Consider the following 288358-nt stretch of genomic DNA (forward strand, 5'->3'; position numbering starts at 1 on the left):
ACAAAGTAGCTACATTTATTCTTCAAAGATTCAAACTGCAACACTTGGTAAGATTAATAGGGGCTGTCATGGCACCTCACCCTTCAGGATTTATGGCAGAGGGAGTGTCGACAGCGAAAAAGAAGGGAACATGTGCACAGAGGGAGGAGGATGAGGATGAGGTGGAAGAAGACAAGGAGGAAGACGACGAGGAACAGGAGGGAGAAAGGAGGAAGCTGGACAATCGGGCTTCCGGACAGGCGGTCCGCGATGTGATGTGTCACCTCCCTCCACATAATGCGGCAGACTTGTGGAGAGGACCCCCTGACAGTTGATGGATACAGGACTGCCTGCCTTCTCTCCAGCGCTAAAACCAATGTCTCCAAAGCTTCACGGGGAAAACCTGTGGGCTCTCTCCCTGGGGTGGTGATCTGTCATGAGGATTTGTAAGTAAGTACTTCTTCTCCTTGTCCTTCTTCTTATGGATGTTGAGGCAGCTGCATAGCCAACAATGCTGAGAATGAGGTGCTGCAGCATCAACAAACCACCCTTATAATTAGTGAAAAAATCCTGTGGCAATCATGATTAGACTGCGATTAGACTGCACTCAATATTGGTCCAGCCTTTAGGTGTAACACCAATGAGCTTGGGCTTTTAGACTTGATTTAAGACTGTAATCATTTTATTGAGCAATGAGGATGAATTTTGCATGCAGTCTAGAGCACTTGCGCCTGGTGGTAATTCACCATCCTTTGTCCTCACACCGCCCATTTCTTGGCTATAATGAATTTCTAGCCCAGATCAATCCCTCCCCCACCCCTCCTCCCTCAGCTCTTAGTAGTGTACCCTCCTTCTTAATGGGAAGCAGGCCTTGCATATTTAGCACTAAATACGTACCTGATTGCCCCGCCAATCTAATGTCGTTGACCAGGAACTACTCAGTCCTCCTTGATGTTGGTGATCTCATTAGATTTGGAGGAGGGACCTGAACTTTTTGAGGAGGTAGTAGACAATGGCCCAGACATTGGGCTACTTAACGCCACGAGTTATTGCCACAATCCTGGAAAAAATGGCAGCTGCCATTTTAACACCCTACTCTGCTGTGGGACTCAGCGGCTGTCATTTTGATGAGGGTGATAGCGCTGCTGTTAGCAGTGCTGGCCCTGGAGATGCAAATATGGAGACCATAATATCAGGCTCTGTGAACTTGGACCATTGTGCTGGGTTTAGTGCTGAGTCCTACGTTCACTCTGACGTTGACTGACAGAGGTGCTGTCAGCACTTCTTAAAGGGACACACACATCTTTCAGGTAAGTTTAAATTTAAGCTTTTCGATTGGATTTTTTATATTTCATTTCAGCAATAGCTTAGTACAATACATATTAAATGCTTTTAAAGTGGGCAGGGAGTGCTGTTGGATGCTTGCAAGGCCTCGGATGGTAAAGGAAGGCCCGAGAAGACAGCGAATGCTGGAAATACTCAGCAGGTCAGGCAGGGAAACCAAGTTCATGTCTCAGGTCGAGATGCTGCCTGACCTGCTGAATATTTCCAGCATTTTCTGCTTTTATTTCAGATTTCCAGCATTTGCTTGCAGAGGGAAGAGGAAGACACAGATGAGGAAGAAGCAGAAGAGGAGGAACTCAGACAACCCCTTTATGGCCGTGATATCTGGGATAGAATGATCTGACTGCGAGAACCATTGACCACAACCCAAATTCCCCTTTCAACATTTGTCCCACACCTTACCTTCCATCTGTTATTGACCATCACAGTGTCCTTTTGGCCACAATGCTGAAATAAAAGCAACCAGAAAGCAAACTTTTCAATCCAACTTTATAAACAGTGCTATTCCAGTGGCTGCAGCATGGCTAGAGGAAGGATGCTGATTTTCAATGGGATACACTGCAAATGGCCTTGCTGGTTGACCTTGAGGAGCTGGTGGCTGGGATTATGAAATTGAGTGATGGTGTTTCTTCTTCTTCATTTTCCTCCCATTCTTTTTGGTCAACCACTGGCTGGGCAGGCTGCATTTCTTGGGTGTGTGAAATGAGGAAGGTACAAGGGTAGAATTGTGCTGATGGGAGGGCAGGAAAGCAAGAGGTGTATACCAGAAGGAGGATAACGTATGAGGATACCAGCATCTTGTATCCTTTCAGACCTGCCACTGACCAAGGGCTCAGCCATGCTACAGCCAAGAATGGCCAACACCATCTCCTCTAAGCGGGAAAGGTGAAGCTCGGTGTGCCTCCTGTTTGGTACAGATTGTTGATAGGTGAGTGATTGGTTGGTGGGGGTGATTGAGAAATGTTTGAGGCTAGTAATGCAGTTGATAGAAGACAACTTTTGAAAATGCATTCACTGACCTTGACCACTGGTCTGAAATCATGAAGCTTCTTTGAGCACTAGAGCCAGGTAGTGGTCACCTTGGTGATCTGCTCCCACATTGTTTCTTCTGGAGGGCCTCCTGGCACCTATGGGTAGAGGGGACTTCTGTTGCAAAAAGATGAAGTCTTGCGTGCCCCTTCCCGTAGCTTGTTGAGCCACTTTTCCCATTTTTTTAGGTGCAGAAGTGGTTTGCTACAACTGAGTGGCTTGCTCGGCCATTTCAGAGGGCAGTTAAGAGTCATCCACATTGTTGTGGGTCTGGAGGACAGCAGATTTCTTTCACTAAAGGAAAATAGTGAGCCAGATGATTTTTTATGGCAATCCAGTAGTTTCAAGGTCACCATTACTGATACAAACTTTTTATTCCAGATTTAATTTAAATTAACTGAACTTAAATTCCACAGCTGCCATGTCTCCAGATTACTAGTTTAGGCCTCAGGATTACTAGAGCTGTAACTTAACCATTATGCTACTGTTCCCACACTGAGGAAAAATTTTGGATGTTGTGCACAAGGACTTTAGGAAAGCCTTTGACAAGGTGCCACATGGGAGATAACAAGAGAAGATTAGGTGAACTACAGCAAACCCGATGAATAATTGGCTTGAAGGAAGAAAACAGAGAGCTAAAGTTAAAGGCAATTTTTCAGCGTGGTTGGAAGTGGGTCGTGCTGTCCCACAGGGATCAGTTCTGAGGCCACTTTTTTCACTGATTTGAATGATTTGGATATAGACTTAAAGGAAGTAGTGTTGAAATTCGAAGATGATACCAAAACAGGAGGTATAGTTAATTCTTCAGAAGACCAAAGGAAGTTACAAAGGGATATTGTTAAGATGGAGGAATGGACTTAAAAGTGGCAAATGGAATTCAATGTCAGTAAGTGTGAAGCAATGTATTGTTTATAATAAATAACAGCAGTAATTAGACTTTGAATAGAAGTAGGTTCGGTGCTGTGGAAGAACAGAGGGATTTGGGAGTACAAGTTCATAGGTCTAGAAAAAGCTAATGGAATTCTAGGTTTTGATAACAAGAAATATGGAATATAAAAGCCAAGAGGTAATGATGAGCCTATGTAAAACTTTAATAAGATCTGGTTAATGTCTGAGGCAGAAACTACATCAACATTGTAGTTTAGACTGAAGGATGAATGAAAAGGAGATGAAGGGATATGGGAATCGTGTGGGTGAATGTGATTCGAAAGATTTTCTCGTGCGCAGGGTAAATGCTGATATGTACTGGTTGGGCTGAATGTCCTGTTTCCATATCGTGACTTTACTTTATAGCTCCAGTTTGAAATATGCACATTCAGGATCATATGAATTCACACAGTTCATTTCTGATGTCAACCTCACCCCTACAGAAATAGAAACTGTTTATACTACCTGATACTTTCAAATTGGTCATTTTTCATGCCATAAAATGAGGAAATTATTTCAGGATGACTCACTGATCCTGCAAGAAGAATACTTAAACTAGAACAGTGCATGGAAATACTATAGTATTAAAATGGAAATCACAATCAATCTGCAATAATTGATAGCAACTTGCACTAGTTCTTATGCCATTATCTGTGGTCAGTGTGGCCGAGCAGCTTAAGGCGCTGCGTTCAGATTGCAGTCTCTTCTAGAGGTATGGGTTCGTATCCCACTTCTGACATTCATTGTTAGCTGCTTCCCTTTGATAGCTCAGTTGGTAGAGCGGAGGACTGCAGTGAAATACAAAGCAAAGTCATTCTTGGGTGGTTGGTTCGATTCCGGCTCGAAGGAACTTGTGTTCTTTACTCTGTGCCTTTCAGTTCTGCGTGGAGGGTTTTCCTGTATGGGTTGCTCCTGCACACTCTCAACGTGCCATCCTTGACTGCTGTCTGGACATGCCACGGCACACCATCTTGCCATTTGGAGGAGGCGGGGGTCCCCGATGGAGTGCACTCTATGCGGGAGTCCTCCCACTATTTAGTGGGGACTTGGCCTGGAGGCTGGTGCACAGAGCAGTCCCGTGCAATAAATTTTTAAGCCGGTTCACGGGCTCCCAGGCCGCCTGCAATTTCTGTGGTCTGGAGGAGTCCGTATTCCATGTTTTTATGGAATGTGCGAGGTTGCAGCCCCGGTTCAATTATTTAAAGGGGCTGCTCCTCAATTTCTGGTTGCACTTCAGTCCCACACTCCTGATCTTTGGGCACCCAGTGCGGAGAGGAGAGGGTAGGTCCGAAGGCCTCCTCGTAGGACTGCAGCTGGGCACGGCCAAGGGTGCCATCAGCTGGTCCAGGCAGCGGGTGGTCGAGGGGGTCATTCAGCCCGACTGCCTGCCTCTCTTCCGCGCTTACATCCGAGCCAGGGTGTCCCTGGAGATGGAGCACGTGGTGTCCACCGGTACACTTGCAGCCTTCCGTGAGAGGTGAGCGCCGGAGGGACTGGAGTGCATCATCACCCCCAGCAATAAATTTTAATTTGATTTTATATGTTTTAAAGTTTAATTTGTTTTAGTGCCGGTTTTAGTGTCCCCCTCCCCTTTTATATGGGGCACTTGTAAAATTTATGGTTTTACTGCCCAAAAAAAAAAAAAAAAAACCTTGCAATGCCATGGTGTACCCCAAAATACAATTAGTCTGTGGTTATAATTAGCCAGTAAATTAATTTCTTAAATTGAATTAACGCATTGAACAGTTTATGAATCAAAAGATTATCGGACCATTCTCAGAAATGAGTTACTATACCAATGTTTTATTTCCAGAGTTAGGCTTTGCTTATATATTAACTAATATATTAACTTATAGAAATATGCTACCAAAAGAATTGCGATGTTGAGAGGTTATTCAATGACTTGATATACCAGTCTGAGAAAAAGCACCTACAAATTATTTTGCCTTTGTAATGATCTCTTCCAGATTTTAATTAAATATAGAGACCTTCAACCTATCCTAGGTTTTATGTTCAATATTTCATTATAAATGTAGTTAGAAAAATATTTCAGTGCTTGCTAATTTATTATTTTATTTTATGAGGGTATATCAATTTCTCTTATATTCTAAGGAATGCTGTTTAGTAGGAGCAGTGACTTTGTTGGAGGATTTACCTTTGGAAATTGCTGAATAGTGCAGGCTCAGAGAGCAATTTGTTTGCTTGTCATCTGAATTTTGTTCTAATTCTTCTGAATTGTTTGCCTGAAGTATAATCTTTAATGGGGGGAAAATTGCCATTGGAGGGTCCCTTTGGACAAATGCCTCCGACCCGAAATCTTTTTACAAAACTGCCTAGTAGTCTCGGAGGAACATAGGATTCTGGACGGAGGCCTCCATTCACTGTGCAGCATACGGGAACATTTTTTCCAAGTACATATTCGTATCCTGGAATCACGTGGGCCTGGACTACCAATCTCTGTTTTTACGAGCTCCCATTACTATCAATGAGAATACTCCCCTAACACAAGAAACAGAACACAATAAATGAAAACAAAACCTCACATTTAAAATTAATGGAAATTGAATGTAATTTAATGTTTTTTAGAAAAAAAATATTTTTTGAATTAATTTTACATGTGTTTTAATAGGATTGAAATAAATTTACCGTAGCATACAGCATTTTAATATAAAAATTAATTTACAATTTCTTTGTTTTAAAACTCTTATGCTGGTAAAAGTAAGCATTCATGCCAGTTAGGATGCACAGTAAAATTATATTTTGCAAAATAGAGTGGAAAATCCAGGCCTGTAAGCCAAAGGATACTTTGCACTGTGTGATAAATTCTCACAGTTCCCCTATGCACAAACCACAATGGACTTTCAGATTCATGAGGAAGGGTGTGGGGATGGGACGTGCTAATATGTTAAAATATCCTAAAGGATCTGAGGTGTATTGCCTGTCCTCAATTTTGTCTGATGTCAAAGTGTATTTGCTATCAATTTCTTTCTATTTATAGGATTTATGAATTAGACATCAATTTACATTAGGACAAAAGGAAACCACCCACTGACTCCAAAGAGATGATCCAAAAATAATAGTCTATAAAATCAAAAAATGGTCCAGGTAATACATTAAATTTCCGCCAAATCGGGCACAGGCATTTCTTTATATGCAAATAGTCTTATGTATGGTATATGCTATATGGATGCGCAAAATGGAAATGATATGCACCATGGTTCCTGAAACAGCTTGCCTCAAATGAGTATAGTAATGCAGTATGGAAAATATGATCCCAGAAGTTTCAATGTAACAGGAAGCAATATTACTTCAGCACTTGATAAAATAAATAGTAACCTGCATAATTTGCTAATATTTTTAAACCTTTTCCCTTGAGTTTTAAAAATGGTGTTATCCTTTAAATATGCAATGCATAAAAGTTGTAAATACTTTAGCCGTGGAATATTAAAAGCATATCAACTCAAACATAGGAATTAGTTCTAAATAACATCAACTACATGAATACAACTTTAATGATTTTGCAATTTTTTTCACCTATTTTCTTTTTGAATTCTCCACCTCCCTAATCTTCACCTCTGCAAACAGCTCCTTAAATCACACATTAATTGATTAATGACTCAAGCAGGATGGTGGATGAGTGGCTGAAAACTATTCTGAAGCTTCTTATAAGTAGAAAGCTCCGTGGATCAGCAGGACGAACATATGGGATCAAACACTGCTGGCTTTATGTTGGATGGAAACTGGTGGAATTTATAACAATTAGTATCAGTCTTCAGCAGGACCAGGCTGGTAGCAATAAGTATAAGAGGTGATTTTCATCATATTTAGCACCACCAATTTGCCTTCATTAACAACACTGGAGTCTGCATCCCACAATCACAACTCTCTGCATCTCACAACCTGAACTTCCTACATTCTGTATTTTATAGTCTCTTGAACACTCTTAGTTCAACTTAACTATTTATTTGGGAGATCTTAGACAGCCATGTGGAGCTTACGATGGCGTTCCTTCACAGACCCGCTTTCTCAATACAGTACTTCCTAATTAGAGGGTGTTATACATTATATCAATGCCTCCCAACTAGAGGGCGCTATACATTATCTAGTTACACCTTTCCTTTCATAACAAACAAAAATGAATTAAAGTTAGCTTCAAAATAGTTAACTTCTTATGAATACATGTATTAAACAACTACAAGTTTAACAAACAACAACAAAACTCTTGTCTTATTAATTCTTTATCCGAGTGTCCAGTGTACATGATTTCTTATTTCTGTACATAGTGTTCCAGGTATTTTGGTGTTGTGCAGATTCTGTTACTTCACCTCAAACTGGTTGTTTCGGTTCTGTACACTGATCATTTTAGTCCCTTTAACAATGCTCCGAGGGGAAATATCAGGCAACATATCCCTGTTTTCACGTGTTGTTGAAGTGCTGTTTCGCATGTTAGTTGGCTGTGTAGTCAGCAGATCGTGTGTGGGTGTCACTGAGATCACTGGAGTTTCAATGAATGTCTCAGCGCTCTTTTTCAGATGTTTCCTATTTCTGCCATACTCACAGCCATTGTAGTGTATGTAGGCACCTTTAGTAATGACTCCACGAGGCAAGGTATCGTACTTGAACTGTGCAGACCTGCAGTTCTTTATTAGCAGCTCCTGAGTGCTGCCAACAAGCTGTGTGTTCCTTTTTATACTTGGGTCTCCAGCAGCAGCACCCTCTGGTGTACAGGCAAGGTGTGTACAGTGTAAGGGTACATTCAGTGTTGCAGACATCACACAGTAGACAGGCATGCATACACAACAACACTTCCCTCCTAAGCATTTTTCATATCCTTCTTGTCATGCCATGGGGAGGTGATCAGTGGTGGGCTATGGGAGGTTGTGGTGAGGATTGTGTGGTTGCCAGGTGTGACCCCTGTGCTGGAGGCTGGCCTCATACGTTTCCCCTCCCTCACACACAAACCAAGTGGATGTCACTGCTGGGGGAGGTAGCCACGGCAGCAGGAGGTGGTGGGTATACACTGTGATGTGGGGTGGTGGTGGACAGGGCCACAAGACTGGGTGGGCTCCTTGTCTACCGATTGGGATGAAGGTCAGGTCATCCCAGGGTTTGCCATGGAAGCTGGAGGGTATTGGCCTCATGCCTCTGGTGTTGGCCCTGGTGGCCAGGGGCTGTAGGGCTGGTCTGGTGCAGGTTGCCATTGGTGGTGGCTGGGCTGTGGTGCTCTTTTCTTCCACATGCTTGTGGTGCTGCAGCCATTTTGTGGTCTTGCTGCAGGTAGGCTGTGGTGCTCTTTTCTTCCACAGCACCACTTCGCCTGATGTGGATCTGGTTCATCCAATTCCTGCCCAGCAGCGTGGGACCATCGCCAGCTACAATCCACAGGAGGAGTTTGTGCAACACACAGCCCTGGGAGATCTGGATGTCTACACTGCCAACGATTTGGATTTTACCTTTGGTATAGCGAGCAGCTTTGCCTGGTCAGGAGACAGTTTTGGTCGAGTGGCAGGATTCCTCCAAATTTTTTCAAAGGTCTTTTGGCTCATCACAGACTGGCTCGCCCCAGTGTCAATCTCCATGGAGGCTGGGACCCCATCGATGTCCACTTCCATTGTCCATGGAGAACTTCCGGTGGAGCAGGTAAAGATTCCATACTCTTCTCCCAGGGTTTGAGCAGCTTCATCTTCATCTGTGTCGGAACCCCGGTGATTAGCCAACTCATCAGAGACACAGTGAGTTCAGCCTTTTGTGCACATTCTCTGAAGGTGCCCTTTTTCTTTGCAGCCTTTGCAAGCATAGTTTTTGTAACGGCACCGGTGGGCCCTGTGGTTTCCTCCACAGAGCCAACAAAGGGCCATCCGGTTTGCCCCATGTGGCGGACTCAGGGTTGCGGGACTCGGGGCAGCATTTCTGCCTTTAGAAGTGTCCATACGGTGCACTGCACTCGCCGGTTTAGAGTCCTGGGTCAGTATTCGCCTGGAGTCGCTGGCTGAAACCATGTAGGCCTGGCTCACTTGAATTGCTTTCTGCAGGGTGACCGTGATGTCAGCCGAGAGCAATTTGTGTAGGAGGCCTTCGTGGCCGATTCCGATGACAAATATGTCGCTTAGTGCTTCATTAATGTGGTCGCTAAACTCACACAGTGCAGCTAGTCTTCTTAAGTTGCAGCATACTTGGCAATTTCTTGGCCCTCAGGTCGCTGGTAAGTGTAGAACCGGTGCCTGGCTGTGAGGATGCTTTCTTTCGGTTTAATTGTTCCTGTATGATTGTTACAAGTTCCTTGGTGTTTATCTTCTCCGGGGCTAGTAAGTCTCTGACGACACCGTAGATGGTGGACCCACAACTGCTAAACAGGATGCCCGCCCTGCGTTTGTTCGGTAGTGTAGCCGGTGTGTCCCCGTCCAGGTCATTGGCTATAAAGAAGAGTTCCAATCTTTCCACAAGAGCATCCCAATCTTCCCCCCCTGTAAATTGCTGAAAGTTGCTGAGGTTAGACATGTTGACTGTTGCTGGGGGAAAGTGTTATTGTGTGTAGTTCGATATCTCGTATCCCATCCTCGTCGCCATTTGTAGTGTATGTAGGCACCTTTAGTAACGACTCCATGAGGCAGGGTATGGTACTTAAACTGTGCAGAAATGCAGTCCTTTATTAGCAGCTCCTGAGTGCCGCCAACAAGTTGTGTGTTCCTTTTAATACTGGGTTACCTGCCGTGTGCAGGTAACCCTTAGGTCTCTAGCAGCAGCACCCTCTGGTGTACAGGCAAGGTGTGTACAGTGAAAGGGTACATTAAGTGTTGCAGACATCACACAGTAGACAGGCATGCATACACAACAGCCATCTTCTGTAATGACCTGATATGATCAAATGCTGACATGGTTCTGAACCTGAGATTTTTGCCACTCGTTGCTTTCTTGCATTTGTTTGAGTCTCACCGTTTCTCCTTCCTGCAGTGTCAGAAGTGCTGTAGAACCTCTGTTGTAGTAGTGTGCTTGGTTGGCATGGTTCCTTTCTTTGTTGACGATGACATCGTGTATGATTCTTGGTTTGAGTAGTTCATTTGCGATTGGGATGTTTGTCTTTGTGCGGTGACTGAGTAAGCGTTGCACTGGTGAACTATCAAGGCCTTCAGTTGGTGTGTTCGCCAGATGAGAAGGTTCATGTAGAAGTCACCACAGTATTCCTTTGTCTTCTTGATTAACCGTTTTGCGAGCTTAACCGCGTTCTCAACCTTTCCGTCGCTATGTGCATAATCTGGACAGCTTGTTGCCTGATCGAATCCATATTCTAGAAACATAGAAAATAGGTGCAGGAATAGGCCATTTGGCATTTTGAGCCTGCACCACAATTCAATAAGATCATGGCTGATCATGCAACTTCAGTACCCCATTCCTGCTTTCTTTCCATACCCCTTGATCCCTTTAGCCGTAAGGGCCACATCTAACTCTCTTTTGATTATATCGAACAAACTGGCCTCAACAACTTTATGTGGTAGAGATTTCCACAGGTGCACAATTCTCTGAGTGAAGAAGTTTCTCCTCATCTCGATCCTAAATGGCTTAAACCTTATCCTTAGACAGTAACCCCTGGTTCTGGTCTTCCCCAACATCGGGAACATTCTTCCTGCATCTAACCTGTCCAATCCCATCAGAATTTTATATGTTTCTATGAAATCTCCTCGCATTCTTCTAAATTCCAGTGAATATAAGCCTAGTCAATCCAGTCTTTCTTCATATGTCAGTCCTGCCATCCTGGGTGAACTTTTGCTGTACTCCCTCAATAGCAAGAACGTCCTTCCTCAGATTAGGAGACCAAAACTGTACACAATATTCAAGGTGTGGCCTCACCAAGGTCCTGTACAACTGCAGTAAGACCTCCCTGATCCTATACTTAAATCCGCTCCCTATGAAGGCCAACATACCATTTGCCGCCTTCACCGCTTGCTGTACCTGCATGCCAACTTTCAATGACTGATGAACCATGACACCCAGGTCTCGTTGCACCTCCCCTTTTCCTAATCTGTCAACAGTCACAAAATATTCTGCCATCCTCCTTTTGCCACCAAAGTGGATAACCTCACATTTATCCACATTATACTGCATCTGCCATGCATTTGCCCACACACCTAACCTGTCCAAGTCACCCTGCAGCCTCTTAGCATCCTCCTCACAGCTCACACTGCCACCCAGCTTAGTGTCATCTGCAAACTTGAATTGAATGTAATATCTCCCTTTGTCTAAATCATTAATGTATATTGTAAATAGCTGGAGTCCCAGCACTGAACCTCGCGGTACCCCACTAGTCACTGCCTGCTATTCTGAAAAGGACCCATTTATTCCTACTCTTTGCTTCCTGTCTGCCAACCAGTTCTCTATCCACGTCAATACATTACCCCAAATACCATGTGCTTTAATTTTGCACACCAATCTCTTGTGTGGGAACTTGTCAAAAGCCTTTTGAAATCCAAATACACCACATCCACTGGTTCTCCCTTGTCCACTCTACTAGTTACATCCTCAAAAAATTCTAGAAGATTTGTCAAGCATGATTTCCCTTTCATAAATCCATGCTGACTTGGACCGATCCTCTCACTGCTTTCCAAATGCGCTGCTATTACATCTTTAATAATTGATTCCAACATTTTCCCCACTACCGATGTCAGGCTAACCAGTCTATAATTCCCTGTTTTCTCTCTCCCTCCTTTTTTAAAAAGTGAGGTTACATTAGATACCCTCCAGTCCATAGGAACTGATCCAGAGTCTATAGAATGTAGGAAAATGACCACCAATGCATCCACTACTTCTAGGGCCACTTCCTTAAGTACTCTTGAATGCAGACTATCAGGCCCTGGGGATTTATTGGCCTTCAATCCCATCAATTTCCCTAACACAATTTCCTGACTGATAAGAATTTCCTTCAGTTCCTGGTTCTCACTAGACCCTCAGTCCCCTAGTATTTCCGAAAGGTTATTTGTGTTTTCCTTCGTGAAGGCAGAACCAAAGTATTTGTTCAATTGGTCTGCCATTTCTTTGTTCCCCCTTATAAATTCACCTAATTCTGACTGCAAGGGACCTACATTTGTCTTCACTAATCTTTTTCTCTTCCCATATCTATCGAAGCTTTTGCATTCAGTTTTTATGTTCCCTGCAAACTTACTCTCATTCTCTATTTTCTCCCTCCTAATTAAACCCTTTGTCCTCCTCTGCTGAATTCTAAATTTCTCCCAGTCCTCAGGTTTGCTGCTTTTTCTGGCCAATTTATATGCCTTTTCTTTGGATTTAACACTATCCCTAATTTCTGTTGTTAGCCACGGTTGAGACACCTTTTCCATTTTATTTTTTAAGCCAGACGGGGGTGTACAATTGTTGAAGTTCATCCATGTGATCTTTAAATGTCTGCCATTGTCTAGCCACCGTCAACCCTTTAAGTATCATTTGCCAGTCAATCCCAGCCAATTCATGTTTCATACCATCGAAGTTACCTTTCTTTAAGTTCATGTAAAGTTTGTGAACTGTTGTGAGTTGAAGGGAGGTCCATTGTCCGATTGAACCTTGTCTGGAATACCGTGATTAGCGAAATGTTTCTTGAGATGTTTGATGATAACAGTGGCATCTTTCATTCCATGCTGATTGTCTATCTCAAAATAGTCTTAGTCATCCACTGTGCATAAGTAGTCTTTGTCATCAAGTGTGAATATGTCACAACCAATCTTTTCCCACGGTCTCTGAGGGAGGTTGTGACTAATCAATTGTTCTTTTGATTGGCTTGATTGATAGGTGTTACACGTTTCACACTTTGAAACATAGGAGCTAATTTTGATCAAGGCCTCCGCCTGCCCAAGTGCTGCCCAAAGTGCCGTCGATGGCCACCGAGGTATCGGACGATATTTTGGGCGGGATATTCATGGAGTTGGACCCACGGAGGGTCGAACAGCTGAAAAAGAAAATCAGTAAAAAATAAAACAACTATCGGAAGACCTTCAGGCGACCCCATCCAGGTAAGCCGCGTGAAAAAAAATATATAAAATGTTCACTAACCTCTTTTTCAGGTTCTTCATATTTACCGTCGGGGACAGGCCAGCCTCCTTGCAGTGATCCACCCCCGTTCTGCTGCTGACTCTCGCCCCATCAATATGGAGGGCGGGAGATCAACTGCACCACTCGGCCGTCTGCTGTACCCGACGGCTCTCCCCTCCCGCCCGCTCCAGGCCACTTCAAAAGTGGCACTGGGCGGAATTGCAAGAGCAATGTCGGCAGCAGTGGGCGGTGAGTTGATGAATTTCAGCCCCATTGTCTTTTATGTCACTGTTCAGTCCTGGCCAGTAAACAGATTCTCTGGAACATTGAAAAGTGCTCTCGACGCCAGTGTGAGCAGAATGAAGTTGCTGACGAATGTCTGATCTCAGGGATTTTGGAATGACACAGTAATAGCCTTTGAAGATTATGCCATCCTGTGTTGTGAATTCGTCACATACTTTGAAGTATGCATGTGTTCCAGGCGAACATTCATGTCGTTTCTGGTCATCCTGTTGTGATTTGTTGTATGACCAGTTGTAGTGTGGAGTCGCTTGCAGTTGCGCATTGTATGGTAGTCAGTTCTTGTTTGGAGAGTGGGAGAAAGTCCACCAGGTGGATGCATTCCACTGCAATTTGTCGGTGTTCTCTCCATATTTGAGAGGTATGCACGCAAAAGGGAGTCTGCTAGGTACATTTCATTTCCTGGTTGATATGATAATCGAAATAAAATATCAGTTGAGCCGAATTAGCAGACATTGTAGTCACTTGGGTGCTGCAGATAACGGCTTGCATCATCTATCAACCAAAGGCTTCTGGTCTATCCATAGCTTGATCTTGCGACTGTATACATATTGATGATTTTGTTCCATTCCAAAAACTTGAGCAAGCAGCTCCGATTTGAGTGTATCACGTTTCTGCTGGAGTAAGCGCTCAGCTCGCGTATGGAATTGGTTGTCCCTATTGCAGAAGGATGAAACCAAGACCCTTGCTTGAAGCATCTCCTTGACCTTCGATTGTAAGTTTGTGGTCCAAGTATCTAAGCACCAGAGAATCTGTCACGTGTTGTTTGATAGCTTCAAACGCTTTGTCTTGTTGTTCTCCAGTCCATTTCCAGACTGTGTCTTTATGAGTAAGCCGTCAGAGGCTTGCTGAGGTCTGAAAGATCTGGCAAGAAATTTGCGAGGTACTTTGTCATGCCAACAAATCGTTGTACACCTGCGACATACTGTGGTTTCTGCATTTCGTTGATTGCGACCACTTTGCTTGGGTCGGCTTTGAGTTCATCACTAGACAGTATGTGTCCCATGTATTTCACTTGGGAGCTCTTGTATTCGAACTTATCGACATTTAGTTTGATGTTTCGCTCTCTTGCATAAGTTTGCGTCATGATTGTGATTGGCCTCTTTAAGTGTCTCACCATGTCCAGTGATCATGATATCAGCTGCAATCTTGTAGACTCCATCTAGATCCTCGAGGTTCTGGTCTAGCTTCTGCTGGAAGATTTCCAGGGCAGGACTGATGCCAAATGGCATTCTATTATATAGATATTGTCCCCATGGAGTCTGGAAGGTAGGAGGACTCTGTATTTAGTTCACATTGCAAGAAACCCTCCTTGCAGTCTGTTTTAGTGAAGACCTTTACATTTGACATCTGTGACAAGATGTCATCGATCACAGGAAGTGGATAGTGTCCATGTTTCAGGGCATTGTTCAGATGTTGAGGTCGATACATACTTGTATCTTTCCATTTGGTTTTTGTACAGTCACTAGACTGGATACCTAGTCCATCAGTTCAACCACTTTCATGATGATTTGTCGTTTTTCCAAACGATCAAGTTCCTCTTTTAGCGTTTGTTTGATCGCTATTGGCACCCATTTGGGTGGCATTACAGCTGGTGTCACAGATTCATTAAGTTCAAGGTGAACTGTCCCTGGCATATGTCCAAGTCCCTTAAACACATCCGGATATGTATTGTTGACATCAGTTTTGACGCTAAAGAGATGTTTGCCTTGCTCGTAATATGCAATTCGCATGGTTCATTTACCACCGCAATATTCTGATGCTGCATTTTTATCAGTTGTAGCTGTTGAGCAGTACGTGAGTCAATCAGTTGTGCACTTTGGCCCTCAATGATCACAAAGGGCTTGTTCTTTGTATTTTCCAATGGCACATTACAAGTCCCTATCACTGGAATGGTTGCATGGTTGTCATATAGTGACAATATTGCCTTAGATTCTTTTATCTTTAAGCCTTTAGGTAAGTATCTAAGAGGTAGCACTTTGCATGTGTCCCCACAATCTATTTGCATTTTTACCATTTGACCTTTAATGGAGAAGGTAGCCATAATCTTATTAGGATACTTTCTGTCAGTTTTGTCTTTGATTGTGTGATCAACCTTACCAAGCATCTTTACAGTCATGACTTCAAAATCAGAATCTTAACTTTCTTCATATGCTGCATGAACTTTTGGCTTGCCCTTATATTTAGGGTTATGTGTAGCAGAAACCTGTCTGCAAACTTTGCTGACAGTGGGATTGATTTTTGCATTCTTTCTGCATTTTTGAGAAAAGTGATTTAGTTTGCTGCAACTTGTGCAGATCTTCCCATATGCTGGGCATTTAGTTTTTGACAGCTCATGTCTTTTGCCATAATATCTGCAATTGTTCATGAACTCTTTGTGAATTCTTTCTTTGTAGATCGGGGTTTTGACTGACAGCTGTGACATCTTCAGAGTGAGCTTCATGGATTTAATTTGCGCAACTGTGGTCTCTGTAGCTTTACAGAGAATCACACATTTATTGCATGTTAGCCTTGATTCTTGCAACGGTCTCTTACGCAGAGTGTTAGATATTCTGCAGACTATGCAGTCTCCGATGAAATCATCCCTCAAATTGCTGAAATCACATGATGCTAGCTCTCTCACTTTCACGAGATATCTGTCAAATCGCTCGTCCCCTTGTACACAGTTGTTAAACTGGTACCGTTCATAGATTATGTTGGTTTCACCTTTACAGTGCTCTTCCCAGAGCTTCAAAATAATCTAAATTTCCTGCTTGTCTTCCTCTGATTTGTAGGGAAGATTATTGTGGATATCTAAAGCATTGCTGTCAATGGCAATGATAAATATTGCAACCTAACTGTTTTTTCCAGAATGTTCATGATAATTTTAAAGCTGTCCCACAGCTGTTTGAATTTTTTCCAGTTGGCTTTCAAATCACCAGTCACCTGCAATGAAGGTGGGAGAGGAATGTGCGCGGGAGTTGACACCGTGGTTGTCATGACAGCTCGCTACAGTTTAGGACTTTGAGTTTGTCACATACATGTATACAGTTCAAATACCCAGAGGACTAGAACAAGTCTAATAGTAAAATATCGTGGCCATGTAATTTTAGAAATACTTTTTCAATTGAGGCTCTACATTAACTTATGCCACTTTAAGTTTACTTTACTAACGCCTCTAGATTATTTTATAAGCTTATGACTATTTCTCGCCCTTCACGGATCCACGCGTGATGTGTAAGAAGCACGATTTACACTACACTGCTTAACGTCGATTTAGATCGGCTCGAAAATTTTTACAGTTCCAATATTTCAGCCGTAGATGCGTTTGACGAAAGATCGGAAGTCTCCGCTTCTGACACCATGTATTTTATTGTCTCTTGAACACTCTTAGTTCAACTTAACTATTTATTTGGGAGATCTCAGACAGCCATATGGAGCTTAAGATGCCGTTCTTTCACAGACTCTCTCTCTCAATACAGCTCCCTATACCTCCTAGCTTGAGGGTGCTATACATTATCTCATTACACATCCCACAACTTCAACTCTCTGCATTTCACAACCTGAGCTCTCTGCATCCCACACCCTGAACTCTTTGCTTCCCACAGGCTCATTGTCTGCATTCTTCAACCTGAACTCACTGTATCCCAAAACCAAAAATTTCTGCATCTCACAACCTGAACTCTGCATCCCACAGCCCCATTGTCTGCATCCCAGTACCTGTATTCCCTGCATCCCACAACCTGATCTGTCTGCATTCCATAGCTCATTGTATTTCTACAGATTAACCTTAGCATTAATCTTGCTGAAAAGCTGAATTTAATAATGTAGGTCTGCTGACATACATTAATCATAGGATTCATTACAAGGATAATAATAAGTGCTTGTCTGAAAGCACGTTAAGGTTATAACTTAACCAAAGAGTGTGATTAAGTTCGGCTCTGGGTCTTCCTGCAGCAATTAGCACAGCTCTGTAACTAGCTTCCTCCTGACTCAGAGCATGCAGAGGCAGTTGTCCTTAGTCATTACTAAATAGGTGCACCCAGGCTCACAGATATAATTGGTGGCATAATGGCAGGTGTGAGAAGTGTGATTCTGGTGATTACTGAACTCTCTGGCCTCCCTTCTACTAATTGAACCATTAAAAAAATACTGTATTTTGGCTTTAAAATCATTCCCATCATTAATCTTAAATTAACTTGGCAACTGCTACTGGGCTCTGTCGCTTGAACTTGGATACCATGTCACTCCTAGAGTTCTCATGAAATGTTGTCTTTTACAAGGTCCTTGATATATTGCTTTGTTTAACTCTTCCTCTCCTTAAGTCTTGCAAATGCTTCAATCACAATTATCATTTCAGTGATTTTGAAGACATTTGGATCTTTTGGTTTCAACATAAATATTTCTTACATGTTTTTTAAAAAAGCCAAAAATAAAAAACAATTCTAACAAGAAAGCAAAAAAAGCAACAAATCCAATACTAAGACAATATTGGAAAAGTGAAGGTTGAAAAACTTCACCAAAAAAGTATTGGCCTCTTTAAGTGCTCCACTGAACATGGAGCTTCCTTTTTTGGCCACTCCAGAAGGGCACAGCTCAAACCCATGCTGAATGGATGCAAAATGTTGTGAGAGAGTACTTTAGGTTGGCCCAAATGGTCAGATGGAATTGTACACTGAGAATCAGGTGCGGGCATCCTTGCGTTGTTCCACACAATTTCCCAAACCCAACCACACGTTCCTCAACCAAGGCCACTGGTTGGAAAATAAACACATGTTCTTTTTGCAGTTCAAAAATGAATAAAAAACATCTTCCTTCCTCATGTTTTCACAGAGAGAGTGGCAGGCAATCCTAATAAATGCTTGCCTTTGCAGAAATGATCAGCTGTTAAGCCCTGAAGTCTTTTTTCTTGACTTTCAATAGATGGCCTAACATTACAAAATGTGTTCTGCTTTTGTTAAGAGTTTAAAATGTGTTTGTGGTATAATTCACAGCATGCAGCTGGCTGCTAATACTTAATCATTCTAATTAACAACTGCAGAGAATGCAGAGAACCTCAGGACCATAACTTGTTATTGGAAAAGGCTGGGAGAACTTGGTTCTAAACTCATGCCAACTTTAATTTCATCAATTTAAATAATGGATACAGCTATGATTATTTATAGCCATGCAAATGAAAAACAGAAGATTAAAATATTCATGTTATTTGAAATGTTCTATGGTGCATTGCCTAGGGATGGCTGGATTTTGTAGTCTTTGATGTTATAAATGGGCTTCTGTTAACCCTGAGAGCACTGGCAGACCTTTACTCAGCTTTCAAAAGTTCTATGGCTTTTCTTTCAGTACTTATTTTTGTAAATTGGCAATCAATAAAATTTAGATTTAGAAAGCTGCCCAATACTATCCGATTCTTTGTAATATTAAAAGATGAACAAAAATCCGTGTCAATGTATTTATATGTGCTAATTGCAAAAAGAATAAAAGTCTGGATGATTTTATGTTACCACTGAATGTGCTACAATATTGATGGCAGTATAATCAGCAATTATATGGTAATTCTAATTGCTGTGTATTCTCCTAAACGTTCAGTTAGTGTCCAAATAATACAACCTATTGAGACAATTTTAGTGGGTGGTTCTGACTAAAATTAATAAGGAATACATGAAGCTATTGAAACAATTTCAGAGCCAATGTGCAATATTTAATGATAACTGAAGTAGGTTAAAAGCAACTGTCAAGTACCACTGGCGCCGATTGCATTCAGGGCAAACCAATTTTACAAACATGCATTGGCCCCAGCACCTTGGGATGTTGGGATGTTGTACTACATTAAAGGTGCTATAAATGCAGGTAGTTGTTGTGTTTCGGATATGCAAAGTGCCCAATGCCTGTTTCAGGTGCGAGCCTTGGATTTTTTTCTGCCTTTATCAATATGGTGGGCAGCGCACCTCCGTTACATAATGAGCACATCTGCCATATTTGGATGCTTAGGTGCACATTTTGCACATGAAAAATGGGAGCGGAGCATTGAATTTCTAGGCCCTGGTGTCTCATTGGCCCTTCTTTCCAGAATTTAGTATGGAAAATCAGAAATGGCAGAAATGGCAGCTATTTAGCCCTGTCCCGGATTATCATATATCCAAACTAGCAGTAAACCATTACCACATTTTAGGTACAGCGTGGGTAATAGCATATTGAATGGAGGCTGGGTAATAGCACTACAAAATCAATCAGTGCCAATATTACACAGAATTCTCCACTGAATTCCACGTCACCTTGAGCCGGATTTGATCACAAATCCACTTAACCTTTGTTTGCACTGTGCTGTATGCTGCACAACCTTTGAGCTTTGAATTTCTGTTAAACAGAGATCATTTCAGGTCAACTAAACTTAATGTTAATGGAAGTTAATTGCTTAATAGATTCTAGAGCCATTAAGTGGAGTGCTAAATTCTAGTAACGGTCTCTATCTTATGTAAATCTTTCTCAGTGGATTATTATTGATGAGCTTTGTGATGTTAATTACTAATGTTTATTGCAGCACTTAGGACACCAGTAGATTGTAATAGTGTATTTCCAGTGGTATTGCTCGCAGAAGTTTGATCAGTGGCACTCAAACTTTTTTGGTTGAAGGCCCCTTTTCAAATGGATTAGTAATCACGGACGCCCCATATAAATTACAATACTACTGAGGACTTATATAAATATTAGAACACATATATAGGATATATATTTCACAACTGTATTTTCACTTCTATACCATAGTTTAGTCACTCTGTACTGGCGTTCTGTAATTGCAGCATGGTGGCTGACTCATTCTGTGTTCAGCTACAGTTATTCAGCTCTTAGACAGGACCAGAAAGCACATATCTATAGTCAGTAAACATTAATGATAAAGTATCCCTTTACAAAACAAGTCTTTGAAATGTTTAAAATGTGGCACAGTGTTGGTCTACGAACAGTGTTATAAGTGTTGATTGTACTGATGAAATTATACACATTTAACATACACATACTTAATTGACATATAATGTGACAAAATCATACTGTATTATATCATTCCCATATATTCAGTCAAACCTTCATTATCAGTGCTTAACTACAAATTGGCGAAATGTTGAGTCCCCATATTGCAGTCTTACATATACGGTACATCAATCCTCCTGGCAGGAAAATAAAGCCAAATATGATAAAAATAGAAAATTATGTAATTTTGATGTCTCATGTAAGATTTAGTCCCATGAAAGGCAGATAATTGAATTGCAGATAAGAGGTTCCACTCTATATCTATATTATATAAGATATACAATCAAACTAAATTCAAAACAGTTTACTTTAAAACATGTGATTAATCTATAAGCCTGTCATCTATCATTATTTGTCATGAAAGAAGACCCACCACCACAGAAAAAAAGCGTACAGAAAAAATGGAACAACCCCTCTGATTTGAATATACTGTACACGCATATACTATATAGACCAGAGGAGGGCTTGATGCTAGCTGGGAAGTGGCAGTGGAGTGCAGCCACCACATGTCCTGCTCAGTACATTCATTATTTCGCTGATCCCCTGGAAAGTAGACCCCAGTTTGAGAACCAGTGAGTTAGATGATACACCGGAGCCGAAAGTCAGGGTCTCGGTAAAACCCGTTACCGCCTGTTTGTGGCGGTCATGCGGGGGAATCCCATGGCCGGCGCTTTGCCGACAAATGGCTGCCGCGACAGAAATTTGGCCTGGGAGTTTTTGTGGTGGTGTGGACCTCCGCCCTGATCGACTGACTTTCGTGGCGGTATGGGGCTTGCGGCAGTGATGACGCGATCAAAGTGTCGTTCCGCCACCGAACCTATTTTCAGTTTTAAAAAGCCGGTCCTTTTACTGACAGTGCCCCTACCAGCTTTATGGGTCGGTGCACAGTGGTACAGCGCTGGTGTGATGAGAGGTATTTTGTGCATCAAAATTTCTCGGAGCTTTTTGTGCAACATTTCAAAAAAGGCAGCAGGATTCTGAAAGTTTTTCCTTGTCTCTCATTAGTCGTGGCCAGTGGGAGTAAAATCTCTGCTGCACAGAGGGTCATGCCTCCACCCATAATGGGCTCAGTTTAGGCAGGGGCCGGGAACCACGCAGGAGGAGGCGTCGCCATTAACAACGAGTTCTCAGGCAGCGGGCAATGCAGGCAGCAGCCATGGCTGCCCAACATATAGAAGGGCCTGCAGATGTCAAAGTCTAGAGGCTGGACAGCAGGGAGATGAGGAGGAGGAGGAGGGTGAGGTACGCTGACTCGCCTCATCAAATAATGGGTGAGGAGCCTTGCCACCAACAGCCTGCAGAGGCTCCACAACATGAGGAGGAAGTGGGAGAAGGAACTCATGCAGCTGGCTTGGGAGGAGCCCAACACATATCTCTGCCAAGGAGGCCCTACCGTCCAAGGGTCAACCGGCGGCAGTTTTCCTTCCTGCAGCTCAGCAACAAGTAATGTGTGCAGAGGCGGAGATTCACGAAGGACGTCCTGACCGAACTTTGCAATGTCCCGCAGCCAGATTTGGGGTCTCACACAAGGCTGAGGACAGTGCTCAGTGTGGAGGGCAAAGTAACGATAGGTTTGAATTTTTATGTAGTGGTCTCATTCCAGTCTGCAAGTGCACACATCTACAACATTTCTCAATTCTCCACCCATTGCTCCATTTGGCAGGTCACCAATGCGCTGTACAAATGAAGATTGCAATATATCTCCTTTCCCATGACCAGGGAGAAGCAGGTGGAGCACCAGGCCAGATTTGTCCGGATTGCAGGGTTCCCCAGGGTACAGGGGGCTATCGACTGCCCACATGTTGTCCTGAGAGTGCCACAACACCATCCCGAACTGTTAATCGACAAAGGGATGTCACTCTCTGAATGTTCAGTTGGTGCACGACCACCAGCGAAGGATCCTGGCAGTTGATGCCAGGTATCCATACAGCAGCCACGATGCCTTCATCCTGCGCCAGAGCAGTGTGCCCACCCTCTTTACCAGCCCACCAGGACTGTGGATGGCTGCTTGGGGATAAGGGATATCCCCTGTTCACTTGGCAGCTTACTGAACTTCGCAACCCCAGGACTGTGGCCAAGCATGCCAATAACGACGCTCATTCTGGGACCAGGTGCATCATTGAGCACTGAATTGGCTTGCTTAAACAAAGTTTCCGTTGTCTTGACTGCTCTGGTGGCACATTTCAGTACTCACCTGAACGGGTCTCCATCTTTGTGGTGGTCTGCTGCATGCTGCATAAGCTGCCTGTCATGAGTGGATAGCAGCTTGAGGCCGAACCAGCAGTACCACCCAGGAGGCGTCGACACCATCCCATCCCTGCAAGAGAAGTCCATGCACATCTGATTGCAATACTGGGGCAGATAAAAAGAAAGTTGTAAACTTTCCATTTAGTTGTATTTAAAAAACTGAGAAGACGGTGCCATAACTCAATGGATGATTAGAGAGAAAATAAGTGTAGGTCAGACACTATCTTATATTAAAATTTATTGATGCAATTGTTACATGCCTGAAAATAAAGCTTTTAGATTTTTCATTTCCAGTTGTAATCAGTCAAATCCCAGAGCTGCAAAAACATACATGGAACTGGCCGATATGAAAACCTTAAAGCTTTTAAACTCATACATCAGTTACATCAATAAAAACCCAAGGTCTTTATGTGCAAGTGGTTTCCTAATCTATGCAAATCTTAACATTTCTTAAATTTGATTGGAATTGGAGTTAACACCTTGAATATAAAACAATATAAATTATTCAAAATGTATTTTCTGTTTAAGTTTCCCAGTCATAGTTTATCTATTTTCTGCTGTTAAATACTAATGAATTGAAACTATGCACAATTTATTTTCTTTGCTATCTTAGTGCTGCACACTGATGATCATTGGGTTTTCAACTTGATGTCAGGTTGTTACTGATTCTTGGGAAGTATATAGCGGTGTTGAAAATAATCAATTTCCGTTTCTGGTTTGTGGCATCTGAAAAATTCAGTTAAAATTTAGCGACAGTGATCGAGTACATACGTTACAAGGTCACAAGATAACAAAGGCTATTCAGCCCAGCTCGGCTTATCAATCGACAAAGATCTACAGTTCCCCATCATTGTATCCAACTGTCTCTGAAACTGCTTTTATATTGGGTTTACTGGCATGCTAATGTTGCCGATGCCAACAAGGGAGATTCACTTAGACAGCAACAATGCTAAAGTAAATTCTTAAGATTTATTAAGGCCGGTAGCAGGGAAAACCTTTTTTACAAAGTCTTCTGAGCCAACTGCACAAGACCGGTTTGTGTTAACATACCACTAAACCAAATATAAAATAGCGTTAATGAAAACAGAAAATGCTGGAAATACTCAGCAGGCCAGTCAGCAGCCATGGAGGGAGAAATAGAGTTAATGTTTCAGGTCGATGGTTTTTCATCACAATGGCAAGAAGTTAGCGATATAACAGATTTTAAACAAGGCCAGAAGCAGGGAAAGAAGGGGGTGGGCAGAAGAAAGAACTAAAGAGGCATTCTGTGATTGGGTGGAAGGCAGGAGTGATTAAATTACAAAAGGGATTCTGGTGCAAGGCAAAAGGGGATGGTAATAGGACAAGTAAAGAATTCATGCACAGGCATCTTCCACCTTTTACAATGAAGTTCGGGACCTGGATCATCAGGACCCTCATGGACAAACCCAATAGCAACAGACCGGAGCGATATACTGCTTTCATTGCCCGGGAACACAGGCGCTTTGACATCGACATCACTGCCCCGAGCGAGACACGGCGGGCAGGAGAATATCAGTTCAAGGAACAAGATGATGGATACACCTTCTTCTGGAAAGGTAAACCAGAAGAACGCCGTCTCCATGGGGTTGGCTTCGCCATCAAAAATGAGCTAGTTTGGCATCTTAGAGATTCCCCCTACTGGATAAACAGATGCCTCATGACCCTCCGGCTCACTCTAACCCGGAATCAGTATGCTATGGTCATCAGTCCGTGCGCCCATCCCTGGAAGCTAAGGACAAGACCAAAGAGGACTTCTACTCCAGCCTTGAAAAATCCCTGTCCTGAGTCGCAATGGGCGACAAGCTGATTCTCCTTGGCGACTTTAATGCCAGAAAGGACACAGACCTCTGGAGAGGGGTGATTGGCTGGGAAGGGGTAGGGAAAATCAACTCCAGTGATAAGCTCCTCCTGACAAAATGCTTAGAACATGGACTTGTCATAACCAACACCTTGTTTCATCAGAAAGACAAGTACAAGGCCTCATAGCAACACCTTCATTCCAAGCACTGGAATCTGCTTGTCGACATCATCTGAGCGAGGCTCTGCAAGGGCGTCCGCATCACCCGCGCCATGACAGGAGCTGACAACTGCTGGACTGACCACCGCCTAATCCGTTTGGCGCAAATCCATGACTTCATCTCTCTGGTGACAAGTCCGACTGCGGTAATTAGAGGAGTTTTCCTGCTGTCTGCCGCAGGGAAAATCATCTCAAGAATCCTTCTCAATCATCTCCTCCCAATGGCTGAAGAGCTTCTCTCAGAGTCGTAATGCAGATTCCACCCACAAAAGGGACAAAACGGACATGATCTTCACCGCGCGACAAATCCAAGAAAAATGTAGGGAGCAGCGTCAACCTCTGTACATAGCTTTCTTTGACCTCTTCGATTCTGTCAACCATGAAGGATTATGGAGTGTCCTTCTCAAATTTGGCTGTCCTCAAAAATTCAGCACCTGCATATCCGCCACCTGCTTCACAATTACATGCAAGCTGTGATTCTTACCAATAGATCCACCACAGACCCAATACAAAAGTGCAGACTGAGGTCAAACAAGGCCGTGTCATTGCGCCAATGCTCTTCTCAATCTTCCTCGCTGCAATGCTTCATCTCACCCTTAACAAGCTACAGGACAAGGGGGAAATTGTTCAACATCCTATGCCTCCAGTCTAGATCCAAGGTTGTTCCAACCTCTGTCATTGAATTACAATATGCAGACGACATTTGCGGTTGTGCACACTCGGAGGCTGTACTCCAAACCATCGTTGACACCTTCACAGAAGCGTACGAGAGTCTGGGTGTTACATTAAACATCAGTAAGACAAAAGTTCTCTACAAATTTGCCACCGCCACTGTAATGAATGTAACGACTCAAAAGATTTGTCACTGTAAACTGCCTCAGGTGCAAACCTGATTCAATTTTATTCCCAAGATAACCCCGTGACATGATACCTGCGCTTATATACCAGTGACCGTGCACGCGCGCATACAACCCGATGACCTCCAACAGTGGTGCCCTCTGGTGTCTGGTGACCCCAAGCATAAATACATAACAGCCACACATAGAAACATAGAAACATAGAAAATAGGTGCAGGAGCAGGCCATTCAGCCCTTCTAGCCTGCACCGCCATTCAATGAGTTCATGGCTGAACATGAAACTTCAGTACCCCCTTCCTGCTTTCTCGCCATACCCCTTGATCCCCCGAGTAGTAAGGACCTCATCTAACTCTCTTTTGAATATATTTAGTGAATTGGCCTCAACTACTTTCTGTGGTAGAGAATTCCACAGGTTCACCACTCTCTGGGTGAAGAAGTTTCTCCTCATCTCGGTCCTAAATGGCTTACCCCTTATCCTTAGACTGTGACCCCTGGTTCTGGACTTCCCCAACATTGGGAACATTCTTCCTGCATCCAACCTGTCCAAACCCGTCAGAATTTTAAATGTTTCTATGAGGTCCCCTCTCACTCTTCTGAACTCCAGTGAATACAAGCCCAGTTGATCCAGTCTTTTTTAATAGGTCAGTCCCACCATCCCGGGAATCAGTCTGGTGAATCTTCGCTGCACTCCCTCAATAGTACTGCTCCCCAATTATCAAGATCCATGATGAGACCTTGGACAATGTGGACCATTTCCCATATGGTGGGAGTCTACTATCAGCCAGGAAAGACATCGATAACGAAGTCCAACATTGCCTTCAGTGTGCCAGTGCAGCCTTCAGCCACCTGAGGAAAAGAGTGTTTGAAGACCAGGCTCTCAAATCCGGCACCAAACTTATGGTCAACTGAGCAGTAGTGATACCCACCCCTCTATAGGCTTCAGAGACATGAACTATGTACAGTAGGCACCTCAAAGCACTGGAGAGGTACCACCAATGCTGTCTCTGCAAAATCCTGCAAATTCATTGGCAGGATATGCGTACCTATGTCAGCTTTCCCTCTCAGGCCAACATCCCCAGCATCAATGCATTGACCACGCTCGATCAGCTCCAATGGACGGGCCACATTGTCTGCATGCCCGATGCTAGACAACTGAAACAAGCACCCTATTCTGAGCTATGTCATGGCAAGCGAGTCCCAGGAGAGCAGAGAAAGCACTTCAAGGACACCCTCAAAGCCTCCTTGGAAAAATGTAACATCCGCACCGACTCTTGGGAATCCCTGGCCCAAGTCCGCTCAAAGTGGAGGAGAAGCATCCGAGAAGGTGGCGAACACGTCACGTCTCTTTGCCGGGAGCACACAGAAGCCAAGTACAAACAGCGGAAGAAGCATACGACAAATCAAGCACCCGACACACCCGCCCCTCCAAACACCATCTGCCCCACCTGTGACAGAGCCTGTAGATCCCACATTGGTCTCATCAGTCAACTTAGAACTCATTTTATTGTGGAAGCAAGTCATCCTCAATTCCAGGGGACTGCTTAAGAAGAAGAAGAAAGATATAAAAGATGGATCTAGAGAGCAACAGCAGAACCATTACCACCTACTGTCTGTAAAAAATGGGAACAGAGGTTATGATCTGATATTGTTGAACTCAGTGTTGAAGGTTGTAAAGAGCCTTATCGAAAGATGAGGTGCTGTTCCTCAAGCTTCCATTGAGCTTCATTGGAACAGTGTCAGGCTGGGGTCAGAGTGGGAGCAGGAATTCAAAAGACAAACAACCAAAGCTCAAAGAAAGAAATACTTGCATTTATATAGCACCATTCATGACCTCGGGATATCCCAAAGTGCTTTACAGCCGATGAAGTACTTTTTGAAGTGTAGTCACTATTGTAATGCAAGAAATGTAGCAGCCAATATGCAAACAGCATGTGCGAACAACTCCGACAAACAACAAAGCAGTAATGACCAGATAATCTGTTTTTTTTAGTGATGGTGCTTAAGGGAATATATTGGCCAGGACAATAGGCATAAGTCCACTCATTTTCTTCAAAGCAGTGCCATGGAATCTTTCACGATCACCTCGGTTCATCTGAAAGGCAACACCTCTGACACTGCAGCACTCCCTCAGTACTGCAGTGGTGTCAGCCTAGATTATGTGCTCAAATCTCTAGATCAGAACCTGAACCCACAACCTTCTGACTCAGACGCAAGAGTGCTACCAACTGAGCTGTGGCTGAAAGCTCAGGGTAATGCTTGCTGACTGAACTGAGGTGTTCAGCAAAGCGACCACCCAATCTGCATTTGGTCTCCTCAGTGTAGAGGAGATGACATCTCAATCAGCTAATATAGTATACTAATTTAAAAGAAGTATAAGTAAATCGCTGTTTCACCTGGAAGGAGTGTTTGGGGCTCTGGATGGTGGGAAGGGCAGAGGTGAAAGGGCAAGTGGGGCATCTCCTGTGCTTGCACAGCAAGATGCTGTGGGAATAAAAGCGGGTATTGGGGGTGATGGAAGAGCAGACCAGGATGTCACGGAGGGAATGGTCCTTTTGGAAAGCTGAAAGGGAAGGAGAAGGGAAGATGTATTTGGTGGTGGCATCATTCTGGAGATGGCGGAAATGGTGGAGGATGATCTGTTGAATGTGCAGGCTCGTGAAGTGGAAGGTGAGAACAAGGGGAACCCCATCATGTTTCTGGAAGGAAGGGGCAGGAGTGGGAGAAGATATGCAAGAAATGGGACGGACACAGTTGAGGGCCCAGTCAACCACAGTGGAGGGGATTGTCAGAGCAGATGCGATAGAAATGGAGAAACTGGGAGAATGGTTGCCACCTTCCACACCAGTGCTTCCGATATATCTGCATTAGTCCTCAACCTTCGATTCCCCATCACAATATATTATCTTCTGTACTGCTTGCTATGTGATCTTCTCAGTCATCTCTGAAGAAGGCCAAAGAGCCCACATTTCTCGAATCTTTTCTCATAATCCTTTGAAATTAGACATCTGCTCTGCAGCTCTTCTCAGCAACTGTCTCCGGGGCTTAGATATTTTTTGTGCATCTTGCTGAGCAAAACAGGGCACAAAACTCAAGGTATGATGTAACTATAGTCCTGCAGTTTAAGCATGAAAAGCCTTAAGGCTTATAGAATCATAGAATCACAGAATGGTTACAGCACAAAAGGACTGCATTCGGCCCGTTGAGCCCGTGCCAACTCCCTGCAACAGCAATTCAGCTAGTCCCACTCACTCGCCTTTTCCCCGTAGTCCTGCAAATGTATTTCCTTTAGGTACTTATCCAATTCCCTTTTCAAGCCATGATTGAATCTGCCTCCACCACCCTTTCAGGCAGTGCATTCCAGATCCTAACCATTCGCTGTGTAAACATGTTTTCCCTTATGTCGCCTTTGGTTATTCTGCCAATCACCTTAAATCTGCGTCCTCAGCTTCTTGACCCTTTCACCAATGGGAACAGTTTCTCTATATCTACTCTGTCCGGACCCCTCATGATTTTGAGCACTAAATATGGAGACCAAAACTGTATGCAGTACCCTTATTGTGGCCTCATCAATACCCTGTACAGTTGTAGTAGGACTTCTCAGCTTTTATACGCTATCCCCCTTGCAATAAAGGTCAACATTCCATTTGCCTTCCTGATCACTTGCTGTACCTGCATACTAACTTTTTGTGTTTCATGCACAATGACCCACAGGTCCCTCTGTACTGCAACACTTTGCAATTTTTTTCCATTTAAACTACAATTTGCTTTTCTATTTTTACTGCCTCCCAGTCAACAATGTCATTGGCGGGTGCTGATGCCCTGTGTACTGTGCAGCATCAGGTGATTGCAGATAAAGCTGGTGTTGTTGGTGGTGATGCTGGTTTGTTTAGTGACGTTGGTGTTGGGGCTGATCGTGGTAAGATTTTTTCAAGAGCACCGATGTTGCTGGAATAGATGGCAGGTGAGGTTGAGATGACTGAAGCGCCCTCTCAATGGTGAGAGAGTTGCTTCAAGGAGGCGACAGTGAATATAGTTCACTGCAAACACTTCCAAACTGCATACAGCTCAAAAGTCTCTTCCAAAGCCTGAAGGCTTTAGCTTCTGACCTTGGAAAGTGAACAGCTGTGAAATGGTCTCTTTTATACCAGTTCTGCAGCTGTCAACTAGCCAAAACAATAGAGAGTCACTGAGAACCCAACTCCACTTATCTGGCGTGAAACCCGAGGGACGGCAAACTGTCAAAAGTTGGTAAAATTGTAAGTGCCTGGTTTAAGCCTCTTAACTTGCATTTAAGTACCTTTTAATGATAATTGCCTGTCCCGCCAGGTTTGCGATCCAAACACAGATCGGACAGCTGAAAAACTCAGAAGTGGGTTCAGGGCGGGATTCTGATGTGCTGTCAATCACGGCCATTTTGACAACGGGCCCCGCCCCCCCTCTAAACCTGCACTCGCAGGTCTGGGAAGATTCCAGCCAGTACTCCAGCTGAGGCCGAACCAGTGTTTTATAAAGGTTCATCATAACTGCCTTGCTTTTGTACTCAATGCCTCTATTTATGAAACCCTGGATCCTATATGCTTTATTAACCACATTCTCAACCTGCCCTGCCACTTTCAATAATTTGTACATATACTCCTAGGTCTCTGTTCGTGCACCCACTTTGGAATTGTGCCCTTTTGTATATTTGTTTATATTGTCTCTTTCCATTCTTCCTATCAAAATGTATTACTTTGTATTTTTCTGCATTAAATTTCATCTGCTAAAATGTTACCATTGTTTTGTTCATTGCTTTGCCACGATGACTGGACATATTAATTATATATTGATTAGAAACTAATTACTTGTTGTTCAGAATAGTCTTTTAATCAATATTGGAGGAGTTTTTTCCCCCCAAACGCTCAGCCCTTTGCAGATACAATTTATTGAGCTGTAATGCTAGACATGGTGCAACACATCAATTTTATGAAATCAGTGGCTAAAGTAATTTCTGAAAATGATTGTCAGCAGATGAGTCATACCAGTTGGAATACTGTGAAGAGAAGCTGTAATAGAGAAATAAAAGTAAGCCTAATAATTGGAGTCTACATTAAATTGACATTTGAAGATACGTTTATGATGTGCAAAGTATTTTATTCCATTTGAAAACAATTAGCTGTGTGACAATCCAAGGAGTGTACAGCAGAATGTCTAACTGCTTTAACTCAAAGTATTAGCACAGAAAGGAAATTTATGCAAGCTTAAGAATCGCGAGGAACTCTACAATTTGGAGAATTCTGGTCAATGATGTATATGCTACCCACAGAATATGCACATTCTATGGCACTATCAGCGGATAAAAAAAAAACAATTGGCAAAAAGAACATTAATATTTAAAACAAAAACAGAAAATGCTGGAAATACACAGCAGGTCAGTCAGCAACAGCCGAGAGCAAAGACAGGTTAACGCTTGTGGTGAAACCTTCATTCAGAACTGAAAACTGAAAGTGAAATATTTTCGTAAAAATCAGAAAGAAAAAAAAGAGAACAGATATGCCAGTCACAAGAAGAAAGTTAATGGGCTAAACAGTCTGTAACCTGCTTAAAATGAATGCAGGAAATTGTTGAGTGATATTATGATGAGCAAATTGCTTAACATATTAAAACAATACAGGATTGATTGAGTATCTGGGGCAAGGAAAATTCAAATGTCGAGTGTTTTGTGATTGTGCAAGTTAGATATTTCTTACACATTATTACCATTACAACTTTAATTAATTACAATACATGGTGATACAAGCAGTTGAATTATAATAACCACAACATTATTTTGTCAAGAAATATTGTGCTTGGATCAGTGTTTCTACAAACTACAATCAAATAGCCTGTTTGCAATTTAGACCATTTAATCATAGAAACATAGAAAATAGGTACAGAAGTAGGCTATTCAGCCCTTCAAGCATGTACCACCATTCAATAAGATCCAGGCTGATCATTCCCTCAGTACCCCTTTCCTGCTTTCTCTCCATACCCTTTGATCCGTTTAGCCATAAGGGCCTTATCGAACACACTCTTGAATATATCCAAGGAACTGGCATCAACAACTCTCTGCAGTAGGGAATTCCACAGGTTAACAACTCTGAGTGAAGAAGTTTCTCCTCATCTCAGTCCTAAATGGCCTACCCCTTATCCTAAGACTGTGTCCCCTGGTTCTGGACTTCCCCATCATCGGGAACATTCTTTCCGTATCTAATTTGTCCAGTCCCATCAGAATCTTGTAGGTTTCTATGAGATCCCCACTCATCCTTCTAAACTCGTGTATAAAGGCCCAATTGATCCAGTCTCTCCTCATATGTCAGTCCCGCTATCCCGGGAATCAGTCTGGTGAACCTTCGCTGCACTCCCTCAATAGCAAGAACATCCTTCCTCAGATTAGGAGACCAAAACTGTACACAATATTCCAGGTGAGGCCTCACCAAGGCCCTGTACAACTGCAGTAAGACCTCCCTGCTCCTATGCTCAAATCCCCTAGCTATGAAGGCCAACATACCATTTGCCTTCTTCACCGTCTGCTGCACCTGCATGCCCACTTTCAATGACTGATGAACCATGACACCCAGCTCTTGTTGCACCTCCCCTTTTCCTAATCTGCCGCCATTCAGATAATATTTTGCCTTCGTGTTTTTGTCCCCAAAGTGGATAACCTCACATTTATCCACATTATACTGCATCTGCCATGCATTTGCCCACTCACCTAACCTGTCCAAGTCACTCTGCACCTTTTAGCATCCTCCTCACAGCTCATGCCGCCACCCAGTTTAGGGTCATCTGCAAACTTGGAGATATGACACTCAATTCCTTCATCTAAATCATTAAATGTATATTGTAAAGAGCTGGGGTCCCAGCACTGAGCCCTGTGGCACTCCACTAGTCACTGCCTGCCATTCTGAAAAGGACTCATTTATCCCAACTCTCTGCTTCCAGGTTGCCAAGCAGATCTCTATCCACGTCAGTACATTATCCCCAATACCATGTGCTTTGATTTTACACACCAATCTCTTGTGTGGAACCTTGTCAAAAGCCTTTTGAAAGTCCAAATACACCATATCCACTGGTTCTCCCTTGTCCACTCTACTAGTTACATCCTCAAAAAATTCCAGAAGATTTTTCAAGCATGATTTCCCTTTCATAAATCCATGCTGACTTGGACTGATCCTGTCACTGCTTTCCAAATGCGCTCCTATTTCATCCTTAATGATTGATTCCAACATTTTCCCCACTACTGATGTCAGGCTAACCGGTCGATAATTACTTGTTTTCTCTCTCCCTCCTTTTTTAAACACTGGTGTTACATTAGCTACCTTCCAGTCCATAGGAACTGATCAAGGGTCGATAGACTGTTGGAAAATGATCACCAATGCATCCACTATTTCTATGGCTACTTCCTTAAATATTCTGGGATGCAGACTATCAGGCCCCGCCGATTTATCGGCCTTCAGTTTCCCTTACACAATTGCCCGCCTAATAAGGATATCCTTCAGTTCCTCCTTCTCACTCGACCCTCGGTCCCCTAGTATTTCCAGAAGGTTATTTGTGTCTTCCTTCATGAAGACAGAACCGAAGTATTTGTTTAACTGGTCCGCCATTTCTTTGCTCCCCAATATAAATTCACCTGAATCTACTGCAAGGGACCTACGTTTGTTTTTACTAAACTTTTTCTCTTCACATATCTATAGAAGCTTTTGCAGTCAGTTTTTATGTTTCCAGCAAGCTTCCTCTCATACTCTATTTTCCCCCTCCTAATTAAACTCTTTGTCCTCCTCTGCTGTATTACAAAATTCTCTTTGTCCTCAGGTTTGCTGCTTTTTCTGGTCATTTTATATGCCTCTTCCTTGGAATAAACACTATCCTTAATTTCCCTTGTTAGCCACAGTTGAGCCACCTTCCCCATTTGATTTTTACTCTAGACAGGGATGTACAATTGTTGAAGTTCATCCATGTGATCTTTAAATGTTTGCCATTGCCTATGCACCGTCAACCCTTTAAGTATCGTTCGCCAGTCTATTCTAGCCAATTCACATCTCATACCATCGAAGTTACCTTTCCTTAAATTCAGGGCCCTCGTCTCTGAATTAACTGTGTCACTCTCCATCTTAATAAAGAATTATACCAAATTATGGTCACTCTTCCCCAAGGGGCCTCGCACAACAAGATTGTTAATTCGTCCTTTCTCATTACACATCACCCAGTCTAGGTAGGCCAGCCCTCGAGTTGGTTCCTCAACATATTGACATATTGACCATCCCTAATACACTCCAGGAAATCCTCCTCCACTGCATTGCTACCAGTTTGGTTAGTCCAGTCAATATGTAGATTAAATCAATCTAACAAAAACATAACAAAATGAAAGTTAAAGATGCTCTTTGGAATTAGGGATGGGTAGCTTGGACCCTGGTGCACACTGAGTTTTGTCAACATTTTGACATCCTGGATGTTCAATATCCCCAAGAACAATTTTTGGAGGAAAGTGACAAAACCCATGCTCAATACATAAAATTGACAGACATTCACAGCAAGCACTAGTCACAGTCTGAACCTACTCTTCACCCAGGTTATGAGGTGAGCTCTGGAAATGGATCTCAGACTACTAAACCCGAGTGAATTGTAGTGTCAAATTAGGATCTGACTCCAGAGTTTTCCACTTTCACTTCGATGCACTCTTAAAACCTCTGATGAAAAAGTAATGGAGTAAATGCAGTCTATTTTAGTCTTCTGTCTCCTGCTCACTTTTCTTCCTGTTAAGTTTTTCTTCACACTTTGCTGACTTTTAACTCGGTACTTTTTACTTACTTTTTCCTTTACAACTTTTTAAATCATTGATTGGTATTGACCAGATTAAACGCCATTGACTTTTCCAGTCCTATGCATTTATATGTTCCAATGATTTTAAACTCTCATTTTCTGTTAACTGTTTCCTTGTTATTTTTTGCTTTCTGCTCTTCATTCCTTCCTTTTACATTGTTTTTCTTTGCTCTGTGACCTTCAAGGGTGTTGCCAGTAGTGCCAATCACATCACTGAAGGGATGAGGACAGACACTGAGGAGCACTGAATAGTTTGTTATGTCCCAGGAAAATCCTGTATGCTTGCAGCACAGAAAGATTGCACATGAGCAGTTACTCAGCAACATCATGAAAGAAAGCCATTATTAACAAAAGAGGCTCCAGAAAGGGAGCAAAATGCAAGGCTGAGGCTTCTAAGAGAATGGAGGCCAGTCACCACTGAGGGCTGTGGAGGAAATATGACAACCAGGGACAGGAGGGATAAGGATCAATATTCCACAAGAGGAGTCCTTAAAATGGCAAAGGATGAGAGTCTTAAAACTGAGAAAGAAATGGAAAAAACTGTATTTGGGGGGGTAATTTAAATTTTTCGCAATGGTGCAAAAATGGGTTATATCCCCGATTGGTCACCCATTGTACACCCCGCCTGATTGACCTTTCCATCGATCGGATGCTTGATTCAGTCCCATCACCAGGTGCCTGACCTTGGAGCCATCTTACCCCTAAAGGAAACATTTCCTTCCCCATAGACGATAGTCACCAGTGTTTTCTTCCTCTGTATGGTAGTAGCAAAGCAAATCAAACGTCAATATACAAGTTGGATATCCAGGCCAAAGCTTCCAGTGTAACAACTTGGATATCTTGTAGGCTGCCTGAAAATTTGCTCGGAGGGCAGTGCTCAATTATGTGCACCAGGGTCTGATCAGAAGTTCCACAGTCACATGATGGGGATGCTTTAAACTTCTATCTGTGGAGATGGTGACATCATCTACCATGACCAGTTCTGAGGTGGTTGATGGTTGTCCACTGTTTGCAGGGAAGGTTTAATCCTTCAGGTTGTAATGTGAGGTCCTCGATAAGGGATTTATTCATTATGTCACAGTTCTTCCAAGCATTTCACCATCGGTCATCAAGGCTGTGGGGAGATCACTGAAGGGCTTCGGCGACAGTCCAAAAAGGCCTTCTCGGTTTGAGACGGTTGGTGGTAAGTTGTTCAAGTCGGCCTGGATCGGCATGTCTTTGCTGATGTTATGGTTGTATTCTCTGAAGACGGCATATTCGTGGTGTAGATGTGGTGGTGCGATGTTTGCAAGCATGGGGAGCCAAGGTGATTGGACAAATGGCAAGCATGATTGTGAGGCCTCACCATGGAGAGTAGATACTATGGAGCTCCACAAGGGTAGCATTGTGAGCAACATAATTATAAATCGTGTAAGTGCATTGCCAGCATCATCTTGACTACAACATGAAGACATGCCATAGCCCTGCTGCTTTCTCCTTTGCAACATAATCATGATGGGTATTGTGGCCTGGATATATGAACACATGTGTTCAAATGTTACCTTTAACTCATGTTCTGGGTGCACGGCCCCTTTAAGGGGTTGCATGGCCCAGTCAAAATGCGGTGCATGCAGAGTTTTTCCTATTGAAAAGCCAGTGAGCCAGCTATGGGGGAGGTCCAGAGGGAACATTGGTGTGGTCTCTATCCAACTTCTAGGTATGCCTTTCAGCAACAATCATATTAAGCTTGAGTGTTTCTCCATCTTAATTCATAATGCTGTCTCCTCGGAGTTCACTAGCCTCCTATCCTCCCTTAATCTCTCCCTCCATGTAAACTTCCCAACCCATATTCACGGCCACTTCCTCAACCTTGCCATCTCTCGTGGCTTCACTACTCCCAACGTGTCAACCACGGATAAGGCCATCTCTGAATACTTCCTCATATCGCTATCAACCCACATCCCTCTTCCACTCCACCCAACCCTACCCCCTTCTGTGTCCGCCGCTGGAAAAACACTTTCCTGACTCTCTTACAACTGCACTTATGAACTTCCAACTTTCCAGTCTTTAGACCTCCATTCACCATGACATTTCTGCAGCTACCAATCTGCTCAACCCCTCTCTCCAATCTCCACCCTTACTTTTGACAAGAAGTGTGAGGAGCTCATGGACTTTTGTCTACAAGATTGACACCATCCATTTGGCCACCTCTGCCTCTTCCCTTCCTTCCCTTAGCCCACCGGGCCAAACTTCCTCTAAGAATCCTCCCTGCCCTAGCCCTGACCAAACATCTTCCTCCACTTTCTCTCCGATCTCCTCTCGAAATTTCCAATCTCATCTTGTCCATAAGACCCACTTCCCGCTCACTTGACCCTATTCCCACCAAATTACTGACCACCCAACTTCTGTTTCTGGCTCCCATGTTAGCTCACATTATTGACACTTCTCTCTCTCCTCAGGTGCTGTCCCCCTCTCCCTCAAATCTACTACCATCACCCCTCTCCTCAAAAAAACAACCCTCGACCCCTCTGGACTTGCAAGCTACCGCCCCATCTCCAACCTCCCTTTCCTCTCCAGGGTCATTGAATATGTTGTCGCCTCCCAAATCTGTGCCCATCTTTCCCACAATTCCATGTTTGAAACCCTCTAATCCAGTTTCCACACCTGCCACAGTATTGAAACGGCTTTCATCAAAGTCACAAATGACATCATTTGTGACTGTGACAAAGGTAAACTATCCCTCCTCGTCCTCCTGGGCCTGTATACAGCCTTTGACACAGTTGACCACTATTATCCTCCTCCAATATCATCCAGTTGAGTGGGACTGCATTCGCCTAGTTCCATTCTTATCTATCTAATTGTAGCCAGAGAATCACCTGCTATGGCTTCTCTTCCTGCCCCACATCATTATCCCTGGTGTCCCCCAAGGATCTATCCTTGGCCTCCTCCCATGTCTCAACTACATGATGCCCCTTGGCGACATCATCTGAAAACACAGCGTCAGTTTCTGCATGTACGCTGATGACATCCAGTTCTACCTCACTACCACTTCTCTTGTCCCCTCCAAGGTCTCAGACTGCTTGTCCAACATCCAGTTCTGGATGAGCAGAAATTTTCTCCAATTGAATATTAGGAAGACATTGTTTTCGATCCCCGCCACTAATTCCGTTCCATAGCCACTGACTTCATCGCTCTCCTCAACTTCTGTCTTGAGCTGAACCAGACTATTCACAACCTTGGTGTCATATTTGATCCTGAAATGGGCTTTTGACCACATATTCACAGCATTTCTAAGACTGCCTATTTCCATCTCCATAACATTGCCTGTCTCTGCCCTTGCCTCAGCTCATCCACTGCTGAAGCCCTCATCCATGCCTTTAACTCTAGACTTAAATATTCCAATGCACTCCTGGCTGGCCTCCGAGGTTCTACCCTATGTAAACTTGAAGCCATCCAAAACACGGCTGCCCATGTCCTAACTCGTACCAAGTTCCATTCACCAATCACCCCTGTGCTCACTGACCTACATTGGTTTCTGGTTAAGCAACACGGATTTCAAAATTTTCATCCTTGTTTTCAAATCCTCCATGGCCTCAACCCTCCCTATCTCTAATCTCCACCAGCCCCACAACCACTTATTCTAAAACTATGCCCCCCAGTTCTAGATTCCTCCATGAATGGAAACATCCTCTCTGCATCTACCTTGTCGAGCCCCCTCATTATCTTATATCTCTCAATATCACCTCTCATTCTTCTGAACTCCAATGAGTACAGGTCCAACCTCCCGCATTGGTCTCATCAATCACCTTAAAACTCATTAGTGTGGAAGCAAGTCATCCTCGACTCCGAGTGGGGGAGGATGTGAGAGAGAGAGACAGAGAGAGCACAGTGGGGATGGCAAAAGAACGTGATCCAGGTTTAAGGGGTGGGGGGCGAGTCGAGAGCGAGAACATGATCCAGATGGTAAGATGGATCATGTTTTTCCAACCCTACCCCCTTTACACCTGCACCACATTCTCCCTCTCCTCTACCTAGTAGATTTCTTGGTATAGCAAATGACATCATTGGATTGGACGAAAGCCGGAAGTCACGACACTGTCACCGTTCACTTCATACCCAATAAACTTGTTAACAATCCATGACGCACACACAATGCCCCATCTATGGCCGGCGGGGTGGTCAGGAATTTGTTGGGGGGTGGGGGCAGGCAGGGGAGGAGAAGGTCATGAATCCTTGGGGAAGAAACTTGGGTAGGGGGAGGTGGTCAGAAACCTGGGTGGGTGGGAGAAGGTCAGAAACTTGGGTGGGGGTGGGGAGGACGTCAGGAACGTGGGTGGGGGTGGGGAGAGGAAATCAGGAACTTGGGTTGGGGAGGAGGTCAGCAATTTGGGCAGTGAGGATGGGTGCAGGAATTTGTTTGAGGGATGGGAGAAGGTCTTAACCAATGAGAGTGAGCCCTGTTATTCCAAGTGAGCTCTGTTTTCTCTGCAGTCGGCAGTCAATGGCTTGAATTACACTTTGCAAAGTCACTGATTATGCAGTCAGGGAGGATCTAATTATACATACCAGAGAAACTGCTGGGTGTGTCTTCTCCTCCAAGGGGAGGAATCAGCAATCAGGACTTGTCATTAAGGGCACCCTCCCAGAGCTTTAGATGTTGCAAATTAACACTTCCTATTTCCAGCAATTACATTTTTTATTTCTGATTTCAGCATTTTATTTCTCCTTTTTCTGCAAAAGATATGATTACCTCCATTACTATCTGGAAAGAGGTGCTTTTAACTGAGTTACACATTATCTTCCTATGTGGCTTAGTGTCAAATTTTGTTTGATAACGTTCCTGTGAAGCTCCTTGGGACATTTTACTACGTTAAAAAGGTGCTATATAAATGCAAGTTAATGTTATTGTTGTTGTACTTGCATGCTAGATACGAACTAAACTTGCTACAGAAAGTTAAATCAAGTCATTTCAAATCTAAGTACCCTTTTAACGACATGAAAAGTGTTGATTACTGCCAGTTAACCTCTCTGCCATTGAAAATTGTGGAATCTCGTTCCTTCAGATTTTAATTATTGTTGGAGATTTTGTTTCTCTCATTGTTTCCCTCTCTTTATTCCTCCCCACAGCCCTGCAATTTTTTTTATTTCAGGTGCTTATCCAACTCCCTTTTGAAAGCCATGATTGAGTCTGCCTCCACCACCTTTCCAGATCCTAACCACTCGCTGTGTAAAAAAGTTTTTTCTTATGTCGTCTTTGGTTGTTTTGCCAATCACTTTAAGTCTGGGTCCTCTGGTTTTCAACCATTCCACAACGGGAACAGTTTCTCTATCTACTCTGTTCAGGCCCCTCATGATTTTGAGCACGTCTATCAAATCTCCTGTCAATCTTCTCTGTTCCAAGGAGAACAACCCCATCTTCTCCTATCTAACCACATAACTGAAGTCCCTCATCTCTGAATTTATTCTCGTAAATCTTTTCTGCACCGTCTCTCGAAGGCCTTCACATCCTTCCTTAAGTGCAGTGCCCAGAATTGTACACCAGTTGAGACTGAACCAGTGTTTTAGAAAGGTTCATCATATAATTTCCACATTTTTGTACTCTATACCTCTATTCATGAAGCCCAATATCCTGTAAGGTTTATTAACTGCTTTCTCAACCTGCCCTGTCACCTTCAATGATTTGTGCACATATATAACCCACGGTCTCTCTGTTCATGCACCCTCTAGTTTATATTGCCTCTCCTCATTCTTTCTGCCAAGATGTATCAATTCACCCTTTACTGCATTAAATTTCATCTGCCCTGAGTCTGCCCATTCCACCAGCCTGTCTAGGACCTCTTAAGGATAGTGCTATCCTCCTCACTATTCACTATACTTCCATGTTTTGTGTCATCTGCAAATTTTGAAATTATGTCTTGTACACCCACATCCAAGTCATTAATACATCAAGAAAAGCAGTGGTCCTAGTATCAACCCGTGGGGAACACCACAGTATATCTTCTTCCAGTCCGAAAAACAACCACTCTCTGTTTCCTGTCACTTAGTAAATTTTGTATCCCTGCTGCCACTGTCCCCTTTATTCCATTGGCTTCAACTTTGCTGGCAAGCCTATTATTTGGCACTTTGTCAAACACCTTTTGGAAATCCATGTACACCACGTAAACCGCATTACCCTCCTCAACCCTCTGTTACCTCATCAAAAAACTTGATCAAGTTGGTTAAACATGATTTGCCTTTAACAAATCTGTGCTGGCTTTTCTCAATTAATCCACACTTGTTCAAGTGACTGTTCATTTTGTCTCTGCTTATTGTTTCTAAAAGCTTTCCCACTATTGAGGTTAACTGACCAGTCTATAGTTGCTGGGATTATCTTTACACCCTTTTTTGAATAAAGGTGTAACATTTGCAATTCTCCAGTCCTCTGACACCATCATTTCTAAGGAGGATTGGAAGATTATGGCTAGTACAACTGCAATTTCTTCCTTCACTTCCCTCAGCTTCCTAGGATGCATCCCATCCGGTCCTGGTGACTTACCTACTTTAAGTACAGACAGCCTTTCTAGTACCTGAGCTTGATCAATTCTTATTCCATCCAGCATCTCCTCGACCTCCTCCTTACTATGTCTATGGCAGTATCTTCTTTCTTGAAGACGGATGCAAAGTACTTATTTAGTACCTCAGCCAGGCCCTCTGCCTCCATGCGTAGATCTCCTGTTTAGTTCTGATTTGGCCCCACCCCTCCACTTACTACGCATTTACTATTTATACATCTGTCAAAGACTTTTGGGTTACCTCTCATTTTCTTTTTCACTTCTCCTCTGAACTTTCTACATTTAGCCTGATTCTTATCTGTCTTACACGCTCTTTATCTGCTTCATCTTACTCTATCTTTTTCGTCATTCAGGGAGCTCTTACTTTAGTTGCCTTACCTTTTCCCCATCATGGGAATGTCTCAACTGTATCCAAACTATTTCCTCTTTAAAGGCAGCATATTGTTCCACTACAGTTTTGTCTACCAATCTTTGAATCCAGTTTACCCAGATCAGATCCATTCTCACCCCATTGCAATTTGCATTCCTCCAATTAAGTAATTTTATTCTAGATTGCTCCCTGTCCTTTTCCATAGCTAATCTAAAGCTTATGATACTATGATCACTGTTCCCTAAATGCTCACCTACTGATACTTGCTCCACTTGACTCACCTCATTCCCCAGAACCAGATCCAGCAATGCCTTTTTCATTGGGCCAGAAACATACTGATCAAACAGTAACTAGTGGGGTGTCACAGGTATCTGTGCTGGGGCCTCAACTATTTACAAACTATATTAATGATTTGGATGTAGGGACCGAGTATCATGTAGCCAAGTTTGCTGATGATACAAAGATGGATGGGAAAGCAAGTGGTAAGGAGGACACAAAAAATCTGTAAAAGGATATAGACAGGCTAAGTGAGTGGGCAAACATTTGACAGATGGAGTATAATGTGGGAAAGTGTGAGGTTATCCATTTTGGCAGAAAAAATAAAAAAGCAAATTATTTTTTTAAATGGAGAAAAGTTACAAAATGCTGCAGTACAGAGGGACCTGGAGGTCCTTGTGCATGAAACACAAAGTTAGTATGCAGGTACAGCAAGTAATCAAGGCGGCAAATGCAATGTTGGCCTTTATTGCAAGGGAGATGGAGTATAAAAGCAGAGAAGTCCTGCTACAACTGTACAGGGTATTGGCTAGGCCACCTAGAGTACTGCGTACAGTTTTGGTCTTCTTATTTGAGGAGGGATATACTTGCATTGGAGGCAGTTCAGAGAAGGTTCACTCGTTTGATTCCTGAGATGAAGGGGTTGACTTATGAAGAAAGGTTGAGCAGGTTGGGTCTATACTCATTGGTGTTTAGAAGATTAAGAGGTGATCTTATTGAGACATAAGATAATGAGGGGGCTCGACAAGATAGATGCAGAGAGGATGTTTCCACTAATGTGAGAATCTAGAACTATGGGGCATAGTTTAAAAATAAGGGGTCGCACATTTAAAACTGAGAGGAGGAGGAATTTCTTCTCAGAGGATTGTAACTCTGTGGAATTCTCTGCCCCAGAGAGCTGTGAAGGCTGGGTCATTGAATATATTTAATGCGGAGATTGACAGATTTTTGAGTGATAATAGAGTAAAGGGTTATGGTGAGCGAGCAGGGAAGTGGAGCTGAACCCATGATCAGATCAGCCATGATCTTATTGAATGGTGAAGCAGGCTTGAGGGTCCAAATGGCCTGCTCACATTTCTTATGTAAGAAAGTTCTCCTGAACACACTTAAGAAATTCTTCCCCCTATCTGCCCTTTACACTATTATTATCCCAATCTACATTAAGATAGTTGAAGTCCCCATTATTACTACTCATAGTTCTTGCACTTCTAATTTCTCTGCAAATTTGCCCTTCCATATCCTTCCTACTATTTGGTGATCTAATGAATACACCTAGTAGTGTAATGGCACCTCTTATTTCTTAACTCCAGCCATTTGGATTCTGCCTTTGACTCCTCCAGGACTGTAACATTCTCCTGTATCAATACTGCCACACCACCTCCTATCTTTCCTTAACACCCTATATCCAGGAATATCTAATATGCAATGCTGCCTTTTTTGCGTCAGGTCTCCGATATTGCCACATCATATTCCCATGGGGCTACTTGCGCCTGTAGTTCACCCACATTGTGCGTTCACATACATACACTGTAAATCTATTCTAGTGTTCTTTCTTAGTCTGACCCCTTCGAATCCCTTACTAGGCAGGCTTGAGGGGCTAGATGGCCGACTCCTGTTCCTAATTCTTATTTCTTACTTTCGTGCTATCTGTCTCTCCCAATCCTTTGTGCCCTCTGTTTCTCCTTTCTAATGCTGCATCCTCGTGCCCATCCCCCTGCTAATCTGAAGCCCTCCCGCCTGCACTATTTCTCCAGCCATGCATTCATTTGCTCTATCCTCCTATTTCTATACTCAATCACATGTGACACCAGGAGCAATCCAGAGATTACTACCGTGGAGGTCCTTCTTTTTAATTTCTTTCCTAGCGTCCTAAAATCTGCCAGCAGGACCTTATGCCTCTTTCTACTTATGTTGTTGGTACCAATATAGACCATGACCTCTGGCTGTTCACCCTCCCCACTCAGAATGTTCTGCAGCCGCTCAGTGATATCCTTAAACCTTTCACCAAGGAGGCAGCATACCATCCTGGAGTCACATAAACGCCGCTCTGCTCCCCTAATTATCAAATGACATCCACTATTGCTTTCCCTGTCTTCCCCCACCCCTGTACAGCTGAGACACCTGTGGTGCCATGGATATGCTCTGGCTGTACTCCCCAGAGGAACCATTGCTCCTCACCAATACTCAGAAAAGAAAACTGGTCGTAGAGTGAGATGCATGAAGGAGACTCCTGCCTGGTCCTCAATTTCTATCTGGTGGTCACCCATTCCCTCTCTGCCTGCATACTCCTTAGCTGTGGGGTGACCACCTCCTGAAACATTCTATCCACGTAGCTCTCAGCCTTGCGGATGCACCGCAGTGATGCCAGCTGCTACTCAGGTTCCGAAACCCGGTGCTTGAGATCCTCCAGCTGACGACACCTCCTGCACACATGGTTAACTCGTGGAGTTCCAACATGGTACAGGTGTGCATTCCACTGGACCAAGTTGCCCTTATTTATTTGACTATTAACTAACCGTTTTTTTTTTAAAAAGTAACTTAATAGTAATAAGCTTAAAACTAAAATAATCACTAACTATTCACCAATCAACTCTTTCCCTTGCGCTGACGTCACTTACCTCACTCCCTGACACTCACACTCCTACCAGGAGCTTGGGCCTACTTTTATCTGCGGCTGCTCCGATACCTGTCCCGCAGGGCTGCTTCATGTCTATTAACTTAGGGACCTTGGGTTCTGTGGCTCCAGTCTTCTTTTCAGTCAGATGTCTCCTGCTCTCCACCAATTCCTGCGCTCACAAAATTCAGCATTCTGCTTGCAACTCACTCAGTTTGCATTCTCCAAGCAGCTCTATGCTTTTGCAAACTCGGGCCTAATATACACTTTCTGAAATTCAAACAATTTACAACTGCTTATACAGCTTCTAGCTCACAGCTTTTATGACCTATTCAAGCAACCATTTACAGCTGATAGCTGTTAACTGCTAACTGCTGCTGACCATGAAGTTTATTTTATGTTACAAGACAAAGCCAAATTCCAATCTGATGATTACTTACCTAACTTACCTCATACCTACCAGTGAATTTCTCCTCTCCACCATTTCCTGCACTCATAAAATTCCTCATTCTGCTTGTGACTCACACAGTTTGCTTTCGCCCAGCTGTCTCCGAGCTCTGTGATCAATCTCAAGAACTTTCACTTCCTTCTCAATCTTTGCGCTGTGAATTTCGCAATCCTTCAATTTAATTGGTTAAGGAGATGCACAGTTGCTTGTCCTGTTCACTCAGGTCCAAAATGCTCTGTAGAGAGTGCTGCGCCGTTTCCATCTCGCACTTTCAGAAACTTACCACGCAAAATATCATGGGCCAAGAAATCCTGGTCAGCTGGTTCCCTCAGGCGCTTGACAGAAAAGGGTAAAAAAGATGTGTACCTACCTTTTCCTGCTGCAGCCACTAGAGATCCCGGTCCTGAGGCCTCCTCTCCCTGCGCATCTGTATGTTGGAGCTGGAGTCACATGGCACCGGGCAGCCAATCCAGGTACAGTATTTTCTCATTCATAATAATGGGAATTCCGTAAGTCGAAGTTTCCATTATTATGATTGAGAAACACTCCCCAAACACCAAAACACAAATAAAAAATAGAAAAAATACACCACATATTTAAAATTAATTTAATAAATGTCTTATAAAAAGAAAATGTTTTTGCCATTATTTAAAAAGTTTTTTAGTTATGGTTTCAAATTACTAAAACTAATTACTTTAGTGGGTAGGGTTGTTAACATTAAAATGTGTTTTTTTAATTTTATTTTACTATGTTTTTATATGTTTTAAAACTCTTACGCCTGTAAAAGTAGGCTATGTGTCTGCTTTTATCAGGTGTAAGAGTTTTCAGGACATCCGCTGGGCAAGATATGGATAAAGACCGCAATCTTGCCCATGCAAATGTCCTGGCTGTGGAGATACAGACAATCTGGCAAGCCAGAGCATGACCGATTGGAAAAGCCAGTTTCCAACGCATTCACTTTGTGCACTGAAAACCAACTTTTGTGATGCCTTCCCGGGTCCATACACACTCAGTATGGTCCTGGGAAGGCCGGGATTTCAGAGCCATGGTGAGTAAAAGGGCAAGGGCAAGTCTGACTATCGGCAGGCAGCATTTGTTGATCGGTTACAGCAAATTTTGTGCAAATATTTTTTGATATGAAAACATTTTTTAAAACATGCCTATTGGTCCCTGTGCAGCTAAGAAAATGAATGCAATTTGAAGAGTCTTAGCCAACCAGTGCAATCAGCCGCATCTCAAAATTTCGACTCAAGGGCATGGCCCTTTTTGTGGGCGGTGCCTGATTCGGGTGAATTAATTCTCGGACCATAGTAAAAGAAAATGGAAAACACGAAAGTACATGGTTTGGGGGCATAACTCACTTATGTTTAAAATTCCTTGATCTTTTGTACTGGTTTGGCAAATTCCGCCCAGATTGTGCTGATATTATTCACATAAACATAGAAACATAGAAAATAGTGCAGGAGTAGGCCATTCGGCCCGTCGAGCCTGCACCACCATTCAATATGATCAAGGCTGATCATTCACCTCAGTACCCCTTTCCCGCTTTCTCTCCATACCCCTTGATCCCTTTAGCCGCAAGGGCCACATCTAACTCCCTCTTGAATATATCTAATGAATTGGCATCAACGACTCTCTGCGCCTGGGAATTCCACAGCTTAACAACTCTCTGAGTGAAGAAGTTTCTCCTCATCTCAGTCCTAAATGGCCTACCCCTTATCCTAAGACTGTGTCCCCTGGTTCTGGACATCCCCAACGTCGGGAACATTCTTCTCGCAACTAACCTGTCCCGTCCTGTCAGAATCTTACACGTTTCTACGAGATCCCCTCTCATCCTTCTAAACTCTAGTGTATAAAGGCCCAGTTGATCCAGTCTCTCCTCATATGTCAGTCCAGCCATCCCTGGAATCAGTCTGGTGAACCTTCCCTGCACTCCCTCAATAGCAAGAACGTCCTTCCTCAGATTAGGAGACCAAAACTGAACACAATATTCTAAGTGAGGCCTCACCAAGGCCCTGTACAACTGCAGTAAGACCTCCCTGCTCCTCTACTCAAATCCCCTAGCTATGAAGGCCAACATACCATTTGCCTTCTTCACCGCCTGCTGTACCTGCATGCCAACCTTCAATGACTGATGAACCATGACACCCAGGTCTCGTTGCACCTCCCCTTTTCCTAATCTGCTGCCATTCAGATATTATTCTGCCTTCTTGTTTTTGCCACCAAAGTGGATAACCTCACATTTATCCACATTACACTGCATCTGCCATGCATTTTCCCACTCACCTAACCTGTCCAAATCACCCTGCAGCCTCTTAGCATCCTCCTCACAGCTCACACCGCCACCCAGTTTAGTGTCATCTGCAAACTTGAAGATATTACCCTCAATTCCTTCATCCAAATCATTAACGTATATCATGAAGAGCTGGGGTCCCAGCACTGAGCCCTGCGGTACTCCACGAGTTACTGCCTCCCATTCTGAAAAGGACCCGTTTATCCCGACTCTCTGCTTCCTGTCTGCCAACCAATTCTCTATCCACGCCAGTACATTACCCCCAATACCATGTGCCTTGATCTTGTACACCAATCTCTTATGTGGTACCTTGTCAAAGGCCTTTTGAAAGTCCAAATACACCACATCCACTGGTTCTCCCTTGTCTACTCGACTAATTACATCCTCAAAAAATTCCAGAAGATTGGCCAAGCATGATTTCCCTTTCATAAATCCATGCTGACTTGGACCGATCCTGTACCGCTTTCCAAATGCGCTGCTATTTCATCCTTAATAATAGATTCCAACATTTTCCCCACTACTGATGTCAGGCTATAATTACCCATTTTCACTCTCCCTCCTTTTTTAAAAAGTGGTGTTACATTAGCTACCCTCCAGTCCATAGGAACTGATCCAGAGTCGATAGACTGTTGGAAAATGATTACCAATGAATCCACTATTTCTAGGGCCACCTCCTTAAGTACTCTGGGATGCAGACAATCAGGCCCTGGGGATATATCGGCATTCAATCCCATCAATTTCCCCAACACAATTTCCCGCCTAATAAGGATATCCTTCATTTCCTCCTTCTCACTAGACCCTCGGTTCCCTAGTACATCCGGAAGGTCATTTGTGTCTTCCTTCGTGAAGACAGAACCAAAGTATTTTTTCAATTGGTCTGCCATTTCTTTGTTCCCCATTATTAATTCACCCGAGTCCGACTGCAAGGGACCTACGTTTGTTTTCACCAATCTTTTTCTCTTCACATAGCTATAAAAGCTTTTGCAGTCAGTTTTTATGTTCCCAGCAAGCTTCCTCTCATATTCTATTTTCCCCCTCCTAATTAAACCCTTTGTCCTCCTCTGCTGAATTCTAAATTTCTCACAGTCCTCAGGTTTGCTACTTTTTCTGGGCAATTTATATGCCTCTTCCTTGGATCTAACACTATCCTTAATTTTCCTTGTTACCCACGGTTGAGCCACCTTTCCTGTTTTATTTTTACTCCAGACAGGGATGTACAACTGTTGAAGTTCATCCATGTGATCTATAAATGTTTGCCACCGTCAACCCTTTAAGTATCATTTGCCAGTCTATTCTAGCCAATTCACGCCTCATGCCATCGAAGTTAGCTTTCCTTAAGTTTAGGACCCCTAGTTTCTGAATTAACTGTGTCACTCTTAATCTTAATAAAGAATTCTACCATATTATGGTCACTCTTCCCAAGGGGCCTCGCACAACAAGATTGCTAATTAGTCCCTTCTCATTACACATCATCCAGCCAAGGATGGCCAGCTCTCTAGTTCATTCCTTCACATATTGGTCAAGAAAACCATCCCGAATACACTCCAGGAAATCCTCCTCTACCGCATTGCTACCAGTTTGGTTAGCCCAATCTATATGTAAATTAAAGTCGCCCATGATAACTGCTGTACGTTTATTGCACACATCCCTTATTTCTTGTTTTATGCTTTCCCCAACCACACTACTACTGTTTGGTGGCCTGTACACAACTCCGACCAGCGTTTTCTGCCCTTTGGTATTCCGTAGCTCCACCAATATCAATTCCACATCATCCAAGCCAATGTTTTTCCTTACTATTGCATTCATTTCTTCTTTGACCAGCAACAAACAGAAACTTTACCCCTTTCAAGATGTAGTGGTTTTATACAGGAAGACATTAATTTCCTGGCTCTTATTCCCATGTCATACACAGTAGATTAACTGCAGGATGCTTTCTGTTCCAATGTGGCTCAAGTAAAGTTTACATTTTCTTCAGTGAATTACTATCATTTGTTTCAATCGCATGGTACAAGTATTTACCATACTATATTAGCGCAAGATACCACCACCTAACAGGAGTCTGAAGTGCATCCTTACTGGAGAACTTAGTTGTTATGGTTTATGTGGTGTATGAAATGATACAATGAACTCCGTACTGTGAGCCAGTGACTAGGTGTAACCTGGTCAGTCTTTAATGGCTTCCAGAAGTGAAGATACAAAGGTGAAGTTCAGGTTATATACCGGGCCCAGCATGAGTGTACCTGTGACCCTAGGACCTCTGACGGTAGTGCCCCCTGGTGGTGGGTAGACCTTATGTACATACATTATATCATTCCCCCCCCCCAGTTCTTGGCACAAGTCCATATTACAAGTTCAGATGGTCCGGAGCCCTTCGCTCTCTGGTTGACCGTCTCAGTACAATCCCAGTGCTTTCCAAGTCTCTCATGACTTGGGGTTGGGTGTTGACCACAGTGGGTTCTTCTGATGGCTGGACGTGAGTTGGTTGGTCGTCTAAGCACGCGGTATCTTCTTCCAACTGGTCTGGTTTGTCAGTGTGTCTTAGCTTGATTTGATCAATGTGTTTCCTGCACATCTGCCCATCCTTGAGCTTAACCATATACATCCGGTTACCCTCCTTATCTGTGATATTGCCCGGGAGCCACTTGGGCCCTTGACCATGGTTAAGTACATACACTGGGTCATTTACAGATATGTCACGTGACACTGCGGTGCGGTCGTGATACCACTGCTGGCGTTGATGTCAGGTTTCGACATGATCTTTAAGGTCAGGATGGACTAGAGAGAGCCTGGTTTTGAGGCCTCTATTCATCAATAGTTCCACAGGCGGGACCCCTGTGAGCGTGTGTGGCCTTGTCCTGTAACTGAGCAGTATGCGTGACAGGCGTGTCTGTTAGGAACCGTGAGTTTCGCATTTCAGGCTCTGCTGAGTTTGAACTGCCCGCTCCGCTTGACCATTGGACGCGGGTTTGAACGGGGCTGACTTCACATGTTAATGCCGTTGCATTTCATGAACTCTTGAAACCCCAAGCTCGTGAAACACGGTCTGTTGTCGCTGATGACAATGTCTGGCAGACCATGTGTGGCAAACATGGCTCTCAGGTTCTCAATGGTGGCAGTGGAAGTGTTGGATAACATGATCACACATTCTATCCATTTGGAGTATGCATCCACCACCACAAAAAAATTTGTCGAGGAAGGGGCCCGCAAGTCGATGTGGATTCTAGACCACGGTTTGGATGGCCATGAACACAGACTGAGCTTCCTTTGGGGCATTGCTTAACTGCATGCAAGTGCTGCACTGATGCACACATGACTTTAAGTCCGAGTCAATGCCAGGCTACCAAACATGGGATCTGCCGATGGCCTTCATCATGACAATATCAGGATGCGTACTATGTAAGCCCCGTACAATTCTCACCCTGCCTGTCTTGGGCATTACAACACAATTACCCCACAGTAAACAGTCGGACTGGATGGAAAGCTCATCTTTACGATGGCTGCACAGTTTGGTTTCATCACCCATTTCTTTGAGGATGGCTGACCAGTCCCGGTTAAGAACAGAACATTTTACAACCGGTAGGGTTGGATTCTGGCTGGTCCAGGTCTTAACTTGTTGAGCAGTGACAGGTGACTCTTCACTCTCAAAGGCGTCCATGACCATGAGTAGCTCTGCGGGCATTGGCGTTTCTACCTCCGGTGAGGGCAATGGTAACCGGCTCAATGCATCAGCGTAGTTATCGGTGCCTGGTCTATGACGAATGACATCATCTTAGGCAGATAATGGCAGCGCCCATCTCTGGATGCGGGACAATGCGTTGGTATTGATACCTTTATGTTTCGAGATCAAGATATAAGTGGCTTGTGATCGGTTTCCAGCTCGAAGCGAAGCCCAAACAGGTACTAGTGCATTTTTTTTACCCCATAAACACATGCTAAAGCCTCTTTCTCTACCATGCCATAGGCTCTTTCCATCTTGGACAGGCTTCGAGATGCGTATGCAACTGGTTATAGTTTGCCTGACTCATTGACATGCTGGAGTACACTGCCAACCCCATGGGATGACGCATCACAGGTCAAAACTAGACACTTGCATGGGTCGTACAGTACAGTAGCTTGTGGGAACACAACAGATTTCTAGCCTTCTCAAAGGCTCTGTCTTGAAGTTCACCCCACACCCAGTCATCTCCTTTCCTGAGCAGCTTGTGCAAAGGCTCTAATACTGTGCTCAATTTGGATAAGAAGCTACCGATGTAGTTGAGAAGACCCAGGAACGAACGCAGCTCCGTCACATTCTGGGGCCCTGGTGCATTTTTGATGGCCTCTGTTTTCACGTCTGTAGGCCTGATTCCGTCTGCAGCAATCTTCCGTCCAAGGAATTTGACCTCTTGTGCCATGAAAATGCACTTTGAATGTTTCAGCCTGAGTCCCACTTTGTCGAGATGATGCAGAACCTCTTCCAGATTGTGCAGGTGCTCGGTGGTGTCACGACCTGTGACTAGGATGTCATCTTGGAATACCACGATCCTGGGGATGGATTTCAATAGGTTCTCCATGTTTCTTTGAAATATGGCTGCCGCCGAATGAATGTCAAAAGGGCACCTGTTATAAATAAACAGTCCTTTTTGTGTGTTGATGCATGTAAGTTTCATTGATGATTCAACCAGTTCCTGTGTCATGTAGGCCGACATTAGATTCAATTTGGTGAATGATTTTCCCCCGGCTAGCATTGCAAATGGATCATCAGCTTTCGGTAGCGGGTAATGATCTTTTTTCGAAACTCGGTTGATCGTTACCTCGTCGTCTTCACAAATCCTGACTGTGCCGTCACTCTTTAACACCGGAACAATGGGGCTGGCCCATTCATTCAATTTGACCAGTGAGATGTCCCCCTCGCATTGTAGCCTGTCCAATTTGAGCTCGACCTTTTCTCTCATAATGTGCGGGACCGCCCTGGCTTTGTGATGGATGGGCCTTGTGTCTGGGCCTAGATGAATTTGAACCTTGGCTCCCTTGAAGCTGCCAATTCCCGGTTCAAACAGTGAGGGAAATTTGCTCAGCATCCGCTGATGACAAAGCTTTGATATCGTACCATTTCCTTTTTATTTTCTTGAGCCAACTCCTGCCGAATAACTATGGGCTATTGCCCGGGTTAATCCATAATGGTAGATTATAACCGTTCCCTCATACGACACACTTACTGCTGCACTACCGATCACTGGTATGAGCTCTTTGGTGTAGGTACGCAACTTCGCATTTATCGGACTCAGCTTGGGTCTCTCTGCCTTGGTCTCCCACAGCTTTTTGAAAGTCCCGTGGCTCATTATCGATTGACTTGCACCCGTGTCTAATTCCATGGATACCGGCACACCATTTAATTTTACCTCCATCATTATCGGTTGACTCTTTGGGGTCAAGTTTCGGCCTGAGTTGCTCCTATTTTTTTTGAGCAATTAGTTTGGAATGGAATATCTTAGAAATTGTAATTCTCGGTATTTAGTTAGCTCCAGTTCTTGTTCTTGTGAGTTAGAACAGTTTCATTTTAGAACAGATTTTTTTTTACAAAAGGGGGTGTGTCCGGCCACTTACGCCAGGTTTTGCAAGTTTAGGCAGCGAAAACTTACTCCAAACTAACTTAGAATGGAGTAAGTGTAGATTTTTGTACGCTCAGAAAAACCTTGCCTACACTTAGAAATCAATTGTATGGAACGAGAGATAGGGGGGGTGGGAAGGAAAGTTTACAAACATGAAACACATCACTTTTACAAATAAAGAGCCATCATCAATAATAAATGATAAATAAATCAATAAATCAACCAATAAATCAATGAAAAAATATAAAAAATAAAAAATAAATAAATAAAAATCAATCAATAAATAAAAAAATATTTCTACTCACCTACTGCAGCACCGGGAGCCCTCGAACAGCGTGCTGGGATGAGCCACCCACCCCAGTGTCTCTCTCTCTGTCTCTGTCAGTGTCTCTTTCTCTGTCAGTCTCTCTCTCTCTGTCCGTCAGTGTCTCTCTCTCTGTCTGTCAGTGTCTCTCTCTCTCTGTCTGTCAGTGCCTCTCTGTATTTCTGACAGCGAGGGGTGGGGGGAGGGGGGGAGAGGAGGGAAGGAGGGGAGGGAGGGTGGAGAGGAGGGGGGGAGAGGAGAGGAGAGGGAGGGAGGGGGGAGAGGAAAGGGAGGGAGGGAGGGGGGAGAGGAAAGGGAGGGAGGGAGGGGAAGAGAAGGAGAGAGGGAGGGGGAGGAGAGGGAGGGGGGAGGAGAGGGAGAGAGGGAGGGGGGAGAAGAGGGGAGAGGGAGGGAGGGTGAGGAGAAGAGAGGAGAGGGAGGGAGGGGGGAAAAGAGGGGGAGGGGGAAAGGAGAGAGGAGAAGAGAGGACGGAGGCGGGGAGGCTGAACAGGCCCGGCCGATGAGAGGAAGCCGGGCCGAAGACTTCGGGTGGGGCCCGCCCCCAGCAAGATGTCGGGCAGGTCGGCCCCGCCGAGGATGTGCAGGGAGGGGTGGGGAGCAGACCGGACTGGACCTGAAGGGCAGGGGGAGCCGGAGTGGAGTGGAGTGGGAGCTGAACGAGGGCAGGCAGGGGGGCGGGTGGGAGAGAGCCGGGCCGGGAGCTGGGAGCTGAACGGAGGGCGGGGGGAGGGTGGCAAGAGTGAGCCAGACCGGGAACTGAACAGGGTGGGGGGAGGGGGGGCGGGAGAGAGCCGGAGCAGGAGCTGAACGGGGCGGGGGGTGGGAGTGGCAGGCAGTGCACCTGAATTGGGATGGGGTGGGGGAGTTGCAGGAGAGAGCCGGAGCAGGAGCTCGAGGAGGGAGGGCCGAGACCGATCTTCTCCGCCCCAGTGAGTCCATTAGGCCAGGGCTAGGGGCGGCGTGCTTCGGGCCCCTCCCACACAGCCTCGGCGGCCTGGAGCTACTGCACATGCACGCGCACTCTAGTGCGCATGTGCAGAGGCCCTGGCACTGTTTTCAGCGCCAGGACCTGGCTCCGCCCCCCACAGCTTGTGCTGCGCTGCACCAAGGGCCTGGAACATTCCAGCAGCGGGGAGAATACCGAGGTAAGTTTTAGGCACGGTTTTGAGCGTGGAAATCAGACGTGGCTCGCGGGGCTGCACCGTTCTAGGCGCGGCCTGAAACTTGACCCCTTTATTAGGAACGCACGTACGCTATACACTTCCTCCTCAGAGCTCTCAAATGTCTCAGGCTGCATCACCAGATCCACCCTGATTTTGATCATCATCCACGTGGTGTGTCACAGCTCGCTTGCTCTGCTGCGGACATGTCTGCTGAAGATGCCCCATCTTCACTCACCCTCTGCATACATACTGCCTGAAGCGGCACTGATGGGGTTGGTGATTGCCCCCGCAACGCCAACACGTTGAGCTCGGATTTGCGCCTGATGCCGGGCTTTGAGCGGCTCCCGTTCTCGTTTACGCAGTCAAGTAGACCCTCGATGGCAAACTTTGAGCGGCTCCTGGTCTTGCAGATGCAGTCGAGTACACCCTGCCACGTGCAGCTCTGCCAGCCGTCGATACAATTTTGTACACAGTACTTACCGTGAAATTCCTGTTTTGTCGCGATATCTGCTTCGTGCTTTTCTGCGTGGACATGCAAGCCTGGGCGATGGTGATGACCTTGCTGAGGTCTGGCGTCTCTGCAGCCAGCAGCTTACTTAAGATCGCCTCGTGGTTGACCCCAAATTTGCAAGGCCCTGCAAGATGTCTCAGGTCGGCAACAAATGCCGCTACGTCCTGGTCCTCTGGACGAACGTGCACATAGAAGTGATATATGGATATGAGGATTCCTTCCGTGAGTATAAGGTGTACCCGAACTAGAGCACACAGTTCTTTGTAATCCTTTTCAGTAGGAAGAGTGGGTGAGAACAGATTCTTGATGAGTGCATAGATCGTGGGGCCACAGACGGTGAGAATAACTCCCTGCACTTCTCTGCATCCTCGTCTTTGTTTAAGTCATTTGCCACAAAATACTGGTCAAGACGATCCATGAAATCTCCCCAATTCTCTCCCTCATTTATTCTCTCAAGAATTCCAACAGTACTCGATTGTGTTGTGCTCGCCATGCTTTTGCGCGGCTTCGTCTTTGCTTCGTCGCCAGTTGTAGTGTATGAAATGATACAATGAACTCCATACTGTGAGCCAGTGACTAGGTGTAACCTGGTTAGTCTTTAATGGCTTCCAGAAGTGAAGATACAAAGGTGAAGTTCAGGTTATATACTGGTCTCAGCACAAGTGTACCTATGCCCTTAGGACCTCTGGCGGTAGTGCCCCCTGGTGGTGAGCAGACTTTATGTACATACATTACAGTTTTTTGGACATTTCATCATTTATTTAAAGATGAATATAAACTAGTTCATTGTTTTTTCCTTTTTAAATAACAAGTTGCATTAACTTTGTGACCTATCAGTATAGAAAAACTCTATTACTGTGAGTTAAGTGTCCCCATTGCATTTTTGCTTTTCATGGCTATTCTCTGGTGGAACCTGGCATTTTCTGCTCAGCGATTCCATCACAATATATTTGAATTGTAAGAATCAGAGTTGCAATCAAATGATCATCAAGGTAAAGTGATAACATTGTTATTTCAAGATTGACAGATCTGCATGTGCTAAATAACTAATGTTCAGTTTTGGTCTCCTAGTCTGAGGAAGGACGTTCTTGCTATTGAGGGAGTGCAGCGAAGGTTCACCAGACTGATTCACGGGCTGGCTGGACTGACATATGAGGAGAGACTGGATCAACTAGGCCTTTAATACACTGGAGCTAAGAAGGATGAGAGGGGATCTCATAGAACCATACAAGATCCTGACAGGACTGGACAGGTTAGATGCGAGAAGAATGTTCCCGATGTTGGGGAAGTCCAGAACCAGGGGACACAGTCTTAGGATAAGGGGTAGGCCATTTAGGACTGAGATGAGGAGAAACTTCTTCACTCAGAGAGTTGTTAATCTGTGGAATTCCCTACCGCAGAGAGTTGTTGATGCCAGTTCATTGGATATATTCAAGAGAGAGTTAGATCTGGCCCTTATGGCTAAAGGGATCAAGGGGTATGGAGAGAAAGTAGGAAAGGGGTACTGGGGGAATGATCAGCCATGATCTTATTGAATGGTGATGCAGGCTCGAAGGGCCGAATGGCCTACTCCTGCACCTATTTTCTTTGTTTCAATGTTTCTATGTTACTGAAATCATATGATACCGGAACAATTCATTTGAAACGAAAACCAAATATCTGTACGGCGGATGTTGGAAAATTGAAATAAGTACAGAAATTCTAGAAATAGTCAGCAGGTCAGGCAGCATCTGTGGTGAGAGAAACAGGGTTAATGTTTCAGGTTGGTGACTTTTCATCAGAACTGTTGTTCATTTTATTTTAAAATTCATCTTTGTAGTGAAAATCTGCCTTAGCGTTGTATGTACAAGAGTCTAAAACAGTGCTAAGACTAATAAGTGCCACACTTTTTACTAATTGATTTGTTTTAATAATTGTGGCTTAATTTGTTTTTTATTTGCATAGATTTTAAATTTGTTTTTTCATTGCAACCAAAGCCTGATCTGATCACACTCTCACAAAAAGAATCAAGTTGAGGTCTGATGAAGCCTCACAAAACATTAGCCTTTCTTTCTCTTTGAATGCTGTAACTCTTTTTGTTTTGATTTCAGGTTTTCAATATTTATTTTCTTCCCCTCAAATTGTGACCAAGTTTTTATTGCTTATAAAGGAACATGGCCCCAAAATTCCTGGGACCCACTGGTCGATTTGGGTTGGACTTGAGGCAGATGTGGACCGGAGGGGATGACAATACTGGTGTAACCTAGAAATGCCATGTCGCCTACAGTCACTTTGTGGGGACAGGCGGTGGGGTGCTTGGAATATCAGCATCTTTAGTGTCAGCCGGTTATTTAAGAGGGAGAAGGGAAATTATTAAAACTCAGCCTGATTATGTTCTCACACGAGGGCTGAAATTCTTCTGTGTACTACTTTTTTACCACACTGGTTAGTGATTTTGTTAACCAACCACATTAGATATGACAGGTAAGCATCTTAAAAATAGTGCATTCCAAGTCCCACATACATGGGGCAGAATTCTCACCACTGTTCTACGCCGTTCTTTTGGCCTATTCTGTTTTTGTTGGAGCAGACTAAAATCTGCAAATCACCAAAGTTTCTGCATTATCCTAAACTACTTATGGCCGATTTTTTTAGTTCCTGATTTTTTTTACGTCACTGGGGGTGCTGGCTGCCGGGTGAGCCATTTCTGGTCATTTAAACGAGTTTGGCTAAGTAGGATTTTTTCAAAAATGGCGCAGTGCACCGTTCTGAAAAATCTTACCTGCATTTAAAAAAATAGGTGCAGTGAAGAGAAAATCGGTGCAGAGAAGGCTCCATTGCTTAGGCGGAGCTGAAGACACGGTACCGAGGGTGGGGGTCCATTCGGCCCAGGATAGGAGTGGGGAGTGGTACCAGCACCTGGGGCGGGGAGGGGCCATTTGGCACAGGATAGGAGCAACACCAGCATCTGGGCCAGGAGTAGGGGGTGCCATTCGGCCCAGGATAGGAGCGGCACCAGCACCTGGGGCGGAAGTGGGGGGTGCCATTCGGCCCAGGATAGGAGTGGCACCAGCACCTGGGGCGGGGAGGGGCCATTCGGCCCAGGATAGGAGCAGCACCAGCACCTGGGGCAGAAGTGGGGGGTGCCATTCAGCCCGGGATAGGAGCGGCACCAGCACCTGGGGCGGGGGTTGGGTAGGGGGGGGGGCATTCGGCCCAGAATAGGAGCAGCACCAGCACCTGGGGCATGGGGGGCCATTCAGCCCAGGATAGCAGCGGCACTGGGGCTCTACAAAAAAGCGGTAACCAAAGAAATAAGAGTATGATAGTTTGTCACTACAATCTTCCAATAAACAGAAGTGAAGAGATCTTGGCAATTGTAATATGTACCTGCAGCAGTCTTGCTGCATCTTGTATGTTTCACTTTGCAGCCTCAGCCCTTCAGTGTGTCCCTCGTCACCCTGACAACCTCAGTTTTCCACCCACAGAGCTTAAGGATAATCTGCGCTGCTCCAAAATGAAAGGTTATGCCGGTGGAACTTTTTTTGGTGCGGTCGACAACTAAACAGTCGGACGTACCTCTACAACTGTGTCAAAAATCGGCCATGTGGAAAATTGGCCCCCTGTACTTTACAGCACAGATTGCTGGATAGCAATGATGAACTCACAACCTGGCTGATTTTTTCCCCTTCTTTGCACAGGGGCATTGAAGCCAGTTGCCATACCTCTGTTGGTAGAAGGACTGAGATCAGCTAGCTCAACATAGAGCAAGCACTGCAACATTTCTTGCCGGTATGTTTCATTACTAGGGTGGATGCGCACCGAAAGCAAACCCCAAATGTAAAACTTCTAGTGAACAAAGTTGAAATATGAAGTAAAATATGAAGTATAACTGCGAACAATTCGAAGGCTAGTTTTCCAAATTCACATTGCCAGCAGAGAGCCTCTCCTGCTGATATGCATGTCAGGAGATCACAGATGCTGCTAATGATCTGTTATCCAAAAATGGACAGAAAATTGCACACAATGCATCCACCATTTCCCAATATGTGCATCTGGTGGGTTAGGCTTCCTGCCAGCAATGCAAGCTCAGAACATAACCATGGGTGTGATGATCGCATGTACTGGTAAGTAAATTATACATTAAGTCATTCATCTTTAAGTAATCGCTCCTTTTGACTTTTTTCTAAATCTCTTTTGGTGCATCCATTGTTCCTTTGTTTCTGGAAGATTATTTAAGTACAGACACTGGATGCATATTTTTATAAATGTAAACTAATCGTTTCTTTCCTGGTGCAGTTATTTTCAGATGAAAGGTCACCCGATTTTCCCATTTCCTATCACATCAAGAACACTAATACCACAAACACAGGCTTACAACTGCTCAATTTCCCAAATGGAGGAACTAGATCGACCACCAGTGACACTATCTATCTAAACCGTCCAAACTGTGGGGCAAACTACAACTGCATGCTTGAAATGTGAGCAGATCAAACTACCTGCAACATCAAACAAGTATTGAATTTAAAGTTCAAATTCGAAGCATGTCGACCTTAATATTCCAGGTGAAGGATTTTGAAATTGAAGATCAAGTTCAATTTTATTTTCTGAACAGTGCTCAGTATGATAAAGAGGTTGTCAAAAAATTGACTAAAATATAATTTCAACTGAATGATTTGTTCCCTAGTCAATCAATTAGAAGAAAACAAACGAGAATGATTACTAAGTTTTTATATGTCCAAGTATTTTCTTTTTTGTAAATCATGTAAAATGTTTGAAGAAACCCTGGGGAGAATCATCTGCTTGGTGTAACAGCATGAACACTTGTAAAGCATTGCTAATGTATATTGCATTCTGCCACTGAAGCAAATAATGGTCTGCTCCAGCTTTGGCACAATCTCTCTGTTGGGTGCAACATTAGAGAGCTAAATTGCTATGCTATGCATAAGGACCATGTTAATCCTTGTTACACTAGAATATGTCATTTTCCATCCCAAAGTTGGCACAAGTAGCTTATTGAAAATAATGTCAATTACAAAGTATTATTAATGCAATTTAAAGTCTGAATCCTGTAAAATTTTAAATAAGTGAACTATAGTTTGTAGGAGCCAAGAATTCTGATTAGAAGTAAAAAATATATATATTCTTAACTAAAACAATACGTTTGTGTAAATTTGAGCATTTAACTTTGGCTCAAGCGCTATGCTCAACGACCACATTTTCTCCAATTCTGAAACCAAAATGGCCATTCGTACTCCCTTTTCCAGAGTCCCGAGACGAAATCAATGCTTCTTCCACAGGTGCTTACACTTCTGCCATAGTACGCTGGGAGATGGCGGGGCAGGGAAGGGAGAGTGGAATGTGCTATTTCTTCTGGTTTTGAGAGGTTTGGGGATAAGTTACAGGGAATCATAATGCAAGGCTTCATGGACCTCATTGTTGCCATTAGGTCTGCTGCCATGTTGATCAGTGGCATTGGTGAGGTAGTGTCCAGTAATAGCAACAATGGTTCGTATATTGTTGTCTTTCAGGGTGCAAACACATCCAGAACCTCCATTCAGCCAACTCCAATGTATGCACAGATACAGAAAGGGCACAGGCCCAGGCTGCCCAACCAGCTGCAGAAGTCTCACAGCCTGCAATAGGTCCATCTTAGGATTCAGCTGCCATGAAGCGAGGCCACCATAGTCCCAAGAGGTTCCGACTGAAACATAGCCGCTGTCCACCGAACACACTCCTGCCACTAAGGAATCACTTAGACAAAGGCCACATTGCAAATGTTTCTGCAGATAGTGTTCTTGCTAAGGTTTGGGAGCTGCTTTCATTGATGGCTTTCATGGCACATTTGTGAATTGCATTGAAAAGGCAGTAGGTGATGACACATGAGGAAAGGGTATGTGAAAGATGTAGACAGGACTATTAATGCAGTGGGCATATTACAGGTTAGGAAAAGGTCTTCAATACGAGAGTTGCATGAATTTCTCTTGCTGCAGCATAGGATTCTTTCCCTCTGGCTTGTCTTGTTGCTGTAGCGTCTCTTACTTCACCTGGGGACCTTGCTTTTTTGTGGCCTTCATGAAAATGCCTCTTTGTGCAGTATGCAGCAGACAGCATCAAACCTAGAAACTCTCGCTAGGTTGTGCCAAGCACCTGAAGCATGCTTCAGCATGCCTGTGGCGTGCTTGATGATAACTCTGACAGAAGCATGCATCTCATTATATGTGCACGCCACCAGTGGCCTGGAATACTGCAGAGCAGTCATGAGCCATGGCTGCAGAGGATAGCTTTGATCTCCAGGGGCCTTAAAATTGCTCTTCAACATCAAGTATTAGTGTCACCCTGGACTGTCTTAAAATTGAAGGTATTATAATAGTTACTGGGAAAGCAAACACTAACTTGCAGCATTGATGGTTATAACCGAGTTGCACACTGAGAGAGTGGAATCATTTCTAAAACATGTTGATAGAGACATTGGGGCCGAAATTACCCCACGCTGGGTTTGGGGTGGTCAATTTGCATGATCTGATTTTTTTGTGCCGGATCCAGCGTGGAATTGACCTCTTTGAATAAAAAAAATGTTCGTTCTGGTAATGGGGCGTTCGCGCAGCGCTCGGGAGGCACGATGCTCAGCGGTACACTCAGCGCATCAGCATTGCACGGATGTGCTGCATCACGCTGAATCGTCACAATGTCCCTCGCCTTCTTTTAAAGGAGAGGCCGCTGCGAGCTCTGCAGACACTTTAGTGGCACCCACTGGACCACCAGGGAGGATGCCGGCCGGGCCAGCACTTGGGTGCTGGGCTGCATGTTGGCGGCCTGGCTGCACCAGTGGGAATCTCCAGCCCTGTGACCTCTACGACCGAGCAGGACGAATAGCGATGTTGTTGGAACACCATGACCTCCAGTGAAAAGTCGACCGACAGAAGAAAGCTGGCAGCTGCCGCACTACCACCTTCCATTTAAGGGTGGCCTATGCGCCCCAGCCACCATAGCACCTCGTCCACATCTGCTTCACTAATATTCTTTAGGGAAGGAAATCTGCCGTCCTTACCTGGTCTGACCTGTATGTGACTCCAGACCCACAGCAATGTGGTTGAGTCTTAACTGCCCTCTGAAATGGCCTAGCAAGCCACTCAGTTGTAACAAACCGCTATGAGAAACAGTAAGAATAAAACCGGATGGGCCACCCGTCATTGACCTCAGCATCGGCTCGGGACACGACAGTGGCACACCAAGCCCAGTCAACCCTGCAAAGTCCTCCTCACCAATATCTGGGGACTTGTGCCAAAATTGGGAGAGCTGTCCCACAGATTAGTCAAGCAACAGCCTGACATAGTCATACTTGCAGAATTGTACCTTTCAGCCAACATCCCAGAACCCTCGACCAGCATCCCTGCCCAACTGCAGGCCAGACCCACCCGAGGGGGCAGCACAGTGGTATACAGTCGGGAGGGTGCGGCCCTCAATATTGACTCCGGACCCCATGAAGTCTCAGGGTTTCAGGTCAGGCACGGGCAAAGAAACCTCCTGCTGATTACCACCTACTGCTCTCCCTCAGTTGATGAATCAGTACTCCTCTATGTTGAACACCACTTGGATGAAGCACTGAGGGTAGCAAGGGCACAGAATGTCCATCACCAAAAGTGGCTTGGTAGCACCACCACTGACTGAGCTGGCTGAGTTCTGAAGGACATGGCTGCTAGACTGGGCCTGCAGCAAGTGGTGAGATAACCAACATGAGGGAAAAACCTACTTGACTTCGTGCTCACCAATCTACCAGCCGCAGATGCATCTGTCCAATACAGCATTGGTAGCAGTGATCACTGCACAGTAATTGTGAAGACAAAGTCCTATCTTCACACTGAGGGCAGCCTCCATCGTGTTGTATGGTACTACCACCATGGTAAATGGGATCGATTCAGAATATATATACCAGCTCAAAACAGGGCATCCATCATCAGAATTGTATTCCACCACAATCGGTAACTTCATGGCCCGGCATATCCCACACTCTACCATTAACATCAAGCCAAGGGACCAACCCTGGTCCAATGAGGAGTGTAAAAGAGCATGCCAGGAGCTCCATGCATATCCCCATCCTCAATGATGGTGGAGCCCAGCACGTGAGTGCAAGAGACAAGGCTGCAGCATTTGCAACCATCTTCAGCCAGAAGTGCCGAGTGGATGATCCGCAGGTCCTCACCATCACAGAAGACAGTCTTCAACCAATTTGATTCACTTCATATGATTTCAAGACAGGGCTGAGCACACTGGATATAGCAAAGGCTATGGGCCCCGAAAACATACCAGCTGTTGTGCTGAAGACTTGTGCTCTAGAACTAGCCACGTCTCTAGCTAAGCTGATCCAGTACAGCTAGAACACTGGCATCTATCTGACAATGTGGAAAACTACCCAGGTATGTCCTGTCTAGAAAAAGCAGGACAAATCCAATTCGGCCAATTACCGCCCCATCAGCAAAGTAATGGAAGGTTTCATTGATAGTGTTATCAAGCAGTACTTACTCACCAATAACCTGCTCACCGATGTACAGTTTGGTTTCCACCAGGACCATTCGGTTCCAGACTTTTTTACAGCCTTGATCCAAAAATGGACAATAAAGTTGAATTCCAGGGGTGAGCTGAGAGTGATTGCCCTTGACATCACGGCAACATTTGACCGAGTGTGGCATCAAGGAACCCTAGTAAAACTGAAGTCAATGGGAATCAGGGGGAAAACTCTCCACTGACTGGAGTCATTCCTGACACAAAGGAAGATGGTTGTGGTGGTTGGAGGTCAATCATTACAGCTCCAGGTCTTCGCTGCAGGAGTTCCTCTGGGCAGTGTCCTAGGCCCAACCATCTTCAGCTGCTTCATCAATGACCTTCCTTCCATCATAAGATCAGAAGTGATGATTGCACATTCACAACTCCTCAAATAATGAAGCAGTCCATGCCCACATGCATCATCATCATCATCATAGGCAGTCCCTCGAAATCGAGGAAGACTTGCTTTCACTCCTGAAGTGAGTTCTTTCATGGCTAATATGAGAGCCACACACTTTGTCACAGGTGGGACAGATAGTCGTTGAGGGAAGGGGTGGGTGGGACTGGTTTGCCACACGCTCCTTCTGCTGCCTACGCTTGATTTCTGCATGCTCTCGGCGTTGAGACTCAAGTTGCTCAGCGCCCTCCCGGATGCACTTCCTTCACTTAGGGTGGTCTTTGGCTAGGGACTCCCAGGTGTCAGTGGGGATGTCACACTTTATCAGGGAGGCTTTGAGGGTGTCCATGTAACGTTTCTGCTGCCCACCTTTGTCTCATTTGCCATGAAGGAGCTCCGAGTAGAGCATTTGCTTTGCGAGTCTCGTGTCTGGCATGCGAATCATGTGGCCTGCCCAGTGTAGCTGATCGAGTGTGGTCAGTGCTTCAATGCTGGGGATGTTAGCCTGGACGAGGACGCTGATGTTGGTGCGCCTGTCCTCCCAGGTAATTTGTAGGATCTTGCGGAGACATCGTTGGTGATATTTTTCCAGCGACTTGAGGTGTCTACTGTACATGGTCCATGTCTCTGAGCCATACAGGAGGGCGGGTATTACTACAGCCCTATAGACCATGAGGTTGGTGGCAGTTTTGAGGGCCGAGTCTTCAAACACTCTTTTCCTCAGGCGGCCAAAGGCTGCACTGACGCACTAGAGATGGTGTTAGATCTCGTCGTCGATGCCTGCTCTTGTTGATAGGAGGCTCCCGAGATATGGGAAGTGGTCCACGGTGTCCAGGGCCACACCGTGGATCCTGATGACTGGGGGACAGTGCTGTGTGGCAGGGACGGTGCTGTGCGGCGAGGACAGGCTAGTGGAGGCATGCAGCATGACCTGTACGACATTCAGGCTTGGGCTGCACACACACTCCAGCCAGACTGGGCTCACCGATTGGAGCTCCTCAGACAATTCAGCCAGATTAGGGCTCAGTGGCAGCAGCTCCTCACTGTGATATCTTTATAGAGACCACTAATGATGTTATGTATGTAAACATCAACAATGTGTAAGACTTGCCACCAGGGGGCACACCTGTGGGAGACCCAAGGGTCACCTGTACACCCTGGGCAAGCAGGTATAAAAGGCAGTCTACCATGCTGCCTCCTCACTCTGGAGTTACAATAAAGAGACCAAGGTCACAATAGTTTGAGCTTAAGATATACAGTCTTGTAGAGTTATTCTAAATGTAACAATTGGTGACAAGTAACAGATCACGAAATTTCATGCAGTTATGGCTGCCATTGGTATTCTTGAGCGATTTGTTGAGGGTGATGATTGGGAAGCCTTCATTGAGCATCTTGACCAGTACCTCGTGGCAAACGAGCTGGAAAAGGAAGAAACCACGATCAAGCGCAGGGCAATTCTCCTCACCGTTTGCGGGTCCACGATATATAGCCTCATCAAAAATCTGCTAGCACCAATGAAACCAACGGACAAGACATATGAAGAGTTGTGCATGCTGGATCGGGAACACTTCAAGCCAAAGGAGAGCATCTTGATGGCCAGGACATGGCGAGCTATGTCACCGACCTAAGATGCCTTACGGGACCTTGCGTATTTGCTGGATTTTTGGGGGAAGTGTTGCGGGACTTTTTCATGCTTGGAATCGGCCACAAGGCCATTCTTCGCAAACTGCTGTCTGCTGAATCCCTAGATCTGAGCAAAGCCATCACGATAGCCCAGGCTTTTATGTCCACGAACGATAACACTAAACAGATATAATTTCAGCGTCGGAACTCACCGGCAAGTACTGTGCATAAAATAATGCCTTCAGCAGGCAGAACTGTATATGGCAGGGCCTACATGCCCGCAGAGGCCAGACCTAGGATGACTCAGAGTCTGCCGTGGGGCGTGAATGCAAATCCATTAGCACCATGTTGGTGCTGCGGGGGTAATCATCGAGCCCATCAATGTCAATTCAAGCACTACGTGTGGAAGGGCTGTGGAACAATGGGACACCTCCAGCGAATGTGCAGACGAGCTGCGACTCACCACATGGCAGATTCGGCAGAAGATGACCGATCTGGCGTGGATTATGCTGAACGAGTAAGAGAGGCAACTCAACCCGAAGCTGAAGAGGAAGTGTATGGGGTACACACCTTCACCACCAAACGCCCTCCAATAATGTTAAAAGTCAAATTAAACAGCATTCCAGGTTCCATGGAATTAGACACGGGGGCGAGTCAGTCAATTATGAGCCAGAAGGCTTTTGAGAAACTGTGGGGCAACAAGGCACAAAGGCCAAAACTAAGTCTGATCCACACCAAGCTGTGCACTTACACCAAAGAGCTCATACCAGTCATTGGCAGTGCAGCAGTGAAGGTATCGTACGATGGAGCTGTGCATGATTTACCACAATGGATAGTACCTGACGATGGCCCAACGCTGTTCGGCAGAAGCTGGCTCGGAAAGATCCGATGGAACTTGAATGACATCAAAGCACTGTCTTTGGAGGATGATGCCTCGTGCGCCCAAGTGCTAAACAAATTCCCGTCATTATTCGAGCCAGGCATTGGCAACTTCACTGGCGCCAAAGTGCAGATCCATCTAGTCCCTGCTGCATGACCCATTCATCACAAGGCCCAAGCAGTTCCATACATGATGCGGGAGAAAGTTGAGATCGAGCTGGACAGACTTCAATGAGAGGGGATCATATCGCCAGTCGAGTTCAACGAGTGGGCCAGTCCAATTGTTCCAGTGTTGAAGAGCGATGGGACAGTCAGAATCTACGGGGACTACAAGATAATGATCAACCGACTCTCGTTAAAGAACCAGTACTCATTACCCAAAGCGGATGACCTGTTTGCAAAGCTGGCAGGGGGGAAGTTGTTCATCAAGCTGGATCTAAACTCTGCTTACATGACACAGGAGCTGGCTGAATTGTCGAAAAAATTGACGTGCATCAACACGCACAGAGGACTGTTCATATACCACAGATGCCCCTTTGGGATCCGTTCGGCGGCAGCCATCTTCCAGAGGAACATGGAAAGTCTGCTGAAATCGGTCCGGCGCACCGTGGTGTTCCAAGACGACATCATGAGCACTGGCTGCAACACCACTGAACACTTTCACAACCTGGAAGAGGTTCTCAAGCGACTGGACAGAGTGGGACTCAGGCTGAAATGCTCCAAGTGTGTTTTCCTTGCACCAGAGATCGAATTTCTGGGGAGAAAGATTGCGACAGACGGCATCAGACCCACGGACTCCAAGACAGAGACCATCAAGAATGCACCCAGACCACCGAATGTGACGGAGCTGCGTTCGTTCCTGGGATTCCTCAACTATTTTGGCACTTCGCTGGAACCATTGCATTTATTGCTACGCAAAGGTGATGACTGGATTTGGGGTAAAGCTCAAGAGACAGCCTTTAACAAGGCAAAAAACCTGCTAAATTCTAACAAGTTACTTGTATTGTATGACCCGTGTCAACGTTTAGTACTAGCTTGTGATGCATCTTCGTACGGGATATTACAGCAAGCCAATGGGTCAGGCAAACTGCAACCGGTTGCATATGCATCCAAAAGCTTATCTAAGGCTGAAAGAGCCTACAGTATGATTGAGAAAGAAGCATTAGCATGAGTATACGGGGTTAAGAAAATGCACCAATACCTATTTGGGCTCTGGTTCGAGCTCAAAACCGACCACAAACCACTCATTTTGTTGTTCTCAGAAAGCAAAGGTATTAACACCAATGCTTCATCCTGCATCCAAAGATGGGCACTAATGTTATCTGCATATGATTATGTAATCCTCCACAGACCAGGCACTGAGAACTGTACGGATGTCCTCGGTCGGCTGCCATTACCCACCATCGGGGTGGAAATGGCGCAACCCACAGACTTGCTCCTCGTAATGGATGCTTTTGAAAGCAAGGGGTCACCTGTCACGGTTCGCCAGATTAGAACCTGGACTAGCCAGGACCTGGTGCTATCACTAGTAAAAAGCTGCGTCCTCAATGGGAGCTGGTCGGCGGTCCCAGGGGAAATGCAATACAAAATTAAACTGTTCCACCGACGCAAGGACGAAATGTCCATCCATTTGGACTGCCTCTTGTAATTTTGCCAAAAAAAGGCAGGGAACCATTTATAAGCGACCTTCACAGTACGCACCCAGGCATAGTCATGATGAAGGCTATCGCCAGGTCACACATTTGGTGGCCCGGCATTGACTCGGAGTTGGAGTCATGCGTACACCAATGCAACACTTGCTCACAGTTGAGCAATGCACCAATGAAGGCCCCACTGAGTCTGTGGTCATGGCCCTCCAAACCATGGTCCAGGGTCCACGTAGATTTCACTGGCCCCTTTCTAGGAAAGATGTTCCTAGTAGCAGTGGACACATACTCTAAATGGTTTGAATGTATAATAATGCCATCATGTATATGCACTGCCACCATTGAAAGCCTCCGGGCCATGTTCGCCACCCATGGTTTGCCTGACGTCCTTGTTAGTGACAATGCTTCGCCTGCTCAGAATTCAATGACTTCATGACCCGCAATGGCATCAAACATTTCAGGTCTGCGCCATTTACGCCCGCATCCAATGGTCAAGTGGAACGGGCAGTCCAAACCATCAAGCAGAGCTTGAAACGCGTGACGGAAGGTTCACTGCAGACCTGATTATCTCGAATTCTGCTCAGCTACTGCCGCGACCCCACTCGCTTACTGGGATTCCCCTGCAGAATTGCTAATGAAGAGAGCACTCAAAACCAGGCTCTCCTTAGTCCACCCGGATCTCAATGATCATATAGAAACCCGGCGTCACCAGCATAACATGTACCACGATTGCGCGGCTGTATCACGCGACATTGAAGTTAATGACCCTGTTTTTGTTCTTAATTATGGTCATGGTCCCAAATGGGTTGCTGGCACTGTATTATCCAAGGAGGGGAATAGAGTGTTTGTTGTATTAAAGTATTAAAGGGTTATCAGCTTTGAAAGTGGGTAAATCCCCAGGTCCGGAAGAAATGTATCACAGGCTGTTAAGAGAAGCAAAAGAGGCTCTGACCATCATTTTCCAATCCCCTCTGGCTGCAGGTGTGATGCCAGATGACTGGAGGAGTACTAATGTTGTACCTTTGTTTAAAAAGGGAGAAAGGGATAGACCAAGCAATTACAGGCCAGTTAGCCTAACCTCGGTGGTGGGAAAAGTATTGGAAAAATTCCTGAGGGACAGGATAAATCTTCATTTGGAATGACATGGATTAATGATGGTCAGTCAGCATGGATTTGTTAAGGGTAGGTCTGACTAACTTGATTGCATTTTTTGAGGAGGTAACCAGGAGGGTCAATGAGGGCAGAGCATACGATGTAGTGTACATGGATTTTAGCAAAGCTTTTGACAAGGTCCCAGATGGCAGACTGGTCATGAAAGTAAAAACCTATGGTGTTATGTATGCAACCGTATGTAACCAGCATTCTACTGCCACCAGAGGGCGTATCTGTTGGAGTCCCAAGAGATCCCAGCAAATTTGGGATCACTGTATATAAGCAGGCCTCCAATGCTGTACCAACACTCTGGAGTTAGAATAAAGGGACTAAGGTCACACTTACTCACGTCCACTGTACTCAGTCACGTTATTTTATTCAAGACATAATAACTGGCGACGAGATAATGAACCATGCAGAGAACTGTTGGTATCCTGGAGAAATTCTCAGAAGGGGACGATTGGGAGGCCTTCGTGGAGCGACTCGACCAATACTTCGTGGCCAACGAGTTAAAAGGGAGTGTGAACACTGCCAAACGAAGGGCAATCCTCCTCACCAACCTATGAAGAATCTCCTTGCTCTGGTGAAACCAACAACCAAATCGTATGAAGAACTGTGTACGCTGGTACGGAAGCACCTAAATCAGAAGGAGAGCATTCTGATGGCAAGGTATCGATTTTACATGTGTCAACGGTCTGAAGGCCAGGAAGTGGCGAGCTGTGTCACCGAACTAAGGCGCCTTGCAGGACATTGCAAATTTGTGAATTCCTGGAGCAAATGCTAAGAGACTTTTTTGTGCACTGCTCCATCATAGGAGACTTTTACTGCTGCGCTGCTGGCCATGAGGTTATCCTTCGCAAACTATTGACTGTTGAAACACCAAACCTGAGCAAAGCCATAACGATAACCCAGGCATCTATGTCCACCAGCGATAACACCAAACAAATTTTGCAGCATAAAGATGTTTCGGCAAGTACTGTACACAAAGTAACGTCGTTTTCAGGCAGGAATGCATATGGCAGAATGTACATGCCTGCAGCTACACTACCTCAGATGACTCAGAGTCTACCGTTAAGCGTTAATGTGAAGCAATTGACACCTTGTTGGCGCTGCGGATGTGAACATCAAGCCCATCAATGCCGCTTCAAACACTATGCGTGCAAAGGCTATGGAACAAGGGGATACCTCCAGCGACTGTGCAGATGAGCTACAAACCATGCAAACCACCACATTGCAGAGGAAGACCGATCCATGGTGAATCAAACTGAACAAGAGACTCAAACCGAGGAGGCCAAAGTGTACGGGGTACACACCTTCACCACGAAATGTCCACTGATCATGTTAAAAGTTGAACTGAACGGAATTCCAGTTACCGTTGGAATTGGACACGGATGCGAGTCAGTTCATCATGAGCAAAAAGGTCTTCGACAGGTAATGGTGTAACAAGGCACACAGACCAAAGCTGAGCCCCATTCACACCAAGCTGAGAACTTACACTAAAGAGCTGACCCCTGTAATTGGCAGCGCAGCAGTAAAAGCCTCCTATGATGGAGCAGTGCATGAACTACCGCTATAGATAGTATCAGGAGATGGCCCCACACTGTTCGGCAGAAGCTGGCTGGGAAAAATCCGCTGGAACTGGGACGACATCCGAGTGCTTTCGTCCGTCGACGACGCCTCATGTGCCCAGGTTCTGAGCAAGTTTCCATCGTTGTTTGAGCCAGGCATCAGCAGTTTCTCGGGGGCAAAGTTGCAGATCCACTTGGTTCCCGGTACACGGCCCAAACACCACAAGGCACATGCATCATATATGGCACCGCGAGAGAAAGAGGAGATCGAGCTAGACAGGCTGCAATGAGAGGGCATTATCGTGCCGGTGGAGTTCAACGAGTGGGCCAGTCCGATTGTTCCGGTTCTCAAGGGCGATGGCATGGTCAGAATTTGCGGGGACTATAAAATAACGATTAATCGTTTTTCGCTGCAGGACCCGTACCCGCTACCCAAGGCAGACGACCTATTTGCGACGCTGGCAGGAGGAAAGACATTCATCAAGTTGATCCTGACCTCGGCCTACATGACGCAGGAGCTGGCGGAATATTCGAAAGGCTTCACGTGCATTAACACGCACAACTGTAGTGGGGAAAATGCTTGAAACTATCATGAAGGAAGAAATAGCAGGACATCTAGATAGGAATAGTGCAATCAAGCAGACGCAGCATGGATTCATGAAGGGGAAATCATGTTTAACTAATTTACTGGAATTCTTTGAGGATATAACGAGCATGGTGGATAGAGGTGTACCGATGGATGTGGTGTATTTAGATTTCCAAACGACATTCGATAAGGTGCCACACAAAAGGTTACTGCAGAAGATAAAGGTACGTGGAGTCAGAGGAAATGTATTAGCATGGATAGAGAATTGGCTGGCTCACAGAAAGCAGAGTGTCGGGATAAATGGGTCCTTTTCAGGTTGGAAATCGGTGGTTAGTGGTGTGCCACAGGGATCGGTGCTGGGACCACAACTGTTTGCAATATACATAGCTGACCTGGAAGAGGGGACAGAGTGTAGTGTAACAAAATTTGCAGATGACACAAAGATTAGTGGGAAAGCGGGTTGTGTAGAGGACACAGAGAGGCTGCAAAGAGATTTAGATGGCTTAAGCGAATGGGCTAAGGTTTGGCAGATGGAATACAATGTCGGAAAGTGTGAGGTCATCCACCTTGGGAAAAAAAACAGTAAAAGGGAATATTATTTGAATGGGGATAAATTACAACATGCTGCGGTGCAGAGGGACCTGGGGGTCCTTGTGCATGAATCCCAAAATGTTAGTTTACAGGTGCAGCAGGTAATCAGGAAGGCGAATGGAATGTTGGCCTTCATTGCGAGAGGGATGGAGTACAAAGCAGGGAGGTCCTGCTACAACTGTACAGGGTATTGGTGAGGCCGCACCTGGAGTACTGCGTGCAATTTTGGTCACCTTACTTAAGGAAGGATATACTAGCTTTTGAGGGGGTACAGAGACGATTCACTAGGCTGATTCCAGAGATGAGGGGGTTACCTTATGATGATAGATTGAGTAGACTGGGTCTTTACTCGTTGGAGTTCAGAAGGATGAGGGGTGATCTTATAGAAACATTTAAAATAATGAAAGGGATAGACAAGATAGAGGCAGAGAGGTTGTTTCCACTGGTCTAGGGGGCATAGCCTCAAAATACGGGGGAGCCAATTTAAAACCGAGTTGAGAAGGAATTTCTTCTCCCAGAGGGTTGTGAATCTGTGGAATTCTCTGCCCAAGGAAGCAGTTGAGGCTAGCTCATTGAATGTATTCAAATCACAGATAGATAGATTTTTAACCAATAAGGGAATTAAGGGTTACGGGGAGCGGGCGGGTAAGTGGAGCTGAATCCACGGCCAGATCAGCCATGATCTTGTTGAATGGCGTAGCAGGCGCGAGGGGCTAGATGGCCTACTCCTGTTCCTAATTCTTATGTTCTTATATTCTTATGTTCTTATGTAAAGGTGTGTTCATCTACAACAGATGCCCATTTGGGATTCGATCGGCCGCGGCTATTTTTCAAAGGAACATGGAGAGTCTGCTAAGTCGGTTCTGCGCACCGTGGTTTTCCAGGACGACATACCATCGAACACTTGCAGAACCTGGAAGAGGTTCTAAGTTGGCTGGATCATGTGGGACTCAGGTTGAAATGCATGAAATGTGTTTTCCTGGCGCCAGAGGTCGAGTTCTTAGGGAGAAGAATCGCGGCACACAACATCAGACCTACTGACGTCAAGACGGAGGCCATCAAGAACGCGGCGAGACCACAGAACGGGATGGAGCTACGGTCGTTCCTGGGACTCCTCAATTATTTTGGTAATTTCCTACCCAGGTTAAGTACCTTGCTAGAACCTCTACACGTGTTGCTACGCAAGGGAGATGACTGGGTATGGGGGAAATCACAAGAGACAGCTTTTGAGAAAGCCCGAAATCTGTTATGTTCCAACAAACTGCTTATCCTGTATGATCCTTGTAAGCGTTTAGTGCTAGCTTGCGATGCGTCTTCGTACGGGATCGGGTGTGTGTTACAACAAGCAAACGAATTGGGAACATTGCAACCGGTCGCTTCTGCATCCAGGAGCTTGTCCAAGGCCGAAAGAGCCTGCAGCATGATTGAAAAAGCAGCTCTGGCATGCATTTATGGGGTAAAAAAAATGCATCAGTATCTGTTTGGGCTTAAGTTCGAGTTAGAGACTGACCATAAGCCGCTCATATCGCTATTCTCAAAGAGCAAAGGTATCAATACCAATGCCTCTGCTATCTGCATATAATTATGTAATTCGCCACAGGCCAGGCACAGAGAACTGCGCTGACGCCCTCAGTCGGCTACCATTGCCCACCACCAGGGTGGAAATGGCACAGCCTGCAGACTTGCTTTTGGTGATGGATACATTTGAAAACGAAAAGTCATCCATTACGGTCTGCCAGATCAGGACCTGGGCAGCCAGGATCCTTTACTACCCCTTGTAAAAAACTGTGTCCTCCATGGGAGCTGGTCCAGCGTCCCAGCGGAGATGCATGAAGAGATCAAGCCGTTCCAGCGGCATAAAGACAAAATGTCCATACAGGCGGACTGTCTTTTGTGGGGAAATCGCGTGGTTTTGCCCAAGAAAAGCGGGGAAACGTTCATACGCGACCTACACAGTACCCACCCAGGCATAGTAATGATGAAAGCTATAGCCAGATCTCATGTGTGGTGGCCCGGCATCGACTCAGATTTGGAGTCTTGTGTGCACCAATGCAACACTTGCTCTCAACTGAGCAATGCACCCAGGGAAGCACCGCTAAGTTTGTGGCTATGGCCCTCCAAACCGTGGTCTAGGATCCACGTTGACTTCGCTGACCCGCTTCTCGGCAAAATGTTCTTGGTTGTTGTGGATGCTTATTCAAAGTGGATTGAGTGTATAATAATGTCCATAAGCATGTCCACTGCCACCATCGGAAACCTACGAGCCATGTTTGCCACACACAGCCTGCCTGATGTCCTTGTCAGCAAAAATGGGCCTTGCTTCACCAGGGCTGAATTCAAGGAATTTATGAGCTGCAATGGGATCAAGCACATCTCATCTGCCCCATTCAAGCCCACATCCAACGGCCAGGCAAAATGGGCAGTCCAAACCATCAAGCAAAGCTTGAAACGCGTGCAGACCCACCTGCCCCGAGTCCCTGCAGACCCGCCTGCCCCGTGTTCTGCTCAGCTACTGCACCAGACCCCACTCGCTCACCGGGATTCCCCCAGCCGAGCTGCTCATGAAAAGGGCGCTCAAAACAAGGCTCTCTCTCATCCACCCTGATCTCCATGGTCACATCGAGGGCAGGCAGCATCAACAAAGCATATACCATGATCGCGCAAATGTGTCACGCGATATTGAAACCAATGACCCTGTAATTATATTCAACTATGGACATGGTCCCAAATGGCTTGCTGGCACTGTCATAGCCAAAGAAGGGAGTAGGGTGTTTCAGGTCAAACTCGCAAACGGACTAACTTGTAGAAAGCATTTGAACTAAACCAAATTGCGATTCACAGACTGCCATGAGCAACCTGAAGAGGACACCACCAACTTCGACCCTCCGATACACACACAAGAGGCAACCAACATAACGGTTGACCACGAAGCTGAACTTATCATCCCCAGCAGCCCAGCAAGGCCCGCTGCGCAGCAGCCCAGCGAAGAACCAACCAACTCACCTGTATCTGCATTTACACCGAGACGATCGACTAGGGAGCGGAAAGCCCCAGATCGTCTCACCCTGTAAATAAGTGTACTATTGACTTTGGGAGGGAGTGATGTTATGTATACAACCCTATGTAACCAGCATTCTACCGCCAACAAGAGGGCGTATCTTTCGGAGTCGCAAGAAATCCCAGCATCGCTTGGGAGCAATGTCTATAAGCAGGCCTCCCATGCTGTAACAGCACTCTGGAGTTAGAATAAAGAGACTAAGGTCACACTTACTCACGTCTACAGTACTCAGTCACATTGCTTTATTCAAGACATAATGGGTCCACATGATTTGCGCCTGATTTTTAGGAGCAACTGGTGGAGAACGGACTATCTTAGAAATCGCAATTCTCCACATTTTTTTTTCTGCAGTTCTAGTGAGGTAAAACAGTTCTACTTTGGAACAGAATTTTTTCTTCGAAAGGGGGCGTGTCCGGCCACTGACGCCTGATTTCAAAGTTTCCACAGTGAAAACGTACTCCAAACTAAAGTAGAATGGAGCAAGTGAAGATTTTTGTAGAACTGAAAAAACCTGTTCTACACATTAAAAAATCAGGCGCAGGTTACAAATTAGGCGTCCAGAACGAGGTGGGGGGGGAAGGGAAGTCATTAAATTCTACAATCAATCCTTATTTATACTTATACAAATATTATACAAATAAATCCAACCTGAATAAACATTTATAAGCAAAGGAAAGATTAAATAAACCATCTTCCTACCTGTGTGAAAGTGCTTCAGCCATCGTTCGTTGCCGCGGGGGGTGGGGAAGGAAACCGCCGTTTGCCGCCGCGGAGGGGAGGGAGGGGAAGGAGACAGCTGTTTGTTGCCGCGGAGGGGAGGGAGGGGAAGGAGACAGCGGTTTGTTGCCGCGGAGGGGAGGGAGGGGAAGGAGACAGCAGTTTGTTGCCGCAGAGGGGAGGGAGGGGAAGGAGACAGCAGTTTGTTGCCGTGGAGGGGAGGGAGGGGAAGGAGACAGCGGTTTGTTGCCGCGGAGGGGAGGGAGGGGAAGGAAACCGCCGTTTGCCGCCGTGGAGGGGAGGGAGGGGAAGGAGACAGTGAGAAGGCTGCAAGAAGCCTCAGTGCTGATGTGCTGATGGCAATGTGCTTTTATTAAAAAATGTTCAAAAATTAAACAGCTACAAAGAACTACAAAAATGGCCGAGTGCCAATGTTTTTTTCACACTGAGCATGCGCGAACGCACCATCGCGCACGCGCAGCATTGCCGGCAGAAAAAAAACTAATTTAAATAGTACCTGCCCCCTCCCACTTATAAAATCGGCGCGAGTGTAGGCTCCGCCCCCCTGGGCGCCGCGCCAAACAGACAAGGAGCTGCAAAGCGCTCGAGAATAGCAGGTTTTTTTTCTGGCGCCGTTTTAGGCGCGAGAAACGGGCGCCCAGCTCAGAGGGGCGCCCGTTTTTTATCCTGTTGGGCCCAAGTTTCCACATGATTTGTGCCTGATTTTTAGGAGCAATTGGTGGAGAACGGACTATCTTAGAAATCGCAATTCTCCACATTTTTTTTTCTGCAGTTCTAGTGAGGTAGAACAGTTCTACTTTGGAACAGAATTTTTTCTTCAAAAGGGGGCGTGTCCGGCCACTGACAGTTTCCACAGTGAAAACGTACCCCAAACTAAAGTAGAATGGAGCAAGTGAAGATTTTTGTACAACTGAAAAAACCTGTTCTACACATTAAAAAATCAGGCGCAGGTTACAAATTAGGCGTCCAGAACGAGGTGAGGGGGGAGGGAAGTCATTAAATTCTACAATCAATCCTTATTTATATTTATACAAATATTATAAAAATAAATCCAACCTGAATAATCATTTATAAGCAAAAAAATGATTAAATAAACCATCTTCCTACCTGTGTGAAAGTGCTTCAGCCATCGTTCGTTGCCGTGGGGGGTGGGGAAGGAAACCGCCATTTGCCGCCGCGGAGGGGAGGGAGGGGAAAGAGACAGCGGTTTGTTGCCGCGGAGGGGAGGGAGGGGAAGGAAACCGCCGTTTGCCGCCGCGGAGGGGAAGGAAACCGCCGTTTGCCACTGCGGAGGGGAGGGAGGGGAAGGAGACAGCGGTTTGTTGCTGTGGAGGGGAGGGAGGGGAAGGAGACAGCGGTTTGTTGCCGCGGAGGGGAGGGAGGGGAAGGAGACAGCGGTTTGTTGCCGCGGAGGGGAGGGAGGGGAAGGAGACAGCGGTTTGTTGCCGCGGAGGGGAGGGAGGGGAAGGAGACAGCGGTTTGTTGCTGTGGAGGGGAGGGAGGGGAAGGAGTCAGCGGTTTGTTGCCGCGGAGGGGAGGGAGGGGAAGGAGTCAGCGGTTTGTTGCTGTGGAGGGGAGGGAGGGGAAGGAGTCAGCGGTTTGTTGCTGTGGAGGGGAGGGAGGGGAAGGAGTCAGCGGTTTGTTGCCGCGGAGGGGAGGGAGGGGAAGGAGACAGCGGTTTGCCGCCGCGGAGGGGAGGGAGGGGAAGGAGACAGCAGTTTGTTGCCGCGGAGGGGAGGGAGGGGAAGGAGACAGCGGTTTGTTGCCGCGGAGGGGAAGGAGGGGAAGGAAACCGCCGTTTGCCGTCGTGGAGGGGAGGGAGGGGAAGGAGACAGTGAGAAGGCTGCAAGAAGCCTCAGTGCTGATGTGCTGATGGCAATGTGCTTTTATTAAAAAATGTTCAAAAATTAAACAGCTACAAAGAACTACAAAAATGGCCGAGTGCCAATGTTTTTTTCACACTGAGCATGCGCGAACACTCCAACGCGCACGCGTAGCGTTTCCGGCAGGAAAAAAACTAATTAAAATAGTACCCGCCCCCTCCCACTTACAAAATCGGTGCGAGTGTAGGCTCCGCCCCCCTGGGCACCGCGCCAAACAGACAAGGAGCTGCAAAGCGCTCGAGAATAGTGCGTTTTTTTTCTGGCGCCGTTTTCGGCGCGAAAAACGGGCGCCCAGCTCGGAGGGGCGCCCGTTTTTTATCCTGTGGAAACTTGGGCCCAAAACATGGGATCCAGAGCAAAGTGACAAGTTGGATCCAAAATTGGCTCAGAGGCAGGAAGCAAAGGGCAATGGTTGATGGGTGTTTTTGTGACTAGAAGGCTGTATCCAGTGGGGTTCCGCAGAGCTTAGTGCTGGGTATATATTAATGACTTGGACTTGAATGTTGGAGTGTGATTAAGAAGTTTGCAGATGACACTAAAATAAGTTGTGTGGTTGATAATGAAGAAGAAAGCTGTGGACTGCAGGAAGATATCAATGTACTGGTCAGGTGGGCGGAACAGTGGCAAATGGAATTCAATCAGAATAAGTGTGAGGTAATGCATTTGGGGAGGTCAAACAAGGCAAGGGAATACACATTAAATGATATGACACTGAAAAGTGTAGAGGAACAAAAGGACCTTGGAGTGCAGGTCCACAGGTCCCTGAAGGTAGCAGGCCAGGTAGATAAGGTGGTTAAGAAAGCTTAAGGAGTCCTTGCCTTTATTAGTCGAGGCATGGAATACAAGAGCAAGGACATTATGATTGAACTGTATAAAGCACTGGTTAGGCCACAGTTGGAGTACTATGTGCTGTTCTGGTCATCACATTACAAAAAGGATGTGATTGCACTGGAAAGGCTGAAAAGGAGATTTACAAGAATGTTGCCTGGCCTGGAGAATTTTGACTATGAGGAAAGATTGGAGATGCTGGGTCTGTTTTCTTTGGAACAAATGAGGCTGAAGGGAGACCTGATTGAGGTGTATAAAATTATGAGGGCCTGAATAGAGTGAATAGGAAGGATCTGTTACCCTTGTCAGATGGGTCAACAACCAGGGGGGGCATAGATTTAAAATAATTGGGGGGAGGTATAGAGGAGATATAAGGGGAAATGCTGTTACCCACAGCGTGGTGGGGGTCTGGAACTCACTGCCTGAAAGGGTGGTAGAGGTAGAAAGTCTTACCACATTTAAAAAATACTTGGATGTGCACTTAAAGTGCTGTAACCTGCAGGGCTACAGACCAAGAACTGGAAAGTGGGATTTGGCTGAATAGCTCTTTTTCAGCCGGCGCGGACACATTGGGCCAAAATGGCCTCTTTCTGTGCTGTAAATTTCTATAATTCTACAATTACATCAGTAGCCCACGAGGTAGAGCTCTATTACACTCGCACTCTCCAGCCAGACTGGGCCTCAGTGACTGAAGCTCCTCACAAAGTCCTGCAGCCACATTATGAGGACACCCCTTATTTAAATTATTTCTGAGGCTTGTGCACTACCCATCTGCATTAGGGAGAGCTGCAGCCATTGGGTACAATATATGCCTCATGTTTCTGTGTCCAATAATATCGGATCTGGTGGCCAAAACCACCATCATATCTGCCCCAGTATGTCTTTACAATAATATCATCCAATTTATAGATGAAAAGGAAGGATGTGTTTGCTTTCTGTTACATTGCTTCTGTAATTTGCAACGCCTAACTTTGTAAAACATGTAATCCTCAAAATTTAATGTAACCGTTATGCTATGCTCAGTTGAATGCTGCTTAGGAGGTGAAACTTTAATGCTGAGCTGAGTTACGCTAGATTAATTTTTCTTTGATATGTCATACTTGCTACTTAACCTTTGTGGCATTTTATGCATCGTATGTGCCTACTTTGACAAGTATGATAACCATTTCTCCTTATTAACATTTATAATTTAAATATGTCACTTTCAGTCAGCTGAACAATTTGCAAATACTTTTGATCGGACTATGGATTCTTTGCTTCGAACCTATATGTTTATCAATAAATTATGCAGATTTTACCTAGTAATTTAAATGCTTTTAGGTTTTAGCAAATGTCATATGCGACCACAACTTATTAGACAATTGGGTGGCACTTTTCAGCTGGTGATAGCTCGTACTAGTATTATTATCAGCAACAGCCAGTAATAGTGCAGTGATTTTACATTGTTTGAATGTCAAATTTCTAAAAGCCCTTCAGTTTTCCTCTTTGTACAATGACCAGTGGAATTAATTTACATTACTGGGGCAATGACAAACCTTTTATTCTGAGATGATGGAACCTATATATATTTTTTAACTTTTGAAAGCGCATTACATGAGGAGATGGCACTGAGTATTCTGAAGTACTTGGCTCAGCTCTTAGCAGTAAATCACAGCTGAATTTTTCTATAGCCTGGCAAAATCCTATTTATGGATATTTGAAACATTGTTATAATTTGTAGGTAGTTAAATAACGAGCTATTTATAGATTTTGATCTACATTTAGATACGCTACACTAATGTTTTTTTTACTGACTATAGTTTTTAGATTATGTCATCATTTTTAAGTGCTTTTACAATTTTTCCAATATTTAACAATTGAAACATTACTGTTATTGAATTACCTGCATTTAAAATGCTTGGATCTATTTTAGCCTGTCCACTCGATGGAAGCCGGTTGGTAGGCGATTAAAAGCTTCCAGGTGACTTACCCGCTGATGTCCAGCCTGGATCTTGCCATCTGCCATTTTAACCTGCTCTTCTGAATAGGTGATAACAGCACCCATCTGAAGCCAATGGTGTCCTTCTTTAAATATATAGATCGGAGTCCGATGATATAATCGGACAACCCCGAATGATAAACTTGAGCCAGAAGACGATTGGAAACAGAAGAGGACATTCAAGTTAAGATTTTTATTTTTGTTTACAAGACCAGGTGGAGCTGGAAAATGTATGCCTCCCCTGCCTTGGACTCCCCCTCCCTTCCTCTATTCCGAGACCCCCGCCAAGAAACCTCAGTCCCTACACTTACCTAAGTGCTGGAGATTTGCAGAATTTCTGCAGGCCAGCAACTACTTCGAGGAGGGAGGTCATTTGGTGGCATGTTAATGATGCCTGGAGTTTGGAGCTGGTGTGACCTCATTCTATCATAGGCAGCAGTATTCTAACTGAAACCAACAGGTTCCCACTGGAAACCCACTGACAGTTAAAATCCTTTGGAGAACTTATATAAAGTACAGTTTAATAGTTCGAAAGAGGATGCACTGTAAGAAATCGTGAAGAAAGAACTTGAGACCAAGATGTCTCTTCAGACTGGTGTTAGAATTGAAGGATTCATTCCATGGTACAATAGCTAAAGATACTTGAACAACATAAATAACTGACAACAGGCAGCTCCAAACATCTGAAGGCCAAAAATGGCTTGTCTGACTCCAACCTTGGGAGGATGTGTAGAGAAGGGTTTCATCCAAGAGTTGAGACAAAGAACCCGACATATCATAGGTTAAATGGACCTGCCAATATCTTACACCAGGCCGATCCCTAAAAAGAGAATAAAAGAAAGACCCAGAAGGCGGTTCAGGGCAGACTGTGAAGATAAGAAATTTTCGTACCAGCAGCCATCTGTCTGATCGGAACTAAACATAAAACATAGAAACATAGAAAATAGGTGCAGGAGCAGGCCATTCAGCCCTTCTAGCCTGCACCGCCATTCAACGAGTTCATGGCTGAACATGAAACTTCAGTACCCACTTCCTGCTTTCACGCCATACCCCTTGATCCCCCGAGTAGTAAGGACTTCATCTAACTCCCTTTTGAATATATTTAGTGAATTGGCCTCAACTACTTCCTGTGGTAGAGAATGCCACAGGTTCACCACTCTCTGGGTGAAGAAGTTTCTCCTTATCTCGGTCCTAAATGGCTTACCCCTTATCCTTAGACTGTGACCCCTGGTTCTGGACTTCCCCAACATTGGGAACATTCTTCCTGCATCCAACCTGTCCAAACCCGTCAGAATTTTAAACGTTTCTATGAGGTCCCCTCTCACTCTTCTGAACTCCAGTGAATACAAGCCCAGTTGATCCAGTCTTTCTTGATAGGTCAGCCCCACCATCCCGGGAATCAGTCTGGTGAATCTTCGCTGCACTCCCTCAATAGCAAGTATGTCCTTCCTCAAGTTAGGAGACCAAAACTGTACACAATACTCCAGGTGTGGCCTCACCAAGGCCCTGTACAACTGTAGCAACACCTCCCTGCCCCTGTACTCAAATCCCCTCGCTATGAAGGCCAACATGCCATTTGCTTTCTTAACCGCCTGCTGTACCTGCATGCCAACCTTCAATGACTGATGTACCATGACACCCAGGTCTCGTTGCACCTTCCCTTTTCCTAATCTGTCACCATTCAGATAATAGTCTGTCTCTCTGTTTTTACCACCAAAGTGGATAACCTCACATTTATCCACATTATACTTCATCTGCCACGCATTTGCCCACTCACCTAACCTATCCAAGTCACTCTGTAGCCTCATAGCATCCTTCTCGCAGCTCACACTGCCACCCAACTTAGTGTCATCCGCAAATTTGGAGATACTACATTTAATCCCCTCGTCTAAATCATTAATGTACAATGTAAACAGCTGGGGCCCCAGCACAGAACCCTGCGGTACCCCACTAGTCACTGCCTGCCATTCCGAAAAGTACCCATTTACTCCTACTCTTTGCTTCCTGTCTGACAACCAGTTCTCAATCCACGTCAGCACACTACCCCCAATCCCATGTGCTTTAACTTTGCACATTAATCTCCTGTGTGGGACCTTGTCGAAAGCCTTCTGAAAGTCCAAATATACCACATCAACTGGTACTCCTTTGTCCACTTTATTGGAAACATCCTCAAAAAATTCCAGAAGATTTGTCAAGCATGATCTCCCTTTCACAAATCCATGCTGACTTGGACCTATCATGTCACCATTTTCCAAATGCGCTGCTATGACATCCTTAATAATTGATTCCATCATTTTACCCACTACTGAGGTCAGGCTGACCGGTCTATAATTCCCTGCTTTCTCTCTCCCTCCTTTTTTAAAAAGTGGGGTTACATTGGCTACCCTCCACTCGATAGGAACTGATCCAGAGTCAATGGAATGTTGGAAAATGACTGTCAATGCATCCGCTATTTCCAAGGCCACCTCCTTAAGTACTCTGGGATGCAGTCCATCAGGCCCTGGGGATTTATCGGCCTTCAATCCCATCAATTTCCCCAACACAATTTCCCGACTAATAAAGATTTCCCTCAGTTCCTCCTCCTTAATAGACCCTCTGACCACTTTTATATCCGGAAGGTTGTTTGTGTCCTCCTTAGTGAATACTGAACCAAAGTACTTGTTCAATTGGTCTGCCATTTCTTTGTTCCCCGTTATGACTTCCCCTGATTCTGACTGCAGGGGACCTACGTTTGTCTTTACTAACCTCTTTCTCTTCACATACCTATAGAAACTTTTGCAATCCGCCTTAATGTTCCCTGCAAGCTTCTTCTCGTACTCCATTTTCCCTACCCTAATCAAACCCTTTGTCCTCCTCTGCTGAGTTCTAAATTTCTCCTAGTCCCCAGGTTCGCTGCTATTTCTGGCCAATTTGTATGCCACTTCCTTGGCTTTAATACTATCCCTGATTTCCCTAGATAGCCACGGTTGAGCCACCTTCCCTTTTTTATTTTTACGCCAGACAGGAATGTACAATTGTTGTAATTCATCCATGCGTTCTCTAAATGTCTGCCATTGCCCATCCACAGTCAACCCCTTAAGTATCATTAGCCAATCTATCTTAGCCAATTCATGCCTCATACCTTCAAAGTTACCCTTCTTTAAGTTCTGGACCATGGTCTCTGAATTAACTGTTTCATTCTCCATCCTAATGCAGAATTCCACCATATTATGGTCACTCTTCCCCAAGGGGCCTCGCACAATGAGATTGCTAATTAATCCTCTCTCATTACACAACACCCAGTCTAAGATGGCCTCCCCCCTAGTTGGTTCCTCGACATATTGGTCTAGAAAACCATCCCTTATGCATTCCAGGAAATCCTCCTCCACCGTATTGCTTCCAGTTTGGCTAGCCCAATCTATGTGCATATTAAAGTCACCCATTATAACTGCTGCACCTTTATTGCATGCACTCCTAATTTCCTGTTTGATGCCCTCCCCAACATCACTACTACTGTTTGGAGGTCTGTACACAACTCCCACTAACGATTTTTGCCCTTTAGTGTTCTGCAGCTCTACCCATATAGATTCCACATCATCCAAGCTAATGTCTTTCCTAACTATTGCATTAATCTCCTCTTTAACCAGCAATGCTACCCCACCTCCTTTTCCTTTTATTCTATCCTTCCTGAATGTTGAATACCCCTGGATGTTGAGTTCCCAGCCCTGATCATCCTGGAGCCACGTCTCCGTAATCCCAATCACATCATATTTGTTAACATCTATTTGCACAATTAATTCATCCACCTTATTGCGGATACTCCTTGCATTAAGACACAAAGCCTTCAGGCTTGCTTTTTTAACACCCTTTGTCCTTTTAGAATTTTGCTGTACAGTGGCCCTTTTTGTTTTTTGCCTTGGGTTTCTCTGCCCTCCACTTTTCCTCATCTCCTTTCTGTCTTTTGCTTTTGCCTCCTTTTTGTCTCCCTCTGTCTCCCTGTATAGGTTCCCATCCCCCTGCAATATTAGTTTAACTCCTCCCCAACAGCACTAGCAAACACTCCCCCTAGGACATTGATTCCGGACCTGCCCAGGTGCAGACCGTCCGGTTTGTACTGGTCCCACCTCCCCCAGAACCGGTTCCAATGCCCCAAGAATTTGAATCCCTCCCTGCTGCACCACTGCTCAAGCCATGTATTCATCTGCGCTATCCTGCGATTCCTACTCTGACTAGCACGTGGCACTAGCAGCAATCCCGAGATTACTACTTTTGAGGTCCTACTTTTTAATTTAGCTCCTAGCTCCTTAAATTCTTTTCGTAGGACCTCATCCCTTTTTTTACCTATGTCGTTGCTACCAATGTGCACCACGACAACTGGCTGTTCTCCCTCCCATTTCAGAATGTCCTGCACCCGCTCCGAGACATCCTTGACCCTTGCACCAGGGAGGCAACATACCATCCTGGAGTCTCGGTTGCGTCCGCAGAAACGCCTATCTATTCCCCTCACCATCGAATCCCCTATCACTATCGCGCTCCCACTCTTTTTCCTGCCCTCCTTTGCAGCAGAGCCACCTACGGTGCCATGAACTTGGCTGCTGCTGCCCTCCCCTGATGAGTCATCCTCCCCAACAGTACTCAAAGCAGTGTATCTGTTTTGCAGGGGGATGACCACAGGGGACCCCTGCACTATCTTTCTTGCACTAATAACAGCTATTTGTCATGGTCGTATGTCTACTAAGTCTATCCTGATTGTGTGTTGTGTTTGACTATATTTGAACTATTGGTCCCTTAATAAATTACCTTATAACTCCTAAGACTCTTTGAGTATCTGTGAATGACCTGTGATCCTAAATCTTACACAGAGTTCCATGTTAAACATTTTCTATTCACTGTTATACACTATTTAATAACCCAGCAGATTACAAGCTACTCAGTCTCTTTACTATCACTTTTGGCTGAAGATGCAGCAGGCTTGGGATGTCACTACTTGGAAGGGCACCCTCCAGATTTTCAGTGCATCAGTGGAGGTGCTGCTGGAAGAGTGAGGGCCAGGTTAAAAGGCCTCATGATAATGGTTTAGGCTATCTGGAGGGAGGTAGCCGAGACAGCCAGTGCAATCTCGAGCACCCCAAGAATTGCCACACAACGCAGAAGGATGTGCAAGCGAGTCTGTAGGAGAGGGCAAGATTGGAGGCAAGCTGGCAAGAGAAGGTTGATAAAGGCTGTGTAAGGCTCATTATACACACTCAGCTTCATATGCTTTCAGAAAGTATTGTCATACCCTTACACTCAACTGCTATTTCTTCAAGGGCAAATATCACTTTGTGCACTGCTACACAAGCTCTTCTGTATTTCACATCATAGCCTTCGAGGCCAGCCAGTCTGATTACCTCCAAAAGACGTCCAGATTCAACTCTGCCTGGCATCTTACCTGTACAAGCACCAGCACAGAGATAGTCACTCTGGAGGAATTATACAGTCAGCAAGGCGATCACTGAGTTATTGAGCACTAGTGAGAATGAGAATCTGAGAATATAAGAGAGAGTGTATAATTCCTCCATAGAGGGGACACAAAAGACTAGCCTTGGATGAACAGCATAAGGACCCAGATATCAGGACCTAGAGTTTCAGCTGTGGCTCAGTGGGTAGTACTCTTGCCTCTGAGTCAGAAGGTTGTGGGTTCAAGTCCCACTACAGGGACTTAAACATAAAAAAAAAATCTAGGCTGGCACTCCAGTGCTTGGAGGTGCTGCCTTTTGGATGAGATGTTAAACCAAGGCCCTGTGTGCTCTCTCAAGTGAGTGTAAACGATCCCATGGCACTATTTCAACGAAGAGCAGGGGAGTTATCCCTACTGCCCTGGCCAATATTTATCCCTCAATCAAAAAAACAGATAATCTGGTCATTATCACATTGCTGTTTGTGGGAGCCTGCTGTGCGCAAATTGTTTGCCGTGTTTCCTACATTACAACAGTGACTACACTTCAAAACTACTTCATTGGCTGAAAAGCACTTTGAGACTCAAGTGGTCATGAGAGGTACTATATAAATCTAAGTTTTTCTTTTTCGTTTTTTAGACTTAAAAAATGCAATGATTCAGGAACATCGAACACATGTGAAGGCAGTAGAGATGGTTTTGATGCATATGGTAAGATGATAGATTAATGAGAGGAATCCACTATCTACATTTGCAACACATAGCTGGATGTTTCTTGTGATTTAAAAGCACCCTGGAGACAGTGACACCTCAGGAAGTTGCATCAGCAATAAGATAAGCGCGAGTCCGGGTGCGTGGAGAGGCCTATAAAAGGCCCAACGTCGGAGGAGGAGCGGCAGTTCGAGCATCGCGAGTCCAGGGTGCGCGGAGAAGCGTACAAAAGGCCCAATGTCGGAAGAGGAGCGGCAGTTCGAGCAGCGCGAGTCCGGGGTGCGTGGAGAAGCCTACAAAAGGCCCAATGTCGGAGGAGGAGCGGCAGTTCGAGCAGCGTGAGTCCGGGGTGCGCGGAGAAGCCTACAAAAGGCCCAATGTCAGAGGAGGAGCGGCAGTTCGAGCAACGCAAGTCCAGGGTGCATAGAGAAGCCTACAAGAGTCCAGCTTGTACAGCTGCAGCCGGGAGAAAAAGTAAAAAAGGAGTAGAAAGAAATCAAAAGGTGATGTCACAGCCAAAGGGGTATGTGATTGGCTGGTGATTGGTGAGTAGCTTTTCTTTTCCTTTTTTATATCAGTCAGTAACCTGTTAACAGTGTTGTCGCCAAATTAAGTGTATCTAAGGGTTAAGTCATGGCAGGAGAGCTCGGTCACGTGATATGCTCCTCCTGTACCATGTGGGAACTCAGGGACACTTCCGTTGTCCCTGACGACTACGTGTGCGGGAAGTGTATCTACCTCCAGCTCCTGACAGACCACGTTGCGGAATTGGAGCTGAGGGTGGATTCACTCTGGAGCATCCACGATGCTGAGAATGACGTGAGTAGCACGTGTAGCGAGTTGGTCTTACCGCAGGTGAAGGGTTCACAGCCAGATAGGGAATGAAGGCCAGCAGGAAGAGCAGTGCAAGGAAGGTAGTGCAGGGGTCCCCTGCAGGCATCCCCCTGCAAAACAGATACACCGCTTTGAGTACTGTTGAGGGAGATGACTCATCAGGGAAGGGCAGCAGCAGCCAAGTTCATGGCACTGTGGCTGGCTCTGCTGCACAGGAGGACAGGAAAAAGAGTGGGCGAGCGATAGTGATAGGGGTTCAATTGTAAGGGGAATAGATAGGTGTTTCTGCGGCCGCAACCGAGACTCCAGGATGGTATGTTGACTCTCTGGTGCAAGGGTCAAGGATGTCTCGGAGCCGGTGCAGGACATTCTGAAAAGGGAGAGTGAGCAGCCAGTTGTCATGGTGCACATTGGTACCAATGATATAGGTAAAAAAAGGAATGAGGTCCTACGAGACGAATTTAAGGAGCTAGGAGCTAAATTAAAAAGTAGGACCTCAAAAGTAGTAATCTCGGGATTGCTACCAGTGCCACGTGCTAGTCAGAGTAGGAATTGCAGGATAGCTCAGATGAATACGTGGCTTGAGCAGTGGTGCAGTAGGGAGGGATTCAAATTCCTGGGGCATTGGAACTGGTTGTGGGGGAGGTGGGACCAGGACAAACCAGACGGTCTGCACCTAGGCAGGACCGGAACCAATGTCCTAGGGGGAGTGTTTGCTAGTGCTGTTGGGGAGGAGTTAAACTAATATGGCAGGGGGATGGGAACCAATGCAGGGAGACAGAGGGAAACAAAATGGAGACAGAAGCAAAAGACAGAAAGGAGATGAGGAAAAGTGGAGGGCAGAGAAACCCAAGGCAAAAAACAAAAAGGGCCACTGTACAGCAAAATTCTAAAGGGTCAAAGTGTAATAAAAAGGCAAGCCTGAAAGCTCTATGCCTCAATGCGAGGAGTATTCGGAACCCAGGAGAGGGCTCTGAGCTAGTTAGAGTGGGTGAGAGCTCAGATGAACAGGACCCCAAGAAAGAATGCAAAAGGCAGGAGGCAACAGAGCAGAGTAGCACTGGGGTAAGTGTAAACAACAAGGTGATAGGAAGGGACAATATGTATGAATATAAAGGGGCTGCAGGAGGGGTCAAAACTAAAAATCATGGTTTAAGAACTACTATTAAAACACTCTACCGAAATGCACGCAGCATTCGAAATAAAGTTGACGGCACAAATCATTATAAATGGGTATGATTTGGTGGCCATTACAGAAACGTGGTTGCAGGGTGGCCAAGACTGGGAATTAAACATACAGGGGAATCTGACAATTCGGAAGATAAACAAGAAGGGAAAGGAGGTGGGGTAGCTCTGTTAATAAAGGATGATATCAGGGCAGTTGTGAGAGACGATATTGGCTCTAATGAACAAAATGTTGAATCATTGTGGGTGGAGATTAGAGATAGTAAGGGGAAAAAGTCATTGGTGGGTGTAGTTTATAGGCGCCCAAATAATAACTTCACGGTGGGGCGAGCAATAATCAAAGGAATAATGGAGGCATGTGAAAAAGGAACGGCAGTAATCATGGGGGATTTTAACCTACATATCGATTGGTCAAATCAAATCGCACGGGGTAGCCTTGAGGAGGAATTCATAGAATGCATACGGGATTGTTTCTTCGAACAGTATGTTACAGAACCTACAAGGGAGCAAGCTATCTTAGATCTTGTCCTGTATAATGAGACAGGAATAATAAACAATCTCCTAGTAAAAGATCCTCTCGGAATGAGTGATCACAGTATGGTTGAATTTGTAATACAGATTGAGGGTGAGGAAGTAGTGTCTCAAATTAGCATATTATGCTTAAACAAAGGGGACTACAGTTGGATGAGGGCAGAGTTGGCTAAAGTAGACTGGGAACACAGACTAAACGGTGGCACAATTGAGGAACAGTAGAGGACTTTTAAGGAGCTCTTTCATAGTGCTCAACAAAAATATATTCCAGTGAAAAAGAAGGGCGGTATGAGAAAGGATAACCAGCCGTGGATAACCAAGGAAATAAAGGAGAGTATCAAATTAAAAACCAATTCGTATAAGGTGGCCAAGGTTAGTGGGAAACTAGAAGATTGGGAATATTTTAAACGACAGCAAAGAATGACTAAGAAAGCAATAAAGCAAGGAAAGATAGATTACGAAAGTAAACTTACGCAAAACATAAAAACAGATAGTAAAAGCTTTTACCGATATATAAAACGGAAAAGAGTGACTAAAGTAAATGTTGGTCCCTTAGAAGATGAGAAGGGGGATTTAATAATGGGAAATGTGGAAATGGCTGAGACCTTAAACAATTATTTTGCTTCGGTCTTCACAGTGGAAGACACAAAAACCATGCCAAATATTGCTGGTCACAGGAATGGGAAGGGAGGACCTTGAGATAATCACTATCACTAGTGGGGTAGTGCTGGACAGACTAATGGGACTCAAGGTAGACGAGTCCCCTGGTCCTGATGAAATGCATCTCAGGGTATTAAAAGAGATGGCGGAAATTATAGCAGATGCATTCGTTATAATCTACCAAAATTCTCTGGACTCTGGGAAGGTACCAGCGGATTGGAAAGCAGCTAATGTAACGCCTCTGTTTAAAAAAGGAGGCAGACAAAAGGCAGGTAACTGTAGGCTGGCTAGTTTAACATCTGTTGTGGGGAAAACGCTTGAAGCTATCATTAAGGAAAAAATAGTGGGGCATCTAGATAGGAATAATGCAATCAAGCAGACACAACATGGATTCATGAAGGGGACTAATTTACTGGAATTCTTTGAGGATATAACGAGCACGGTGGATAGAGGTGTACTGATGGATGTGGTGTATTTAGATTTCAAAAAGGCATTCGCTAAGGTGCCACACAAAAGGTTACTGCAGAAGATAAAGGTACGCGGAGTGAGAGGAAATGTATTTGCATGGATCGTGAATTGGCTGGCTAACAGAAAGCAGAGAGTCGGGATAAATGGGTCCTTTTCGGGTTGGAAATCGGTGATTCGTGGTGTGTCACAGGGATCGGTGCTGGGACCACAACTGTTTACAATATACATAGATGACCTGGAAGAGGGGACAGAGTGCAGTGTAACAAAATTTGCAGATGACACAAAGATTAATGGGAAAGCGGGTTGTGTAGAGGACAAAGAGATTTAAATAGGTTAAGCGAATGGGCTAAGGTTTGGCAGATGGAATACAATGTCGGAAAATGTGAGGTCATCCACCTTGGAAAAAAAAACAGTAAAAGGGAATATTATTTGAATGGGGAGAAATTACAACGTGCTGCGGTGCAGAGGGACCTGGGGGTCCTTGTGCATGAATCCCAAAAAGTTAGTTTGCAGGTGCAGCAGGTAATCAGGAAGGCAAATGGAATGTTGGCCTTCATTGCGAGAGGGATGGAGTACAAAAGCAGGGAGGTCCTGCGGCAACTGTACAGGGTATTGGTGAGGCCGCACCTGGAGTACTGCGTGCAGTTTTGGTCACCTTACTTAAGGAAGGATATACTAGCTTTGGAGGGGGTACAGAGACGATTCACTAGGCTGATTCCAGAGATGAGGGGGTTACCTTATGATGATAGATTGAGTAGACTCTGTCTTAACTCGTTGGAGTTCAGAAGGATGAGGGGTGATCTTATAGAAACATTTAAAATAATGAAAGGGATAGACAAGATAGAGGCAGAGAAGTTGTTTCCACTGGTCGGGGAGACTAGAACTAGGGGGCACAGCCTCAAAATATGGGGGAGGCAATTTAAAACTGAGTTGAGAAGGAATTTCTTCTCCCAGAGGGTTGTGAATCTGTGGAATTCTCTGCCCAAGGAAGCAGTTGAGGCTAGCTCATTGAATGTATTCAAATCACAGATAGATAGATTTTTAACCAATAAGTGAGTTAAGGGTTATGGGGAGCATCCGGGTAAGTGGAGCTGAATCCACGGCCAGATCAGCCATGATCTTGTTGAATGGCAGAGCAGGCTCGAGGGGCTAGATGGCCTACTCCTGTTCCTAATTCTTATGTATACATAACCAGGAAAAACTTCTTGCATGGCAGCTACCAATGATTCAAAAGATGCCTTGAGTATTAACCTGAAAACCACACTTACAATGGCTTCCACGCCCTCATTGTGACTATTCAGCCTGTGATGACATAAACCAGTATCATCTCTGAGCTTGTGCTCTGTACCAAAAGACTGCAAGGAGTGGACACAGATGTCGCTGTCTGCAGAGAGTGGCAATGAACCAGCATCCTTACATCCTGGAATACGTTCACATGAGGGAGCTTCAGACATGGCTTAGCACACTTTGCCACTACAAGAGAAAGGCTTCCAGAATCTGGTCCCTTTATGAAGGGAGTTGTCTCAGGCTCTAAGGATCCAAGTCACTCTCATTTTGCACAGGGAGCACTTCATAGAAGTAGTAGATAAGGATCTAGAGAAAGTAAGTTAGCTGGCCCAAATGGTCAGCAAGGTGTTAAGAAATAGATGTAGAAAGGGAGAATAGATTTTATCAGCACATCCTGCAGTTATTTAGAGCAAAGATCGTTTAATCACATAGAGCTGTGTGTACATTTCTGTGTATGCTTTTATGTTTGGATGGAAGCAGGGAGAATGTAGACCTCTGTCTTCTGAAGGACGTTGGTGGAAGGTTTAGAAAGTAAGGGACTTTGTGAGGGTGTGTGAGGGAAAACAGGCGGGTGTGAAGTAATTTTATTTGGTGAGTCGATCTTTATTTATTGAAAGTTCTGGACTATCAGTTGTTCTCTCCTTTCTCTGGCCCCTGGTTCTTAGCTCTCCTGTTCCACTGTCTCTCCCTCTTGTGCAACCTCCTCGTTCTATGGGGATACGTTCTTGGTCTGTGGACCCTGGTGAGTGAGTGACTACATTTAGGAAAGAGATACATTTGGTGATGCCTGGCTCTCAGAGCCTCAGCTGTAACTTCTTCCACGTGTTTATCTTCCTCCTCTTCATAACATTGATATTCGCACAAAGAGTGTAAAAGATTACTTTGAGCAAAGCTGAGTAAGAGTAGCAACAGAAGTTCTGACGCAACTGCCAAAGTACTAAAGATCTCACCGCACATAAAGAAACAACAATTTTCAATCGCAGTTCACAAAATGGTCTTCCCAACATGATATTTGCCTTCGGGGTATCTTGCTGCTCTTACCACCATTGATTTAATGGGTCAGTTTGTCAGTGTTTCAGAACATAATTGAGCAAACAAGGTAATAGTCTGCAGTATATTATAGTAAAATTCTAAATATGAGCATCTCAGTATAATTTGCTTAAATTAAGCAAAAGTCATCACCACGTTTATCCCACTCTTTGGGCTCAAAATTGGTCCCTGCCAATTTTTGGCACACTCACCCAAGGTGTGCCACTTTTGTCCGCCTCCAAGCGCGCCGAAAATCTTCCCCCCGACTTTGGCCACTGTCTGGCCTCTCCTCGGTAGTAGCGTAGCGTGGCCAGTGGATTGGGGATGGAGCCAGCACCCTGACGCTGAAAACACTGCCGGGACGTCTGCACATGCACGTTAGAGTGTGTGTGCATGCGCAATAACTCCTCGCTCCCAGTGCGTCCTGCAGCCTGTGAGAGGGACCCGATGCTCGCAATTGCCGACCCTATTCCTGGCCGAGTGGTCTCGGGTCGTCTCGCCCCTATCCCTGGCCGAGTGGTCAGATGAAGGTCGGACTTCTATTTTTTATTTGTTTTTGATTGCTTATTATTTTTGTGCTTTGTTTCGTGCTTTTTAAGTCTTGGTGCTTTAGGTGCAGGACCTCTCCGTTTCCTTCTGTTTTTTATTTGTTATTGAATGCTTATTTTTGTGCTTTGTTTAGTGCTTTGTAAGTCTTGATGCTTTAGAATGTACCTACTGGCGCTGATTTCTTAACTCTTCGCAAGGGTTTTCTGTGCAGTCACAAGTGGCCACATACGCTGGCCTAAGTTAGTTTGGAGCAACTATTAGCCGTCTTTTGAAAAAAATTAAATGAAACTAAAAAAATCCTAACTAACTCACTTACACTGGCGCAAATTGAATGTGAAAAATGGGGATTTTTAAGATACTCCAGAAAAATCAAGTTGCTCCAAAAATAACGGAGTAACTCCTGGGCAATTTTGGGCCCAATATTTCCAATCACTAACAGTTCCACCAGTGCAGTGAGTGGAATGCTTAATATGGCCAATTAATGCTTTCACACCAGGTAGAAAGTGGACAGTAATGATAGAGATGAGGGTCTATCTGGTGCTCGGCATGGGGCCATCATGCTGAGTTGTATGGATGACAGATCTCTGAGGAGCGTTTAAACGTAGCTGGTTTGCCAAGCACTTTTTGTGAAAATGCTGCCTTTTAAAATAGAGACTCTTTCTTTTCACAAAAATCAATTGGAATTAGAAAATGTCTACCTTAATAGAACATTTTTGGTTAGAATTTAACTACTACACAGGATTCACTACCAAGAAAAATATTTTTTGTGACACTGTATTTCCATTTCCTTAAGTTCATTTACAGAATGTGTATTATTTGATTGCTATAACACTATTATTTTGGGTTCATCATTTTTTTCTCCATTGAATGAATTACAAATCATTCAGACCTGTGTTTTAATGTGAAATGAATGTTGATAGACAAATTTACTTGTCTCCTCCTGCCAGAACAAAATAACATAACTTGTATTCTGTATTGAACTAAATTATGTTTACCAGACCAAGAAAGTGAATAGTGTGAAGACAGAATTTGACATAAAAAATTTCAGAAACTTGATTGGAACAATAATCAAACTATTACTTCGCTGATCTCCTATTCACAGTTACATCACATTTTACTACATTATAAGAATATAAATTTGGCCAGGCTTATATAATGTTATCATTATATAAAACAAAACAAAATCAGAATACTGCAGATGCTGGAAATCTGAAACAAAAAGAGAAAATGCTGGAAATACTCAGCAGGTCAGGTTCTCACTCTATAGATGCTGCCTGACCTGCTGCGTATTTCCAGCATTTTCTGTTTTAATATTATATAAAACAATATTTGTGCTATTATATTATAAACAACTATATTTTTTCATTTAAATCTGTGAAAAGAATAATTAAGATATATTTAAAATGTGTTCTTCTGAAGGTCAGCTTAAATAAACTAGAAGCAATTGGGGAAACATGCTTACATCAATCTTAAACTATATAGCAAATTCATAAAATGTGAGCAGCCTGGTGTGGGCTAGCAGTAGCAACACAAATATGATTGATAAACATAATAGAGCAGAAATTGATTTGGGCATCACCATTTATTTTAAAAACCGCTTTGTATTCTTTGTATTCCAGTTATTCTTATATCACTGCAATTTAGGAGCTGGCCTGTCCATTTTGTCATTGCATTATCATTTCATATATATTGGCCCTGAATTCACATTCCCTATAGGTGCGTACGAGGTGCACACGTGCCAGTAGAGGCCCTACATGTTCTGGGTTTAGTGCCAGGCGATATTTAGTATTGGCGGTAGCAATATTAAGTTTTAGCACCTTAAGAGTGGAGTGGAGCACTAAGGGAAGTATTCCACACCTCTCTTAGGGCCCTAAGCCGGTAGCACTACTGAAGTTCTGGTGCTATAATACCGGAAAAGTAGCACTCAAAAGGAGCACCTAAAAACTTTAAAAGGAATTGCAAGGGAGCTAAATGGAACATCAGGAAGATCAAAGAAAGTGAATTCAGTGCAAAAAAAATTAAATCAAACATCTAAAACTTACCTGATGCTCTCATCCCTTTCATTAGTGCCCGGGACAGCTGTGAACACTAGCTTTTTCTGCCGCGATTAGTGCCAGGTGGTAAGGCAGGCAAAAATATTCAAGTTGGCTTCCATAGCGCTACTGGGGCGATGCACACTGGCGCAACATTCCCTGGCGCTGAGTATTAGCACCGTCGCTAAAACCCTATTCAAACGCTATTATTGCTGTGCCTGGGCGATAACCCTTTAGCGACCCGGTAGCACTTTTCGTCAGTGCTAACAGGTGGCACCAATTGATTAAATTTTTAGCCCTGTGCTTTTGGATTTGAAAATTGCAAATATCACTCGATTATTTAATTATTTAAGAAAAGAGAGAGGGAGAAACCAAGAAATTACAGACCTGTCAGTTTAACATCAACTGTGAGGAAGTTACTGGAATCTATGAGCCGATAAAAGAGATTCAGTATGGATTTATGAGTGCAGGTCGTATCTGAATAATCTAATTAAATTTTTTGAGGAGGTCACTAACATAGTGTCGATGGATATTGTCTATATGAAGTGTCAGGGTAGTGTTTGAACCAACTGGCATAAATTCCTACTGGACAGACACGGTTTAATTTCTATGTAGGATATATCTATTTAATCCATTAATGACAGACTACAACTCTCAATCATCCAATACTTATGTCTATCTTTCCACTCTCCACTGATACAACCCTTCAGGAAAATACTGAAAATGCTGAAAATTCAAAAGCTTTTATATCTGTGCATCTCCAAAAGATTGCTCATTAAAATCCATACTTTGGAATCCGAGCAAAACACACGGAACTAAAATTGTTGTCAATGATTCCTAATATGGAACACCAAGTGAAAACCATGATAGGGAATTTATATTGCTCCCCTGTTCAGAGACCTCAGCACTGCAACATTCAAATTGTCTGGTGTCAAATCTTACAGATTTTCCAATAAATGAATTACATTTTGAAATTAAAGATTATGCCATATATCAAATAGCATCTTGTAATCATTATTATGTTTTTTATTTTTATTGTGAATGACAATGTTACAATAGCTTACAAGGATACAGATGCAGGACCACAAACTGCGGAAAACAATTACAAAAATATTTGCATATTTACAATTTCTCTTTTCCTTATAGCTCCTGAATTATAATTCAAAAGTATCTAATTGGTTGTTGAGTGCTTTGGGATGTCCTGAGGTTATGAAAGGCACTATATGAATGCAAGTGTTTCTTTCTTTCTTTCTTGAATAGATTATCTTTTATACTGGCAAAGTATGTTAAGAGTCCCTAATTGAACCCAATTTGGATTATAATAAGCCTGAAATCCCAGTGCTGGGCTTCCCATGGACGTTCGCCAGAAAAAAGCTCCGCACCTACCTTGTGGTGCTGCGCCCTCCAGCGATCCCGGTCGGAGGCTTCCTCTCCCTGCGCACCAGAGCACGTTCACGTCTTGCAGATGCGCAGGGAGAAACTGGAGTCATGTGACACTGGACAGCCAATCAAGGTACAGTATTCCCATTCATAATAATGGGAACTCCATAAGTAGGTGTTCTCATTATTATGAATGAGAACCCACCCCCCCAAAAAACACCAAAACAAAAATAAAAAATAGAAAAAAAAAATGACATATTTAACATTCATTTAAATTAAAGTTAATAAATGTGTTACAAAAAATAATATTTTTCCGATTTTCAAAAATTTTTTTAATTAGGGTTTAAAATAAACTTACCTTAGTGGGCAGGGTTTTTAACAGAAAAATGTATTTTTAAATTTTATTTTTAGATGTTTTTTTATATATTTTAAAACTCTTATGCTGGTAAAAGTAGGCTATGTTTCTGCTAAAACTTGACAGGTCAGAAAAGCTGGTTTTTGGCACATGCACATCGCACGCCGAAAACCAGCTTTTGCGATGCCTTCCTGGGTCTGTACATATTCCGTACGGACCCGGGCAGGCCGAGATTACAGGGCCAATACTTTATTGGTTCAGCTCAAAACTGTTGAATCCACTCAGACCTTTACCAACTGAAAGCAGGCTAACAAATATACAGCACAATGGAACATATGCAGTTCTAACATGTTGCTTTTGCATCAGAATAGCACACTGACATTTCCCTTGAACCTGAAATGAAGTCAGTGAACCTGTAATTTTATTACAGTAGTGCTGACATTAGTCCTATTATTTCTGCCATTGTTTTCATGGTTGTCAATATACAGATTGTTTGAATAGCTTAGCTTGTGTTGCATGGTGCAGCATCATTTCTGGGACAATATTTGTTGTTTAGTACAAGTTTGTTTTGTAGTGCACAGAAGAAAAGGGAACAAAAGTGTTGGAAGTTGAAATGGCCAACATGTTCTGCTACACCTATATGATAACATTAATTTATGCCATCTCAAATAATTTAAAAATAGCTTCTTAAATAGTTATTCAGAATGCAGCAAATGCCACTGAGAAATCTTCAATCTTCTAGTCAAAGTCTGGAATAATCAAAGATAAGAACAAATCCACAACTGAGAAAGAAGGAAAATAGTTATTTTTGCAGCATTTGGATTGAAGGTTGTTAAAAGCTCCTGCACCACTTTACTGAGTCAGAGTAATCATTGCAATTTATCAAATCCAACTCTCCAGTGAATTAAATCTCAACATGTTGCTCAGTACAGCTCCAGTGCCTTGTACTCTGTCAACATTTTATATTACTCTGAGACCATACAAAATGTTCAGCCTGAGTGTGTTCAACTTTTCTTTTCTGAGGCCAAATATTGCTACTGGTGGCAATTTGGGATCAATTGCTTGTAGGGTAAAATCCCCTTGACTATTTATGAAAGTGAGCCACTGTGACAGATGAAGTCCAAGGTTTGACAGTTTGGCCAAATCTGCACAGTACCTGTCATCCTAGATGATTTTTATATCTTATAATTGAATTGGTGTCCTTGTCATCTGCAGTGACAAACTGCAATTCTGGTACATTGTTGCTATACTGCCAGATAGCCCCATCTAATATGTGTTGATTGTGATTAAAAAGTAAAACACTTCATTCAGCTGTTACTATCTAGTACTTGAAATATTAACTCTTGAAGTAAGATATAATCAAGCATGCTCAAAATTATATTAAATATGCTAGTGAAGTGTGGAAGTAATGGTGACCTGTTATCGTACACTGCCCCAATTAATAGGAAGTGCATTAAAACAAACATATTTGGTGGTAACTATTGCTTGTTTGAGGTTAAGCAGATCATTTTTAAAATTTAAAAAACAAGGTGAAAGGCCACTATAACAAGGTTCAAAAAGGGGTGTTTAGATTATTTCTTTACTTTACTTGTGAAACCAGGAGGAGCTGGGATGATACAACAGCCGATCCCACCACTTATCTGGTCTAAGTGATCGGCTTCCGGGCTGCCCATAGTCCCATCGCTTCCCACCCAGAATAAGTGTGAAGTCAGCCGGCAGCATTTAAATGAGGCCCAGAAGTTGAAATAGCCCTAGCCTCTGTTTTGCTGCAGCAAGTGAGTTTTGAACTGACATCAAAACTCGCCCGCTGACAACTGGCCCACAGTTAAATTCTGTTTTCCCTAGAATTTCCCTAAAATCCCTATTTTTCCTGCTCAACTGGATAGAAAAAGTCCCATGACATTAATTGAAGAAGAACAGTGTTTGTTCTCCTGATGTTGTGACCAACATTCCTCTCTCAATTAATACTACCCAAAGCAGATTATCTTTATTATTCATTAATTTGCTCTTTGGGGGGTTTACTGTGTGTACATTGGCAGGATGTTTGTCTGTTCAACAACAGTGACTTCACTTCAAAAGTAATTAATTGGTTTTAAGTGCTTTGGGCTGTCCAAAGGATTCCATGAGGTGCTATATCAATGCAAGCTCTTTTTTTCCCCTTTCAATTGCAAATTCAAAACACATTTACTGACTCAGCTGAAATATCTAGGAGAGTCACTTCCCAATAGTTAAGGAAGGAAAATGAGAAGGTCAATTAATCCAAGAAGCTCCTCATGTTTAGTTATTAAGCAGGATTGCCAAACTTCTTGGAGCAAAAGCCTGCCCAACTTTTACTCTGGAATTAATGTGCCATGCAGAGGACATAGAAAATGTTCAGACATTTGGAAATTGCAGGAACTCTGGCACAAATCTTCGAGAAATCATTCCACGGGGACTTGAGAAAGGCAAATATTATTCCTATTTTTAGGAAAGGTAGTAGAAGTGACCATGGAAATTACAGACAAGTGCATTTGACGTACATTGTGGGTAAAGTTATGGAAACCATATTAACAATAGTATTAATGGAACATCTGGATTGAAATAAAATTATAAAACATAGCCAATATGGATTTATAGGAATCTTGCTGAGCTATTTTATTGTTTTTATTTGAGGTTGTGACAAAGGAGCTTAATAGGAGTAAGGCCATAGATATTATAGCTATGACTGAGACATGGCTGGAAGAAGGGCAGGTATGGCAGCTCTACATTCCTGGTTACAGGGTTTTCAGATGGGATAGAGAGGGGGGTAAAAAAGGAGAAGTGGTCACAATATTGCTTAAAGAAACAATTACAGCTGTGAGAAGAGATGATATGATAGCGGGGTCATCAAACAAGGCGATATAGGTTGAATTGAAGAATGAGAAAGGGGTGATCACACTACTAGGAGTGTATTGTCAATCCCCAAGCAGTCAGAGGGAGTTAGAAGAACAAATATGTGGGTCAATTGCTGTGAAGTATAAAAACTAAAAAGCTGTAATAGTGGGGGATTTCAACTACCCTAATATTAACTGGGAAAAAGGTAGTGTGAATGGTACAAAGGATACGGAATTCCTAAAATGCATTCAGGAGAACTTCTTTTGCGAGTATGTAAGAAGCCCACAAAGGAGGAGGTTCTGGACTGGTTTTGGTGGAAGGCATTTTGGTGCTAGTGATCATAATTCAGTAAGATTCAGGGTAGTTATGGAAAAGGACAAAGGTGGACCAGAAATAAAAGTTGGGGCAAAGCCAATTTTGCTGAGCCGAGATGGGATTTGGCCAAAGTGGACTGGAAACGGCTACTTGATGGTAAATCAGTGTCAGAGCAGTGGGAGGCATTCAAGGAGGAGCGCCTGAGGGTACAGAGCAAGTATGTTCCCTCAAAAAAAGGGTGGGGCTAACAAATCCAGGGCTCCTTGGGTGTCAAGGGATATACAGGGTAAGATAAAGAAAAAAGGGGAAGCTTATGACAGACACCGAGAACTCAATACTGCAGAAACTCTACAGGAGTATAAGAGCAGGGGTGCAATTAAAAAAGATATCAGGAAAGCAAAGAGAGAGCATGAAAGAATGTTGGCAAGTAAAATCAGGGAAAACCCAAAGATGTTTTATAAATACGTTAAGAGCAAGAGGATAACTCGAGAAAGAGTGGGGCCTATTAGAGACCATAAAGGAAATCTGTGTGTGGAGGCAGAAGACGTGGGTATGATTCTTAATGAATACTTTGTATCTGTTTTCACAAAAGAGAGGGACGATGCAGACTTTGCAATGAGGGAGGAGGAATGTCAAATATTAGATGAGATAAACATAGTGAGAGAGGAAGTATTAAGGGGCTTAGCAGCTTTGAAAGTGGATAAGTCGCATGACCTGGATGAAATGTATCCCAGGCTGTTAAGAGAAGCAAAAGAGGAAATAGCAGAGGTCTGACCATCATTTTCCAATCCTCTCTGGCTACAAGTGTGGTGTCAGAGGACTGGAGGACTGCTACTGTTGTACCTTTGTTTAAAAAAGGGAGAACGGGATAGACCAAGTAATTGCAGGACAATCAGCCTAACTCGGTGGATTGAAAATTATTGGAAAAACTCCTGAAGGACAGGATAAAATGCATCAAGGACAGTCAGCATGGATTTGTGAAGGGAAGGTGGTGTCTGCCTAACTTGATTTAATTTTTATGGGAAGTAACCAGACGGGTCGATGAGGGTAGTGCATATGATGTAGTAGATATGGGCCCCGGTTTTCATGAGCCGCCTATTTGCCGCCCAAATCATCATCATAGGCAGTCCATCAGAATTGAGGAAGACTTGCTTCCACTCTTAAAATGGTGGCTGAACAGTCCAATATGAGAACCACAGTCCATGTCACAGGTGGGACAGATCGTCATTGAGGGAAAGGGTGGGTGGGACAGGTTTGCCGCAAGCTCTTTCCGTTGCCTGCGCTTGACTTCTGCATGCAGTCAGTGATGGGACTCGAGGTGCTCAGTGCCCTCCCGGATGCGTTTCCTCCATTTTGGGCAGTCTTTGGCCAGGGACTCCCAGGTGTCAGTGGGGATGTTGCACTTTTTCAGGGAGGCTTTGAGGGTGTCCCTGTAATGTTTCCTCTGTCCACCTTTGGCTTATTTGCCGTGAAGGAATTCCGAGTAGAGAGCTTGCTTTGGGAGTCTCGTGTCTGGCATGCAAACAATGTGGCCTGTCCAGCGGAGCTGATCAAGTGTGGTCAGTGCTTCAATGCTGGGGATGTTGCCCTGGTCGAGGACGCTAATGTTGGTGCGTCTGTCCTCCCGGGGGATTTGTAGGATCTTGCGGAGGCATCGTTGGTGGTATTTCTCCAGCGACTTGAGGTGTCTATTGTACCGATGGCCGCCAAGAAACCGGGCGGTATTTCGCCTGAATGATTCCTCTAAAAGAGGTGGCATTACCGCCTGGCAGAAAAATAACGCCTTATGCTGTCAATCTGGGCAGCAAAGGCGCTTGCCACCCAGGTGCAGCCGAGGATGGAGTTGCATTCAGGGAGGGTGGAGGACCTGAAAAGTAAAAACATCACAAAAAAAAAAATCACTGGAACATCTTCAAGGGTCCTCATGCAGGTAAGTCGCGATAAAAAAAATTTTGAAGATATTCACTAACCTTCTTTTGCAGGTCTTCATACCAACCATTGGGGTAAGAACAGCCTTCCTCGCAGCGGTCCTTCCCCCTGCTGCCATTGACTCCCGCCTGCACCAATCTGGCATCTTGGTGGGCGGGAGGTCACCCACGCGACTTGGCCGCCAGAGGACGTCAGCCAGCGGTTCCTGGAGGTGCTGCCCTCCCGCCCACTCCAGCCCAAATGGAAACTGGGAGCGAGAGGAAAACAGCAGGAAAACTCCGCGGCAGTCGGCAGCAGCAGGCGGCAGTGGGCGGTAAAGCCACCAATATTGGGGCATGGATTTTAGCAAAGCTTTTGAAAGGTCCCACATGGCAGACTGGTCATGAAAGTAATAGCCCATGGGATCCAGCGCAAAGTGACAAGTTGGATCCAAAATTGGCTTGGAGGCAGGAAGCAATGGAAAATGGTTGATGGGTGTTTTTGTAACTGGAAGGCTGTATCCAGTGGGGTTCCATAGGGGCTCAGTGCTGGGTCTCTTGCTTTTCGTGGTATATATCAATAATTTGGACTTAAATGTTGAGGATATGATTAAGAAGTTTGCAGATTAAATTAAAATAGGCTGTGTGGTTGATAATGAAGAAGAAAGCTGTGGACTACAGGAAGGTATCAATGTACTGGTCAGGTGGGCAGAACAGTGGCAAATGGAATTCAATCGGATAAGTATGAGATAATGCATCTGGGAAGGTCTACCAAGGCAAGGGAATACACATTGGATTGTACGACACTGAAAAGTGTAGAGGAACAAAGGGACCTTGGAGTGCAGGTCCACAGATCCTTAAAGGTAGCAGGCCAGGTAGATAAGGTGGTTAAGAAGGCATATGGAATACTTGCCTTTATTAGTCAAGACATGGAATACAAGAGCAAGGAGGTTATGCTTGAATTGTATAAAACACTGGTTAGGCTGCAGCTGGAGTACTGTATGCAGTCTGTTGCAGTTCTGGTCACCTCTTAGAGGCAGGATGTGATTGCACTGGAAAGGGTGCAGAGGAGATTTACAAGAATGTTGCCTGGACTGGAGAATTTTGGCTATGAGGAAAGCTTGGAGATGCTGGGTCTGTTTTCTTTGGAACAGAGGAGGCTAAGGGGAGACCTAATTGATGTGTATAAAATTATGAGGGGCCTGGATAGAGGTGTCAACAACCAGGGGGCATAGATTTAAAGTAATTGGGGGGAAGTTTAGAGGAGATATGAGGGAGAAATTTCTTCACCCAGAGGGTGGTGGGGATATGAACTCACTGCCTAAAAAAGGTAGAGGCAGAAACCCGAACCCGTTTAAAAAATACTTGGATGTGCACTTAAAGTGCCGTAACCTACAGGGCTACTGAACAAGAGCTTGAAAGTGGGATTAGGCTAGATAGCTGTTGGTCGGCCAGTGCGGACAAGATAGGCCGAAATGGCCTCCTTTCTTTCTATGATGCTATGATTCTATGTGGTGGACCTGGATATCAGGAATGGTTTTCATGCAGTTCCTTTAAAAGCAGGCTGTCAATATCCCTCTGAAACTGACCGCAACTTCAGGATGTAGCACACGTGCATCTAAACATGGAAATCCTGAAGTTGCGGCCTGTCATTCACTGCTCCAACACAGGCTGTGCTGTGGACACAGTCTCCCACCTCATTGCCTGCAATCAGTGAAATCAGTGGACCTAATGAAAACTGAAGGTTTTCCATGCTAATATTGCTGTTAAATAGTCCATTGAATGTTAAGCCTTGTTGGTAACTGGGGTTTTAAATGTAGGGCTGGATTTTTGGCTTTGCCAATTTCACGGCGAAAACGGAAGCGGTGCGGGAAATTTACCACCCAATTAACATTAGCGATTAATTGCTTAATTTCCATCATTTGGGCTCTGTGCCAGGGGCGCAGTGCAAGGTGAGGCGTTGAACTATTTTCGCGTTGCAAAAACAGGATCCTCGCTAACTTTAGTGCGGGCCGGGAGCGCTCCGAGAGCGGCCTTGGGAGGGGAAAAAAACATTCAAAAAAACATTCAAAAAACATTGACAACACCCTTACCTCACAAATCACTACAAAAAGATAAAAAATTAAAAACTGGAACTTACCTTTTTTGTTGTTTTTCCAACTCACCGCCACCGGCAGGGCCACACCGCTGTGTTTTCCCTGGTGGTCATCGCGGGGCACGTTTCATGGGGTGTTTGTCGAAACCCAAGTCATTACACCCCGTGCAGCTCTCCCCAGCAGTGCCCCTAAGCGCCGCCACATAAATGACCTGAGGATCGCGATCGGGCGAAAAACAGCTGACCGCCCCGTTTCTCGCCACGGAGGGGCAAAACGCGGCAAAAAGCCGGTCGCAAATGACCCAAACATCCAGCCCATAGACGGCAAAACAACCATTCTGGTCTTGAAATTTTTAAAAAATATTTGTGGAATGTCAAATTTCTCCATTATGTCAAAAATTACAATTTTAAAATAATATGGGGATGTAGGTCATTATCGCCCTATTTGGGAGCGGTACAGTTGGGAGGTGTGAGAATTAGCACCAGGTGCAGAAGTCCCGCCTCTCAAAAAATTCAGGTTACTTGCCTCAGAACGAAGTGGAGCATTAAATCAAGTGCTCCACTTCCTTCTTGGAGGGCTGCTGCGTCCAAGGAGCCCTTCCCTCCCTTAAAGGGAAGGGCACATGCTGCAGACTCAGCAAGGGGAAAAAGGACCACCAGGGAGAGGGGGTGCCATGTGATCAGCCCGACATTCCAGGAGAATACCGGGCTGAGCGATCGCAGCCAGGACACTGCGAAGAAAACAACGAAAAGCAAGGTAGGGATTCTTTTTAATTTCCATTGGCCACCTTGCCTTTAATTTTCACCCCAGCAATGGCCATCTGCCCAATCCATGCCTCCTGCAGCTGCCGGTGTTATCGCCCGGCACTGCTGTAGGGGACAAAAGTGAATTTTGAGGTGGGGGCACTAATGGAATGATGTGCACGGCGATGATGTCACGATCTCTAGGTGCAGGAAATCGGGGTGCAAAGCCATAGCGCCGCCACTAAACTCTCACCCAATATGGCGAGAATCGTTGCTAGCGCCGCGCCCGGTTGGGGGCGCTAACGGGAGGTGCAAATGCATTGAATTTTTAGCCCTTTATATTTTTTAAGTTCGCTCATAATATTTCAGCTTTTACCTTAACCCCATGGGTATGTTCCAATCTTTATTTTGATCTCTTTAAAAAAAAAATAAAATAAGGATAAAAGCTGCTTTTTATTTCCTGGTTTGTCATCTGTGAGAATTATTCAATGTGATTGGCTGCTTGACAGCTTGATGGCATCACTGCTGCATCACACTAGGAACCGCCTATTCACAGAGCTACAATGAATTACACATTGAGAAACCTCAAGATTTCTGTGGCCAGTTTTCTTCGAAATCAACAGCGATCGCTGTCGCATCACTGCTGACTGCAAATTATGGGCCAACTTTTAATCATGTGCAGAAAGTGAAATAGAGCGAGGAAAATAAAGGTGGGATTATGAGAGCGAAAGAGAAGAGACAAAGAAAAAGTAAAAACTAATTTAATTTACATTTTTTTTAAATCTCCAACAATCATTAGATTCTGAAGGAATGAGACTCTACACTTGTAAAATTAAATTTTCAGTGCCAGAAATGCTGTTTGGCAATAATTAAAATTTATCATGGCAATAAAAATTAACTTAGAACTTTATGCACCAGCTCTAACTTTTTCTGCTGTGTTTCGTGGATAACTAGTGGCCTGCAACTTCATGCTCTTTATGTATTTTAATGCTGTGTCTATCGACGAGGTACCGGCGCAGCAAAGCTTGTGGAGGAGCATAACAACTCAGATAGCAGCTTCTCAATTTCCACGTTTAACTGTGCATGTGTTAACACCAGAAGTTACTATCCAATTTACTCCTTAAACACCAGTGAACGCTGATAGCCTCACCATTATTCCTATCACAAAATCTAGGCCATGCTTTAAATGCTAACACTTGTATCTGTGCAAGATCCAAACTAACACAAAGGGAATGGAACAATGTTCTGATGAAAGGTCATCGACCTGAAATATTTACCATGTTTCTCTCTCCACAGACCTGCTGACTTTTTCCAGCATTTTCTGTTTTTATTTCAGATTTCCAGCATCTATAATATGTTGTTTTTGTATTCTAAATGTCATTCATTTCAAAAGATGGTTTAACATTTTTTGCACATAAATTGTCTTCAAAAGTACAACCTTCAAGAAATCATTACCATGTGGACCAAGTATCATTGAAGTTAATAGCATGCTTTTGGTTTATTAGCTTTAGATCTAGATGAATACTGGATGATTAAGGATCATTAAAGTTAATTTTTATTTCTAATTTCCAAGCACAGAAACATCGGGCTGGAACCACCACTTTTTTTGCATGCTTAACGCCCACTTAACGCCCATTTTGCCGCTGAAATGACGTATAACACCCGTATATCGCCCATTTTGGCACAAAATGGAAACTGACGGCCATTTTTCAGAAACTTATTGCCGAGTGTTACTTTCCCCATGTGCATAACGCTGGGAAAAAAATATTACCACCCGCCCAATTTTTTAGGGCGGAATCATCAGAATGGGTGAAATCAACGCCCATAATATCGCCCAGCATTATGTTCCGCACTGAGTTAACGCCAAGATTCAATATTAATACTCGCCCACTGTTTTTTGTCGTAAAGAGCTTATTTACCGAAACTAGCGGCCATGAGATCGCCCAGTGTCAATTTCACCACCTTGCACACATATTGCCCACAATATTGCTCGCCCAAAAAAACTCCCAGAAAAATGGAACTAACCGGAACTAATCACAGCGTTATGGACGCCATGTGCTACATCACATGTCGCATCCTTTAAAAGGCTGCTGTGCTTCAACCTCGGCGGAGTTCGGATGTACTCTGTAGGTCGTTGGAGTTAATGTGAACATCTATACAAACATCTTGACCATACAGTGACCAATTGGAATTGAATAGGTGTCTTCGTCGGGACATTCCTTGTTTGTGACCGATCGGTGGAAAACAGAGAGCAACTGCAATGGGGCCTGTCCTTTCTCACCATCTCTTGATGACCAATTACATGCAGCAGACTTGACATCGCCGAAGGAACGCTCCACTGCATTATGTGCCTAATGTAAGATGTGACAGACTGATGAGGAGGACCAGACATTACACCCCTTGCAAGTACAAGGAGAAGCATCCTTACCTCGACTTGCCCGACCACCTGCCTTCGGAGACTGCACTTCCACAAAGAGATTATCACTGAGGTATGCCAACATCAGTGTCCTCGTCCAGGCTAACATCCCCAGTATTGAAGCACTGACCAGACTCGATCAGCTTCGCTGGGCAGGCCACATAGTTCCCATGCCAGATATGAGACTCCCTAAGCAAATGCTTTATGCTGAGCTCCTTCATGGTAAACGAGCCAAGGATGGGCAGCGGAAACATTACAAGGACACCCTCAAAGCCTCCCTGGTAAAGTGTGACATCACCACTAACACCTGGGAGACCCGGGCCGAAGACCGCCCGAGGTGGAGAAAGTGCATCCGGAAGGGCGATGAGCTCTTCAAGTCTCAATGCAAAGAGCGTGAAGACGTCAAGCGCAGGCAGCAGAAGGAACGCACGGCAAACCAGCCCCACTGACCCCTTCCCTCGACGAATGCCTGTCCCACCTGTAACAGGGTCTGTGGCTCTCGTATTGGACTGTTCAGCCATCAGGGAACTCACTTTGGGAGTGGAAGCAAGTCTTCCTCGATTCCGAGGGGCTGCCTATGATGATGCCAACTGATAAGGGCAGATCTGCAGCCTGTCAACACCATCAGTACTGCACTGTCTGTCATGGTCAAAGTCACCACGGCACTGTCGTTCTATGCCTCGGGTTGTTTTCAGGCCACAGCTGGAGACATTTGCGGACTTTCTCAGCATGCCACACATCGCTGCAGGTCACGAAGCCCTGTACGCAAGCAGGATGGACTTGATCAGCTTCGCTATGACCAGGGAGGCACAGAGTGAGAGGGCTCTACGATTCTCCAGAATTGCAAACATCACCAAAGTGCAGGGAGCAATAGAATGTACGCACATCGCAATGCGGGCACATTTTCAGGATGCTGAGGTTTTCAGGAACCGCAAGGGATTCCATTCCATGAATGTCCAACTGGTTCTCGACCACCAGTAAATTATACTGGCAGTGAATGCTCAATTCCCAGGCAGCATCCATGCAGCATGAGAGCGCTGTATCTGACTTGTTTAATAATCAGCCACAAGGTCAATGCTGGATGCTTGGTGACAAAGGATATAGCCTCGCCACCTGGCTGATGACCCCCCTGCGTGATACCTACACCGAAGCTGAGAGGCGATACAATGAGAGCCACAGAGCAACTCGCATTATTGTGGAGAAAACCATTGGAGTGCTGAAGTAGCGCTTTCGGTGCCTAGACCAACCAGGAGGAGAGCTCCAATACTGCCCTGAGCAGATAGCTCAATTCGTGGTGGTGTGCTCCATGCTGCACAACTTATCTATCAGGAGGGGACAAGAATTGCCTGATGAGTCTGACAGTCCACCTCACCAGAGAGAGGAAGAGGAGGACGAGGAGGCAGACGTTGACATCGGCCCAGACAATCAGGCTGAATCTGAAGCCATGCCCCCGCCCCACCGTAGACCGCATGAAAGGGCCCATGGTCGCAAGGTAGCTGCAAGAGCCTCGCATCAGGAGCTCATCAATGATCACTTTGCCTGAAAGAACGTTGGTGTTATTTACAAGGTTGACACACTGCTGGGTGCGCAGGTCACACATCAATGCTGGGCATCCCCTAGGTGACAATTAAAGTTTAAATTGATTGAAGTAAAGAGTAATTATACCCCTTTATGTTAAGGAATCACCAGCGTGTTAAATAAAAAACATTTAAACTGAACATTGTCTGAAATCATCAGCATTTCTGTACAAACCAATCCTCCCCCCCCCTCCCCCACTTCTCCTCCTCACCTCTACCCCTTCCCCGTCCCCTCCTGACTCCAAGATGCCTGGCCAAGGAGCTCCCCAGGTAATGCTTCATTGCGGGGGAGAGGTTGTGGAGTGACGGCCGAAGTGCTGCTTGGACAGTTACAGGAGAGGACAGTCCCGCGGTGGGAATATGTTCAGAGCCAAAAGCAAGATGTTGCTGCTGGCTCTCTGCTACCAGTCTTCCTGGCTACCATCTCCAGGGCCTCCTCCATCCCTTCCATGTTATATCTTATTTGTTGAACAAAAACTCGGTGCCAACTATGTTCTTCGTGCTCAGTAGGCTTTTTGTTACTGGTGAATCTCCCTCGTGCCTCCCACAACAGCCAGACAAGCACACATAGAAACATAGAAAATAGGTGCAGGAGTAGGCCATTCGGCCCTTCGAGCCTGCACCGCCATTCAATAAGATCATGGCTGATCATTCCTTCAGTATCCCGTTCCCGCCTTCTCTCCATACCCCTTGATCCCCTTAACTGTAAGGGCTATATCTAACTCCCTCTTGAATATATCCAATGGACTGGCATCAACAACTCTCTGTGGCAGGGAATTCCACAGGTTAACAACTCTCTGAGTGAAGAAGTTTCTCCTCATCACAGTCCTAAATGGCCTATCCCTTATCCTAAGACGATGTCCCCTGATTCTGGACTTCCCCACCATCGGGAACATTCTTCCCGCATCTAAATTGTACAGTCCGTCAGAATCTTATATGTTACTATGAGATTCCCTCTCATCTTCTAAACTCCAGTGACTAAAGGCCCAGTTGATCCAGTCTCTCCTCATATGACAGCCCAGCCATCCCTGGAATCAGTCTGGTGAACCTTCGCTGCACTCCCTCAATAGCAAGAATGTCCTTCCTCAGACTAGGAGACCAAAACTGAACACAATATTCCAGGTGAGGCCTCACTAAAGCCCTGTAAACTGCATTAAGACCTCCCTGCTCCTATACTCAAATCCCCTAGCTATGAAGGCCAACATACCATTTGCCTTCTTTACTGCATGCTGTACCTGCATGCCCACTTTCAGTGACTGATGAACCATGACACCCAGGTCTCGTTGCACCTCCCCTTTTCCTAATCTGCCACCATGCAGATAATATTCTGCCTTCGTGTTTTTGCCCCCAAAATGGATAACCTCACATTTATCCACATTATACTGCATCTGCCATGCATTTGCCCACTCACCTAATCTGGCCAAGTCACCCTGCAGCCTCTTAGTATCCTCCTCACAGCTCAAACCGCCACCCAGTTTAGTGTCATCTGCAAACTTGAAGATATTACACTCTATTCTGTTTTGTTCTGTTTTCACTAAGGAAGACTCAAATAACCTTCCGGAAATACTAGGGGACCAAGGGCCTAGCGAGAAGGAGGAACTGAAGGAAACTCTTATTAGTCAGGAAATTGTGTTAGGGAAATTGATGGGATTGAAGGCCGATAAATCCCCAGGGCCTGATAATCTGCATCCCAGAGTACTTAAGGAAGTGGCCCTAGAAATAGTGGATGCATTGGTGGTCATTTTCCAACATTCTATAGACTCTGGATCAGTTCCTATGGATTGGAGGGTAGCTAATGTAACCCCACTTTTTCAAAAGGAGCAAGAGAGAACACCGAAGTATAGACCAGTTAGCCTGACATCAGTAGTGGGGAAAGTGTTGGAATCAATTATTAAAGATGTAATAGCAGCACATTTGGAAAGCAGTGACAGGATTGGTCCAAGTCATCATGGATTTATGAAAGGGAAATCATACTTGACAAATCTGCTGGAATTTTTTGAGGATGTAACTAGTAGAGTGGACAAGGGAGAACCAGTGGATGTGGTGTATTTGGACTTTCAAAAGGCTTTTGACAAGGTCCCACACAAGAGATTAGTGTGAAAAATTAAAGCACATGGTATTTGGGGTAATGTATTGACGTGGATAGAGAATTGTTGGCAGACAGGAAGCAAAGAGTAGGAATAAATGGGTCCTTTTCAAAATGGCAGGTAGTGACTAGTGAGGTACCGCAAGGTTCAGTGCTGGGACCCCAGCTATTTACAATATACATTAATGATTTGGACAAAGGAATTGAATGTAATATCTCCAAGTTTACAGATGACACTAAGCTGGGTGGCAGTGTGAGCTGTGAGGAGGATGCTAAGAGGCTGCAGGGTGACTTGGACAGGGTAGGTGAGTGGGCAAATGCATGGCAGATGCAGTATAATGTAGATAAATGTGAGGTTATCCACTTTAGTGGCAAAACCAGGAAGGCAGAATATTATCTGAATGGTACATCAGTCATTAAAAAAGTTGGCATGCAGGTACAGCAGGTGGTGATGAAGGCAAATGGCATGTTGACCTTCATAGCTAGAGAATTTGAGTTTAGGAGCAGGGAGGTCTTACTGCAGTTGCATAGGGCCTTGGTGAGGCCACACCTTGAATATTGTGTACAGTTTTGGTCTCCTAATCTGAGGAAGGACATTCTTGCTATTGAGGGAGTGCAGCAAAGGTTCACCAGACTGATTCTCGGCATGGCAGGACTGACAAATGAAGAAAGACTGGATCGACTAGGCTTATATTCACTGGAAGTTAGAAGAATCAGAGGGGATCTCATATAAAATTCTGACGGGATTGGACAAGTTAGATTCAGGAAGAATGTTCCCGATGTTGCGGAAGTCCAGAATCAGGGGTCACAGCCTAACTATAAGGGGTAAGCCATTTAGGCTGAGATGAGGAGAAACTTCTTCACTCAGAGAGTTTTGAACCTGTGGAATTCTCTACCACAGAAAGTTGTTGAGGCCAGTTCGTTCAATATATTCAAAAGGGAGTTAGATGTGGCCCTTATGGCTAAAGGGATCAAGGGGTATGGAGAGAATGCAGGAATGGAGTACTGAAGTTGCATGATCAGCCATGATCATATTGAATGGTGGTGCAGGCTCGAAGGGCCGAATGGCCTACTCCTGCACCCATTTTCTATGTTTCTATGTAAGTCTTGTGGTAAACACCAGTATAATATACTTAAATATCAATTCCTCTCATTGGGAAGGATATGTGGGGAGTACAAATTACATACCAGACTGAATCTTCGTTAATTTGTATTTACATTTGTGGAAATCACAACAATGCTTTAAAATCATTCAAAGCACATAAATAACAGTACCGATAAATGTAATTAGTTGGCTCTTTAAATGTTAATATGCTACACATAGTTAAATAAAATGTCCCTGATTTTTAAGCTATGGTCAAGATGCATGCAGACACTACCCTAGAACCTTGCCTATCAGTTCATTAACTATATTTCCTTTGGTTTTTTCAACAATTTTAAAAGCATTCTTTTGTTTTTTAAAATATTTACTCTATGCTCCCAATTATTTCTTATGGGGTCATTATATGACATGTCTTACATCAGTACATCTACAGAGCAACATGGGGCCACTGCCAGGTCCAACATTACTCTCTGTCGAGGGAATTAACACTAATCCTAACACTGCACATCTGTGCTTGTACAATTACAGCAGTTTCATAAGAACATAAGAAATAGGAGCAGGAGTAAGCCATTTGGCCCCTCGAGCCTGCTCTGCCATTTAATAAGATCATGGCTGATGTGATCATGGACTCAGCTCCACTTCCCTGCCCGCTCCCCATAACCTTTTACTTGCTTATCGCTCAAAAATCTATCTATCTCTGTCTTAATTATATTCAATGACCCAGCCTCCATAGCTCTCTGGGGCAGATAATTCAATAGATTTACAACCATCTGAGAGAAGACATTTCTCCTCATCTCTGTTTTACATGGGCAGCCCCTTATTCTAAGACATTGGGCTCAATTTTGCCCAACCCCTTTTTTCGGTGCACTTACCTTAACTGCACCGTCTTTGCGCGTTAGAAATGGCGCCAGAAAAAAGTTGCCCCATCCTCGCCACTCTTCTGAGTCCCCAGAGTCCCAGCGTGGCGTGCATTGTGCAGTGGGGGGGCGGAGCAACAGGCCAGCGCAGAAAGCACTGCCAGCAACTGCGCGCATGCGCAGTGAAGTCTGTGCGCATGCTCCTGCACTCCCAACGTGTCCTGCGGCTGTGAGCAGGACCTGATGCTCATAGCCCCTATCCCCGTCCGAAGGGACACCCCGATCTCGCTGCACCCTACCCCCGGCCGAGCGGCCTCTAGCACCGGCCGGCTGGCCCACTGAGTTACCAGGCCGAGTCGGTCTTCAGTTTTATTTTTTATTTATTGATGCTTGATGCTTGGGCGGGGGAGGGAGGAGGAGAGTTTGGGGGGGGGGGGGGCACGTAGAAAGACAGTTTTGAGGGGGGGGAAGAAAGAGTGTTACCCCAGGTAAAGAGTACACAGCCAGATAGGGAATGGGTGACCAACAGGAAGAGCAGTGCAAGGAAGGTAGTGCAGGGGTCCCCTGCGGTCATTCCCCTGCAAAACAGATACACCGCTTTGGGTACTGTTGAGGGGGATGACTCATCAGTGGAAAGCAGCAGCAGCCAAGTTCATGGCACCGTGTATGGCTCTGCTGCACAGGAGGGCAGGAAAAAGTGTGGGAAAGCTATAGTGGTAGGGGATTCTATTGTAATCGGAATAGATAGACGTTTCTGCGGCCGCAAGCAAGACACCATGATGGTATGTTGCTGCCCTCGTACAAAGGTCAAGGTTGTCTTGGAGCGGGTGCAGGACATTTTGAAAAGGGAGGGTGAACAGTCAGTTATCGTGGTGCATATAGGTACCAACGATATAGGCAAAAAATGGAATGAGGTCCTACGAGACGAATTTAGGGAGCTAGGAGCTAAATTAAAATGTAGGACCTCAAAAGTAGTAATCTCGGGATTGCTATCAGTGTCACGTGCTAGTCAGAGTGGGAATCACAGGATAGCTCAGATGAATACGTGGCTTGAGGAGTGGTGCAGAAGGGAGGGATTCAAATTCCTGGGATGTTGGAACCGGTTCTGGGGGAGGTGGGACCAATGCAAACCGGACGAGCTGTCCCTGGGCAGGACCGGAACCAATGTCCTAGGGGGAGTGTTTACTGGTGCTGTTGGGGAGGAGGTAAATTAATATGGCAGGGGGATGGGAACATATGCAGGGAGACAGAGGGAAGTGGAATGGGGTTAGAAGCAAAAGATAGAAAGAAGAAAAGTAAAAGGGGAGGGCAGAGAAACCTAAGGCAAAAAGCAAAAAGAGTAACATTACAGCAAAATTCTAAAGGGGCAAAGTGTGTTAGAAAGACAAACCTGAAGGCTCTGTGCCTCAATGCGAGGAGTATTCGGAATAAAGTGGACGAATTAACTGTGCAGATAGCAGTTAACATTTATGATGTAATTGGTATCATGGAGACATGGCTCCAGGGTGACCAAGGCTGGGAACTCAACATCCAGGGGTATTCAACATTTAGGAAGAATAGACAGAAAGGAAAAGGAGGCGGGGTGGCATTGCTGGTTAAAGAGGAAATTAATGCAATAGTAAGGAAGGACATTGGCTTGGATGATGTGGAATCGGTATGGGTGGAACTACGGAATACCAAAGAGCAGAAAACGCTAGTGGGAGTTGTGTACAGACCACCAAACAGTAGTACTGAGGATGGGGACAGCATTAAACAAGAAATTAGGGATGCGTGCAATAAAGGTACAGCAGTTACCATGGGTGACTTTAATCTACTTATTGATTGGGCTAACCAAACTGGTAGCAATGTGGTGGAGGAGGATTTCCTGGAGTGTATTAGGGATGGTTTTCTCGACCAATATGTCGAGGAACCAAGTAGAGAGCTGGCCATCCTAGACTGGGTGATGTGTCATGAGAAAGGGCTAATTAGCAATCTTGTTGTGCGAAGCCCCTTGGGGAAGAGTGACCATAATATGGTAGGTTTCTTTACTAAGATGGAGAGTGACACAGTTAATTCAGAAACTAGGGTCCTGAACTTAAGGAAAGGTAACTTCGATGGTATCAGGAGTGAATTGGCTAGAATTGACTGGCAAATTATACTTAAAGGATTGACGGTGGATAGGCAATGGCAAACATTTAAAGATCACATGGATGAACTTTAACAATTGTACATCCCTGTCTGGAGTAAAAATAAAATGGGGAAGGTGGTTCAACCGTAGCTGACAAGGGAAATTAAGGAAAGTGTTAAATCCAAGGAAGAGGCATATAAATTGGCCAGAAAAAGCAGCAAACCTGAGGACTGGGAGAAACGTAGAATTCAGCAGAGGAGGACAAAGGGTTTAATTAAGAGGGGGAAAATAGAATAGGAGAGGAAGCTTGCCGGGAACATAAAAACTGACTGCAAAAGCTTCTATAGATTTGTGAAGAGAAAAAGATTAGTGAAGACAAACGTAGGTCCCTTGCAGTCGGATTCAGGTGAATTTATAATGAGGAACAAAGAAATGGCAGACCAATAAAACAAATACTTTGGTTCTGTCTTCACGAAAGAAGACACAAATAACCTTCCAGCAGTACTAGGGGATCGAGGGTCCAGTGAGAAGGAGGAACTGAAGAATATCCTTATTGGCAGTAAATTGTGTAAGGGAAATTGATGGGATTGAAGGCTGATAAATCCCCGGGACCTGATTGTCTGCATCCCAGAGTACTTAAGGAAGTGGCCTTAGAAATAGTGGATGCATTTTCCAACAGTCTATCGACTCTGAATCAGTTCCTATGGACTGGAGGGTAGCGAATGTAACACCACTTTTTAAAAAGGGAGGGAGGCAGAAAATGGATAATTATAGGCCAGTTAGCCTGACATCAGTAGTGGGGAAAATGTTGGAATCTATTATTAAGGATGAAATAGCAGCACATTTGGAAAGCAGTGACAGGATCGGTCCAAGTCAGCATGGATTTATGAAAGGGAAATCATGCTTGACAAACATTCTGGAATTTCCTGAGGATGCAACTAGCAGAGTGGACAAGGGAGAACCAACGGATGTGGTGTATTTGGACTTTCAAAAGGCTTTTGACAAGGTCCCACACAAGAGATTGCTGTGCAAAATCAAAGCACATGGTATTGGGGGTAATTTACTGGCGTGGATAGAGAACTAGTTGGCAGACAGGAAGCAGAGAGTCGGGATAAACGGGTCCTTATCAGTATGGCAGACAGTGACTAGTGGAGTGCCACAGGGCTCAGTGCTGGGACCCCAGCTCTTTACAATATACATTAATGATTTAGATGAAGGTTTGCAGATGACACTAAACTGGGTGGAGGTGTGAGCTGTGAGGAGGACACGAAGAGGCTGCAGGGTGACTTGGACAGGTTAGGTGAGTGGGCAAATGCATGGCAGATGCAGTATACTGTGGATAAATGTGAGGTTATCCATTTTGGGGGCAAAACCACGAAGGCAGACAGATTATCTGAATGGCGGCAGGTTAGGAAAAGGGGAGGTGCAATAAGACCTGGGTGTCATGGTTCATCAGTCATTGAAAGTTGGCATACAGGTACAGCAGGCGGTGAAGAAGGCAAATGGTATGTTGGCCTTCATAGCTAGGGGATTTGAGTATAGGAGCAGGGAGGTCTTATTGCAATTGTACAGGGCCTTGGTGAGGCCTCACCTGGAATATTGTGTACAGTTTTGGTCTCCTAATCTGAGGAAGGACGTTCTTGCTATTGAGGAAGTGCAGCGAAGGTTCACCAAACTGATTCTCGGGATGGCTGGACTGACATATGAAGAGAGACTGGATCAACTAGGCCTTTATACACTGGAGGTTAAAAGGATGCGATGGGATCTCATAGAAGCATCTAAAATTCTGACGGGACTGGACAAGTTAGGTGCGGGAATAATGTTCCCGATGTTGGGGAAGTCCAGAACCAGAGGACACAGTCTTAGGATAAGGTGTAAGCCATTTAGGACTGAGATGAGGAGAAATTTCTTCACTCAGAGAGTTGTTGACCTGTGGAATTCCCTGCCGCAGAGAGTTGTTGATGCCAGTTCATTGGATATATTCAAGAGGGAGTTAGATATGGCCCTTCCGGCTAAGGGAATCAAGGGGTATGGAGAGAAAGCAGGAAAGGGGTACTGAGGGAATGATCAGCCATAATCTTATTGAATGGTGGTGCAGGCTCGAAGTGCCGAATGGCCTATTCCTGCACTTATTTTCTATTTTTCTATGTGATTTGGTGGGGGGAAGAAAGAATGTTTTGATGGCGGGGGGGGGAACTTTAAAAGAAAAACTTGATTCTGTCATAAAGGTGGGTCTTCTATTTTTTATTTGTTATTGATTGATTGCTTATTACTTTTTGTGGTTTCTTTAGAGCTTTGTAAGTCTTGGTGGAGGTCCTCAGCTTCCTTCTATTTTTTATTTGTTATTGAATGCTTATTTTTGTGCTTTGTTTAGTGCTTTGTAATTCTTGGTGCTTTAAATGTACTAACCTGCGCCAATTTCTTAACTGCCTGCAAGGTTTTTCAGAGCTGGCCACATACGCCGACCTAAGTCGATTTGGAGTAAGTTTTTGCTGGCCAAAGTGGCATAAATGGCCAAAACTGGCATAAGTGTCTGGGAACGCCCCCTTTTGAAAAAAAAACTGAACAAAAAAAAATCATACCTAACTGACTTATTCTGGAGCAAATTTCGGTGCGGGGGAAATGGCATTTTTTAACTTACGCCAGAAAAAACAACTTACTCCAAAAAAATTGATGCAAGTCATGGCCAAAATTAGGCCCTATGTCCCCTAGTTTTAGTTTCCCCCATGAGTGGAAATATCCTCTCTGCATCCACCTTGTCGAACCCCCTCATTATCTTATGTTTCAATAAGATCGCCTCACATTCTTCTGAACAATGAGTATAGGCCCACCCTACTCAACCTATCTTCATAAGTCAACCCCCTCATCTCCGGAATCAACCTATTGAACCTTCTCTGAACAGTCTCCAATGCAAGTATATCCTTCCTTAAATACGGAGACCAAAACTGTACGCAGTACTCCAGGTGTGGCTCACCAATACCCTGTACAGTTATAGCAGGACGTCTCTGCTTTTATACTCTATTCCTATGCAATAAAGGCCAACATTCCATTTGCCTTTCTGATTACTTGCTGTACCTGCATACTAACTTTTTGTGTATCATGCACAAGGACCCTCAGGTCTCTCTGTACTGCAGCACTTAGCCATTTAAATGATAATTTGCTTTTCTATTATATCTGCCAAAGTGGATAACCACACATTTTCCAACATTATACTCCATCTGCCAAATTTTTGCCCACTCACTTAGCCTGTCGATATCCCCTTGCAGATTTTTTTGTGTCCTCCTCGCAATTTGCTTTCCCACCCATCTTTGTATCATCAGCAAATTTGGCTACATTACATTCGGTCCCTTCATCCAAGTCATTAGTATAGATTTTTAAATAGTTGAGAACCCAGCACCGATCCCTGCGGCACCCTACTAGTCACTGTTTGCAACCGGAAAATGACCCATTTATCCCAACTCCCTGTTTTCTGTTAGTTAGCCAATCCTCTATCCATGCTAACATATTACCCCCAACCCTGTGAGCTTTTATCTTGTGCAGTAACCTTTTATGTGGCACCTTATCAAATGCCTTCTGGAAATCCAACTACATCACATCCAATGGTTCCCCCTTATCCACCCTGCTCGTTACATCCTCAAAGAACTCCAGCAAATTTGTCAAATATGATTTCCCTTTCATAAAACCATGCTGACTCTGTTTGATTAACTAATGCTTTTCCAAATGTCTCGCTACTGCTTCTTTAATAATAGACTCCAGCATTTTCCAAATGACAGATGTTAGGCTAACTGGTCTATAGTCTCATGCTTTTTGTCTGCCTCCTTTTTGAATAGGGGCATTACATTTGTGGTTTTCCAGTCTGCTGGAACCGCCCCAGAATCCAGGGAATTTTGGTAGATTATAACTAATGCATCCACTATCTCTGCAGCCGCTTCTCTTAAGACCCTAGGATGTAAGGCATCAGGTCCAGGGAACTTGTTTGCCTTTAGTCCCATTATTTTACTGTTCTCTCTCTCATTCATTCTCTCTCTCTCTCACTCTCTCTCTCTCGCTCTCTCTCTCATTCATTCCTACTCTCTCTCTCTCTCTCTCTCTCTCTCTCTCTCCCTCCCTACCGATAGCCCCTTGATTATCCACTATTGGGGTGCTTTTAGTGTCTTCTACCATGAAGACTGATAAAAAATATTTGTTCATCATCTCTGCCATTTCTCTGTTCTCTATTATTAATTCCCCAGTCTCAACCTCCAGGGGACCAACATTTACTTTAGCACTCTTTTCCTTTTTATGTACCTTTCGAAACTCTTACCATCTGTTTTTATATTTCGAGCTAATTTACTTTCATAATCTATCTTCCCTCTCTTAATCATTTTTTTAGTCATTCTATTCTGGCTTTGAAAAATTTCCCAATCCTCTGGTCTCCCACTAGTCTTGGCCACATTGTATGCCTTTGTTTTCAATTTGATACCCTCCCTTATTTCCTTAGTTAGCCACGGATGAATATCCCTTCTCTTTCCGTTTCATTGGAATATATGTTTGTCGTGAGTTATGAAATATCTCCTTAAATGTCTGCCACTGCTCATCAACCGTCCCATTCTTTAGTCTATTTTCCCAGTTCACTTTAGCCAACTCTGCCCTCGTACCTTTGTAGTCTCCTTTATTTAAGCTTAGGATCCTGGTTTGAGAACCAACTTGCTCACCCTCCAACTAAATTTGAAATTCAACCATATTATGTTCACTCATTCCTAGAGGATCTTTTACTATGAGATCATTTATTAATCATTACACAGTTCTAGATCTAAGATAGCCTGCTCCCTGGTTAGTTCTGCAATGTTCATTCACTGGCTTCTAAATGTCAGCTAAAAATAATGTTACCAGTACAGCCTGTGAAATTCTTAAACTTGTGTTCACTTTTGCTATTTTGCGAGCAGGGCCAACTTGAATGTTTCAGAATCTTTGCTTAGGCAGCAGATTAGGATATTGTTTTGCATCACGAGGAATGCAAAACTACCAAAAACTCTTATTTATCTAACTGGCTCAGGAAACATTAACCTGGGCAATACCAATGGATATTGGCAAGTATGAATAAAGAGTCTAATGCTATTGTAAGAGAAATACTTTTGCAGGCTTCCATTTTATAATAAAGGCTTTCTATATAAACATTGTATCATTAATAATTAGCCAGTTAAAGACTAAGGGCTAGATTTTACACTTTTTTTGCATGCATAACGTACTCTTAATGTCCATTTTACTACCAAAATGCATTTTTAACGCCCAGATATCGCCCATTTAGCCACAGAATGGAAACTGACGCCAATTATTTGGACACTTATCAGCAAGCATTACTTTCCCCATGTGCGTAATGCCAGGAAAAAATAATACCGCCCGCCCTTTCATCAGAATGAGCGAAACCAATGCCCATAATATCGCCCAGCGTTACGTTCCGCACGTAATTAATACCGAGATTCAATAATACCAACCGTTCACTTTATTTTGTTGTAAAGATCACATTTGTCGGAACTAATGCTCAGCGTCACTTTCACCACCTCGCATACAAAATCGCTCGCCCCAAAAAAATACTGGGAAAAAATGGAACTAACCATAACTACTCACAGCGGTATGGACGCCATGTTCTAAATCACATGTCCCATCATTTAAAAGTTGCTCTGCTTCAACCTCGGGGGAGCTCGGATGTACTCTGGAGGTCTTTGGAGGTGATGTGAACATCTGAACAAACATCTTTATCATACTGTGGATGACTGGAATTTAATAGGTTTCTTCGTCGGAACATTCATTCTTTGTGACTAATCGATGGAAAACAGATAACTATTGGAATGGGACCTGTCCTTTCTCACCCTCTCTTGATGACCAACTACATGCTGCAGACTCGAGATGGCAGAAGGTATGCTCCACAGCATTATGTGCCCAATGTAAGACGTGCCAGACTGATGAGGAGGACCAGACGTTACATACCCCGCAAGTACAGGGAGAAGCAGTCTTACCTCAAGTTGCCCGACACCACCTGCCTTCGGAGACTGCGCTTCCACAAAGAGGCTATCACTGAGGTATGCCAGCTCATAAGGGGAGATCTGCAGCCTACCAGCACCATCAGTACTGCACTGTCCGTCGAGGTCAAAGTCACCGCGGCACTGTCGTTCTATGCGACGGGTTCTTTTCAGGCCTCAGCTGGCGACATTTGCGATATATCTCAGTATGCCACACATTGCTACATTAAATAGGTAACTGAAGCCCTATACGCATGCAGGATGGACTTTATCAGCTTCCCTATGACCAGGGAGGCTCAGACTGAGAGGGCTCTAGGATTCTCCAGTATTGCAAACTTCTACAAGGTACAGGGAGCAATAGACTGTACACACATTGCGATGCGGGCACCTTTTCAGGATGCTGAGGTTTTCAGGAACCGCAAGGGATTTCACTCCCTGAATGTGCAACTCTATGTCGACCACCAGCAAATTATTATGGCAGTGAATGCTAAATTTCCGGGCAGCATCCATGATGCTCACATCCTGCTTGAGAGCACTGTATCTGGCTTGTTTAACAATCAGCCACAAGGTCAATGCTGGATGCTTGGTGACAAAGAATATAACCTCGCCACGTGGCTGATGACCCCCCTGCATGACACCCACACCGAAGCTGAGAGATGATGCGAGAGCCACAGAGCCACTCGCAATATCGTGGAGAAAACCATTGGAGTGCTTAAGCAGCACTTTAGATGCCTGGACCACTCAGGAGGTGAGCTCCAATACCACCCTGAGCAGGTAGCTTAATTTGTGGCGATGTGCTGCATGCTGCACAATTTGGCTATCAGGAGGGGATAAGAATTGCCTGAAGAGTCTGACAGTTCACCTCACCAGAGAGAGGAAGAGGAGGAAGATGAGGTGGACGCTGACATCAGGCCAGACAATCAGGCTGATGCTGAAGCCATGCCCCTGCCCCCCTGTAGACCGCAGGAAAGGGCCAGTGGTGGCATCATAGCTGCAAAAGCCTTACGTCAGAAGCTCATAAATGAGCGCTTTGCCTGAAAGAACGTTGGTGTTATTTACAAGGATGACACACTGCTGGGTATGCAGGTCATACATCAATGGTGGGCATCATCTTGGTAATAGTTAAAGTTTAAGTTGATTGAAGTTTAGTGTAATTATACTTTGATGTTAAGGAATCACCAGCGTGTAATGGTGCAGCTATCTGAGCCAATGCGCAACAAGGTTTCGTTAAAATAAAAACATTTAAATCGAACATTTGTCTGAAATCATAAATATTTCTGTAAAACCCAACCCACCCCCCCACCCCCGGCTTCTCCTCCCCACCTCTACCCCTTCTCCTCCTGACTCCAAGCCGTCTGGCCGAGGAACTTCCCAGGCGATGCTTCATGGGGGGGAGGGGGGATGTTGGCCAAACACCGGCTTGGACGGATACGGGAGAGGATGGTCCCAAGGTGGGAAGACGTTGCTGCTAGCTCTCATGTGTGGTTGGCAATGGGGGTGCGGCATCTTGGGGTGCAGTGCCTCGCTCCTGGACTACTGGGAGCCCTCTGCCATCAGTGTTCCTGGCTACCAGCTCCAGGGCCTCCTCCATCCCTTCCATGTTATATATTATTTGTTGAACAAAAACTTGGTGCCAACTATGTTCCTGGTGCTTAGTGTGCTTTTTGCTGCTGGTGAATCGTCCTCATACCTCCCACAACAGCCAAACAAGCACACACCACACTCACACACACTTTCAGTCCTTCTCTGCTCCCTCTCTCTCTGTCTCCTCTTCTGCGCATGTAATGTTGACCCCTGACCACGGAAAACGAGCATTGCCATGCTGTTGCTAAGGATGGCAATACTTTATGGCAGAAGGTCAGAGAGATTTAACACTAATGCCCATTTCATAGCGCTCGTGGTAATGCCCAATTTCAAAAATGGAGACTAGGGGCTTTGAGAATGGGTGTAAAGCCGGCCGGAAATAACGCCCATTTTTGGGCGATCTGCACAAAAGTGTAAAACCTAGCCCTAAAACCTCCTCTACTCAAGCCTGTCCTGGAGCATTCTAAGTAAGGAGGCATTAATTCATTGTTATCTCATGTTTTATAGGATAGTTTTAGGGAGACCTGGAATGTGTGTTATCTCAGATAATGCAATAGAACAGGTCGTTGTTAGGTTAAGATAAAGGCCCCAGACTATGACTGATGGGAGGCATTCAGGGGAACAAGGATAGGTAGGAATAAGGGTGTATTTTTAATATATTTAAGGAAGTTGCAAAGCCGAGATTATTAGAACATTCTCGGAGTGGAACTGGACACGCTCAAGGCAAGGCACCTCTAAGAACCTTATGATGTTAGTTAGATTATATATCAACAGCTTATTCACTTTTATCTGTTTAATAAGTATAACAGTTGTATTGTAACTTCTTTATGCTGTATTGTAGTTTCTTTAGTAACTGTAATAAATATGTATACTTTGGAACAAGACTCCAGCTAGTCTCAGAGTACCATAGACCGAATCTAATATAAATCACTTCCATCTATATTGAAAAGGAGCCAAGAAATTAATAAGCAGAACCTCATGGATAATGATCTCTGGATTACTACCAGAGCCATGCACAAATTGGCATAGGGTCAAGCAGATCAGAGAGCTAAATGCATGGCTCAAAGAGTAGTGTGGGAGGAAGGGGATTCAACTCATGGGGCACTGGCACCAGCACTGGGGAAAGAGGGAGCTGTTCCGTCGGGATGGGCTCCATAGGACCAGCGTCCTGGTGAATCGAATAACTAGAGCTGTAGATATGGCTTTAAACTAAAAAATGGGGGGGAGGGGTCAAGTGAGGGGAAAGTTAGATATCTAAAGAGAAAGGTCAATGCAATCGAACAGAGTGGTGATTTGCGTAAAAATAAGCAGAGTGTAAAAGGAAGGGAGAGAGAGTGTAATGGTAGCAGTGCAGCAGAGAATAAGATCAAAGCAGGGAATAATGGTAAAAAAATTAAAATAAAGGCTCTGTATCTGAATGTACAGAGCATTCGTAATAAGATAGATGAACCAGTGGCACAAATAGAGATCGAGGGTGTTGATCTAATAATTATTACAGAGACGGGATTGCAAGGTGACCAAGGTTGGGAATTAAATGTTCTTGGGTACTTGACATTTTGAAAAGACAGGTAGAATGGTAAAGGAAGTGGGTAGCCCTGATAATAAAGGATGACATAAGGACAGTCAAGATAAAGGATCTTGGCTCAGAAGATCAGGAAGTAGAATCAGTATGGGTGGAGATAAGGAATAACAAGGGGCTGAAAACACTGGTGGGAGTCCTCTAACAGTAGCTATACCATTGGACAGAATATTAATCAAGAAATAGTAAGAGCTTGTAACAAAGCTAATGCAATAATTGTGGGGGACTTTAATATTCATATAGACTGCACAAATCTAATTGGTAAAGGTAGTCTGAAGGATGAGTTAATGGAATGCATTCAGGACAGTTTCCTAGAACAATACTTCATGGTACCAACCAGGAACACACTATTTTAGATCTTGTATTATGTAATGAGACTGGGTTAATTAACAATCTCATAGTAAAGGTTCCTCTGGGGCAGAGTGATCATAATATGATAGAATGTCACTTAAATTTGAGAGTGACTTGCCTAAGTTCGAAACTAGAGTCTTAAACTTAAATAAAGCCAAATACATAGGTATGAAGGGCGAGTTGGCTCAGGTAGATTGTAAAAATATATTAGATTAAACGGTATGGCAATAGTTAGGCAGTGGCTAGCATTTAAAGAAATATTCCATAACCCTCAACAAGAATACATTCCATTAAGAAACAAAAACTCCACAGAAAAAGTGATCCATCTGTGGCTAACTAAAGAAGTTAAGGATAGCATTAGATTGAAAGAACATGCTTATAATGTTGCGAAGAACAGCAGTAAGCCTGAGGATTGGGAGAGTTTTCAAAACCAGCAAATGATGACCAAAAAATTGATGAAAAGAGAAAAAATAGACTGAGAGAAAACTAGCAAGAAATATAAAAACAGATTGTAAGAGCTTCTACAAGTATGTAAAAAGGAAGAGAATAGCAAAAGTAAACATTGGAGACTGAGAGGGGACTGTCTCAGAGACTGAGGAAAGAGAAATTATTATGGAGATTAAGGAGGTGGGAGAAATGTTAAACAAATATGTTACATCTGGCTTCACAGTAGAAGACGCAAAAAGCATACCTAAAATGGTAGGGAACCAAGGGCTAGAAGCTCCACTTTTGAGCTTAGCGCCAAAAATGGGCGTTATTTCCGGTGTGGGTGTTAAAAAAGGGTTTTCCGATCACTAGCTTCCCGGCCATTCTCAAAACACAGTTTACATTTTTGAAAAAGGGCGTTACCGCGAGCGATATCAAATAGACGGTAGAGTTAAATTTTTCTGACCTTCTGCCGTAAAGTGTGGCCGTCTTTAGCAACAGCATGGCAACACTCCATTCAGATTAGGAAAAGGGGAGGTGCAATGAGACCTGGGTGTCATGGTTCATCAGTCATTGAAAGTTGGCATACAGGTACGGCAGGCGGTGAAGAAGGCAAATGGTATGTTGGCCTTCATAGCTAGGGGATTTAAGTATAGGAGCAGGGACGTCTTACTGCAGTTGTACAGGGCCTTGGTGAGGCCTCACCTTGAATATTGTGTTCAGTTTTGGTCTCCTAATCTGAGGAAGGACGTTCTTGCTATTGAGGGAGTGCAGCGAAGGTTCACAAGACTCATTCCAGGGATGACTGAACTGACACTTGAGGAGAGACTGGATCAACTGGGCCTGTATACATTGGAGTTTAGAAGGATGAGAGGGGATCTCATAGAAACATATAAGATTCTGCTGGGACCGGACAGGTTAGGTGCGGGTAGAATGTTCCCGATGTTGGGGAAGTCCAGAACTGGGGACATAGTCTTAGGATAAGGGGTAGGCCATTTAGGACTGAGATGAGGAGAAACTTCTTCACTCAGAGAGTTGTTAACCTGTGAAATTCCCTGCCACAGAGAGTTGTTGATGCCAGTCCATTGGATATATTCAAGGTGGAGTTGCATATGGCCCTTATGGCTAAGGGGATCAAGGGGTATGGAGAGAAAGCAGGAACGGGGTACTGAGGGAATGATCAGCCATGATCTTATTGAATAGTGGTGCAGGCCCGAAGGCCGAATGGCCTACTCCTGCACTCATTTTCTATGTTTCTATGTTTCCCGCGATTCTGGAGGTCAAGGGTCACCATGACATGCGCAGAAGAGGAGACAGAGAGAGAGGCAGCTCAGAGGCACTGAAAGTGTGTGTGGCTGTGGTGTGTGCTTGTTTGGCTGTTGTGGCAGGCACGAGGGAGATTCACCAGCAGCAAAAAGCACACTAAGCACCAAGAACATTGTTGGCACTGAGTTTTTGTCCAATAAATAACATAAAATGGAAGGGATGGAGGAGGCCCTGGAGCTTGTAGCCAGAAATATTGGTCGCAGAGGGCTCCCAGTGGTCCCGGATCACCACACTGCACGCCAAGGTGACGCACCCCCCATTGCCAACCACACATAAGAGCCAGCAGCAAAACTTTACTTCTGGCTTGGAGCACGTTCCCACCTCGGGACCATCCTCTCCCGTATCCATCCAAGCAGCGCTTCGGCCGTCACCGTTGCCCCCCATGCCCCACCGCCCCCCCCAATGAAGCATTGGCTGAGGACCTCCTCGGCCAGGTACATTCGAGTCAGGAGGCTAAGGATAAGGGGTAGAGGTGGGGAGGAGAAGCGGGGGGAGGGGGGGAGAGGGGAAAGTGTTGGATTGTACAGAAATACTGATGATTTCAGACTAATGTTCGGTTTAAATGTTTTTTATTTAACAAAACCTTGCACCACATTGGCTGAGATAGCTACACCATTACACGCTGGTGATTCCTCAACATCGAAGGGTATAATCACACTTAACTTCAATCAACAGAAGCTTTAACAGTCACCAAGGTGATGCCCACCATTGATGTATGACCTGCACACCCAGCAGTGTGTCAGCCATGGAAATAACACCAATGTTCTTTCAGGCAAAGCGATCATTGATGAGTTCCTGACGTAAGGGTCTTGCAGCTATCATGCCACCATGGGCTCTTTCATGTGGTCTACAGGGAGGCAGGGGCATGGCTTCAGCATCACCCTGATTGTCTAGCTCGATGTCAGCGTCCACCTCCTCGTCCTCTTCTTTCTCTCTCTGGTGAGGTGGACTTTCAGACTCATCAGGCAATTCTTGTCTCCTCCTGATAGCCAAGTTGTGTAGCATGGAGCGGACCACCATGAATTGAGCTACCTGCTCAGGGTGGTGTTGGAGCTCACCTCCTGAGTGGTCCAGGCATCTGAAGCGCTGCTTCAGCACTCCAATGGTTTTCTCCACTATATTGCGAGTTGCTCTGTGGCTCTCGTTGTATCGCCTCTCGGCCTCGGTGTGGGTGTCATGAAGGGGGGTTATCAGCCAGATGGCGAGGCAATATTCTTTGTCACCAAGCATCCAGCATTGACCTTGTGGCTCATTGTTAAACAAGTCAGATACAGTGCTCTCATGCAGGATATGCGCATCATGGATGCTGCCTGGAAATTGAGCATTCACTGCCAATATAATTTGCTGGTGGTCGACAACCAGCTGGACTTTCAGGGAGTGGAATCCCTTGCGGTTCCTGAAAATCTCAGCATCCTAAAAAGGTGCCCGCATTGCAATGTGCATACAGTCTATTGCTCCTTGCACCTTGGTGAGATTTGAAATTCTGGAGAAACCTAGAGCCCTCTCACTCTGTGCCTCCCTGGTCATAGGGAAGCTGATCAAGTTCATCCTGCATGAGTACAGGGCTTCAGTGACCTGTCTAATGCAGCGATGTGTGGCATGCTGAGAAAGTCTGCAAATGTCGCCAGCTGTGGCCTGAAAAGAAACCGAGGCATAGAACGACAGTGCCACGTTGAATTTGACCTCGATGGACAGTGCAGTTCTGATGATGCTGGCAGGCTAGTAGTCTGCCCTTATTAGCTGGCTTACCTCAGTGATAACCTCTTTGTGGAAGCGCAGTCTCCGAAGGCAGGTGGTGTCGGGCAAGTTGAGGTAAGAATGCTTCTCCTTGTCTGGTCCTCCTCATCAATCTGTCACTTCGTACATTGGGCACATAATGCAGTGCAGCGTTCCTTCGTCGATGTCGAGTCTGCTGTATGTATTTAGTCACCAAGAGAGGGTAAGAAAGGAAAGGCCCCATTGCAGTAGCTCTCTGTCTACCACCAATTGCACACAAACAAGGAATGTCCCGACGAACACACCTCTTTCAATTCCAATCGGTCACAGTGTGGTCAAGATGTTTTCAGAGATGTTCACATCAACTCCAACGACCTCCAGAGTACATTCTAACTCCACCGAGGTTGAAGCACAGCAGCCTTTTAAAGGATGCGACATGTGATCTAGAACATGGCGTCCATAACGCTGTGATTCGTTTTGGTTAGTTCCACTTTTTGTGGGCGTTTTTTTGAGCGAGCGATATCATGGGCGTTATGTGTGTGAGGTGGTGAAATTAACAGTGGCCGATCTCCATGTCCACTAGCTTGGGTAAATATGCTCTTTCCGACAAAAAACAGTCGTCGGGCATTAATGTTGAATCTCAGCGTTAATTCCTTGAGGAAAGTCACGCTGGGCAATAATATCGGCGTTGAATTCGCTCATTTTGCTGATACCGCCCAAAAAAAGTGGTCGGGCGGTAATATTTTTTCTCTGCATTAAGCCCATTGGGAAAATAACGCTCGGCGATAAGTCTCCTAAAAAAGCCCATCAGTTTCCATTTTGTGCCAAAATGGGCGATATCTGGGCATTATACGTAATTTCAGCAGTAAAATAGGCATTAAGTGGGCGTTAAGCAGGCATAAAAAGTAGAGGCTCTAGCCCCAGGGGTGTAGTGAGGGTGAGGAATGTAATATGATTAATATAAGTAGAGAAAAAGTACTTGAGAAACTAATAGGACTAAAAGCCGACAAATCCCCTGGACCTGATGTCCTACATCCTAGGGTTCTAAAAGAGGTGGTTGCAGAGATAGTGGATGCATTGGTTTTGATCTTTCAAAATTCCCTAGATTCTAGATCAGTCCCAACAGATTGGAAGGTAGCAAATGTAACACCGCTATTGAAGAAAAGAGGGAGAGAAAAAACAGGGAACTATAGGCCAGTTAGCCTGACAATCAGTTGTTGGGAAAATGCTGAATCCATTGTTAAGAAATTGTTATCAGGGCACTTTTAAAAACATAGCATGATTAGGCAGAGTCAACATGGTTTTATGAAATGGAAATTGTGTTTTAACAAATTTATTAGAGTTTTTTGAGGATGTAGATAAAGCGGAACTAGTGGATGTAGTATTTTTGGATTTCTAAAAGCCATTCGATAAGGTGCCACATAAAAGGTTATTATATATGATAAGGGTTCATGGGATTAGATGTAATGTATTAGCATGGATAAAGGATTGGTTAATGGACAGAAAACAGAGAGTAGGAATAAACTGGTCTTTTTCAGGTTGGCAGGCTGTAACTAGTGGGGTGCCGCAAGGATCAGTACTGGGGCCTCATCTACATTAATGACCTAGATGAAGGGACTGAGCTTAATGTATCCAAGTTTGCTGATGATACAAAGCTAGGTGGGACAGTAAGCTGTGAGGAGAACACAAAGTATCTGCAAAGGGATATAGACTATAAGTGTGCAGTAAGGTGGCAGATGGAGTATAATGTTGGGAAATGTGAGGTTATTCACTTTGGTAGGAAGAATAGAGAAACAGAGTATTTTTTAAATGTTGAGAAACTCTTAAATGTTGGTGTTCAGAGAGATTTGGGTGTCATTGTACAAGATACACAGAAAGCTAGCATACAGGTACAGCAAGCAATAAGGAAGGCAAATGGCATTTTGCCCTTTATTGTAAGGAGGTGGAGTATAAGAGTAACATTTTGCTATAATTTTACAGGGCCTTGGTGAGACTACACCTGGAGTATTGTGCACTTGCCTTGGAGGCGGTACAACGGAGGTTCACTGGATTAATTCCTGGGACGAGAGGGCTGTCTTATGATGAGAGATTGTGCAGAATGGGCCTATGCTCTCGAGTATAGAAGTAGGAGAGGTGATCTCATTGAAACATAGAAAATTCTGAAGGGGATTGACAGCTTAGATGCTGAGAGGTAGTTTCCCCTGGCTGGTGTGTCTAGAACTCGGGGGCACAGTCTCAGGATAAGGGGTAGGCCATTTAAGACAGAAATGAGGAAGTATTTCTTCACTCAGAGGGTTGTGAATTTTTGAAATTTTCTGCCCCAGAGGGCTGTGGATGTTGAGTCTCTGAATATATTCAAGGCTGAGATAGCTAGATTTTTTGGAGTCTAGGGGAATCAAGGGACATGGAGTTCGGGTGGGAAAGTGGAGTTGAGGTCGACGATCAGCCATGATCTTATTGAATGGCGGAGCAGGCTCGAAGGACAGTAGGGCCTACTCTTGCTCTTATTTCTTATGTTCTTATGGAATAAATATATTCTGTAGATATCAAACAGACTTTTATGCAGATTTAATCCTGTTTTTAAAAAAAATTCTTTTAAAAATCTTTTGTAAGTCACAAACTGCATTAAAAATTGCTATGTTAGCATTTCCTATTGAAATTCTCATGTTAAAATATTCATACTTTCCTGTTACACTTTCCTGTTGCATTTACCTGTAACACCATAGATGGCACTCCAATAGGAGCTAAATTTATGATGTGTCTGTCACAGCTGCCGGTCACATCATCGCACGGTGCTGAATTATCTTTTGCCCAGAAGTCACTCACAATACTTTTGGAAAAAATCCTCCAGTACCTTTTCACTCACTAACTGAAATATTTAATATCCAAAATAACGTTTTAAAAATAAAACTGTCAAAAAATGTATTTCTTTTTTAATAGCAGAATTACATTAATTCATTGAATTGTCCTTCATGGCATTTAATGCCTTCCTCAAAGATGTAAGGTTTTCGCCTTGAAGCAAAATCTTGAAGGCTTCGGTCCCCGCCACTGTTGTGTATCTGTAAAGCATGCACTCCCATATTCCGCCACAAGGGAGCTCATCCCCTGAAGTCCCAAGGGATCCCAGCATCCCTTGGGAGCACTGTATATAAGCCGGCCCCTAAGGCCTGTTACTGACTCTGGCGTGACGTAATAAAGACTGAGGTCACTGTTACTTTAACCTCCCTGTGTGCAGTCTCATCTGTGTTAGGAACACAACAACTGGCGACGAGTATACAAATCCAATGCAAAGATACAGCAAACTGGAGAAGTTCTCAGAGGTTGAGGACTGGAAAGCCTATGTTGAACGGCTAGACCAATACTTTGTAACCAAAAGGAGCGGTGCTCCTCACGGTCTGCAGGGCACCGACCTACAGCCTCATGAAGAATCTTCTGGCTCCAGTGAAACCCACAGATAAGTCATATGAGGAGCTGTGTACACTGGTTCAGGAGCGTCTTAACCCGAGGGAGAGCGTGCAGATGACGAGGTATCGGTTCCATACGTACCAGCGATCTGAAGGTCAGGAAGTGGCGAGCTACGTTGCCGAGTTAAGGCGACTTGCAGGACAATGTGATGGCTACCTGGAGCAAATGCTCAGAGACTTTTTTGTTCTGGGCATTGGCCACGAGACCATCCTACGAAAACTTTTGACTGTAGAGAAACCGACCCTCAGTAAGGCCATTGCGAAAGCACAGGCGTTTATGTTCATCAGTGATAACACCAAACAAATCTCTCAGCACACAAGTGCTAGCAATGTTCATAAATTAACTGGAACTGTGTTTGAGAGCAGAAATGTACAGGGCAGAAATCACAAGTCTGCAACTGCCAGCAGGCCTCAGGTGACCCAGATGACTCAGAGTCCGCAACAAAGGATGAATGCAAGGCAATTAACACCTTGTTGGAGTTGTGGAGGCTTCCATTCAGCCTATTCATGCCGCTTCAAAGGGTATGTTTGCAAGAGCTGTGGAACAATGAGGCACCTCCAACAAGCTTGCAAATGAGCTGCAAGCTCTGCAAAACTTACTAACCACCACGTGGCAGAGGAAGATCGGTCCATGGTGGACCAAAGCAATTTCGAGCCTCAGAGAGAGGAGGCAGATGCTGAAGTACACGGGGTGCACACATATTCGATGAAATGTCCATCTATAATGCTAAACCTAAGATTGAATGGCTTACCTGTAGCCCTGGAAATGGACACTGGCACTAGCCAATCCATCATGAGTCAAAAGATGTTTACATAAGAACATAAGAACATAAGAATTAGGAACAGGAGTAGGCCATCTAGCCCCTCGAGCCTGCTCCGCCATTCAACAAGATCATGGCTGATCTGGCCGTGGACTCAGTTCCACTTAGCCGCCCGCTCCCCGTAACCCTTAATTCCGTTATTGGTTAAAAATCTATCTATCTGTGATTTGAATACATTCAATGAGCTAGCCTCAACTGCTTCCTTGGGCAGAGAATTCCACAGATTCACAACCCTCTGGGAGAAGAAATTCCTTCTCAACTCGGTTTTAAATTGGCTCCCCCGTATTTTGAGGCAGTGCCCCCTCATTCTAGTCTCCCCGACCAGTGGAAACAACCTCTCTGCCTCTATCTTGTCTATCCCTTTCATTATTTTAAATGTTTCGATAAGATCACCCCTCATCCTTCTGAACTCCAACGAGTAAAGGCCCAGTCTACTCAATCTATCATCATAAGGTAACCCCCTCATCTCCGGAATCAGCCTAGTGAATCGTCTCTGTACCCCCTCCAAAGCTAATATATCCTTCCTTAAGTAAGGTGACCAAAACTGCACGCAGTACTCTAGGTGCGGCCTCACCAATACCCTGTACAGTTGCAGCAGGACCTCCCTGCTTTTGTACTCCATCCCTCTCGCAATGAAGGCCAACATTCCATTCGCCTTCCTGATTACCTGCTGCACCTGCAAACCAACTTTTTGTGATTCATGCACAAGGACCCCCAGGTCCCTCTGCACCGCAGCATGTTGTAATTTCTCCCCATTCAAATAATATTCCCTTTTACTGTGTTTTTTTCCAAGGTGGATGACCTCACATTTTCCATCTGCCAAATCTTAGCCCATTCGCTTAACCTATCAAAATCTCTTTGCAGCCTCTCTGTGTCCTCCACACAACCCGCTTTCCCACTAATCTTTGTGTCATCTGCAAATTTTGTTACGCTACTCTTTGTCCCCTCTTCCAGGTCATCTATGTATATTGTAAACTGTTGTGGTCCCAGCACCGATCCCTGTGGCACACCACTAACCACCAATTTCCAACCTGAAAAGGACCCATTTATCCTGACTCTCTGCTTTCTGTTAGCCAGCCAATTCTCTATCCATGCTAATACATTTCCTCTGACTCCGCGTACCTTTTGTGTGGCACCTTATCGAATGCCTTTTGGAAATCTAAATAAACCACATCCATCGGTACACCTCTATCCACCATGCTCGTTATATCCTCAAAGAATTCCAGTAAATTAGTTAAACATTATTTCCCCTTCATGAATCCATGTTGCGTCAGCTTGATTGCACTATTCCTATCGAGATTTTCCCGCTATTTCTTCCTTAATGATAGTTTCGAGCATTTTCCCCACTACAGATGTTAAACTAACCGGCCTATAGTTGCCTGCCCTTTGTCTGCCCCCTTTTTTAAACAGAGGCGTTACATTAGCTGCTTTCCAATCCTCTGGTACCTCCCCAGAGTCCAGAGAATTTTGGTAGATTGTAACCAATGCAGCTGCAATAACTTCCGTCATCTCTTTTAATACCCTGGGATGCATTTCATCAGGACCAGGGGACTTGTCTACCTTGAGTCCCATTAGCCTGTCCAGCACTCCCCCCCCCTAGTGATAGTGATTATCTCAAGGTCCTCCCTTCCCACATTCCTGTGACCAGCAATTTTTGGCATGGTATTTGTGTCTTCCACTATGAAGACCGAAGCAAAATAATTGTTTCAAGTCTCAGCCATTTCCACATTTCCCATTATTAAATCCCCCTTCTCATCTTCTAAGGGACCAACATTTACTTTAGTCACTCTCTTCTGTTTTATATATCGGTAAAAGCTTTTACTATCTGTTGAGAGACTGTGGTGCAACAAGGCACTCAGACCAGCCCTGAGCCGCATCCACACGAAACTGAGAAGTATACCAAAGAGCTTATCACCGTCCTGGGCAGCGACACGGTCAAGGTCACCTACGAGGACACGGTGCACAAACTGCCACTCTGGATTGTCCCGGGCGATGGCCTCACACTGCATGGAAGGAGATGGCTGGGCAAAATCCGCTGGAACTGGGATGACATCCGAGCGCTATCACATGTCGATGAGGCTTCCTGTACCCAGTTTTTGAACAAACTTCCTTCTCTTTTTGAGCCAGGCTTTGGAAACTTTTCCAGGGCGAAGGTGCGGATCCACTTGGTCCCAGAGGCACGACCCATTCACCACAAGGTGCGAGCGGTACCTCACACGATGAGGGAGAGAGTAGAAATCGAGCTGGACAGGCTGCATCGCGAGGGCATCATCTCCCCAGTGGAATTCAGCGAGTGGCCAGCCCGATTGTTCCAGCACTCAAAAGTGATGGCACGGTCAGGATTTGCGGCGATTATAAAGTAACTATTAATCGTTTCTCGCTACAGGACCAATACCCGCTACCTTAGGCAGACGACCTATTTGCAACGCTGGCAGGAGGCAAGACGTTCACCAAGCTTGACCTGACTTCAGCCTACATGACACAGGAACTGGAGGAGTCTTCGAAGGGCCTCACCTGCATCAACACGCACAAGGGACTGTTCATCTATAACAGATGTCCGTTTGGAATTCGGTCGGCTGCAGCGATCTTCCAGAGAAACATGGAGAGCCTGCTCAAGTCGGTACCATGCACGGTGATTTCTCAGGACGACATATTTGTCATGGGTCGGGACACCGTCGAGCACCTACAAAACCTGGAGGAGGTCCTCCCGCGACTGAATTGCGTAGGGCTGCGGCTGAAAAGGTCGAAATCGTCTTCATGGCAACAGAAGTGAAGTTTTTGGGGAGAAAGATTGTGGCGGACGGCATTCGGCCCACAGACACCAAGACAGAGGCTATCAGGAACGCTCCCAGGCCACAGAGCGTCATGGAGCTGCGGTCGTTCCTGGGACTCCTCAACTATTTTCGGAACTTCCTACCGGGGTTAAGCACCTTCTTAGAGCCCTTACATGTGTTATTGCGTAAAGGTGAGAACTGGGTATGGGGAAAAAATTAAGTAATTGCTTTTGAGAAAGCCAGAAATATTTTTTGCTCCAACAAGCTGCTTGTATTTTATAACCCTTGTAAAAGAGTCGTGCTAGATGTGATGCATCATCATACGGAGTCGGGTGTGTATAGCATGATTGAGAAAGAGGTATTGGCATGTGTGTTCGGAGTAAAGAAAATGCATCAGTACCTGTTTGCCCTCAAATTTGAGCTGGAAACCGATCACAAGCCCCTCACATCCCTATTCGCTGAAAAGAAGGGGATAAGTACAAATGTCTCAGCCCACATACAAAGGTGAGCACTCACGCTATCAGCGTATAACTATACCATCCACCACAGGCCGAGAACTGTGTGGATGCTCTCAGTTGGCTACCATTGCCCACCACGGGGGTGGAAATGGCACAGCCTGCAAACTTGTTGATGGTGGCGCAGCCCGCAGACTTGTTGATGGTCATGGAAGCATTTGAAAATGATAAATCACATGTCACGGCCCGCCAGATTAGGACTTGGACCAGCCAAGATCCTCTGTTGTCCCTTGTAAAAAATTGTGTGCTGCATGGGAGCTGAGCCAGCATCCCCATTGAAATGAAAGTGCTAATCAAGCCATTCCAGCGGTGAAAGGATGAGCTGTCCATTCAGGCAGACTGCCTGTTGTGGGGTAACCGCATAGTGCTACCCAAAAAAGGCAGGGAGACGTTCATCTCGGATCTCCACAGCACACACCCGGGTATAGTAATGATGAAAGCGAAAGCCAGATCCCACGTGTGGTGGCCCGGTATCGACTCTGACTTAGAGTCCTGTGTACGGCAATGCAGCGTGTGCTCAGTTGAGCAATGCGCCCAGAGAGGCACCACTAAGTTTGTGGTCCTGGCCCTCCACACCATGGTCAAGTCGACTATGCGAGCCCCTTTCTCAGTAAAATGTTCCTGGGAGTGGTGGATGCTTTTTCAAAATGGATTGAATGTGAAATAATGTCGGGAAGCACCGCCACCTCCACCATTGAAAGCCTGAGGGCCATGTTTGCCACCCACGGCCTGCCTGAAATACTGGCCAGTGACAACGGGCCATGTTTCACCAGTGCCGAATTTAAAGAATTCATGACCCGCAATGGGATCAGCCATGTCACCTCGGCCCCGTTTAAACCAGCCTCCAATGGGCAGGCAAAGCGGGCAGTACAAACAATCAAACAGAGCCTCAAACGAGTCACAGAAGGCTCACTCCAAACCCGCTTGTCCCGAGTACTGCTCAGCTACCGCACGAGACCCCACTCGCTCACAGGGATGCCCCCGGCTGAGATACTCATGAAAAGGACACTTAAAACCAGACTCTCGCTGGTTCACCCCAACCTGCATGATCAGGTAGAGAGCAGGCGGCAGCAACAAAGTGTCAACGATGATCGCACCACTGTGTCACGGGAAATTGATCTGAATGACCCTGTGTATGTGCTAAACTATGGACATGGTCCCAAGTGGATCGCAGGCACTGTGTTAGCTAAAGAAGCGAGTAGGGTGTTTGTAGTCAAACTAGACAATGGACAAATTTGCAGAAAGCACCTGGACCAAACGAGGCTGCGGTTCACAGACTGCCCTGAATAACCCAGAGCAGACACCACCTTTTTCGAGCCCACAACACACACCCAAAAGATCAATGACACCACGCCGGACCAGGAAATCGAACCCATCATGCCCAACAGCCCAGCAAGGCCAGGCTCATCCAGCAGCCCTGCAGGGCCAACAATACGCCAGCCCAGCGAGGGCACAGCCAACACACCAGAACAGACATTTGTACCGAGGCGGTCCACCAGGAAAAGAAAGGCTCCCGACCGCCTCACCTTGTAAATAGTTTTCACTTTGACTTTGGAGGGGAGTGATGTTATGTTATCTGTAAAGCATGCACTCCCATGTTCTGCCACCAAGGAGCGCATCCCCTGAAGTCCCAAGGGATCGCAGCATCACTTGGGAGCACTGTATATAAGCTGGCCCCTCAGGTCTGTTACTGACTCTGGAGTTTCTTAATAAAGACTGAGGTCACTGTTACTTTAACCTCCCTGTGTGCAGTCTCATCTGTGTTAGGAACACAACAGCCACAAACTCCGTTCCCTAGCCAATGACTCCATCCCTCTCCCCACTATCTGTCTGAGGCTTAACCAGACTATTCACAACCTTGGTGTCCTATTGAACCTGAAATGAGCAGTCGACCACATATCTGCATAACTAAGACTGCCCATTTCCACCTCCGTAACATCACCATCTCCACCCTTACCTCAGCTCATCAGCTGCTGAAGCCCTCATCCATGCCTTTGTTACCTCCAGACTTGACTATTCCAAAGCAATCCTGGCTGACCTCCCAGATTCTGCCCTACGTAAGCTCGAGGTGATCCATAACTTGGTTGCCCGTGTCCTAACTCGCACTAAGTCCCGCTCAGCCATCACCCCTGTGCTCGCTGACCTACATCTGGTTAAGCAACACCTCAATTTCAAAATTTTCATCATTGTTTTCAAATCCCTCCATGGCCTCGTATCTCCCTATCTCTGTAATCTCCACCAGCCCCACAACCTCCCCGAGATGTCTGCGCTCCTCTAATTCTGCCCTTTTGAGCATCCTTGATTCTAATCACTCAACCATTGGTGGCTGTGCGTTCTGTTTCCTAAGCCCCAACCTCCGGAATTCCCTGCCTAAACCTCTCCGCCTCTCTACTGCTCGTTCCTTCTTCAAGACGTTCCTTAAAACCTACCTCTTTGACCAAACATTTGGTCACCTGCCCTAATTTCTCATTATGTTGCCCGATGTCAAATTTGTTATCTCATAATACTCCTGTGAAGCACCTTGGGACATTTCACTACATTCAAGGTGCTACATAAATACTGTTGTCTGAAAGTGAGAGCTTGGATTCGATATTTTTGCTCAGAGTTGTGATCTGTTAGCTGAATAGGTTGTGTCATCTGAGCAATGTACTGCATACAATTCTCAGCATGCATCAGTGCAATTTATTCAACTGAACTGTTGGAATATTTTATTTCAACATTTGTGCCCAGTGGTTTCAAAATTATTTGCCAAAAAGCTGGAGGATAAATTTCAATTAAAAAAAAGAGTCTTGCTAGGCATGCGTCTCAGAGTCAATCACTGAAAGACTGCTCATTTTACAGCTGCTGTAGGTTTTGTTTTGTGTTCTGTACATGTCAGAAATCTATTAAGCTTTACACAGTTTAACAGGTTTGCAGTAGGGTTAAGATTCCTTTGATAGTTTTCAATATACATAATAATATATTTAACTGCTTCATAATTAACCAAAAATAATTGTATTTGTCCCCGTCAAACAACTCATGTTAATTTCTTGCACCATCATTTCGAGGAAACATTCTGGGACAATCAACTTTGGGACTGAGACCAATAACCATCTGGTTGAACAGTAAGAAGTCTCCTATTTATACTTTGAATGTGTACAGCCTTCTGGCCAAGGCACACTCACCAATGGCCTGAGCTACTTTGTTGCTCAAGCCATCACACCTTAAGTAATCTGCCTTAAAAGCAAAATCAGTACATACAAACTACATAGATTGCATCTCCAAATGTATTTAAATCCTCTGACTATTCTGCCAACTCCCACATTGCGAGAAGGATTTGGCCAGGAGACAGGTGTAGACAAACTGCAGCCATTCAATCCCGCAAAATCTAGGACATTAGTTTCCTTATGTTAACATTAAGCTAAAAACTATGAACAATACTGAGCCAGAATTTGCTATCAAAATTACAGCAATGCTCATGGCGCTCACCATTATTTCTGGGTAAATTTTACAGTAACTTAAGGAGCAGATGCGCGGTTAAATGTGAATATCTGAGTTGCGCCGCTCTGTCGTTAGCTTCACGAAAACACTTAGTTAATAACTTAGTGTACAGTAGTGAATAGTGAAAATTGCAAACAAAACAAAACAGAAAGAGGTCATTTTAACTTCTGGCGATAGCGTAAGATGAGCAATATCGGATCAGCGACCCGGCATATACCCCACCCAGTTTTCCTCTCTATTGAAGTCAATGGAAAGGAAAGTGGGCGAGGTGTGTAATCTAATCTGATATTGCCCATTTTACATTATCACCAAATGTTTAAATAACCCCCAGTTGCTATTGTCTCAGAGTTAGAAGGTTGTGGGTTCAAATCCCAGTCTAGGACTTAACTTCATAGTCTAGACTGACACTTCAATACAGTACTTGGGAAGTGTTGCATTGTGGGAGGGGCCATTTTTCAAATGAGCAGCTGAACTGAGGCCCTGGGGCCGAAATTCAGGCCCACCAGAAACCTGGCGCAGCTACCGTCTTTTTGACACCATTACTGCCTGTGTTTGCGGCAGGCACTCGATCGATTTTCATGGATTGTTTTGAAAAAATGGGTTCTGGCGGTAATGACCGTCAGGAATCGGGAGTGTGCAGTGGTGTGGGTGGGTTGATTGGAGCGGCATTACCATGGGGAAATGTACCCTTCTGGTCATTTGCAGCTAGGCCCTGAGGAAGGAAGAAGTTGTGTTGAAGGATGGCTGGTGCTGCTGAACCAGGAAGGGCAACCCAATTTTCCGACGCCGAGCTGGAGACCCTGATGCAGGGTGTCGAGAGAAGGAAGCGAGTCCTGTACCCAGACGCGGGGACCCACTCGCGAGGTGTTTACCAATGCCTGGAGGGAGATTGCTGTGGAGGTCTCCGGGACCTCCAATTCATATCCACACCACCATGCAATACACAAAACAACTGAACGACATCATAGATCTGATGAAAGTGAGTACCTGTTCCACCAATTGCTGACCTTGCATCTATGAGCCTCTCCTTCATTCTTCTCTTATTTCCACCTGCATTGTATAGTCACCGAAGCAGCATTTCATTGTTGAGGCCTCTACATATATGTGTGAGCTCCCTCTTGTCATGTATTCTGTCACGTATTCAACTATCATTGTAACCCATGTATAAGCTGACCTAAGTTGGACACCTTGAGAACATTGACCACAAGGGGGTGAACTTGTGGGAGATACTCCTAACCGGGACTTTCAGGCATAAAAGGGGAAGCTTCACCCACCTTCATCACTTGAGGTCTTGGTAATAAAGGTAACTGGTCACAGAGTGACCTTCTCTCAAGTATGGGCCTCATGTGCATTTATACTGTATAGTAAGGACATATCATATTCAACTATCATTGTAACCCATGTATAAGCTGACCTAAGTTGTACACCTTGAGAACATTGACCACAATGGGGTGAACTTGTGGGAGACACTGGTAACCTGGACTTTCAGGTAAAAAGGGGAAGCTCCACCCATCTTCATCACTTTAGATCTTGGTAATAAAGGTAACTGGTCACAGTGTGACCTTCTCTCAAGTATGGGCCTCATGTGCATTTATACTGTACAGTAAGGACATATCATTGTCGACGAGAAACTGGGATTTAAACCACGCGAGCATGGCCACGAGCAGCACAGAAGAGAGGTACTGTGTTGGTGATGATTGGGACGACTTTATTGAGAGACTACAGCAAAGTTTTGTCACTAAGGAATGGTTGGGGCAGGACTCGGCTGACAAACGCAGGGCTCAACTCCTGACAGTTTGTGGATCCAGACCGTACTCCCTGATGAAGGACCTTCTAGCGCCAGAGAAGCCAGCAGACAAGACGTTCGAAGAGCTCAGTAAGTTGATTGGGGAACACCTTAAACCGGCGAACAGCATGCACATGGCGAGACACCGGTTTTACAAGCACTAGCGGCAAGAACGGCAAAGCGTTACAGACTTCGTGGCAAATCTCCGGCGACTGGCGAGCCTATATAAGTTCACAGATGCATGCAGAGCAGAGCAGAGATGCTGCGAGACTTTTTTGTTGAGGGCATCGGGCACGCTGGGGTTTTCAGGAAACTGATTGAGACCAAAGACTTGACCTTGGAAGTGGCAGCTATGATAGCCCAGACATTTATCTCATGGGAAGAAGAGACCAGAATGATGTATGACAAAAATCTTGACTCAAATGCGGCAAAAAACCAGAGAGTCAACATTGTTAATGCAGCACACAGTTCTCGAGGCTGACAAGGGCATTCGGTCATGCCCCAGCATGTAGTCGAACCCAAAGGGGGAATTCAACAGAGACAATGGCTAGCTGAACGGCGATTCATGCCATCGCAATGGACAATGCGGCCAGTAATGGGGCCATCAACACCTGTTAACGGTGCGCTTAAGGACAGTCACAGAGACAGTCAGAGATAATCGACTGGTAATGGACCTTTTGTTTCTAACAATGGGGCCTCCAGCTCATGCTGGAGGTGTGGAGGCATACACCCAGCCAGAGCTTGCAGGTATCAGTAATATACCTGCAGAAACTGCAACATCAGCGGTCAGTTGGCATGTATCTGCAGGAAGCCTGCAGCCAGGTTGATGTACGAGGTGGACGGGCCCGATGTCAGTCCTACGAGGCCAAATGAATACTGGGGGAAATTGCTGGAAGCTGAAGTTCAGCGAGTTCATGTGGAGCACATATACAGTTCATACACCAGGACACCACCGATAATGATGAAAGTGCTCTTCAATGGCATCCCAGTATTAATGGAGCTAGACACGGGGCAAGCCAGTCCCTGATGAGTATCAAACAGTTCAAAAAGTTGTGGGTGTCCAAGGCCAGGAGGCCAAAATTATTGCCAATTGATGCACAGTTACGGACATATACAAAGGAGATCATTCCGGTGCTAGACAGCGCCACGGTAGTCGTGACCCACAAAGATTCGGAGAACTGGTTGCTACTCTGGATTGTCCCGGGGGACGGTCCCGCACTACTGGGGAGGAGTTGGCCTGCTGTCATGAACTGGAAATGGGGCGATGTCAATGCAATTTCTTCTGTGGAGCGAGTATCATGCTCACAGGTCCTGGACAAATTTGACTTAGTATTTCAATCCAGCATCGGCACTTTCATGGGGGCCAAGGTCGTGATCCACATAAACCTGGACGCCAGGCCAGTACACCACAAGGCCAGAGCAGTGCCGTACGTGATGCGGGAAAAGATAGAATGCGAATTGGACCGCCTGTTGAGGGAAGGCATCATCTCGCCAGTCAAATTCAGTGACTGGGTGAGCCCAATCATGCCGGTGCTCAAGGCAGATGGGTCGGTCAAGGTATGGGGCGATTACAAGGCCACCATCAATCGGGTGTCACTCCAAAACCAGTACCCGCTACCGAGAGCGGAGGACCTCTTTGAGACGCTGTCCGGTGGCAAACCTTTTTCAAAATTGGACCTGACCTCAGCTTACATGACCCAGGAGCTGGCGAGTGAGTCGAAGAAGCTGACCACCAGCACGACACACAAGGGGCTGTTTGAGTATAACAGATATCCGTTCGGGATTCGTTTGGCCGCTGCGATCTTTCAGCGAAATATGGAAAGCCTCCTCAAGTCGATTCCAAGGACGGTGGTTTTTCACGACAACATCCTCATCACGGGTCATGATACTGAAGAACACCTCCACAACCTGGAGGAGATGCTACGCAGACTGGACCGGGTAGGGCTGCGACTGAAAAATGCGAAGTGCGTCTTCTTAGCTCCAGAGGTAGAATTCCTGGGGAGGAGGGTAGCAGCAGACGGGACAGAAGCGATCGAGAGAGCACCCAGACCCCGTAACACAACGGAGCTGCATTCGATCCAGGGGCTCCTGAACTATTTTGGTAACTTTCTTCCCAAATTGAGCACGCTGTTAGAGCCACTACACGTGCTCCCACGCAAAGGTCGCGATTGGGTCTGGGGGGACAGCCAGGAAAGGTCTTTCGATAGAGCACGCAATTTGTTATGCTCCAACAAACTGTTAATGTTCTATGACCTGTGTAAGAAACTTGTGTTAACGTGCAATGCGACGTCCTATGGGATCGGGTGTGTGTTGCAGCATGTGAATGCCAATGGTCAGTTACAGCCGGTAGTTTTTGGTTGTAGTAGACGCCTACTCCAAATGGATTGAGTGCGCCATTTTAAATTCAAGCACATCCTCTGCCACGGTAGAAAGTCTACGGGCAATGTTCGCCGCCCATGGTCTATCGGATGTCTTGGTCAGCAACAATGGCCCGTGCTTCACAAGCACTGAATTCCAGAACTTCATGGCAAACAATGGAATCAACCATGTCAGAACGGCACCGTTCAAGCCGGCCTCAAACAGCCAGGCAGAACAAGCAGTGCAGATAATCAAACAGGGGATGCTCAGAATCCAAGGGGGTTCCCAACAAAGCCGCTTATTACGCCTCCTGTTGGCCAATAGATCCCAACCACACTTGCTCACAGGGGTGCCACCTGCAGAGCTGCTCATGAAAAGGATGCTCAAAACCAGGTTATCCCTTATACACCCAACTCTGAAAGAAATTGTTGAGAGCAGGCGTCAGTCACAATGTGACTACCATGACAGGAATGCGAGGGCGCAATGTATTGATGTCAATGACCCTGTTTTTGTCCTTAATTACGCTGCAGGGCCCAAGTGGCTTGCAGGCACTGTGATTGCCAAAGAGGGGAATAGGGTTTTGGTCGTTAAACTTACCAATGGACAAATCTGCCGCAAACACATGGATCAAACTAAAAGGAGGTTCAGCAACCCCATAGAAGAAGCAGAGGAAGAACATGACGTAGAGTTTGCTCCATCACAGGTGACTGAACACCGGAACCAAGTGTGAGAGGGCCCAGTCACTGTGGGCAGTCCAGACAGGCCTGAGGCACCGCAAACAGCAGACACTCAGGCCAGCGCCCAACAACCGGAGCCCAACTCAGGCGCTCTACAAGGGAGCGTAAACCACCAGAGAGACTTAACCTGTGATCCCAATAAGACATTGGGGGGGAGGTGATGTCATGTACTCAACTGTCATTGTAACCTATGTATAAGCTGACCTAAGTTGTGCACCTTGAGAACATTGACCACAAAGGGTGCACTTGTAGGAGACACTCCTAACCTAGGCTTTCAGGTATATAAGGGGACGCTCCACCTCTTGAGGTCTTAGTAATAAAGGTAACTGGTCACAGAGTGGCTTTCTCTCAAGTATGGGCCTCGTGTGCATTTTTACTGTACAGTAAGGACATATCACCTCTCATCTCACAGTTACAGCTGCATCTCAGGGACACACTTGTGCACTCCTTTTTGATGCGTCATCACAGTGGTACTCACCAACTATTCTTTGTTTTGCAGGCGAAAACATGGAGCAAAGGAGGCCAAGCTCCAAATCCTCACATCCTTGGAGGAGAGGGACGAGATGGTCACGGCAGACATGGTGCTTTCCCGATGGCTACCGGTACTGCCGATGCTAATGTGGGTAAGCGAAGGCCCTCCTTTAATGCCATCTCTCCCTGAATGCTCCAGCACCTACTGTGCCTTTCCCTCTTAAAGTCTTTTACTTGCAGCCTCCATGCATCAATCCCCTACCTTCCCCTCATGGCAGCCCTTCTCCCATTTCTGCTTGCAGATGAGAGGCCGAGTGGCAGCACAGGAGACAGAGAGGCACCACCTGTCAGACCAGTGTCAGGCCTCAATGACAGCCTTGAGGACAGCAGTACTGAGATGCCTAATGACAGCATCGAGGGCATTGAGGGCTCCAGCCTTGCTGACATCATGGAGCGCACTCCATCTTTTGGGGACCTCAGTGGTGAGGAAGAGGAAGAAGAGGACACTGCTGACAACACCGCGTCACTACTTCCCTCCACACGTGCAAGCTCAGATACTGGGCAGTCCGATATCGTGCAGATAGTTCAGAGGTCGGCACTGAATGTTGCACCGGGGCATAGAGGACTGCAGCATGGTGACGGGGCTAGGCAACCTCATGTGCCATCTCTCTGGGGGGTGGGGCGGGGGCGGGGGGAGGGGGGCGAGTCCGCACCGGAGTTCTGCTGAGGAGGACTCAGACTAGCCCATCAATGTTGCTGCTTATGAGAGAAGGGTGAAGGCCATGCTTTCCCAGATGTTGGGGGTACTGGCTAGGGTGCCAGAGAGACTGTCAGGAGTGGTGAGGAGTGTGGAGGAGCCCACACCATGTAGCCCATCATTGGCAATGTGCAGGCGATGGTGGACTCCCAGAGAGACCATGCAGATCCAGATGTGAGGCCGCAACCTATCGGTAATATGGCAGCTGCCATTGCAGCACAGGCGTGAGGAAACGAGAGCATTGGTGCTGTTTCGGAGAGGATGGCCACTGCTCTGGATGCAAGGAATGCACTCTGGGCAACAGCCCATGGAGCATCAAACTGCTGCCATGTCTGCTGGCTTTGAGACTCTGGCTGCTCTTATGTAGTCACAGCTCGATGCCACCCGACACCTCAGTGTTGCCTTCACGGCTGGGTCCACCATGGGCCACAGGAGAACTTCCGATGTGGCCCCACAGCCCCGATCTGAGCTCCCTCAGATTGTTGGTGGTGGTAATGTGCCGCCCCCGGTGCGTGACTCAGGCTCCTCGGACCAGGATATGGATAATGTGATTCCTCAGGATCGCAGCATTCCTGGCCCCAGACCTGGCACTCCACCAGTGCCTCCACGCATGGCCTCGCCCGAGCCAAGCCAGACTGCATCCTCCCAGGAGGGTACTGACCAGTCTGCAGCCAGCCCTTCCAGGCCCAAGCTGGTCGAGCGCGTCCTAGAAGGACACCTGCAGCTTCCACACAGGAACACAGCAGCCTTCCCAGACGCACGAGGCAGCTACAGGGGAGACACTAAGGCATAGTAATAGTTTAGGCACATGTAAGAGCGGGTATAATGAAATGCACAAGGGTCAGAAATGAAGTTTTCGTGTTAGTTTTTTTGCACTGATTTGGATGATGTCATAAATCTTTATTTTTTGTACCTATATCTGGGCAGGTGTATCATTTCTGAGTGGGCAATTATGTATTAAGGCACTCGTTGGGATGGCCATGGAAAATAGAAGCTGAAGGGTCATGTGGGAATGAAATTATCTGAATCAAGCAGCAATCAGATGTTTCTGCACCTCCCTTGCAGGTTTGGGATGATGACAACACTTCCTGGGTGAGTGGCGACGGCGATCCTGGTCCTCCTCCTCCTCCTCCTCCTCCTCCTGCACCTCCTCCTCATGAGGTGGTACTGCAGGCTCCACCTCCAGCGGCTGGCCCCTCATGATGGCCAGGTTGTGCAGCATGCAGCAGACCACCACGAATATAGAGACCCGTTCAGGAGGGTACTGCAAAGGGCCACTAAAGCGGTCCAGGCAACGGAACTTCTGTTTGAGGATCCGATGCAGTGCTCTTTGATGCACCTGGTGGCAGAATGAGAGTCGTTGCAGGCATGTTCGGCCGCTGTCCTGGGGTTCCGAAGTGGAGTCAGCAGCCATGTGGACAGGGGATATCCCATGTCCGTAAGCAGCCATCCACAATCCTGATTTGGCCCGGTGAAGACGGTGGGCACACTGGTCTGGCGCAGGATGAACGAATTGTGGCTGCTGCCTGGATACCGGGCATCAACTGCCAGGATCCTATACTGGTGGTTGCACACCAGCTGCACAATCAGAGAGTGGAATCCCTTTCTGTTCATAAAGAGTTCGGGATGATTCAGTGACATCCTCAGGCCAACATGTGTGCAGTCGATAGCACCCTGCACCCTGGGGAACCCTGCAATTCAAACAAATCCGGCCTTCCACTTCACCTGTTTGTCCCTGGTCATCAGGATGGAGATATATTGGACTTTTCTCTTATACAGAGCATCGGTCACCTGCCGGATGAAGCGATGGGCAGAGAATTGGGAAATGTTGGCTATGTCTGCAGGTGCAGACTGGAAAGAGCCCGTTGCACAACAGTTGAGAGCTATGATGACCTTGGTCTCAACAGTGAGAGCTGTGCATAGCCTTGTCTGAAGCTGAAAATCTGCCCACAGGAGATTATAGAGCTCCTTCAGGATGTCCTTTGCAAACATTGCTCATCATTGAGTTCCAGGAATGAAAACTGATGTCGCTAAATCCTTTGCTGGTAGGACCTCCTTTCCCCAGGTCTGTGCTGGGCCCCTCCGATGGCACCTGGCTGATCGCCTTCTCCCTGTTCCTGCTGAAATACCTCAGCCTCTGCAAGCTGCTGCTGGCAAGGCTCCTGGCCCAGTATATGGTGCGGCGGGTCAGCATACCTGACCCTCCTTCTCACGCCATCTCCCTCCTGGCCACCCTCTCTACGTGGAGGTCTGCGGCCATCTGCAGGCCCTTCTCCATGTTGGGCAGCCATGATTGCTAGCTCCCTTGCCTGCTGCCTCTGCACCCATTGCTGATGGTGCCACCTTCTCCTGCATGCCACCCTGCCTCTCGCAAAGTGCACAAGGTGTTGCCCTGCCAAACACTGAGCCCATTCTGTCTACAGGCTCAACCCTCACAAGCAGGCCTCTGTGGAGCAGAAAATGAGGTCCACAGGCCACGACTAATCAGTGAGTGTTAAAAATTGTTCTAAACTCTCAAAAAGTTCTCAAAAGTCCGCTGTAGGTTTAGCAAATCCCTACAGAGAAATTCGAGAAAATTTGTACAAAAAAATAACAGATCACACCAAACCTCAGTTCTCCTCCTCTGGTGCTCTCGAGCAGCCCGGCAAAGTGCACTGACCCAAAAAGCTGGCGAGCCACTGTCAGAAAAATAGCAGACTTTTTTATACTGAAAATAGGTGGCATGGCGGAGAGGCAGCGGTGCACACTTTAATGATGTCATTACGCCGCAAGCCCCAAAACGCAGCGGAAGTCTGGGGTTTGGGGTGGAAGTGGACACCGCCCCAAAATCTCCCGCACTGACTATGGATCGGGGCGGCCAATGGACTGCAACGTGATTCCGCTACATGGCTCCCCCAAAACGGCGGTAACGGGCCTTATCTGGACCCTGAATTTCGGCCCCTGTCTGTTTAGATGGACTTCAAGGATTACGCGGGGTGGGGAGCTATTGGTCTGCGAGTGGGGGGAGGCGCTAGCACAAAATGGGCAATAGCAAATTGGCAGCTGCTTTTACACTCCACTTGATTTTTCTTTGCCACTGAAGTCAATTTGTTATTGCCCGTTTAACACTACTAGCCAATTTTCACCCACATATACCACTATTTGAAGAAGAGCAGGAAATTCTGGCAATGTCCTGGCAGCATTTCCCCTCAGCTAACACCTTGCCAAGTGCAAATTAGCTGTCATATTTGTCTGTATAGCAGTAACTACCCTCCAAAAGTAAGTCTTTGTATGCAAAACACTTTAGGTCATTTACTGTACACCTGAGAACATGAAAAGGTGCTTTATAAATGCATTTTCTTTATTTACTTCGAGTTTCAGAGAGCTTGTGGCTCACCACTTTGGTGAAGAAATTTGTGAAGCAAAGAAGGAAGCAGATTATCAAGGAGGAAATTTGCATTTTCTATACCTGCCCCATTGATTTATTTGTATGAAAGTCTTTTAACTTCCTCCATATTATAATACATGCCTGATCCAGAATTCTTATTTTCTTTTCCACATCATGTCCTTAGAATGTCCTAAAGCAAGTCACATTTAATAAGTTCCCAATTAAGTACAAGAAGCAAATGAGTTGAATAAGCAGTTAATCTGATTATTTTTGATAGTCTTGGTTTGGCGAGGAACGGTAGCAAGAACAGCTCCCTGCATCTCTCTGTATAGTACGACAGGATCTTTTATATCTACATGAACAGACAGATGGGCCTTAATTTAATAGCTCAACTGAATGCAGTATTCCCTCAGTGCTGCACTGAAGTGTCAGCCTAGATTATGTAGTCAAATTCTGGAGTGGAGTTTGAACCCACCACCTTCTGACTCAGAAGCAAGATTCCTGCCAAGTGAGCCATATTTAATACAAATCTACTCATGGCCCAATTTAACCCTGATTTTTAATTCTCCCAGCTCAAGCAATTTGTATTTTTATTTGTAAGCCTTCGTTTCAATTACCCAGATATTTAAATGTCCTTTAAAAGAAAAAGTATTTATTTCCCTTTAATTTCATCTCCCTCTTCCTGCCTTTGCCGTTCCATTCATTGTGCTTTCCTGGATCATGAATCTCTTATTTTCCAATGCAGTGAATCGTGCAATTGTGGACTACATCAGGAAATTTTCTGATCAGTGTTTTCAAATCATCCTCCAGTGACCTGAAACTTGGACAGCCACTCTCAATTTTCTTTCACAATCCAGCATGACATGTTACCTCATCTGATTCCTTTTCCTCACAGTGCCTTTCCAATTCATTCAAATTTGTTCTAAAAAGGCTGTAAAGATAAACCCAGCAACAACAGGCCAGTCAGTTTAAACTCGATGGTGGGGAGGCTTTTAGAAACAATAATCAGGAATAAAATTAACAGTCACTTGGACAAGTGTAGATTAATTAAGGAAAGCCAGCATGGATTTATTAAAGACCAATCGGATTTAACCAACTTGATCACATTTTTTGATGAGCTAACAGAGATGCAGTTGACATGGTGTACATGGATTTCCAAAAGGTATTTGACAAAGTGCCACATAATAGGCTTGCAGCAAAGTTGAAGCCCATGGAATAAAAGGGACAGTGGCAGCATGGATACAAAATCGGATAAGTGACAGGAAACAGAGAGTAGTGGTGAATGGTTGTTTTTTGGACTGGAGGAAAGTATACAGTGGTGTTCCACAGGGGTGGGTTCTAGGACCACTGCTTTTCTTGATATATATTAATGACTTGGACATGGGTGTACAGGGCACAATTTCAAAATTTGCAGATGACTCAAAACTTGGAAGTATAGTGAACAGTGAGGAAGAGAGTGAGAGACTTCAGAAAGACTTACAGGCTGGTGGAATGGGTGGATATGTGGCAGATGAAATTGAATGCAGAACAATGTGAAGTGATACATTTTGGTAGAACGAATGGGGAAAGGGCAAATAAACAAAATGGTACAATCCTAAAGTGGGTGCATGAACAGCGAGACCTGGGGGTATGTGTGCACAAATCGTTGAAGATGGCAGGGCAGGTTAAAAAAGCAGTTGAAAAGGCTTACGGAAACCTGGGCTTCATAAATAGAGGTATAGGGCTAGACTTTCCATTATTGTGCAGATCGCCCAAAAATGGGTGTTATTTCCAGCGTTGGCGTTTATTATGAGTTTTGAGATCGCCGGATTATCGCCCATTTTCAAAACCCCTATTTTCCATTTAATAAAATGGGCGTTAGCGGGAGCGATGTGAAATGGGCGATCGCGATAATTTTTTTTTCTTCTGCCGTAAAATGTCGGCGACCACAGCAACGCCATGGCAACGGTGGTTTTCCGAGTTTAGGGGTCATCAATACATGCACAGAAGAGGAGAGAGAGAGAGGAGAGAGAGCAGAGAGGAGGTGAAAGCATGTGTGAGTGTGTTTTCTGGTTGTTTGGCTGTTGTGGGAGGGAGGAAAGATATTTTGGAGGAATAAGAAGAATTGAGAGCACTATTTAGTTTGTTTACACCAAAGTTTTGGGGGATAAGAAATTATTTACATGGAAGGCATGGAGGAGGTGAGACAGCATGCTGTGGTGGGGGGGTGGGGTGGAGGGGGCTGGTGAGAGCAGTGAAGTAGGACTGGAAGTCGAAGTGGGAGGACGAAAACAAGCTCGGAGATTCTCTGGCGAGGCAAATGCTGCCCTCCTGCAGAAGGTGGAGTCATGCTGGGGTCAATTGACCTGGGGTGGGGTGGAAAGTCCACCCCGAAGGTTTACCAGAAAATTTGGGCCGACATAGCTGAGGTGGTCTCGTCGGTGATGCACAAGGTGCGTGAGGGCAACCAGTGCCACAAGCACTGGAACGACCTTGTCGGCTCCGGCAGAGTAAGTATTACATTTATTTACATTTACTTATATATTTATATAATTGGAATTATAAGTGTAATGAGTGAATAAATTCAGATCTGATGTATTGTACTTAGACCGGGAATGTTTAATTCAAAGCCTATGTTTACGGTATACGTCTTTAGGTTAATAATGATAATAATAATTGTAACATCTGTCAGTTATGTGTTGTATCAGTTTCTGTGACAGTACCTATCAATGACCTTATGCAATGATCTTATGCCATGTCGTGCTGTTGTTACCTTTTGCAAAAAAAGCTTTCAAAGATTAGGGCCGAGCAGCGGTGCATGGGTGGCGGCCCATCAGTGATGTGTGAGCTGATCGATCTTGAGGAAGCTGGCACTAGTGGGAAGCTACCCCCGGTTGGCCACGCAAGCAGCAGCAGAACCTGATGTGATGCCACGTGAGTGAAGTATACACCATTGCGTGATGTAAAGTCAATAGATGCCACACCCACTCATATTCGAACAATAATATATGATAGATGATTGATGGAAGTCTTATATAATTAATGATGGACTCATGAAAATCATTGTAATTCAGAATTTGGTTATGTTCATGAAATGTGATGTCTGTAATCATTTTGATAGCGGTTGTGCTGTTCTCGTGCATATGCTGTGTGTAGTGTTTGAATTACCCTGTGACCCTAGCACCCTCTTCTATTCTAATAACCTTATTTATGTTTTGTATCTCAGCCAGAAGTGCAGTCACAGGCAACACCACCAAGGCAAGGTGCAGATCCGGCATCGGCGGGGGATCATCATTCTGGTAGTGAGGAGCCCCAAATCACGCAGAGTGCCTTCTCCACTGACGACAGTGCGGAGTTTGAGGAGCCTGCAGCAACAAGCTCCATCATGTAAAGCACACCTGTAACTTTTAGTGCTCCTGCGGCCACGTCCTCCTCCATCGTGGAGGTAGCGAGCCCAAACACTTTGCCACAGGGCACCCCAAGTGTCTCCATGCCGGCACTGACCCCACGGAGGTTGGTTCGATGCAGCAGGACTGCTCCACGAGCAGCAGATCTAAGTGGGGACATGGTTCATTTGTCCAGGAGGAGCGTTGACATAGGTCAGCAGATCCCCCAGACAATGGGGAGCATATCCTAACAGCTGCCCACCATATTCGCGACCATGACAGATTATGTGCCGCGGATAGCGGTGGCCCTGGAGGTGATAGCCAGGAACACTGGTGCCACAGGGGGCTACCAGTGTTCCCGGAATGTGGCACTGAACCCCAAGGTGCCGCAACCCCATTGCCAATGACACATGCGAGCCAGGAGGAAGTTCTTACTTCGGGACCGTCCTCTTCAGCATCCGGCCAACCAGCGGATCTGCTGACATCCCTCCCAATGAAGCAGCGCCTGAGGAGCAGTACGGCAAGGCTGCTTGGAGTTGGGCGGGGAAGGGGTAGAGGTGGGGAGAAGCGGGGGGTGGGGGGGGAAGGAAAGTGAGGTGCATGGCTGCAGGAGTTCTGGTTGTGAGATATTGATGTTGTTGTTGTTGCTATTGATTAAATATTGGGAGGTAAGGGGGAGGGGGGGTACCTTGTTTTTTTGCTTTTGTGTTCTATGTTTATGAAGTTTTGTTGGAAATTTTAAAAATGTAATAAATTTGTTGTGGGGTGGGGGTGGGATGGGATGTTTTTTACAGTTATAATTATGATTTAATACAAATGTTCTCATTAAATGTTTTTTATTTCACATAACATTGTTGCGCATTTTCTCAGATAGCTGTACTGTTACACACTGGTGATTCCTTTACATGAAAGGGGATAATTAAACGTAACTTGAATCAACTTAAACTTTAACTGTCACCAAGGTAAAGCATACCATTCGTGTATGAGCTGCAGACACAGCAGTCTTGCAGCTTCGTAAATAATAGCAACGTTATTTCAAGCAAAGCACTCATTTATGAGCTGCTGATGTAAGAGTCTTGCAGCTATGTAGTCACCATGGGCCCTTTCCTGCAGTCTACAGGGGAGGCAGGAGCATGGTTTCATCGTCAGCCTGATTCTCTGTCCCGAGGTCATCGTCCACCTCCTCGTCCTCCTCTTCCTCTCTCTCCTGAAGTGGACCAGCAGTCCCTTCTGCAATTCTTGTCCCCTCCTGATAGCCAAGTTGTGCAATATGCAGCACACCACCATGAAATGAGCTACCTCCTTAGGGTGGTATTGTAACTTGACAATATTGCGTGTGGTTATGTGGCTCTCATTATATCGCTTCTCGGTTTCTGTCTGGGTGTCATCAGCCAGGTGGCGAAGCCATATCCTTTATCACCAAGCATCAGCATTGACCTTGTGGCTGACTGGTAAACATGTCAGATACAGTGCGCTCACGCAGGATGTGAGCATCATGGATGCTGCCCGGAAATTTGGCATTCACTGCCATAATAATTTGCTTGTGGTCGACAATGACAAGGGAGTGGAATCCCTTTCAGTTCCTAAAAACCTCTGCATCCTGAAAAGGTGCCCACATGGCGATGTGTGTAGAGTCTATTGCTCCCTGCACCTTGGGGAAGCTTGCAATTCTGGAGAATCCTAGAGTCCTCTCAGTCTGTGCCTCCCTGGTCATAGGGAAGCTGATAAAGTCCATCCTGCGTGCGTAAAGAGCTTCAGTCACCTGTCTAATGCAGCAATGTGTGGCATGCTGAGATATAGCGCAAATGTCGCCAGCTGAGGCCTGAAAGGAACCTAATGCAGAGAAGGAAAGTGCAGGGGTAACCTTGACCTCAACGGACAGTGCGGTCCTGCTGGTGCCGGCAGGCTGCAGATCTTCCCTAATGAGCTGGCATATCTCACTGATAAGCTCTTTCCGGAAGCGCAGTCTCCTAAGGCACGTGTTATCAGACAAGTTCAGGTAAGTTCGCTTCGTTGTAAGTGCGTTGGGTGTAAGTTCTCGTCCTCCTCAGCAGTCTGCCACCTCTTTGATTGGGCACATAATACTGTTCAATATACCTTCTGCCATCTTTAGTCTTCAGCATGTGCGTAGTCATCAAGACAGCAGCTATTTACAATATACATCAATGATTTAGATGAATGTAATATCTCCAAGTTTGCAGATGACATTAAGCTGGGTGGCGGTGTGAGCTGTGAGGAGGATGCTAAGAGGCTGCAGGGTGACTTGGGCAGGTTAGGTGAGTGGGCAAATGCATGGCAGATGCAGTATAATGTGGATAAATGTGAGGTTATCCACTTTGAGGGCAAAAATAGGAAGACAGAATATTATCTGAATGGTGACAGATTAGGAAAAGAGAAGGTGCAATGGGACCTAGGTGCAATGGTACATCAGTCATTGAAGTTTGGCATGCAGGTACAGCAGGCGGTGAAGAAGACAAATGGCATGTTGGCCTTCATAGCTAGAGGATTTGAGTATAGGAGCAGGGAGGTCTTACTGCAGTTGTACAGAGCCTTGGTGAGGCCACACCTGGAATATTGTGTTCAGTTTTGGTCTCCTAATCTGAGGAAGGACATTCTTGCTATTGAGGGAGTACAGTGAAGGTTCACTAGATTGATTCCTGGGATGGCAGGACTAACATATGAGGAAAGATTGGATCAATTGGGCTTGTATCCACTGGAGTTTAGAAGAATGAGAGGGGATCTCATAGAAATATATAAAATTCTGATGGGATTGGACAGGTTGGAGGCAGGAAGAATGTTCCCGTTGCTGGGGAGTTCCAGAACCAGGGGTGACAGTCTAAGAATAAGGGGTAAGCCATTTAGGACCCCAAGTTGAGGAGAAACTTCTTCACTCAGAGAGTGGTGAACCTGTGGAATTCTCTACTACAGAAAGTTGTTGAGGCCAGTTCGTTAGATATGGCCCTTACGGCCAAAGGGATCAAGGGATATGGAGAGAAAGCAGGAAAGGGGTACTGAGGTTGAATGATCAGCCATGATCTTATTGAATGGTGGTGCAGGCTCGAGGGGCCGAATGACCTGCTCCTGCACCTAATTTCTATGTTTCTATGACAGGCTGAGAAATTATAGGCCCCATTACAATAACAATCAGTATTACACCTATTGTTCACAAACAATAAATTTCCCTACTAAACCACCTAAACTAAATTCAAATCATCCACAGTATGATAAGAAGTTTGTTAACTATAACTCCAACATACATTAAAACTCCCCAGAAGTTGAAGCAGACTTTTATATGAAACGACCTCTGATTTACAAAATGCCGTCCATACCGCTGGGTTTAGTTCAGGTGAGAGCAACTTTTTCTCAGTGTTTTTTTTGGTGAGCGATATTTTCGGCAATATGTGGGCGAGATACCGAAAGTAACGCTCAGTGATATTATGGGAGTTAGTTTCCATTTTTCTGATGTTTACGGCAGGATAAAATGGGCGGGCGGTATTATTGATTCTCGGTGTTAACTATATGCCGAAAGTAACGCTGGCCAATAAGTGAGCGATAAATGGACATTATTTCCATTTTGTTGCTAAATGGGCGATATCTGAGCGGTATACCTCATCTCAGCATTAAGATGGACGTTAAGTTTGCGGGAGCAATGCAAAACTAATGGAAAGTCTAGCCCATAGAGTACAAAAGTGTAAACGTTAAGATGAACCTGTATAAAACACTGGTTTAGCCCCAACTGGTGTCCAATTCTGGGCACCACACTTCGGAAGGATGTGAAGGCCTTAGAGTAAGTACAGAACAAAAGTACGAGAATAATTCCAGGAATGAGGGATATCAGTTGTGTTGATAGACTGGAGAAGCTGGGGTTGTTCTCCTTGGAGCAAAGAAGATTGAGAGAAGATTTGATAGAGTTGTTCAAAATCATGAGGGGTCTAGACAGAGTAGATAGAGGGAAACTGTTCCAAATGGTAGAAGGGTCAAGAACCAGAGGTCACAGATTTAAGATGATTGGCAAAAAAGACAAAGGTGATGTAAGAATAAACTTTTTTATGCAACGTGTAGTTGGAATCTGGAATGCACTGTCTGAAAGGGTGGTGGAGGCAGACTCAATCTTATATTTCAAAAGGGAGTTGGATAATTATCTGAAGGAAAAACAATTGCGGGGCTACGGGGAAAGGGTGGAGGAGTGGGAGTAGCTGAGATTTGACACAGGCTCGATGGGCTGAATGGCTTTCTTCCATGTTGTAACCATTCTATGGTTCTATGATTCTATGATACAGCTTTTGAGGCCTGTTGATGAACCAATGATGTATCAATTAATTCTTCGGGTTGGGTATGTTGAATACTCCTTTCTGATCCTACTCAAGCTCCCCTTTCCACTGTACTGATTCATGTGTTGATGCTGCTTCTTGCTTTTAAAGTGATCTGGGGAATTTTTATTAACTATGCTTTTAATTTTCACCCATCCCTCACCATCACTTGGTCTCCTCCTTTCCCCTTCTGGACCTATCACCAAACATATCATCCCCTGCCCTCCCCAGTGCTTCTGCAACATACTAGTTCACTCTTCTTCCTCCTCTACTTCCTGCTGCCTTTCTCTGGCAACTTCCTCTTCAAACAGAGGAGGAATAACATCTGTTCATTCAGCTTCTCCCACAAAGTCATCCAGTACCTCAAACATTCCTTTGACACGAGACAGCTATTACTGTCTTGCCTTTAACTAATATACTGTATTCATTGATCACAGTGTGTACTCTTTTACATATAAAGATAAAAAGTAGATTGGGTGACTGCTTTGCTAAATCTCTCTGTTCTATTCCCAAGTACATCACCAAGCTCCCAGTGACTCATCAATTTAACTCTGCCTCCCAGTCTGCTCTTTCTATCATTGGCCTTGTCTGTGTTGCTGGCCTATTCTAAGGAAACTTAAGCTTTAAGAACAGTATCTCATCTTTCTCCTAGGCACTCTGCAACCCTCTGATCTGAACACTGACTTCAGTAGTTTCAGACTTTAGCTACATCCACATTTTCAAACCGGTTTTCCTTTCACACCTCACCACCAAGTTTTCCATCTTTCCAGTTGGCTCACATTTCACCAGACCTCCAACTTCCTTAGCTAATATCACACTCTTTGGTGGCGAATTTTCCCCTTCGGAAAATGCCCATTATCGCCTCCGGCCGGCGCTAATGAGGCACAAAGTGTTTTGCGCCTGGGGCAGGCTTCAGGAGCGACTCGGCCGGAATTGCTCCCGAGGTGCGGTATTAGCATCTCAAAACCAGCTATATTCAATTGTTCCCCTTAATGTTTCTGTGCCTTACTTAACTGAGATGTTTTGTTACATCATTCCACTGATCATTCCTTCTGGGTTGACTAGTTTTTGTTTTGTATGCATATATTTCCCCTCCTTTTTCTGATTGTAATAATATGCCTGCCTGCATCTTATTTTTCAATGTTGAAAAGAGGATCACACCTGGACTGTTAGCCAGTCTGTTCTCTCCACAGTTACTAAATGACCTGCTGTGTATCTCTAGTGTTTTTGTTTTTCGTTTGAGATTTTCAACATCTGCAGTTGTTTTTCAGTTTTTAGATGCCAGCATGGAGTCATCCCGACAGCTTTCCCAGCTTCCCTGACACTTCTGTCAATTGTAATTTGTTACGAATATCCAGCAACACAAACAAGAAAGGAAAATTTGAATTCCGAAGTGGAATTGAAAGTTTGCAATAAAGATTTAATACTAAAATATTGACAAATTAATATAAAGATGCTAATTCTACTTCAATCATTGGGACCGCATGATTGTATTTGAAGATTTTATCAGTTTCATCAGGCTCATTAACTTTGCCAGAGATCATAACCGAGATTCTAACAAATTGCAAATGCTGTGAATACACACACACCCAAAATGTTAACCCATCTTTTCTCTTCAGATGCTGACAGACATGCTGTGCATTTCGAGCAGTTTCTGTTTCTACCACAGTTCAGTTACATTGAGTGAGTCAAAGCATTATTATCCACTCTCCTTGGTTTGTATGAAATTATTTCAAAAGATGAATATTGCACAAGCAGCAGTTGTTGTTTACTATAGGTGAAACAGCTGTTATGTTCTTGACAGAGCAGCAGGTCGAATGGCCATGAGTTCTGCTCAGTGAGTGATCGCAATCATCACTTTTCAAATGGAAGCATTTCAATGATGTGGCAAGAGGCGTCAATTAGAGGGATAGAATCCAAAATGGAACAGATGCCAACAATCAATGAGAAAATGAAGAGCTGTGGAAGAAGAACTTCATCTGTTCCAGGTAAGATCAATCATTCCCTTCTAGTTTAATTAAATGTATTTCAGACTGTTTTGAAACGTGAGGGAATTAATTAAGCATCTGCGAGTCACTCACACAAAATAACTGCAAATACATTGGGGCTGATTTTCATGTGAGCACTCTCATAAGGCACGAGGTGGGTGGAGTCTAAGACCTGACCATTTTCAAGGTCGGGCCTCATTGGCATGCCATCAGTGAGTTCCTCGTCCTATTGGAGCAGCTCACTGGTTGAAAGAGGTGGGAATCTAGTGGGAACCATTGTGGAGGGGGTGGGAGGTGATCCCGGGGATGGACTGCGGACGGTCAAGCATTGGAGGGCAGGTCGATTAATGTTCCTCCTGACCCACAAAAATCATTTAAAATCTTTTGTTTAAACTTTTTTTTGATTAGCCTGTAGAGATCTCTTTACAGATTTCCCGTTAGTCTGCATTAATTTTTAATCTGCCAGTAATTAGGCGTAAATTCTGTAGGGGAGGACGAAAACCCCCTTATTTTACCCAGAAGGAAAAGGGCTGTGGGATCAGTCTGTGCTGTGAATTGAAACAGATAACAGTTTGACCTTGGCAGAGCAGTGATTGGACGGGGGAGGACACCGGAGGGCCAATGGTGAGACAGAGTCAGCCCGAAGCATGGGGCTTTCAAGCCAATGGGAGAGCACTTGCTCGAAAACTGTGGGACTGACTCACAGCCATTATCGGACTATTGTCTTCCCCATGTTTACACTATGGAGGAAAATTATGCAGACCTTAGAAAACTAGGGAACCCAAAACAAACCAAGGGCCTACACAATGGCTACAGGAGGCCAACCCAATCAACACCCACTCAAACCTTGAGTAGGTTAGAAAAACTGAATTGGAGGAAAATTATGCAGACCTTAGAAACCAGGGAACCCAAAACAACCCAAGGGCCTACACAATGGCTACAGGAGGCCAATGCAATCAACACCCACTCAAACCTTGAGTAGGTTAACATCAGTGGAAAAAAACTCGCAATAATCTAAAACTGCTGCATTTTTCAAAATCACAAAGCCCACCAATGGGAAGAATCGATTTCAGCAGGAGAGGCGGACTGGATAATCTGGCTATAAAAAGGGGTTTCTGATGTAGTGTGGGTGGTTCCCTGCCCTCGTCATCCAACAACCACAACCAGTAACTCTCTCAACACTGAAGGAAAACCAGTGTCCGAAGACACCGAAGATAGAAGAAACAAACCACTAGACTGCAGAAGGCACAGTAGTGAGTATAACCTCTGGTCCCCAGAACTCCCAACTCAGTTAGGCCAGGAAAGGTGGGAGGTTGGGCATTGTACTGCTAAACTTGTGTAAAGATTTTCGTTGTGTCCGTTTAGTGGGATTTAGGGGGATTGTTTTGTTGGTGTATTGCTGTTTGTTGAGATACACCTTGTCAAATAAATTGGAAGCCTAAAGTTCCTCTTGGAATCACCTTGTCTCAGTTCTATTGTATTACATCTCCTGATCGTGAGTCTTATGTCAGAACAGTGTAAGGGAAGCTGGGAGCACCTCGAAAATGCTCAACTGTGTGTCACAGGCTAGGGAAGAAGGGGCTAGGAGTGTTTGACACTCACAGGTGTCTCACAGGCTAGGCATAAGCTGTGGGGACGCACGAGTCTCAAAACCCCTTTCATAAGCTGTGGACACAGTCTCTCCAGGAGTGCTCTTGCAGCACTCAGGGTACCTCACAGGCCAGGCATAAGCTGTGAGGGCAGAAGCCCAGAGAGAGACACCCAAGGCACAACAACACTCCCTGAGAGAACCCCTTACGATTCAATAAACTGCTGTCATTGCAATTGATTGACAGTCAATCCTGGCACCACGTACTAACAGCCAGTGTCAATAGAGCCACCAACAACCTACTAAGCTTAACAAAGCAGAAAGTATTGAGTTTCATTAAGAAATTCACTAAAGTGCTATCAGTTCAGGAAAACAGCAAAGAACATTGAAGTTGGGTTACTAGCTCATGAAAGGTAATATCTATGGGAATAAATATACTAAATTCAGCTGAAGAACAGATGGTGTAGAACAGAAGGGAAGATAGACTATGAAAGTAAACTAGCACGAAATATAAAATCAGATAGCAAGAGTTTCTACAGGTATATAAAAAGGAAAAGAGTAGCCAAAGTAAATGTTGGTTCCCTTAGAGGACGAGACTGGGGAATTAGTAATGGGGAACATAGAGATGGCAGAAACTCTGAACAAATATTGTGTATCAGTCTTTACGGTAGAGGAAACAAACAATATCCCAACAGTGGATAGACAAGGGGCTATAAGCGGGGGAGGAACTTAACACAATCACAGTCACTAAGGAGGTGGTACTCAGTAAGATAATGGGACTAAAGGCAATAAATCCCCTGGACCGGATGCCTTGCATCCTAGGGTCTTAAGAGAAGTAACGGCAGGCATTGGTTGTAATTTACCAAAATTCGCTGGATTCTGGGGAGGTCCCAGCAGATTAGAAAACTGCAAATGTAACGCCCCTGTTTAAAAAAGGAGGCCGCCAAAAAGCAGGCAACTATAGACCAATTAGCCTAACATCTGTGGTTGGGAAAATATTGGAGTCCATTATTAAAGAAGCAGTATCAGGACATTTGGAAAAGCATAATTCAGTCAGGCAGAGTCAACATGGATTTATGAAGGGGAAGTCATGTTTGACAAATTTGCTGGAATTCTTTGAGGATGTAACGAATAAGGTAGATAAAGGGGAACCAGTGGATGTGGTGCATTTGGACTTCCAGAAGGTATTTGACAAGGTGCCACACTAAAGGTTACTGCACAAGATAAAAGTTCACGGGGTTGGGGGTAATATATTAGCATGAATAGAAGATTGGCTAACCAACAGGAAACAGAGAGTCAGGATAACTGGTTCATTCTCTGGTTGGCAATCAGTAACTAGTGGGGTGCCACAGGGATCAGTGCTGGGACCCCAACTAGTTACAATCTGTATTAACGACTTGGAAGAAAGGACCGAGTGTAACGTAGCCAAGTTTACTGATGATACAAAGATGGGAGGAAAAGCAATGTGTGAGAAGGGCACAAAAAATCTGCAAAAGGACATAGACAGGCTAAGTGAGTGGGCAAAAATTTGGTAGATGGAGTATAATGATGGAAAGTGTGAGGTCATGCACTTTGGCAGAAAAAAAATCAAAGAGTAACTTATTATTTAAATGGAGAAATATTGCAAAGTGCTAAAGTACAGTGGGACCTGGGGGGTAATTGTGCATGAAATACAAAAGGTTAGTATGCAGGTACAGCAAGTGATCAGGAAGGCCAATGGAATCTTGGCCTTTATTACAAAGGAGATGGAGTATAAAAACAGGGAAGTCTTACTACAGTTATACAGGGTATTGGTGAGACCACACCTGGAATACTGCATCCAGTTTTGGTTTCCATATTTACAAAAGGATATACTTGCTTTGGAGGCAGTTCAGAGAAGGTTCACTAGGTTGATTCCAGAGATGAGGGGGTTGACTTATGAGGAAAGGTTGAGTAGGTTGGGCCTCTACTCATTGGAATTCAGAAGAATGAGAGGTGATCATATCGAAACATATAAGATTATGAGGGGGTTTGACAAGGTGGACGCATAGAGGATTTTTTCACTGATAGGAGAGACTAGAACTAGAGGGCATAATCTTAAAATAATGGGCTGCCCAGTTAAAACTGAGATGAGGAGGAATTTCTTCTCTGAGGATTGTAAATCTGTGGAATTCGCTGCCTCAGAGAGCTGTAGAAGCTGGGACATTGAATACATTTAAGACAGAGATAGACAGTTTCTTAACGGATAAGGGATTAAGGGGTTATGGGGACCGGGCAGGGAGTGGACCTGAGTCCATGATCGGATCAGCCATGATCATATTAAATGACAGAGCAGGCTTGAGGGGCCGTATGGCCTGCTCCTGCTCCTATTTCTTAAGTTCTTATGTAGATTCATTGGCAAAATAATGCAGTCTCTGCCACCGCTATAATTACTACAAACTAAGGCAATATAATCCCCACTTGGAGAGGAAGTTGACACTACTCTGGGATATACATATATTTCTGAGGACCACAGGAAGTAAATCAGGAAAAGGGGATGGTACTGGTTAAAGAGTATCAATTGAGGCATTAATGACCAACACGTTAGGAAAGACTTTCATTGGTGCAGAAATCCCGGTTTCTTCTTCCTCTTCTTGCGCAATGGAGCGTGTTCACGTTGGGACGTCCGTAGGAATCACGTGAGCCTGGACACCCAATCACTGTAAAGTATTTTCTCAGTCATAGTAATAGGAGTTTCGTAAGAAACGTCACATAAATACATTATAGAAATGAAAGTTGATGGAAATGTTTATGAAAAAAAATATTTGCTGATTATATAAAAAAGTTTTTAATTATAGTTTAAAATACAATTAGCTGAGTGGGCAGGGTTTTTAACATAAATATGTATTTTTCAATTTTATTTTGATATGTTTTTGATATGTTTTTAAACTCTTACACTGGCTTTTAACAGGTGCAAGAGTTTTCAGGACATTTACAGGGCAAAAGATGGGCAAATAGCCCAATCTCTGCTGTGGGAATGTCCTTTTCCCCGAGATGCGGCCATCTGTCAAGCCAGAAACTTGACAGATCACAAAAGCCGGTTTTCGGCGCATGCGCATTGCGCACCAAAAACCAGCCTTTCCGATGCCTTCCCAGGTCGATACACACTCCATACGGATCCAGGGAGGCCGGAATTTCAGGGCCTTTATTTATGTGACCGAAGAATTCACAATAAGTCACAGAAGGATTTTTAATCTCCTTGGTCAATGTTATACTCAATCTTTTCCCCAAAACAGGCAAAGCCCAAGTTACAAAGTGACAAATATTTTGAAGACGTCTATCCAGAATTGATCACACACAGGAAAGGCTTTATCTAGTTTTTTCTGGGTGGATACTACTGTGGAGAGAGCATGCCACTCATTAGTAGATACAGACTTTGATTCAGTTAAGCTTGAGAGATCTGATGCAGTGTATTACTCCTTTGGTCAACCTTGTTGATCCACATCTTTATCACCAGGTTTCCATTTCCAACATTTTCAGGATGTGGCCTGTACGACCTCTCACAAAGTTTCAGCCTGTTCTATGATTAGTTCTCCAGGTTCCCTCTGTATGAGGGAATGTCAGAGCAAGGGGCCTAGATGCCAAAGGCATGGCTGCCAGTGGTAGGTCAAAATAAAAGGGGGTGCACAAAAGGCTGAATCAGAGAAACAGTGACTTCTGAAGGCGGGTGTATTGTTGGAGAATGATCGGGAGAGGCAAGGATGTGGAAGGATTTAAGCACAAGATGAACATTTAAAATTTAAGGTATTAGCTAGCCAAGAGCCAATGTAGGTCAGCGAGGACAGAGGTGATGGGGCAGATTGCTTGTGTACAGGATAGAATAAGGCTGCAGAGTTTTGGATGAGCTTAAGCTTATGGAGGATGGAACGCTGCCTAAAAGCGCTTTCGAATTGTCACATCTGGAGGGGACAATGGCATAATGGTGGCATCAGTGGAAGTTAGGCTGAGGCACAGAATTAGCCAGGCCAAGATGGAAAGAAATAGGCTTCGTGATGGAAAGCATATGGGTTCAGAAGCTCAGCTCTGGATCAATCAGTTTTACAGTTTGTCGAGATTGCAGGCAGTCTGGTTCAGTTTGAGACAATGGCTGAGAATGATGGAATTGGTGACAAGGGGACAGAGTTTACGGCAGGGGTTGAAGATAATGGCTTTGGTCTTTCCAATGTTTATCTCAAGATAATTGCAGCTCATCCAACACTGGATGTCAGACAGACTGACAGCACAGAGGCAGTGGAGAGATCAAGACAGGTGATGGGTTTTACTGCATGAATTAAATTAAATGTAAGCTATAGCTTTTGACTGTCGACTACTTATGCTTCCATTTGGACTACAAGATTTCAAGGTTACGTTCTTAGGAGCAAAAATTTGGAATTCTATTAACCATAGACGATATATATGTCCTCATGTTCTTATATTTCAGTGAAGCTCATCAAACCGAATGAACCTGAAATTATAAAACTGTTATTCCATCTGCCATCTAATGTCAATGCAAAAGATTTTGTACGACATTGTTATCCATTGATGTGTCCTCTGCTGACAAGTATTGAAATGCATTATAAGCAATGATTGTTCAAATAATAACAGAGAATTGATCACTTGCTAATATCTGGATATATAGCCCACTTTATTAAAAATAATCTGTATTGCAAAAACATAAGAACATAAGAACATAAGAAATAGGAGCAGGAGTAGACTATTTGACCCCTCGAGCCCGCTCTGCCATTCAATAAGATCATGGCCGATCTCGTCATGCACTCCGCTCCACGTCCCTGCCTGCTCCCCATAACCCATTACTCCCTTATCGTTCAAAAATGTGCCTATCTCCGCCTTACATATATTCAATGACCCATCATCCACAGCTCTCTGGGGCAGATTTACAACCCTCTGAGAGAAGAAATACCTCCTCATCTCAGTTTTAAATGGGCAGACCCTTATTCTAAGACTATGTTCCCTAGTTTTAGTTTCCCCTGAGTGGAAATATCCTCTTTGCATCCACCTTATCAAGCCCCCTCATTATCTTATAAAAACATGGTGGCATTTATACCCAAAACAAGATCTAACTATGCAATGTAATATATTTTTAAATAGATCAAAGTTAAAAATTCCGTGATAAGAAAACAATTTAAAATCTATTCATTCTTTTAATAAATGAACATTCACTGTGGCAGATAAATGATTAACTGTGTTCACAGTTAGGTCAGGCTGCAATGCAGAGCTGGATAGCTCGAGCAAGTTGGGAAACTAAACAATGAATAAATCCACAAATGCAATTAAAAACAATTTCAAAAATGGGCAGTACAATACTTGTGAATGACAACTTGTACAACAATTTTGTATTTAGTTGTACATTGATTAAAATTGAAAGGGAAAAAAAGTATAATTCTACTCAAAGAACCACGATGTGATGTAAGATGGCTGCAGTCCAAACAAAGGTGTTAATTCCCAATCGTCTAACCATTGGTATTAATCGTTTTATGTGATTTTGGTACGCAGACAATTTACTACATATAGGTTCAAGTGATGTCAACCAAAAAATACTCTTTTATTTGGGTCAAGTGGCCTTGGGTCTTGAGTGGATTCCACAGCCAACCTGCTCTCCAAAAAAATGTTAGATGATTTTATGCTTGCATCATCAAGATTATTATTAGTGAAGGCCTATCAGTGATATACTGAATATAGACCTTGTATTTAAGCCCACTAAAACTGAACTATAATTTAAGTGAAGCACCACTAATCCCAAGAGATTGTGAAGCTTGCAATTAAGTTTATGTTTATATTTATAATGATTTAGTTTCTGTCTTACTGTTAAGAATCAACTGATTTTTACTATAAAATTTGTGATGATAATTGCGGTTAAATAAAATACTGAAATATATGTTTGATAATGTTAAAAATGGCAGCTTAATGTATTATTTTGATCATTTCATAAGCAGAATCATTGCTTGAGGGCTCCAGTGGTCTGCGAGATATGGGCTCCAATTGGCCTATGCATCTGTTTGTAGCACTGTTTGCCTACCAAGCATGGGTTCCTGAGAGGAGTCAATTGTCCAGTGTGCAGGAAATAGCCCTTATCCTCACTTGTTGAAACTCCTTAATAGTTCAGAATGTTCGACATCCACGACAATCACTTTGATATCTGTTCTCCACATGATTTTTGTTTCACTATTACCCGATCTTTAGTCATAAAGGGGACATTTACAAAATAAAAATCTCCCCAATCAGTTTGATAAATTATAAATCATCGGTTCTTAATTTAGTAAACATTGGAGAGAGAAATTCAATATCGTTTCACCTGAATTATGGGCCTAAAATAAATGTTGTGGATACAAATTTTGGGCCATGGTCTCGCCATGACTGATCTCCCCTAGAAATCCACTGGCCATCAAATTGAAAGCCGATGACTTTTAGGTGTCCATCGCAGCTGCCTGAAACAGGCATTAGATGACCCGTGTGTGCAATCAGGGTCCGAATGCTGGTTGTAGGACCCGATGAAAATTAGCATAAAAATGAGAGATGTTTACATCATGCAAGCTCTGGCTAGTTGTACTAGATCTTGATAACCTAACTAGCAGTCTTTAAAGGGACCTCTAAAGGCTGCTTAAGAAATGGCCAGAAATCTTTAAAGGTTATGGGGGAGAAAGTGGCCTGGTTTGTGCCTCCCGTTAGCGCCTGTGGGGGGCGGTAAGGGAAGCTAATGGGTCCCCGACCAGGTGTGGAGAATTCCATGGCACCCACAGTCTTCCCTATGGCTTTGCACTGGTGCTAACACTTACCCCGTTACAGGCCGAGATCAGAAATTCACTCTCATACCCTGCCTGATGCCTGCTGCCAACAATGGCAGGAATGGGGAGGTGATATGAAGTTGGATGGCCACTGAAGGAATGGTATTTAAAGGCATCATTATTTGTAGTTGGCAAAGAATGTTGTCTTCTCAGTTTGAGATAGATTTGAGCGATTTAGTCGTTTTTCAGTTCAGGAGTTTTCTGCCTCAAAAATTATTCAGTAACATGAAGGTGACATTTTAAAGTGCAACATTTCCATACGTTAATGGGGGCTGTATTGACACTGAACCTTGCCCTCCAGCATCAACATTGGAGGCAGCAGAGGCAGAGAGAAAGATTGCAAAATGTGGACAGAGGGAGGAGGGCCAACAGGACTCTGAACAGGAGGCCTTACCCTCCCAGGGTATTCCGTCAGAATTTCTCCGACATCGATTTTGTCATGTATCTCACATCACTGTATATAACTGTATCTCACTATGCTATACATGACTGTAACTGGATATGACCTGTAACAATAAGCATACCTTACCACCAGGGATGCACTTGCAGGAGACACTCCATACCTGTCCCACTGAGGTATATAAAGGGAGGTCTCAGGCAAGTGCAGCACTGGAGAGCTGGAATTATAGGTGCAGGTCCTGAGTGACCTTGATTTCAGCATGTGTCTCGTGTAAGCCAGTACATTAGAGTCAGGACTTAACAGATTTCACTGTGGAATATTGTCTTAGAAGGCTCTGTTTCACCAAGGAGGTGTTCACAGAGTTCTGTCCCCTCCTGTAACCAACCTCCAGCCTCAGACCATGGTGACCACGGTTCTCTCAGTGGCACTCAAAGTCACCATCGCCCTCAATTTCTACGTCAGCGGATCCTTCCAGTCTGCAACATCACAGTGCTTGGGCCTCAGCTATTCACAATCTATATCAATGATTTGGATGAGGGGACCAAGTTTGCTGATGATACAAAGCTAGGTGGGAATGTAAGTTGTGAGGAGGATGCAAAGAGGCTTCAAGGGGATATAGACAGGCTAAGTGAATGGGCAAGAACATGGCAAATGGAATATAATGTGGAGAAATGTGAAGTTATCCACTTTGGTAGGAAAAATAGAAAAGCTGATTATTTTTTAAATGGTGCGAGATTGGGAAATGTTGGTGTTCAGAGGGACCTGAGTGTCCTTGTACATGAATCACTGAAAGTTAACATGCAAGTACAGCAAGCAATTAAGAAAGGTATGTTGGTCTTTATTACAAGAGGATATGACTATAAGAGTAAAGCGAGCCGAAATTGCCCCTTTCGTTAAGGTCTCTGGCCGCAGGAAAACAGCGGCCAGGACTCGTGGAATGGTCGCCGATTTTTCGTGTAATGGCCACCGTTTGCGCAATTGCCCTCAAGTGTTTTCCTGGCGGTGAACATATCTGCCCCGTTCCTCCCACGTCTGCCTCACTGCTGCCAAAGTCTCCTAAGTGTGTCTTCAGAGCGAGCACCGCCAATGTCCCGCCCTGGAAGTGAAATTCAGCTGAGAAAGTCTTTGGACCGTCGGCCGGTGCCCCCGACAGATTTTTCTGTCGGTTCACTGTGTTTGAAATGGTGGTGTGGCCACCATTAAAGGGGAGGGCGCACTGCCGCGGCCACCATCTTATTTTTTTGTGTCAGTCGGCCAGACAAATATGCCCCCAGAGAGGACATATTTTCAAGAGGAGGGTGGGGGTGACAGGCTGCCTCTTGGCAGCCCGGCCAATACCCTCCCTGGTGGCCCAGTGGACCTAACTAAAATAAATGAAGAGTTGACAGAGGCTCTCCCCTTTAACTAAAGTAGGGCAACGTGGTGACACGCCAGCGCGATGACATCACCAGCCCGGCTCTAATGACGGACAGCGGCAGAGACTCCGTCTTGCCCCCACTTCTGCCCCCATTATGACTTACTTCTGCCCCGCTCAAAAAAAAGTAACAAAGAGCTGAATTACGCAAGATAGGCCGCCGCAACCGGCGGAGGTGAATTTTGGCCCCAAGATGTCTTACTACCATTATATAGGGCCCTGGTGAGACCATACCTGAAGTATTGTGTACAGTTTTGGTTTCCTTACCTAAGGAATGTACTTGCCATAGAGGGAGTGCAACAAAGGTTCACCAGACTGATTCCTGGGATAGGGGATCGTCCTATAAGTAGAGATTGAGTAGACTAGGCCTATATTCTCTCGAGTTTAGAAGAATGAGAGGTGATCTCACTTAAATATACAAAATTCTTACAGGGCTTTTACAAGGTAGATGCAGGGAGGATGTTTCCCTTGGCTGGGGAATCTAGAACCAGTGGTCACAGTCTCCGAATAAGGGGTCGGCCATTTAGGACTGAGATGAGGAGAAATGTCTTCACTCAGAGGGTGGTGACTCTTTGGAATTCTCTAACCCAGATGGCTGTGGAGGCTCAGTTGATAAGACAGAATTAAAGACAGAAATCGATATGGAGATAGTACAGGAGAGTACAGTTGAGGCAGAAGGTCAGCTTGGATCTGAATGAATGGCGGAGCAGGCTCGAGGGGCCGAATGGCCTACTCCTGTTCCTATTTCTTATGTTCTTATGAGCAGACCATCAGAGTGATCAAGCAACAGTTCCGCTGCCTTGACCGCTCAGGAGGAGTCCTCCAGTACTCGGCTGAGTGGGTGTCCCTTTTCCTCGTCATCTGCACAACTTGGCCATCATGAGGGCGCAGCCATTGCCACCAGGCATAACTGCACCTCATCATGAGGAGGATGAGGGAGACAAGGAGGATGAGGATGAGGAGGACGAGCAGCATGAACAGCAGCAAGAGCGGTGGCAGCCACTTAATCGGTCTTGTGGTAGGGTGGTCCATGACCGCTGTAGGCGTTTTTGATCCTAGCCCAATTGCTAGACGGACGGTTTGAATCGCCCCCGCTTTACAAAAATTCTATACCCGGGGATTATTATTCAGAGTGCAAATAGAATAAGTCACGGACAGGAATGCTTCAGTGAAAAATCGTACTTATATTTATTTAGTCTAACTTACACTGGCTAAAACATGAACTCCCAAACAAAATCACTGTCCCTGTGGAGAATAAGATCCAGGTTTACAAACAACATACATACAGTACAAAACTGAGGACCGGTAACATGCAGTAATTCCCTTGTTGCTATGGTGGATTCTAACTACACCCCTACCAATGAATTATCCAGTTGCAGCCCCTTTGCCTGGCTAAACCAAACAAAGCTTTCTCCCCAGAATAGCCCCGAAAAACTCCACTTCTGAGAAAACCCTGAGCCATTACACCTCACCCAGCTCATCTGGGATATCTGGTTACCGGCTTGGGACACTCGCAACTATGCTCACCACCACACACAGTCGGTCTCGATCGCTCAGCTCAGCTGTGGGAAGTCACTGCCTGGAGGCCGTACGTTGTGAGTGGTATGCGATTCTGTGTCTCAGCGGCTTCTTCTGTGGAACTGCAGCTTCCTCCTCTGGAATATCTTCTTGCTTTGTCGAGAGCGAGAGGGAGAAAGTTAGCGAAATGGTGGAAAAGAGTCTATCTTTATAGGAGTCTTGCTACCCCTATCTTTCCTGCCAATCTTTAAAACCCATGTGTATTGGACTAATGGCCCTGAGTCTGGGACATATCTCGATCTTTGTGTTGGGGGAAAAAAAATGATCAAAGACTCCGGTGCTTAGTCAGTGATGGGCCATCATCAGACCCATGTGTATTCCGTGATGGCCCTGAGTCTGGAACATATCTTGGTCTTTGTGTTGAGAAAAAAAAAAACTGGCTCCTCTTTGGCTGGCCAGGCTAGTGGGTTCATTGTTCTGCTTCTCTTTTGAGATGGAGGTGAGAAGTGCTTTTGCATATGGCCCCCCTTCCTTTAGCTAGGACTGGCGGGTGAACCCATACATTCTTTTGTCACAGCCAACTGCCATGCGGTCTCTCTGCACAGGGTGATCCCATAACAGGGAAAAATACCCTCAGAAAAATCCCATAAAGTCCACAAAATATTCTCGACTGAGTCCATTCTTTAAAACAGAGACTTTGCGATCTCTTCACCGGCTCATCAGACTTCGGTTCCAATGATTTTGAGACCAATTCCCGGTTGCTCAGCACGTCCCCATCATTACATTAATTTCTCAGTCCATATCTCAGTACAAAGACACAGTACCAAATTGCATAAATAAATGTATCCATATTCAGTAACCACAGGTGTAAAACAACAATATTAACTAATGACCCTTGTGCAAACCCTTACTTACCCTCTTTACAGTGCCTCTTCCTAATCTACTTCTCCTACGCAGTGTCTCCCCAGTGGCTGCAGCATGGCCAGTGGAAGGCTGCTGAGTGTCAGTGCCAGAGACTACAAATGTTCTTGCAGGATGCCCTAGAACAGCTCTGGACCTGGATGGATGGGCTGTAGATTGCACCACCTCAGGATGGGCAACGGCAGTCTGGGCTGGCTGGATGACAGGCAACGACAAGTGCAATGGCGGAATGGCAGTGGTGGGATCAGGAATGCCGTCATGTTGAGAGAGGACAGTAGGTTCCTGCTCTACTGACCCACTGACACTCCCCCGGGGCAGCACCTCAGCATCCCCACCAATCTGCTGGAGCACAGATTGGTGGCCTGCTGCGACACCATGAGATCCCCGATTGCCTGTGGTGGACCCAGCAACGATGGCAGCAGCCAGAGCACGCATGGCATCAAGCTGAGACTGCATGAGCGCAGTCTGAGACTCAATGCCACCAACCATTGACTACATAACAGCAATTAGACATTGTGTGGCTACTGCCTGTGCTGCCATGGAAGCTGCCACATCACCCATGACACACGTCATGAGGTCTGGATCCACACGGTCTCTCTGGGAGTCCACCATCCTCTGCAGAGTGGAAGTGATGGGCTCCATGATGTGTGCAGTGCTCTGTGCAATGCTGCAGGTGGACTCCTCCACACTCCTTACCATTGCCGAGGGGCTCTCGAACACTCTTGCCATTGCACCTATCGTCTCCGAGTGCAGGGCCATCACCCTTATTGTGAACATCTCCCCATTGAGGTCCTCATCTGAGTCCTGTGCAGCAGAACTCACGCACAAACTCTCCCTCCGGGGAGCTGGTTCCCAAGCTACCCTTTTCCCTTGGCCTTGCTTCAGCCCCGGTGCATCACCCAGTGCAGACCCCTCCACTAAGCTAACCTCTAATGATCATGTAGTGCCAGTCTCTGAGAGTTACAGTGATGCGGTGCTTTGCTCCTCCTCCTTTTCTCCTGCCTCACTCTCACTGAGCAGCTCAGGGACGGGTTGGTCATTTGGTTGCTGATTATCTGAAAGCATAAAGGCACAAGAATTGCATTAAGGTGAGGGGAGTGGTGGTAGAAATGGAGCACGAAATGCAGACAGTATCAGGAGCTGGAATTTGAGCAAGGCCTCTGGTGTGAGGGGAAAATGGGATGAAGATACTATTGTTGCCCCCAAGGAAGTCGACGGCTATGGCGCCCATCACCTGCTGCCCAATGAATCGCAGCACTCGTTCCTCAAGGTCTGAAAGCTGCTGGAGCTGCATATCACCCCCACCTATTCTCTGCTGCTCCCTCCTATTGTGGGCCATCTTGGCTGCAAGAGAAACAAATGTGTATGAGTGAGAGTGCAGCTATGTATCTGGGAGATGTGCCTGCCAAAGTTGAATAGCTGCAATTGTAGGCAAGGCATGAGATGTGGATATGAGTTTCAGTAATTAAAGATGCTTGGTGGGTGAGTGATGGGGGTGTGGTGGTTTGTGCAGTGTGCACAGACTGAGGTTCAGATTTGGTATGTAGAACCTGTTGAAGCATGTACTTACCCTGACCACCGAGTGAGGTCATTGAATTTCTTGTGGCACTGTGCCAGTCTCCTCATGACCACACTGCTGGCCGAGACCACTTGGGCCACTTCCCTCCACATTGCCCTGAAGACCTGGGGCAATAGCCTCCTTCCAGCGGCCCGAAACAGCACTGTCCACCTTCATTCCACTCCCGCAACGAATGTCTCCAATGCCTGGTCACTGAAATGGCGAGCTCTCTCCCTGGAACTGGGATCAGCCATGAGAATTACCGGATTCAGTTGCTTGCTGGCAGCAATGTTGATAATAATGATCTGCACAATGATTTAAGAGCTGAAAGGAGCCAGTGTGAAGGATCATTCCCGATTGCATTGCACCTGAAATTCATTATTGCTCTGCTGGTAGAGCCCCTGTAGCACCCTCCTGAGGTCATTAGCATTTGATTTAGCGATTCAGTTTTTTCCTGGAACGCTAACAACCAATTTACTGGAAGCTGAGAATCATTAGCGCCTGGCACTACCTTTTCAACATTTCAAAAATTAACATCCCACCGAATTTCTAGCCTTACGTTTCTGAGGAGCCAGGAGGAGTAAGAATGCTGCAGGTTGCTGCTGGCCCAGGCTCGCCCCTCTCCTCTTTACCCCTCATGCCCCCCGCCCCCCCCAACCTACCTGCTGGCTGGCTTCGCATCACAGCCAACCAGAATTCATCAGACCCCGACCAGTGAGCTGCACTGGGATGCACAATTGCTGTTTGCAGTTCGCATGTCCGAATGAGACCCAGTGCCAAACTTCGGTCGGGCCTCAGGCCAGTAGGGACAAAGCAATCGTTTCAATAACTTACCACCCATGTTGGGCACAAGCTCAATTTCTCGTCCATGGAGTATTGCCATGAATTAATGTATACAGATGAGTTATAGACTGTGAAATTCATTGTGCATAAATCATTCAATTAGATGCACATCTCCATCAACTTGAGGGACAAGTTAATTAATAGTGTATTCACTTCTTTAAAGGATTTTAAATTCAGTACTAGATTTGATCATCTAGCTTACATGCTAAGATGATATTAATAATGCAATAAGTTTAAATTGCACTTATACATTAAGTGATTTATAGATACCATTACATTAGATTGACTTCCAATGCAATATATGGTGAGCTGTTGAATATAATGTTTTATTTGCTTCTGAAACAGACTTGTATAAATGGTGAAAATTACAATGACATTTTATAATTGAAGGTCAATCCATAATAATTCCTAAATATGGGCATTAGAGATCTTAAATAATGATTAATTTGAAGGATTTGTGTAATTTTGATAAATTCCTTTTATTAGTAATATTTCCCAGTTGCACATTTTACCATGAAGATGGAAACTTATATCACATGGCTTAAAACAAAATAATGTTGCCAACTTACATAACATTTCACTGTCAACAGCAAAGGGATTGATATCAATGATATTTCCTGTTTATTATACATGAATGTTCAATACAGTGAAAACATAATGATTTTTGAATTCCTTGGGTGCTTAAAATTTGGAAAAACATCACTGCAGTTTTCAAAGTTGTCTTTGTTTGGTCACAATAGATTCTGACTAATACCAATCATGAACTGCACTCCAAAGTTACATGCCAATATAAATCATTGTTGACTCAGCTCACTTGAATGTTATTTACTTCCAGTTCTATATCATTTAATCAAGAAGAGCTTTTTTTGTCTTATCACATCAAATTTGCAAAATGATGTTGATAAAAGTACCAAAGTCCTTTTTCTGTCTGATTATTCAGGCTCATTAGAGTAATGGAACTAGTATTAACCTGCTTATTATTCGTCACATATTTTGAACAGAGTTAGAATAATGAAAGATTTCAAATGTTTTTACATTTCAATAAAATAATAATTTAGTTGCCATTCTTTTTGTAAATTGAATGAGTATTGCATTTATTGAGAGGGCAACTTAATTTTGGCGTACACAATATGAAATGTAAGTGGGATAGAATCATAGAATCATAGAAATTTACATCACGGAAGGAGGCCATTTCAGCCCATCGTGTCCACGCCGGACCAAGAGCTACCCAGCTTGATCTCACTTTTCACCTCTTGGTCTGTAGCCCGATAGGTTACAGCACTTTAAGTGCACATCCAAGTATGTTTTAAATGCGGTGAAGGTTTCTGTCTCCACCACCCTTTCAGTCAGTCAGTTCTAGACCCCCAGTACTCTCTGGGTGAAGAAATTTCCTCTGAAATCTCCTCTAAACCTCCCGTCAATTACTTTAAATCTATGCCCCCTCGTTGTTGACTCCTCTGCCAAGGGAAACAGGTACTTCCTATCTACTCTATCCAGACCTCTCATAATTTTATACACCTCAATCAGGTCTCCCCTCAACCTCTGGTGTTCCAAAAAAAAACAGACCTAGCATCTCCAATCTTTCTTCATAGTCAAAAATGTTCGTATCTAATGTTTTTAATGCATACTACAGCCCTTGCACAGGCTGTTGACTTAAAATATGCCTAGCAAAACTGATTGGTTGGCACTATTGATTCTGGATGTGGGAAAGCAGTTGTAATCAAATGATGGAATGTCACAACACTCCAATTTCCATTTGATGGTGATGCAGAATGAGATAGTAGTATAGGAAGTGGCTCCGCTTTGTACACTAGGGCGCTGTCCCCATAGATCAGCATGGCAGCATGAGGCAGAGGAGGAACACTTGAGGACACAGTTGACCAATAAGTGCCGCCGGCAGTGCCACCCACGTGTGTATATTGACTGGAGGTGTCATTGCCGCAGAATTATATCTCTGCATCTGGCTAGCTGCTGACCCAGAGCTGATATAGCTAGTCCTGGAAGGTAAATATACAAAGGAAATTAAAAATTGCAATTCCTTCATCGTCGCTGGGTCAAAATCCCTACTTAACAGCACTGTGGGAGTACCTTCACTATACGGACTGCAACAGTTCAAGGCAGCGAGCGGTTCACACCACCTTCTCATGGGCACTTAGAGATGGGCAATAAATACTGGCCTAGCCATCGACGCCCACATCTCGTGACTCAATAAAAAAATACTGGAAATGTGTAATAAAAGCAGAAAATATTGGAATAACCAACACATCATAAAGGACCTTCATTCATTTTCGAATCACTTACATCCGCTTGACACCTAATAACTGGATGTAATCAATCAAAAGCCGTACCCTAATGTGTGCATCACTGATCACTGGACAATGTTCAAGAATAGGGAGCCTTACTCATTTTTTTCCCTCCATAGCCCTAAGACACAGGGATCAATTTTGATGGTTGTTAGCGAATAGACAGCCCATTTTACATCTCTCTCAATTTGTATTGCCAGTGACTTCAATATGCATACAGTTTTATATCAAGTTAAAATGCACACATTCAATAAAAATAATCGAGTACAATCTTCAGCCAAGTTGCCTATACCATCACTTTACTCTGTAAACTTACTTTACCAGCAGCATTTAGCCGAGAGTGACATCAAGGAGCCCTAGTAAAATTGAAGCCAATGGGAATCGGAGGGGGGAAACTCTCCACTGGCTAGAGTCATACCTAGCAGAAAGGAAGATGGTTATGGTTGTTAAAGATCAATCATCTCAGCCCCAGGACATCGCTGCAGGAGTTCCTCAGGGCAGTGTTCTGGGCCCAATCATCTTCAGCTGCTTCTTCAAGGAAATTCCCTTGAACATAAGGTCAGAAGTGGGGATGTTTGTTGATGATTGCACAATGTTCAGTTCCATTCGCATATCCTCAGATAATGAAGCAGTCAGTGCCCGCATGCAGCAAGACCCGGACAACATTCAAGCTTGAGCTGATAAGTAGCAAGTAACATTCGCGCTACACAAGTGCCACTTCACATTCAACACAATTACCATCACCAAAGCCCCCACCCTCAACATCCTGCGGGGTCACCATTGACCACAAACTTAATTGGGACAGCCACATAAATACTGTGGCTATAAGATTATGTGGCAAATGACTCACCTCCTGACTCCTCAAAGCCTTTCCACCATCTACAAGGCACATGTCAGGAGTGTGATGGAATACTCTCCATTTGCCTGGATGAGTGCAGCTCCAACAACACTCAAGAAGCTCAACATCATCAAAGTCAAAGCAGCCCGCTTGATCAGCACCACATCACCATCTTAAACATTCACTCCTTCCACCACCGGCGCACTGCATCTGCAGTGTGTACCATCTACAAGATGCACTGCAGCAACTTACCACGTCTTCTTCGGCAGCACCTCACAAATCCGTGACCTCTACCACCTAGAAGGACAAGGGCAGCAAGCGCAAGGGAACACCATCACCTGCAAGTTCCCTCCAAAGCATACACCATCCTGACTTGGAAGGAAGTATATCACCATTCCTTTATCATTGCTGGGTAAAATCCTGGAACTACCTCCTGAACAGCACAGTAACTTCAGCACACAGACTGCAGCAGTTGAAGAATGTGTCTTACCATCTTCACAAAGGCAATTAGGGATGGACAATAAATGCTGGCCTTTAAAGCAATGCCCACATCCTATGAATGAATATAAAAACAAAAATATGACCACTCACCCACCAATGATCTCCCTAAGGTGCAGGGCCGTGATCGCGAGGTCCCACACAGGCTGCTCACCAGCTACTGCCATTGGAAGAGATACGGTGCATACGTCGCCACAGAGTGGTTGTAAATTTAAAGGGTTCAAACAGGGAAGAAAATTGAGGGAACATGGTCATCCACCTTGAGCACCAATAATGCCTTCTTCATCCTGCCCATTGCCTACCAATATGTGCCACGGTTATCTTGGGCTAAGATTATATTTCGTTTTCCACTTCTTGATGTGTTTTAGCAAATTAATTTAAAAAATGATCTTTTATGTGAAGTCAGTTTCAAGAATTCTTTACATTACTTCCTTTAATTAAATGATTTTATCTATTTCCTAAACTACAATTTCAGGGATATTGGCTAGAATTTTTACATTGCAGAGTGTGCGGGTTCGCAAGAGGGTCGGCTATTAAAAACGCTGAGCCCACTTTCATCCCACTCACTTTTGCATTTAACTTGCCGCGTTTCTTGCTGCGCCACAGACCCGCTCGGGAGAGGTGGGCAACCTCATTCAAATAGTTAATCACTCATTGAGAGACCCTTAAGTGGCTTTTTAATGTGCGGTTTCACCTTTTAATGCTTGCGCATAGGATTCACGGACTTCCTGAACCTTGCCTGTGAAGGCAAGGTGAGAGCTCAGTGGCCATTGTGTGAGTTCATCAATTGACAGCTGGAAAAAGCACATAAATATTTATACCTTATACCTGCTTCCATTCCTATAGGAAAGGCTCTTGCTGACATTTTGTGCAGGTGTTTGCAGGTGCTTTTTGCAACCTTGGAAGAAATTCTCACTATATTGCAAGTCACTCTCACTACATTGGAGTATTGTATCTCTGATCTTAACTTAACCTGGTATCCATCAAATCAGCATGGGTGCCATTTATGCTGTTTCACCTTGGACCTCAGATTTTGACCAAAATGAGCCCTAGCACCAACAACACCAGCCACACTAGCAGCAGCAGCAAAAACACCAGCAGCCTTCTTCTCAACAACCCGATGCTGCACAGGAGAGAGGGGGTCAGCATAGGGGTGCACCATGCCGGGGGTGATAGCCCCAACACAGGGTATACAGGCAGAGGATGAGCTTCCTGGACATGACTGAACAGCAACAACAACAACAACTTATACTTATATAGCGCCTTTAACGTAGTGAAATGTCCAAAGGCATTTCATAGGAGTATTATGAGATAAAATAATTTGACACCGAGCCGCAGAAGTAGAAATTAGCACAGGTGACCAAAAGCTTTGTCAAAGAGATATGTTTTAAGGACAGTCTAGAAGGAGGAAAGAGAGGTAGAGAGGTGAAGAGATATAGGTCGGGAGTTCCAGAGCTTGGGGCCGAGGCAACAGAAGGCACGGCCACCAATGGTTGAGCGATTATAATCAGGGATGCTCAAGAAGGCAGAATTAGAGATTCGCAGACATCTCGGGGTGGGTGTGGGGCTGGAGGAGATTACAAAGATAGGGAGGGGCGAGGCCATGGAGGGATTTGAAAATAAGAATGAGAATTTTTGAAATCGAGGCGTTGCTTAACCGGAAGCCTATGTAGGTCAGCGATCACAGGGGTCATGGGTGAGCAGGACTTGGTGCGAGTTAGAACACGGACAGCTAAATTTTAGATCACCTCTAGTTTACATAGGATAGAATTTGGGAGGCCAGCCAGGAATGAGTTGGAATAGTCAAGTCTAGTGGTAACAAAGGATGAGGGTTTCAACAGGGGATGAGCTGAGGCAAGGGTGGAGACGGGCAATGTTATGGAGGTGGAAAGATATATGGTCGAAAGATCATTTCACGGTAAAATGTGGCACCAAAGTTGTGAACAGCGTGGTTCAGCCTCAGATAGGAATTGGAGAGAGGGAATGGAGTTTGTGGCGGGGACCGAAAACAATGAATTTGGTCTTACCAATATTCAATTGGAGAAAATTTCTGCTCATTTGGAACTGGATGTTGGACAAGCAGTCTGACAATTTAGAGAATGTGGAGGGGTTGAGAGAAGTGGTAGTAAGGTAGAGCTGGGTGTCATCAGCGTACATGCGGAAACTGATGCTGTGTTTCTGGATGATGTCGCCAAGGGGCAACATGTAGATGAGAAATAGGATGGGACCAAGGATAGATCCTTGAGGGACACCAGAGGTGAAGATGCGGGGGCAGGAACAGAAGCCGTTGCAGGTGAGTCTCTGGCTACGTTTAGATAGATAAGAATGGAACCAGGCAAGTGCAGTCCCACCCAACTGGACGACGGTGGAGAGGCGATGGAGAAGGATAGAGTGGTCAACCGTGTCAAAGGCTCCAGACAGGTGAAGAAGGATGAGGAGGGATAGTTTGCCTTTGTCACAGTCACAAAGGATGTCATTTATGACTTTGATGAGAGCCGTTTCGATACCGTGGAAGACGTGGAATCCGGATTGGAGAGATTCAAATGTGGAATTGCAGGAAAGATGGGCACGGATTTGGGAAGCTGCAACACATTCAAGGACTTTGGTGAGGAAAGGGAGGTTGGAGATAGGGTGGTAGTTTGCAACGATGGAGGAATCAAAGGTTGGTCGTTTGAGAAGAGGGGTGATGACCACAGATTTGAGGGAGAGGGGAACAGTACCTGAGGAGAGAGAACTCTTAACAATGTCAGCTAACATGGGAGCCAGGAAAGGAAGTTGGGTGGTCAGCAGTTTGTTGGGAATAGGGTCACGGGAGCAGGAAGTGCGTCTCATGGACAGGATAAGCTCAGAAAGGTCATGAGGAGAGATCGGAGAAAAGCTGGAGAAAGATGTGAGATCAGGGTTAGGGCAGGGGGGATCCTTAGAGCAAGTTTGACCCGGTGGGCTAGGGGAAGGAAGGGAAGAGACAGAGGTGGTTGAACGGATGGTCGCAATCTTAGAGACAATGAAGTCCATGAGCTCCTCGCACTTATTGTCGGTAGCGAGGGTGGAGACTGGGGAGAGGGGTTTAAAAAGTCGGTTTGCAGTAGAGATTAGAAGCCGGGTTTTATCTTTATATGCCAGTTGATTCAGGAATAAAGAGCAATTTTGGCAGACGAAAGCAGGACCCAATAGTGTTGTACCAGGGGGAATGCCCAGGGTGAGATAGAGTAAGGGGATGAAATTGTCCTTCATCCTAAATTTGAATTGTCTGATTATTCTCTGCCCAAATCCATGGGGTGTAGAACAGAGGAATTTTGCCCTCTTTCCCTGTGTGATTTAGTTGGAGCAGTGTTTTTCGGGCGGCTGAGGGGCAAAAGTGGGTCAGGAGCGGGGCGGAAGGCAGACGTCATCAACGCCTCATTGAGCACGTTAGCACGACACGGACATGCTGCGTTGTGCTGACGTGTACAACGTCCCTTCCCTTCAGTTAAAGGGGAGGGCCGCTGTGAACTTTGCAGCCAATTTAGCGGCACCCACTGGTCCAACAGGGAGGGCTTCGGTCAGACCAGTGGTCCGGCACCCAAGAGGGGGTGCCAGGCTGTCTGTTGGTCGTGTTGGGCCGACTTCAGAGACGACCGACAATTAAAATAAAATGGCCGCTGCGGTGGTGCCCCTCTCTTTTAAGGGCGGATGCGCCGCCCCGCCACTGGCAGCTTCCAACAGGGAAAAGCTGTCGGGGTCACTGAGCGGCAGCGGTTCTGCTCCCACGGGGCAATTTCCCTCGCGGGGCGGAAAGGGGTCAGCAAGTGCCCGACGGGGCAGTCACGTCTGGCAGGTTCCTCCAGGCCTGAGGGCAATTTCTGGTTGGTCCGCCCATCTGCCTGCCTCTGGTCAGAAAGGCCTTACCGCCCCATTACCGCCTCTTAGATTTTAAGGAGGGGGAAGTTTGGTCCTTAATTGTTTTAACAGGGACTCGGGCCTCAAAGGTAGAGGTGAGGGTATGATTGAGCAGATCAGTAGCTGCAGAAATGTCATGATGAATGGAGGGCTGTGCTTCAGGAGGCTCTGGCTGTCGCATTAGGTAGTGGCAGACATTTGTAGCCTGCTTCCCAGAGGACCTGGTGGACACGCCTTACCAGTAGCTGTCAAAGTCACCATCGTGCTCAAGTTCTTCACCTCTGGCACCTTGCAGGGATCTGCAGCAGGCGTTTGCAGGATCTCGTAGTCGACCACCCACAAATGCATTACCCAGGTGACCGATGCCATGTTTCATAAGTCAGGCACTTATGCACACTTGGCCACTGATGAAGTGAGCGTGAGTGGGCGCTCGGCTTTACGGCTGCCACAGGTGCAGGGCATCATCGAATGCACAAATGTGGTCATCAACCACCCCTGGATCTCCCAGAAATGTTCATGAATGGAAGGGCTCCCACTCCCTCAATGTGCAACTCATCTGCAATGACAAAAAGATCACCATGCATATGTGTGTGCCAGATTCCCAGGGACCTGTCATGACACCTTTGTCCTGCGCCAATTCACCCTTCCCTTAGCTCTTCACAGCTCTGATCAGACTTGCCAGCTGGTTGCTTGGAGACGAGGCATATCCACATATGACGTGGCTCATGACACCCTTGAGGTGGCCAAGTACTGAGGCCGAGGAGCGCTATAATGAAAGCCACATGATGACCAGATGTGTCATAGAGCAAGCAATCAGCATGCTGAAGATGTGCTTCAGATGCCTTGACAAATCTGGAGGAGCCCTTCAGTACGCACCAGCCAGCATCTCCAGAATGATCGTCATATGCTGTGCGCTGCACAACATAACGCAGCAATGAGGATTGGAGCTGCAGAAGGAGCAAGGCGGAGAGTGCACAGCCTCTTCGGAGGAGGAGGAGCAGCTGGAACATGAGGAGAAGGAAGAGGAGGAATCTGAGGTAGACATGTTCCCTCTCACCATCATCCCTCTCATGGGCCACCCACACCTCCCTGCTAGCAAGGAGCATGTTTTCATTTGACTGGCATATTTGCTGCTCCATGCAGGTGGCCACGCTTTCCATGGAACAGCACATCGTCACCATCGCCTGCGATATGGCGCTGCTCATTTTGGAGATGGACTCCGTTCTCTGTACAATCGCGCACATCGTGGCTGGAAAGGCTGCCAGAGCCTCGTGCATTTGTTGTTGCTCCTCCAACATTAACCGCTTTATCGACGGCCCCCAATGTTCAGCATTTGCATGCAGCTGAGCAGAACTGGGAGCATCTTGTGTCCTCCGGCGAGGACTCTCCACTGTTGTCCCTGTCTCCACCATCAAATCGTGCTCACTTGTGATATGTGAGACACCAGGTAACAACACTACTCTATGTCACGCAGGACCAACCGATATGCGCGTATTTGCACTGGTGGGTGCGCACGAGTCATGTGACGGTGCACCCTTAGAGACTGCAGCATCCTCTGAGGAGTCATCTTCCTCCTCCAACTGGATAGTGAAGGGGGGAACACTTGATGGATCTGTGGGAGAGCAAAGGCATGAATTAGACTTCTTATGAAAAGAATGTTTAACGTTACCATTATGCATATCATGATATTTCACTGGCTGCTCACTTCAGTCACCATGAGTGCCTGCTGTATGCCATGTGGCTGTATGATATTTAATTCTGTCACCAGGTTGCTTGGAGGGTCCCCTCTCTCCATCTCCCAGTGCCAGCAGCTCTGGACGCCATTTAATTCCAACACCTCCCCCTCTGTTGGCATCAATGTAGTGTATATTTCAGGGCCACCTCTGGTTCTCTGTGTCTCCCTGTTCTGTACTCTCTTCTGCTGCAAGGAGGGAAAGAAGATAACTTTAAGTGAGAGTGAGGGAATCGATGGGCTACATCTGAAGAGGGTGACAATGAAGGAACAGCATGACATTGTCAACTGGCCTTCTTCTGTGACATTACTTTCTATGATTGCATTAGGCGGAGGGTGAGTGTCAGTGGTGGTTAATCAGATGGGGATGTGAGTACGTGCATAGACAGTGAAGGATGGTTACACCTGCAAGGTAGGTTGGTGTGTGGAGTGACGTGCAGGAGTACGCTTGGAAAGGTAGAGGAATAGGATTGGAGTGACACACACATCAGGATGTAGTTAAATATGGCATTGTACTCACCTTTTCTGATCCCATTAGGTCATTAAATCACTTCCTAAACTGCATCCAGGAGCATCTGATTAAACCCTTACTGCTCACTTTTTGGGCGATCGAAAGCCATGCCTTCTTTGTTTCACTGGCTGGCCTCTTCCTGCCGTCACCAGGAAAGAGGACCTCTTTCCTTGCTCTCACTCCCTAGAGCAGGGTTTCCACAGCGGCATTTGAAAACCTGGGTGCAGCCTTCTGGCACTGTGACTGCATCATTGGCTCTAAATGATTGCACCCTCACAGTCAAAATATTTGATGTAACAGCAAGACACACCTCTTACAACCACTTCAGATTCTCCTCCAACTTCATCTGTCCACTGACCCTTTAAATAGGTGAGTCATCCGTGACATCATCAGACCTGCTCCATTTAATTGGCCAGGAAACCCCTGTGGCTCAGACAAGTTATCTCGTTAAGTTAAAAACACAGAGAGTGCTGATGGAACTTTTGGGATGGTGACTGCTATGCAGCCAGCCCCTCCCCTCCCCTCCACCCCACACTCCACCACCCCAATCCCACCCGAACCCACTAACAGGTAAAAATTCAAGTCTATTAGAGGCTAAAGGTTTCAATTGCAGATGTTTCCTGTGTTGTGTATCTGTAAAGCATGAACTCCCATGTTCTGCCACCGGGGAGTGCATCCCCTGAAGTCCCAATGGATCCCAGCATCCCTTGGGAGCACTGTATATAAGCCTGCCCCTAATGCCTGTTCCTCACTCTGGAGTGTCTTAATAAAGACTGAGGTCACTGTTACTTTAACCTCCCTGTGTGCAGTCTCATCTGTGTTAGGAACACAATATCCTGTTTAAGATTTTTCAGGCAACACCAACGTGAATCTTCTAAAACCCCATTCATTATAATTTAAATTCTGGATTTGTGGGCCTAGAAACCTTCTGGGAGCGTTCACTTCCATTCTGTTTTCATTCCAGGACTACATAATTTACTGATTCTGATTTCAAGATGAGAACCTATTAAAGAGAGGCAAACTTCTTCCCTCAGAAATACAAAATTCTGACACAAAGATTCCAGGTTAATCATAACAGGTCATTATATATTTCTGTATTTTGTTATCATCTAGGCTGTTAATTTGAAACCTATCAATCATGCTGTTTACAATGCTGCTAGGTTTACATGGAGCCTAAATAACATTCAATTTTGCAATACTTCTGCTTTTCTGTTCTTCAGCAATCAATATAATTTGTCTGATTAGGGAAATGCAGCAGATCTACACTTTGTGAAGATCTTCTCATCACATCTTTGTTTTACTACCGAATTAGAATAATGAATAATGTAAATTTCTGATATTTGTCTTATTGACAGATTGTACAATATCTAGCCACTCCTGGTAGGGAGAAATGATTAGTGTTGTACATGGATCTGAGCCAATGAATTAGGTTAATAACTTGTTTTATTCAATCAAGCCAGAACTGATTTTGTCTTTCCAAGCTCAGTTCTGTCTCTTCCAAGGTCATGACTTTATCACAGTAACGCGATAGAAGTTGATCGGATATTTTAGATCACCAGCGGAACAGGTGACTTTTCAGAGTTGCATTATGTAACGCTATAATGCTCCACCCTACTATTTACATCAACTAAAACTTGTATTAGTGAACAACAATGTGACATCGATTTAAGCTCTATTTATGATGCTGAGCTTTTTGGTTAAGTCGTGCAATCAACAAATCATATTAAAGGTGAAGAATTTTAATCAGCTAGTTGCGCTGTTAAATATAAACAAAAATAACAATTGTGCTTTAATCGTCGCATCTGAAGGCTTGATAAAATTGTACAGCATATTGCAAAATTCTTTGTGACTGGGAGAATATATCAAGGTCAGATCCAACACAGCTGAGAGAAGGAAGCCAGTATTAAACATATAGGGGTCGAAATTTGGTTGCTAACGCTTGCTGATAATGCCAGTGTGAGGTATTGTTGAGGCCTGCCGTGAAACTTAGTGGTAATTTATTAAGGGCATTAAAATGTAACGTTTCACCGGCTAACGCCATGGAAATCGTACAACCGTACAATCGTACAACGCCTTCTTGACGCCCTTCTCACCACATTCACTTTTGCCGCCTCACTTCGCGGCTGGCGTCAATGACGCCAGAAATAGTTGGACTGCACAAGGCAGAGAAACTAATTCGGGGCACTAGTTAAAGGGGGTTGCAGCCAGGGCTCAGAGGTCTCGGCCAGTGCTACGTTTAATGCTCGCACAGAGAGTAGGGTGTTGACGTCGTACTGCTGTTGACTCGTCAGATTCAGTACTAGTATCTTGGACACATTGTTGAGTTCCATATTGGGAAAATTAGAAAGTTCCATTTCGCTGTGACCTGTGCCAAGTGATGGGGCAGTGATCACACACCACGTCGTCCTGCGACAATGACTTGAAGAGCACCGGCTGCAGAGACAGCTTAGGGCAAACATGGATCCTCCCCAGAGGAGACATCCCAGACGGCGGAGCAGGAGGCCGTACACACCCAGGGTTTACCGTACGTATTACTCTCATTTTGAGATGTCCAAGGAGCAGTGCTTAAGAAGGCTAAGGTTCTGCAAGGAGGTGATGATGGAGCTTTGCAACCTTCTGCAAACATACCTGGCACCAGGATCTCGCTGTCAGTGCACTGAACTTCTATGCTACCGGCTCCTTCCAGTCTCCTGTAGGTGATATATGCAATATCTCGCAGTTTGCGGTATATTGCTGCATTCGCCTGGTGACCGATGCTCTCTATAGCAAACAAATGGATTACATCAAGTTCAGCATGTCAAGGCAACACCAGGATGAGCGCAACTGTGCATTTGCCAGGCTAGCTGGCTTCCCCAGGGTTCAGGGAGCCATTGATTGTACGCATGTGGCACTGAGGGCCCCACCCCACAATGGAGAGGCCTTTCGGAATCGCAAGGGATTCCACTCGCTCAACGTACAGCTGGTCTGTGGTCACAGGCAGATGATCCTCATTCTCAATGCTCAATATCCTGGCAGCTGCCACGATGCCTTCATCCTGCAGGAGATCACTGTGCCACGACTCTTCAAGCCACCGCATGAAGGCCATGGCTGGCTCCTGGGTGACAAAGGATATGTTGTGGCCCCCTGGCTGATGACATCCCTCCGCAATCCCACTAACCCTGCCAAGCAGTGCTACAACACCAGCCATAACACAACCCGGGCCATTAGCGAGTAAACTATTGAGGTTCTGAAGCAGCGTTTCGGCTGCCTTGACCGCTCTCGAGGGGCATTCCAGTACTCACCTGATAGAGTCTCCATGATCACCATTGTCTGCTGCATGCTGCACACCCTGACCATTATAAGGGGCCAGCCATTACCACCAGGGATGGATGATCCACCTCAGGAGGAGGACAATGATGAGGAGGACGATGAGGATCTCACCGAAGGAGGAGGCAGCATGACACTACTGCGGCTGGAACGGCTGCTCGTCAGAGTCTCATCACTCATCAATTCCACTGAATGACTCGATGTGCTGAATGACCAGCCTATACCCCTGGGCATCAACTCAACACATTCAGTACATTTGGGGTTGGGATATCCTCCCAGCCTCTGTCCTCAGCACCTGCCAAAGCCGCTCCAATGCATTAAGGAGTGCATCCTGTGTGGCATCCATGAACCGGTGGGCACGTTGATGAGCTGCTGCTACAAGGTCTGTCATGCTCACCATCTGATTGAGTGTGTAGGAAGCGAATATAGCTGTTATGTCTGTAATGTACTTATGAATGATTCCATGAGGTAATGTGTTGTACTCAAACTATAGTGACCTTAGTCCTTTATTCCAAACTCCAGAGTGAGGCACAAGCATGGTGTGCAGTCTTTTATACTGGGCCCTGCCACCAGGGCAGGAAACTCTCAGTCTCCACCAGTTGCACCCTCTAGTGGTTCCAGCATGTATATACACAGTGTAACATAGACATAGAAACATAGAAAATAGATGCAGGAGTCGGCCATTCTGCCCTTCAAGTCTGCACCGCCATTCAATGAGTTCATGGCTGAACATGCAACTTCAGTACCCCATTAGTGTAAAACTTATTAATAATACATCAGGTAAACAAGTCTCCATCTTATGCAACCACACAGTGACTACACAGAGATTACAGCTATTGTCTGCATATACAACAATAGCCACGAGGCGTTGAGTTAACCAATCAACGCCTCAATTCAATCCAAGTGGTGCCACTATGTCTGTGCCGCAGTTCCAAATGATGCCTAATTCCCGGATGTTGAGCCCACACTTAATGGCCCACTTAGCGCAGCGTAGCACCTCCAGGTAAGTGTGCAATGCCATGATTTTACACTGTTATCCACTCTTTAGGCGGCAACACTGAATTTTGTGTTTGGGGACTGCGCCTAATATATGGCATTAAAAATTTATCTCAGCTGGTGACACCGCCTCCAAAATGGCAATACCGAATTTCAACCCCATATATTTTTATTTGTTTTTGGGATGTGGGTGACACTGACGAGGTCGTGGCCCAGGAGCGGTACAGTGTGGACCAACAATGGGGTCGTGGCCCAGGAGCGGTATAGTGTGGACCAACAGCGGGGTCGTGGCCCAGGAGCGGCACAGTGTGGACCAGCAGTGGGGTCATGGCCCAGGAGCGGCACAGTGTGGACCAACAGCGGGGTCGTGGCCCAGGAGCGGCACAGTGTGGACCAGCAGCGGGGTCGTGGCCCAGGAGCGGTACAGTGTGGACCAACAGTGGGGTTGTGGCCCAGGAGCGGTATAGTGTGGACCAACAGCGGGGTCGTGGCCCAGGAGCGGCACAGTGTGGACCAGCAGTGGGGTCATGGCCCAGGAGCGGCACAGTGTGGACCAGCAGTGGGGTCATGGCCCAGGAGCGGCACAGTGTGGACCAGCAGCGGGGTAGTGGCCCAGGAGCGGTACAGTGTGGACCAACAGCGGGGTCGTGGCCCAGGAGCGGCACAGTGTGGACCAGCAGTGGGGTCATGGCCCAGGAGCGGCACAGTGTGGACCAGCAGTGGGGTCATGGCCCAGGAGCGGTACAGTGTGGACCAACAGCGGGGTCATGGCCCAAGAGCGGCACAGTGTGGACCAGCAGTGGGGTCATGGCCCAGGAGCGGCACAGTGTGGACCAGCAGTGGGGTCATGGCCCAGGAGCGGTACAGTGTGGACCAGCAGTGGGGTCATGGCCCAGGAGCGGTACAGTGTGGACCAGCAGTGGGGTCATGGCCCAGGAGCGGCACAGTGTGGACCAGCAGTGGGGTCATGGCCCAGGAGCGGCACAGTGTGGACCAACAGCGGGGTCATGGCCCAGGAGCGGTACAGTGTGGACCAACAGCGGGGTCATGGCCCAGGAGCGGCACAGTGTGGACCAGCAGTGGGGTCATGGCCCAGGAGCGGCACAGTGTGGACCAACAGCGGGGTCATGGCCCAAGAGCGGCACAGCATGAGCCAGCAGTGGGGTCGTGGCCCAGGAGTGGCACAGTGTGGACCAGCAGCGGGGTCATGGCCTAAGAGCGGCACAGTGTGGACCAGCAGCGGGGTCGTGGCCCAGGAGCGGCACAGCATGGACCAGCAGTGGGGTCGTGGCCCAGGAGCAGCACAGCGTTGACCAGCAGTGGGGTCGTGGCCCAGGAGCAGCACAGCATGGACCAGCAGTGGGGTCGTGGCCCAGGAGCGGCACAGCATGGACCAGCAGTGGGGTCGTGGCCCAGGAGCGGCACAGCATGGACCAGCAGCGGGGTCGTGGCCCAGGAGCGGCACAGCATGGACCAACAGTGGGGTCGTGGCCCAGGAGCAGCACAGCATGGACCAGCAGTGGGGTCGTGGCCCAGGAGCGGCACAGCATGGACCAGCAGTGGGGTCGTGGCCCAGGAGCGGCACAGCATGGACCAGCAGCGGGGTCGTGGCCCAGGAGCGGCACAGCATGGACCAGCAGTGGGGTCGTGGCCCAGGAGCAGCACAGCATGGACCAGCAGTGGGGTCGTGGCCCAGGAGCGGCACAGCATGGACCAGCAGTGGGGTCGTGGCCCAGGAGCAGCACAGTACGGGCCAACAGTGAGTTTATGAGGCCGCCATTGCATCCTATGAAACCCAGGGAGAGAGGACCTGCAGGAGGCAGAAAGGAGAACAGCAGGAGTATGTGTGTTTGTATGTACTAGTCACATACAACGGACCCTAGTCTCCAGTCATCTTAGATCCCCTTGCCACTGGACCAAGACCTTGCTCTGTCAAGCCCGTGTGGTAGCTGGTGTGCAATGGCCACCCCACGTTAAAAGAATTCACGCACAGGCCTCTTCCACACTTTAAAATGAAGTTCGGGTGCTAGAATGTCAGGACCCTCATGGACAATCCCAGCAGCAACAAACCGGAATGCCGCACCGCTATCATTGCCCGGGAACTCAGGCGCTTCGACATAGACATCGCCACCCTATGCGAGACCCGGCAAGCAGGGAAAGGCCAGCTCAAAGAACAAGATGGTGGCTGCAACTTCTTCTGGAAAAGAAAACAAGAAGTAGAATGCCGCCTTCATGGGGTAGGCTTTGCCATAAAATACGAGCCTGTGGGCCATCTCAAAGACTCCCCCTGCAGGATAAACGAACGGCTCATGACTCTTTGGCTCACCCTAGCTTAGAACCAATGTGCTACGGTCTTCAGCGCATACACCCCAACACTGGAAGCTACAGACAAGGCCAAAGAGGAATTCTACTCCAGCCTCGAACAATCCCTGTCCCAAGTCCCAACAGGCAACAAGCTGATCCTCCTTGGCGACTTCAACACCAGATTTGGAAAGGACACTGACCTCTGGGGTGATGTGATCGGAAGAGAGGGGTTAGGGAAAGCCAACACCAATGGCACTCTCCTCCTGACGAAATGCTTTGAACACGGTCTCGTCATAACCAATACTCTGTTCCGTAAAAGGACAAATATAAACCCTTATGGCAACACCCTCGCTCCCAGCACTGGCATCTGCGAGACTAAGTCATCATCCGAGCGAGGAACCATGAAGACGTGTGCATCACCCCATGCCATGACAGGAGCGACGACTGCTGGACGGACCACCTAATTCGATCTGCCACCATCATCAACATTGCCGCAAAACAGCGACGGTGACAGAAACAATGCCGCAGGAAAATCAATGCTGGAGCATTCAAAGATCCTGCTGAGAAAGCCCTATTTAGCGAGCGCCTCGCTACCAACCTGACGACTCCCAGTGACCCAGAAACGCAGAGTTTTCTACAACGCCTGGTCAACCCTCAAGGTTTCTATAATTAGCACCTGTGAAGAGACACTCGGTCACTCGACCAGGAAACACCAAGACTGGATCGACAAGAATGACCAGGAAATCCAGGAGCTAATATGCCGCATGTGCAAGGCATTCTTGGATTAGAAACAGCAACACAACTCGAGGGCAAGAAAGCAGCTCTACGGATGTCTGAAGGCTGAGATCCAACAGAAAACCCGTGACCGAGAGAACAGATTGTGGTGGAGAAAGTAAAAGAAATCCAGCGGCGAGCCGACAATCACGATGTGCGAGGATTCTTCAGTGCAGTCAAGACGACCTACAGCCGAAGTACCGAAGGCCCTATCCCACTGCTGGCCAAGAATGGAGAAGTGCTCATCAAGGCAGCTGGAAGGAGCACTTTGAAGATATCCTTACCTGAGACTCTGTCTTCGATGTGAGTGTCCTCAACTTCATCCCACAGCATGCCACCCGCCACCATCTCAGCATAACCCCAGCCTGACAAGAGGTTTAAAAGGCAATCTGACAGCTGAAGAACAACAAAGTTTCAGGTGCAAATGGAATCCCCGCCAAAGCACTAAAACATGGTGGAGAAGCACTACTGGCACGGATTCATGACCTCATCGCTCTTATCTGAAAGGAGGAGATCATGCCAGGAGATCTCAGAGACACTGTAATCGTGACCATTTTCAAGAAAGGTGACAAATCCGATGCGGTCAATACAGAGGAATCTCTCTGCTGTCGACCACCGGGAAAGTCATCGTAAGAATCCTCCTCAATCGCCTTCTCCTGGTGGCTGAAGAACTTCTCCAAGAGTCGCACTAAGGGGCACAATGGAAATGATCTTCACCGCACAGGAGATACAAGAGAAATGCAGGGAGCAGCACCAACCCTTGTACGTGGCTATTGTGTTCCTAACACAGATGAGGCTGCACACAGGGAGGTTAAAGTAACAGTGACCTCAGTCTTTAATAAGACACTCCAGAGTGAGGAACAGGCCTTAGGGGCCGGCTTATATACAGTGCTCCCAAGGGATGCTGGGATCCCTTGGGACTTCAGGGGATGCGCTTCCTGGTGGCGGGGAACATGCTTTACAGATACACAACATCACTCCCCCCGCAAAGTCAAAGTGAAAACTATTTACAAGGTGAGGCAGTCGGAAGCCTTTCTTTCCCTGGTGGACCACCTCGGTACACATGTCTGTTCTGGTGTGTTGGCCCTGCAGGGCTGCTAGGTGAGGCTGGCCCTGCTGGGCTGTTGGGCATGATGGGTTCAATTTCCTGGTCTAGCGTGGTGTCGTTGATCCTTTGGGTGTGTGTTATCGGCTCAAAAAAGATGGTGACTGTTGTGGGTTGTTCAGGGCTGTCTGTGAACCACAGCCTCGTTTGGTCCAAGTACTTTCTGCAAATTTGTCCATTGTCCAGTTTGACTACAAACACCCTTTTCCCTTTCTTTAGCTATCACTGTGCCCGCAATCCACTTGGGACTATGTCCATAGTTTAGCACATACACAGGGTCATTCAGATCAATTTCCCGTGACACAGTGGCACGACCATCGTTTACATTTTATTGCTGCCGCCTGCTCTCTACCTGATCATGCAGGTTGGGGTGAACCAGCGAGAGTCTGGTTTTAAGTGTTCTTTTCATGAGTAGCTCAGCCGGGGGCACTCATGTGAGCGAGTGGGGTCTCGTGCGGTACTGAGCAGTACTCGGGAGAGGAGGGTTTGTTGTAAGCCTTCTGTGAATCGTTTAAGGCTCTGTTTGATTATTTGTACTACCCGCTCTGCCTGCCCATTGGAGGCTGGTTTTAATGAGGCCGAGGTGACATGTTTGATACCATTGTAGGTCATGAATTCTTTAGATTCGGCACTGGTGAAACATGGCCCGTTGTTACTGACCAGTATGTCAGGCAGGCCGTGGATGGCAAACATGGCCCTCAGGCTTTCAATGGTTGCAGTGGCGGTGCTTCCCGACATTATTTTACATTCAATCCATTTTGAAAAAGCATCCACCACCATCAGGAACATTTTACCGGGAAACGGGCCTGCATAGTCGACATGGATCCTCGACCATGGTCTGGAGGGCCAGGACCACAAACTTAGTGGTGCCTCTCTGGGTGCATTGTTCAACTGAGCACATACGCTGCATTGCCGTACACAGGACTCGAAGTCAGAGTCGATACCGGGCCACCACACGTGGGATCTGGCTATCGCTTTCATCATTACTATACCCGGGTGTGTGCTGTGGAGATCCGAGATGAACGCCCATTTTGGGTAGCACTACGCGGCTACCCCACAACAGGCAGTCTGCCTGAATGGACAGCTCATCCTTTCGCCGCTGGAACGGCTTGATTGGCTCTTGCATTTCAACGGGGATGCTGGCCTATCTCCCATGCAGTACACAGTTTTTTACTATGGACAGCAGAGGATCTTAGCTGGTCCAAGTCCTAATGTGGTGGGCCGTGACAGGTGATTCATCATTTTCAAACGCTTCCATGACCATCAACAAGTCTGCGGGCTGCGCCACCATCAACAAGTTTGCAGGCTGTGCCATTTCCACCCCTGTGGTGGGCAATGGTAGCCGACAGAGCATCCGCACAGTTCTCGGTGCCTGGCCTGTGGCGGATGGTATAGTTATAAGCTGATAGCACGAGTGCCTACCTTTGTATGTGGGCTGAGGCATTAGTATTTATTCCCTTGTTTTCAGCGAACAGGGCTTGTGATCAGTTTCCAGCTCAAATTTGAGGCCAAACAGGTATTGATACATTTTCTTTACCCCGAACACACACGCTAATGCCTCTTTCTCAATCATGCTGAAGTCTCTCTCTGCCTTAGACAAGCTCCTGGAAGCATAGGCGACAGGTTGCAACTTCCCCGCAACGTTAGCTTGTTGTAATACACAACCGACTCCGTACGACGACGCGTCACATGCTAGCACAAGTCTTTTGCCCGGATTATACAATAAAAGCAGCTTGTTGGAGCATAAAATGTTTCTGGCTTTCTCAAAAGCAATTACACTTTCCACATACCCAGTTCTCACCTTTGCACAATAACACATGTAGGGGCTCTAAAAGGGTGCTTAACCCCGGCAGGAAGTTTCCAAAATAGTTGAGGAGTCCCAGGAACGACCGCAGCTCCGTGACGTTCTGTGGCCTGGGCGCGTTCCTGATCGCTTCTGTCTTGGCGTCTGTGGTACGAATGCCGTCCACTGTGATCTTTCTCCCCAAAAACTCCTCTTCTGTTGCCATGAAGAAGCATTTCGACATTTTCAGCCACAGGCCTACGCAATCCAGTCGCTGGAAGACCTCCTCCAGGTTTTGTAGGTGCTCGGCAGTGTCCCAACTCATGACCAATGTGTCGTCCTGAAAGACCACCGTGTGTGGTATCGACTTGAGTAGGCTCTCCATGTTTCCCTGGAAGATCGCTGCAGCCGACCGAATTCCAAACAGGCATCTGTTGTAGATGAACAGTCCCTTGTGCGTGTTGATGCAGGTGAGGCCCTTCGAAGACTCCTCCAGCTCCTGCATCATGTTGGCCGAAGTCAGGTCGAGCTTGGTGAATGTCTTGCCTCCTGCCAGTGTCGCAAATAGGTCGTCTGCCTTAGGTAGTGGGTATTGGTCCTGTAGCGAGAAACGATTAATAGTTATTTTATAATCGCCGCAAATCCTGACTGTGCCATCACTTTTGAATATTGGAAAAATCGGGCTGGCCCACTCACTGAATTCCACTGGGAAGATGATGCCCTCGTGTTGCAGCATGTCCAGCTCGATTTCCACTCTCTCCCTCATCATGTGAGGTACCGCTCACGCCTTGTGGTGAATGAGTCATGCCTCTGGGACCAAATGGATCCGTACCTTCGCCCCGGAAAAGTTTCCAATGCCTGGCTCAAAAAGGGAAGGAAATTTGTTAAGAACCTGGCTACATGAGGCCTCATCGACATGTGATAGCGCTCAGATGTCTTCCCAGTTACAGTGGATTTTGCCCAGCCATCTCCTTCCAAGCAATGTGGGGCCATCACCCGGGAAAATCCAGATTGGCAGTTCGTGCACCGTGCCTCGTAGGTAACCTTGATCATGTCGCTGCCCAGGGCAGTGATAAGCTCTTTGGTGTACATTCTCAGTTTCGTGTGGATTGGGCTCAGGGCTGATTTGAATGCCTTGTTCCACCACAGTCTCTCAAACATCTTTTTACTCATGATGGATTGGCTAGCGCCAGTGTCCATAGAAACATAGAAACATAGAAAATAGGTGCAGGAGCAGGCCATTCAGCCCTTCTAGCCTGCACCGCCATTCAACGAGTTCATGGCTGAACATGAAACTTCAGTACCCACTTCCTGCTTTCACGCCATACCCCTTGATCCCCCGAGTACTAAGGACTTCATCTAACTCCCTTTTGAATATATTTAGTGAATTGGCCTCAACTACTTCCTGTGGCAGAGAATTCCACAGGTTCACCACTCTCTGGGTGAAGAAGTTTCTCCTTATCTCGGTCCTAAATGGCTTACCCCTTATCCTTAGACTGTGACCCCTGGTTCTGGACTTCCCCAACATTGGGAACATTCTTCCTGCATCCAACCTGTCCAAACCCGTCAGAATTTTAAACGTTTCTATGAGGTCCCCTCTCACTCTTCTGAACTCCAGTGAATACAAGCCCAGTTGATTCAGTCTTTCTTGATAGGTCAGTCCCACCATCCCGGGAATCAGTCTGGTGAATCTTCGCTGCACTCCCTCAACAGCAAGTATGTCCTTCCTCAAGTTAGGAGACCAAAACTGTACACAATACTCCAGGTGTGGCCTCACCAAGGCCCTGTACAACTGTAGCAACACCTCCCTGCCCCTGTACTCAAATCCCCTCGCTATGAAGGCCAACATGCCATTTGCTTTCTTAACTGCCTGCTGTACCTGCATGCCAACCTTCAATGACTGATGTACCATGACACCCAGGTCTCGTTGCACCTTCCCTTTTCTTAATCTGTCACCATTCAGATAATAGTCTGTCTCTCTGTTTTTACCACCAAAGTGGATAACCTCACATTTATCCACATTATACTTCATCTGCCACGCATTTGCCCACTCACCTAACCTATCCAAGTCACTCTGTAGCCTCATAGCATCCTCCTCGCAGCTCACACTGCCACCCAACTTAGTGTCATCCGCAAATTTGGAGATACTACATTTAATCCCTTCGTCTAAATCATTAATGTATAATGTAAACAGCTGGGGCCCCAGCACAGAACCCTGCGGTACCCCACTAGTCACTGCCTGCCATTCCGAAAAGTACCCATTTACTCCTACTCTTTGCTTCCTGTCTGACAACCAGTTCTCAATCCACGTCAGCACACTACCCCCAATCCCATGTGCTTTAATTTTGCACATTAATCTCCTGTGTGGGACCTTGTCGAAAGCCTTCTGAAAGTCCAAATATACCACATCAACTGGTACTCCTTTGTCCACTTTATTGGAAACATCCTCAAAAAATTCCAGAAGATTTGTCAAGCATGATCTCCCTTTTACAAATCCATGCTGACTTGGACCTATCATGTCACCATTTTCCAAATGCGCTGCTATGACATCCTTAATAATTGATTCCATCATTTTACCCACTACTGAGGTCAGGCTGACCGGTCTATAATTCCCTGCTTTCTCTCTCCCTCCTTTTTTAAAAAGTGGGGTTACATTGGCTACCCTCCACTCGATAGGAACTGATCCAGAGTCAATGGAATGTTGGAAAATGACTGTCAATGCATCCGCTATTTCCAAGGCCACCTCCTTAAGTACTCTGGGATGCAGTCCATCAGGCCCTGGGGATTTATCGGCCTTCAATCCCATCAATTTCCCCAACACAATTTCCCGACTAATAAAGATTTCCCTCAGTTCCTCCTCTTTAATAGACCCTCTGACCACTTTTATATCCGGAAGGTTGTTTGTGTCCTCCTTAGTGAATACTGAACCAAAGTACTTGTTCAATTGGTCTGCCATTTCTTTGTTCCCCGTTATGACTTCCCCTGATTCTGACTGCAGGGGACCTACGTTTGTTTTTACTAACCTCTTTCTCTTTACATACCTATAGAAACTTTTGCAATCCGCCTTAATGTTCCCTGCAAGCTTCTTCTCGTACTCCATTTTCCCTGCCCTAATCAAACCCTTTGTCCTCCTCTGCTGAGTTCTAAATTTCTCCCAGTCCTCAGGTTCGCTGCTATTTCTGGCCAATTTGTATGCCACTTCCTTGGCTTTAATACTATCCCTGATTTCCCTAGATAGCCACGGTTGAGCCACCTTCCCTTTTTTATTTTTACGCCAGACAGGAATGTACAATTGTTGTAATTCATCCATGCGTTCTCTAAATGTCTGCCATTGCCCATCCACAGTCAACCCCTTAAGTATCATTAGCCAATCTATCTTAGCCAATTCATGCCTCATACCTTCAAAGTTACCCTTCTTTAAGTTCTGGACCATGGTCTCTGAATTAACTGTTTCATTCTCCATCCTAATGCAGAATTCCACCATATTATGGTCACTCTTCCCCAAGGGGCCTCGCACAATGAGATTGCTAATTAATCCTCTCTCATTACACAACACCCAGTCTAAGATGGCCTCCCCCCTAGTTGGTTCCTCGACATATTGGTCTAGAAAACCATCCCTTATGCATTCCAGGAAATCCTCCTCCACCGTATTGCTTCCAGTTTGGCTAGCCCAATCTATGTGCATATTAAAGTCACCCATTATAACTGCTGCACCTTTATTGCATGCACTCCTAATTTCCTGTTTGATGCCCTCCCCAACATCACTACTACTGTTTGGAGGTCTGTACACAACTCCCACTAACGATTTTTGCCCTTTAGTGTTCTGCAGCTCCACCCATATAGATTCCACATCATCCAAGCTAATGTCTTTCCTAACTATTGCATTAATCTCCTCTTTAACCATTAATGCTACCCCACCTCCTTTTCCTTTTATTCTATCCTTCCTGAATGTTGAATACCCCTGGATGTTGAGTTCCCAGCCCTGATCATCCTGGAGCCACGTCTCCGTAATCCCAATCACATCATATTTGTTAACATCTATTTGCACAATTAATTCATCCACCTTATTGCGGATACTCCTTGCATTAAGACACAAAGCCTTCAGGCTTGTTTTTTTAACACCCTTTGTCCTTTTAGAATTTTGCTGTACAGTGGCCCTTTTTGTTCTTTGCCTTGGGTTTCTCTGCCCTCCACTTTTCCTCATCTCCTTTCTGTCTTTTGCTTTTGCTTCCTTTTTGTTTCCCTCTGTCTCCCTGTATAGGTTCCCATCCCCCTGCAATATTAGTTTAACTCCTCCCCAACAGCACTAGCAAACACTCCCCCTAGGACATTGGTTCCGGACCTGCCCAGGTGCAGACCGTCCGGTTTGTACTGGTCCCACCTCCCCCAGAACCGGTTCCAATGCCCCAAGAATTTGAATCCCTCCCTGCTGCACCACTGCTCAAGCCATGTATTCATCTGCGCTATCCTGCGATTCCTACTCTGACTAGCACGTGGCACTGGTAGCAATCCCGAGATTACTACTTTTGAGGTCCTACTTTTTAATTTAGCTCCTAGCTCCTTAAATTCTTTTCGTAGGACCTCATCCCTTTTTTTACCTATGTCGTTGGTACCAATGTGCACCACGACAACTGGCTGTTCTCCCTCCCATTTCAGAATGTCCTGCACCCGCTCCGAGACATCCTTGACCCTTGCACCAGGGAGGCAACATACCATCCTGGAGTCTCGGTTGCGTCCGCAGAAACGCCTATCTATTCCCCTCACCATCGAATCCCCTATCACTATCGCGCTCCCACTCTTTTTCCTGCCCTCCTTTGCAGCAGAGCCACCTACGGTGCCATGAACTTGGCTGCTGCTGCCCTCCCCTGATGAGTCATCCTCCCCAACAGTACTCAAAGCAGTGTATCTGTTTTGCAGGGGGATGACCACAGGGGACTCCTGCACTATCTTTCTTGCACTGCTCTTCCTGTTGGTCTTCCATTCCATATCTGGCTGTGGACCCTTCTCCTGCGGTAAGACCAACTCACTACACGTGATACTCACGTCATTCTCAGCATCGTGGATGCTCCAGAGTGAATCCACCCTCAGCTCCAATTCTGCAACGCGGACCGTCAAGAGCTCGAGGCGGATACACTTCCCACACACGTAGTCGTCAGGGACACCGGAAGTGTCCCCGAGTTCCCACATGGTACAGGAGGAGCATATCACATGACTGAGCTCTCCTGCCATGTCTTAACCTTAGATACCCTTAAATTGGTAATAACAATGTTATAGTTCACTTACTGATATAAAAAATAAAAGAAAAGCTACTCACCCAACACCAGCCAATCACTTACCCCATTGGCTGTGACGTCACTTTTTGATTACTTTCTACTTCTATTTTGCTTTCTCTCCCGCTGTAGCTGCACCGGTATGCTTTTGACAGGTCGCTCCCCTCTCACCAACTGCCGCTGGCTCGATCTCCCGCTGGGCTTTTGACAGGTCGCTCCCCTCTCACCAACTGCCGCTGGCTCGATCTCCCGCTGGGCTTTTGACAGGTCGCTCCCCTCTCACCAACTGCCGCTGGCTCGATCTCCCGCTGGGCTTTTGACAGGTCGCTCCCCTCTCACCAACTGCCGCTGGTTCGATCTCCCGCTGGGCTTTTGACAGGTCGCTCCCCTCTCACCAACTGCCGCTGGCTCGATCTCCCGCTGGGCTTTTGACAGGTCGCTCCCCTCTCACCAACTGCCGCTGGCTCGATCTCCCGCTGGGCTTTTGACCAGTTCCATGGCTACGGGTAAGCCATTCAATTTTATGTTTAGCATTATAGATGGACATTTCGTCGAAAATGTGTGCACCCTGTGTACTTCAGCATCTGCCTCCTCTCTCTGAGGCTCAAAATTGCTTTCATGCACCATGGACTAATGTTCCTCTGCCACGTGGAGTTTAGCAGATTTTGCAGAGTTTGCAGCTCATTTGCAAGCTCGTTGGAGGTGCCCCATTGTTCCATAGCTCTTGCAAACATACCCTTTGAAGTGGCATGAATAGGCTGAATGGAAGCCTCCACAATGCCATCAAGGTGTGAATTGCCTTACATTCATCCTTTGTTGTGGACTCTGAGTCATCTGGTCACCTGAGGCCTGCTGGCAGTTGCAGACTCGTGGGTTCTGCCCTGTACATTTCTGCTCGCTTCAGGGGATGAGCTCCCTGGTGGCGGAACATGGGAGTGCATGCTTTACAGATAGACAACAATGGCTTTGTTTGACCTCACAAAAGCCTTCGACACTGCCAGCCAGCTGCCCTCAAAAGTTTGTCACCGCCTGCTCGATGATGACATGCAAGCCGTGATCCTGACCAACAGATCCACCACAGACCCATTCCACGTTCAGACTGGGGTCAAGCAAGGCTGTGTCATCGCACCAACGTTCTTCTCGATTTTCCTCGCTTAAATGCTCCATCTCTCCCTCAGCAAGCTCCCCGCTGAAGTGGAGCTAAATTAATCTGTTCAACCTCCGCCACCTCCAGGCCAGATCCAAGGTCATTGAATTATAATACGCAGATGATGCTTGTGACTATGCACACTCGGATGTCGAACTCCAAGCCATCGTCAACACTTTCACTGAGACGTACGAGAGCATGGATCTTACACTAAACATCCGTAAGACAAAGGTCCTCCACCTACCTACCCCTGCCACACAACACTGCCCACAGTTATCAAAATCCACGAAGAGGCCTTGGACAACATTGACCATTTTCCATACCTCGGGAGCCCACTGTCAACAAGGGCAGACATCGACGATCAGGTCCAACACCGCCTTCAGTGTGCCAGTGCAGCCTTTGGTCACCTGAGGAAGAGAGTGTTTGAAGACCAGTACCTCAAACTCGACACCAAACTCATGGTCTACAGAGCAGTAGAGATACCCACCCTCCTATATGGCTGAGACATGGACTATGCACAGTAGGCACCTCAAAATACCGGAGAAGTAAGACCAATGTTGCCTCCAAAAGATCCTGCAAATCCATTGGCAGGATAGGTGCACCGACATCAATGTTCTCACTCAGGCCAACATCCCCAGCATCAAAGCATTGACCATGCTCGACCAGCTCCAATGGATGGGCCACATCGTCCGCATGCCTGACACAAGACTCCCAGAACAAGCGCTCTACTCGGAGCTCCGACATGGCAACCGAGCCCCAGGTGGGCAGAGAAAATGTTTCAAGGACACCCTCAAAGCCTTCTTGAAAAAGTGCATCATCATCATCATCATAGGCAGTCCCTCAGAATCGAGGAAGACTTGCTTCCACTCTTAAAATGAGTCCTTAGGTGGTTGAACAGTCCAATATGAGAACCACCGTCCTTGTCACAGGTGGGACAGATCGTCGTTGAGGGAAAGGGTGGATGAGACAGGTTTGCCGCGTGCTCTTTCCGCTGCCTGCGTTTGATTTTTGCATGCTCTTGGCGATGAGACTTGAGGTGCTCAACGCCCTCTCGGATGCTCTTCCTCCACTTAGGGCAGTCTTTGGCCAGGAACTCCCAGGTGTCAGTGGGGATGTCGCTCTTTTTCAGGGAGGCTTTGAGGGTGTCCTTGTAACATTTCTCTGCCCACCTTTGGCTCATTTGCCATGAAGGAGTTCCGAGTAGAGCGCTTGCTTTAGGAGTCTCATGTCTGGCAGGAGAACGATGTGGCCTGCCCAGCGGAGCTGATCAAGTGTGGTCAGTGCTTCAATGCTGGGGATGTTGGCCTGGTCGAGGATGCTAATGTTGATGCATCTGTCCTCCCAGAGGATTTGTAGGATCTTGCGGAGACATCTTGGTGGTATTTCTCCAGCGACTTGAGGTGTCTGTACATGGTCCATGTCTCTGAGCCATACGGGAGGATGGGTATTACTACAGCCTTGTAAACCATGGGCAGAGGAAAAGCTTCAAGGATAACCTCAAAGCCTCCTTGAAAAAGTGCAACATCCCCATCTACACCTGGGAATTCCTGGCCCAAGATCGCCCAAAGTGGAGGAAAAGCATCCGGGAAGGCGCTGAACACCTCGAGTATCTTCGCCAAGAGCAAGTTGGAGCCAAGTGTCAACAGCGGAAGGAGCGTACAGCAACCCAGGCACCCCAACCTTCCGTTCCTCCAACCACCATCTGTCCCAGCTGTGACAGAGACTGTAGGTCCCACATTGGACTCTTCAGTCATCTGAGAACTCATTTTTAATGTGGAAGCAAGTCATCCTCGACTCCGAGGGACTGCCTAAGAAGAAGACACTGATGATGCTTTGTTTTATTGCCCATCCCTAGCTACCCTGAGAAAGAGGTAGTTGGTCTTCTCCTTGATCCTATAACTCCTGTAGTTATTGCCATTTATAAATAACCTCTGATGAACAGTTAAACAGTTACATTCTCAAACATATAAAACATTTTTGGGCTGAAATTGGTGGACATACCGCCGCATACCACCCAAAATCTCAAAATTGATTAAAAAAATACCGATATACCGCCCACCTACCGCCCGACGGGAAATTCATCAGCGACATACTGCCGGGCGGTATGCACACCGCCCGCTCACACGGAGCACCCTACAGACCGCCCAAAAGTCTGACATTGGTAGCATACTGCCGACATACCACCGGAGCTGCACACCGTCTGAAAAAATATGGTTTTATGCCAATAGTATGTCGGCGGTATGTAAACTACAATGTTCCTCCGCCCCCAGCGATCTATCTCTCTCTCCCCCCCGCCAGCAATCTAGTCCTCCCCGCCAGAGATCTAATCCCCCAGAGAGATCTAATAAGAACATAAGAACATAAGAAATAGGAACAGGAGTAGGACATATGGCCCCTCAAGCCTGCTCCGCCATTCAATAAGATCACGGCTGATCTGATCATGGACTCAGCTCCACTTCCCCGCCTGCTCCCCATAACCCCTTATCCCCTTATCGTTTAAGAAAATGTCTATTTCTGCCTTAAATTTATTCAATGTCTCAGCTTCCACAGCTCTCTGAGGCAGCAAATTCCACAGATTTACAACACTCTGAGAGAAGAAATTTCTCCTCATCTCTGTTTTAAATGGGCGGTTTCTTATTCTAAGACCATGCCCTCCATTTCTAGTCTCCCCCATCAGTGGAAACATCCTCTCTGCATCCATCTTGTCAAGCCCCCTCATAATCTTATATGTTTCGATAAGATCACCTCTCTTTCTGCTGAATTCCAATGAGTAGAGGTCCAACTTACTTAATCTTTCCTCATAAGTCAAACCCCTCATCCCCGGAATCAACCTAGTGAACCTTCTCTGAACTGCCTCCAAAGCAAGTATATCCTTTCATAAATATGGAAACCAAAACTGGACGCAGCATTCCAGGTGTGGCCTCACAATACTTTATATAGCTGTAGCAAGATTTCCTTGCTTTTATACTCCATCCCCTTTCCAGTAAAGGCCAAGATACCATTGGCCTTCCTGATCACCTGCTGTACCTGCATACTATCCTTTTGTGTTTCATGCACAATACCCCCAGGTCCCGCTGTACTGCAGCACTTTGCAATCTTTCTCCATTTAAATAATAACTTGCTCTTTGATTTTTTCTGCCAAAGTGCATGATCTCACACTTTCCAACATTATACTCCATCTGCCTAAATATTGCACACCACTTAGCCTGTCTATGTCCTTTTGCAGATTTTTTGTGTCCTCCTCACACATTGCTTTTCCTCCCATCTTTGTATCGTCAGCAAACTTGGCTACGTTACACTCAGTCGTTTCTTTCAAGTCGTTAATAATCCCACCAGCGATCTAGTCCTCCTCCCAGAGGTCTAAGCCCCCCAGAGATCTATTCCCCCAGGGAGATCTAATTCTCTCAGAGAGATCTAATCCTCTCAAAGAGATCTAATCCCCTCTGGAGATCTAATCCCCCCAGCAATCTAGTCCTCCCCCCAGATATCTAATCCCCCCAGAGACCTAATCCCCCCGATAGATCTAATCCCCCAGTGATCTAGTCCTCACCCCCAGAGATCGATTCTCCCAAATAGATCTAATCCTCCCAGAGAGATCAAATCCCCGCCAGAGATCTAATCCCCCTGGAGATCTAATCTACCCCAGCGACCTAGTCCACCCCCCAAGATCTAATCCCCCCACAGAGATCTATTCCATGCACCTCCCCTGAAAAACGTGAAATAAATAAATAACAATATAAGTATTATAAATAAATCAAAAACACTGCACAAAACAATTAAAAATCTAAACTTCACTGGAGACACTTACCTGCGATCTGACATCAGCAGTGTTTGGCCTCTGGACTGCTCTTCTTGGAGGGGGGGAGGCGGGGAGACGGAGGTCGAAGGGAGAGCGTGTGTGTGCAGAACTCGGGACCCAAAGAGTCCCAAGTCCCAGCCAACTTACCCTGCACCATCGGAGCAGAGCATCCGTTGCACTCCGCTGACACACCGCTCAGGACCACACAGACCAATGTTGCCAGCACTCTGCCCCAGTGGTACTGGGCGGTGAAGATTGACCGACCACTGCGAGACCGCCGAGAATTGGGCGGTCCACCAAAGTCGGGCCCTTTATGACATGGGATCTCTCTTTGATTTGTAAAGCCTTGAAAACAATCTTCTTTAATACAAGACTCCGTCTGCATATTTCTGTCAAGAACGAACAATGTAAAACACCGGCCTTTACTCACCAAGCTATTGATTCCAGCTATTCTATTTTTCGTCTAATATCAGTCATTAACTAAGGAGAATCTTTCAACATTTTATTTCTACATATCTAGCTATATTATAACATCTAGAAGTGAGGTTGCCTCTTTAAAAAGTGTTCCTGTTATGACTTCTCAATACTCACCCTACCAGCTCCATTCTGCAATGATCTAAGTGGCACTGGCAATCTGAAGGGATCCTGTCAAGCCGATTGTTTTTTTTAAATCCCAATATTGTGGGGAAATTTCCCATAAATAAATATACCGGTAAGTCAAAAATGATGGCCCGTACTTTGCGGCCCCTATGGATGCAGACAAGGTGCGAACGCGTCAGTAAGGGCCACACAATTTCAAAGTTTTCACATGCAAAGCGAGGAACTTGGAGTCTGCCAAGAATTTTCTTGACTGATCCAACGTATCCCCAGGAAAAGGGCATTTGCGGCAGAGAGTTAGCCCAACTCCTGCCAAGCGAATGCCCGTGAAATTCTTATGCCTGATAAAAGCAGGCCTTACGCCAGCATAAGAGTTTAAATGAACATAAAACATTTTTTCAAATATTTAAACATTAAAAAGCCTGTACAATAAGGTAAGGTTATTTTTTAGCCCCTTTAAAACATTTACATTTATTTTTCAAAAAATTTAATTTTTGTTTTAAATATTTAATTAATTAGCATTTTAATTAATTTTAAATAAGTAATGTAATTTTACATTTATTTGATGCGTACATATATTTTGGGGGTATTCCCATTCGTGCTTATGGGAATTCCCTTCTTTCATTCAATGGGCCGGCCCACGTGATCCCAGGGGCGCTTGTGAACCCCTGGGATGTGCGGGTGTGTGGGCTTCTACACAGGCCTACACGTAGCAGCCCAGGAGCCCAAGTATCCGTGGATCCAGGACCATCAGGTAGGTTTGTAGATTTTTTTCCAGGTCAGAGGCATCCACTCGCAGGAAACCTCTGAAAGAAAATTCAGGCCCAATAATGTTCTCTGTTTTGAACAGACACATCTACTGGGTAGATACACAGCTTAGCTGATAAGTACAAAAGCTTGATTTGCCTGCCAGCTAAAAACATTGTCTTACAAAAAGAAAGACTTGTATTTATGTAGCGGTTTTCATGACCACCGGATGTCCTAAAGCACTTGCCAGCCAATGAAGTACTTTTTGAAGTGTACTCACTGTTGTAATGCAGCCAATTTGTGCACAGCCGTGTCTCACAAAAAGTAATGTGATAATGACCAGATAATCTGTTTTCGTGATGTTGATTGAGGGATAAATATTAGCTAAGACACCGGGTATAACTCCCTTGCTCTTCTTCGAAATAGTGTCGTTCAATCTTTTCCATCCACCTGAGAGGGCAGACGGGGGCTCGGTTTAACGCTTCATCCAAAAGAAGGCACCTCTGACAGTGCAGCGGAGAGCTCCCTCAGTACTGCACTGGAGTGTCTACCTAGCTTTTTGTGCTCAAGTCCCTGGAGTAGGACTTGAGCCCACAACCTTCAGATTCAGAGGCAAGGATGCTACCCACAATACACCCCCGGCTTTTTAACACCCCCTGAGCCACCCTGCATCCCCCACCAGGATTTTTCTGAGAGTCACTGTTGGCAAAGTGATGAGCTGCCTCTGGAGGCATAATAGGTGCTGGCAGCTTGCCACAATCATTACAATGAGGTGTAAAACACAATTTTGCGCAAGCTTGCGGCATCAAGCCTTTGGCACATGCTCTGAGTGTGCCGGCCATTCTTCACCCAAAAATTGACTTAAATCAATTTCTATCTCACTATTTTGTTGAAGCTCATAAAAGCCTATCATTTCCATAGCACACAGCTCGAGAGATCAGATCCAGGCTGCAGGAGGTCAAAAGGTAGGACAGCAAAACACCGGTCAAAAAAAAAAGCACAGATATAAGTTTGAATTTCTATCGCCGCTTATACTCTACTTTCTCCAATAAGAAGATATCTTGTTTCAGCAGCCATCTCTCCATCCATTCAACGAATACTAACTTCCTTTCTACAAAGCAAAATAGTTTATTTTGTATGTGATGGTAGGTTAAATAAAAAACATACATTTTGGTGGTCTCCAGTGGTCTCTTTCAAGAACACTATTTAGGCCACATGTAGCCCAAGTAATGCTAAGTGGAGCAAGCATGGCACTTGCTGCACTCAGTATTGCCCAATTTCCAGAAGGGGTCTGTTGTGTATCTGTAAAGCATGCACTCCCATGTTCTGTCACCAGGGAGCGCATCCCCTGAAGTCCCAAGGGATCCCAGCGTCCCTTGGGAGCACTGTATATAAGCCAACCCCTAAGGCCTGTGGGCATCCTGGAGAAGTTTTCAGAGGGTGAGGACTGGGAAGCCTATGTCGAACGGCTAGACCAGTACTTTGTAGCCAACGAGCTGGGCGGAGAAGGAAGCACTGCAAAAAGGAGAGAGATCCTTCTCACGGTCTGTGGAGCACCGACCTACAGCTTCATGAAGAATTATCTGGCTCCGGTGAAACCCACAGATAAGTCATATGAGGAGCTGTGTACACTGGTCCAGGAGCATCTTAATCAGAGGGAGAGTGTGCTGATGGTGAGGTATCGGTTGTACACGTGCCAGCGATCTGAAGGTCAGGAACTGGCGAGCTACGTCGCTGAGCTTGCAGGACAATGTGAGTTTGATGGCTACCTGGAGCAGATGCTCAGAGACTTTTTTGTACTGGGCATTGGCCATGAGACCATCATAAGAAAACTTTTGACTGTAGAGACACCGACCCTCAGTAAGGCCATTGCGATAGCACAGGTGTTTATGTCCACCAGTGATAACACCAAACAAATCTCTCAGCACACAAGTGCTAGCAATGTTCATAAATTAACTGGAGCTGTGTTTGTGAGCAGAAATGTACAGGGCAGACACCACGAGTCTGCAACTGCCAGCAGGCCTCAGGTGACCCAGATGATTCAGAGTCCGCAACAAAGGATGAATGCAAGGCAATTCACACCTTGTTGGTGTTGTGGAGACTTCCATTCAGCCTATTCATGCCGCTTCAAAGGATATATTTGCAAGAGCTGTGGAACAATGGGGCACCTCCAACGAGCTTGCAGACTAGCTGCAAGCTCTGCAAAACCTGCTAACCACCACGTGGCAGAGGAAGATCAGTCCATGGTGGATCAAAGCAATTTTGAGCCTCAGAGAGAGGAGGCAGATGCTGAAGTACATGGGGTGCACACATTTTCGACAAAATGTCCACCTATAATGCTAAATGTAAAATTGAATGGCTTACCCGTAGCCATGGAACTGGACACTGGCGCGAGCCAATCCATCATGAGTAAAAAGATGTTTGAGAGACTGTGGTGCAACAAGGCACTCAGACCAGCGCTGAGCCCCATCCACACGAAACTGAGAACGTACACCAAAGAGCTTATTGTCCTGGGCAGTGCCATGGTCAAGGTCATCTACGAGGGCATGGTGCATGAACTACAATTCTGGATTGTCCCAGGCGATGGCCCCACTTGCCTGGAAGGAGATGGCTGGGCAAAATCCGCTTGAACAGGGATGACATCCGAGCGCTATCACATGTCGATGAGGCCTCATGTACACAGGTTCTTAACAGATTTCCTTCCCTTTTTGAGGCAGGCATTGGAAACTTTTCCGGGGCGAAAGCGCGGATTCACTTGGTCCCAGAGGCATGACCCATTCACCACAAGGCGCGAGCGGTACCTCACATGATGAGGGAGAGAGTGGAAATAGAGCTGGACAGGCTGCAATGTGAGGGCATCATCTCCCAATGGAATTTAGCAAGTGGGCCAGCCCGATTATTCCAGTACTCAAAAGTGATGACGCAGTCAGGATTTGCAGCGATTGTAAAGTAACTATTAATTGTTTCTCGCTACAGGACCAATACCCGCTACCTAAGGCAGACAACCTATATGCGACGCTGGCAGGAGGCAAGACATTCACAAAGCTCGACCTGACTTCAGCCTACATGACGCAGGAGTTGGAGGAGTCTTCGAAGGGCCTCACCTGCATCAACACGCACAAGGGACTGTTCATTGACAACAGATGCCCGTTTGCAATTCGGTCGGCTGCAGCGATCTTCCAGAGAAACATGGAGAGCCTACTCAAGTCGATACCACACACAGTGGTCTTTCAGGACGACATATTGGTCACGGGTCGGGACACCGCCGAGCACCTACAAAACCTGGAGGAGATCGCGTGGGGTTGCGGCTGAAGAGGTCGAAATGCGTCTTCATGGCAGCAGAAGTGGAGTTTTTGGGGAGAAAGATCACGGCGGACGGCATTCGGCCCACAGACGCTAGGACAGAGGCTATCAGGAATGCACCCAGGCCACAGAATGTCATGGAGCTGCAGTCGTTCCTGGGACTCCTCAACTATTTTGGAAACTTCCTACCGGGGTTAAGCACCCTCTTAGAGCCCCAACATGTGTTATTGCGTAAAGGTGAGAACTGGGTATGAGGAAAAAAACAAGTAATTGCTTTTGAGAATGCCAGAAATATTTTATGCTCCAACAAGCTGCTTGTATTGTATAACCTGTGTAAAAGACTTGTGCTAGCATGTGATGCGTCGTCATACGGAGTCGGGTGTGTATTACAACAAGCTAACGTTGCGGGGATGTTGCAACCTGCCGCCTATGCCTCCAGGAGCTTGTCTAAGGCCGAGAGGGCCGACAGCATGATTGAGAAAGAGGCATTAGCGTGTATGTTCATGGTAAAGAAAATGCATCAGTACCTATTTGGTCTCAAATTTGAGCTGGAAACTGATCACAAGCCCCTCATATCCCTGTTTGCTGAAAACAAGGGGATAAATACTAATGCCTCAGCCCGCATACAATGGTGGGCACTCGCGCTATCAGCGTATAACTATACCATCCGCCACAGGCCAGGCACCGAGAACTGTGCGGATGCTCTCAGTCGACTACCATTGCCCACCACAGGGGTGGAAATGACACAGCCTACAAACTTGTTGATGGTGGCGCAGCCCGCAGACTTGTTGATGGTCATGGAAGCGTTTGAAAATGATAAATCACCTATCACGGCCTGCCAGATTAGGACTTGGACCAGGCAAGATCCTCTGCTGTCCCAAGTAAAAAACTGTGTACTTCATGGGAGCTGAGCCAGCATCCCCGTAGAAATGCAAGAGCAAATCAAGCCATTCCAGCGGCGAAAGGACGAGCTGTCCATTCAGGCAGACTGCCTGTTGTGGGGTAACCGTGTAGTGCTACGCAAAAAGGGCAGTGAGACGTTCATCTCGGATCTCCACAGCACACACCCGGGTATCGTAATGATGAAAGCGATAGCCAGATCCCACGTGTGGTGGCCCAGTATCGACTCTGACTTAGAGTCCTCTGGATGGCAATGCAGCGTGTGTGCTCAGTTGAGCAACTCGCCCAGAGAGGCACCATTAAGTTTGTGGTCCTGGCCCTCCAGATCATGGTCGAGGATCTATGCCGACTATGCGCGCCCGTTTCTCGGTAAAATGTTCCTGGTGGTGGTGGATGCTTACAACACGCCAGCCCAGCGAGGGCACAGCCAACACACCAGAACAGACATTTGTAATGAGGCGATCCACCAGGGAAAGTAAGGCTCCCTCCCGCCTCATCTTGTAAATAGTTTTCACTTTGACTTTGGCGGGGAGTGATGTTGTGTATCTGTAAAGCATGCACTCCCTTGTTCCGCCACTAGGGAGCGCATCCCCTGAAGTCCCAAGGGATCTCAGCATCCCTTGGGAGCACTGTATATAAGCCGGCCCCTAATGCCTGTTCCTCATTCTGGAGTGTCTTAATAAAGAGTGAGGTCACTGTTACTTTAACCTTCCTGTGTGCAGTTTCTTCTGTGTTAGGAAGACAATAGGGTCCTTAAGCAGAATTAGGCCCTTCATTAACATATGCAAGGACCTCAACGCGTACTTTAGTTGGCCACCGGGAACACCTGGAATTCTGCCTTTATCAATATTGTGCCACCTGTAATACAGGCCCAGATCGGTCATGGGATGTTGCATCCCAAAATTGCTTCTTTATTGATCCTGTTTTAATAACATAAGAACATAAGAAATAGGAGTAGGCCCCTCAAGCCTGCTCTGCCATTTAATAAGATCATGGCTGATCTGATTTTGGGCTTAGCCTCACTTCCTTGTCCGCTTCCCATAACCTTTTACTCCCTTGTTGTTCAAAAATCTGTGTATCTCCACCTTAAATATATTCAATGACCCAGCCTCCACAGCTTTCTGGGGCAGAGAATTCTACTGTTGTTGCTAAATTAAGTTTATCTAGGGGTTAAGTCATGCAGGACAGCTTGGACACGTGTTATGCTCCTCCTGTAATATCTGGGAAGTCAGGGATGCTTCCGGTGTCCCTGACGACCACGTGTGCGGGAAGTATATCCGCCTGCAGCTCCAGACGGACCGCATTGCGGCACTGGAACTGCGGGTGGATTCACTCTGAAGCATCCACGATGTTGAGAATGACGTGAATAGCATGTTTAGCGAGTTGGTCTCACCGTAGGTAAAGGGTACACAGCCAGATAGTGGATGGGTGACCAACAGGAAGAGCAGTGGAAGGAAGGTAGTGCAGGGGTCCCCTGTGGTCATCCCCCTGCAAAACAGATACACCGCATTGGGTACTGTTGAGGGGGATGACTCATCAGGGGAGAGCAGCAGTAGCCAAGTTCATGGCACCGTGGGTGGCTCTGCTGCACCAGAGGGCAGGAAAAAGAGTGGGAGAGCTACAGTGATAGGGGATTCGATTTTAAGGGGAATAGATAGGCGATTCTGTGGCCACAACCGAGACTCCAGGATGGTATGTTTCCTCGCTGGTGCAAGCGTCAAGGATGTCTCGGAGCAGGTGCAGGACATTCTGAAAAGGGAGGGGGATCAGCCAGTTGTCGTGGTGCATATAGGTGCCAACGATATAGGTAAAAAACGGGATGAGGTCCTACGAGACGAATTTAGGGAGCTAGGAGCTAAATTAAAAAGTAGGACCTCAAAAGCAGTAATCTCAGGATTGCTACCAGTGCCACATGCTCGTCAGAGTAGGAATCGCAGGAGAGCGCAGATGAATACGTGGCTTGAGGAGTGGTGCAGAAGGGAGGGATTCAAATTCCTGGGACATTGTAACCGGTTCTGGGGGAGGTGGGACCAGTACAAACCGGACGGTCTGCACTTGGGCAGGACCGGAACCAATGTGCTAGGGGGAGTGTTTGCTAGTACTGTTGGGGAGAAGTTAAACTAACATGGCAGGGGGATGGGAACCTATGCAGGGAGACAGAGGGAAATAAAATGGAGGCAGAAGTAAAAGATAGAAAAGAGAACAGTAAAAGTGGAGGGCAGAGAAACCGAAGGCAAAAAACAAAAAAGGCCACATTACAGCAAAATTCTAATCCGTCAAAGTGTGCTAAAAAGACAAGCCTGAAGGCTCTGTGCCTCAATGCGAGGAGTATTTGGAATAATTAACTGCGCAGATAGCAGTTAACGGATATGATGTAATTGGCATCACGGAGACCAAGGCTGGGAACTCAACATCCAGGGGTATTCAACATTTAGGAAGGATAGACAGAGAGGAAAAGGAGGCGAGGTGGCGTTGCTGGTTAAAGAGGAAATTAATGCAATGGTAAGGATGGACATTAGCTTGGATGATGTGGAATTGGTATGGGTGGAGCTGCGGAATACCAAAGGGCAGAAAACGCTAGTGGGAGTTGTGTACAGGCCACCAAACAGTAGTAGTGAGGTTGGGAACAGCATCAAACAAGAAATAAGGGATGTGTGCAATAAAGGTACAGCAGTTATCATGGGCGACTTTAATCTACATATTGATTGGGCGAACCAAACTGGGAGCAATGCTGTGGAGGACGATTTCCTGGAGTGTATTAGGGATGGTTTTCTCGATCAATATGTTGAGGAACCAACTAGAGAGCTGGCCATCCTAGACTGGATGATGTGTAATGAGAAGGGACTAATTAGCAATCTTGTTGTTCGAGGCCCCTTGGGGAAGAGTGACCATAATACGATAGAATTCTTTATTAAGATGGAGAGTGACACAGTTAATTCGGAAACTAGGATCCTGAACTTAAGGAAAGGTAAATTCGATGGTATGAGGCGTGAATTGGCTAGAATAGAGTGGCAAAGGACACTTAAAGTGTTGACGGTGGATAAGCAATGGCAACTATTTAAAGATCACATGGATGAACTTCAGCAATTGTACATCCCTGTCTGGAGTAAAAATAAAACAGGGAAGGTGGCTCAACATAGACATAGACATAGAAAATAGGTGCAGGAGTAGGCCATTCAGCCCTTCGAGTCTGCACCGCCATTCAATGAGTTCATGGCTGAACATGCAACTTCAGTACCCCATTCCTGCTTTCTCGCCATACCCCTTGATCCCCCTCGTAGTAAGGACTACATCTAACTCCTTTTTGAATATATTTAGTGAATTGGCCTCAACAACTTTCTGTGGTGGAGAATTCCACAGGTTCACCACTCTCTGGGTGAAGAAGTTTCTCCTCATCTCGGTCCTAAATGGCTTACCCCTTATCCTTAGACTGTGACCCCTGGTTCTGGACTTCCCCAACATTGGGAACATTCTTCCTGCATCTAACCTGTCTAAACCCATCAGAATTTTAAATGTTTCTATGAGATCCCCTCTCATTCTTCTGAACTCCAGTGAATACAAGCCCAGTTGATCCAGTCTTTCTTGATATGTCAGTCCCGCCACTCCAGGAATCAGTCTGGTGAACCTTCGCTGCACTCCCTCAATAGCAAGAATGTCCTCCTTCCTCAAGTTAGGAGACCAAAACTGTACACAATACTCCAGGTGTGGCCTCACCAAGGTACAACTGTAACACCTCCCTGCCCCTGTACTCAAATCCCCTCGCTATGAAGGCCAACATGCCATTTGCTTTCTTAACCGCCTGCTGTACCTGCATGCCAACCTTCAATGACTGATGTATCATGACAACAAGGTCTCATTGCATCTCCCCTTTTCCTAATCTGTCACCATTCAGATAATAGTCTGTCTCTCTGTTTTTACCACCAAAGTGGATAACCTCACATTTATCCACATTATACTTCATCTGCCATGCATTTTCCCACTCACCTAACCTATCCAAGTCACTCTGCAGCCTCATAGCATCCTCCTTGCAGCTCACACTGCCACCCAACTTAGTGTCATCCGTAAATTTGGAGATACTACATTTAATCCCCTCGTCTAAATCATTAATGTACAATGTAAATAGCTGGGCCCCAGCACAGAACCTTGCGGTACCCCACTAGTCACGAAGGAAGACACAAATAACCTTCCGAATGTACAAGGGGCAGTGCATCTAGTGAGAAGGAGGAACTGAAGGATATCCTTATTCGGCGGCAAATTGTGTTAGGGAAATTGATGGGATTGAAGGTTGATAAATCCCCAAGGCCCGATAGTTTGCATCCCACAGCCCTTAAGGAAGTGGCCCTAGAAATAGTGGATGCATTGGTGATCATTTTGCAACAGCCTATCGACTCTGGATCAGTTCCTATGGACTGGAGGGTAGCTAATATAACACCACTTTTTAAAAAATGAGGGAGAGTGAAAACGGGTAATTATAGACCGGTTAACCTGACATCAGTCGTGGGGAAAATGTTGAAATCAATCATTGAGGATGAAATAGCAACGCATTTGGAAAGCAGTGACAGGATCGGTCCAAGTCAGCATGGATTTATGAAAGGGAAATCATGCTTGACGAATCTTCTGGAATTTTTTGAGGATGTAACTATCAGAGTGGACAAGGGAGAACTAGTGAATGTGGTGTATTTGGACTTTCAAAAGGCTTTTGATAAGGTCCCGCACAAGAGATTGGTGTGCAAAATCAAAACACATGGTATTGGGGGTAATGTACTGACATGGATAGAGAACTGGTTGGCAGACAGGAAGCAGAGAGTCGGGATAAACGGGTCCTTTTCAGAATGGCAGGCAGTAACTTGTGGAGTGCCGCAGGGCACAGTGCTGGAACCCCAGCTCTTTACAATATATATTAATGATTTAGATGAAGGAATTGAGTGTAATATCTCCAAGTTTGTAGATGACACTAAACTGGGTGGCAGTGTGAGCTGTGAGGAGGATGCTAAGAGGCTGCAGGGTGACCTGGACAGGTTAGGTGAGTGGGCAAATGCATGGCAGATGCAGTATAATGCAGGATAAATGTGAGGTTATCCATTTTGGGGGCAAAAACACGAAGGCGGCAGTTTAGGAAAAGGGGAGGTGCAACAACACCTAGGTGTCATGGTTTATCAGTCATTGAAAGTTGGCATGCAGGTACAGCAGGCGGTGAAGAAGGCAAATGGTATGTTGGCCTTCATAGCTAGGGGATTTGAGTTTAGGAGCAGGGAGGTCTTACTGCAGTTGTACAGGGCCTTAGTGAGGCCTCACCTGGAATATTGTGTTCAGTTCTGGTCTCTTAATCTGAGGAAGGACGTTCTTGCTATTGAAGGAATGCAGCGAAGGTTCACCAGACTGATTCCAGGGATGGCTGGACTGACATATGAGGAGAGACTGGATCAACTAGTCCTTTATTCACTGGAGTTTTGAAGGATGAGAGGGGATCTCATAGAAACATATAAGATTCTGATAGGACTGGGCAGGTTAGATGCAGAAATAATGTTCCTGATATTGGGGAAGTCCAGAACCAGGGGACATAGTTGTAGGATAAGGGGTCGGCCATTTAGGACTGAGATGAGGAGAAACTTCTTCACTCAGATAGTTGTTAACCTGTGGAAATCCCTGCCGCAGAGAGTTGTTGATGCCAGTTCATTGGATATATTCAAGAGGGAGTTAGAAATGGCCCTTACTGCTAAAGAGATCAAGGGATATGGAGAGAAAGCAGGAAAGGGGTACTGAGGGAATGATCAGCCATGATCTTATTGAATGGCGGTGCAGGCTCGAAGGGCCGAATGGCCTACTCCTGCACCTATTTTCTATGTTTCTGTGTTTCTATGTTTCATCTTCGAAATCAACTGAGCGAACTTTCTCTGAACTGCCTCCAATACAAGTATATCCCTCCTTAAATAAGGAGACCAAAACTGCATGCAGTACTTTAGGTATGGTCTCACCAATACCCTGTACAGTTGTAGCAGGACTTCCCTGATTTTATACTCCATCCCCCTTGCAATAAAGGCCAATATTCCATTTGCCTACCTGATTACCAGCTGTACCTGCACAATAACGTTTTGTGTTTCATGCACAAGGACCCCTAGATCCCTCTGTACTGCAGCAGTTTGTAATTTCTCTCCATTTAAATAATAATTTGCTATTTTTACTACCAAAGTGGATAACCTCACATTTTTCCAGATTATACTCCATCTGCCAAATGTTTGCCCTCTCACTTAGCCTGTCTATATCCCTTTGCAGATTCTTTGCGTCCTCCTCACAACTTGCTTTCCCAACCAACTTTGTATCATCAGCAAACTTAGCTACATTACACTCGATCCCTTCATCCAAGTCATTAATGTGTATTGTAATAGTTGAGGCCCCAGCACCCCACTAGTTACCATTAGCCAACCGGAAAATGACCCATTTGTGGCAACTCTCTGTTTTCTGTTAGTTAGCCAATCTTCTATCCATGCTAATACATTACTCCCAACCCCATGAGCTCTTATCTTGTGCAGTAACCTTTTATGTGGCATCTTATCGAATGCCTTCTGGAAATCCAAATACACCACATCCACTGGTTCCCCTTATCCACCCTGCTCATTGCATCATCAAATAACTCCAGCAAATTTGTCAAACATGATTTCCCATTCATAAAACCATGCTGACTCTGCTTGACTGCATTATGATTTTCCAAATATCCTGCTATTGCTTCCTTTAGAATAGACTCCAGCATTCTCCCATTGACAGGTGTTAGGCTAACTGGTCTATAGTTTGCTGCTTTCTGTTTCCCTCCTTTTTTAAATAAGGGCATTACATTTGCAGTTTTCCAATCCACTGGGACCTGTCCAGAATCCAGGAAATTTGCAACCAATGCATCTAATATCTCTGCAGTCACTTCTTTTAAGACCCTAGGATACATGCCATCAGGTCCAGGGGACTTGTCCACCTTTAGTCCCATTATTTTACCAAATCTTTTTCTTTAGTGATAGTGATTTTATTAAGTTCCCCTCTTCCAATAGCCCCTTGATAATCTATTATTGGGATGTGTTTAGTGCCTTCTACCGTGAAGACCGATATAAAATATTTGTTCAAAGTCTCTGCTATTTCCCTGTTCGCATTATTAATTCCCCAGTCTTATCCTCTAGGGAACCAACTTTTCTTTTAGCGACCCTCTTCCTTTTTATCGGCTCAATTTTGCCCAAGCCCATTTTCTGGCGTATTGCGAGAGTTACGCACAATTTTCTAGGCCAGAAATGCGCCAGAAATAATTTGCCAAATTTCCCCAATGTATAATTGAAATTTGATGCTGTGCAGTGTGTTCAGTTGCCTCGGGAGGTGGAGCCTGCTGTCTGCGCCAAAAAACGATGCCGTATTCTCTGCGCATGTGTGGGAAAATAAAATTATGTTTCTGACGTCGTTGCAATGGACGCGCATGCACAGTACAGCTCCGGATTGGCAATTGGCCATTTTTAAATAGCCAGTTGTATGTGTGAGAAGGAGTGCTGTGTGAGAGCATTGGAAAAATCGCAGCTGCAGCAATACAAAATGCAACACAGTGCAAGGACCAAGAATTTGTTACAGGAATAAGTGGAGGCACTAGTTACTGTGATTGAGAACAGAGGGCAGAAGCTGGACACCAGCAGAGGTCACATAAAAGTTCCACCCAAAGAAATGAAGAAATGCTGGAACCAACTTGCAGAAGATTACTGCACAATGGTGACCACCACGAGATCTGGAGGCCAGTGTACAAAGAAGTGGCAGGATATTGGTTAAGTAGTTAGTGTAAGTAATATTTTCATTTATTCAATGCAATTGCAATTGTAAATGTAACCATCTTATACCACCTAGCAGGAATACACCCTCTTTAAAAAGTTAGGTTTTCATTTTTGCAGAGGAAGGTGGCACATAATAAAAGGGAAAGAACTCGAACAGGAGGAGGCCCAGCAAATCTGCACCCACTGACACCCTTGGAAGAGAGGGTCGCTGCTTTGATATGTCCTGCCTGGAAAAAAGCAATCATCACTGCACAAACTGGGCCCAAACTCAAGGAAGAGGGTAAGTCCTGAAAATTCATTGTGGTCCTTCAAATCAACCTGCTGCCTGGCCTGTGATGTCTGAGCCTACTCATGCCACCCACCCTGCCCCCTTCTCTGCTGTTAGCCATTTGACTGTTCTGTTAGATTTTGCAGAACTTGAGACCAACCCTGACGATGCAGAAGAAGATTCAAACGCAAGCAAGCCTGAAGAGGAGAACATATTCCAATCCAACCCTCCAGATCAAGAACATGGAGGTGAGGGGTAGAGGTAGGGGGAGGGGATGGAGTGGGATGAAGCTCCCACTCTTGCACTAAATTTGGAGGAGGTGCCGTTCATTGCAGTGACAGGGCCTTCTGTGATTAGTAGTTTGACTGCTGGTGGGACATTCCATGGTTTCACATCTTCCGAGGTTGTGGGTCCCAGTGGTGGAGTGCAGCAAGACACACCCAGGGCCGCCACCTTCCGAGGTTGCGGGTCCTAGTTGTGGGGTGCAGTGAGGCACACCCAGGGCCCCACTGTCCACGGCTGTGGGTCCCAGTGGCGGGGTGCAGCGAGGCACATCCACGGGGACGAGGGGATGGAGAGCTCGACCGTGCTCTCCTGAGGTGCAGGATCTAACAGATATGGTTCAGGTTATGTCATTGAGTGTGGAGAGCATTGACCTTACCCGATCACTCCTGGACGCCATCAGTGGGGTGAGTGATGAGGTAGCAGGACTGTCGGGAGAAGTAACAGCAATGACGCGAAAAATGGGAATGATATCTGGGACCATCAGTGAGTGAATAGTGGCCATGAGGGAGGGAATGTCAGAGGTAGTGCAAACCACATCACTGACCATGAGGGAGGGACTGTTGCAGGTAGTTCAGACAGTTTTGCTCAACATGAGGGAGGGAATGTTGAAGGTCATTGAGGCACTGTCAGGGTGCATGAGGGACGGCATGTTGGAATTAGCTGCTGCAATAAGGGAACACGCCCAGACCCCGCGTCCTTTGACAGAATCAACTGTCACTCCCACTCCAATCCCTACTCCAGCCTCTGAAGAGCCCAAAGCCGGGCCCTCAACTTGCTGCCTGCTGCTGACACACCCCCCGCCAACAGGTGCGCAGTATCCAAGATCTTAGAGAGAATAAGCTTGATACCAAGCCCAGAAACACTGCGCCACCGCCTGCGGATGGAGAATCCAAGATAAAGCACAGCGGGCGGTCTTAGAATAAGGTGGAGGAGAGATGGGTGAAGCCTTTCTTTGCTGTTGCTCTTGTTGTTGTCATTATTATTTTTGTAACTGTTCTCAAATTAAAAGTTTTTTGTAAGTTATGTAAATTTACAAGTTTAAAAGTTTATAAGTGATCTTAAAGTTTTTAAATGATATTAAAGGGTGATTTTAAAGTAAAGTTTGATACAAGAATAATTTTATTAAAGTTAAGGTGTACAAAAGAACTGTTTGTTAAAATTTTGAATAAAATATATTTTACATTAAGACTGAATCATTTACATTATTTGACTATTGACACAACATAACATTACGGAACAGCTCCAAACAGTAAATATGGTCCATGTGGAATAATTGTCACTGAGCCCTCAGGCATCAGTAAAGCATTCATGGATGAGCTGCTGGTGCAAGGTTCGAGCAATTGTTAAAGGGGCTCGATGGCCCACCCTCCTCCACAGTCGTGCTCCGGCCTCAGGCACTTGCATGGCTTCCTCATCCTCATCATCCTCCTCCTCCTCCTGCTCATCATCTGCATCTTCCACATCATTATTATCAGCCACTCTCACCACAGGTGAGTCTTCCACTACCAGGTGCTGCTGCCTCATGATGGTTAAGTTATGCAGCATGCAGCACACAACAGTGAACTGACCGACAATCTCAGGGGAGTACAGCAAGTAGCCTCTGGAATATTCCAGGCATCGGAAACGCTGTTTCAAGAATCCAATGGTACTCTCTATGATGCTGCGCGTCACAATGTTCGACATGTTGTATTGACGGTCAGCTTCCGTCCGGGATACGCGTAGGGGCTTCATGAGCCAGGTGGCGATGCAGTACCCTTTGTCTCCCAGTAGCCAGATCTGCCCTTCTGTCTGCTGCTGCTGAAACATGGTAGATATAATGCTGTCGTGTAGGATGAACGCATCATGGGTGCCTCCAGGATATCTTGCATTGACTGACTTGATATGATGCACGTCGTCACACACGAGCTGTACATTAATGGAGTGGAAGCCTTTTCTGTTCCTGTACATCTCGGAATCTTCCAAAGGTGCTCGCAAGGCCATGTGGGTACAATCAATGCAGCCCTGAACCAAGAGCATGTGGAAATCAAGCGCGGGCTGCGGAAAGAGCGTGCGGCAAACCAGTCCCACCCACTCTTTATCTCAACGACTATCTGTCCCACCTGTGACAGAATCTGTGGCTCTCGTATTGGACTGTTCAGCCACCAAAGAGCTCACTTCAGAAGTGGAAGCAAGTCTTCCTCGATCTCGAGGGACTGCCTAAGATAATGATGTACCTTTGGGAAGCCAGCAATCCTGGAGAAGCCCACAGCCCTGTCATGGAATTCTTGGTTGGTCATGGGGAACTTTATGAAGTCATTCCTCTGTGCATATAGTGCAGCCATCACCTGGTGAATGCAGACATGTGTTTCATATTGAGAGATGGCGCACATGTCCCCAGTTGTAGCTTGAAATGAGCCGGAGGCATAGAATGAAAGTGCAGCTGCAACCTTCACTTCAACTGACAAGGCAGACCTCCTGATGCTTCTAGGTTGCAGATCTGCTTTGACCAACTCACAGATCTCACTTATAACTTCTTTGCAGAAGACACAGTCTGCATCACTCAGGTGGAGGTATGAATGCCTGTCTCGATATACCCAAGGTGGTAAGGCCTCCTGCCCAGCACCCTACGGGCTCTGATGTTCCTGTTACGATGATGTCGAATCAATTGTCTCCTATGTAGAACCATGATGCAGAAGGTTCGCACATGGTATAGCATTGACAGTATTGCCCCCGTACTTAAATTTAACCTTGGAAAGAAACTCAAAATGGCAGGAAAGCAGGCAGGACAGGTTCACAGATCTCTCTCTGCCCAAGGTTTGTATGGATGGACCACACCCAAAGTCTTGTGACTTCTCCTCTCCCCGCCCCCCCCTTTAACTAATTGCAGTCTTGTGACTTCTCCCCTTCTCTCTTTCTCCCCCCACCCTCCACTCATTGCAGCCTTCAAAAGCCCTCCGATCAGCACCTCGTTCCCTGGCCTCACCACAGAAGGCTTCCGGCACCTCACTCCCCGGACTCAAAGCCTTCTGATCAACACCTCTCTCTGTCTCTCTCTCTCTCTCCTCCCTCCTCCCCTTCACGGCTTGGTTTCTAGCCGAGCCCCGAGCCCCTGTGTCCGGGTGCGGGGCTGATTCTGCCGGCCAAAGCTATGACCCTCCAGTCCTCCATTACACAAAATTAGCTCAACTGAAAGAACCTATTGTAATAATTATCACTATTTGTCTGCACATTGACAAATCTGGTTTTAATATCCGATTTCCATCGCTTCATGGTTATTTCTAAGGCATTATATAAGCATATATGTTTCAGTCTGTGAATTTACATTTAGAGTAGCTATTAGTATAAGCCCATCTGCCTCACTTATTACTTCAGCTCATATTAGGATCGGTGATATTGGAGAATGCAAGCCATGATGCATGATGATATATATTGCTTCTGTATTGTAATCTTACCCACACTATACTTAAGTTTAATTAAAGGCTCAGACAACAATGTTCATTTTTTTTTTAATCAGTTTGTTTCCTGATATCTATATTTGCAGAAAACACAATCTGGATAGAATTTTTTGTTCTTTATTAACTTGATTCAAATTACAATTCCAGAAATATGGGTTAGAAAGATTGCAAATGTACCATATGTATTATATTTTCTGAGCTTAAATTTATATTTATGAAACAGTTAGATTTTCAAGGGCTAATTTTTCCACTGAGATTTTGGCCTCACATTTGGCCTGGCAGAGATTGAGCTAGCTGCAGCAAGTGCCTCTGCAGACAGAAATTAGACAGCAAATTATTTTCTTTCTCCAGTTCCAAGTTTGTTAAAGCCATTTCAGGGCTGCTAATCACATTACTGGTTCACTAGTGTTGCCCTGTACTGATTTCCACTTAATTATTCGGATTAACATTTGCTCTTCTAAATGGAATTAAAATAACAGAAGTGAAGCAAAACATGCACAGTTTACACAATGTACAGCATTGCTAGCTTGTATTTAGTGCATAGGCAGAAGGCTAAGGAGCTGAACTGGAGTGCAGACTACATAGAACTGTCACAGCTCCTGGCAACACACACCCATGGGAATGTATCTACCACCTTGGGAGCAACCACCTGAATTTGAGTGCAGAACAATGCATACAATGCTGTAGTTACCCATGGAGATGGTTACACAAGTGTGTCATCTTCTGAAAATCCAACGTGAGCACAGCTCTGACTCGGGGTCTTAAAATGACCATAGTCCTGAATGTTTATGCTTCAAATCTTTTCGAGTTGCCACGGGAGATCTGAAGGAGTAGGTTGTTCCACAATGCACTAATGCATCTAAAATGTCACCAAGGCTCTGCTGAAACACACAAACACACAGCAGCAGAGATGTGTGCCTTAAGCAGGTTGCAAGGCTTCTTCAACATTGACAGTGTCCCAAGGGTGTCACCAATTGCGCACACATGCATATGATTTCCATCAGGCCAAGCCATGCAATACAATAATAGTAAAAGGGTATTACTTAATCAACGTACAGATTCTGGGCTCAAAATTGGCCAGGAGTTGCTCCGTTTTTTTAGGAGCAACTTGATTTTTCTGGAATATCTTAAAAATCCCCATTTTGCACATTCAATTTGCGCCAGTGTAAGTGAGTTAGTTAGGATTTTTTTTAGTTTCGTTTTTTTTTTCAAAAGGGGGCATTACCAGCCACCTACGCCTGTTTTGGCCATTTAGGCTACTTTGGACAGCTAATAGTTGCTCCAAACTAACTTAGGCCAGCGTATGTGGCCACTTGTGGCTGCACAGAAAACCCTTGCGGAGAGTTAAGAAATCAGCGCAGGAGGTACATCTGAGACCATTCGGCCAGAGATAGGGGCGGGAAGGGAAGCGGAGAGGACCTTGCAATGCACTAAATAAAGCACAACAACATTCAAGAAGCATAAAAACATTCAAGAAGAAATAAAAAATAAAACTAAGTCCTACCTTCCTATCAAAACTCGGCCCGGAAAGTCAGCGGGCCGGCCGGTGCGGGAGGCCACGCGGCTGGGGATAGGTGCGGGATGACGGGGAGAGCACAGGCCGCCAACATCCAAGCAGAAAATGACTTCTAAGATAAACTGCCAACCTGCCAAAGGAGACATGGAACCTCTACTTCCACTGGGTATTTCACTAACTCTCTCTCTGACTAACTCTCTCTCTCTCTGACTCTCTGGCTCTTTTTGAATCTCTCTCTGACTCTCTCTCTGACTCTCTGACTGACTCTCTGACTGACTCTCTCTCTCTGACTCTCTCTCTGACTCTCTGACTGACTCTCTCTCTAACTCTCTCTCTGTGACTCTCTCTCTGACTGATTCTCTCTGACTCTCTTTCTCTGACTATTATAGCGAATGTAGTTCTAGCCCAGCGTGCGTCATGAGGCCACTCGGGCTGGGATAGGGGCGGCAGCACGCACACAGAGGCTGGGCAGGAGCTACTCCGCATGCGTGAAACCTTCAGTACGCATGCGGAGTGCAGTCGGCATTGTTTTTCGGGCAAGGGCCTAGTTCCGCCCCTAATCGACAGACCACGCCGCACCAAGCCATGGGAGAGGATGCAGAGTGGCTAGAATCCGGAGACATCTTTTCGGCGCCGTTTTCAGCCCACAAAGTCGGCGCATCTCTGGTGAGTGCGCCGAAAAAATGGGTGGGACAATTTTGAGCCCATTGTGTGGCATCACCCTGGGTAAACTCCAAGTTACTGCTAAGTATCCTGGGAGTTGTATGACTCTTGAATCCAGTGCACAGCCCAACATTGAAAATCTCGGCTAGTGGAGTGTGAAAACGTGAAAGACTATGGTCTTGAAGTGCCGATGGACAGGATTTGTTTACTAAAATTAATGTGTGTGAGAAGTGGGTAAGAGAAGTTTGATTCTTGAGAGTTTGGTGCAGATGTAGGCTAAAATTGTCTAAATTTTTTAATGTTAGACTAAAAGGGATGGCAGTGCAAGAAACCCTCATGTTGTATGTGGCATGTGATATGTGGGCCATCATCATCATAGGCAGTCCCTTGAAAACGAGGAAGACTTGCTTCTACTCTAAAAGTAAGTTCTTAGGTGACTGAACAGTCAAATACGGGAATTACACTCTCTGTCACAAGTGGAACAGACAGTCGTTGAAAGAAAGGTTGGGTGGGACTGGTTTGCCGCACGCTCCTTTCACTGCCTGCGCTTGTTTTCTGCATGCTCTCGGTGACGAGACTCGAGGTGCTCAGCACCCTTCCAGATGCACTTCCTCCACTTAGGGCATCAGATCTTCAGTGTATCCAGTGGCAACAAATTTTCATTAAGTGTCAGAAAATAGAAGCGAAAATACGTGCTCAAGCAGTAATTGGTCATTCTCTGCAGAATCAGAGAGGGTTCGAGGTTATGGGCTAGATTTTACACTTTTGTGCAGATGACCCAAAAATGGGCATTATTTCCCGGTGGGCAGTAAAAATGGGTTTTCAGACGCCGACTTGTCACCCATTCTCAAAGCCCCTTGTCTCCATTTTTGAAATTGGGCGTTACCACGAGTGATATGAAATGGACGGTAGCGTTAAATCTCTCTGTTCTTCTGCCGTAGAGTGTTGCCGTCTTTAGCAATGGTATGGTAACACTCGATTCCCGCGATTCAGGAGGCCAAGGATCATCATGACATGCACAGAAGAGGAGACAGAGAGAGAGGGAGCTGAGAGGGAGTGAAGGCATTTGTGGGTGTAGTGTGGCTGCTTTTGGAGGAAGGAGGGAGAGTTTAAAACTTTAGAGCAAATTTGGAAAAAAAAATTAGCTGTTACCAGCCAGATATTTGCCTGAATTTGGTGCCTATAATGGAGGGAGAGGAGGAGGCAACACAGCACGCTTTGGAGACTGACACTGGTGAGAGCAGTGAGCTGGGAGAGGAGCATATTGGAGGGCACAAAAGAGCGAGGAGGTTCTCAGACAAGGCAAATGCCTCCCTCCTGCCGGAGGTCGAGTTACCCTGAGGTGATTGACCCAGGGAGGGCATGGGAAGCCCTCCCCAAAGGCCTACTAGAAGATATGGGCCGAGATAGCAGAGGTGGTCTCGTCGGCGACCAACGAGGAGCGTGAGGGCAACCAATGCCGCAAACGATGGAACAACCTTGTTGGATCCGCAAGTATAACATTTATTTACATGTACTTATGTATTTATATAATTTGATTTGTAATTATCATCAGATGTGAGTTCTTTCACTTTTAACGGGAATGTTGTACTCAAAGCCTGCGGTCACAGTGTACGTCGTTAGGTAAAGAATGATCATTATCGTAATAATCGTGATATGTGTTATAATAGTCTCTGTGACAGTACCTAGCAATGATATCACGCAATGATCTCATGCTATGTCGTCCTGTTACCTTTTACAGAAGAAGCTTTCGATGATGAGGTCTGTGCAGAGACGAACGGGTCGGGGGGGCCACCAGTCACCAGCGACATCACTGAGATGGAGGAGTGGGTGCTCGCACTCGTGGGGAAGCACCCCTGGATGCAAGCATCTGCAGACCCTGAAATGATGCAACGTGAGTAAAGTTTACACCATTGCGTGATGTAAAGTCAATAGATGCCACACCCACTCACATCTGAACAATAATATATGATCGATGATTTCTAAAATTGTCCTATAAATAATGCTGGCTTAATGAAAATCATTGCAATGCAGAATGTGTTGATGGTCATGAAATGGATGTCTGTGATTGTCATGTATCTCACATTACTGTATATAACTGTATCTTACCATGCTATACATGAATGTAACTGGATATGACCTGTAACAATAAGCATACCTTACCACCAGGGGTGCACTTGCAGGAGACACGCCATACCGGTTCCACTGTAGTATATAAAGGGAGGTCTCAGGCAAGTGCAGCACTGGAGAGCTGGAATTAACGGTGCAGGTCCTGAGTGACCCTGATTTCAGCATGTGTCTCGTGTAAGTCAGTATATTAGAGTCAGGACTTAACAGTGGCGACGAGTTATGGGATCACAGAATCCACAGAATGGCTACCAACAGCTCACTGAGAAAAACAATGCTTTAGACAATTGGGATGACTTTATAGAAAGGCTCCAGCAAAGCTTTGTGACCAATGACTGGCTGGGCGACGATAAAGCAGACAAGAGAAGAGCCCATCTCTTGACCAGCTGTGGCTCGAAAACATACGCTTTAATGAAAGACCTGCTGGTACCCGAGAAAGCAGCAAGCAATTCGTTTGAGGAGTTGAGCACACTGGTGAGAGGCGACCTGAAGCCAGCGAGCAGCCTACACATGGCCAGACACAGGTTCTACAACTACAGACGCTGTGTGGGCCAAAGCATACCCGACTTCGTGGCAGAACTTCGGAGGCTGGCTAGTTCATGTGAGTTCCCCGATGAACTAAGGAGAGAAGTACTGAGAGACTTTTTTATTGAAGGAATAGGCCACGCAGACATATTCCAAAAGCTTATAAAGACTAAGAACTTGACTCTAGAGGCAGCAGCACTGGTCGCACAGACGTTCTTGGCAGGCAAAGAAGAAATGAGGCTGATCTATACTTTGGGTATGACAACCAACGAGGCATTGGAACAAGGGGTTCACATTGAGAAACAAACCGCTGCCCCCACACACAGACAAAGGCAGGAGAGCAGGCCTTCAATAGCAGACAGTGGCGCCAGAAGCCATCAAAATCAAGGGCCACATGAACGGCCGATCACACCTCATCAACCCACAATGTGAGCAATCAACAACAGATTGAGAGAAGCTCAAGGGAGATCAGCCAGATGCAGCTCATCCTTTGGAAACAATGGAAAGGGTCTGTGTTGGAGATGTGGAGGAAGGCACTCAACCAGGGTGTGTTGATTTTAGCATGCCGTTTGCAGAAACTGCAACTACACAGGGCATCTGGCTCGCATGTGCAGAAAAACAACAGCTTGGCTGGTATACGAATCGGAAGGGTCAGAAAGCAGACCAGAAGATGGTTGGAACAGTGCACGGGACGCCGAGGTACAGCGGGTTAATATGATCAATGTCCACTGTTCTTACACCAAGACGCTTCCAATTATGATGAGAGTTCTACTCAATGGGATACCCGTCAACATGGAACTGGACACGGGGGCCAGTCAATCCCTCATGAGCGTTCAACAATTTGAACAGCTGTGGCCGCACAAAAGCAACAGACCAAAACTCACAAAGATCGACACCAAACTAAGGACCTATACTAAAGAAATCATCCCAGTCCTTGGCAGCGCCATGCTCTCAGTCACGCACAAAGGGATGGTGCATTGACTTTCCCTGTGGATTGTCCCCGGGGATCTCCCAGCCCTGTTTGGGAGAAGCTGGCTAGCAGAACTTAATTGGAAATGGGATGATGTTCACGCCATGTCGTCAGAGGAACGGACCTCCTGCTCAACAGTTCTAAGCTGTTTTGAACATCTCTTTCAGCCAGGTGTGGGCACCTTCAAAGGGGCTTAAGTTAGAATCTACATCACACAGAATGCCAGACGTGTCCATCACAAGGCTAGAGCTGTGCCTTATGTGATGAGGGAAAGGATTGAAAACGAACTAGACCGGCTTCTGCGGGAAAGCATAATTTCTCCCATGGAATTCAGCAACTGGGCAAGCCCCATCGTCCCCGTCATGAAGCCTGATGGATCCGTGCGAATCTGTGGGGATTACAAGTCTACCATAAACAGAGTCTCCCTACAGGACCAATACCCGCTGTCCAGAGCGGAGGACCTATTTGCCACGTTGGCTAGAGGAAAACTTTTCTCGAAACTTGACCTCACATCTGCGTATATGACGCAAGAACTGACTGAAGAGTCTGAGCTACTCACCACCATCAACACACATTGAGGCCTTTTTGTGTACAATCGATGCCCATTCGGCATCAGGTCAGCAGCTGCTATATTCTAGCGCAACATGGAAAGTCTGCTCAAGTCCATCCCAGGGATGGTTGTGTTTCAAGATGACATACTCATCACGGGCAGGGACACTGACTCTCAACTCCGCAATCTTGAGGAAGTACTAAGTCAATTAGATCGGGTAGGTCTAAGAGTTAAGAAATCCAAGTGTCTGTTTCTCACGCCTGAGGTTGAATTTTTGGGCAGAAGGATTGCCGCTTATGGAATCCGCCCAACCGAATCCAAAACCAAAGCGATTCACCTGGCACCCAGGCCCCGGAATGTCTTGGAACTGCGTGCCTTTCTCGGGCTGCTCAATTATTTTGGGAACTTTACGCAGAACTTGAGCATGCTGCTGGAGCCTCTCCACGTGCTACTCAGAAAGGGGTGCGATTGGTTTTGGGGGGACGCCCAGGAACGCGCCTTCAATAAGGCATGCAACCTTCTATGTTCCAAGAGTGTATTAGCCTTTTTTGATCCAGATAAAAAGTTAGTCCTTACGTGTGATGCATCAGCGTACGGGGTCGGGTGCGTTTTACAGCACATCAATGATGCGGGAAAATTGCAGCTCGTTGCTTATGCCTCCAGGTCACTTTCGCGGGATGGTTGAGAAAGAGGCGCTCGCGTGCGTGTACGGTGTCAAAAAGATGCACCAATACCTTTTCGGGGCCAAGTTTGCGTTAGAAACCGACCACAAACCCCTCACGGCCCTACTATCCGAGTGCAAGGCAATCAACACCAACGCCTCGGCGCGCATTCAGTGGTGGGCACTCATGCTGGCGTCTTACGACTACACGATAAGGCACAGACCAGGCACAGACAACTGTGCCGATGCGCTTATCAGGCTGCCGCTGGCAACCACAGAAGGGTCCGATGAACAGGACTGTGAGATGGTCATGGCAATCAATGCCTTTGAATCCACAGGTTCGCCCATGACGGCTCATCAAATCAGAGCCTGGACGACCAGCGACCCCACGTTATCTCTAGTTAAAAGATGCGTTTTAACCGGTGACTGGGCAGAGGCTCGTGATGCCTGCCCCGAGGAGGTCAAACCCTTCCATCGGCGCATGCATGAACTCTCACTGCAGGCAGACTGCCTGATGTGGGGCAGCCGAATAGTTATGCCCTTGCGAGGCACGGAGGCATTTGTCCGGGAGCTCCATCGCGAGCACCCGGGGATCGTCTTTATGAAGGCCATAGCCAGATCTCATGTCTGGTGGCCTGGCATTGACGTAGACTTGGAGCTCTGCGTCCATCGGTGTACCATTTGTGCCCAACTCAGTAATGCCCCCAGAGAGGCCCCCCTAAGCCCCTGGCCCACCAAACCGTGGTCGCGGGCGCATGTAGACTATACGGGCCCATTCATGGGCAAAATGTTCCTCGTAGTCATTGATGCATTTTCAAAATGGATCGAGTGCACCATTTTAAACTCGAGCACCACCTCCACCACCATAGAGAGCCTTAGAACCATGTTTGCAACGCACGGCATTCCTGACATATTGGTCAGTGATAATGGTCCATGCTTCACCAGCGCAGAATTTCACGATTTTATAGTTGACCATGGTATAAATCACATTAAGGCGGCATCTTTCAAGCCAGCCTCCAATGGCCAGGCGGAGCGAGCAGTGCAGATCATTTAACAAGGTGTGCTCAGAATCCAAGGTCCCACGCTGCAGAGCGACTGCTGCTGGCATACAGATCTCGTCCGCATTCGTTGACTGGGGTTCCCCCCGCGCAATTATTGATGAAACGAACCTTAAAGACCAGGCTCTCGTTAATCCTCCAAGACATGCATGAAATTGTTGAGGTTAAGCATCAAAAGCTAACTGAGTACCATGACCGACATTCGAGGGGGAGGTGGAATGAGATAGGGGACAAAGTGTTTGTGCTAAACTATGGCAGGGGTCCTAAATGGCTTGCAGGGACAGTAACAAAGAGGGAAACAGGCTCCTGGTTATACAAATGGACAATGGCCAAACCTTCCGGAGGCATGTAGACCAAGTAAAAAGTAGATTCACTGATAACACTGAAGAACCAGAGGCAGATTACAATGTGGAACTCACACTACACCTGGTGGACAGACAGGTGGAACAACCTGAGGAAAGGGCAGTCTCAACAAACAGCCCAAGCGAGATACCAGCAATCACACCGAACGAAACAGACAGCCCAGGCGAGATACTAGCAATCACACCGAACGAAAATCAGGCACCAAGGCAAACAACTGAACCACAGCTAAGACGCCCCACGCGAGAGCGCAGATCACCTGAGAGACTGAATCTATAAAAGCAATAAGACCTTGGGGGAGGGTGATGTCATGTATCTCACATTACTGTATATAACTGTATCTTACCATGTTATACATGACTGTAACTGGATATGATCTGTAACAATAAGCATACCTTACCACCAGGGGTGCACTTGCAGGAAACACGCCATACCGGTCCCACTGTGGTATATAAAGGGAGGTCTCAGGCAAGTGCGGCACTGGAGAGCTGGAATTAAAGGTGCAAGTCCTGAGTGACCCTGACTTCAGCATGTGTCTCGTGTAAGTCAGTACATTAGAGCCAGGACTTAACAGTGAAGATTTTGATAGCGGTGGTGCTTTTGTCATGCATATACTGTGTGTAGTGCTGGAATCACTTTGTGACCCGAATCACCTTCTCCTCTAATAACCTCATTTGTGTTTTGCAGCTCAGCCAGCAGCGCGACCCCAGGCAAGACCACAGAGGTCAGAAGTTGGGGGATCGGGGCCAGACACACCGGACGATCCTTCATCTGGTGCTGAGGAGTTCTGATTCTTGCCTGTCAATCCACTGGATCTTTTCTCTACGGATGAGAGCACGGACTTCGAGGAACCTGTATCACCACGTTCCAGAAGCCATTCCATCCCAAGGCCATCTATTGCTCCTTCAGCCATTCCCGCCTCCACTCTGGAGGTGCCGGGCCCAAGCACCTCGCCACAGGGCACCCCATTATCCCCCAGGATGGCACCAACCACGCGGAGGTTTCGTGGACACGGCAGGTCTGTTCCATGAGCGCCACATGAGAGCGGAGAGATGGTACAGTTGTCCAGGAGGACTGTAGACATTGGTGACCAGATCCTCAATGCATTGGGGGACATATCCCGACAGCTGGCCACCATGACTGAGTATGTTCCGCTGATAACGGAGGCCCTGGAGGTGATACCCAGGAACACTGCTGGCACAGGCCTCCCAGTGGTCCTGTAGCACTGCACTCTACTCCTAGGTTCCGCACCACCACTGCAAATGACAGATGAGAGCAAGGACCAAGATCCTGCTTCTAGATCTGAGAATGTTCCCCCCTCGGGCATCCCCCGCTCCTGTACCCGTGCAACCACCACCTCTGCCTTCACCCCTCACAATGAGGCACTGCCTGAGGAGCTCTCGGCCAGGTGGCATGGAGCAAGGAAGGGAAGGGGTAGAGGTGGGGAGAAGAAGGAGATGGGGGGAGGAAAGTGAGGTGCATGTCCGCAGGTGGTGGCTGTGTTATATCTCCATCTGGATGACTGCAAATTTGTTGTGATGTATGGGGGGAGGGGGCTACCCTCCTGCTTTGCATTTGTATTCTGTTTTGCTGGAAATGTTGTCCATTTGTTGATGTCAGTGGTCGAAAAAGTGGGGTCTAAGTGGGGTGTTTTTGCCGGTGATAGTTACGATTTCAGACCAATGGTCGTATAAAATGTTTTTTATTCAACATATCCTTGTTGCACATTGTCTCAGATAGCTGGATAGTTACACACTGGTGAGTCCTTAACATGAAAGGGTTAAATAAAACTTAACTTGAATTAACTTAAACTTTTACTGGCACCAAGGTGATGCCCACCATTAATGTCTGAGCTGCACACACACAGCGGTATGTCAGCGTTGTCAATCACAGCAACGTTCTTTCAGGCATATCGTTCAGTTATGAGCTCCTGATGTAACAATCTTGCAGCTATGTAGCCATCACGGGCCCTTTCCTGCGGTCTGGGGGGGGCGTGGGCATGGTTGCATAGCCAGCCTGATTGTCTGATCCTAGCTCAGCATACAGCCCCTCATCCTCCTCTTCCTCTCTCTCCTGAGGTGGACCATCAGTCACTTCTGGCAATTCTTGGAGCACACAACCACGAATTTAGCTACTTGCTCAGGGTTGTATTGTAGCTCCCTTCCTGAGTGGTCCAGGCACCTAAAGCACTGCTTAAGCACAGTTATTGTTTTGTGGACCACATTGCGTGTGTCTCTCTGGCTCTGGTTGTATCGCTTCTTGGCCTCGATGTGGGGGGTCATCAGCCAGGTGGCTAGGCCATATCGGTTGTCACCAAGCATCCAGCATTGTCCTTGTGGCTGACTCTAAAACATGTCAGAGACAGCGCTCTCACGCAGGATGTGAGCCTCATCGAAGCTGTCCGGATATTTGGCATTCACTGCCAGTATGATCTGGTTATGTCAACAACTAGTTGGACCTTCAGGGAGTGAAATCCTTTTCTGTTACGAAAAAATTCTGGGTTCTGAGAAGGTGCCCACATGTCGATGTGAGTACACTGTATTGCTCCCTGCACCCTGGGGAACTTAGCAATGCGGTAGAATGCTCCAGCCCTGTCAGTCTGAGCCTCTGTGGTCATGGGGAAGCTGATAAAGTCCATCCTATGCGTGTGCAGGTCCTCCGTGACCTGTCTAATGCAGCGATATATGGCATGGTGAGACAGAGGGGAAATCTCGACCGTGGAGGCCCGAAAGGAATCGGACGCATAGAAAGACAGTGCCACGGTGACCTTGACCTCGACCGTCACTGACATCCTGATGGCAGGCTGCATATGTGGCCTGATGAGCTCACATATTTCAGTGATCACCACCTTGTGGAAGCACAGTCTCCGAAGGCAGGTGTGCTCGGACACATCGAGGTAAGGCCTCTTCTCCCTGTAAGTGCGGGGTGTTTATGGTCTGGACCTCCTCTTCATTCTGGCATGTCTTAGATTGGGCACATCATGGTGTGCATTAGACGTTGTGTCATTTGCACTCTGTAGCATCAGCATATTAATTGATGCAGGTTGAGGAATGTGTGGCCCCATTCCAATGAAAGTATAATAGCGATTGATCAGAAGCAATAATTTCCACACTAAAATACATCTACTATAAACCCCAATCGTCCAGAGTCTGAAAATATGTCTGTTGAGATGGTCACTTCACCTGAGAAGAACTCCAGAGTCAATCCAAATTCCCCCGAAGTTGAAGCAGGCTTTTGAATGAAGCGATCTGCGATTTGAAAAATGGCACCCACACCGTTGTGATTCATTCAGAACAGTTCCACTTTTTCTGAGCGGTGTTTTGGGCGAGCGATATTGCGAGTGAGATGTGTGCGAGGTAGTGAAAGTGATGCTGGGCGATCTCCTGAGCGTTAGTTTTGGCAAATGTGACCTTTCCGACAAAATAAAGTGGGCGGTCAGTATTATTGAATCTCGGCGTTAATTACATTCCGAAAGTAACGCTGGGCGATATTATGGGCGTTGGTTTCACCCATTCTGATGATTCCGCCCAAAAAAAGTGGGCGGGCGGTAATATGGAGAAAGTAACGCTCGGCAATAGGAGTCCAAAAAATGGGCATCAGTTTCCATTTTGTGGCTAAATGGGTGCTATCTAGGCTTATACCTCATTTCAGCGGTAAAGTGGATGTTAAGTGGGCGTTATGCATGCAAAAATAATGGAAAGTCTTGCCCTGTATCTGTAGTGTATGCAGGCACCTTTGGTAATGACTCCCCGAGGCAGGGTATGGTACTTAAACTGTATAGACTGTAGTCCTTTATTTGCAGCTCCTCGAGTGAGGACACCAAGCTGTGAGCTCCCTTTTATTCTGGGTTACCTGCAGTGTGTAGGTTACCCCCTTAGGTCTCCAGCAGCAGCACCCTCTGGTGTGCAATAAGGTATGTACAGTGAAAGGTACATTCAGTGTTACAGACATCATATAACAATATAAGCATGCATACATAACAACACTCCCCCCGAAGCATTTTTCACGTCCTTATTGTAATGACCTGGGGAGGTGATCAGTAGTGGGCTATGGGAGGTTGTGGTGAGGATTGTGTGGGTGCCAGGTGTGATCTCTGTACTTGAGGCTGGCCTCATACATTCCCTCCCCCCTTCACACACAGACCATGTGGGTGCCACTGTTGTAGGATCCCTCAGTGGGGTAGCCATTGCAGCAGTGGATAGGGTGCATGCTCTGTGATGTGGATAATTGTGTGGTGGTGGGCAGAGCCACAGGACTATGTGGGCTCCTTGTCCTCCAATTGGGATGAGAGTCTGGTCATCCCACATTTTGCCAGGAAAGCTTGAGAGTATTAGCTTCTTGCTCCTGGTGTTGGCCCTCGTGGCCAGTGGGTGTAGGGCTAGTCTGGGCCAGGTTGCCAGTGGTGGTGGCTGTGCTGCCCATTGACCACTGTCCCTGTAGTGGGTCTGCTCCCACTGGGTGTGCGTGTGTCCTTCCTGGGGCATCACACTAGTTCCAAAGCTCCAGGTTACATGGTCTGGTAGCCAGCTGGACCTGGAAGTCTCCCACGGGGGGATTCCTCTCGCATTTGCATCGAAACATAGAAACATAGAAAATAGGTGCAGGAGCAGGCCATTCGGCCCTTCGAGCCTGCACCACCATTCAATAAGATCATGGCTGATCATTCATCTCAGTACCCCTTTCCTACTTTCTCTCCATACCCCTTGATCCCTTTAGCCGTAAGGGCCATATCTAACTCCCTCTTGAATATATCCAATGAACTGGCATCAACAACTCTCTGCTGTAGGGAATTCCACAGGTTAACAACTCTCTGAGTGAAGAAGTTTCTCCTCATCTCAGTCCTAAATGGCTTACCCCTTATCCTTAGACTATGTCCACTGGTTCTGGACATCCGCAACATCTGGAACATTCTTCCTGCATCTAACCTGTCCAGTCCTGTCAGAATTTTATATGTTTCTATGAGATCCCCTCTCATCCTTCTAAACTCCAGTGAATACAGGCCCAGTCGATCCAGTCGCTCTTCATATGTCAGTCCTGTCATCCCGGGAATCAGTCTGGTGAACCTTCGCTGTACTCGCTCAATACCAAGAACGTCCTTCCTCAGATTAGGAGACCAAAATTGAACACAATATTCCAGGTGAGGCCTCACCAAGGCCCTGTACAACTGCAGTAAGACCTCCTTGCTCCTATACTCAAATCCCCTAGCTATGAAGCCCAACATACCAATTGCCTTCTTCACCCCCTGTAGAACCCAGTGTCCTTTAACAGTGTTCTACCTGAATACATGACACCACGGCTCTGGTCATACTTAGTCGAGAATACATTATTGACTGCCTTTACATTGTTAATAACAGCATTTGCATCACTTTTTGGTATCATGGTCTCACCAGACATGGTTACATTTCAAACTCTCTGTCATAATCATCATACATAACAAGCTTGTTCTTAACCTTACTCACACAAGCGATCATCTCATTTTTCACAATAGTTACACCAGCATCACAATTCATGGTTACATTATCATACTCGCACTCTTTTACTGCATTTTTAGCTTTAAAGACTCTGTCATCTTTAAGTTGAAACTGTCCCTTTAAATGTTTTTGGTTACGGTCTCCTTTAAAGGAGCCTTCAAATCCGATTGTGTCATGTGTCGCTCCTCCAATGCTGCCCCTCGTGGTCTGGTTGCGGCTATTTTGATTTTAGGTTTTTTTCCTCGTGGTGCAGCCGCCATCTTCTGGCTCTCCTCCAGGCTGTAGTGATCTTTTCTTCCTCAGGTTCGGCCATGGGCATTGGGAATCAATTTATTTCAATGATGTTCACCTCTTGGAGTCCTGCCCCGACCCGAAAGGTGGAGTTTTCGGTCCTGGAGATTTTGCCGTGGTGCGGTCCTGGAGATTTCGCTGCGCAGTCGAGCTGGACAGTGGGATCGCTAGATGCAGCGATGGATCCATGTTTGATGTCGATTGCTGGAGCCCAGAGGCTGTCGCCACTTCGACTGACTTGGACCGGGTTTATCCAATTCCTTCCCAGCAGCGTGGGACCATCTCCGGCAACAATCCACAGGGGGAGTTTATTCAACATGCCGCCCTGGGAGACGCGGACGTCCACGCTGCCAATGATTTGGATTTTACCTTTGGTGTAGGTGAGCAACTGCGCCTGGACAGGAGACAGTTTTGGTCGAGTGGCGGGATTCATTCACATTTTTTCAAAGATCATTTGGCTCATCACAGACTGGCTCGCCCCGTGTCAATCTCCATGGAAACTGGGACCCCGTTGATGTCTACTTCCATCGTCCATGGAGAACTTTCGGTGGAGCAGGTAAAAACTCCATACTCTTCTTCCAGGGGTTGAGCAGCTTCATTTTCATCTGTGTCGGAGCCCCAGTGAATTGTCAATTCTTCAGTGACGCAGTGGGTAAAGCTTTTTCTGCACAATCTCTGAAGGTGCCCTTTTTCTTTGCAGCCTTTGCATGTATAGTCTTTGTAGCGGCACTGGTGGGCCCTGTGGTTTCCTCCACAGCGCCAGCATGGGGCCATCCAGTTTGCCCCATGTGGCGGACTCAGGATTGCTGGACTCGTGGCAGCATTTCTGCCTTTAGAAGTAGCCATATGGTGCACTGCGTTCACCGGTTTAAAGTCCTGGATCAGTAACTGCCTGGAGTCGCCGGCCAAAGCAATGTAGGCCTGGCTCACTTGAATTGCTTTCTGCAGGGTGACTGTGATGTCCACAGAGAGCAATTTGTGTAGGAGGCCCTCATGGCCGATTCCAATGACAAATATGTCCCTTAGTGCTTCATTAATGTGGTCTCCAAAATCACACGGCACAGCTAGTCTTCTTAAATGTGCAGCATACTTCGTAATTTCTTGGCCTTCGGGTCGCCGGTAAGTGCAGAACTGCTGCCTGGCTGTAAGGATGCTTTCTTTTGATTTTAGTTGCTCCTGTATTAGTTCCTCATATCTCTTGGTGGTTGCCTTCTCTGGGGCTAGCAAGTCCCTGACGAGACAATGGATGGTGGGTCCACAACTGCTAAGCAGGATGGCCCTGTGCTTTTTCGGTCGTGCAGCCGGTGTGTCCCCATCCAGGTCATTGGCTATGAAGAAATGTTCCAATCTTTCTATGAAAGCGTCCCCATCTTCCCCATTGGTAAATTGCTGAAAGTTGCTGAGATTCGACATGCTGAGCATGTAGTTCGTGACCTTGTCGCCAGTTGTAGTGTATGCAGGCACCTTTGGTAATGACTCCACAAGGCAGGGTATGGTACTTAAACTGTGTAGACTGTAGTCCTTTATTTGCAGCTCCTTGAGTGAGGACACCAAGCTGTGAGCTCCCTTTTATACTGGGTTACCTGCTGTATGTAGGTAACCCTTAGGTCTCCAGCAGCAGCACCCTCTGGTGTGCAGTAAGTGTGTACATGTAAGGTACATTCAGTGTTACAGACATCATGGGACTAAACTTTCCACTAGGTGGCTAAGGCCAAAAAAAATGGGCCATGTTCCAGCGATGTGGGATGTCTCAGCCTTGCTGATCGCCAGCACAAGGCCCATTTTTTTTTGTTGCGATTTTTCACTCGACCTTACCCCGGCGAAGTCAAATGGGCATTGTGATTTTTCGGCGCTCTCACGATCGCCCACTGAAAATGGAGGTAAAAAATAAAAGCTTCCCTAGCAACGCTATTCTGCGCATGTATGGGATTGTTTTTTGTGTTTGAGTTTCTTTGCCGCATTTTGAGAGGTCAGGGGTCATCACACATGCTCAGAAGCACAGGGAAGGTCAGAGAGAGAGAGAGAGAAAGGAAGAGAGGAAGAGATTTTTGTGGATAATGGAAGTGGTTTGTGAATTCTGATTGAAAAAAATATATTTTGAAATAAATATTCCTTATTATTTGAACATAAAATACTTATAATTTTTTTTGTAGAATATTGAAATATAATAGCTAAAATAAATAATGGAGGGAGATAGTGAGAGGAAAAGGGTTAAACCCTTTAGCGAGGAGGCCAACGAGGCTCTCGTGAATATAATAAGTGGCAGGTGGGATGACTTGACACGGGGTGGGCATGGGAAACCTCCACCCCGTGTGTATCAGAAAATATGGGCCGGGATTGCCGATGTAGTAACCTCGGCCTCTAATGAAGTACAGACACCTGACCAGTGCAAGAAAAGGTGGAACAGCTTGTTGGTAGCAGCCAGAGTAAGTTGCATTTTATATTTTAAATTTTACATATGTAATATTTAAATAATGCATGCACATTTTAATTGGAATCTTGAATGTCATTTTGTTGTAGTATTAATTAATTAAATTATAAATTAATTTATGCATCCTAACACTAAGTTGAATTTTATATAATGAAATATTGTTCATATGCAATGCAATGCAAATTTCTAATCTAACATTTAAATGTGTCATTCTTAAATGTTTATTACGAAGTCCATTAGCTTATGCCATGCCATGTTATCTTATCATTTATAGAAGAAGATATCTATCAATCGTGACGAGCAGAGGAGGATGGGCGGCGGCTCTGCTCTGGTGCAGACGCTAAGTGAATATGCGGAGTTTGCAGTTGCCTTGGTGGGACCTGACAGCCGTTCGGTCACGACTCGAACCCACCCTTGAGTCTCGTGAGTAATGGGAACTGTGCAATGTGTCAAACATTATTATAGACATCTTAAAAATATATCTTAGTTATGCATGTAATGTCTTGGAATTATAATGCAATATGATATATACTTTTGATGTACTCTTGATTTACGAATGATGTCATGGTAGCCCTGGTGAACCCTTGTGCATATGGGATATTGAAAAGTATTCTTATGTTATGGGTTATTGAAAAATTGATATGTATTGATATGTATGTTTACTAATAATGAGCATCGTTAATGTCCGAATAAGTTGTTTAGAAATGTCATTCGTCTTTTTAAGGTCAAGTGGCGTTAGAGTCAGTGGACTCATCCACTCCTCCTGCATCATTAATTACCTCGCAGGAGGAAGAGGAGGAACAAATGCCGATTATGGAGCAAGAGCAGGAGGAGGAGGAAGAGGACAACATTTTTTTTGTGGTGGGGAGGGGGAACAACCTGTGGCCATCTCTATTGATGTGCAGATGGCGACGCCAAGGCGCGAAATGTTGCAAACGCCGACCCCACGGAGGTCGGTTCAGTGGGGTGAGCAATTGCCTAGCATGGAGGGTCAGATGGAGTGATTGATATTCCTATGCAGGGAGATGGTCGCAATCGGTTGCGACCTTATCCAGGGGTTCGTGGGTTTCTCTGCAAACTGGAGCCAGTTCTCCATGAACTGGAGCCAGTTTCCAGCAACCTGGAGTGAGTTCAGCACGAACTTCTCCAACTGGTCTTCCGTGCAAACACAGACAGCACGGGAGACGTGGAGGCCATTCATGAGCAGACCACCACAACCAATGCCCTTCGGCATGCGTTGCTGGCTGCACATAGCGCTGCACTCCAAGGTGTCATGTCGGCTCGCAGCGAGACCCCGAGCACGCAAACGAGTACAGAGGACACAGTTCCTCCTGACTCGGAAGTGGAGCCTCAGGCTTCAACTTCCATTCCTTCACCCCACCACGGCAGCAAGTCTTGCCGTCCCACACTGCACAACACGTTCGTGTCGGTCTGCATAGACCAAAACGGGCGGGTGGGGTAAGAACACGGGGTGGGAAAGGACCTGGAGGGAAACGTGGCCGCAGGTAGAGTGGGAGGTGTTAAATTGTGCTTTGTTGTTTGAAAATTGTTAACGTTTTGTTCATGGTTGTTTGGGGTTTGGGGGAAGGGTGGGTTGAGGTGTGGGGGGGGAGGGAGGGTGTTGTTAACTATTTTTTTTAAAAATTCATTCATTGTGTTAATAAAAAAAATTGTTTAATTCAACAATTGTTGTGCCTTCTCTCTTAGTTACATTAGTTACAATAAGGATAACAATTTCATATAACATATTTATAGTTGTTCATCCTTATTTGTTTAGTCTTTTATTATAGCAGTACTTTACTTCAACTTTACTTAAAGTAAGCATTAATGCCGATGATAGGCCAGTGCAGGCAAGACAACAATGAAACTCCACGCAAATGAAACTTTTGATTTACCTTAACTGTAAATGAACATTTGAATATCCACAATGATAGTTCATGCAAAGTGTTCATTAATGAGCTGCTGATGCAACAGCTTAGCGGCTGTGTAACTGCCACTGGCTGCTGATCTTCGGGAGTGGGGTGGTGGTACCGGTGCTAGATCGCCAGGCTGATTGCGCTCCCCTATGTCCTCGCCTGTGTTCCCTTCCACCTCTTCCCCCTCTTCAGCCTCACCGGCTGGCTCTTCTATCTCCCCTCCTTCTGGAGGTGGACCTGCATCCAAATCTGGCATTACTTGTCCTCTCCTTACAGCTAGGTTATGCAGCATGCAACACACCACAATAAACTCAGCGACCTGGTCAGGGTGGGACTGTAGGCTTCCTCCAGAATGATCCAGGCATCTGAAGCCCTGATTTAGGACTCCAATTGTCTTTTCAACGATGCTGCGTGTCGCTATGTGACTTTCATTATAAAGTTTCTGTGCTTCAGTGACGGGATTATGCAGAGGGGTCATCAGCCAACTGGCAAGGCCATATCATTTATCCCCCAGCATCCAACCGTGACCTTCTGGCTGATTGACAAACAGGTCAGGGATAGCACTTTCATGTAGGATGTGTGCATCATGGATCCTGCCAGGAAATGTAGCATTTACTGTCATGATTGTTTGATTGTGGTCGACAACAAGCTGCACATTTAGGGAGTGGAACCCCTTTCTGTTATGAAACACCTCCGCGTTCTTTAAGGGTGCTTTCAGGGCAATGTGCATGCAGTCTATTGCTCCCTATACCTTGGGGAAGTGTGAAATCCTGTAGAAACCCAAAGCCCTCTCGGTCTGTGCCTCCCTGGTCATTGGGAAGCTTATGAAGTCCATCCTGCGAGCATAAAGGGCTTCAGTGACCTGTCGAATGCAACAGTGTGTAGAGATATGGCAGATGTCGCCAGCTGAAGCCTGAAAAGATCCCGATGCGCAGAAGGCTAGGGCAGCAGTAACCTTCACCTCAATGGAGAGTGCGGTTCTGATGGTGCTGGAAGGCTGCAGATCATCCTTGACGAGTTGACATATCTCATCGGATGACCTCCTTCCGGAATCGCAGCCTCCTAAGACAAGCGTTTTCAGATAAGATCAGGTAAGATTGCTTTTCCAAGCACCTTCGTTGGCTGTACAGTCGCCTCCTCTGTCTTCGTCTCCATCTATGCATTACTCTGCCATCTCTTCGATTGATCCTTTCAGTAACCAGTGTGTGAGCAGTTACAATTAATGGCAGGGAAAGCATAGGCCCCATATCACTATCAATTACTTTCACTAATTTAAAATAAACTCTCTACTCTCTACTCTCTAATCGCTGTACTCTGTACTCTCTGTACTCTTTACGGTTAATACCAGTCAGTTTAATAGGCCCCAACAATATCAGTAATTATTTTCACTATCTATAAAAGCACTTTTCACCAGAAAAATGCCTATACAATACTTAATATCAATATATATACCCTATTATAATATTCTGAGTTGATCTATCTATAAATAACTCTCTAAATAACTCAACTATTTAGCTCCTTCTTTTCTGTTGCTTCCACCCTTCTTCCGATCTTCAAAATGTCTTCCGTAGTGCCCATTTCCTTCTGTTAAGCCCAGTAAAAGCAACTATTTCTCAGTGATCTTTTGGGCCTTGTATCAGCCCAGCAAAGTGCATGCTAGGTGCTGAAACTTGGGATGGGCCTTGTATGGGCGATCATTTCGGCGACCATTTTGGCGATATGACTGGAAACTTTGGCACCTGTTTTTCCGACGATGTTTTGGGCCTAGTTTCCACTTTCTCATCAAAATGGGTGCTAGAGATCCGTTTTGGGTGCTAGATGAGCCTTAGATGGGCGAAGTGAAGTGGAAAGTCTAGCCCTATATAACAATACAAGCATGCATAGATGACAATATCTATGTTTTGGGCATCCTTCTAAATTATGATAGTTTTTACATGTTACCATAAGTAAAACTGTTCCATAGCCCAGTAAGGAGTTAATGCTTTCTGGAGAAGAAAGGAGGTGGAAAAGCTGGTGAGAAAAGATAAAAGCTGAGGTTATCTGTGAGTGTTTTAGGACAATCTACAAGAGTGTGACTACTTTACTAAGCTTTTCTTCTATGCTACCATGGATATAGACTACAGTGTAACCTGTAGATGTATCCTGTACAAACTAAGAATGTGTTTGCAGATTTCTAATTTAGCATCTTAATAAATAGAATCAAATGATCTTAGATCATCTTTAAATTTGCAGCATTATCTAACTCATTTATCGAGGTAATGATATTCAATGATATTATCAAAAAAGATATGCAAGGCATTCATTTCTTAGAGCAAGTACAAGAGCAGATTGGAATTGCTTTGACTGATGTTTTTTCCAGACAGTAGATTGCTGTTGGCTGTACAACATGCCTTTAAAACAACTTTGTTTTCAGCTCAGCTCAAATGTTCTGATATCTTTTCATGTGCATCAGGTCATAATCTTCATTTCACAGGGATAAAATAAAACTCAATAGTTATGAACATAACAAAAATACATGATAGTTCACATGTAGATGAAGATATCTTTTTTTTTAAGCTGCAATAATTATTTTTCCACTCATTTTCTTCCCAGCCCTCCTGAAGACCATGGGTGCCATGCACTTTCTGGTATCTTGCCCAATTGGCTATTATTCATGTGTAAGGTTTTATAGTGAGCATCAACAAGTTATTTTACCACAGGAGCATCATATGTGTCTTATCATGTCTTCACACGACTTCCAAGCACACATATCTTTGCAGGATGGTTGGGGGAGGGGGGGCGGGGGGAGAAGACCCGCTTTCCTCTTCTTAACCCAGAGGCTCTGAGGCCAATAGCACAGCCATGGCTGGTGTCCTATAATTCAGCACAGACTAGCACAAGTTGAACCTATAACCTTCCTGATCTGTATGCCTCAGTTACTCACTGAGCCTTCAGGTAGGTTCAAACATTCCTCAATAATTGAAGACTTGGGAAAAGCTCTAAATTCGAAAAATGTTTCTTTTAGATCTTACATAACAGGTTTTTCTATTGATTTTTAAAACTTATCTTCAGCAAAAGCAGATATTCTATTGGGAAAAATGTTTTAAAGTAATAAATTAAATAATGTAGAGATTTATTTTTCAATCCCCTAATGGTACAGACTTTGAACTCTGTATGCACCTAAAAGTGGGCTACTGTTTAATAAAGTATAAGTTGATTTGAGATCATCGGTTTACTGCAAAATAAAGCACTGGTACAGCCCTGGAGCATGATATTACTCAGCAATTATTTTTCATTAACCACAGAGCCTCATATGTGCTCTCCTGATACATAATACCAATGACCAATTATGGAAATGACTTAAAGTATAGGAAATTAAAAATTACTTAAATGTGAACATTTCTTATGCTCTTCAATAATTCAAGATTCCTTCCTCCAAACAAATATATAAATGAGAGTAGAGTTTCTGAAATTATGGTAGTTTTGAGAAGCATTTTTTTTCTCTCAAGTTTAAATTTACAGAAAAATTCATTTTAATTTCGGCGAATGTAAAATCTGCCATGAGCCAACATAATCGGCAGCATTTTAGAAAGTAATTAAAAAAATATATATATTCCTTGATGTACTTCAGAGTGGTAACTTGGTGCGGTTTGATTAATACAACTGAAAATGTGTTCATCACAAAAAAATAAGCATTTTAATCTGAGGCCAAAGTTTTACCTTAAAAAAAACAGGTGGTTTGTAGCATTGGGGCAGTTGAAGTGTTAAAAATGGGATACTCGACCTGATCTCGCCTCCAACCCACCCACTTCCGGTTTTGCCAGAGGCGAGACAGTAGGTGGGCGACCAACCCGCTCCCAGCGGGTGTTACCTAAATTTAAATATTGTAATGAGGATGGAAGCCTCTTTTTCCCTGTTCATTTTCTGTTTGACTGCCTGTGGACAGATTTCACACAATTCGTGAAACACGGTAGTTAAACAGGCTGCTGCATCCAGGACATAAGTGACTCTGTAGCTAACTCCTGGATCCAGAGTCCCGATTATACCCACCCGCCACGATCAGTGACCCCCTCACCTGACCTCCGACCACCTCCTCTAGGCCTTCCCCCCACTCCATCCCCAGACCCCAGAGCTCCTCCCCCACCCCAACGATGATGATGCGGCTGACCACGATCCTGTCTCGCCCGTTATCCCCACCGATCCTCAGCAGACACCGCTTCCCAATCCCCGGGTGACTCCCCGACAGCCCCTCGCCATTCCTTGAGAAAATTTCGGCCTGAGTGTCTAGTCCACCATCTATGAGTAATCTGATTTTGCTAGTTATATTGCTGTACAGTAGTCAGTTTCTTAGTTAATTAGAAAAAATTATATTCAAAAGCTTTTAAAACGTGCCTATTCATGTTCTTGTGCCTAACACAAGCTTAATTTTTAGAGCCTTCTTGAAGGCACACAAACGACCACAATTAGCGGAAACGCGACATGATGATTAATTTGATCTGGGGGTGGCCAGTTTTGTGAGTGAGGCTTGCTTGTCGCGCAAAGTTTTTAAAATTGTGCAAAAGATCAAGGAAACTCGAGTTGCGCTGGATGTAATTTGCATTTACGATTCTGTGATCTTTTGCACTGGTTTCATTGATCTTAGAACCATAGAAACATAGAAAATAGGTGCAGGAGTAGGCCATTCGGCCTTTCGAGCCTGCAGCACCATTCAATATGATCATGGCTGGTCATGCAACTTCAGTACCCTATTTCTGCTTTCTCTCCATACCCCCATGATCCCTTTAGTCATAAGGGCCATATCCAACTCCCTTTTGAATATATCCAACGAACTAGATTCAACAACTTTCTGTGGTAGAGAATTCCATAGATTCATAATTCTCTGGGTGAAAAAGTTTCTCCTCATCTCGGTCCTATATGGCTTACCTCTTATCCTTAGACTGTGACCTCTTGTTCTGGATTTCGCCAACATCGGGAACATTCTTCCTGCATCTAACCTGTCCAATCCCGTCATAATTTTACATGCGTCTATGAGATCCCCTCTCATTCTTAGGCCAATTACACCAGAAACAAGCAGAAACTCCAGGCTATGGTATTTATTTTTTATCAATTTTAATATTAATGCAGTCGAAGTGTAGAAGGTATGATTTATTTTTGAACATAAGAGCATAAGCATTAGGAGAATCCTTTACTATGAGTTTACTAATTAACCCAGTCTCATTACACAATACAAGATCCAAAATAGCCTGTTCCCTGGTTGGTTCCATGATGTATTGTTCTAGGAAATGGTCTCAAATGCATTTCATGAACTCATCCTCCAGACTACCATTGCCAATTTGATTTGCTGAGTCTGTATGAAGATTAATGTCCCCCATTATTATTGCATTACCTTTGTTACAAGCCACTATTATTTATTGATTAATACTCTTTCCAATGGTATAGGTACTGTTTAGAGGCCTTTTAGTCATAGAAGCGACCATTTTGCTGAAAGTATAGAAACTTTTAAAATTCTGACGGGTTTCGACAGGTTAGATGCAGGAAGAATGTTCCCAATGTTGGGGAAGTCCAGAACCAGGGGTCACAGTCTAAGGATAAGGGGTAAGCCATTTAGGACCGAGATGAGGAGAAACTTCTTCACCCAGAGAGTGGTGAACCTGTGGAATTCTCTACCACAGAAAGTTGTTGAGGCCAATTCACTGAATATATTCAAAAAGGAGTTAGATGTAGTCCTTACTACTAGGGGGATCAAGGGGTATGGCAAGAAAGCAGGAATGGGGTACTGAAGTTGCATGTTCAACCATGAACTCATGAAATGGCGGTGCAGGCCCGAAGGGCCGAATGGCCTACTCCTGCACCTATTTTCTATGTTTTTATGTTTCTAGTTTTACTTTGAGGTCACCTTAAAAATGATCAATGTCTTTTTATTTTAGAATTTAAGAAACAGGCCATGCTGCATCACAGAGTGCTAGACTGAAGCCAAAAGAACCAGGGGGAAGATGAGAAGACATTTTTAAGTTGTTATGATCTGAAATGCACTGCTTGACAGTGTGGTGGATGCCAATTCAATAATAACTTTCAAAAGGGAATTGAATATGTACTTAAAAGTAACAACAATGCAGGGATAGGGAGAAAGAGCAGATAACTGGGACTAATTGGATAGTTGTTTCAACAAATCGGCACAGGCATGATGGACCAACTGGCCTCCTTCTGTGCTGTAAGATTCTATGCTTCTAAGACCATGTCCATGAAACCCCATGTCGTAAACCTTTGATCTCATCTGGGTTGTTTGAAAAGGTGGAGGAAAACTGCAAGTATTTCTTTACAAAGTGGGTGGAAATAATCAGAGGCCAAATTATTCTGTGCTGCTTTTGCACATGGCACATTAGTTCAAGGGTGCCAAAAATAGAGGTGCAAGAAGGTCCTTAACAAACTACTGCATGACATGCAGCCCTACAAAGGAGCGATTTTAATTTTTTTTTATATATAAACGTTTTGTAATATCATTATGCGTCTGTAGAACAATCCTAATCATGTTTTAGACTAAGCAGTTGACATGTAAGATTATATATTGGTATTGATAGTTTTAAGTTGCACTTTAGAACTGTACTATTGAGGAATATTTATTCAGGATGTTTTGAACCTGTTGCAGATCATTTTCCTTTTCTGAAACCAACTTTGAATTGAAAGCAGAAAACTTGACTGTGTTTGACAAAACAAAAGCTCACCCCACCACCAAGAAAAGAAAAAAAGTTACTTGGCATTAAAATCCTGTCATCTTAAAGTTTGTATTTAATCAAGTCTGACAATAGAAATTAGATTTCGATGAACAATGCTCTGCTGGGCTAAAACTCTATTGGTAATTGGGTATTATAGGTTCTTTCAACGCAGCTCTCCATTATTAACTTTGAAGCATATATGTTACCCGTCATGTAAATGCTGCATACAGAATAAAATCCCCTTATTGGATTTGCAGGCACGATGAACTGAATTTTAACTAAACTTTACAACTTCTGTGTTTCCCCCCCACCCCCCACCCCCCGCCCCCCCCCCCGCCCGCCCCCGGCCCACCCAACATCACTGCAGAAGATAAAAATGATCCTGAGTGAAATCAAGATCAGACTTGTTTATGATATTCTGATGGTTAAACAGCTACTAACACTTTCTGTACAGGCTTGTGCATTATACAGTTAAATCTGAACCGTTTAAACAGTTATTTTAATTTCAACAGCTCATCAGGTGTATAAGTCTTTTGATGAGGAGAAACTTCTTCACCCAGAGAGTGGTGAACCTGTGGAATTCTCTACCACAATAAGTTGTTGAGGCCAATTCACTAAATATATTCAAAAAGGAGTTGGATGTAGTCCTTACTACTAGGGGGATCAAGGGGTATGGCGAGAAAGCAGGAATGGGGTACTGAAGTTGCATGTTCAGCCATGAACTCATTGAATGGCGGTGCAGGCTCGAAGGGCCAAATGGCCTACTCCTGCACCTATTTTCTATGTTTCTATGTTTCTATTATTTGTGAGATTACATTAGAAAGAAAATTTTGTGCGGTTATAGTTCCAAAAGTTATTAAATATAGCTTCGGAAGGACCAGAATGAAATAAATTTTTTCCCTTTAATATTTAAAGGGACCGAAATTGCCCCTTTGCGCAGTACCCGTTAGCGCCTCCACCAGTCATTAACGGGGAAGTAATGAGTTAGTGTACAGCAGCCAAATCGACCTGCATGGAATTACCCACCTCTTCACCGATAGTGCTATGGCTTTGTGCCACACCCTGGTGTCGATCGCGATGCTCCTCTGTGCATGGTGATGATGAGGTCATCATCGTCCGCATCACCTTGTAACCGCTCGGAAGGTTAAATTGCCCCGCCCCCTCTACCTAATGCTTGCAGATGAGAACCACAGCTTTAGCTTCATTTCAGGAATCAACCTTATGAACCTTCTCTGAACTGCCTCCAATGCAAGTATATCCCTCCTTAAATAATGAGACCAAAACTATACGCAGCACTTTAACCGGGAGCACAGATTGGTGGTCTGCTGCGGCACTGTTTGATCCCGGTCGACTGTGATGAACCCAGCGGCGATGACAGCAGGCAAGGCTTGCATGGCATCTTGTTGAGACTGCATGAGAGCAGTCTGAGCATCCATGCTAGCAACCATTAACTCTGTTGCAGCAGCAAGACATTGCTTTGCTTATGCCTGTGTCCCAATTGAAGCTGCACATCGCCCATAAGATGCCTCATGAGGTCTGGATCTGCACGGTCCATCTGGGAGTCCACCATCATCGGCACATGGGCAATGATGGGCTCCATGGTGTGCATAGAACTGTCTACAATGCAGGAGGTGGTATCCTCCACTTTCGACAGTCTCTCGGGCACCCTTGCCATTGCCCTTATCATGTCGGAGTTCAAGGCCATCATCCTTTCTTCAACTGCCTCCCCAGTGAGGTCCCCATCTGAGTCCTGTGGAAAAGAACTCGCGCGCGAACCCGCCCTCTGGGGAGCTGTCTCCCGGGCTTGCCTTACCCCTTGACCTGCTAGGCCCAGTGCAGACCCCACTCCTAAACTCAACCGCAATGACAGAGTACTCCCAGTATCCGAGCTGGTGCACACGAGTGTGAGAAGCAGTGATGCGTTAAATGCACCGTCCTCCTCCTCCACCCCGCCCCGCCCCCATCCTCCTCCACCATTTCTTCACACTGCAGACTGGGTATGGGAGACTCAGGTACAGGCTGGGCCCTGGGCATGGAATTATCTGAAAACACAAATGGCACAAGCGTCATGTTAAGGTGATGGAAGTGTGCAGGTATACAGGAAGAAAGATGGTCAGAATGTGGAGCGCCTAAATGATAAGAGTCATTGAATGTATTTAAGGTGAAAACAGACAGATTTTTGAATGATAAGGGAGTGAAGGGTTATGGGGAGCGGGTGGGAAAGTAGAGCTGAGGTCAGGATCAGATCAGCCATGATCTTATTGAATGGCGGAGCAGACTCGAGGGGCCAAATAGTCTACTCCTGTTCCTATTTCTTATGTTCTCATGTATTAGGCCTACTGCTTTAAATGGAAGGTGGGATGAGAGGAAGGCTTTCACTGATCAATGTTGGTCCCAGTGGGCTCGGTGGTCCCCATTGCCACGGGGATGGTCACCTGCGAGCCCATAAGGCGAAGTATTCACTCCTCCAGGTCTGTGAGCTGGCGCAGTTCAGGCTCCCACTTCCTGTTCGCTGCTGCTGCAGCCTGTTCTGTGCCATCTTGGCCTGCAAAAGAAAGGAAGCTTGGGGAGTCACAGTGCAGTTATGTATGTGGAAGAAATACATGAGCAGCTCAAGCAGCTGTGATTCTAAGCAAGGCATCAAATGAGGCAATAACTGTGAGTAGGCACATCCTGAGTTAAATGCTGCTTTGCTGAGCCTGCACAGAGGCTGCCTTGTTAGAGTTGTGAGAACAGACAGAGGCTCACAGGTTCATGGGTGAGAGTTGGGGGAAAGAAAGAAAGAAAAGAAGAAAGAAAGAAAGAAATGAAGGAAGGAAGGAAGGAAGGAAGGAAGGAAGGAACTTGCATTTATATCGCTCCTTTCATGACCACCAGACATCTCAAAGCACTTTACAATCAATGAAGTACTTTTGGAGTGTAGTCACTGTTGTAATGTAGGAAATGCGGTAGCCAATTTGCACACAAGCAAGCTCTCACAAACAGCAATGTGATAATGACCAGATCATCTGTTTTTTGTTGTGTTGATTGAGGAATAAATATTGGTCAGGACAATATATGGGGAAGATGTACTTACTTGACCAGACGAGGGAGGTCACAGAACCTCTTGCGACACTGTGTGGGTGTGTTGTCAATGACAGAGGTCCCCGACATCTCGGCAGCCCCGCTGCCCAGAGAGCTCTGAGATGCTGTGGAGCGGCCCTCCCAGCTGGAGGGAAAAGAATGTGCCTCCTGTCCTCCACTACCCCACCAGTGTCTCCAATTCGGCATCTGAGAAACACGTGGTCCTTGTGCTGCCTCTCCTAGCTGCCATTATGGCCCGCATGAAGCAGCTACTCAACTGTGAGGAAGAAGAGAATCAGCAGAACAAACCTGCAAGGCATCTCCTTTAAGAAGCCCAATGACCAAGTGACTCATTATGATTGAATGAGACTCACCCAAAATTCATAGAATCATAGAAATTTCAGCACGGAAGGAGGCCATTTCAGCCCATCAAGTCCGCGCAGGCCGACCAAGAGCTATCAGCCTAATTCCACTTTCCAGCTCTTGGTCCGTAGCCCTCTAGGTTATGGCACTTTAAGTGCACATCCAAGTATTTTTTAAATGTGGTGAGGGTTTCTGCCTCTGCCATCCTTTCAGGCAGTGAGTTCCAGACCCTCACCCCACACTCTGGGTGAAGAAAATTGTCCTCATCTCTCTTCTATACATCCCCCAATTACTTTAAATCTATGTCCCCTGGTTGTTGACCCCTCTGCCAAGGGAAACAGGTCCTTCCTATCCACTCTATTCAGGCCCCTTATAATTTTACACACCTCAATTAGGTCTCCCCTCAGCCTCCTCTGTTCCAAAGAAAACAGACCCAGCCAATCTTTCCTCATAGCCAAAGTTCTCCAGTCCAGGCAACATGTTTGTAAATCTCCTCTGCACCCTTTCCAGTACAATCACATCTTTCCTGTAATGTGATAACCAGAACTGCACAGTATTCCAGCTGCGGCCAAACCAGTGTTTTATACAGTTCAAGCATAACCTCCTCGCTCTTGTCTTCCATGCCTCAACTAATAAAGGCAGTATTCCATATGCCTTCTTCACCATCTTATCTTCCTGGCCTTCTATCTTTATGGATCTGTGGACCTGCACTCCAAGGTCCTTTTGCTCCTCTACATTTTTCAGTGACGTACCATTTAATGTGTATTCCCTTGCCTTGTTAGACCTCCCCAAATGCATTACCTCTCACTTATCTGGATTGAATTCCATTTGCCACTCTTCTGCCCACTTGACCAGTACATTGATGCTTTCCTGTAGTCTGCAGCTTTCTTCTTCATTATCAACCACACAGCCTATTTTAATTTCATCTGCAAACTTCTTAATCATACCCTCAACATTCAAGCCCAAGTCATTGATATATACCACAAAAAGCAAGGGACCTAGCACTGAGCCCTGCGGAACCTTACTGGATAAAGCCTTCCAGTCACAAATACACCCATCAACAATTACCCTTTGCTTCCTGCCTCTGAGCCAATTTTGGATCCAACTTGCCACTTTTCCCAGATCCCTTTGGGCTTTTACATTTGTGACCAGTCTACCATGTGCGACCTTATCAAAAGCTTTGCTAAAAACCATATACACTACATTATATGCACTGCCCTCATCAACCCTCCTGGTTACCTCCTCGAAAAATTCAATCAAGTTAGTCAGACACGACCTTCTCTTAATAAATCCATGTCTGTCCACATGAAGATTTATCCTGTCCTTCAGGAGTTGTTCCAATAATTCTCCCACCACTGAGGTTAGTCTGACTGGCCTGTAATTACTTGGTCTATCCCTTTCCCCCTTTTTAAACAAAGGTACAACAATAGCAGTCCTCTGTAGCCAGAGAGGACTGGAAAATAATGGCCAGAGCCTCTGCTATTTCCTCTTTTACTTCTCTTAACAACCTGGGATACATTTCATCCGGGTCTGGGGATTTATCCACTTTCAAAGCTGCTAAGCCCGTTAATACTTCCTCTCTCACTGTATTTATCTTGTCCAATATTTCACACTCCTCTTCCCTCATTGCAAAGTCTGCAGTGCCCCTCACTTTTATGAAAACAAATGCAAAGTTTTCATTAAGAATCATATCCACATCTTCCACCTCCACACACACATTTCCTTTATGGTCTCTAATAGGCCCCACTGTTTCTTGTTCTTGCTCTTGCTCCTAATGTATTATACTCTTGCTCCTAATGTATTTATAAAACATCTTTGGGTTTTCCCTGTGTTTATTTGCCAACATTCTTTCATGCTCTCTCTTTGCTTTCCTGATATCTTTTTGAATTGCATCTCTGCACTTCTTATACTCCTCTAGAGTTTCTGCAATATTGAGTTGTCGGTATCTGTCATAAGCCTCCCTTTTTTCTTTATCTTACCCTGTATATCCTTTGACATTCCAGGGGCTCTAGATTTGTTAGCCCCACCCTTTTTCTTTAAGAGCACATATTTGCTCTGTACCCTCAGGATATCCTCCTTGAATGCCTCCCACTGCTCTGACACATCAAGTAGCCGTTTCCAGTATACTTTGGCCAAATTCCATCTCAGCTCAGAAAAATTGACTTTACCCCAATTAAGAACTTTTTTTCCTGATCCACCTTTGCCCTTTTCAATAACTACCCTAAATCTTACTGAATTATGATCACTAGCACCAAAATGCTCTCCTACTGATACCCCTTCCACCTGCCCCTCTTCATTCCCCAAAACCAAGTCCATAACCGCTCCCTCCCTTGTTGGGCTTGTTACATACTGGCTAAAAAAGTTCCCCTGAATGCATTTTAGGAATTCCGCACCCTCTGTACCATTCACACTACTTTTTTCCCAGTTAATATTAGGGTAGTTGAAGTTTTGCACTTCGCAGCAATTTGTCCACATATTTGCTCTTCTATCTCCCTCTGACTGTTTGGGGGTCGATCATCATCGGCAGTCCCTCGGAATCGAGGAAGACTTAAAGTACACTCCCAGTAGTGTGATCGCCCCTTTTTTGTTCTTCAAATCAACCCATATGGCCTCATTTGATGACCCCTCTAACATATAATCATTGCTCACAACTGTATTTGTTTCTTTAATTAATACTGTGACCCCCCCTCCATTTTAACCCCTCTCTATCCCATCTGAAAACCCTGTAACCAGGATTGTTGAGCTGCTATACCTGCCCTTCTTTCAGCCATGTCTCAGTAATAGCGATAATATTGTAGTCCCAAGTATCTATCTGTGCTCTCAGCTGATCTGCCTTATTCCCTATACTCCATGCATTGAAGTATATACCATTTAGTGGTGCCAAACTCCCTTGTCTATTTTTCAGCCCTTGTTTCCTCTGTCTTCCAAATTCACTTTCTACTTTTCTGCTGCCCAATTCCAGCTTTGCTTCTCTCCCCACTGAATCTATTCTCCGGTTCCCATTCCCTTGCCAAGCTAGTTTAAACCCTCTCCAACAGCACTAGCTAACCCTCCTGTGAGAATACTGGTCCCGGCTCTATTGATTTGCAACCCACCTGGCTTGCACAGGTCCCACCTCCCCCAGAAATGGTCCCAATGTTGCAGGAATCTAAAGCCCTCCCACCTGTACCATCTCTCCAGCCACGCATAATATCTTCTCTATCCTACTATTACTATACTCACTAGAAAATTGGGTGAACATTTCCAACACAGCCCCTGCAGCACCCCTCCAGCACCACGTGGAGGCCATTTAGCGCTCCAACAATGCAACTCTCCGATTTGGGAAACAAAGTGCCAAAATTATAAACTTCCTCCGCCCATCTCAGCCGATGCTAACTTTTCACTTAATTCAAATTATGCGCCCCAAACCCAGCATGGGGCAATTCTGGCCCTCAAGACTTTGGCCAGCAAAATTACATTCCACCATTTTAACAGCCTGCATATGTCATTTAATTTTTTAAACCTGTATGACAACGTAGGAAGAACGTTTAGCTGCTAAAAAGTTTTAACACATCCTAGAAAGGGCATAAGAATGTCCTCTTGCAGTCAGTCTGTCACTGTAAATTAAGAAACCATGCGACAGATGGGCTGTCAGTTTTTAAATGATAATGGAAGTTTCTACAGTACAGCAGGCAGATGCCAGCTGAGTTTCAGAATGCATTATTGAATTGTGAAATCTAGGTGGGATTACGATAGCACAGCATGACAAGAAACAATTCTGATCTGAGAGTTGCTTTAAACTTTTTCTAACCCCTATTGACCTTTTCTGCCAAGAAGATAAGTTAGTCCTGTTTTAACAATTTAACACATCAATCCAATTTAACAAGTTACAACTTCAATTTCACTCTCACCAGAAATATCATATAAAAAGAATATTGTGTAAAGTCCATCTTGCTTACTTAAAGGCCCGGAGTTTCCAGTTGGTTACGCTGGGATTTTTTGCGCAATTCGCCTGAAATCGGCAAGGTCAGTGCAGAAGTTTGTGGAATTTTAAGATCAAATTACATCGAGCGCTACACGAGTTTCTGCGATCATTGCGCACAAGAACCCAGCCCAGCCCACCAAACTGAACATGCCCCAGATTTATTATTCACTGTTCGGAGCTTCCGCTAATTGCGAACATTTGCAGACCTTCAAGGAGGCTCTAAAAATTAAGTTTGTTTTGTTTAGGCACAAGGACACTAATAGGCATGTTTTAAAAGCTTTTGAACATCATTTTTAAGAATTTACTAACTGACTATTGTACACAAATACACCTAGAAAATGTTCAGTATTGTTTTTTAAAGTCATTTCCAGGTATTTAAAATGGGGTTATGCACAGGTAGTGGACTAGACAATGATTAAAATGCTTTTTTTTTTACAGGTAAGGTGCATTTTCAGCAAATTTATTTTAAACGGAGCATTCCCACCTCCGACTTCTTACCCCTCTATGTTAGGAAAAGCCGTCGATCTGTGATTCTTCATCGCTCTCAGATTTATATTTTATTTCCTCTGAAATAGGCAAAGGCGACTTGCTCTCGCGTCCGCTGTGTTGCTCGAACTTCTGACTCTCCCGGTGGAATCAAACAGATAATTGAATTGTAATCCGGAGTAATAAACATAGTTTTTAATGAGTGGTTTACTTGACGAAATTATTTTAAACGGGCAACATTTCATATTTTAATAAAAACTCCAGCGTAACTTAAAACCATTCAGATGTTTCGGGACCCCTTTCTCCAAGTGTTTTATTGCACTTGGAGCAGGTAAACCTTTCCAGAGGACATCTGGTCTTCGGGGATCAAGATCTGAACGAACTCCTTTCAGGTGGCTGGGCAAGTGCCGGCACAGGTGTGTCATCCGCTGGGAGCAGAGCCGGCGCTCGCGCTCCCGTTATTTTTGTGATAACCCTATTTTCAGCTGTATTAATCAAACTGCACCAAGTGCACCACTCTTAAATATATCAATGAATATTTTTTAATGCAAATATATATTTTTCAATTACATTCTAAAACACTGCCCGATTGCGCTGGTTCGTGATCATTTTGCGGTTGCCAATATGCAAATGAGTTTGAGCAAGAAACTAGAGGAAAAAAACATTTCTCAAAATAAGTGCAATTTGCGCCCGGATTGCTGACTGTATCAAAAGTGAAAATTCTACCCCAAAATGTTTAATGAATGAGGTTTCTAACTTCAATAGGACCAACATGAAAATATTTATGCTCATGTTTATTTGAAGATAGATATGGAGGGGGAGCAGTACTGTGAGCACCACTTATAGCAGACACTATTTGTATGGATAATAAGGTAAACTGGACAATTTACATCCACCTAAATCCTTGTATTAAAACTGAAGTACATGTCAATTTGTCTGGACTAGATTATTGGTTTGTCTGGACATAGCAATGACACATTTCACAAATTTTCTCCCAATTCTCTGTGCTCTAACAGCTGATACTTCCTGACTTTCAGTTTCCCAACTCTGCAACTAATACAGAACTTTAATTGCAGTTGATCTGGCCTATAGCAACTCTCATTGCAAAACAAGAAACAGACATTTATAATGGCCAAAAGAGAGCGGCACTAATCACTCTTTCACTGTACTAAACAGTCAAAGCAGTATTATCCCTGGTCTTTGCTTCCCCTTTAAGAAGTAATCCTTAGTAAATCTTCACATTATGTTAATTGTTTATGATTTAGATCATTTCACATTATATATTATGATATTTTGATATAACAATCAAAATATATAAAAAGTGACTTTATTGTGGTCATAACTGCTTTGTGTTGTATATCTCCAATGATTTCAAAACTTTGTTGCCCGTGTACTAACCCATAACCAGTCCTGCTCGTCCATCATGCCCAACCTCTCTTACATAAGCTCCCGGGCCCCCTGTGCCTCAAATTGAAAATTCTCATCTTTCGGCTTAAATATCTTAATGGCCTCACCATCTCTGTAACTTCTTCCAGCCCTACACCCCACACCTAAATGTTTTTTCCTCTAACTGGCCTCTTGTGTATTCTCTCCTTTCAGCCCACCATTGCCAACCATGCCTTTGGCCACCAAGCCACATGCTCTGACATTACCACCCTGAACGCCTCCTTCTTTAGGGCTCTCCTAAAAAAACACCTTGTTGATCAACCTACTCCTAATACTAATACTCCTTCTTTGGTTGGCCATACAATTTTAGGGAAGCACTTTGGGACATTAATCTATGTTAAAGCAGCTATGTAAAGGTGCTATATATACATATATAGCACCTTTCATGACCACTGGACATCTCAAAGGACTTTACAGCCAATGAAGTACTTTTGGAGTGTAGTCACTGTTGTAATGTGGGAAAGGTGGCAGCAATTGCGCACAACAAACTCCCACAAACAGCAATGATATAATGACCAGATAATCTGCTTTTGTTATGTTGATTGAGGGATAAATATTGGCCAGGTCACTGGGGATAACTCCCCTGCTCTTCTTCAAAATAGTGCCATGGGATATTTTACGTCCACCAGAGAGGGCAGACGGGGCCTCAGTTTAACGTCTCATCTGAAAGATGTAAATTGTTGTGGTAGTTGGTGTTGATCTCAGCACTTGAAGGCAGTCCTTTATGTTGACATATCACTAGGAGCTAAAGATCTAGAACAATATGAGCACAGTTCTGAATTTTATTTTGAGTTGAAATCCAGCGCTAACCTTTCTGTAATTCAAAGACCATGGTGAAACTGGAGAGAAAGAATGTAAGTGAGTGGATCCTTCAACTTGAAAAGCACTGAAACACTATTTCATGTTCACAAAATCCATTTGCTATCAAGTGCAGTGATTGGAAATGACATACAATCAATGGCAGCTATAATGTGAGGGGTACAATATCTATTATGAAAACACATGCTGATAACTCAAACCTCTCCGCATGTTGGTGTGAAGGAGATGGATGGCTGTGTAATATTTTTAATGAGATTACAGACTCAGAATAGAGTCACTTTGTAATAACTATCCATAGACTGCTATAATACTGTCTGCTTATATACAGAACACAAGCAGGTGCTTTTTAATTTAATATCTCATTTTCCACTAGCTGCTCAATTAGTTTAATCATTATATCTGTGTATGTACCACTGTTTTGAAGTAGTATCCTTGTGTGCATTTAGCACAATCAAAAACTGCATGTTAATCAATACAGTGCAATTGACACTTTTCTTGTAAAAGGCTCAGAGGTCTGACACAGATGAATACGAGCATCATGTCAGGCCTCACCAAATTCACAAGATGAGAAAAGGTGGTGTGGGAGAAATGAATCCCAGTCCAATCTAAGAATTTTAACAGGAATGCAGTGAAACTCAAAACTGTTGGCAACACCAGTGCCCTACACTCTGATTTCTAGTCTTAAGAGATCTAAGGATTTTTAAACCTAATTGAGAAGCTTGAAATTTGCTATCAGCTGCTCCATGTCTTTTCTTGCTGGCCATGTGATGAAAGTTGTCTGACTCTCAATGGAGTTAAGTCCCAAATATACCATTAGATATTCCTTTTATCCTTCAACACTCACATCCCCTTACCCCTTCCAACCCCACTTCTTCCTGCATCTACCCCTGCAAAAAATTCTCCCCAAGTTACTTTTAAACTGTCAACTTTCAAGGCTTTGGCCCTCCATTCATCATAATAATTCTGCAACTATCAATCTGCTCAATCACACCCTCACCACCACCTTTGATAGCCTTGTTCCCAGTAAAACCCTTATCTCTCTCAAGCTTGTTGTTCCCCTTGGTACGACCTCCACCCTCACTCCCTTAAGTTCAAGGGCCACAGACTTGAACATTTATGACTCACAACTGGTTCAGCCATTTATCACCAGATCACATCAAGTGCTATCAGGCCTGCTCTGCAAAAAATGTTCACAATTCCAGGATCACCCTGGAATATGAAGATAACTCAGGCTTTTTTTCTCCACTACCAGCCATCTCCTTAAACCCTGTTTCCCCTACCCGCTGCACCCTCACCTCCAACAAGTGCAAGGAGCTCATTGACTTCTTCGTCACAAAGGGCTCAATTTTCCTCAATTATCTGCACCGTTTTTTTGATGTGCACCGTTTTTTTGGGAGTAAATAAAAATCTCCGAATGTTCCCAAAGTTTCTGCGCCAGCGTAATTCACTTAGGTATGGTTTTTTTTAGGTTACGATTTTTTTGCGTCACCAGTTTTTGATATTTAAGCAAGTTTGGCCAACTTACATTTTTTCTACGACGGCGTATGTGACCACTCCCAAAAAACCTTCTGGGCACTTAACAAAAACCAGCACATCTTACAAAATCAGTGCAGAAAGACGCCAGTGTTTTTACCCGAAGTTTTGGAGAGAGTGAAGAAGGCAGAGAATTTACATCATTTTTTGAAAATCAATAGGGAGAAATTGGACGTGTAATGCAATTCTTGAATTTTTGATTTTTTATCAAGTACCACCCCGCCATCGAACCTCTCCTCACCGGGCTTGCGGGTTGGAGAGTCAGCCAGCAGAATCACTTCCTCGCACGGATACAGGACCTCGGGGCTCAGCTTCAAAAGAAGCCCGGGGTGGGGGTGGAAGCCGAACGCTGAGCCCCTGTGTTCGGGTAAGGGAGCGATTCTGCTGACCGACGCTCTGAACCTCGAGCCCGGTGAGGAGAGGAGAGGTGGTGGGGTGGTACTTTGAAAAAAATCAAACATTCAAGCATTGCATTACACTTTGTTGCCCCAAATTTCTTCATTGCATGCCTAACTTCCCATTGTAAGCAAGCCTATTGCACATGCGCAGACCAGGTCCATACTAGGGCATCCAGCTTGGAAAGAGAGAGGGAGGAAGAGGTGTGAGTGCTTTGTCCTCATGTTTTGAGGTTGTTGCAAAGGTACAATGTAATTATGGGGGCAATATTGACAACGCCATACCTCGTGCAAGCCTTCTGCATGATGGTGCTGCAGAGGAGAAGACTGATTAGACAGCATCACCTGAGGAACCTCAGAGCATGTATGATGATGGGCAGGAGGTCTTACCCACATCAGGTATATCGAGACAGGCATTCATACCTGCACCTGAGTGATGCAGACTGTGTGAGAAGGCGGCGTTTCCGCAAAGAAGTTGTAACCGAAATCTGTGAGTTCATAAAAGCAGACCTGCACCCAAGAAACGTCAGAAGGACTGCTTTGTCAGTTAAAGTAAAGGTTACAGCAGCACTTTCATTTTATGCATCTATATCATTCCAGGCCACAACTGGGGATGTACATAGAAACATAGAAACATAGAAAATAGGTGCAGGAGTAGGCCATTCGACCCTTCGAGCCTGCACCACCATTCAATAAGATCATGGCTGATCATTCACCTCAGTACCCCTTTCCTGCTTTCTCTCCATATCCCTTGATCCTTTTAGCCATAAGGGCCATATCTAACTCCCTCTTGAATATATCCAATGAACTGGCATCAACAACTCTCTGCGGTAAGGAATTCCACAGGTTAACAACTCTCTGAATGAAGAAGTTTCTCCTCATCTCAGTCCTAAATGGCTTACCCCTTATCCTTAGATTATGTCCCCTGGTTCTGGACTTCCCCAACATCGGGAACATTCTTCCTGCACCTAACCTGCCCAGTCCCGTCAGAATTTTATATGTTTCTATGAGATCCCTTCTCATCCTTCTAAACTCCAGTGAATACAGGCCCAGTTGATCCAGTCTCTCCTCATATGTCAGTCCTGACATCCCAGGAATCAGTCTGGTGAACCTTCACTGCACTCCCTCAATAGCACCTCACTCCTTACGTGCCATTTCTCAACATGCAACACATATCTGCATTCGGCAGGTGACTGTTGCTTTATATGCCCATAGGAATGACGACATAAAGTTCCCCATGACCCCCCCCCTGTCCCCCCAGTCAATGCATGACAGGGTTTTGGGCTTCTCCGGGATTGCTGGTTTCCCCAAGGTACAGGGCTGCATTGATTGTACCTACATCAGCTTGCGAGCATGTTTGGAGGATTCCAAGATGTACAGGAACAGAACAAGCTTCCACTCGATGAACGTACAGTTCGTCTTGACGACATGCATCGCATCATGGAAGTTGATGCGAAATACCCTGGGATCACCCATGATGCTTTCATCCTATGCAAAAGCGCTATATCTGCCATGTTTCAGCAGCAGCCAGAAGGGCAGAACTGGCTGCTGGGGGACAAAGGGTACGGTCTCGCCACCTGGCTCATGATGCCCCTACACGTAACCCGGACGGAAGCTGAGCAGGAATACAACATGTCGCACACACAGCATAATAGAAAGGACCATTGGCACCTTGAAGCAGCATTTCCAATGCCTGGACCATTCCGGAGGCTACTTGCAATACTCCCCTGAGATTGACGGTCAGTTCACTGTTGTCTGCTACATGCTGCACAACTTAGCCATCATGAGGCAACAGCAGCTGGTAGTACAAGACCCACCTGAGGTGAGAGTAGCTGATGATGAGGAGGAAGATGCAAGGTGATGAGGAGAAGTAGGAGGAGGACGAGGACAAGGAAGCCATGCAACTACCTGAACCGGAGCACGATTGCAGAGGAGGGCGGGCCGTTGTGCCCCTTTAACGATTGCTCGAGCCTTGCGCCAGCAGCTCGTCCATGAATGCTTTGCTGCCTGAAGGCTCAGCGGCAACTATTCAAAATGGACCATGTTTACTGTTTGGGCCTGTTCCGTAATGTTGTGTTGTGTTAATAATGAAACAAATAATGTAAATGATTCTTCTTCAGTTCAAAATGTTGTGTTAATAATGGAACAAATAATGTAAATGTTTCAGTTATCATTTAAAATATATATTTTATTCAAAATGTTAACACTTGTTTGTACTTAACTTAATTTTAATAAAAATATTTTTGTATCAAACTTTAAACTATTCAGTTAAGATCACTTTCAAGCTTTAAGATCACTTACAAACTTCTAAACTTGTAAATTTACATCACTTACAAAAAACTTTTAATTTGAGAACAGTTACAACAGTAACAACAATAATAACAACAGCAGCAGCAGCAGCAGCAAGGAAAGGCGGCACCCATCTCTCCTCCACTTTATTCTAAGACCGCCCGCTACACTTGGTCTTGTTGACTCCACCCTTGCCCGCAGGCGGTGGCGCAGCATTTCTCGGGTTGGTACCAAACTTATTCTTTCGAGCATCTCGGGTAAAGCGCACTTCTTGATGGGGAGTGGGGGGTGGGGGAAGGCCCAGTTTGGGCCTCTTCAGAGGCTGGTCTGAGGATTGGAGTGGGAGTGGCAGTTGATTCTGTCAATGGTCGCAGGTTCTGGGCATGTTCCCTTATTGCAGCAGCTAACTCCGACATTCCCTCCCTCATGTGCCCTGACAGTGTCTCAACTAGCTCCGACATTACCTCCCTCATGTGCCCTGATAGCGTCTCAACTACCTGTGACATTCCCTCCCACATATGCACCGACAGTGTATCAGCTACCTGCGATATTACATCCCTAATGTGCCCGGACAGTGTTCCCATTTCTCGCGAGAGTGTTGTTACTTCTCCTGACAGTCTCGATACCTCATCACGCACCCCACTGATGGTGTCCAGGAATGATCGCGTAAGGTCAATGCTCTCCGCACTCATTGCCATCATCTGAATCGCATCTGTTACTTCCTGCATCTCAGGAGAGCGCTGTCAAGCTCTCCTTCTCCTTCTCACCCTGGGTGTGGCTCGCTGCACCCCAATGGGACCTGTAGCCTTGGACGGTGGGGCCCTGGTTGTGGCTCGCTGCACCCCACAGGGACCTGCAGTGTCGGATGGTGGGGTCCTGGGTGTGGCTCGCTGCACCCCACTGGAATCCGTGGCCTCGGACAGTGTGAAACCAGGTAATGTCCCAACACTCGCACCACTTAGGAAAGGGGCTGGCTCCTCAATGGTGGCACCAGCACCTCCTCCAGAGTGAGTACAACAGTGGGGGCTTCATCCTCCCCCTCCCCCTCACCCCCATGCTGTTGGTCTGGAAGGTCGGATTGGAAGATGTTCTCCTCTTCAGGCTCGTCCGTGTCTGAATCTTCTTCTGCATCAGAGTTGGCCTCAAGTTCTGCAAAATATAACAGAACAGACAAATGGTTAGCAGCAGAGGAGGGGGCAGGGTGGCATGAGTAGGCTCACACAGCGCACGCAGCAGGCTTATTTGAAGGACCACGATGAATGACAGCACATTGCATCAACCGAAGCATAGCTGATGGAGACATCCCCATGAACCGAAGCATGGCTAGCCCACGCAGTACGTAACATTTAGCAAAGCCAGACTGTGGAATTTGCAGGACTTACCCTCTCCATCCAGTGTGGGCCAAGCTTCTGCAGTAGTGGTTGCTCTTCTCTAGGCAAGACCCATCAAAGCAGTGACCCTCTCTTCCACCGGTATCAATGGGTGCAGATTTGCCGGGTCCCCTGTTCGAATTCTCTCTCTTTTGTTGTGGGCCACCTTCCTCAACAAAGATGAAAATATAACTTTTTAGAGAGGGTGTCTTTCTGCTGGGTGTGACATACAGATGGTTACATTTACAATTGCAATTCCAGTGTGTTATATATGTAGACTTGTATTTACTCTGTACAGCCACCAGAGGGCTCATTCCCCGGAATCCCAAGGGATCCCATAATCCCTTGGGAACACAGGTATTTAAAAAGGCTTCACAGGTTGGAGAGGCACTCTGGAGACCTGCAATAAAAGACTAAGTTCACACTTTACTTTGAGCTCACAGTGTTCAGTCTGACTCTTTCTCCATACACAACACAGTGAATAAATGAAAATATTACTAACACCAACTGCCATCTACACCAGGTTGGGAGTTCGGAGGTCCGAGATTTCGAGAGGTCGGGAGTTCGGAGGTCCGAGAGTTCGAGAGGTCGGGAGTTCGGCAGTCTGAGAGTTCGAGAGGTCGAGAAGTCGAGAGTTCGGAGGTCCGAGAGTTCGAGAGGTTGGGAGTTCGGAGGTCCGAGAGTTCGAGAGGTCGAGAGGTCGGTGAGTCGGTAGGCCCTGAGGTCAATGAGTCGGAGGCCCTGAGGTCGGTGAGTTGGAGGCCCTGAGGTTGGTGAGTCGGTAGCCCCTTAGGTTAGTGACTCGGGAGTTCGGGGGCCGGGAGTTCGGAGGCCAGGAGGTCGGGAGTTTGGAGGTCGGGAGGCCACAGAGGTCGGTTAGTTTGGGAGGCCACAGAGGTCGGTGAGGTGAGTTGGTGAGTAGCTCTCTTTTCTCTATTTCTTTTTAAGTAGATTTTAAACTAGATAAATCTAACTAGAGAGATGGCAGTGCAGTTCAGTCCCGTGGAGTGCACATCCTGTGGCATGTGGGAAGTCCTGGACACTTCGCGCAGCCTAGACAACCATGTATGCAGGAGGTGTCTCCAGCTTCAACTACTCGAGTACCGCGTTTTGGAGCTGGAGCAGCGGGTGGAGTCAATAAGATGCATCCGCGAGGCTGAGAACTACGTGGATAGCATGTTTCAGGAGATGATCACTGGCTTAAAGGTGTGCAGGTGGAGGGGAAGTGGGTGACCACCAGACCTAGTAAGTGCGCTGGGCAGGTAGCGCAGGAGTCTCCCCGTGAGTCCATCTCACTTTCAAACCGAAATTCCATTCTGAGTATTGGTAAGGATGATGGTGCCTCTGGAGAGTGCAGTCAGAGCCAATTCCAAGGCACCACGGGTGGCTCAGCTGCACAGGGGGAGGGACGAAGAACAAAAGAGCCCTAGTGATAGGGGATTCTATAGTTAGGGAAACAGATAGGCATTTCTGCGGCCGTAGATGTGACTCCCGAATGGTTTTGTGCCTCCCTGGTGCCGGGGTCAAGGATGTCACAGAGCGGATGCAAGGCATCCTGGGGGGGAGAGTAAACAGCTAGAGGTCATGGTCCATATTGGGACCAACGACATACGTAAAATGAGGGATGAGGTCCTACAGGAAGAATTTAGGGAGCTAGGAAGAAAATTAAAGAGTAGGACCTCAAAAGTAGTAATATCCAGGTTAGTACCGGTGCCACGTGCTAATGAGTATAAGAATAGAAGGATAGAGAGGATGAACACGTGGCTAGAAAATTGGTGTAGGAGGGAGAGCTTTAAATTCGTGCGGCATTGGGACTGCTTCTGGGGGAGATGGGACCTGTACAAACCAGACAGGTTTCACCTCAACATCGCCGGGACCAGTATCCTCGTGGGGAGTTTTGCTAGTGCTGTTGGGGAGAGTTTAAACTAGCTTGGCACGGGGATGGGAACCTGAGAACAAATTCAAAAGGGAAGGAAGTAAAGCAGAAGTTGGATAGCAAGAATCTAGAAAGCGAATCTGTAAGACAGAGGAAACAGGGCTTAGTGTGTAGTAAGCAAGGAGGTCTTCCTGTGCTGAATGTTATATACTTTAGTGCAAGGAGTATAGCGAATAAGGCGGATGAGCTAAGAGCATAGATAGACACTTGGGAGTATGACATTATAGCCATTACAGAAACATGGCTGAAAGAGGGGCAGGTTTGGCAGATCAATATTCCTGGCTACAGGATTTTTAGACAAGATAGAGAGGGGAGTAAAAAGGGGCGAGGGGTGGTTGCGGTACTGATTAAAGAAACTATTACAGCGGTGAGGAGGGATGATATGTTAGAGGAATCATCAAATGAGGCCATATGGGTCGAATTGAAAAATAAAAAAGGGGCGATCACACTACTAGGCATGTATTATAGACCCCCAAACAGTGGGAGGGAGATAAAGGAGCAAATATTATGGCAAATTGCTTTGAATTCCAAAAACCATAGTAATAGTAGGGGATTTTAACTATCCCAATATTGATTGGGACAAATTTAGCGTGAAGGGTATAAAAGGTGTGGAATTCTTGAGATGCAGTCAAGAGAACTTTTTTAGTCAGTATGTAGCACGCTCAACATGAGAGGGGGCGGTCTTGGATTTAGTTTTGGGGAATGAAGCTAGGCAGGTTGAAGGGGTATTAGTGGGGGAGCACTTGGATGCCAGTGACCATAATTCAGTCAGATTCAAGTTGGTTATGAATAAGGACAAGAATAGACCTGGAATAAAAGTTCGGAATTGGGGAAAAGCTAATTTTGCTAAGTTAAGGAATGATTTGGCCATTGTGGACTGGAACAGCTATTTGTGGGTAAATCAGTATTGGAACAGTGGGAGGCATTCGATCCGGAAGGCTCAGGTCAATCATATGCCCTTAAAGAAAAAGGCTGGGAAAAATAATTCTAGAGCCCCCTGGATGTTTAGGGACTTACAGGGGATGATTAAGAAAAAAAGGGACGCTTATGTCATAAATCAATGCCTAAATACTTTAGAATCTTTAAAGGAATATAGAAAGTTAAGAAGCAAAATTAAAAAGGATATTAGGAATGCTAAGAGAGAGCATGAGAAATTCTTGGCCAATAAAATTAAGGAAAACCCTAAGATGTTCTATAACTATATTAAGAGTAAGAGGGTAACTAAAGAAAGGGTAGGGCCTATTAGAGACCAGGAACATAATCTTTGTGTGGAGGCAGAAGATGTTGGTATGGTTCTTAACAAATACTTTGCATCTGTTTCCACAAAGGAAAGAGGTAATGCAGATACTGCTAAAGAGGAGGAATGTGATATTCTGGATGAAATAAATATAGTGAGAGAGGAAGTATTAAGGGGTTTAGCAGCTTTGAAAGTAGATAAGTCCCCAAGCCCAGATGAAACAAAGTAAAAGAGGAAATAGCAGAGGCCTTGACCATCATTTTCCAGTCCTCTTTGGATATGGACATAGTGCCAGAGGATTGGAGGACTGCTAATGTAGTACCCTTGTTTAAGAAGGGAAAAAAGGATAGGCTGAGTAATTATGGGTCTGTCAGCCTAACCTCAGTGGTGGGAAAATTATTGGAAAAAATCCTGAAAGACAAGATAAATCTGCATTTGGATAGGCAAGGATTAATTAGGGACAGTTTGCACGGATTTGTTAAGGGAAGATTGTGTTTGACTAACCTGATTGAATTTTTTGAGGAGGTAACCAAGAGGGTCGATGAGGGTAGTGCGTATGATGTAATATATATGGACTTTAGCAAGGCGTTTGATAAGGTCCCGCATGGTAGACTGGTCATGAAGGTTAAAGCCCATAGAATCCAGGGCAAAGTGGCAAGTTGGATCCAAAATTGGCTCAGAGGTAGGAAGCAAAGGGATGTTTTTGTGACTTGAAGGATGTTTACAGTAGGGTTCTGCAGTGCTCAGTATTGGGTTCCTTGCTTTTTGTGGTATATATCAATGATTTAGATTTGAATAAGGGAGTATAATTAAGAAGTTTGCAGACAACACTACAATTGGCTGTGTGGTTGATAATGAAGAGGAAAGTCATGGGCAGCAGGAGGATATCAATCTACTGGTCAGGTGGGCAGAGCAGTGACAAATGGAATTTAATTTAGAGAAGTGTGATATGATGCACTTTGGGAGAGCTAATAAGGAAAGGGTATACACATTAAGTATTAGGCCACTTAATAGTGTCGATGAACAAAGGGGCCTTGGAGTGCTTGTCTACAGATTCCTGAAAGTAGCAGACCAGGTGGATAAGATGGGTAAGAAGACATATGGAATGTTTGCCTTTATTGGCCAAGACATAGAATATAAGAGCAGGGAGGTTATGCTTAAATTCTATAATATTTTGGTTAGGCCACAGCTGGAGTACTGCGTGCAGTTCTGGTCGCCGTATTATAGGAAGGACGTGATTGCACTAGAGAGGGTGCAGAGGAGATTTACTAGGTTGCTGCCTGGAATGGAGAATCTTCGTTATGAGGACAGATCGGATAGGATGGGTTTGTTCTCATTGGAACAGAGGAGGTTGAGAGGAGACCTCATTGAGGTATACAAAATATTGAGGAGCTTGGACATAGCGGAGGGGTCTATTACGAGGGGGCATAGTTTCAAGATGGTTGGTGGAAGGTTTCGAGGGGATTTGATGGGGGGCTTCTTTACGCAGAGGATTGTGGGGTTCTGGAACTCGCTGCCTGGAAGAGTGGTTGATGCAGAAACCCTCACCACTTTTAAGAGATGGTTGGATGGGCACTTAAAGTGCCGTTACCTGCAGGGTTATGGACCTAGAGCTGGTAATTGGAATTAGACTGGATGACCTTTTGTTGGACAGCGCAGATATAATGGTAAGTACTACAGGGAATAGAATACGGCCAGGGTGATCTCCTGGACTAGCTTCGATTGCCTGGATGGGTCGTAGAGGAATTTTCCCAGATTTTTTCTCCCTAAATTGGCCAGGGTTTTTATCTGGTTTTTGCCTCTCCCAGGAGATCACATGGCTCCGGTTGGGGTGGAGTGTCGATGTTTTCAGTATAAGGGATGTCGCAGTTGTGTGAGGCAGACTGGTTGGGCTGGGTGCTCTTTGCCTTTCTGCCATTGTTCATAGGTTTATATGTAACCTTTAGGGCTGCTGACCAAGGGCCATGCGGCTCTTTGTCAGCCGGCGCGGACACGGTGGGCCGAAATGGCCTCCTTCTGCGCTGTAAACTTCTATGTTTCTATGTTTCTAACTGCTTGACCAAGGTCCTGCCACTTCTTTTTGCACTGGCTTCCGGACCTCGGTGTGGTCACCATTGAACAGTAATCTTCTGCAAGTTGGTTCCAGCGTTTCTTAATTTCTTTTGGTGTAACTTTTATTTGATCCCTGCTCGTGTCCAGCTCATGGCATCTGGCCTCAATTACAGTAACGAGTGCCTCCACTTCGTCCTGTGAGAAATTCTTGATCCTTGAGCCGCGTTGCATATTGCAGCTCTAATTTTTTCCACTCAGAAGAAAAGTTCTCACACACAACTGGCTCTTTAAAAATGGCTGAATGCAGACTGGGAGGTGTACTTGGCATGCACGCGCATACCAATCACGTAGAACATGCCATTTTTTTTTGCGCATGAGCAGAAGGGGGGCCTCCTTTTTTTGGCGCAGGTCTTAGGCTCCACCCCCCAAAACTAAAGAACAAGCTGTGTGGCGCCAATTTCAAAAATTACAACGGAGAAACTTTCATGTTTCTTCTTGGCGTAGTCAGGCCCCAAAAAGTCGGGCTTAACTCTTCAAATACGCTGAAAAACGGCATTGGGGAAAAAAGCCCAAAGATTGAGACCATTCATTCAGCTGCCTTTGCCACATCCCTCCCTTCCCCATGCCCATCAAGCCAAGCTTCCATCAACGTTCCTCACTGCCCTCTTTCTTTCGCATCTTTCTTTAGTTTTTCTCTTATCTCATGTCCTGTCCAAGCTCATCTTGTCCATGAGGCCCTCCTCCTGCACTTTCCACCCGATTCCCACTAAACTGCTGAACACCCAATTTCCGTTCCTGGCGCACATGCTAACTGATATCGTAAATGGTTCCTTCTCCTTCATTACTGTCCCCCCTTTTCAAATATGCCATCATCAGCCCCTCTGCAAAACCCACACTTGTGCCTTCTGTCCTTACAAACAACCATTCTATCCCAAATCCAACTTTCCTCTCCAATGTCCTTGAACATGTTGTCGCCACCCAAATTCATGCCCAACTTTCGTTCAACTCCATCTTTAAACCTTTTCACAGCACAGATACAGCCCTTATCAAAGTCACATATGATATCTTATTGACTGTGGCCATGGAAATGGAGTTAAGATACAGAGCAGCCGTGATCGTATTGAATAGCTGAACATGCTCAATGGGCAGAATGGCCTTCCCCTGTTATGTGTCAATTTGTTTGTGTTTCTATGTTTCCTCCCACATCAAAAAAAAGTCCTGCCAATTCTCCATAATCTAGTTCAGAAACAGCCTTTTCGATTTTGCCACGCAAGGGCTAGATTACAACATTTCTGATATTTATATTGATTAAATGGCTCACTCGGTCTGAATTGGATGCATCCTAGTTTGCTGAGGGAAGTAAGGGTGGAAATTGTAGTGCCTCTGGTCACAATTTATCACTCCTCCTTAGATATGGGAGAGGTGCCAGAGAACTGGAAGATTGCAAATATTATACCCCTGTTCAAAAAAGGGGAGAGGGATTATAGCAATTACAGGACAGTCAGCCTGACTGCAGTGGTAGGAAAACTTTTAGAGACAATAATCCCAGAAAAAATTAAATGGCACTTGGAAAAATATGGGTTAATAAATGATAGCCAGTACAGATTTGTTAAAGATAAATCGTGTTTAACTATTGAGTTCTTTGATGAATTAATAGAGAGGTTTGATGAAGGTAGTACAATTGATGTTGTGTATATAGGCATTTCAAAAGGCATTTAATGAATTACCACGTAATAAACATATCTGCAAAATTGAAGGCGCAGTGGCTGCGTGGACGTGAAATTGGTTAAGGGACAGAAAGCAGAGTGTAATGGTGAATGGTTGTTTTTAAGATTGGAGGCAAGTATACAGTGGTGTCCTTCAAGGGCCAGTATTAGGACCACTGCTCTTTTTGATATATATTAATGACCTGAATTTGGCTATACAGGGTATAATTTCAAATTTTGCAGATGACACAAAACTCAGAAAATTATCACCCAATCAGTCTACTCTCAATCATCAGCAAAGTGATGGAAGGTTTCGTCGACCGTGGTATCAAGCGACACTTACTCACCAATAACCTGCTCACCGATGCTTAGTATGGGTTTGGCCAGAACCACTCGGCTCCAGACCTCATTACAGCCTTGGTTCAAACGTGGATAAAAGAGCTAAATTCCAGAGGTGAGATGAAAGTGACTGCCCTTGACATCAATACGGCATTGGACCGAGTGTGGTATCAAGGAGCCCGAGTAAAATTGAAGTCAATAGGAATCAGGGTGAAAACTCTTTACTGGGTGGACTCATATCTAGCACAAAGGAAGATGGTTGTGGTTGTTGGAAGTCAATCATCCCAGCCCCAGGACATCGCTGCAGGGGTTCCTCAGGGCAGTGTCCAGGGCCCAACCATCTTCAGCTGCTTTATCAGTGACCTTCCCTCCATTCTAAGGTCAGAAGTGGTGATTTTCGCTGATGACAGTGTTCAGTTCCATTTGCAACTTCTCAGAAAATGAAGCAGTCCATGCCAGCATGCAGCAAGACCTGGACAACATTCAGGCTCGGGCTGATAAGTGGCAAGTAACATTCGCGGCACACAAGTGCCAGGCAATGACCATCTCCAACAAGCGAGAATCTAACCACCGCCCCTTGATAGTCAACGATATTACCATTGCTGAATCCCATACCATTAACATCCTGTAGTCGCCATTGACCAGAAACTCAACTGAACCAGCCACATAAATACTGTGGCATCAAGAGCGGGACAGATGCTGGGTGTCCTGTGGTGAGTGACTCATTTCCTGACTCCCTGGAGCCTTTCCACCATCTGCAAGGCGCAAGTCAGGAGTGTGATGGAATACTCTCCACTTGCCTGGATGAGTGCAGCTCCAATAACACTCAAGAATCTCAACATCATCCAGGACAAAGCAGCCCGACTGATTGGCACCCCATCTACCAACATCGCACCATGGCTGCAATGTTTATCATCTACAAGATGCATTACAGCAACTCACCAAGGCTTCTTTGGCAGCACCTCCAAAACCTGCGACCTCAACCACCTAGAAGGACAAGGGCAGCAGGCGCATGGGGGCACCATCACCTGCAAGTTCCTCTCCAAGTTACACACCATCCTGATTTGGAAATATATCACCGTTCCTTCATCGTTGCTGGGTCCAAATCCTGGAACTCCCTCCCTAACGGCACTGTGGGAGTTCCTTGAATACAAGGATTGCAGCGGTTCAAGAAGGCAGCTCACCACCACCTTCTCAAGGGCAATTAGGGATGGATAATAAATGCTGGCCCTGCCAGCGTGCCCACATCCCAGAATGAATTTTTAAAAAAGTAAGACTGGTGAAACGGGCAGACAAATGGCAGATGAAATTTGATGCAGGGAAGTATGAAGTGATGCATTCTGGTAGGAAGAATGATGAGAGATAATATAAACTAAATGGTACAATTTTAAAGGAGGTGCCGGAATAGACAGACTTGGGTGTGTACGCACACAAGTCTTTGAAGGTGGCAGGACAAGTTGAGAAGGATGTTAAAAAAAACATAGGGATCCTTGGCTTTATAAATAGGATAGAGTACAAAAGAAAGGAAGTTATGCTGAACCTTTATAAAACACAGCTCAGACCCCAGCTGGAGTATTGTGCACAATTCTAGGCAGCATACTTTAGGAAGGATGTCAAGCCCTTGGAGAGGATGCGAGGAGATTGACTGGAATGTTACCTGGGATGCGAGACTTGTGGAGAGATTAGAGAAGCTGGGATTGTTCTTCTTAGATCAGAGAAGATTAAAGGAAGAGTTGATAGAGGTGTTCAAAATCATGAAGAGTTTTGATAATTTCTCTTGTTTCCTGTGGCAGAAGGATCGTTAACCAGAGAACACAAATTTAAGGTAATTAGCAAAATAACTAGAGACGACATGAGGAGAAAAATTACGCAATGGGTTATTGCGATCTGGAATGTGCTGCCTGAAAGGGTGGTGGACGCAGATTTAATAACTTTCAAAAGGGAATTTGATAAATGAATTTGATGCTTGAGAAGTATTAAACAATTACTATTATAGAGATATCCTGATTACCATTTTTTTTCTTCAGCTAATGAAAGTGCATTGAACTAAATAGTATATTTCAAAACCGTGTATTCCCACCATTTTGTTGCTGTATTATAAAATAAAATGAAAAATGATATTTAATCCATTTTTGACAAAAAAGGAAACTTTAATGGGGCCCTTAGCTAATATTTCAGCCTTGCTTACTGTAAGAGACTAGTAATCAATGAGTAGTACTGGTGGGAAATATAACAAGATACATACCCTTCTCTTACTTGTTGAAAGTGGGAAAGATTGCAAAAGGAGATAGATTGGTAATAAATGTAGTTCAACACAGAGAAATGTGAAATAATACATTTTGGAAGAATAGGGAAATTCAAAGTTGCTTAATTCAAATTATCTTATAATCATTTCTAACGCTAGACTCTTAACTTTCCTGTGTAATTTATGTTACTTACACAAATTATTGGATAATTCATTTTTTTAAGCATGGAATGACTTTGAATTATCAGGAGCGTTTCAAATGACATTGAATTTATTCAGTAGTAAAGTTTTAAAGAAAGGCGAAATGCCGAGGGACCTTCATATCCAGATAACTTATTAAACAATGCCAATAGATAAGGCCATAAAAAGGCAAACCGAACCCTTGGTTTTATATTTAGGAGGCATAAAAAAGAAAAGGAAGGAGATAATATTGAACAAAAGCAAAATACCACGGATGCTGGAATCTGGAATAAAAACAGAAAATGCTGGAAATCTCAGCAGGTTAGGCAGCAACTGTGGAGAGAAAGCAGAGTTAACGTTTCGGGTCGATGACTCAAAGCCTTCTGACGAAGGGTCGTCGATCTGAAACGTTAACTCTTCTTTCTCTCCACAGATGCTGCCTGAGCCGCTGAGATTTCCAGCATTTTCTGAGATAATGTTGATCTTGTATTAGACCTTAGTTAGCTGCAGTTGGTGTTTTGTGAAGTTTTGGGTACCACAATATAAGCATATAAAAAGAATGACAAAGGTGCAGCATAGATTCACTAGGAAGTTACTAGAGATGAAGACATTTTAGAAGTTAGGGATTGCTTCACTAGAATTGAGAAAGTTAAGTGATGACGAGATAGAGTTCTTCAATATTGTGAAGGATTATGATAAAGTAAATAGTGATGGATTGTTTTCACTGGTCTGAAAGATTGTAATGAGAAGGCACACATTTAAAACATAGCAAAGGTTGGAAAAAAATCTTTACAAGGATAGTTCGAATGTGGAAGTCTCTGCCACAAAAAAGGTTGTTCAAGCAAAGTCCATAAATTCTTTTAAAAATTGAACTTGATAGTTGCTTGAAAAAAAGGGATATTCAAGAGTATGCTGAACGAGCAGTAATGTAGGATTAAACTCGATGGCTTGTGTCGAGAAAAACACTGGTACAGACTTGATGGGCCAAATGGCCTTTTTCTATGATTCAAACATGATGATTTTGAAGATCATCAAAATTTCTAAATAATTAGCTAAAGTGTAAATACAAGAGATTGTGTTCTTATGGTTGATAATGTCTGAAGTAATTGGGGACAATTTTAAGCCCCAAAACGGGTGGGTTTGGATTGGGTGGGAAGTTAAAATGTTAAATATCTGAGATAGGAACCCAATCTTCCTCAAATTCACCAACTACTGGTTTTAGCAGAGGTGGGACGAGTGCCAGGCAAGCTATTTGCTCTCAGGAAGCATGTCAATCGATGAAATCTTTCACGGAGGCTGTGTGCCTTCATTTTAACAAGATTTCTATTTTTAACCCATGGCTTTCCTGGGCCTTGGGAAACCCGGCAAGTAAAAGGAGGCGAGAAAGGCTGGATCCATCAGGTATGTGTCTTTACAGCACTGCTTGTGAGCCAGGAGGAGCAGCAGAGTTTCCTCCAGGCCCAACAAACTTAACAACTGTAGACACCGCCTAAACCCCCATCACCATTGCCCCCATTGCCCCCTGTGATCACTGACGCCCCCGTGATATATTTGAAAGGGAGTGATATATTCAAAAGGGAGTTAGGTGTGGCCCTTATGGCTAAAGGGATCAAGGGGTATAGAGAGAAAGCAAGAATGGGGTACTGAAGTGCATGATCAGCCATGATCATATTGAATGGTGGTGCAGGCTCGAAAGGCTGAATGGCCTACTCCTGCACCTATTTTCTATGTTTCCATGTTTCTATGACCCCCCCCCCCCAATCTCTCTCTGCATTCCCCCCGATCTCCGACACCCCTCCAATCTCTCCCTGACCACCCGCAAACTTCGATCCCTCTGCGATCACCCCAAAACCTCCCAACCACGCTGTACCCACCTCCTCCCCACCCCCCATCCACAATCGCTACCTTCTATAACCACTAAACCTACCAGCTCCTGGGCTATTGCTTTTACAGGAGCATTCCCCGCCCGACAGGCAGCCAAGCCTGGCAATCAGGCTTGCTTCCGGGCAGGGAATCTGCTCATAAAAAACGCACTGCTCTTTATTACATACGCACGCAGACTATGCATTAAAACACTCAAGATTATCAAAGAGTATAAAGAAAATGGGGGAGAAGGGAACAGAGCATTATGCTGTTAGAGTTAGATGAGGAAAGATAGGAGGCGGTTCGAGAGGAGCATAAACGCCGGCATGGACTGGTTGGGCCGAATGTGCTGTATATGCTATGTAAAATCTGAGAACACTGGAAATGTGAATAATTGCTGGAAATGCATAATAGAGTAGATCTCACCTGAAGGAGAAATATAAGTTAATACCTCTATGCATTTACTTCATTTATTCATGTTTCCCAGAGATTCCGTTTATAACTAAACTCTACTACTTGCGTCTTGTGATTCCACATAAATATCATCCTGCATCTATGACGCAGAACAATGTCTCCGTGCTGAGAGCCACTGTGGCAGGAAAAATAATCTGACAGTCATGCATTGTGTCTTAAGTACCCTGGAGTGATTTCACGGACTAAGTTGATTCCAGGATTCATATGATAATTACAATCTGCTTGTTCAACTGGTGCAATTGTCACCATTTCGTCTTTGTAATCATTTCTAGGGGACCATTATTCAATCAAATTCCATATACCTGCCAAATATATAATCCATATGGAGGATATGGCAGAAGGTGGGCAGCGGTGTCCCACAAGGAGCAGTGCTGGAACCACTGCTGTTCACAATTTACATTAACGATTTAGACTTTGGAATCAAAAACACAATTTCTAAATTTGCAGATATCACCAGCGTTTGGGGGGAATAGTCAATACCGAGGAGGGCTGCAACAAATTACAGGCGGACATTAATAAACTTGCAGAATGGACATATAATCAGCAAATGAATTTCAACACGGATAAATGTGAGGTATTATATTTTGACAGAAAGAATAGGGAGGTCACTTATTACTTGGAGGAAGCGAGTCCAGATTGGGTAGAGGAACAAAGGGATCTCGGAGTACAAATACACAAATTACTAAAAGTTGCGACAGAAATTAGCAAGGCTGTAAAAAAGCAAACCAAGCACTATTTCTGGAGGTATAGAATTGAAATGTAGAGAAGTTAAACTAAACCTGCATCGAAACCTGTTAGACTACACTTGGAGTACTGTGTACAGATCTGCTTGCCATATTATAAAAAGGATATAGAGGCACTGGAAAGGGTGCAGAGAAGATTTACAAGGATGATATCAGAAATGCGAGAGTATATAAATCAGGAAAGGATGAACAGGCTGGGTTGCTTTTCTTTTGAAAAAAGAAGGCTGAGGGTTGACCTATTAGAGGTATTTAAAATTATGAAAGGTTTTGATAGAGTGGATACAGAGAGAATATTTCCACTTATGGGGAAGAGCATAATTAGAGGCCATCAATATCAGATAGTTACCAATAAATTCAATAGGGAATTCAGAAGAATCTTCTTTACCCAGAGAGTGGTGAGAATGTGGAACTCGCTGCCACAGCGAATAGAATAGAGGCATTTAAGGGAAGGCTAGACAAGCATATGAGGGAGAAGAGAATAGAGGGTGATGCTGATCGGTTCAGATGATGAAAGATGGGGGGAGGTTCGAGTGGAACATAAAATCCGGCATGGATCATTTGGGACTGAATGGCCTGTTTCTGTGCCGATGTAATCACATGCTACCCCCTGCCACCCACAGGCAGCCAAGCCTGTCAATCAGGTTTGCTTCCGGGCAGGGAATCTGCTCATAAAAAGCACACACACTATGGAGTTAAAACTCCATTTATTTACACTCAAGATCTTAACATTCTCCAACAACTGCTGTATCAAACAATCGTATCACCCTCAAAGTACCAAATATAATTTTAAAAGACTGCCATTTCCATCTGACTGTATTTGAATAAGAGAAAACAGCAAGCTGCGAAGCCATATATTGCTGGGAAAATCTGAAAAACGATCTGCGATGAAGTATCAAAGTATATATCAATAAAACTTCAGAACAGAAGCAAAAATAATAGTCAACAGCATAGGCGTACAAACAAATCCACACAAAGCAAATCTATAAGAACATAAGAAAATAAGAAATAGGAGCAGGAGTGGGCAATTTGGCCCCTCGAGGCTGCTCCACTATTTAATAAGATCATGGCTGATGTGATCATGGACTCAGCTCCACTTCCTTGCCCACTCCCCATAACCCTTTATTCCCTTATCGCTCAAAAATGTGTTTATCTCCACCTTAAATATATTCAATGACCCAGCCTCCACAACTCTCTGGGGCAGAGAAATCCACAGATATACAATCCCCTGAGAGAAGAAATTCCTCCTCATCTCAATTTTAAATGGGCAGCCCCTTATTCTGAAACTATGCCCCCTAGTTCTAGATTGCTCTATGAGTGCAAATATCCTCTCTGCATCTAACTTATCGAGCCCCCTTATTATCTTATATGTTTCGATAAGATCACCTCTCATTCTTCTGAACTCCAATGAGTACAGGCCCAACCAACTCAACCTACCTTCATAAGACAAACCCCTCATCTCCGGAATCAACCTAGTGAACCTTCTCTGAACTGCCTCCAATGCATGTATATGCTTTCTTAAATATGAAGACCAAATCTGTACACAGCACTGACCAATACCCTGTACAGTTGTATCAGGGCTTCTCTGCTTTTATCTATCCCCCTTGCAATAACGGCCAACATTTCATTTGCCTCCCTGATTACTTGCTGTCCAGCATACTAACTGTTAGATATCGAATAACTCCATGAGGCTAAGTACGGTGTGCTAATTCAGGCATGACCTTACTCCACTTTATTCACTCTTCAAGTGAGGATTTAACATGACTGCCAACATTATATACATGGCTTGCAGGTGTCTGCCACTGACAATTAGGAATCTGACAGTCGCGCCCTCCGGTGGCAGATAAAACCCAGTTAACATACATAACATCATATCCCCGAAAGACCTTCATACAGGTCGTATTTACAAGTTGAGATGATCCGGGGCCTTCCGCTCCCTGGTTGATCTTCTCAGTTCAAACCCAAGCTTGAGTGAATTAGTCGGACCATTGCTGCATTGCGGAGCAGTTGGTCTGACAGGACTGTCGGGGATGATAGGTTCATCTTCGTGAATGACACAAGGGTCAACTGATGGTTGGATGTGCGTTGGTTGGTCGATGATGTTGTCATCTTCAATTTGTTCTGGGTTGTCTGTAAATCGTAGTTTGGTTTGGTCGATATGCCTCTTGCACATTTGGCCATTTAACAGTTTGACTACAAACACCCTGTTCCCCTCTGCTGTGTATCTGTAAAGCATGCAATCCCATGTTCCGCCACCAGGGAGTGCATCCCCTGAAGTCCCAAGGGATCCCTGCATCCCTTGGGAGCACTGTATATAAGCCGGCCCCAAAGGCCTGTTCCTCACTCTGGAGTGTCTTAATAAAAACTGAGATCACTGTTACTTTAACCTCCCTGTGTGCAGTCTCATCTGTGTTAGGAACACAATAACTGGCGACGAGTATACGAATCCAATGCAAAGATACAGCAAACTGTGGGCATCCTGGAGAAGTTCTCGGAGGGTGAGGACTGGGAAGACTATGATGAATGGCTAGACCAATACTTTGTAGCCAATGAGCTGGATGGAGAAGGAAGCGCAGCAAAAAGGAGAGTGGTCCTCCTCACGGTCTGCGGGGCACCGACCTACAGTCTCATGAAGAATCTTCTGGCTCCGGTGAAACCCACAGATAAGTCATATGAGGAGCTGTGTACACTGGTTCGGAAGCATCTTAACCCGAGGGAGAGAGTGCTGATGGCAATGGTTCTATACGTGCCAGCGATCTGAAGGTCAGGAAGTGGCGAGCTATGTCACTGAGCTAAGGTGATTGGTAGGACAATGTGAGTATGATGGCTACCTGGAGCAAATGCTCAGAGTCTTTTTTATACTGGGCATTGGCCACGAGACCATCCTACGAAAACTGTTGACTGCAGAGACACCGACCCTCAGTAAGGCCATTGCGATAGCACAGGCTTTTATGTCCACCAGTGATAACACCAAACAAATCTCTCAGCACACAAGTGCCAGCAATGTACATAAATTAACTGGAACTGTGTTTGCGAGCAGAAATGTACAGGGCAGAAACCACGAGTCTGCAACTGCCAGCAGGCCTCAGGTGACCCAGCTGACTCAGAGTCCACAACAAAGGATCAATGCACGGCAATTCACACCTTGTTGGCATTGTGGAGGCTTCCAGTCAGCCTATTCATGCCGCTTCAAAGGGTATGTTTGCAAGAGCTGTGGAATGGGACACCTCCAACGAGCTTGTAAATGAGCTGCAAGCTCTGCAAAACCTGCTAACCACCACGTGGCAGAGGAAGATCGGTCCATGGTGGATCAAAGCAATTTCGAGCCTCAGAGAGCGGAGGCAGATACTGAAGTACACGGGGTGCAAACATTTTTGACGAAATGTCCACGTATAATGCCAAATGTAAAATTGAATGGCTTACCCATAGCCATGGAACTGGACACTGGCGCTAGCCAATCCATCATGAGTAAAAAGATGTTTGAGAGACGGTGGTGCAACAAGGCACTCAGACCAGCCCTGAGCACCATCCACACGAAACTGAGAACGCACACCAAAGAGCTTATCACTGGGCTGGGCAGTGCCATGGTCAAGATCACCTACGAGGGCACGGTGCACGAACTGCCACTCTGGATTGTCCTGGGCGATGGCCCCACACTGCTTGGAAGGAGCTGGCTGGGCAAAATCCGCTGGAACTGGGATGACATCCGAGCGCTATCACATGGCTTCATGTACACAGGTTCTTAACAAATTTTGTTCCCTTTTTGAGCCAGGCATTGGAAACTTTTCCAGGGTGAAGGTGCAGACCAATTGGTCCCAGAGGCATGACCCATTCACCGCAAGGTGCGAGCGGTACCTCACATGATGAGGGAGAGAGTGGAAATCGAGCTGCACAGGCTGCAACGCAAGGGCTTCATCTCCCCAGTGGAATTCAGCGAGTGGGCCAGCCTGATTGTTCCAGTACTCAAAAGTGATGGCATGGTCAGGTTTGCGGCAATTATAAAGTAACTATTAATCGTTTCTTGCTACAGGACCAATACCCGCTACCTAAGGCAGACGACCTATTTGCGACACTGACAGGAGGCAAGACATTCACCAAGCTCGACCTGACATCGGCCTCCATGACGCAGGAGCTGGAGGAGTCTTCGAAAGGCCTCAGCCACATCAATACGCACAAGGGACTGTTCATCTACAACAGATGCCCGTTTGGAATTCGGTCGGCTGCAGCGATCTTCCAGAGAAACATGGAGAGCCTACTCAAGTCGGTACCATGCACGGTGGTTTTTCAGAACGAAATATTGATCATGGGTCGGGATACCGTCGAACACCTACAAAACCTGGAGGTGGTCCTCCAGCGACTGAATCGCGTAGGGGTGCGGCTGAAGAGATCGAAATATGTCTTCATGGCAACAGAAGTGGAGTTTTTGGGGAGAAAGATCGCAGCGGACGGCATTCGGCCCAAAAACACCAAGACAGAGACTATCAAGAATGCGCCCAGGCCACAGAACTTCATGGAACTGTGGTCGTTCCATGGACTCCTCAACTATTTTGGTAACTTTCTACCGGGGTTAAGTACCCTCTTAGAGCCCCTACATGTGGTATTGCATAAAAGTGAGAACTGGGTATGGGGAAAAAAAACAAGTAATTGCTTTTGAGAAAGCCAGAAACATTTTATGGTCCAACAAGCTACTTGTATTGTATAACCCGTGTAAAAGACTTGTGCTAGCATGTGATGCGTCGTCGTACGGAGTCGGGTGTGTATTACAACAAGCTAACGTTGCGGGGAAGTTGCAACCTGTCGCCTATGCCTCCAGGCGCATGTCTAAGGCCGAGAGGGCCGACAGCATGATTGAGAAAGAAGCATTAGCATGTGTGTTCAGGGTAAAGAAAATGCATCAGTACCTATTTGGCCTCAAATTTGAGCTGGAAATCACAACACCTCATGTCCCTGTTCACTGAAAACAAGGGGATAAATACTAATGCCTCAGGCCGCATACAAAAGTGGGCACTTGCGCTATCAGCGTATAACTATACCATCCGCCACAGGCCAGGCACCGAGAACTGTGCGGATGCTCTCTGTTGGCTGCCATTGCCCACCACCGGGTGGAAATGGTGCAGCCTGCAAACTTGTTGATGGTGGCACAGCCCACAGACTTGTTGATGGTCATGGAAGCATTTGAAAATGATAAATCACCTGTCACGGCCCGTCAGATTAGGACTTGGACCAGCCAAGATCCTCTGTTGTCCCCAGTAAAAAACTGTGAACTGCATGGGAGCTAGGCCAGCATCCCCATTGAAATGCAAGAGCTAATCAAGCCGTTCCCGTGGCGAAATGACGAGCTGTCCATTCAGGCAGACTGCCTGTTGTGGGGTAACCATGTAATACTACCCAAAATGGGCAGGGAGTCGTTCATTTCGGATCTCCACAGCACAGACCCGGGTATAGTAATGATGAAAGCGATAGCCAGATCCCACATGTGGTGGCCCGGTATCGACTCTGATTTGAGACCTGTGTATGGCAATGCAGCGTGTGTGCTCAGTTGAGCAACGCGCCCAGAGAGACACCACTAAATTCATGGTCCTGATCCTCCAGAACATGGTCAAGGATCCATGTCGACTATGCGGGCCTGTTTCTCGGTAAAATGTTCCTGGTGGTGGCGGATGCTTATTCTAAATGGATTGAATGTGATAATGTCGGGAAGCACTGCCATCGCCACAATTGAAAGTCTGATAGCCATGTTTGCCACCCACTGCCTGCCTGACATACTGGTCAGTGACAACGGGCCATATTTCACCAGTGCCGAATCTAAAGAATTCATGACCCGTAATGGGATCAAACATGTCACCTCGGCCCTGTTTAAACCAGCCTCCAATGGGCAGGCAGAGCGGGCAGTACAAACAATCAAACAGAACCTTAAACGAGTCACAGAAGGCTGACTCCAAACCCGCCTGTCCCGAGTACTGCTCAGCTACCGCACGAGACCCCACTCACTCACAAGGGTGCCCCCGGCTGAGCTACTCATAGAAAGGACACTTAAAACCAGACTCTCGCTGGTTCACCCCAACCTGCATGATCAGGTAGAGAGCAGGCGGCAGCAACAAAATGTAAACGATGGTCGCGCCACTGTGTTATGGGAAATTGATCTGAATGACCCTGTTTATATGCTAAACTATGGGCATGGTCCCAATTGGATTGCGGGCACGGTGATAGCTGAAGAAGGGAGTAGGGTGTTTGTAGTCAAACTAGACAATGGACAAATTTGCAGAAAGCACCTGAACTAAACCAGGCTGCGGTTCACAGACTGCCCTTAACAACCCACAGCAGACACCACCTTTTTCGAGCCCACAACACACACCCAAAGGATCAACGACACCATGGCGGACCAGGAAATTGAATCCATGACGCCCAACAGCCCAACAAGGTCAGGCTCACCCAGCAGCCCTGCAGGGCCAACAACATGCCAGTCCAGCGAGGGCACAGCCAATACATCAGAACAGACATTTGTACCGAAGCGGTCCACCAGGGAAAGAAAGGCTCCTGACCCCCTCACCTTGTAAATAGTTTTCACTTTGACTTTGCGGAGGAGTGATGTTGTGTATCTGTAAAGCATGCACTCTCATGTTCCGCCACTAGGGAGTGCATCCCCTGAAGTCCCAAGGAATCCCAGCATCCCTTGGGAGCACTGTATATAAGCCGGCCCCTAAGGCCTGTTCCTCACTCTGGAGTGTCTTAATAAAGACTGAGGTCACTGTTACTTTAACCTTCCTGTGTGCAGTTCCATCTGTGTTCGGAACACAATACCCTCCTTGGCCAAAACTGTGCCAGCAACCCACTTTGGACCATGACCATAATTCAGAACAAACACAGGATCATGAACATCAATGTCACATGATATGGCCGCGTGATTGTGGTACCATTGTTAACGTTGCCTTCTGGTTTCGACATGATCATTGAGATCCGAGTCTCGTCCGGTAACTGATCAGAATGTGGGACAAACGGGTCCGTAGGGAGCCGTAAGTCATGAGTTTTTGGCTCTGCTTAATGGTTTGGACAGCCCACTCCGCTTTACAATTAGACACGGGTTTGAAAGGGGCAGACCTGACATACTTGATGCCATTATGGGTCATACACTTGTGGAACTCCAAACTGGTGAAACACGGTCCGTTGTCGCTGACAAGGACGTCGGGCAGGCCATGGGTGGCGAACAAGGCCTGGAGGCTTTCAATAATGGCTGTGGACGTGCTGGATGACATGATTACGCATTCAATCCATTTGGAGTAAGCCTCCACTACCACTAAAAACATTTTGCCGAGAAAGGGGCCGTCAAAGTCTACGTGGATCCTTGAACACAGTTTGGATGACCATGACCACAGACTCAGCAGAGCCTCCACAGGTGCATTACTCAATTGCATGCAAGTGTTACACTGATGCACGCATGACTCCAATCCAAGTCAATGCTGGGCCACCAAACGTGAGACCTGGCAATGGCCTTCATCATGACAATGCCTGGGTGGGTACTGTGTAAATCTCGCACAAAAGTTTCCCTGCCTTTTTTTGGCAGAACAACATGATTACCCCATAACAGACAATCAGCCTGAATAGACAATTCATCTTTGCGGTGGCTATAAGGCTTAATTTCATCCTGCATTTCCCTGGGAATGGCAGACCAATTTCCATTTAGGATACACCTTTTTATGCTCGACAGTACAGGATCCTGGCTGGTCCAGGTCCTAATTTGGCGATACGTGATGGGTGACCCCTCGCTCTCGAAGACATCCATGACCAGCAGCAAGTATGCGGGCTGTGGCATTTCCACCCCGGTTGTGGGCAATGGTAGCCGGCTAAGCGCATCAGCACAGCCTGGTCTGTGGCGGATGACATAATCATAAGCGGATAATGTCAGTGCCCATCTTTGGATGTGGGACGAGGCATTGGTATTTATATCTTTGCTCTCAGAAAACAATGAAATGAGCGGCTTGTGGTCTGTTTCAAGCTCAAACCGAAGCCCAAATAGGTATTGGTGCATTTTCCTAACCCCATATACGCATGCTAAAGCCTCTGTCTCTAGCATACTATAGGTTCTTTCAGACTTAGACAGACTTCTGGATGCGTATGCAACTGGTTGGAGTTTGCCTGATATATTGGCTTGCTGGAGCACACAACCGACCCCATATGATGAGGCGTCATAGGCCAGCACCAACTGCATACATGGGTCATAGCTGTGATATATTCACAGAGCACAGCACACACAGCTTTGTAACATGGCAGGCAGCTCTGTCGGAAGCCTCCGGAACAGCCTGGTTCTGTTTATTATTAACTTTGCAGTTGCAGTACACAATACGTCCACATCCACAGTGTGGAGCTACAAACATTACAAGCTTACAGACATTACACTTCTCCCTCCTTAATGAAGAAGTTATTAAAACAATCATCATACATAACTTTCATTTTTATACTTAACACAGGATATAGACTTTTTTTTCCATATTTACAAATTTAATTTGACCACTTGTTTTCCATTTCGAAGAGGATACCTTCGCTCTCGAACAGAACCTTCCAAACATGGTTTCAATTTCATACTCATTCGAGGCTCAGCCTGAGGAACATTTTCCTCCATGGAATTTCCCTGATTTTCATTTGAACTCACTCTAACTTCAGGCTCTTTGTTTTCCTGACTCGGACTCAGACTTTCATTCTAATTCTCTCCTAGATTTGTTTACAGTACATTGGATTTAGGATTTGTTACTGGTGTATCAAAACTATCTGATGAGTCAGAAATAATTGCATCATTCCCACCATCAACTCCGTCCTTATCTGTAGGTAAAATATGATCAATATGAACACACCTAACTTGTCCATTATCAAACATCTTTATCAAATATGTGCGAGGACCACATATCTTCACCACTCTTCCTAGTAACCATTTTCACCATTTATGGTGATGGTTCTTCACTCTCACCTTCTGGTTTAATTTCACACTTCTCTCTTTTACTCTACCTCTATCATAATTCTTTTTCTGTCTTAATTGTGTCTCTTCTACGGACTGTGCCAAATTTGGTTTTAACAATGAGAATCTGGTTTGTCGCTGTCATTTGAGAAACAACTCTGCTGGTGTTCTACCAGTAGTTGTATGAGGAGTATTTCGATATATAATCAAAAAATTAGCCAATTTGTGATCCAATGACAACTGTTGTTTCCTTGGATTTGGATCTAACATTTGTTTTATGAGGGCATATTTTACAATTTGTGCAGTGTGTTCTGCTGCACCATTTGAAGCAGGATGGTATGGTGGAACCTTGGTATGTTTCACACCATTTTTGCTCATGAATTATGCAAATTGTTCTGAACGAAATTGTGGTCCATTATCCGAAACAATTTCTTCAGGAAGGCCAAATGAAGAAAATAATCTTTGTAAAATGTCCAATGTTTTACTTCTTGTTATTTTCCACATTAGGAACACCTCAACCCACTTCGAATGACTATCAATCACAATGAACAATTTTTGTCCTTCTAACTCAGCAAAATCAATATGTAGCCTTTGATACACCCTGGGAGGCCATTTCCATGGCTGTACTGGTACTGATGGTGGTTGCTTGCTTACCGATTGACATGTCGTACACTGACTCACGATGTACTCTATATCTTTATCAAGACCTGGCCACCATAAATAACTGCGTGCAAAACTCTTGGTCAAGCACATTCCCAGGTGCTGGTCATGGAGGTCTCCTAATAATTTGGACCTGAATTTATTTGGTATAACCACTCTTGCACCCCACATGATACAGTCTTTATCGACTGATAATTCATTCCTACGAATGAAGAATGGATGTGTATCTTTATCTGTTACCTGGTTTGGCCATCCATTTGCAATATACTCATACACCTTTGACATCACTGGGTCACGTTTGGTTGCTTTACCAATCTCTTTAGCTGTGACTGGCAGTTCATCAATGTATGAAAAATAAAACACTTCTTCCCTATCGGGTGTAACTTGCAATCTAGACATTGCATCAGCATTACTGTGATCAGCTGATCGTCTGTATTCAATATCAGAAATATATGCTGACAAAATCAAAGCCCATCTCTGCATTCGGGCTGCAGCTAATGTTGGAACTGGGGACTTATGGTCCGTAACGATGGTAAACTTACGACCATGCAAATATTTGTGAAACTTCTTGACCCCAAAAATTAATGCCAAAGCTTCCCTTTCAATTTGTGCATAATTACGCTCACTGACACTGAGAGTGCATGAAGCAAAAACAATTGGTCTCTCCTCCCCACTACGTAATACCTGAGAGATCACTGCCCCAACTCCATATGGAGAGGCATCACATGCTAGCTTAATCTCCTTAGATATGTCATAGTGAACTAACATGGTGCTCTCTACCAATTTGCTTTTACACTTCTTGAATGCTGTATCGCATTCTTTTGACCACTTCCAATGAACCTGTTTTTTCAATAGTTCATTCAGTGGATGTAATACTGTAGCCAGATTTGGTAGAAGCTTCCCATAATAGTTCAAAAGACCCAAGAATGAACGAACTTCAGTGACATTCCCGGGAATGGGTGCATTTCTGATTGCATCCAGTTTTTCCTTGGTTGGATGTAAACCATCTTTGTCTACTCTGTACCCTAAGTACTCCACTAAGTTTTTAAATAACTCGCACATACGAGCAGACACTCGTACTCTGAGCTTCTCTAGCCATTTGGGGACTTCATTCAATATGTTATTATGAATTTGCCTATTTGGTGCTGAAATTAGTATGTCATCCAAATAACATACTACCCCTTCAATACCTTGCAAAATCTGGTTCATCACCCCTTGGAATATGACAGGGGTGGAAGACACTCCAAGCGGTAGCCTATTAAATTGATATAGGCCTAGATGAGTATTTATAGTCAAACATGACTTGGGCTCCTCATCTAGTTCAAGCTGTAAGTAGGCATTCGTAAGATCCAACTTTGAGAAGATCTGGCCACCTGTCAGTTTGTGAACAAATCTTCTACATTTGGCAATGTATTGGGGACATTACCCTCTAGAACCTGGTTAATGGTTGCTTTATAATCACCACACAATCTTACCTTACCATCGGACTTAGGTACAACAACAATGGGTGTAGCCCAATTACATCGATCTATCTTACAAATAATGTTCTCAGTCTCTAGTCTTTTGAGTTCTTGCTCAACTTTCTCCTTGAGTGCATATGGTACAGAAGGTGGCTTGTAGTAAACCGATCTAGTGTCCTTCTGTACCCTGACACTCGCCTTGAAGCCTTGGATTGGACTGCCCGTTTCGCAGAACACCTTCGGATACTTCTTGATAACCTCATCCATTGATGAAAATCTTGCTTCCACACAGAAAATTTCACTCCAATCCAGCTTCAGTGAGCTCAACCAATTTCTTCCCAGTGAGGCAGGCTTGTCTCCTTTCACTACTATTAGAGACACGTTCTGAAATTGATCTTTATATTTCACCGGTATGGTGATACGACCTACCACAAGAATTTTCTCTCCCGAGTAGTCTCACAGCTCTACCTTGGATTTCTCCAGTTGGAAATCATGCAATTTGTCGAGGTACAGCAACTCCGGTACTACACTCTCGGATGCACCCGTGTTGATTTCCATTGGTATCTTGAATCCCGCAACAGCTATTTGAATTTTGATACTTTTTGAATCGCTGTCCGTTAAGCTCATGCTCCTGATGATGAGTAACTCTAACATCTCCTCGTCCTGTTGTTGTTCTTCCATGCTACTATATAGTTTCTTGGGATTTCTATTCATAGCTTTGAATGCTGGACTCATAGCTTTAAAAGCTGATTTACCCTTCAGTCGGCATGCCTTCGCAAGATGCCCAGTCTTTCTGCAGAAGAAACACTCTGCCTTCACGTATGGACAACTTTGAGCAATGTGTTGTCCCAGACACCTATATCACGAATTCGACGCTCTGTTAGAATTTCCAATTTCTGAGACTTTGGGCCCCCACCGTCTTTTACTTTGAACCTGCAGGTGATTTACCTCGGTTGACTGACGACCGTAATTATTATTTAATTCTCGGAAATATTGTTCGGCCATGCTGATCGACCTTGCTGTCAGACAAGCAATCTCAAGAGTCCAGTCATCCGTCGTCAATAACTTCCTTCTGATTGCATCATTTTTCACCCCACAACAAAACGATCCCGTAATGCTCGATTTTGAAAGTTTCCAAAATGACAGTGCATCGATAGCTTTTTTAATGCTACGATGTAGTCACTGATACCCTCATCAGTCTTTTGATTCCAAATCCTGAAACAATAGCTTTTAGCAATTTCTAACGGTTTGGGGTGAAAGTGCTGCTCCAGCTTCGTTAAAATCTCTTTAAGCGATGTGTCCTTTGGCTCGTCAGGCACAAGCAGATTTACCAGCGTTTCATACAATGCCGGACCTGCCTCCGATAAGAAGATTGCTCTCTTACATTCCAACACAGCCTGGTTCTGGACTGCATTGTCTGGAACTTCGATTATGTTATTTGCAGTGAAATACATTTCTAGCCGATCCACATAAGCATTAAAACATTCCCAATCATGTCTATATTCAGCCAAATGTCCGATTACACCTGCCATTTTAATCTCTAGCTGTTCACACTGTGTGCTACATTTTACCGCAGATTTTTGTAGCTTTTTCCAAAGACAGAACCTTCCTAAGTCTCTCTGTCATCTGGCTGAATCCTTCACCAACAAAATTTAGTTTTAAATCATCTGAAAAATCCCATCTCTTTGCCAAATGTGATATATTCACAGAGCACAGCACACACGGCTTTCTAACATGGCAGGCAGCTCTGTCGGAAGCCTCCGGAACAGCCTGGTTCTGTTTATTATTAACTCTGCATGTGCAGTACACAATACGTCCACATCCACGGTGTGGAGCTACAAACATTACAAGCTTACAGACATTACAATAGTGTACCAGTAATTTCTTGGAACATAGCAGGTTCCTGGCCTTCTCAAAGGCTCAGTCTTGAGATTTGCCCCAAACCCAGTCATTACCCTTTCTCAGCAACATATGCAAGGGCTCTAGCAATGTGTTCAAACTAGGTAGAAAGTTACCAAAATAGTTGAGAAGACCCAGGAACGAACGCAGCTCCATCACACTCTGGGGTCTGGGTGCATTCTTGATGGGCTCTTTCTTTAAGTCTGTAGGCCTGATGCTGTCTGCTGCAATCTTTCTCCCCAGGAATTCGACTTCTGTTGCGATGAAAATGCACTGGGAGCGTTTTATCCTGAGTCCCACTCTGTCCAGACGACGTGGAACCTCTTCCGGGTTGTGCAGGTGTTCGGTGGCATCGCAACCGGTGATCAGGATGTCATCTTGGAACACGACGGTTCTCGGGACGGACTTCAGCAAACTCTCCATGTTTCTCTGAAATATGGCTGCCACTGAGCGAATTCCGAAAGGGAATCTGTGGTACATAAACAGTCCTGGGTGTATGTTGATGCACGTCAGTTTTTTCGAAGATTCGACCAGCTCCTGTGTCAGGTAAGCAGAGGTCAGGTCCAATTTGGTGAACGACTTCTCCCCCGCCAGCGTTGCAAACAGGACATCAGCCTTGGTTAATGAATACTGATCCTGTACCAAGACTGGGTTGATTGTTACCTTGTAGTCGCCACAGATCCTAACCGTGCCTTCACTTTTCAACACCATGACAATTGGACTGGCCCATTCGCTGATTCTTTCCCATTGAAGTCTGTCCACTTCGATCTCGACCTTCTCCCTCATCATGTACGGAACCACCTGAGCCTTGTGATGGACGAGTCTTGCATCCAGGCCGAGGTGGATTTGCACCTTGGCTCCCGGGAAGTTGCCGATGCCTGGTTCGAACAACGAGGGAAACTTGCTCAGCACTTGAGCACCTGAAGCGTCATCCACTGATACATAAGAACATAAGAACATAAGAACATAAGAATTAGGAACAGGAGTAGGCCATCTAGCCCCTCGAGCCTGCTCCGCCATTCAAAAAGATCATGGCTGATCTGATCATGGATTCAGCTCCACTTACATGCCCACCCCCCATAACCCTTAATTCCCTTACTGGTTAAAAATCTATCTGTCTGTGATTTGAATACATTAAATGAGCTAGCCTCAACTGTTTCCTTGGGCAGAGAATTCCACAGATTCACAACCCTCTGGGAGAAGAAATTCCTTCTCAACTCGGTTTTAAAT

The 288358-nt window shown here is 45.4% G+C and overlaps 1 non-coding gene across 1 annotated transcript; it reads left to right on the forward strand.

The window, feature by feature from the left end:
- The first annotated feature begins 4036 nt into the window (after positions 1-4036).
- Positions 4037-4128, forward strand: trnac-gca (transfer RNA cysteine (anticodon GCA)). The gene is given in 2 exon segments: positions 4037-4073; positions 4093-4128. It is a non-coding gene; the product is annotated as a tRNA-Cys (tRNA).
- The last annotated feature ends 284230 nt before the right edge of the window (positions 4129-288358 follow it).

The sequence above is a fragment of the Pristiophorus japonicus genome, chromosome 4, assembly GCF_044704955.1.
Source record: "Pristiophorus japonicus isolate sPriJap1 chromosome 4, sPriJap1.hap1, whole genome shotgun sequence".
Taxonomy (NCBI): domain Eukaryota; kingdom Metazoa; phylum Chordata; class Chondrichthyes; family Pristiophoridae; genus Pristiophorus; species Pristiophorus japonicus.